General features: G+C 44.0%; 5 protein-coding genes and 1 pseudogene across 14 annotated transcripts; 3 read left to right on the top strand and 3 right to left on the bottom strand.

The window, feature by feature from the left end:
- The first annotated feature begins 3,523 nt into the window (after positions 1-3,523).
- On the top strand, positions 3,524-34,698 carry EDEM2 (ER degradation enhancing alpha-mannosidase like protein 2). 2 transcript variants are annotated; one of them, XM_078444128.2, is made up of 12 exons: positions 3,524-3,727; positions 3,941-4,051; positions 5,862-5,901; positions 9,287-9,392; positions 13,449-13,493; positions 14,121-14,246; positions 17,006-17,217; positions 19,001-19,142; positions 20,671-20,795; positions 28,014-28,158; positions 31,859-31,980; positions 34,147-34,698. In XM_078444128.2, exons 1-12 carry the CDS (start codon positions 3,621-3,623, stop codon positions 34,642-34,644), a joined length of 1,779 nt encoding a protein of 592 aa, XP_078300254.1. In that variant the 5' UTR covers positions 3,524-3,620; the 3' UTR covers positions 34,645-34,698. The 2 variants fall into 2 exon arrangements, with proteins under 2 accessions (XP_078300254.1, XP_060472368.1); XM_060616385.3 differs by lacking the exon at positions 13,449-13,493 and having other exon boundaries at positions 3,525-3,727.
- An 18,812-nt stretch (positions 34,699-53,510) lies between these two features.
- On the top strand, positions 53,511-122,474 carry TRPC4AP (transient receptor potential cation channel subfamily C member 4 associated protein). 2 transcript variants are annotated; one of them, XM_060616296.3, is made up of 19 exons: positions 53,511-53,729; positions 67,090-67,218; positions 70,015-70,131; positions 76,285-76,342; positions 78,725-78,780; positions 81,288-81,416; positions 87,588-87,795; positions 96,098-96,283; positions 106,379-106,521; positions 111,169-111,300; positions 112,971-113,029; positions 115,297-115,398; positions 116,526-116,609; positions 117,666-117,756; positions 118,796-118,936; positions 119,515-119,623; positions 120,234-120,346; positions 121,176-121,382; positions 121,564-122,474. In XM_060616296.3, the coding sequence occupies exons 1-19, from the start codon at positions 53,562-53,564 to the stop codon at positions 121,699-121,701; spliced, it is 2,370 nt and encodes a 789-aa protein (XP_060472279.3). In that variant the 5' UTR covers positions 53,511-53,561; the 3' UTR covers positions 121,702-122,474. The 2 variants fall into 2 exon arrangements, with proteins under 2 accessions (XP_060472279.3, XP_060472270.3); XM_060616287.3 differs by having other exon boundaries at positions 53,512-53,729; positions 106,355-106,521.
- LOC132667475 (small ribosomal subunit protein uS14 pseudogene) lies at positions 77,149-77,319 on the bottom strand (annotated as a pseudogene).
- MYH7B (myosin heavy chain 7B) lies at positions 122,441-164,614 on the bottom strand. 5 transcript variants are annotated; one of them, XM_060616246.3, is made up of 43 exons: positions 163,850-164,614; positions 147,260-147,354; positions 146,273-146,373; positions 144,677-144,783; positions 144,347-144,490; positions 143,753-143,909; positions 143,414-143,441; positions 142,258-142,354; positions 140,018-140,041; positions 139,750-139,842; positions 139,601-139,664; positions 138,310-138,408; positions 137,702-137,805; positions 137,411-137,549; positions 136,986-137,104; positions 136,745-136,894; positions 136,400-136,570; positions 135,010-135,189; positions 134,786-134,918; positions 134,623-134,699; positions 134,094-134,181; positions 133,776-133,893; positions 131,849-131,972; positions 131,605-131,741; positions 130,600-130,855; positions 129,430-129,672; positions 128,601-128,777; positions 128,353-128,498; positions 127,920-128,010; positions 127,445-127,834; positions 126,486-126,612; positions 126,280-126,398; positions 125,992-126,188; positions 125,498-125,847; positions 125,287-125,411; positions 125,069-125,184; positions 124,190-124,586; positions 123,990-124,115; positions 123,714-123,884; positions 123,518-123,622; positions 123,329-123,424; positions 122,739-122,876; positions 122,441-122,647 (listed from the first exon to the last, which is right to left on the bottom strand). In XM_060616246.3, exons 2-43 carry the CDS (start codon positions 147,331-147,333, stop codon positions 122,636-122,638), a joined length of 5,910 nt encoding a protein of 1,969 aa, XP_060472229.1. In that variant the 5' UTR covers positions 147,334-147,354; positions 163,850-164,614; the 3' UTR covers positions 122,441-122,635. The 5 variants fall into 5 exon arrangements, with proteins under 5 accessions (XP_060472229.1, XP_060472223.1, XP_060472254.1 ...); XM_060616240.3 differs by lacking the exon at positions 163,850-164,614 and adding an exon at positions 157,447-158,076; XM_060616271.3 differs by lacking the exons at positions 147,260-147,354; positions 163,850-164,614 and adding an exon at positions 146,688-146,708.
- A 1,226-nt stretch (positions 164,615-165,840) lies between these two features.
- Positions 165,841-193,817, top strand: GSS (glutathione synthetase). Of its 3 annotated transcripts, none has more exons than XM_060616328.1 (13): positions 165,841-165,934; positions 168,651-168,785; positions 174,848-174,993; positions 177,837-177,912; positions 178,206-178,345; positions 179,026-179,142; positions 184,125-184,205; positions 184,308-184,385; positions 186,714-186,780; positions 189,983-190,177; positions 190,582-190,663; positions 192,101-192,290; positions 193,269-193,817. In XM_060616328.1, the coding sequence occupies exons 2-13, from the start codon at positions 168,657-168,659 to the stop codon at positions 193,390-193,392; spliced, it is 1,425 nt and encodes a 474-aa protein (XP_060472311.1). In that variant the 5' UTR covers positions 165,841-165,934; positions 168,651-168,656; the 3' UTR covers positions 193,393-193,817. The 3 variants fall into 3 exon arrangements, with proteins under 3 accessions (XP_060472311.1, XP_060472320.1, XP_078300259.1); XM_060616337.2 differs by lacking the exon at positions 193,269-193,817 and adding an exon at positions 192,860-193,246; XM_078444133.2 differs by lacking the exon at positions 165,841-165,934 and having other exon boundaries at positions 168,672-168,785; positions 174,895-174,993.
- Positions 193,818-194,220: 403 nt separating this feature from the next.
- ACSS2 (acyl-CoA synthetase short chain family member 2) lies at positions 194,221-245,332 on the bottom strand. 2 transcript variants are annotated; one of them, XM_060616308.3, is made up of 19 exons: positions 245,055-245,332; positions 239,259-239,454; positions 209,794-209,885; positions 209,487-209,590; positions 209,170-209,242; positions 208,809-208,884; positions 208,540-208,654; positions 207,714-207,752; positions 202,548-202,685; positions 200,944-201,114; positions 200,502-200,635; positions 200,174-200,306; positions 200,036-200,092; positions 199,760-199,840; positions 198,273-198,381; positions 196,629-196,697; positions 196,115-196,291; positions 195,293-195,367; positions 194,221-195,149 (listed from the first exon to the last, which is right to left on the bottom strand). In XM_060616308.3, the coding sequence occupies exons 1-19, from the start codon at positions 245,236-245,238 to the stop codon at positions 195,022-195,024; spliced, it is 2,151 nt and encodes a 716-aa protein (XP_060472291.1). In that variant the 5' UTR covers positions 245,239-245,332; the 3' UTR covers positions 194,221-195,021. The 2 variants fall into 2 exon arrangements, with proteins under 2 accessions (XP_060472291.1, XP_060472300.1); XM_060616317.3 differs by lacking the exon at positions 207,714-207,752 and having other exon boundaries at positions 245,055-245,329.
- Between the last annotated feature and the right edge of the window lie 885 nt (positions 245,333-246,217).

Here is a 246,217-nt window from a genome sequence, read left to right as displayed (position 1 = left end):
AGAGAGAAAAATTAAGGAATCAAATCCATTTACAATTGCATCCAAAATAGTAAGATACTTAGGAATAAACCTAACCAAAGAGGCAAAAGGCCTGTACTTTGAAAACTATAAGACACGGATGAAAGAAATTGAAGATGACACAAAGAAATGGAAAGACATTCCATGCTCATGGATCAGAAGAACAAATATTGTTAAGATATCTATGTTACCCAAAGCAATCTACACATTTAATGCAATCCTTATCAAAATACCAACAGCATTTTTTACAGAGCTAGAACAAACAGTCCTAAAATGTACATGGAACCACAAAAGACCCCGAGTAGCAAAAGCAACCTTGAAAAAGAAAAGCAAAGCTGGAGGCATCACAGTTCTAGACTTCAAGTTATATTACAAAGCTGTAGTAATCAAAATAGTATGGTACTGACACAAAAACAGACACATAGGTCAGTGGAACAGAATGAAAAATGCAGAAATGAACCCACAACTGTGTAGTCAATTAATCTGCAACAAAGCAGTATAGAATATCCAATGGAAAAAAGACTTTCTCCTCCACAAATGGCATTGGAAAAACTGGACAGCAACATGCAAACGAATGAAACTGGACCACTTTCTTACACCGTACACAAAAATAAACTCAAAATGGATTAAAGACCTAAATGTGAGACCTGAAACTATAAAAATCCTTGAAGAGAATGCAGGCAGTAACTTTCTTTTTTTTAAAAGTAGACTCTATGCCCAATGTGAGGCTTAAACTCCTGGCTCCAAGAACAAGAGTCACATGCTCTACCGACTGAGCCAGTCAGGTGCTCCAGGCAGTGATACTTGCCATAGCAGCTTCTTTCTAGGTATGTCTCCTGAGGCAAGGGAAACAAAACCAAAAATAAACTATTGGGAAAAATAAACTACATCAAAATCAAAAGCTTCTGGGGTCCCTGGCTGGCTCAGTGTCGGGAGTTTGAGCCCCACCACTGGGTGTAGAGATCATTTAAATAAATAAAACTAAATAAAATAAAACAAAAAGCTTCTGCACAGTGAAGGAAATAATCAACAAAACTAAAAGGCAACCTATAGAATAAGAGAAGATATTTGCAAATGGCATATGTGGTAAAGGCTTAGCATCCAAAATATATAAGGAACTTATAAAACTCAACACCCCAAAAATGAATAATCGAACTTAAAAATGGGCAAAAGACACGAATAGACATTTTTCCAAAGAAGACATACAGATGGCTGACACATGAAAAGATGTTCAACATCACTCATCATCAGGGAAATGCAAATCAAAACTACAATGAGCTGTCACCTCACACCTGTCAGAATGGCTAGAATCAACAACACAAGAAACAAAAGATATTGGCAAGGATGTGGAGGAAGAGGAATCTTCTTGCACTGTTGCGGGGAATGCAAACTGGTGCAGCCACTTTGAAAAAGAGTATGGAGTTTACTCAAAAAGTTACCTTGTATTACTCAAGTCGAACCTAAATGCAATCACAAGTGTCCTTATAGGAGGCAAGTGGAGGGGGTAGTGAGACACACCCACAGAGAAGGAGACGGTGATGTGAAGACAGAGGCAGAAATTGGGGTGATATGGTCACAGGCCAAAGAATGCCAGCAACTTTCTCTTCTCCAGGAGAAGCTGGAGAGGTAGGGCTCCCCTTGAGCCTCCAGAGGGAATGTGGCCCTGCCAACATTTTGATTTTGGCTCAGTAAAACTGATTTCAGACTTCTGGCCTCCAGAACTGAGAGAGAATCAATTTCTGTTGCTTTAAGTCACCAAGTTTGTGGTAATTTGTTACAGTAGTCACAGGAAACTAATAGAGTGCCCTTGTGCTGTTATCCAAGTCTCAGTTTACTGTTGCCTCCTTTCCCTACCATCTGGCCCTTCCAAGAAGAATTTCCAAAAACATCCTAATTTTTTTTTTTTTTTTTTTTTTAGTGTTTCCTCTTCCCGGCACTATGACAAGCACTTTAGCTCACTGAATCCTTATAATCCTGTTGGGAGTGGAGGTACTGATATTATTCCTATTTTACAGATGAGTAAAATGAGGCTCAAAAGACAAAATGATGGGACCACACTCCTAATAGGTGATGGAGCTAGTAGTAACTCCAAGTGAGGTTTGTTCAATCTAAAGCCCACAGTTTAAACCTCTATACTGTACTACCTCAAGCTGTCTCCGTGAAGTCAGAGTTTTAATTTTATTTTTTTAAATGTTTATTTATCTTTGAAAGAGAAACAGAGCACGAGTGGGGAGGAGCAGAGAGAGAGGGAGACATAGAATCTGAAGTAGGGTCCAGGCTCTGAGCTGTCAGCATAGAGCCTGGTGTGTGGCTCGAGTTCACAAACCACGAGATCGTGACCTGAGCTGAAGTTGGACCCTTACGTTACTGAGCCACCCAGGTGCCCCCAGAGTTTTACTTTTCATATCGACTGATGGCATTTGGGGACATCTATCTGAGGGATATTTTTAAGGATGATGGACCAAAGGAGAACAAACTCACCTTCATTCCAACTCAAAGGAACTTAGCTGCCACTTCTATTTGGCTTTTCAGCAAACAGCATGGCCATCCTAGCATCACAGATAGCTCAAGTTAAAATGATCTCATATATCCATTTGCCCAAACTCCTCATTTTTTAGATGAGAAAGCTGGGTCCAGATAAGGGGACAGGCTTGCCCGGGATTACATAGAGGCTGTAAGTGGTAAAGTTGAAATTGAAGTCCAGATCTCACTTCAAATCCAGGACTGATTCTACTGCACATCACACTGCCGAAACTCATGGGTGTTGCTATAAACTAACCATAGTCTGGGAACTGACCAAAATCTGGGAAATTGCCAAAAGGCAAATGGAAAAATTGGTCTCAAACCTCTCAAAGCTGTAGCGCCCCAGGGTCTTCATTCTCATCTGGGATGCTCTAAATGCCTGCAACCACTGAGATGATCCAGGGGTTTGGGAGAGGGAAGCTTCTGAGTTGGGATGGAGACTGAAGAGACCATACTTACGTGACCTCATCCGAAATGGGAGGAAAGAAATGACAAGAATTCGTCAATTCGTAGAACTTAAAGGGATTTCTGGAAATATTGAGTAGCAGCTTTGGACAAATAAATGGAAGTAAGTTGTACCTCACACAATCATCAGGGAACTGCCTTGGGAAACTCAATATGCCTAATAATGGTAATGTCTGAACATTATTCATCCATTCTTTATATACGTCCACTCAACGTTGAGTCCCTGTTGTCCTGTCTTTATGTCTATAAGGAGGTTGGAAAAAAAAATAATGTATTTAAAGTATTCAATACAGTCTTAGTACACAATAAGCGCTTAACAAATGCTGTTACTAAAACATTAATTAATCATAGTATCTGTGGTAGCCACTGTTTTTCAGCCACGTTGATTTCCACTTCAGAGACTGTCCCAAGATACTCTTTGCCGACGTTCCGCCTCCCATTGTATTCTGGGACTTGTAGTCCGGAAGTGGGTGACTGATTTTTTTTTTTTTTTTTTCCCCCCCAGCGCGCAGGCGCAGTGGCGCGGATTCCCGGAACAACCCGCAGAGGCTCCCAGGATGAGCGGGTGGCGGTGGCTGCTACCGCGGCGGCGGCGCTGACAGGACACGGGCTCTATGCCTTTCCCGCTGCTTGTCCCGCTCGGCCTCCTGTGCGCGCTGCTGCCCCTGCACCATGGTGCGCCAGGTCCAGGTGGCACCGCGCCCGACCCCGCCCACTACAGGTGAAAGGGGTCAGGCTCCTATCCCTTCCAGAGTTGGGGAAGGGGAAGCGCAGACCCGGTCCCTTTCCTTTCCCAACGTTCTAGGACTCCCCCCGCCCCTCCCCTCCGACACCCCGACCTGCTCAGACCCCGCCACTGGGCTCAGGTGGTGATTCCCATTTTCCGCTCTATTCTTGTCCTTTCCCCTGCCTCATTTTTCATACCCCAAACCAGGGAGCGAGTCAAGGCCATGTTCTACCACGCCTACGACAGCTACCTCGAGAATGCCTTTCCCTACGACGAGCTGCGACCTCTCACCTGTGACGGGCACGACACCTGGGGCAGGTAGTGCGAGTGGAGGAGCAAGGGGGCGGCTGGGGTCTGGCAGTATGGTTCCTAGGCGGGCGGGTCACTTGGGGCCGGTGGCTTCACGGTCTCCTCGCCAATTCCAGAAAAGCTAGCGAGGGTGAGGCTACGTTCCCTCCAATCCACCAGGATCCACCCAGCCTCCTGGAAAGTTGGATCCCACTGTGGAAAAAGCCTGGGTTAGCCTGGTGGACTGGACCTTTGAGCTCCAACCATGACAGTACCAGGCACCAGCCTGGGGACTTGGACAAACCTCTGGAGTCCTAGGCTGTCGAGGAAGGTTTCCAAGAAATCAGAAGACCCAACCCCTTCATTTTGTAATTGGTTAAACTGGCCCAGGAGGGGATGTAACTCTTCAGAGCATTTGTTGGTGTAACTGAAACACACTCCCCCATTGCCCTCACATTACTGACTGCTTCTTGAGATTTCAGCTCAAAATGTCACCTAAGTATTAGCTCCCTTAACTACCCACCCCCTACAGGTCACTCTCACAAATCACCCCTTTTATTTTATTTTTTTATTTATTAGCACTTCTCACTCTCTGATGCTATCATTTTCACTTGTTTGTTTTTCTTACTTCCACTAGAATAAAAACTTATGAGGTGGAATTCTTTGTCTTGTTCCTTGCTGAGTGAAAGATCATTGCGTTTAGCTGAGGATGACATTGATTAAACACTGTGCTAAGCATTTTACTTGTGTTTTCTCATTTAATTCTCTCAACACCCCTAGGGGTTAAGTGTTGTTTTGTCCATTTTACAAATGAGTATGCTAAGGATTGGAGAAGTTAAGTAATCAACAAAATGTGTGCTGGTTTTCTTTCCTTTTTCTTTTTTTTTCTATTTAGTTGGAAAATATATATAAGCAAAAGGCAAATTCAAACAGTAAAAAATCATATACAATAAAGTAAGTCTCTTACATACCCTAGAACTCCAACCACTATTAACTTTCTTGTGTATCCTCCCCAAAATATTTTTGGTTTCTACCATCATATGTGTATGTGTATCTTTTTAAATTAACTCTTTAAAGTCATAACTTACATGTAATAAAATGTGCCCATTTGAAGCATCTAGTAACCACTATCACAGTGAAGATAGAGAACATTTCTGTCATCCTAAAAAGTTCTCTGTGCTGCTTTATAGTTCATTCCTCCACCACCACTGGCCCAAACAACTGCTGATCTGCTTTTTGTCTATGTATCTCTTTTTGAAAATGCAGATATAAACATACCTCACTGCCTATTCTATCCTTTGTCTTTTTTCATTTAACGATATAATTTGAATATTTTAATATTAGCCCATAGAACAATAGATAACAATTTTTTGTTACAACTTCATAGTTTTGCTCTGTTTAAATGTACTACAATTTAATCACTCTTCAACTGGTATATTTTGTGTTATTTCTAGCTTTTTGCTTTTCTAAACAGTACAGCCATGAGCATTCTCAAGCATACAGCTCTGTGCACATTGAGATAAATTCCTAGATGTGGAAAAGCCTGTGCTCTTAGCCACAATCTTATACTGCCTCCCCATGGCAGAGAAGAACGCCAGTGAATATAGGTGATATGTTTAACCACAGTTGAGCTACATCAGCCCATCCTCCCAAGTGCATTAAATGGGTCAGAGCTTCTTGGTAATTTTCACTAGGGTTTTTCTGTTGTGACTGGAAACTGGGACGGGAAGAGTCATCACTGTGCCTCACTTACTAGTTTTGGGGGTATCTGATCTGGGGCAACCTTCATAGCTTGTGTTGATTTTCTTACTAAGCAGCTGGAATTTCTGTCCTTTTACAGTTTTTCTCTGACGCTAATTGATGCCCTGGACACCTTGCTGGTAAGTGTCTTGATTGTTCCTTTACCTCACCATGGTTGTGCAACCAATATCCTTCCTCTTTTGGCAGCTTGACTGTGGGCGAAAAACAAGTTCTTCACTTGGGCCTTTTATTTTCATCTCCGTATTCCGAAGCTTCAGATTCTGGTTGCCCAGCTAGATAGAGGGAAACGATGAATTCCAAATGTATTCAGGGTCATTTATTTAGCAGATGTTTACAGAACACCTGTCGTGAACACAGAACTGTGATAGGCCTGTATAACTCTCTGGGGGATACAGAGACTTTGAGACCCTCCTTGTTTTCAGAGACTTACATTCTAAACATAAATGTGGTGTTTTGTTTTTTTTTTTTTAAGTTTATTTATTTTAGAGAGAGTGAGTGAGTGTGTGCATGCATGCTCAGGGGAGGGGCTGAGGGAGAGAGAGAATCCTAAGCAGGCACCACACTGTCAGCGCGGAGCCCACTGCAGGGCTTGATTTCACGAACTCTGAGATCATGACCTGAGCTGAGATCAAGACCCAGGTGCTTAACTGACTGAGCCACCCAGGTGCCCCTTCAGAGGCTTACATTCTAATTGGACATGTTCAGTGATAAAAATAGCAGTGACTAGTTAGTGTGTTATGTGTAGGGCTTGTGCTAAGCACTTTGTGTGTATTATCTTGTTTAACCCTTCTAACAACCCCATAAGGTACATCCTTTACTCCTTCTTCAAGTCAGGAAAGCTATTGCTTAGAAAGGTAAACTGGCAGGGGCGCCTGGGTAGCTTTGTCGGTTAAGAGTCTGACTCTTGGTTTTGGCTCAGGTCATGATCTCGGTTTCGTGGGTTTTAGCCCCACATTGGACTCAGCACTGACATTGCGGAGGCTGCTTGCAATTCTCTGTCTTCCTCTTTCTCTGCTCTTTCCCCACTCATGCTGTCTCTGCCTCTCTCAAAATAAATTTTGAGAAGAAGTAAAATGGCTTGGCCAGGGTCCACAGCTATGAAGTAGCAGAGCTAGGACTTGAGTTTAATTCTGTAGGACTCCAAGTCTTAATCATCTTCCTTAAAAAGGCCACAAGAGAGGATTTAACAACTTTATCCATATTTCACTATTTCTGGTCTGTCACCCCTTCTCATTTTTATATAAATTAATAGTATTTACATGGTTATGATCACCTTGAAGATATAATTTTTCTTTTTTTATTTTTTCTTAAGTTAATTTATTTTGAGAGAGAGAGAGAGAGAATGAGAGTAGGGGAAGGGCAGAGAGAGAAGAAGGGAGAGAGAATGACACTTAAGTTGGGATCTGAAAGAGAAGCAAGTGTCAACTAGGGAAGTGAGGGAGGACAGAGTGTTCCAGGCAGAGGGAACAGCCTGTACAGCCTGTACAAGGGCCTTATGGCAGGAGAGAGTGTGGCAAAGGCAGTGAATTGAAGCGGGGCCATTATGTCTGGGAGGTGGAGAAGGAAATTCAGGAAGAAAAGTGGAGCCGGGGGTCTGGTTGGGGACCAGATGATGGAAGCCCTTGTTCACTGTGTTAAGGATTTTGATTTCTAATTTAACAGCAATGGAAAGCCACTGAAATATTTGAAGTAGAGGGCAGGAAATGCTGAGATTTCTGTTTTGAGAAGATTACTAACTGCAGTGTGGAAAAAGATTCATGTAATCATTCAGTAAACATTGAGTAATTGCTTCATGGGCTGCGCTTGGCACCCTGGGGGAATGCAGGAAAGAATGAGGCTCCTTCCCAGGCAAGATTCTCTTCATGTGGAAAGAAATAGGTGCCCTAAGAGTTGTGTGGGTAAAGTTATTGGAGTCTTTTAACGGACGAAGAGGGTTCCTTTTAGCTGGAGGGATCAAAGGCTTCCTGGAGACATGACATTTAGACAGTCAAAGATAGATTGGATTTGGAAGTGGGCAGACACAGGATGGAGGGATTTCTGGTAAAGGAAAGAGCATGTCTGAAGGCAAGAAAGTGGAAAATAGTGGTTATAGTTTTCCTGAAGTAGATGAAGATAGGTTAGATGAAGATGAACAGCGAGAGACATGGTCAGAAAGGTAGTTTGAGTCCAAATCATCGAGAGCCTTGAATGCTGAGACAGGATTGTTTTGGTTCCTTGTTCAAACCAATATAGACAAAGAAGGGAATTTACTGAGTCAGATAACTAAAAAGTCCAGGTAAAGGCTGGCCTCAGAATCAGCTGGATCCAGGCATATGAACAAGTCTTCACGAATCTTTCCATCTCCTATCTCTGCCTTCTTTGTTAGCTGTGTTCTCAGGCGCTCCTTATGCTGGCAGAGTAGCCATCAGTAGTTCCAAACTTACTTCCCACTCAGTCAGGAACCTGTGTGGGGGGGAGGAATCAGCCCTTTTGAATTAATTCCCGAAGTTGAGTCTCATTGATCTGGCTTGGGTCACACACTCATTCGTGAACCAGTCACTGGCCAAGGGATACAGTCCAGTGGTCCAGATCAAGTACCCATTCTTGCTACTGAAGGACTGGGGTCAGCCTCTCCCAAACTGCAAGAGTGACTGTGGAAAAAGAGTGATATCTCAAATTGAGGCACTACTATCAGAATAAAAGATATCAGAATTGCATTTGGCTGATGGTTTAAATGAAAAGGGTTTAATTTTCTCAAGTAAAAGAAAGTCTGGAGGTAATTTCTAGCATTGGGTTGGCTGTTCAGTGATGCCGTCAGAGACCCAAGCTCTTTGTATCTTTCCATTCTACTATCATTAGAGTATTGGCTTTCATTCTGATGCTTAGTACCTCATGGTCTAAAATGGCTGCCACAGCTCTAGATGTAAAGTCTGCTTTCAAGGCAGAAAGAAGAAGAGTAAACACCATGCCAGCGGTATCTGTCCCTTTTTATTAGGAAAACACAATCTTTCCCCAGAAGTACCCCCAGTAGACTTCTCAAGGCTTAGCATTGGCTGGGTAACACATTCACCTCTAGCAGCAAAGGAGGCTGAGAAAGCAAGTATCTGGATTTTCAGCCACCACCTTGGGAACCTACCAGGGTAAAGGAGATTGGGAATCTGTGTTGGGCCAACCAACCTGCAGTGTTTTCCACAAGGATGAATGTGACCAGAGAAGTTTAAAAACAACAGATATCTGCTGCAAATGTCAAAACTATGCAGTCTACAGTCTCTATTGTTTCCACTAAATGGGTACATAAGGACTCTTGAATTGGTAACTAAGAATTGACTTAACCAGTCTCTTGGTATTGGGTCTCCATGGTTTCTAGATCTCACTGTTTCCTTCTCCTGTCACCAGTACTAGAACAGAAACTATAGATCTTAGTTGAATAAGTGATGGCCACACCAGCATAGGATCCCAGACTCTCGATCTTCAGTGCCTTCAAGCCTCAGAGAGCCTCACTGTCAAGACCTTCTTCTCTTCCAGATTTTGGGGAATGTCTCAGAATTCCAAAGAGTGGTTGAAGTGCTCCAGGACAATGTAGACTTTGATATTGATGTGAATGCCTCCGTGTTTGAAACCAACATCCGAGGTGAGGGCTGCCTGCTGGGGTTTTGGAAGAAAAGAGTGTGGAGTTTTTGCCTCTGTGTAAACCAAGAGGTGGTAAATAGAATCTTAAGGGTCAACTCTGCCAGGGCACTTGGCCAAAACCAGTGACTGAAGAGAGATCTTTTTTCCTCCTAGAGGGTGGGGTGTGGAGGTCTCAGTATCCCCCACCAGCTTCAGACATGAGCAGGGGGCAGAGAAGAGACTGGAAAGAGATGTGCCAGAATTACTCACATATTTAACATGTATTTGGTGCTAGGCATACAGCCATGAACAAGAAAGATGTAATCCTCGCCTTCTCGGAACTTATTGCCTAAGAAGCGCTACCCAATAGAACTTTCTGTGATGACGGAAATATTTTATATCTGTGTTGTCCAGTGTTGTAGCCAGTAGCTGCACCTGGCTAGTGAACATTTGAAATGTGTCTACTGCAACTGAGGAACTGAATATTTAATTTCATTTAATTTTAACAAATTTAAATTTAAATAGCTACGTGGTTCACGGTTCATGATTATATTATGTAGTGCAAGTCTAGGGCATTAGTTTCCAAAACTTGCTGCCCATCAGAACTATTTGGGACCTTTTAAAAAGTTGAATTGTGGGGCACCTGGGTGGCTCAGTTGGTTGAGCATTGACTTTGGCTCAGGTCATGATCTCATAGCTTGTGAGTTCGAGCCCCACGTCGGGCTCTGTGCTAACAGCTCAGAGCCTGGAGCCTGCTTCTGCTTCTGTGTCTCCCTCTCTCTCTGCCCTTAACCCACTTGCATTCTATCTCTGTCTCTCTCAAAAATAAATAAAAATTTAAAATAAATAAATAAATAAATAAAAGTTGAATTGTCTAGGTTTCAGTCTAAACCTAATGAATTTGGATTTCTGGGTTGGGTCCTAGAATCAATATTTTTAGCAGGTTTCCAGTGATTCTCATAAAGCTACTACAACCCTTATTTGCAGTGAACTCCTAGACCACCAGTGGCTTAACAAACTGTCACTTCTGGAGGCTGTTATTTTTTGCTCCCTCATTTTGCTCATCTTTATTTTGTACGTATTTTGCAATGAAACTTGTATTACAGACATGTGATAACAGTTTTTTAAAAAATTAAGGAACAAAGACAGCATGATATAAAATCCTGGTTTAGGGATCAGATGGGAGTTTGAGGCCATGCTCACTGCTGGCCTCAAATTTTCTTCAGAGCCCAATTTATCTTCTGTAAGCTAAGATTGCCTTATACCTTTGTTATACCTTATACCTTTGTTGCTGATATGAATATTTCTTTATTGCTGATATGAATATACCAGCATATGTACATGTATACATATATGCTGGTATATTCATATCATATGTATATAATTATATATATTTATATAATTATACCAGCTTTCTTTTGGTTGGCATTTGACTGGTATCTTTTTCTACTCTTTTACTTTCAATCTTTCTGTATTTTTATGATCAGATATATCTTTTATAAATTATATATTATATTTTGTTTGTTTACCCATCCTGACGATCTTTTAACTCAAGCATTTAATCCATTTACATTTACTATAATAACTTAGGTATTTGCATTCATTTCTGTGGTTTTATTTTGTGCTATTTGTCCCATCTTCTCTGTGTTCTTTTCATCCTCTTTTGTGTGTGTGTGTGTGTGTGTGTGTGTGCACGTGCCTTCTTTAGGTTGACTTTTCTCCCCCTTATCCATTTTCCTCTTATTAATGACTATGCTCAGTATCTGACTTTTTAAATAGTTTCCTGGAAAATTTAACAAACATTACAAATTTAACAAACATTACGGAATTAATGAAAATCTTTATTTTCCTGAATAGTACAAAACCTGGCTCTGAGAATATCCTGACCCACATGCTATATAGATTATGTATTTTAGTTTTTTATCTTAAGCCCTCCATACATTATTGCTGTTCTATACATTTGACATTTTAGATTTACTTCTATATTTACTTGTATATTTCTATATTTATTTCTTTGGCCATCTTTCCTACCTGTGTCTCAGACTTTACATCTGTGATCCCTTCTATCTGAAGTACTTCCTTTAGAATGTCCTCTAGTGCACGTGTGTTCTTGGAAGATTTTCTCAGCTTTTGTTTGTATAAAATGTCTTTTTTTTTTAAGCTTATTTACTTATTTTGAGAGGGGGCCGTGGGGGAGAGAGGTACAGAGAGGGAGGGAGAGAGAATCTCAAGCAGGCTCTGAGCTGATGTGGGGTTCCATCTCACAAACCATGAGATCATGACCTGAGCCTACATCAAGAATTGGACACTTAACCGACTGAGCCACCCAGGAGCCCCTATATAAAATGTCTTTATCTCACTGCCTTTGTTTGGTCTTTGAGGGATAACGTTGCAGGACATATGGTTCTAACTTGATAGTATTTTCTCTTAGCACACTGAAGAAATCTTTCCATTGTCTTCTCATTTCATTGTCGTTATTAAGAAGTAATCTGTCAATCTAATTGTTACTTTGCAAATGATTGGTTTTATTTATGCTGGCTGTTCCTTCATTTTAAAAACTTTTATTATGGAAGTTTTAAAATATATATAAAAGTAGAGAAAATATATATAATAAACTGGGTTACCCACCACTTAGCCTTAACAATCATTATTACACAGACTCTGCTTTTGAAATCTTTTTTTTCTTTCGTGTTCTGCAGTTTTACTGTGACGTGCATAAATGTGGATTTCTTTTTATTATCTTGCTTGGGATTCCTGCATCTAAGAATTTGTGTCATTCATTAGTTTTCAAAAGTTCGTAACTATTTTCTCTTCAGGTATTGCCTCTCCCCATTTCCTCCCTCTTCTCTTTTTAGAACTCTAGCCAGATATTTGTTATACCTTCTTACTATATCCTCCAAATCTCTTTGGTATGTTTTAAAAATAATTTTGTTTCTCTGTGTTGCATTCTGGGTAATTTTTTGAAATCTGTTTTCAAGTCTACTAATTCTCTCTTCAGATCTATTTTATTTGCTAATAAACCTATCTATGTAGAAATGCCCTGCTGGCTCAGAAGAGTGTGTGACTCTTGATCTCGGGGTCATGAGTTCGAGCTCCATGTTGGTGTAGACATTACTTAAAAAAAAAACAGTAAACTTGGGGTGCCTGAATGGCTTAGTCGGTTAAATGTCCAACTTCGGCTCAGGTCATGGTCTTACTGTCTGTGAGTTTGAGCCCTGCATCAGGCTTTGTGCTGACAGCTCAGAGCCTGGAGCCTGCTTCAGATTCTGTGTCTCCCTCTATCTCTGCCCCTCCTGCTCACACTCTGTCTCTCTCTCTCAAAAATAAAAAAAAACATTTAAAAAATTTTTTTAAAAATGAGTAAACTTAAAAAGAAAAACATGCCTATGTAATTAAAAAAAATTTTTTTTAACATTTATTCATTTTTTGAGAGAGTGAGACACAGAGTATGACCTGCGCCAAAGTCAGGCACTTAACTGACTGAGCCACCCAGGCGGCCCTAGGCTTGGTCATTTTTATAATTTCTTGCTACTTACTCATCTATTCCAAGCCTTTCTTTTATTTCTTTAAACATTTCTACATAATTACTTTGTATTCTGTGTCTGATAGTTCCAGTATTTGATGTGTTGGTAAGTCTTGTTCTACTGTCATTTTTGCTGGCTTGTACTCCTAATGCTTTGTTTCTTCGTATGTCTTGTGATTTATTTAGATTTTAATATGCACTCATTCCCTAGACTTTATCCCTGGGCTTCTTTGAGGCCTAGATTGAAGGTGAATTCTTTCAGCTAGAGTTTTTGTTTACTTCTTCCATGTGGCTGGAGGCATTGTCTACCAAAAACTGACTTATGCTAAAGGTTTGAGTTTTCCTGGACTACTTAGTTGGTATGAATTCAGGTTGTAAACCTTAGTACCATCCTGTAGTTATTAATTCTTAGTGGAGATTTGTTTGTTTGTTTGTTTTTCTTCCCTTTACTTGGCATCAAGATTTGAGGCCTGCAGTTTTCCTTAACTGTATGCTAGGGGAGGTGGGTAGGGTTTATTCTGATCCATCCTTACACAGAGTATATAATTCTTTCAGATCCCAACTTTATGGAGGTTATCTTTTATCAGACTCTCCACTTTGGTAGGTCTTGCCTTTGTCTCTTGTTCCCCCTCTGCCAAGAGGAGGGGAAAGCTGAAGCTCAAGGTCACAAGATTTTTTTGCAATGAGAGGGCCATTCAGGATATCTATTTAGCCATGTTTCCAGATACAGAACATTTATGGCTTTTTACAAGTCCTAAGTATTGTGTAACAAATTCAAATAGGTTAATTAATACAATGAAGGTAATAACTACTCTGCCCCTCACCCCAGGTCTTAGGGGGATTGGGAGACAGAGTGACTGAGTGGAATGAGCACAGGCTTTGTAGTCAGACAGACCTGGCCCTACCAGTTACTAGATGGATGACCCAGGGCAAGTCACTTTACCTCTCTGAACCTCAGTATCTTCATTTGAAGAGACAGTAGTACCTAGTGCTTGGTATACAGTAGGGACTTTAAAAAAAAGTGATAGCCATTGTTTTTGTGACCCACCAAGAAGAAGAGAATTTGTGAACTTAACACTGCACCAATATGTGGGATTAAGGGATTCTTTCACTAGGTGGCTCTAGCCCCTTCCCAGCAAGCCGCTCAACAGAGTATGTAGGTTTAATTGACACAAGGGAAAAACTGGTCCTTGGGACTCTGACACTTGTGTTTTGTGCCATCTGTAGTGGTAGGAGGGCTTCTGTCTGCTCACCTGCTATCAAAGAAGGCTGGAGTGGAAGTAGAGGCCGGATGGCCCTGCTCTGGACCTCTCCTGAGGATGGCTGAGGAGGCAGCCCGAAAACTCCTCCCAGGTAAGACCCACACTGACATGCGGGAGAAATGCAGTCCACTGGATCCTGCTTCTCTTGCTGGAGACAAGAGTGGCAATGCCGAGCTATTTTCTTCTGTTCCTCATCCAAACAGTTAGTATTTCTACCTCTGGCCACCCACCATGGAAGTCAGGAGAGTCCTGGGCATTTTGAGGGCTTGTCAGACCATGGCCCAGGATGGATGAGCTGATCTCATTACTGTTTGCAGGAGAGGGCTGAAGGCCGGCCTGGTGGGTGGAAGATTCTTGTTCCTATTTGAGTGAGCCCTTTTGCCCCCTCTCAGGCCCACACACTGCTGGAATAAAAGGGTTCCAGAGAAAAGCCTTGAGCTGCACATTAGGAGCCCCCAGTTCTGAACTAGCCAATGTCTTGACCAAGCCATTCTTCTCTCCTTGGCTCAGTTTTCCCATCTCTGAAAAGGGATTCATAATTCCTGCTTGCATGCCACATTGGCTTTTTGGGAGGCAGAAAATGAGGTCAGAAAGGAGAAAGTGCCTGGAGAACCTCAAACGCCACTGAAATGGGAGGGACACGTTTTGGAGCTAAGCTGTGTCCAGGGCAGCAGGTCAAGCCTCAGTGTGTTTGTCTGGTGGGGCAGCAGCTGGGCTCGATAGCATCAGCTGGACACTGTGTTCTCTTCAGGGCGTGGTGGAGACTCTGGGGCTGTTCACACCCAAACACATCACTCTGTGCTTTCACCAGCCTCTGGGCCATCACTGTTCTCCCTTTCTGGAGATGACTGGAGGACAGTGAGTGAGCTGGGTTCAGATCCACTCACGGCTCACGGCTCATGGCCTGAGTGTCTCCTTCCAAACATCATATCCTGTGTGAGTCATCCATAGAGCACACTGCTTAGTTGCTCCTTTTTTTTTTTTTTTTTTTTAATCATTAAAAAACATTTTGTATTGAGAAATGTACACACTGGAAAGTACATATTGGAGCAAGCCCCAGGGTATCTGCCATTCAGGTAAAGAAATAGGATTTTGTCACTCCCCCTCCTTTTTTTTTTTTTTTAACTTTTTTTTTTTCGTGTTTATTTATTTTTGAGAGAGACAGAGACAGAGCATGAGCTGTCAGCACAGAGCCTGACGTGGGGCTCAAACCCACAAACCGTGAGATTATGACCTGAGCTGAAGTCGGATGTTTAACCGACTGGGCCACCCAGGCGCCCCTGTCACTCCCCCTCTTTTTAACACTGCCTGACTTTTCTGAAATATTCTTTGAGCCCTTCTTGGTTGTGACTTGCATTCTCCTTCCTTGCCACTGGTGCCTGCCACTCAGCAAATTTATCACTTACAAGAGTAGCCAGACCTTACAGTTCTTGGAAGTTTTGATAACTTTGTTCACAGTTTGGTGACGCACAGGCTGCTCTGGGGTTATTTGACCTTTTGGCCTAGAGAGGAAATCTCTGCCTTTGGCTGTTTGTCCAGTTCCTTGCCTTGAATCAGAAGGCACCAGGGTGGGATGGGCAGAGCATAAAGGAGTGGGCGCATGGCAGGCATTCCCATTCCAGCTCTGTTTGACTCTTTCTGTATGACCTTTGAGTCACTTCTTACAGGCATGACTTTTCCTACCTGTAAACTGAGGATTGGACCACATCAGTAGTTTAGTAATTTATATCCTTAAAAAAAAAAAAATAATAGTTTACCCCCTAAACTATTTGTTTATTTTTTAATGTTTATTTTTGAGAGAGAGAGACAGCATGAGCAGGGGTGGGGCAGAGAGAGAGAGGGAGACACAGAATCAGAAGCAGGCTCCAGACTCCGAGCTGTCAGCATAGAGCCTGATGCAGGGCTTGAACTCACGAACCATGAGATCATGACCTGAGCTGATGTCAGACGCTCAATCAACTGAGCCACCCAGGTGCCTCTCCTCCTAAACTATTTAGAGCAGGGACCCCAAACTGGCTCTTCTGGGGCTGTTTAGGGTCTGCAGATAGGTTTCATTTGGTTATAATTGCCCTTGGAAAAGTATATGAGGGGAAATTGGATGAAAGTGGTCAAAAGATACACTTCCAGTAATAAGTAAGTACCGGGGCTATAACATGCAACATGATGACTATAGCTAACACTGCCATGTGATATATTTGAAAGTTGCGAGGAGAGTAAATCCTAAAAGTTCTCATTGCAAGGAAAAACCAAAGTTTTTCTTTTTGTATCTATACGAGGTAATGGATATTAACTCGCTATGTTCATCATCTCGCAATATAGGTTAAGTCAGGTCTTTATGCCATACCCCTTAAACTCACACTGTGCTATATGACAATTATATCTCAATAAAACTCAAAAAAAAAAAACCAAAACAGAGAAGTGTACGAATGGATTCTAATGGAACATGCTCTTCAGTGTGCCACAAGCCCCGCCACTTCCTGTGGCTTCAACCCCACCTGCTTCACACTGAGTTACCTGGCTGGCCTCTGAGAGCATGGTGTGAATTAAATAAAAGTAGAGCTACTCTAGCTAAAGTGAGCGTGCGTGGGTGTGGCAGCCGGGAGCATAGCCCACTGCTTTTCTCCTCATCATAGGCTAGAGGGTCACGTCGAGCAGTGCTTGATAACACCTGGGTTAGGTGGCCACTAAGGACCCTCCAGTCATGACCTGTATCCTTCTCTGGCTCAGTCTCTAGCAGATCATCCAGGAGATAAAGAGGGAAGTGCTGGCTCAGGCCTTAGGCTTGGGTCTGTGTTGAACCATCCCTATGTCCCTGCTCCTGTCTGGGATCATAATTTTGTGATTGTTCAGCATTTCAGACCCCCACTGGCATGCCGTATGGAACGGTGAACCTGCTTCATGGCGTGAACCCGGGAGAAACCCCTGTCACCTGTACAGCAGGGATCGGGACCTTCATTGTAGAATTTGCCACCCTGAGCAGCCTCACTGGTGACCCCGTGTTCGAAGATGTGGCCAGAGTGGCCCTCATGCGCCTCTGGGAGAGCCGGTCAGATATTGGGCTGGTAGGTCGGCTGCCACCCTTTCCATCTGAGTCAAGTCGGCCACCTTAGCCCCTGCTTGTAAGATTTGGGGCCCTGAGCAGCAAGTTGCAGCCCAGCCAAGAGACACTTAGGGTGACCTCAGCAGTGGTCTAGGACTTAGCATCAGGACACTGAAAGTTAACCAAACCTCTAATTCAAGTTTCAGACAGGGGAAGAGAGCATGAGACAAAGCACATCCTCTGGCAGGGAAAGGGAGCTGTGTTGTAGAGGTTAGGTTCCATGAACTTCTCTGACTTCTAGGAAGCAGGTTGTAGGCTTCATGCCCCTGACTCACATGGCAACCTTAGATTGCCAGCCCATCTGACCCTCATTTTCATGGTCTATTTGTGTTTGTTAAACTGTGTTTCTTAGAACACCAGTGCTGAGACATGTTGAATGGTGGGCCATTGTATGAAAAGGTAATTCCTGGTCAATTAAGTCTGAGGAATACTAAATATACAGTTGACCCTTGAGAAACACGTTTGTGAACTGCATGGGCCCATTCACACACAGATTTTTTACAGTACAGTTCTATAAACATATTCTCTCTTCTATATGATTTTTTTCAAAACATTTTCTTTTTTCTGGCTTACTTTATTGTAAGAATACGGTATGTAATATATATAACATACAAAACATGTGTTAGTTGACATTTATATTATCAGTAAAGTTTCCACTCGAGCAGGCTATTAGTAGTTAAATTTTTAGACTGTCAGAAGTTATACGCAGATTTTCAACTGTGGGGTTCAGCACTCCCGACACTTGCATTGTTAAAGGGTCAACTGTTGCATCCTTTTTTTGGAGAATCATAGCGAACACAAACAGGTGAAAGGTTATTGTGAAATCCTACAGTAAGTAAAATCTATTTAACTTTGCTTAACTCAACGTTTTCTAAGCTTATTTGAACCCAGAGCTTCCCTTTCTTCTCCAATACCTATTAACCCATGGAAATTGAACATGCTTTGGGCCAGATGATCTCTAAAGTTGGTTTCAGCTCTTAAATCAGATAATCCAGTGAAACTAACAGTAATGGAGCCAAAGCTGTCCAGGAAATAGCACTAGATTTAGTCAGAATTGGTTTTGACCCCAGGCCTTGCTACATCGAAACTATGTGACCCTGGACAAGTCACTCAACCTCTCTGATCGTCAGTTTATTTTAGCAGTAATGTTGATGTATTAATACTTCCTCCGGTGAGTCATTATGACTTGCAAAGACTGAGTTGTCTGAAAGTATTCAGGTAGAGACACGGTTTGTGCAAGTCTGGTTCTAAGCTTGAAAGTGAAACTTATATGGGGAATTCTTGAAAATCCCTTAAAAAGATGCCACTCTGGAGACCTACGGTAACTCCCTTAGTAAGTCCAACACAAGCAGGTTTTTCTTCAGCACTGGAACCATAGTGGACCCCATATCCTCTCAACCCCTACCATTTCTCTGTGCACACTAGCCTGTCTTCTGACAGTGTCTCTTTCCCTATGGGCCTTCTCTGGCCTGGAGCCTGCTCTGCATGCCTTTAGCTGGAAGTTCCAGGATGTAATGCTACCTGGAGCAGTTCTCAATCAGTGACTGATACTGATAAGAGTTTGTGGTCTTCCAACCCCACACCCCAATAGCCTGCATGTCTCCCGAGAGCACTGGGGTGCCTGCCTTGCATCTGACTGGCCAGTCAGGGGTATGGGGAGATCCTTGTTTGGTCTTGAGCCCTCTTTTGGGACTAAGTTTCTCTGTCTCTCTCTCTCTCTCTCTCTCTCTCTCTCTCTCTCTCAGGTTGGCAACCATATTGATGTGCTCACTGGAAAGTGGGTGGCCCAGGACTCGGGCATTGGGGCTGGCGTGGATTCCTACTTTGAGTACCTGGTGAAAGGAGCCATCCTACTTCAGGATAAGAAGCTCATGGCCATGTTCCTAGGTAAAAAGGGCGGGGTAAGGAGGCCTTTGCCATGATTTTTCCCATTGTCATGTGTATAAACTTTCAGTTGCTCCCAAGTGCCTACAGAACCAGTTCTCAGTATATGAGTCTGTGTTCAGAGCCACCATGGACTTCTTTTTTTTTTTTTTTTAATTTTTTTTTTTTAACGTTTATTCATTTTTTGAGAGACAGAGACAGAGCGTGAGGCGGGGAGGGGTGGAGAGAGAGGGAGACACAGAATCCGAAGCAGGCTCCAGGCTCCAAACCAACAGCACAGAGCCCGACGCGGGGCTTGAACCCACAAACTGTGAGATCATGACCTGAGCCGAAGTCGGATGCTTAACCGACTGAGCCACCCGGGTGCCCCTACCGCCATGGACTTGTACTGCCTACTTGAGGCCCACTATACCTCTTCAGGCCTTCCTGCAAGAGCCAAGTGAACTATGCTGCATTCTCCATGTGTGACCCTGGATTTCTTATTTCCAGGCCATTGCACATGTGTTTCCTTTGTCAAGAATACCTTTTTCCTGTCTTGATGTGTCCAAATGTTATTCACCCTTCAAGGCCCAGCTGAAATGTCACCTTGCCCACAAAGTAGCTTGATCCTCCTTCAGAATTTAGGGCCTTCAGCACCTTTTGCGCAGTCAGCTGTCATCCACAGTTACAGCTCTTCCTACCGAGCACAGTGTCTATGCCTTATTCATCTTTCTGCTTCCCACAGTGCTTTGGACGAGGTAGGTAGTTGATTCATGCCCGTCAAATAAAAGCATTTTACCCTCTAGGCCCTTGGACACTAATAATAATGATATTGAGGAATTGTTGGGCACCTACCTAGTAATAATTATTACAGCAACCACTCATTTATTCAGCAGATATTTATTGAATACCATTATGTGAAGTGCTGTGCCAAGCACCAAACATGGACTATTTAATTTAATTCTTACAACACTATTTGAGATTGTCTCATTTATTTGCATGTGTATTTGGTACTTTGTTAAGATAATAACTTATTGTGCATATTTATTATGCAGTATCCTAGTGCTGGGGATTCTACAATAAACAAAACGAAGTCCTGGCCTTCATGGATTTACATTCTAAGGGAAGGTAAAAGTTCAAGTTCCCACTAGAATGTAAATGCCCTGAGGGCTGGATTTTGTCTTGTTTGCCACCCGTAGGTGCCTGTACCTAGTAGATGTGCAGTGAGTATTGTCGAGTGAATGGGATTGAGCAATCCTGTGAGGTGTGTATCATTACTCTCCCCACCTTAGAGAAAATGAGACTGAGACGTTAGAAGGAAAACTTTGCCCAAGGTCACAGCTAGCAAGTGGTAAAGCTGGAGCTGGAATTTGAGTCTGGACGTTTGGCTCCAGAACCCATGCTCCTTCCTCTGTGCCTTCTTGCATCCTAGGGTGCTTTGAAGCTACACCAAAATATGGTCTTTCAAAAAGTGTAAGGCCGTGCTTCTGTTGTCAAGACGTGCCTTTCATCTCCCTCATCACCGACGTGTCTTCTTGCATCTCCTTTGCAGAATACAACAAAGCCATTCGGAATTACACCCGCTTCGATGACTGGTACCTGTGGGTGCAGATGTACAAGGGGACTGTGTCCATGCCGGTCTTCCAGTCCCTAGAGGCCTACTGGCCTGGTCTTCAGGTAGGAATGATCAGAGAGGTGGCCATTTTTCTCTGGAACTGGCAAAGCAAGCTCATTCTGAGGTATAAGTCAAATAAGGTACTTCAGTTGCTGGAGTATTTGTTTTCTAAGGGTGGGGTGGAGAGACAAGAGAGACTTAGAGTGAATGAGACAAACTTCAGATTCTGCCAAGCTGAATTTTCCAAGGGGAGTGTTAAGGTATCGGGTACTGAGCTTCCAATTTGCTGTGAAATGTTATACTACTTAAAGTGGAGAGTGTCTTTCCAGGCTGTGTGGTAATAGCCATTGGCAACAACTGTTTCTCCACTGGACATTTCTGTCACATCTCCTCATTCTTGACAGCAGGCCTGAGAAAGGGTGTGAAAGCAGCTGGGGCTGCTGTGCGTGCCATCGTTATTGTTTTCCATTACATGATCTGATGGAGTTGCAGTGGGAAAGGTGGGATCTTGGAGTCCATTTAACCAGCATAACATATGCATGTTTACATCCACCTTTTTTCTTTACACAGATAGAAATATGCCATGTACCTTTTCACTGAATATGCCTTAGAGATCATTCCTTGTTGATACATCTAGATTACTTTTACTTTTTTAACAAATGCATATATTATATTAAATTGATACAATTCAGTTAACTAGTGCAATTCATTTAACTAGTCCCCCATTATGCACTTTTAGCCAACCTTCTTATTTTACAGGTTTACTTTTATTTTTTTAATGTTTATTTTTATTTTTGAGAGAGAGAGAGAGAGAGAGAGAGAGAGAGAGAGAGAGAATGGGGTAGGGGCAGAGAGAGAGAGGGAGACACAGAATCTGAAGTAGGCTCCAGGCTCTGAGCTGATAGCGTAGAGCGGGATGCGGGCCTCGAACTCACAAACCGTGGGATCATGACCCGAGCCAAAGTTGGATGCTTAACCAACTGAGCCACCCAGGTGCCCCTAATCTTACGAGTTTGAATAGTCACATACCATTCCTTTTTCTCTTTGAACTCCTATTTTCATTCTTCTCCCACAACAGAATTTTATCCTAATTGTTACATTTTTATGCTGGATAAATTTTATTTATACCCTATTATATGTCTCTGTAATAAAATTTCTGTATACATAGAGATTTAAAAGACTTTTAAATTTCCTGTGTGACCATAGGCTCTGAGTATTATTAAATTTGTTTTCTTCTTGACTTAGTTATCATTAGTACATAAATGATTAAAGCCACATTAAGAGCTTACAGTTTTTGATAAATAATTATAAAACATAAAGGCAATTTAATCAGAAATACATTTCTTAATGAGAGTTTGGGGCCTTTTTATTTTTTATTTTTATTATTATTATTATTATTTTTAATTTTTTTTAATGTTTATTTATTTTTGAGACAGAGAGAGACAGAGCATGAACGGGGGAGGGTCAGAGAGAGAGGGAGACACAGAATCTGAAACAGGCTCCAGGCTCTGAGCTGTCAGCACAGAGCCCGACGCGGGGCTTGAACTCACGGACCACGAGATCATGACCTGAGCCGAAGTCGGACGCTCAACCGACTGAGCCACCCAGGCGCCCCTTATTTTTATTATTTAAAAAATTTTTATTTTAGAAAGAGAGTATGAGTGGGAGAGAGAAGAGTCCGAGAGAGAGAGAGAGAGAGAGAGAGAGAGAGAGAGAGAGAGAGAATCTTAAGCAGGCTTCATGCTCAGCGTGGAGCCCAACATGGGGCTCTATCCCTTGACCCTGGGATGATGACCTGAGTCAGTCACCCAACTGACTGAGCCACCCAGGCGCCCCATGGGGGCTTTTTTATTTTAAGTAGTTTGTGTATTTGTGTGTGAATAATACATATTGCTGAAGTGGGACATGGTTGTGTATCAAAAGTTTCATTCATTCCTATTTTCATTTTTGTAGATGTAAGTGCTGAGGAGCTTATACACATAAATAATTAGATGGAAATGGAAGGAGTTTGATTACTGCATTATCATTCAGTTCTTTGTAGTCATTGAGTAAATAGATTGAACCATACAAAACTACCAGTATCCAACCATTCAAAACTGGCAATATTATATGGTTCTTTCTTTATATGATAAAAATAATCATTTAATCTGTCATCAAAAATCATTTTTAATGATCTCTCTGCTGACAATTTGACCAGTTCCTCTTTCAGTTTTTTGCAGGCAGAGAATTGGAAACCCTCTGATATGCAAAAGACTTGTTACACAGTGTTCAGAGGCCTTCCTTTTTTTCAACACCTACACCGATCTTTTATTTTATTTATTTTTTAATATAATTTATTGTCAAATTGGCTTACATACAACACCCAGTGCTCATCCCAACAAGTGCCCTCCTCAATGCCCATCACCCATTTTCCCCTCTCCCCCAGACCCCCACCCACCCTCAGTTTGTTCTCTGTATTTAAAGAGTCTCTTGTGGTTTGCCTCCCTCCCTCTCTGTAACTATTTTTTTCTCCTTCCCCTCCCCCATAGTCTTCTGTTAAGTTTCCCAAGATCCACATATGAGTGAAAACATGATATCTGTCCTTCTCTGACTGACTTATTTCATTCAGCATACCTTCCAGCTCTATCCACATTGCTGCAAATGGCATGATTTCATTCTTTCTCATTGCCAAGTAGTATTCCATTGTATATGTAAACCATATCTTCTTTGTCCATTCATCAGTTGATGGACATTTAGGCTCTTTCCGTAATTTGGCTATGGTTGAAAGCGCTGCTATAAACATTGGGACGCATGTGCCCCTATTCATTAGCACTCCCGTATCCCTTGGGTAAATTCCTCGCAGTGCTATTGCTGGGTCATAGGGTAGGTCTATTTTTAATTTTCTGAGGAACCTCCAAACTGTTTTCCAGAGCGGCTGTACCAGTTTGCATTCCCACCAACAGTGCAAGAGGGTTCCTGTTTCTCCACATCCTTTCCAGCATCTGTTGTTTCCTGAGTTGTTAATTTTAGCCCCTTTGATTGGTGTGAGGTGTTATCTCAGTGTGGCTTTGATTTGTATTTCCCTGATGAGGAATGACGTTGAGCATTGTTTCATGTGTCTGTTGGCCATCTGGATGTCTTCTTTGGAAAAGTGTCTATTCATGTTTTCTGCCCATTTCTTCACTGGATTATTTGTTTTTCAGGTGTGGAGTTTGGTGAATTCTTTATAGATTTTGGATACTAGCCCTTTATCCGATATGTCGTGTGCAAATATCTTTTCCCATTCCATCGGTTGCCTTTTAGTATTGTTGGTTTTTTGCTTTGCAGTGCAGAAGCTTTTTATCTTGATGAGGTCCCAATAGTTCATCTTTGCTTTTAATTCCCTTGCCTTTGGAGATATGTTGAGTAAGAAATTGCTACGGCTAAGGTAAAGAGGTTGTTGCCTGCTTTCTCCTCTAGGGTTTTGATGGTTTCCTGTCTCACATTTAGGTCTTTCATCCATTTTGAGTTTATTTCTGTGTATGGTGTGAGAAAGTGGTCTAGTTTTATTCTGCTGCATGTTGCTGTCCACTTCTCCCAACACCATTTGCTAAAGAGACTGTCTTTTTTCCATTGGATACTCTTTCCTGCTTTGTCAAAGATTAGTTGGCCATACATTTGTGGGTCCAGTTCTGGGGTCTCTATTCGATTCCATTCGTCTGTGTCTGTTTTTGTGCCAGTACCATACTGTCTTGATGATTACAGCTTTGTAGTAGAGGCTAAAGTCTGGGATTGTGATGCCTCCCACTTTGGTTTTCTTCTTCAATATTACTTTGGCTATTCGGGGTCTTTTGTGGTTCCATACACATTTTAGGATTGTTTATGCTAGCTTTGAGAAGAATGCCATACACCGATATTTTAAATTTAACCTAGTTTGGTGCTCAGGAAATCTTTATTCCCCAGGACAGTGTGCAACAGGAAGGTTAGACATTGCTGGTAGGTCCATCTTTCTTTTGTCAAATGGCAGAAGGATAACTGCGAAGGAAACAGTGATAATAGATAGCCTGCCTTTGTGTTAAAAGTATCTTTTCAGGCAGATCCATTTTAGGAAAGCAGAGGATCTGGAAATCTATTGCCTTAAAACTATTTGTGACTACATTCCTCTTGGGAATCCTTCTTATGCAACCCAGGCATATCACAGATCACACCCTTTGACTTCCATTTCTGTGGATGTTCCCCAAGAAAATAATTCAAAAGGGAAAAGATGCATACAGATATTCCTAACAGCAAAGTTCATGACAAAGAAAACTTAGAAATGATCCAGTACCCTATAATGGAGGAACAAATAAATGATTGTATCTTAATGAAATGGGTCATTATACAACTTTAATTTAAAAATGTATATATAAATTCCTATGTTACGTGAAGAGGTAGTGAACAAGAATTAAGAAAACATGAAGGAATGAAATGTACTGTTAGGAATGAAATGAACAAGAATTAAGAAAACATGAAGGAATGAAAGGTACTGTTAGAAATTAGGAGTGATAATTAAATTTTTAAAAAATTTGATTCTTTAGATTTAACAATAACAAAAAAAAAATACATGAAGACATTATATTAAGTATACTCTGATTACAACTCTATAGAATTCTGTTTTTGTGTGTTAAGAAATAGAAGACAAAGATGCAAACAGCAGGTACTGTAAGATTAAGAGGATAATTATCTTTTTATTCCTCTCTTTTTTTTTTTTTTTAATATTTATATAACTCTGAATAGAATACATATTGCAGGGGGGCACCTGGGTGGCTCAGTCAGTTAAGTGTCCAACTCTTGATTTCTGCTCAGGTCATGATCTCACATGATCGAGCCCCGTGTCATCTGTGCTATCAGCACAGAGCCTACTTGGGATTCTCTCTCCCCTTCTCTCTGTGCCTTTCCCCTGCTCACACATGCTCTGTCTCTCAAATAAACTTTAAAAAAATGAATACAAAGTGGAAAGGTAGATATCAAAACTATTCTATCTGTGTGGTGAGGTTAAAGGTGGTCTCTTTATACCTTTCTTTTTCTTTTATTTTGAGAGAGAGGGGGAAAGTGAGTAAGGGACAGAGAGAGGGAGGGAGAGAGAGAGAGAATCCCATGAGGGGCAGGAAGGGCGAGAGAGAAGTGGGGCTCATCCGAAGTGGGGCTCGTGCTCACCCGATGTGGGGCTTGAGCTTACTCAATGCAGGACTCGGACTCATGAACCACGAGATCATGACCTGAACCAAAGTCTGATGCTTAACTGACTGAGCCACCCAGACACCCCAATATACCTTTATTTTTCAAATTTCCTAAAATAAAAATTAATAAAAGAGAGGGTTTGATAAGGAAAGAGTTTCATGTCTGTTTGTATGGTGGTTTTCCTGGCCTGAGCAGGGATCATGGGTTCTTTCTCTGTGAGATTATAATCACACTAATAACCAACATTTACCGAACATCTAATCAGTGCCTGGTAATCTGTCTGACACATGAGGGTGATAAATTAAATATTTACGAGAGAACGATTTATGTGCCAGGCATTTTACCAGAATTATAACATACTGAGGCAAATGTTTCTTTGTAGATGAAGAAAGGAGGCTTAGATATGTTCAATTTGTTAATTCATTTATTCACCAGTATTTGAATGCTTGCTGTGTTCCAGGCCCTGTCCTCATGTAGTTTGTAGAGGGTAAGACACAACAGAAAAAAATAAAACAGACAAACGCATAAGTTACAATGAAGGAAACAGATGAGCAGCTGAGAGAGAATGTTGGATGGGGACCTCACTTGAGAGAAGAAGGCCTCTCAGAGGTGTGATACTAAAGCTGATACTTCAAGAATCAGATGTGGGCGACGATGTTTTAGACAGAGGAAATATCATGTGTGAAGGTCCCAAGACAGGAAGGAGTTGGGTGTTTATCAGAAACAAAGAAAAGCGGTATGGCTACAGTCCAGGGGGGGCGGGGGGGCGGGGAGAGGACGGGGCAGAGATCAATCAATGGAGGTCAGCACTACCGAGATCATGCAAGGCTTTCAGAGCTACAAGGAGGTGTCTTGACTTTATGCCGAGCCCATGGGAAGCCCTGAGGTCTGGTATATGCAGTAAGGCAGTTACTTTGGCTGCATGGGGAAAATGGCATGAGGGCAAGTGGTTGGAGCAGTGAGAAGACTGTGAAAGTCATCCCAGTATAAGATGCTGGTGACCAGACCAAGTGGTGTCACTAGAGATAAAGTGAGATAAATCTTGATGTTTTGGAAAATGGAACTGACAGGAGTTGCTGACAGAATGGATGTGGGGGTAGGGGGGAGGGAAAGGGAGGAGTCAAGGATGACTGCCATTTGCTAAGTGCCATGCACTAAGAAGGGAGAGATGATGGTAGGGAGGCAACTTTGTGGGAAAGTGAGGGAACCAAGAATCCTGTTGGGGAAATGTTAAATTTGTTCTATCTGTGAGGCATCCTTAGGAAATGTCAAAAAGGCCAGCTGTTTCCCTGCAAGCTTGTGTTAATAGCTACTTCACAACAGCTAGTAAAATTACAAATACATGTATTTTTGGAGCCAGCAATCCTAATTCTGGACATTTGTCTTACAGGTGACAGGTAAACTTTGCAGGTTTGAGGTGACATATGTACAATGCTATTTACTACACTATTACTTGTTACAGCAAATAACAAAACATTGGAACCAATCCAACCAGCAGTTAATAGGGAACTAGTTAACTTATGGTCCAAGCAGTGGAATACTATGCAACTATGTAATAGGAGGAAGGAGCTTTTTATGTGCTTACATGGAAAAATCAAGATCTATTGTTAAATGAATGAAAGAAAGTGCAGAACAGTATATTTAATAAGCTATTTTTTACGTGGGAAAAATAATATATACTCACACATATTTATGTTTATAAACTAATACAAATTGATTTGGGGTATAGGGTAAGAGTGAGACTTAGTAAAGTCAGTTTCCTATTCTTAAAATTCTGAACCAGATGGCTGTTTAAAAACCATAGTGGCCAGCATTGACTGAGCAGGGACTTGGAATACAACCTCTCTCCCTCACAATAATTTAACAAGAAAGACACTTTGTATTTTGCATCAGATGGATGCGGCTCAGAGAAGGTAAGTGCCTGGCCCAAGGCCACACAATGAATAAATGGCCAACTCAGGTTTGATTGCAGGCTTTTTTGGCTCCAGAGCTTTTGCTCTCTCTTCCCTGAGGTTGTATGTGAGGTTTGGTACGGAGTTTCTTTTGTATGTGGGTTTTTATGCCTGGTGGCTGTCTGCCTGACAACTGCTTGTCTCCTGTAGAGCCTCATTGGGGACATTGACAATGCCATGAGGACCTTCCTCAACTATTACACTGTATGGAAGCAGTTTGGGGGGCTCCCGGAATTCTACAACATTCCTCAGGGATACACAGTGGAGAAGCGAGAGGGCTACCCTCTTCGGCCAGGTAAGCAGTATCTCTGACCTATCACGACCTGCAGGCTCTTGTTCTCTGAACCACAAACCCTCATTTGTATGAGCCTCCATGCCTCACAAGAGCTCACAAGTTCATTTTTCCTCTTATGCTTCCAGTGGCTCTCGGTGGTTTTCCTGGTAGGAATTATTTATCCACATATTTATCCCCAGATAAGGAACTGAAACCTAGTGGGCTGAACTGACTTGCCCAGGGCTAAGCGTAGGAGATAGGACTGGAACCCAGGCCTCTTTACTAAATCTTAGGCTCCTTCAAACTTGGGCAAGTGAGTGCAAAAGGGAGAGCCAATTTGATTCCCTTTGAGTTCCTGCCATCAGGATTTCAGAAGTGTAGACAAACTTCTTAAGTCACTGGGTCAGGTGGACCTTAGGAATGAATCATCTGATCTCGTCCACCACCTCATCTGCAGCTCAGAAATCAAGGCGCAGAGAAGGAAGGTATTACACACTAGATAACTGTCTTAAAGTTCCTTTCCAGTCCTGATCCTCTGATTCACTAGAGGAAAGTTAAACACTGTGAGGAGGAGAAGGGAAAGGGGGCCAGAGGAAGGAAGTTTAGTCAGCACACACAGTCATCCCCCACCCCAAAGTGGGTTACATTTCCATTGTTAGACTCTTCCCATCTTCCCACCTGAATGCCTTTGAGCTGTGGGAGGCCTTCTGGTGGCTACTGCCCATTCTGCCCACCCCCCCAACCCCATTTCCTTCCTTCTCTAGCTCAAGAGATTGTTGTGGGAGTTGAGGAAGGGGGAACAGAAGAAGATGTAAAACAGTGACTGAAAAGAATAAATTAGTCACTTCGATTCCTAGAGGCTGCTGTTATTGGTATTTCTCATGTGTTTATTATCCTAGCTTTTTTGTTTTTGTTTTTTTAATTTTTTAATGTTTATTTTTGAGAGAGAGACAGAGACAGAGCATGGAGAGAACAAAGGAGGGGGGAGGAGCAGAGAGAGAGGGAGACACAGAATCCGAAAAAGGCTCCAGGCTCTGAACTGTCAGCACAGAGCCTGACCATAGGGCCCAAACTCAAGAACAGCGAGATCATGACCTGAGCTGAAATAGGCTGCCCAACCCACTGAGCCACCCAGGTGCCCCTGTTTTTGTTTTTGTTTTGTTCTATTTTGTTTTGTTTTTAATTTTTTTTTTTTCAACGTTTTTTATTTATTTTTGGGACAGAGAGAGACAGAGCATGAACGGGGGAGGGGCAGAGAGAGAGGGAGACACAGAATTGGAAACAGGCTCCAGGCTCCGAGCCATCAGCCCAGAGCCCGACGCGGGGCTCGAACTCACGGACCGCGAGATCGTGACCTGGCTGAAGTCGGACGCTTAACCGACTGCGCCACCCAGGCGCCCCAATTTTGTTTTGTTTTTAAGAGAACACTCTCAGAAGGTATTATACCCAGTGTTACCAACAGATAAAATGAAGACAGTTTGGGACTAAATGTAGGACGTAGGCTTGTGCATTGTCAGAGTTAGAGGGGAACTGAGAGGACTTCTAACTGGAATCGCCCTGTCATTGCCCTGGCAAGTGGTTTTCTAGTCTTTGTTGAGTTCGCACCATGACAGGGAGCTCACTACTTACAGAGGCACCCTGTTCCATTTGCAGGATAGGGTGGCAGGAAGGCATCAATGGAAAGTAAGGCACCACAGCCAGGAATCCAATAATGCCTTAGTCCAGTCACCCTTCCTACCCTAAAACAATAGCGAATGGGAGATAAGGTGCTTCTCTTTCATTAGATTGGCCAGTGTGTTACGCTCTGGTACATGTATCTGATCAGCAGTATTGAAGCACAGAACCTAGTCTAAAGGTCTCAGAGGGCTTTTACCTCCCCCTAAATCCAAATCTAAGCCTGAGTTGTCACCTTGTTCTAGAGAGCTGGCCAATATACAAGAAATTAAAGCAGTGATAGCATACATAGGCCTATGTGTGAGGAAGAGAAAACAAGATGGCTGGGTCTGGGTGCACTGAGCCAGCCAGCTGCGAGCAACAGAAGAGGCTTCTGGGAGCACTGTCTTTTCTTTCTTTGAATTTAATTTTTTTTTTAAGGTTTATTTCTTTTTGAGAGAGAGAGAGAGAGCGTGAGCAGGGGAGAGGCAAAGAGAGAGGGAGACACAGAATCTGAAGCAGGCTTCAGGCTCTGAGCTATCAGCACAGAGCCCGACACAGGGCTTGAACTCCCAGACCACGAGATCATGACCTGAGCCGAAGTCAGACGCTTAAACGACTGAGCCACCCAGGCACCCCTCTTTTCTTTCTTTGAACACACACAGTGTGTTCACTTAACAAGTAAATGTACCCCAATCTGTGTCTTAGAATATGAGCAGTTAGATCAGTAATTGTCTATAGACCTGTGGGGTAAAGGGAGGGAGAGGTGGGAGAGAACTGGGAGACAGGCAGAGATCTTTTTTCCTAAAGGAAGAAATAGAACTTGCAATAATAAATCAAAAGGGAGACAAGTGCTGGTCAAGGCCCAGGAGGAAACAGGGAAGGAGATTGGGAGGAGAGATTGGTCTAGGGAGGGGAGAGTTCTCTCCTCTCTGAGAAAAGACAGGTGAAAAAATAGAAATGTCTGTTGAGCTGTAGCTTCCACCCACTGGGACCACCCTAGAAGTCGAATCTTTTCCATACTAGCTCTTCAGATATTTGAAAGCAGTAAACATAGGTTCCTGGGTTTTCTTTTCTCCAGAATAAACTTTCTCTTCATGACAAACTCCTTTTGGCTAATATTCACCTGAAAATGGGGCCTATGCCTGTCAAATTCCAGTTGTGGTTATAGAATAGGGCAAGACTATTGCCTTGTTCTGGGCCCAGTGAACTGGTAGCTGTTCCTTTGTTAAATTGAAGATTGGCTCCTGAATATCTTAACCTTCACTTTTTGTCCATCCCATCTCAGAAAGGGCCTCATAATGATAGGCTTATACTCTTAAACTTTAGGATTAAGTTAGGTTGTTAGTGACAGAAAATGAGTAGTGCTCAATTAAGATAGACATTTCAGAGTGCCTGGGTGGCTCAGTCCGTTAAGTGTCCGGCTTCCGCTCAGGTCATGATCTCGTGGTCTGTGGGTTTGAGCCCTGCGTCAGGCTCTGTGCTGACAGCTCAGAGCCTGGAGCCTGCTTCAGATTCTGTCTCCCTCTCTTTCTGACCCTCCCCTGTTCATGCTCTGTCTCTCTCTGTCTCAAAAATAAATAAACATTAAAAAAACATTTTTTTTGAATAAATAAATAAAATAAGATAGACATTTCTTTCTCACTTTTGGCCTCATATGGCTCTTTGTGTTGTCAGGGACCTTAATCCCACACCTGGCTGCTGGGAATAGTTGTCAGTCTAAGCAGTTGCGTGCTTGGCTATAGTTAAGGATTCTGTTACTAAGGAAGAAGGAAGGGACAAATATGGGGAGACATGGAGCAGCCTTTGCCACCTCTCCATCCCACAGCCTAGCTCGCTGTCTCTCCCTTGGGGTGGGAGTCCATAGTCAGTTTTAATGCTGATCTCCACTAAGCTTCAGGCTTTGGGTGTGTTGGCTCTGAAAACTCAGCATTGAGTTGTCCTGTGTTCTTCCTGGTTGGGGCCCTGTGGACAAGGTAGGGAGGGAAGGAGTCTCACCCCCTGAGGTGGGCCCCGAGCCTTCTCTGCTCAGCCCCTGGATGAGAAGGGTCTGCCTTGGACTTTACAGAACTCATTGAGAGCGCAATGTACCTCTACCGTGCCACGGGGGATCCCACCCTCTTAGAACTTGGAAGAGATGCCGTGGAATCCATCGAAAAAATCAGCAAGGTGGAGTGTGGATTTGCAACAGTAAGTGTTTCCATTGGCCCAAGAGTTGAGAAATGTCTCCCCCTGCTGATAAAGAGACTCTGGAATATTAACACTGAAGGTACCTTAGAAATGTACATATGCCTTTATTTTATAGATGGCATGACTGAAGAACAGAGAAGCCAAGAGTCTTGCTAAAGGTCACAAAGCTAGTAGAGGTAGAACTAAGGGTTCATTCTCAGGGATTTGACTCTATGCTCTTGTCATTGTCTCTGCATCAGGGGTCCTCAAACTGTCTCATAAGCTACTGTACAAGGGTGAATTTTGTGAGAAGTTTTGTGGAAAGTCTTGTTAGGTGGATTTTAGAAGGGAGATATAAAGTCCCATGGCCTTATATTCACACCACAGAGTCCTTAATGAAACTGTCCTAGTAGTTTCACAGATGTTTATTGAATGTCTTTTATGCACCAGGCACCATGCTAGGCTAATGGTTCTAGCAATGAACAAAGACCAAGCCCCTGAGCTGGCATTTTAGTAAGAAAAACAACGAATGTGTATCTGGGAGACAGAAAGAAGACCAGTATGGCTGGAGTAACATGAACACAGAGGAAAGGGGAAGAGATAATGTCCCAGAAGGAGGCAGAGGTTATATTATGTAGAGCTTTGTATAAGCTGTGGGAAAGAATTTGCATTTTGTTCTACTTAGAACAAGAAGCCTTGGTAAGATTGACAGCAGAGCAGTGACCTGATCTGATTTGTATTTTAGAAAGATCAGTCTGGCTGCTCTGTGGAAAGGGGATTGAAAGGGTCAAGGGGAAGAGCCATGTCACATCCTTAGAGGACCCAAGCAGGCAAGATGTAAATAAATGATCATTACAGATATGTAAAAAACAGATGTGTAAGAAAATTTTCTGGAAGAAAATTCACCAAAAAGTCTACAGAGGAATTTTAGGGTACGGGATTAAAAACAGAACAAAAAAAAAAAAAAAATCCCTCTCTTTAAAAATTTTGTGTTGTGGTTATATTCTGTAAGGAGAATATATATACATCTATTTAAAGAAAAGACCTATATATGTAGAGGGAAAATAAAGCAGTGATCTGTTTTAGTTTCTAAATATGTTGTATTTTGTGAAAAGCCAAAGTGGTTAAGTCCATTGGGGCCTTCTTATGAACACTTGACTGATTTCCATGAAAATGAAAGCCTTCTGGAGGTCTTCCAAGGCAAATGATGGGAATAGGCGTCAGACTCCTTGGCCTTTGACAAAGAAGGCAAGAAAATAATAATTCTTGGCACATCAAGTCCATATTTTAGTCATTTTTTTGTGTGAAAAATAGATGCCACTGAGAATTAGTTTTAAGAAAGTATATCTCAAATTCTGAGAGGATAAAATAAATGTAGGAAGTAAACTTACTCATCCATGACTGTAAACTTAGTATGAATTTTTCTTCATAAAGACTTCTAGTTAGTTATTATAGTAGCAAAAACTTGGATTAGCTAAGTAAATGATGCTACATTTTTACAATGTCATTAAAGGGGATGATTAGATGTGTATGTGTATGGTCACAATAAAGGCAGGTTAATGGAGATAGGAATTGTCTTGTCCCTAGGGAGGTTAGGGAAGACCCTGTGATCAGGCAGTATTTGAGCAGAGACCCGAAGGCTGTGAGGGAGCAAGCTGTAGGAAGGGTGAGTGATCCAGGTAGAAGCAATGCAGAACCAGTGGAATGCAATGCAGAAAGAACAAGCATTGCAGAGAACCAGTGGAGTGCACACATGTGCTCACAGAAGAGGAAGGCCATTCGCCGGACCCACAAGAACAGGGGAGAGCATGTAAGAGAGGTCAGGAAGAGAGCAGGGGCCAGGCTGTGAGGACCTGTTAAGCCATGATAAGGACTTTGGTTTTTAGTCTGCCATGAAGTGGGATGTCAACAGAGGGTTTTCAGTGGAGGAGTGACAGCTAAGACTTACCCTATAAATAAGCTTTAGGGTTAAGGATGGAAGCGGGAAGCCCTGTTGGAAGTTGTGCCAATCCGGGTGAGAGTCAGTGGTCCAGGCTTGGGAAAAGGTGAAGCTCTGAAACGTAAAGTGATTTTCCCAAAGGCCCTTAGCTGCTCGGTGGCAGGGCAGGAATTCCTAACGTGGTCCCCTGGCCCTCTCTGCTGCCCTGTGATACCACTTCTGACTTGCTGCCTTCTTCCTCGTGGCAGATCAAAGATCTGCGAGACCACAAGCTTGACAACCGTATGGAGTCTTTCTTTCTGGCCGAGACTGTGAAATACCTCTACCTTCTATTTGACCCAACCAACTTCATTCACAACAATGGCTCCACCTTTGACGCGGTGATAACCCCTTATGGGGAGTGCATCCTGGGGGCTGGGGGTTACATCTTCAACACAGAAGCGCACCCCATCGACCCCGCTGCCCTGCACTGTTGCCAGAGGCTGAAGGAAGAGCAGTGGGAAGTGGAAGACTTGATGAGGGAATTCTACTCTCTCAAACGGAACAGGTCGAGATTTCAGAAAAAAACGATGAGCTCGGGGCCATGGCAACCTCCAGCAGGGCCGGGAACGTCCTCCTCTGAAAACCAAGACGAGGCAAGGGAAAAGAGGCCTACCAAGCAGAAAATCCCACTCCTCAGCTGCCCAAGTCAGCCCTTTACCTCCAAGCTGGCATTACTGGGACAGGTTTTCCTGGACTCCTCGTAACCACTGGATTACTTTTTTGTTTTGTGTTTGATATAAAATATGACAGTAACTCTGCTTTTGACTGTCATGGTTTTCTATTTTACATATTGGGTTGTCTCAGGAGATTTCATTCAAAGAAAGTATTCATGGCTTAAAAAAAAAAAATGTGAGTCTAATTTATTTTTCTCATACAGTTGAAGGAACAGCTGAACCCGTAATCAGCCGGCTCCATAGACCCCAGGGGTTGATGGTTGAATCTTCCTTCCTTTGAAGGCTCCCTTCTTCCAGTATCTCCAGGGAGAGTGTTGTTAGGAATGTGTTCATCACGTCTTGCCCCTGCCTGTGCTTCTGCCCTTGAAGGTACCCACCTGTCTGTCCACGCAACACAGACTGATGAAGCACCTTTGTGTGCCAGTCTCAGCCTTAGTGTTCAGCGTGGACAAGGCAGTTTTTATTCTCGGGAAAACAAAATTCTAGCGGAGAGAAATAAACTACTAGATACATAAGATAACATTGTGGGAAGTGCCATAAAGATAATGGGATGTATGCTAGAAAATAAAGGGGACAAGAAATCTACCTTAGACAGGGTGGTCAGGAAAGGCCTATAAGGAAGTGAGTTTTTAAACATTTAATTATGGAAAATTGACAATAAACAGAAGTGAGGAGAACAGGATAATAATCCCCCTATGTGCTCATCACCCAACTCTAGCAAACCCAGCTTCAAAGATGGTCATCTCATAGTCCTCTTTATTTCATTTATATCCACACTAGATCATTTAGAATGAAATCCCAAATATCATTTCATAAGTATTTCAGAATATACCTCCAAACACACCTATGAAAATCAATAATTCTTCCTTGGAGATTATAATCTCCAAATCTTTAATTATGTTCAACATTTTTATTGCTTTATAAATATAGTTTGTTTGAATCAGGATCCAAATAGGGTACATGTGTTTGGCAATTAGTTGATCTGTCTCTGAAGTCTTCTAGTCTATAGATGTTCTCTCTCTATTTTTTTAATTTTCTATAATTTATTTATTTTGAGAGACAGAGCACATGCTCGTGTGAGTGGGGGAGGGGCAGAGAGGGAGAGAGAGAGAGAGAGAGAGAGAGAGAGAGAGAGAGAGAGAGAGAGAATCCTGAGCAGATTCCAGACACTGTCAGCACCGAACCTGATGTGGGGCTTGAACCCACCGCCAAACCATCAGATCGTGACCTGAGCCAAAACCAAGAGTTGGACATTTAACCAACTGAGCCACCCAGGCTCTTTATTTATTTTTTTTAATCAATTTTGTTGAGATATGATTTACATACAATAAACTGTACCCACTTCATACATTTTCATAAGTTTTGGCAAACTTAGTCACCTGTGTAACCACCACAATCAAGATACAGAACAGTGCTCTCCGATAGAACTTTCTGGGATGATGGAATGTTCTAATAGAACTATTTAAATGATTGCAGTGTCCCACTGAGTAGCAACTACATGTGGCTGCTGTTAACCCCCCGAAACGTGGCTCTGTGACTAAGGAACTGAATTTATTAATTTTTAGTAGACTTTATATTTTAGAAGAGATTTAGGTTCACACCAGTCTTGAGCAGAATGTACAGAGATTTCCCATATACCCCCTGCTCCCACACCCCTATAGCCTTCCCCCATTACCAACACCCCCTACCAAAGTGGAACATTGTTACAATTGAGATACTACATTGACACATTGTTATCATCGAGTCCACAGTTTACATTGAGGTTCACTCTTGGTGGTGTACATTCTCTGGGTTTTGACAAATGTGTAATGACATGTATTAACCATTATAGTTTCATACAGAGTAGTTTCCCTGCCCTAAATTCCTTTGTGTTCTCCTGTTCATCCCTTTCTCTCCGCAACTCTGGCAACCAGAGATTTTTTACTGTTTCCATAGTTTTGCCTTTTCCAGAATATCGTTTCCAGATTAGCTTCTATCACCTAGTAATATGCATTTAGGTTTCCTCCATGTCTTTTCATTGTTGACAGCTCTTTTCTTTTTAGTAGATTCTCTGGATGTACCAGTTTATTGAACCATTCACCTACTGAAGCATCTTGGTTATTTCTTTTTTTTTTTTTAATTTTTTAAAATCTTTATTTATTTGAGAGCGGGGGAGGGGGTGGAGAAAGAGAGGCAGAGTGCGAGCGCGGGAGGAACAGAGACAGAGGGAGACACAGAATCCAAAGCAGGCTCCGAGCTGTGAGCACAGAAGCCGACACAGGACTCAAACTCACGAACTGTGAGTTCATGGCCTGGGCCGAAGTTGGACGCTTAACCGACTGAGCCACCCTGGTGCCCCTTGGTTATTTCTAAGTTTTGGTGAATTATGAATAAACCTGCCATAAACATCTGTGTGTGAGTGTTTGTGTGGGTATAAGTTTTCAACTCCTGTGGGTGATTATCAAGGAGCATAATTGCTGCATCATATGGTAAGAGTATGTTTAGTTTGTTTTTTTTTTTTATTAACTTGTTTTATTTTTTATATTTTTAAATTTACATCCAAATTAGTTAGCATATAGTGCAACAATGATTTCAGGAGTAGATTCCTTAGTGCTCCTTACCCATTTAGCTCATCCCCCCTCCCACAATCCCTCACGCAACCCTCAGTTCTCCATATTTATGAGTCTCTTCTGTTTTGTCCCCCTCCCTGTGTTTATATTATTTTTGTTTCCCTTCCCTTATGTTCATCTGTTTTGTCTCTTAAAGTCCTCATATGAGTGAAGTCACATGATTTTTGTCTTTCTCTGACTAATTTCACTTAGCATAATACCCTCCAGTTCCATCCACACAGTTGCAAATGGCAAGATTTCATTCTTTTTGATTGCTGAGTAACACTCCATTGTATAGATATACCACATCTTCTTTATCCATTCATCCATCGATGGACATTTGGGCTCTTTCCATACTTTGGCTACTGACGATAGTGCTGCTATAAACATGGGGGTGCCTGTGTCCCTTTGAAACAGCACACTGTATCCCGTGGATAAATGCCTAGGAGTGCAATTGCTGGGTCGTAGGGTAGTTCTATTTTTAGTTTTTTGAGGAACCTCCATACTGTTTTCCAGAGTGGCTACACCAGCTTGCATTCCCATAACAATTTTTAATGTTTATTTATTTTTGTGGAAGAGAGAGAGAGACAGCCTGAGCAGGGGAAGGTCAGAGAGAGAGGGGGAAACACAGAATCCAAAGCAGGAATCCAAACACAGAATCCACATAGTTGCAAATGGCAAGGTTTCATTCTTTTTGATTGCTGAGTAACACTCCATTGTATAGATATACCACATCTTCTTTATCCATTCATCCATCGATGGACATTTGGGCTCTTTCCATACTTTGGCTATTGTTGATAGTGCTGCTATAAACATGGGGGTGCCTGTGTCCCTTTGAAACAGCACACTGTATCCCGTGGATAAATGCCTAGTAGTGCAATTGCTGGGTCGTAGGGTAGTTCTATTTTTAGTTTTTTGAGGAACCTCCATACTGTTTTCCAGAGTGGCTGCACCAGCTTGCATTCCCATAACAATTTTTAATGTTTATTTATTTTTGTGGAAGAGAGAGAGAGACAGCCTGAGCAGGGGAAGGTCAGAGAGAGAGGGGGAAACACAGAATCCAAAGCAGGCTCCAGGCTCTGAGCTGTCAGCACAGAGCCCAACAGGGGGCTCGAACCCACAAACCGGGAGATCATGACCTGAGCCAAAGTTGGATGCTCAACCAACTGAGCCACCCAGGCGCCCCTTGTAATAATATTCTTGAAAATGAAAGCTTAATGCCATCAAAACTAAAAAAGATACTTGGGTGGGGAGAGGGTTGGTGGTGCCTAGGGGGCTCAGTTAGTCTTGATCTCAAGGTCATGAGTTTAATCCCCTTAATGGGCTCCACACTGGGTGTGAAGCCTACTTAAAAAAAGAAAAAAAAAAAGGACTCACTTGGGTACTTCAGATTCTGGGTCTCCCTCTCTCTCTGTTCCTCCCCCTCTCCCACTCTTGCTCTATCTCTCTCTCAAAAAATAAACATTAAAAATATTTTTTTAAAAAGATACCGGGAAACATGACATACTGAATCAGTGCCTTCAATATCTTCAAAAAAAGAAAAAATACATACAATGTGATGGGCACATTTTCTGAGCCATGATGTAACTGTCAATGAGAAAGCCTCATTATCACTGTATTGGGTTATAGAATTCATGCCAAAGGAGAAAATTGCTCAAAGGGCTCCTGAAAAAAAAAAAAAAAAAAACAAAAAACATTATCCTTCTGGCATGCATTTTGGTGTGTACAGTTTTTATGGTAAATCAATCGATAAAAATATGTCTTAGAAATAATTTCTCCTTTGATGTGGAGAAACGGGAACCCTCTTGCACTGTTGGTGGGAATGCAAATTGGTGCAGCCGCTCTGGAAAGCGGTGTGGAGGTTCCTCAGAAAATTAAAAATAGACCTACCCTATGACCCAGCAATAGCACTGCTAGGAATTTACTCAAGGGATACAGAAGTACTGATGCATAGGGGCACTTGTACCCCAATGTTTATAGCAGCACTCTCAACAATAGCCAAATTATGGAAAGAGCCTAAATGTCCATCAACTGATGAATGGATAAAGAAATTGTGGTTTATATACACAATGGAATACTACGTGGCAATGAGAAAGAATGAAGTATGGCCTTTTGTAGCAACGTGGATGGAACTGGAGAGTGTGACGCTAAGTGAAATAAGCCATACAGAGAAAGACAGATACCATATGGTTTCACTCTTATGTGGATCCTGAGAAACTTGACAAAAATCCATGGGGGAGGGGAAGGAAAAAAAAAAAAAAAAGAGGTTAGAGTGGGAGAGAGCCAAAGCATAAGAGACTGTTAAAAACTGAGAACAAACTGAGGGTTGATGGGGGGTGGGAGGGAGGGGAGGGTGGGTGATGGGTATTGAGGAGGGCACCTTTTGGGACGAGCACTGGGTGTTGTATGGAAACCAATTTGACAATAAATTTCATATATTAAAATAAATAAATAAATAAATAAATAAAATTTAAAAAAAGAAGAAAAAAAAAGAAAGAATCTCTCCTTGAATCTGTGCTGTTGCAGAATTTTAGAAATAATGCTTATTATGTTGTTATGATGTGGTATGGATTTTGTGAGCCAAAAAAACTTGAGAAAGACAAGTTGAAACTTGCACAACACTTAATTGTGCCTGAGATGACTTTAAGTAAGGCTATGTTAAGGAGGGTCTTGTTATGTTTAATTAACCTCCTCACACAAACTCGATGAAAAATATTTGCAGAATTGAAAAGTGCAATTTTGGTCACTATAAATCAACTTGCAAAAATGAAACTGTAACGAAATTATTTAAAATTTGTTTACAAGTTGAGGCGCCTGGGCGGCTCAGTCAGTTAAACTTCTTTTTTTTTTTTTATTTTTTTTAATTTTTTTTTTTTAACGTTTATTTATTTTTGAGATAGAGAGAGACAGAGCATGAACGGGGGAGGGTCAGAGAGAGGGAGACACAGAATCTGAAACAGGCTCCAGGCTCTGAGCTGTCAGCACAGAGCCCGACGCGGGGCTCGAACTCACGGACCGCGAGGTCATGACCTGAGCCGAAGTCGGCCGCTCAACCGACTGAGCCACCCAGGCACCCCCAGTCGGTTAAACTTCTGACTTTGGCTCAGGTCTTGATCTCATGGGTGGTGGGTTCAAGCCCGACGTGGGGCTCTGTGCTGACAGCTCAGAGCCTGGTGCCTGCTTTGGATTCTGTGTCTCCCTCTCTCTGCCCCTTCCCCACTCATGCTCTGTCTGTCTCTCTCTCAAAAATAAATAAACATTAAAAAAAATAATAATAAATAAATAAATAAAATATTGTTTAGAAGCATCTAAAATCAGTGTTACTTGGCACACTCTTATATGTTGTAAATCTTTGGACAACAAAGAGATTCTGCTGAAATTCACGTACATATTAAAAAAAAACAGTGGAGGTTGTTAATTTTACTAAAAGAAGCTGAAAAAAAAATAGACAATTCCTTGAAAAACAAAAGCAACTTGTTCAGGAGTTAGAGCTGACCACACCATTAAGTTTATCATGTAAAAGTTAGTTAGTTGGTTGTCTTAAAGGAAAGTCAAAAGCACGTTAAAAGAATACAATAATGAAATCCCTATTTTTCTAGCTAAAAAGTGATCTCATTTGGAAAATCTTTCCAAAGTTGTTTTTTGAGTAACAATGTGAGCCTATTTAACTGAGTTTTTTAAAACGTTCTTAGAAAATTCAGTAGAGTGCTCGTGGGAAAGTTGTTCCAGTATTTGAAGGCTTTGCAAGCTTTCCAAATGACATTGCTGCTGTGGCCAGCAAGGTTTCAATACATATGCCACTGGCCCCATGGTTCTCAAATGCGGTCCCTGGAGCAGTGGCAGCTGCAGCATTTGCCAGAGAACTTGCTACAAATGCAAACTCTTGGGCCCCGCCCCAGACCTTCTGAATCAGAAACTCTGAGGGTGGGAGGCGTAATGTGTGTTTTTAAAAGACTTCCAGGTCAAAAAAAAAAAAAAAAAAAAGAGCCTTCTAGGTAACTCAGATATAAACTCAAATATAGGAATTAGGGTACTAGATGTTCCCAACATCACTGCAACAAATTGACGAGATTTTATTAATGAAAGCAGTTTGAATTAAATGAAATAAAATTAGAGATTTTTGTTGCATCTCACCTCCTATGTCTGTATTTGTGTGTTGTTTGTCTCTCAATGTCAGTCGGAGAATGTTACCTCTTTTTCCAGTCTTTGGAAGAAATTGTGTATTGTTGGTATCATGTCTTCCTTAAAAATTTGGTAGATTTGGGGGCACCTGAGTGGCTCAGTCCGTTAAGTGTCTGACTTTTGATTTCGGCTCAGATCATGATCTCATGATTCATGGGATCGAGCACTGCATTGGGCCTGTGCTGATGGCATGGACCCTGCTTGAGATTCTCTCTCTCCCTTTCTCTCTGCCATTCCCCCACTGGTGTGTGTGTGTGCACTCTCTCTCTCTCTCAAAATAAATAAGTAGTGAAAACATTTTGAAAATTAAAAAAAAAGAAATCTTTAAATTTTTTTTAAAAGTTTGGTGGATTTCACAGCCATTTGCAACTGGAATTTTCTTTTGTGAGATGGTTTCAACATTATAGATTCAATTTCTTTAATAGTTATATACGATTGTTCCAATTTTCGATTATTGCTTTAGGTGTGTCTTTTTTTTCTAGAAATTTATCAATTCCATCTAAATTTTCAAATGTATAGACATAAAATTATTTGTATCTTCTTCTGCACCTTCTTAGTGGTAAAGAATCTGAAATGATGTTCCCTTTTACTACTTTTGATGTTAATTCCTGGTTGGAATCTATTCTTTTTTTTATTTTAAGTGTTTTTTTTTTGATATTTATTTTTGAGAGAGAGAGGGACAGAGTGCGAGCAGGGGAGGGGCAGAGAGAGAGGGAGACACAGCATCTGAAGCAGGCTCCAGGCTCTGAGCTGTCAGCACAAAGCCCAACGCGAGGCCTGAACCCACGAACTGTGAGATCATGACCTGAGCTGAAGTCCAACTGAGCCACCCAGGTGCCCCTGGAATCTATTCTTTTTTTTTTTTTTTTTCTTCATAAGGTCTGTTCTAGTTGGATTGATTGTTTTCTAGGACTGCGGCGCAACAGTCAATCTGAAATTTCTTTTCATGTACTGCAACTTAAAGAACAAAACAAAAATGATGGTTATATAAGATGTTAATATTAGGGGAAGCCAGGTGAAGTGTGTAAGAGAACTGTCTGTACTCTCTTTGCAACTCTTCTTTAAACCTAAAAGTATTCCAAATAAAAAGCTAAAAAAAAGCAGAAAACAGTATTAATCATCCACATATTCATCAAGCTCCACTCAGAAGGATTTTGGGTTGTTTATAAGGCTCAAATCCACCCAAAAGTTAGAACTTGTCACCTGTGAGGAGGTTCTGAAGAACTGTTGTAAAGGCTGAGACAGTAGATTTTACTTAGGTGTTTCTTTCTTTCTTTTTTAATATGTACATCATTTTTAAATGTTTATTTATTTAAATGTTTATTCATTTTTTGAGAGAAAGAGAGAGAAAGAGACAGTGCGTGAGCAGGGGAGGGGCAGAGAGAGAGGGAGACGGAATCCAAAGCAGGGTCCAGACTCTGAGCTGTCAGCACAGAGCCCGATGCAGGGCTCGAACTCACAAACCATGAAATCATGACCTGAGCTGAAGTTGGAGGCCTAGCTGACGGAGCCACTCAGGCGCCCTAGTGTTTCTCTCTTTTGGACATTCTTTTGGGCTATTTTCCAAAGAAATATTTCAAAAAGGGATCGAGTCTTTGCAATTTTATTGGAATAATTGTACAATTCAAGGAAACTAGGCTTTGAATGTGTTTTGAATGATATTTATGTTGGGGAGGGGGTGGTAACCTGATTGCTTTATCCTTCCATCAGATGCAATCTACCTAGGAAGGAAAGAAACAACCAGGACTAATAACAGAACAATACTACAAAGGTTCATGAGCAAGGGTTAAGCTGTAAGAGTCTGACAAGAAATGCTTCCAGAGTTCTGAAAACGGCAGGAACTTAGTCTTAAAGAAAATGTGGGATTTGCAGAATCCTATCTTTAGCATGACAGGGGGCCTCTGAGGATCCCAGTCTGCCTGGAACATGGAGGGCTTGTGGAGGAGCTGTGAGGGATTAGGGTTGAATATTTAGGAGGAGAGCTGGATTGGGTAGAGCCAGTTCAAAGCTGTTGAAATTTACATATTCTTCGACAGGAAACTTATGTGATAAAAATAATGTAATAATAATAATTTTTAGTGCTTATTTTGTGCCAGGCCCTGTGTTAAGTGCTTTATATTTCTTTTTTTTCTTTTTTTAAAAATTTATTTATTTTTGAGAGAGAGTCCACAAGCAGGGAAGGGCAGAGAGAGAGGGGGACAGAGAATCTGAAGCGGGCTCTGTGCTGACAGCAGTGAGCAGGATGGGGGGCTCACACTCACAAACCGTGAGATCATGACCTGAGCTGAAGTCAGGTGCTTAACCAACTGAGCCACCTAAGTGCCAAGTGCTTTATATTCTTATCTCATACACAACTTAGAACAACCCATTGAGGTCTTTTCTCCATTTGCACACAAGCAAATTGAAGCTACAGAAAGTTAAGTATGGTAGTTCCTTTTATCCTGGTTTCATTCTTCACTGGTTCAGTTATTGGTGGTCAACTGTGATCATGAAGTAAATGATCAATCTCCTGAGTATCATCGGAAGGTTGATAGTGGCCTGATGCTATGTGACTGTGCTTCATTTCATCTCATCACATAGGCATTTTATCATCTCACATTCTCACAGGAAGGGTGAGTATAGCATAATACAATATTTTTTATTACAGTATGTTGTTGCAATTGTTCTATTTTATTACTACTTATTGTTGTTGATCTCTTACCGTGCCTAATTTATAAACTAAACTTTATCATAGGTGTGTATGTATAGGAAAAACAACATAATATGTATAGGTATCTATCCTGGCTTTAGGCATCCACTGGGGGGTCTTGGAAAATATCCCCCATAGCTAAGGTGTCCTACTGTAATTTGTTCAAGGTTATGATGCTTGTGTGAATTGGAGCCAGGATTGTAGTTGCTTATTTATCTGTTTTTCTCCATGAAACTCTGGGCCCTACAAGGTACAAATCATGTTTATCTTATTTACAGATGGATCCCTAGTTCCTAGGACAGTGCCTGCATGTAGTAAGTTTGCAATAAAGATTTGGTAAATAAATAAAATTTAGTGACCACATGTATTTATTTATAATTGCATATATTTCATTTGCTATGAAAATTTGTTCATTTATGAATCCCGTATTTTATGCCTTTTTGTTGACAAACTTTTGACACAGTATCTGGAGCACACACACTAGGTCTTTCTTAATGTTATTTTTTTTCTTTCTTCCCTTTGCATTTCTAGCATAATTTCTGATCCATAGTAAGTGTTCAGTAAACAGACTTGAGACAGCTAGTTTGGAGGCCAATTCAAGAATCCTGTGACAAAATGTGTGTGTGTGTGTGTGTGTGTGTGTGTGTGTGTGTGTGTATGGGTTGGTGTGTGTGGGTGTGGTACATATATACATCTTTTGGGGAGAAAGGGTTCAAGCTTCTACCATGGAAAGGTCCTAAGCCCCCAAAAGGCTAGAGCCACTGTTGCAGTTTAAGGAGTGACTGGCTATGGAAATGAGGGAAAAATCTATACCTGTGGGGATTGAAAGAGAGGTCTAGAGTGACTGTATTTAATGAGCTCAGATCAGATTACATAGCTGGACAAGTTCAAGTCTCACAGGGACTATTTAAAATTAGGATGGTCCCAGAAGATATCAAAAGGACACAAGAACTGGCTTGAAAGGACTACCATTGGGCAAATTTGAGACCAGTTGAACATTAAAAAGAATAATGAAAGAGAAATGAAAACATATATCCCCAGAACTTGTATAAGAATGTTCAAACTTGTATAAACCCGTATAAGATTAGCTTTATTTATAATAGCTCCAAACTAGAAATAACCCAAACATCTATCAACAGGAGAATGGATAAACAAATTGTGTGTATTCATACAATGGAATACTTTGCAGCAGCAATAAGGATTGGGCCACTGATGCATAGAACAATATGTATGAATCTCAAAAACATTATGCTGAGTGAAAGAAGCTAAACACAAAGACTACATACTGTATGTTTCTATGGGCATAAAGTTCTAGAACAGCCACAACTAACCTATGATGATGAAAATCAGAACAGTGGTTGCCTGGAGGGCAGGAGTTGACCAATAAGGAGCATGAGGAAACTTAATGGAGTGATAGAAATGTTCTATATCCATTGGGGCATTGGGGCATATGTTTTACATAAAATAAAAAACACATTACATAAAAAAAGAATCTGTGAGTCCTTAGTGATAACCCAGATAAAAAATGGAAGAGCTCCTTTTTTCAGAATACACTCTAATAAAAAGGGAAGAAATGATAAAATTAGAAAATCACTATTTTGCAACCACCAGCATTGTAATCCATGCAAGGATTACCAAAGGATGCTAAAAACTGAGTGAAAGGTAGTTGGGGAACAACATATTCTCAGTCTTGAAGGCCACAGATTACTTATTAAGTACAAAGGGGAAAATGTACCTTTCCAATAAGACATCTGGTAGACACCACATTAGCCAAGAGATCAAACTTGGCATCATTGATAATGGGATAAATTTATGCTATTTTCTCCTGAGGTGAAGAAATAGGAAAGACCTGTCATCATCCATGAAGTATTCTTGCTAAAAAGTTGAGTCCTAATCCATTCGTGAGAAAATAGTCAAGAAGATCCAGGTGATAGAACATTGAGCAAAGTTGGACTCCTAAAAATTGTCAGTGCCAGAATGGGAAAAGATATTTGCAAATGACATATAGGATAAAGGGCTAGTATCCAAAATCTATAAAGAACTCACCAAACTCTACACCCAAAAAACAAATAATCCAGTGAAGAAATGGGCAGAAGACATGAATAGACACTTTTCCAAAGAAGACATCCAGATGGCCAACTGACACATGAAACAATGCTCAATGTCATCATCAGGGAAATACAAATCAAAGCCACACTGAGATACCACCTCACACTGGTCAGAGTGGCTAAAATGAACAAATCAGGAAACTATAGATTCTGGCAAGGATGTGGAGAAACAGGAACCCTCTTGCGCTGTTGGTGGGAATGCAAACTGGTACAGCTGCTCTGGAGAACAGTGTGGAGGTTCCTCAAAAAATTAAAAATAGATCTACCATATGACCCAAGGGATATACACTGCTAGGAATTTACCCAAGGGATACAGGAGTGCTGATGCATAGGGGCACATGGACCCCAGTGTTTATAGCAGCACTTTCAACAACAGCCAAATTATGGAAAGAGCCTAAATGTCCATCAACTGATGAATCGGTAAAGATGTGGTTTATATATACAATGGAATACTACTTGGCAATGAGAAAGAATAAAATCTGGCCATTTGCGGCAACATGGATGGAACTGGAGGGTATTATGCTGAGTGAAATAAGTCAGTCAGAGAAGGACAGATATCATATGTTTTCACTCATATGTGGAACTTGAGAAACTTACCAGAAGACCATGGGGGAAGGGAAGAGGGAAAAAGAGTCACAAACAGAGAGGGAGGGAGGCAAACCATAAGAGACTCTTAAATACAGAGAACAAATTGAGGGTTGATGGGGGGTGGGGGAGATGGGTGATGGGCATTGAGGAGGGCGCTTGTTGGGATGAGCACTGGGTGTTGTATAGAAACCAATTTGACAATAAATTATATTAAAAATAATAAAATAAAATTGTCAATGCCATGAAAGACAGAAAAGATGAGGGACTCTTCTAGATTAAAAGACACTAAAGAGTCATGACATTCAAAACGCATGATCCTTGGTGCACCTGGCTGGTTCAGTTGGTTGAACATGCAACTCTTGATCTCAGGATTGTGGGTTTGAGCCCCACAGTGGGTGTAGAGATTACTTAAAAATAAACTCTTAAAATTAAAAAAAGCAAAAATGAAAACAAAATGCATGATCCTTGATTGAATCCTGGATGGCGGGGGGAAGACTATAAGGGACATTCTGGGGGCAATATGGAATATAGGGTTTGAATATGGAATATAGGGTATGGAATATAGGGTAACATTATATCCATTAAATTTCTTGGCTGTGTGGTACCATAGTTATTAGGAGCATGTCCTTGTTCTTGGGATATGTATGCTAATATATATATATATATATATATATATATATATTAGCATATATATATATATCTCTCTCTTGAGAGATGTATGCTAATATGTATATATATATATATATATATATATATATATATTAGCATATTATATGCAGATCAGTAGGGAGGAAAAGAGAGAAAGAATAGATACAATAAAACACAATGTTAACAATTGGTGAGTCTAAGCAAAGGGTATGTGAATGTTCATAGTATTACTCTTTTAATTTTCTGTAGATTTGAGAGTTTTCCCCTAAAAAGCTGCAGAAAAATAAGGCAGTGCAAATAAAATACTTGGCCAATGTTAAGTGCTCAAAAAAAGGGTGGGTCTTACACAGTAGTATAAGCTCCATGAGAGTAGAGAGACTTTTGTTTCTTTTATTTAGCACTATATCCCTAGTACCTACAGCAGTGCCTGGCACTTAAGATGGTACTCAACAAACATAAAAACAATTTTTTTTTAATGTTTATTTTTGAGAGAGAGAGAGAAGGAGACACAGAATCTGAAGCAAGCTCTAGGCTGAGCTGTCACCACAAAGCCCAATGCGGGGCTCAAACTCACGGACCACGAAATCATAATCTGAGCTGAAGTCAGATGCTTAACTAACCAAGCCACCCAGGTGCCCCTTTATGAACATTTTTGAAACAAATCACTGAGAGGTGGTACTTTAGAAATGTAATAGGGGAGGGGCGCCTGGGTGGCTCAGTCGGTTAAGCGTCCGACTTCAGCTTGGGTCACGATCTCACCGTCTGTGAGTTCGAGCCCCGCGCCTGGGGCTCTGGGCTGATGGCTCAGAGCCTGGAGCCTGCTTCCGGTTCTGTGTCTCCCCTTCTCTCTGCCCCTCCCCTGTTCATGCTCTGTCTCTCTCTGTCTCAAAAATAAGTAAACGTTAAAAAAAAATTTTTTTTTAAAAGAAATGTAATAGGGGAAAAAAAGAAATGGAATACAAAAAAACATATATTTGAAATACCACCACAGGACAGTGCATGACTACACGGGACAGCTGTTTCTATGGTCTGACTCTAGCTGTGCCAGTTGCTTTGATTAAAATTACTTCTCTATGATTAAAAATATGATTTTAAAAAGTTTCCCCCAGAAAATCTATCTGGCCAACTGAGATGAGTTTTGTAACTCACTTACAAGAAGTAATATTCTCTGAGTAACATCAGCATGTTTGGTTAAACCATTTGGGATTATTGTGGGGAGGGGGGGGATTAGTCAGTTTAGGAGCTTCATTTTTTCTAACGCTAACCCCAATTGACGTCAACTGGCTTCTTAGGAAAGGGGTACTACGCTCTCTGGTGGTGAGAGACACACATCTGGTTTCAATGGAAAAGGCCTGCAGAGCAGAGATGAAGTAGAAAGAATGCCTTTACCCAGAGATTTCTGAAAACGTATCTCCTTATTTCCTAGACACATGGTGACCTTAAAGGCTGAATTTGATGTGATCATCTTGGACTCAATGAATAGCCAGCTTTGGGGAGTGCCTGAGCGAGGCTGGGCTTAGCAAGGTACAAATTTAGGAATGGAAAATGACTTTTGAATCAAAGCTTACATGGAAAGACTTGTCCCCAGCATGATGAGTGCCAAGGGAAGGGTCATTTGAACTGTGAAATTTGTCAGGATCATGTATCCTCGCTCATCCTGACAGGATGAGAATATACTCCACCATTTACCTCAGGAAGAACACTGGGTGGAATCCTGGGGCTGTGATTGCTCAAGGAAGACTGGCTGCTGCCTGGGGAGCTCATCAATGCCAGCTTGCATCCCTGGAAACGCCTTTTCTTTTTTTTAAAAAATTTCTAACATGAAAATATCTTTTGTTTTTCCTGAGTGTAAAAATCATACATGGCTGGTAAAGAAGATGTGGTATCTACACACAGTGGAATATTACTCAGCCATCAAAAGGAACAGAATCTTGCCATTTGCAATGACGTGGATGGAGCTAGAGAGTATCACGTGAAGTGAAATTAGAGTAAGACAAAGACAAACACCATATGATTTTACTCATATGTGGAATTTAAGAAACAAAACAAGCAAAGGGAAGAAATAAGAGACATTGTTCAAGTTTTCTTTATTTATTTTGAAAGAGAGAGAGAGAGAAAATGAGCAGGGAGGGGCAGAGAGAGACCCTCTCTCTCTCTGGTTTGGACAGAGGATCCAAAGCGGGCTCCTTGCTGACAGCAGAAAGCTCGATGTGGGTGGGGCTCAAACTCACGAACCGTGAGATCATGACCTGAGCCAAAATCAAGAGTTGGATACTTAACTGACTGAGCCACCCAGGCGCCCCCAAAAACAAACTCTTAGTTATATTAAATTGTTGGTTACCAAAGGGGAGGAGTGGGGGATGGGTGAAACAAGTGATGGGGATTAAGGAGTGCACTTGTTGTGATGAGCACAGAGTGATGTGTGGAACTGTTGATTCACTGTATTGTACACCTAAAACTAGTATTACACTGAATATTAACCAGCTGGAATTTCAAAAACTTTAAAAAATGATATATGGCTTACGTAAAAAATTATGAAAAATATTAATGAAGTAAAAATCACCTGAAATCTGTCTACATTGTGATAACCACCACTGGCATTTTTGATGATGTTTCTTTTGGGTAATTCTGTGCATACAACCACATAGAATAGGAATGTCTAATTATATGTTAATGGGCTTATGATATGCCTATTCCTATATAACTTGCTTTATTTTTCTTTCAACAATGTGTGGTGAGCATTTTCCTATCCAGTTATAGATACATAATTTTACAAGTTTTTAATGTTAAAATTTTAAAGTTATATGTGCCCATAATAAAATGCAAGTAACAGTGTAAAAGTTAGGAAAATGAACATTCTTTCCCCACTTCCTCATTCCATTCTGTAGTGGTGGCTGCTTTTAACCATTTTATGCATAATCTTCCGGATTTTGTAATATATTCATAAAATATGTAAATAGATAATTTTTGATACAAATGGGATCACATGATACATATTGGTCTTCCATGAGCTTTTTTTCTTTTTCTTTTCCCATGAGCTTTTTTCACTTAAAACTGTGTCTTGAACATCTTTGCATGTCAGTGTGTGTGTGTGTGTGTGTGTGTGTGTGTGTGTGTAGTCCATTCCTTTTAATGACTGCGGAGTATTCTACTGTATAGATGAAGCACAGTTTATCTAGTCCCCTATTAAGGGATATTTAGATTGTTTCCAATGTTTTGACATATATCTGCCGCAGTAAATATTATAATGATGCATCTTTGTACACTTGTTTAGTTGTTATTAAAACATAAATTCCTAGAAACAGATCAAAAGATAAACATGGTTAACTTTATTTGAAATCTTAGTATTTTATTTTTATTTTGTAAACAATGGTATCCAATGACTCGAATATTCCATTATATTGAAATACTAGAATCTATTTAAACGTGCTTCTATTTTATGGTGACATTGTTTTTGTTTTTGCAATCACAAATAATACAATAATAAACATTTTTGTATGTAAATCAACATCATAGCAACTAAAATCATTAGGAGAGATTCCCACGGAAGTAATTATTGAGCCAAAAAGTTTGGATTTCTTATGACTTAATTCATATTGCTAAAAATTGCTTTCCAGAAAGGTATATCAATTTATGTACTCACTATCAGCATCCTACTACTAGTGAAATTGAGGTTGGGCATCTTTTTACACATTTACTGGCCATTGATTTTTCTTCTGTGAATTACCTGTTCATTTCTCTTTTTTTTAATGTTTATTTATTTTTGAGAGAGAGAGAGAGAGAGAGAGAATAAGAGAACACATCCACGCGAGGGAGGGGCAGTGAGAGGGAGACAGAAAATCCAAGCAGGCTCTGCACTGTCAGGGCAGAGCCTGATGTGGGAGGTCGAACTTGCAAACCATGAGATCATGAGCTGAGCTGAAATCAAGAATTGGAGGCTTAACCAAATGAGCCACCCAGGTGCCCCACCCTGTTCATTTCTATTTTTCTATTGGGTTGTTTGGCTTTTCCTTATATTTTTGTAGGAGTTCATGCATCTACTGGATAATTCATTGATCCGATAAACAAATATTTGATCACCTGCTATGTGCTAAGTACTATTCTAGGTGCTAGAGATGAATATAACAATGAGCAAAATAGACCAAAAGTATACTCTAGGAGGGGTGCGGAAAGTAAACAATTATATGTCAGGTGGAGGTAGTGCTATAAAAGCAAGCAAACAAACAAAGCAGGTAATAAGATGGAGAGTGTAAGAAATGCTATTTTATATGGATGGTCAGGGAAGGTCTCCTCTTGAACAGAAACCTGGAGAACATGAGGAAGCAAGCCATTCAGAGAGATTCCAGGGAATGAGAACTTAAGGCAGAGGGCACAGTATGTTCATAAACTCTGGATATTGACTCTTTCCCAGAATATGTCTTGCCTTTTATGGTTGTTTGTAGTGTCTTGTGCAGAAGTTTTTATATTGTTGAGGTCAAACTTGTCCATCTTTTCCTATTTATGACTTCTGGGTTTTATGATTAAGAAGAGCTTTTCTACCCCCAAATCATAAAAGTATTTTCATATATTCACTTCTATTATTCAATGATTTTTAGTAAACTTAGAGTTGAATAATCATCATCATTATCCAGTTTTAGAAGTATACTTTGATTTTGTTACATATAGCTTTTAATAGGTCTGAGATTCATTTTAGCTTTTGGTGTGAAGCTAAAGACCTAAACTTTTTTTTTTCTTTCCCCAATGATTTGAAATATCTCCCTCACCACATGCTCAACTTCCATGTACCTATGGCCTGTTCCTGGTCTCCCTGTTCCAGTGTTCAGAAAGGGACAGGATTTTATTTGGTCCATGGAGTTTTCAAAGTTTGGGAACTTCACATAAAACCCCAGATTTTTGGCTTTTCTGGAAAGACTAGAAGATCCAGCAACAATCTGCTGGAAGCCAGTAGAAACTACTCATTTTAAAATGGACATCATCGCCTCTCCTTTTTCTTTCCTGGGAGGAGTCTTGTAACAGGTGTCTATGGGGACTATCCCAAGCAATCATCGCCTCTCCTTTTTCTTTCCTGGGAGGAGTCTTGTAACAGGTGTCTATGGGGACTATCCCAAGCAAACTGGGATATTGGTCACCATGCCTGCTGTCCCAGCATAATTATTAATAGCGTTTTTTTTTATTCTTAAAAGTGTTCTGGTTTGGGTGATGAATTATGAGTCACAATCTCCACCATTCCTTATTGCATCACACCCAGGACCCCTATTTCATTTATGCTACAAGACCCCTTCCAGGAAAGGAAAAGGGGAGGCGACCATGCAATCCCGACACAGAAGCTTGCCGAAAGATTGATTAACATGGGCTCAGAGCAGAGAGAAAATACTATCTGGTGGGGAGAAATTAGGACAAGGTTCCTCTGACAAAGGATATAATGTCATAATTTACTCATCCCTTTCTCTTCCATTATTTCATTTAACTTCACAACAACCTAACCACTTACACAGCTGATTGTTGTGCATTTATTTGTGTATGGATTTGCTCTCTTTTTCTGTAACCTGCATTCCAAAACAGGATCCTAGTAGGTCTGTTCTCACCACAGTATTCCCAGTGACCAGTTCGGAGCGGGCACAGAGCAGGCCCCTAGGAACTATTTATTGGTTGATAGACTCCCAGGAACCACTGACTGAAAGAACTAACAAGGAAATTAAGGGGCAGAGAGCCGAGGTCCGTCCGCACCGAGTCAGGAGTTGAGAGAAGGAATTCAGGCAGGAATCAGTCTGGGCGGTTTGATTCCTGGACTGGAACCCAGGATTTTTCCTAGCCAGTTGGCTGTAACCTCCCCAAACAGGCAACAAATGGGAAAGTGCGCACGCAGGCACTGCGTCTTCGACCTCGGAGGTTCTCGCCGAAATGCAAGACCGAGGGGCCCCAAAAACAAGTAGCGCAGGAAACGCCACATCTCTCTTTCGCACCTGCCCCGCCTGAGAGCAAGACTACATTTCCCAGTAGGGACCGCGGCGCGCACGGCCGCTGCCACGCGGCTTGCGCCTCCGCCGTCGTCCCGCTGGGGGCGCTGCGGCGACCCCTCCGCCGCCCCGTAGAAATCTCCGCGGCCCCGGGGCCGCTTGCTTCCTGTTTGTCGGACGAGGAGACATGGCGGAGGCGCCGGCGGCTGCTGGGTCTGGGGCCGGCCGAGGGCGACGGGCAGCGGCAACGGTGGCGGCTTGGGGCGGATGGGGCGGCCGGCCGCGGCCCGGTAACATTCTGCTGCAGCTGCGGCAGGGCCAGCTGACCGGCCGGGGCCTGGTCCGGGCCGTGCAGGTACGAAGCCGGCCCGGAGGGGCGGGGCGGGGCGGACCGGGCGGGAGCTGGCGGGGGACCGGAGAAGAGGCCTTTCCAGGCCGCCGCAGTACGGGCCCGACCCCTCTTGGCCGGCCGCGGGGCCTCCCTGCAGGCTGTGCGGATGCTGTCAGCCGCCGCGGGGCGGTGGGCAGCAGCGGGCTAGAGGCCCTGGTTAGGGGCCGAGCCGGACTGGGCTTCATCGGGCATCGGTGGCGTGTACGAGCCCTGGGCCCAGCTCCTGGATCCTCCCAACCCTGCGCCACGTCTACACGTCTGGGGGACCCTGGGCGAGTTTGCTTTAGCTTCTAGGGGCCTCGAGTTTTCCACCGTGAATTGGGTGGTGGGTCATTAATGCAGCCCTCAAACGGTTCCCAAGCCTATCATAAATGTCATTCTCTCAGGCCTTTCCTTGACACTTCCCCCCCCCCCCCCACTTCTAAAGTAGGTCCCCATTGTTATTCAGTCACAGCCCTGAATTCGTTTCGCTCACATTACTTTCTTGGTCTGTAATTACATATTTCTTTATTGTCTGCCCCTTTTCTTGCCTGTATCCAACATTAGGCTGAGCTCCAAAGGGTGCAGGGACTCTGTTTTGCCATTGTGGAGCGTCATGGTTAAGAGCGAGGACTTTGGAGTCAGGCCTGGATTCAAACCCTTGCTTGAGCAAGTTACCTTTCGGTGCCTCAGTTTCCACATATGTAAAATGAAGGTGACGATTCGTAATCTGCTTCTTAAGGTGTCGTGAGGATCAATGGAGATAATTGTGTAAAGCGTTAAGTGCATTTTTGTTGCTTAGTAAAGGTTGAAGGATAATCAGTTAATGCTGTACTTGGTATCTAGCTTATAATTGGCGCCCAATATACGATTAGTATTTTTTGAATGAATGGAGGACACTGCTTTGAGGTGAGGCAGGATGAGAAAAGACCTAGACTTATGTCGCTGACCACCCCACCCCCTCATTCCCAAAACTTAGGTTGCAAAGGCAATTGTAAAACATTACTTGATTTAAAGACAGCTTTTGCATATAGAAATGTTTTGAAGGATACACAAGCTAATAAAGTGGTTGGTGGGATTGGGTGGCAATTGGGTAGATGGGGGAGAGAAAAGGAGTTAGATTTTCATGGTGTACTGCATATAGTATATTTAGAGCCATTTCAGTAATACTCAGATGATTAAAAGGACAGAATAAAGATAAAAAAAAACCAGGTGGTCTCTGTTCTAGCAGGTTACAGATGAAGAAACAGTTCTGGGTGAGCAGTATTTTCCTGAACATCAGATAAGCATAGTTGAGCAACTTTTTCCCCTTTGCATTCTTCTTTATCTGCCTTAACATCCTGGAAATACTTGCTCTCTTGTTCTTTAAACCAAAACGCCTCACTTAGCTGGGTTGTGGGGGCAGGCAGAAAAGGAACAACTCACTGAGTGCATACTTTGGAGCAGACGTTGAGCGAGGTATGCATACAATGTCTTCATTTAATTTTCAGTCTTTTGAATTAGATGTCGGGACTCCTCTCTTATCACAGATGAGGAAACTGAGGCTCAGAAAATTTAGGTAATCTCCTAAACACTCATTTTGCTAATCCTTTACATTCTGAGGGCAGTCAGGAGCCACAGAAGTCATTCAGCATAATAAATGAGGCAATTTAGGACACTTAATTTGTTTCCAGTGCTAGAGGACCTGGAATGGGAGGAGATTGGAGAAACTCACCAGATAGTAGGGTGTTAGAATATTCTTGAGCCTGGTTTTAGGCTAGTTATTGTAATGAGTAGTTAGTTGTATGCAGGTGTGGGAGCTATTTCGGGGGTTGAGATGGAGCTACCTTCCTAAAACTATAATGAGGGGAATTTCATCTTTCAAATGTATCCTTTCTTGGTAACTTTCCTTGATCTCTTCCTTGCCCCCACACACCACCTTTCCCCACATTACAGGTAATTATTTCCTCACAGGCATTTCCATAGCACAGTAAGCATGTCCAATGTGGCATGTGGTAAACTGGGAAAAAGACCAGATTTAAAAAAATTTTTTTAGTTGTGGTAAACACATAAAGTTTCCCATCTTAACCATTTTTAAGTGTACAGTTAAGTAGTGTTAAATATATTCACATTGCTGTGAATCAGATCAAGAGGATTTTTCCATCTTGCCAGTCTGAAACTCTGTACCTATTAAACAACAACATACCTCCTACTCCCTTGCCCCCAGCCCCTGGAAACCATCATTCTACTTTGTTTCTATGAATTTGACTACCTTTCATACTTCACAGAAGTGGAGTCAAACACTATTTGTCTTTTTGTGACTGGCTTATTCCAGTTAGCTTAATGTCCTCACAGTTCATCCATGTTGCAGCATATAACAGGATTTCCTTGGAAAAGACCAGATTTTAAAGGAAGGTGGACCTCGATTGACCCATGTTCCATCACTTACTAGCTGAGTGACCCAGGTGACATTACTTAACCTTCCTGAACCTTAGTTTCCTTATTTCTAAAATGTCACTAATATCTGTCTCATAGGACTTAGGATTAAGTGAAATAATATGTCTAAAAAGTTTGGCCAGTGTGAGGCAGATAGATGTTCAGTTACTAGTTGCTGTCAGCTTGTAGCTATTAGACTGGGCTTCTCAAGGGAATTTGTCTTATTTTTCTTTGAAACAGAGCCTAAAACAGTGTCAGGCCCTTGAAAATTGTTTGAATTAAAATACTGTTTGGGGATGCCTGGGTGGCTCAGTCGGTTAAGTGTCTGTCTGACTTCGGATTAGTGAGTTGAAGCCCTGCGTCAGGCTCTGTGCTGACAGCTCAGAGCCTGGAGCCGGCTTCAGATTCTGTGTCCCCCTCTCTCTTTGCTCCTCCCCCACTCATATTCCCTCCCTCTCTCTCTCTCTGTCTCTGTCTCTCTCAAAAATAAATAAGCTTAAAAAAAAAAAAAAAAGAAATACTGTTTGTAAGGGCTCTGTCTTCCTCTTCCTGAGTCCTGTCTCTACTTCTAAACAGTCTCATGGCTTTAAAGAGTTCTGGAGTCAGGTATCCTAGGTTTGTACCACAGCTCTGGTACATACTTACTGTGTGTGTTTGGGCAAGTTACTTAATCTCTTTATGCCTCAGTTTCTTCATTTGTAAAAGGGGGATAATCATGAGACCTAGCCTGTAAGGTTTTGGTAAGGACCAAATGAATTTATACATTTAAAGCACTTAAAATGGTATTTTAAAACATAGTAAGCATGCTATAAAGGTTAGCAAGTATTGTTTAGCAAATAGTCTATACTCTGATGGATCCTAAATATATATTTCCATCAAGATCTCTCCATTTAGCTCCAGATGAGTATATCCAAATATCATCTCAATACCTCCACTTAGATGTCTCATGGGCATCTCAAACTCAGTATGTTAAATGAAATTCCTGATTCCTCTTTCACCAAACCTGATCGTCCCCAGGTCTTCCCTATTTCCCTAAATGGGACTTAAGAGAAGTCTGGGAGAAGACTCTGAACCACATGTTTTATTTAGAATGGGCCTGTCCTATGTGGATTTTCGTGTGCCTTATTTTCTCTTCTCCTATTGAATTTGCCCTCTATCAAGGTAATAAAGTAGTGCTGGTATGATGCTGTAGCGTTTACAGAGCCAGTATACACTTATCAGCACATGTGATCCTTATAGCAAATCAGATCTTACAATTCCCTTGCTTAAAACCCTCCGGTGGCATCTCACTGCAGTTAGAATCAAATCCAGATTCCTTACCTTGGGCGCACAAGACCTGCATGATCAGTAGGAGTTGAGGGAAAGGGATAGACTAGGCAAATCTTAGACTCAGGGCAGAGTAACTCTTACAGGTCATGACCCACCCACCCTAGAACTAGTCCTTCAGTTTGGCAGTCTGGTGATCAGTTAGGTTATGGCATCCTCATTCTGTTTCCCAAATGCCAGTCATTGCTTCCTTCATGATTGCTTGCATATCTAAGTTCTACCTGAGTATTACTTCATATTTTTTTCTTGAGATTGACCCCCCCCCCCTTTTTAAAAATTTCAATAAATTTGTTTTATCCCCATTCTAAGCATTAGTATTTGTGAAACCTAGGGGTTTAAATCAACTACAGGCAACTACCCTTGCCTGTCAAGGGTAATTTGATATCCTGGATAGGATACATTCTCATAAACTAAAAATATAAATACTGTTCATTTTAACAGGAAGTTTTTGTATTCACAAACCATAAAATTCACTCCTAATTATATTGAAACAAAACAGATCCCACTACAGTGGACACAAGTATTCATTGGTTAACATTTGTTATCAGAATAACCTAAGAAGGTATTTAATCTTCATGAATTCGTTTTTAAGACTATTTACTTGCACTTAATATGATATTGTAAGGCATTAGATAACTTACACTTAGGACTAAACAGATAAGATGCACATTTATGTTTATGGAATTTAGCCTTTAATTATTTAAAAAGAAAAGCAGTAAAGACAAAATCAATGAAAGCTAAGTGCCTGGAAATGTCATATCCACTGAACAGGTTGACAGCTTAGGCAACATGATGTAAGAGATTATCGCTGCTATAAACTGTCAAACCACAAGTACTCCAAGGGGAGAAACCCATACAACACCTGCCAGTAATTCAGCTTTGAAGATGCCTGGGTTGGTGGCACTTTTATCACAGTACTCAGCTGTTCACAAGGAAAACAAAATCCAAATGATTATTTTTAAATGGAAGTAAATGCTTTGTAAGACAACATAAAGGTGGTAAAATAAATCCCTTGTGAAGTTGGATATTTGGAGGACTGTTGGGAAGCTCTCTGGGTATTGTGAGCCTTGTAACTAAAAACAGCAATGCTCTGCCCCATTTTTTACCCCCAAATTGCACCCTTCCCAGGCAACCACTGCCCACACTATATGTTTTGCAGGGGAAGGGTCCTCCAGGAAAGAGGACAGCCAGTATTTCTAAGTAACATGCTATTTCTTAACTTTTCAATTTTAGACATTGTCTGTTTTCTTCCCCTGTAAACTAGGATTTAATTCACAACACCACATAATGTCTTTTTCAGTCTCCTAATGTAGTTCTATCACGTTTTGAGCCATTGATGTTAAGAATTTACCTGATGATGGGGCGCCTGTGTGGCTCAGTCGGTTAAGTGTCCAACTTTGCCTCAGGTAGTGGGCTCTGTGCTGACAGCTTGGAGCCTGCTTTGGATTCTGTCTCCCCTTCTTGCTGCCTCTCCCCCTTTCTCAAAAATAAGTAAACATAAAAAAAAAAAAAAAAAAGAGGGGCGCCTGGGTGGCTCAGTCAGTTAAGCATCCGACTTCGGCTCAGGTCATGATTTCACCGTTTGTGAGTTCGAGCCCCGCGTCGGGCTCTGTGCTGACAGCTCAGAGTCTGGAGCCTGCTTCAGATTCTGTGTCTCCCTCTCTCTCTGACCCTCCCCCGTTCATGCTCTGTCTCAAAAATAAATAAACATTAAAAAATAAATTAAAAAAAAGAATTTATGTGATGATGATCACGTTGTGATTATTTACAATAGAGCCATATAGTTTACAACAGTATTCTGTATATTTTTTGTTTCCCTTAGAGTTAAAAGCCACCATTTTCCTCCACTAAAAAATTACTATTATTTATTTTACAGTGAGTGGGGGAGAGGGGCAGAGAGAGAGTGAGAGAGAATCTTAAGCAGGCTCAACCCTTAGTGTGGAGCTGGAAATGGCACTTGATCTCATGACCTGAGCTGAAATCAAAAGCCAGCTGCTCAGCCAACTGAACCAACCCAGGCACCCCTCTCCCCATTTTTTGAATTGAGTTATAAATGTAGTCGAATTCACCCTTATTATTTTTTTATTTTTTTTTAATGTTTGTTTATTTTTGAGAGAGAGAGAGACAGTGTGAGCAGGGGAGGGGCAGAGAGAGAAGGAGACACAGAATCTGAAGCAGGCTCCAGGCTCTGAGCTGTCAGCACAGAGCCCGACGCAGGGCTCAAACTCACAAGCTGTGAGATCATGACCTGAGCTGAAGTCAGATGCCCAGCCGACTGAGCCACCCAGGTGGCCCAGAATTCACCCTTTTTAGTATTTATAGGAATTCCTTGTTTTGTTGTGCTTTATTTTGTTGTGCTTTACAGCCTCTGCGTTTTTTACAAAATTGAAGGTTTGTGGCCACCTTGCATTGAACAGGTCTGTTGGTGCCCTTCTCCAACAGCATTTGCTCACTTGGTGTCTCTGTCACGTTTTGGTAATGCTCACAATATTTCCAACTTTTTAGTTACTATTATAGTGATCTGTGATCAGTGATTAAGATTTCCTGGAAGATGAGATGATGGTTAGCATTTTTACGCAATATTTAACAAAGGCACGTACCTGTTTTTGGACATAATGCTATCTCATACTTAACTATACAGTATAACGTAAATGTAACTTTTATATGCACTGGAAAACTGAAGAATTCATTTGACTCACTTTATTGCAGTGGTCTGGAACCAAACCCACAGTGTCTCCGAGGTATGCCTGTAGTTCTACGAATCTTGACAAACACAGTTGTGTGACCACCACTACAGTTAGGATATAGAAAATTCTCTTGTAGTCGTCAGCCCTTTCCCCACCCCTGTCCTCTAGCAACTGCTCATCTGTTTACTACCCTATTCCTGTGCCCTTTTACAGACTGTCATTGCAATGCAGCTGTACCATATGTAGCCTTTGAGTCTGGCTTCTTTCACTAGAATAATCTCATTCTTTTAAAATTTGCTTTTCGTGTGCTTACAATTTAGTCCTGAATTCTAAAACTTTGTTGTTAAAGACGAAATCCTTCTTGGAACTCCATCTTCCTCCAGTTTGGACTAGTTCCTTGCTAGGACAGCTATACATCTGAATTTTTGGTTTTTAACTTCACCAAATTCAAAGCATTTTATTTTTCTCATGATTTAGATCCTCTGTTTCATGAATCCTGTCTTGGGCGAGTGCATTCTCTAGTACTCTCCTGAGAAAGAGTACGTGGGAGATAGCTTTTTTTTAAGCTTACATGTTTGAAAATGTCTTTTATTCTTATACTTGTATATTAAGTTAAGCTGGGTATAAAATTCTAAGTTGGAAGTTATTTTCCCTTAAGTTTTTAATGGTGTGATTCCATTGTCTTTAAGCATTTGGTGTAACCATTGAGAGGTTCTGTTCTGATTCCCATGTCTTTGTATATGACCTATTTTCCCACCCCTCACACCTTGAAAGCTTTTAGGATCCTCTCTCTCTCTCTCTCTCTCTCTCTCTCTCTCTGGCATTCTGAAATTTAATCATGGCAAAAGTCTTTCTTTTTATTCATTGTGTAGATATTTTGTGTATATATACATTAAATATGTAACAACTAAAAAATAAATATTAACAACTATAAAAAAGTCATGTCTATCACCTGACATTAATTTCTTCTGCAAAATGATTGCACTAAATGTTCTCTTAGGGTCCTCCTGTTTTAATTATTTTATTTGAAACAATTTTTTTAGGGTACTCCTATTTTTAAAAGCCATCTTCTCTCCTATGATTATGTTGGGCTTTGAATGCTTTAGAGAGCTTCATGGAATAGCAGAGAGTTGAGTTGGTTCTGAAGAATGAATAGAATTTGAACAGAGTAGCAGAGATCTTTCTGGCACTAAGAACACCCCTGAGAAAATCCTCCTAATTGGCCATTAGAAGCCAGGAAAGAGACAATGAAATGTTTGTATGGGACATAATAGGAGGTAAGTTTAGATATGTTGGGAATGGGGTGGGGATGGTAATATTTATTGAGCATCTACAGATTCCATTGTGGAGAGACTTACTTGTTTGTTTATTAAATATCTGACCTACAAAAACCTATAGTAAGTAATACCAAAGTATTACCACAATACCCATGTACCTACTACCAAACTTAAGAAAGTAGGGGCACCTGGGTGGCTCAGTTGGTTGAGTGTCCAACTCTGTTTTGGCTCAGGTCATGATCCCAGGGTCATGGGATCGAGCCCCACATTGGTCTCCATGCTGAGTGTGGATATTGCTTAAGATTCTCTCTCTCTCCCCTCTGCTCCTCTCTCCCACTTGTGCTTGCTCTCCTTCTCTAAAAAAAAAAAAAAAAAAAAAAGTACCAGTATAGTTAATACCTCTTTCATCTCATCCCTTCCCCTCCAGAGGTAATGTGTGTTTTGAATAGATAACATATGCACATACAGTTGCAGAGAAAAGTAAATCTCCCTTGTAAGTAGCCCACTACCACCTCTGCTAGCACCCTTCAGTTCTACTCCCAGAGGCAACTATGGTTATTGATTCTTGTGTATCTATCTAGAGATACATTAAACTTAGAAAAGCAAATCTGTCTATATATCTTTTTTTTTCCTGCACAGGTGGTATCATACTGTACATATTGTGCATTTAACTTTTTTCACTTGAAAATGTGTCTTAGAAATCCTTCCGTAATCAATGCATACAGATTTATTTTAAGCATTTCAAAAACTTCTTGTGTTGAAATATAATGTGCAAATAAAAATGAACAAGAAATGCATGCACAGCCCAATGAATAGTAATAAAGCTGTCATCTACATAGCAACCAACCAGATCACTTCTGTACCTGTAGTCTACAGCTCTAGTTTTCCTCTTTTCCAAATGAAATTACTAGCCTGACTTCTGTTTTTCTTTTTAATGTTTATTTTTATTTTGAGAGAGAGAGGACAAGGGAGTGAGGGACAGAGAGAGAGGGAGACACAGAATCCTAAGCAGGCTCCAGGCTCTAAGCTGTTAGCACAGAGCCCGACGTGGGGCTCAAACCCACAAACGGTGAAATCATGACCTCAGCCGAAGTTGGATGCTTAACCAACTGAGCCATCCAGGCGCCCCACAGCCTGACTTCTAACATTGTATTTGGGGGTACTAGTTTTTATGCTTTATATAAGTAGAATGAAGCAGTACATACTGAGTCTGCTTTCTTTCAATCAATATTTGTTAGACTGATTCATGATAATGGTGAAGCTGTAGTCCATTAATTTTTATTGCTGCATAGTATTCTATTGTAGTAACAAACCACGATTCATTCTACTTCTGTTGAGTATATGAGATCTTTCCAGTTTGGGACTATTAGGAGTACTGCTTATATTGGTATTCTTGTACATGTCTCCTGATGTGTGTGTGTAATTTCTTTTGGATATATACTTAGAAGTAGAATCGCTGGGTTATGGGATATGCATAGGTTGAGCATCAGTAGCTATTACCACTTTCCCAAGTTACGGTAGTAGTTTACTTTCTCACCAGCAATGTATGAAAGTTCCTGTTTCATGTTCTCACTAACCCATTAAAAAAAAACCAAGATTGACTTTTAAAAATATAATTTATTGTCAAATTGGCTAACATACAGTGTGTAAAGAATGCTCTTGGTTTTTGGGGTAGATTCCCGTGGTTCGTTGCTTACATACAATACCCAGTGCTCATCCCAACAAGTGCCCTCCTCAATGTCCATCACCCATTTTCTCCTGCCCCCTACCCCCCTATCAACCTTCAGTTTGTTCTCTGTATTTAAGAGTCTCTTATACTTTGCCTCCCTCTTTCTCTGTAACTGTTTTCCCCCTCCCTTTCCCTCCATGGTCTTCTGTTAAGTTTCTCAAGATCCACATGAGTGAAAACATATGATACCTGTCTTTCTCTGACTGATTTATTTCATTCAGCATAATACCTTCCAGTTCCATCCACATTGCTGCAAATGGCATGATTTCATTCAAGATTGATTTTTATATTGTTTTTGTACTTATATGGACTTTATATTTTAATATTTTAGATCCTTTCGGATTGTATATGTGTACAGTTGTTTGCAAATATCATGTCTGCGAATGAAGGTTTTATACTTTCCAGTTTTCTATCTTTTCTTTTTCTTGCCTGACTGTGCTGCCTGAGTTGAAGGGGCACATTCCTGTCCTAAGAGGGAAAGCCTTAAACATTTCACCATTAAATATGACGTTTGCTGAAGGTTTCTTTTTTCAATAAAATTTTTTAAGTTTATTTTGTGAAAGAGAGAGTGCACATGAGGGGAAGGGGCAGAGAGAGGGGGAGGGAGAGAGAATCCCAACCAGGCTCAGTGCTGTCATCTCAGAACCTGACATGGGGGCTTGAACTCATGAACCATGAGATCATGACCTGAGCCAAAGTCAAGCATTGGACACAACTGACTGAGCCACCCAGGTGTCCCTGCTGAAGGTTTTCTGTAGATACTATTGTTTGTTTGCTTCTTTTCTCAGTTTATAATGTTGAATTTTACAAAATGCTTTTTCTGCACCAATTGAGGTGTTCATATAATTGTTCTTTATGTTATCAGTGTCATGAGTTATCTGTTTTTCCTTTGTTGTGCTTTAGATGTCATATCTAAGAAACCATTGCCTAAGCTAAGGTTATGAAACTTATGCCTGTTTTCCTCTAAATGTTTTACATTTTAGCCCTTACATTTAGATCTTTGATCCATTTTGAGTTAATTTCTGTATATGGTATGTGGAAAGAAGTCCATCTTCATTCTTTTGCTTATGGATACCAGTTGTCCCAGCAACATTTATTGAAAAGACTTAATCTTTTTCCTCATTGAATTATGTGGACACTGTTGTAAAAAAATCAGTTGACTATAAATGTAAGGATTTAATTTGGAATCTCAGTACTATTCCATTGATCTAGGTGTCTATCTTTATGCCAAAATCTTGATTGTACTATAGGCTTGTAATAAACTTGGAAGTCAGAAAGTGTGATTCTTCCAACTTTACTGTCTTGTTTCAAGATTATTTTGGCCATTGTAGGTCCCTTGCATTTCCATATGAATTTTAGTATCAGATTATCAATTTCTTCAATGAAGCCACCTGGGATTGTGATAGAAACTGCATTGAATCAATATAGGGAGTATTGCTGTTTTAGCAATCATAAGTCTTCCAATCTATGAACATGGATGGCTTTCCATTTATTTAGGCTTCCTTTAATTTCTTTCAGTGATGTTTTGTAGTTTCATTGCACAAATCTTGTATTCCTTTTATTTAATTTATTTCTAAGTTTTATTATTTTTGGTTTTATTATGAATGGGACTGTTTTCTTAATTTCATTTTTGGATTGTTCATTGTAAGTGTATAGAAATTTAGCTAATTTCTGTATATTGATTTTTATCCTGCAATCCTGTTGAACTCATTTATTACCTTTAATAGTTTTTTATGTGGGTTCCTTAATGTATTCTATGTATAAGATCATAGGATTGCAAATATAATAGCTTTAATTTTTCATCTGGATGCCTTTATTTCTTTTTCTTGCCTACTTACTGTGGCTTGAGTCACTAGTACAGTGTTAAATGGAAGTGGTGAGGATCAACATCCTTGTCTTTTTCCTGATCTTAGTGGAAAAGCATTCAGGCTTTCACTGTTAATTTTGATGATAGCTGTGGGTTTTTGGTAAATACCCTTTATCAGATTGATTATATTGATTAATTTTCATATGTTGAACCAACCTTGCATTCCTGGAATACACCTCACTTGGTCATGGTGTATAATCCTTTTTACATGTTGCTGGATTTGGTTTGCTAGTATTTTGCTGGGGATTTTTGTCTATATCTGTCAGAGATCTTGATCTGTAGTTTTCTTGTGACACCTTTGTCTGGTTTTGGTATTAGGGTAGTAGAATGAGTTTGGAAGTCTTCTATCTTCTATTTTATGGAAGAGTCTTAAGTATTTTTAGTTTGTCTTTAAATGTTTGGTAGAATTTACCAGTGAAGCATCTGGACTTCGGCTTTTCTTTGTGGGTAGTTTTCTTTCCTTTTTTCTTATTAAATCACTTTTGACTCTTGAGTCAGTTTCAGTTGTTTGTATTTTGCCAGGAATTTGTCCATTTCACCTAGGTTATGTATTTGTTGACATATAATTGTTCCTAGTACTTCTTTATAAATCTTTTTATTTCCATAAGGTTGGTAGTAATGTCCCTTCTTTCATTCCCTAATTTAGTTATTTGAGTCATTGTTAAGTTGGTCATTGTAACTAAAGTTTTAATTTTGTTGTTCTTTTCAAAGAACCAACTTTTGATTTTGGTGATTTTTTAAAAAATTATTTTTCTCTGTATCATTTATTTTTGCAATAGTATCTATTTCCTTGTGCTTGTTTTGGGTTTGGTTTATTCTTTTTTCTAGTTTCTCATAGTGGAAGTTTAAGTTTAGATAATTTATCTGAGATCTCTTTTTTAATATAAATGTTTACACCTATAAATTTGTAAGCAGTGCTTTGCTGAGTCCCATAAAAACATATTTGTTTTCTTTTTTTTCCTTTCAAGGAAAGGAAATAATTCTTTTCCATTGTTTTTGGACTTGCCTTGATTTGAACTAGCTTGAATGATATGAAATTGCTGATATTCAATCTTTTTTTTTTTTTTTTAACCCACAGAAATGGTAATGCCTTTGGTTCACCCTAACGCAAATCACTCTCACAAACATTTCATTACCTCTCTGTTACTTCTGTATTATCTTATTTTTACAATCTAGGAAAACAAGCTCAGGAAGGATACTGGGATTTGTCTAAGATCATAGGACTGATATGTGTCAGGATAGACTAAGGCATTATTGAAAGCCTGCATATCCTGTAATAACGGTTATAAGGAGCTTTTGATCTGATCGAGGGATAAGTATATATGAAAGTAAATTCACATCTGGCCCCTGGTTAATGATATGTCCTTAGAGTGTTAGTGGAACTGTGCCATAATTGGTTAATGAACTTGTCATTAGTCTAGAAGGTTATTGCTCATTCCTTCAAACATTTACTGAGTCTCTGTGCCTGGCATTCTTTGAGAGAGAGAAGGTGGACACGATAAACACAGCCTGGTGCCTACTCTGAAGGAGCTTGTCTACAGGAGGAGGGGACAAATGAATCAGTAATTATGGTACAGAGGATAAATGTTAGATAAGGCCCCAGAGGCCGGGCACTTACTCGCTTACAAAGGAGAGAGAGAGAGGAAGCCCAGCAAAGAAAATTTCTGGTTATTTGGCTTGCTCTTTGGAGAAGAAGGAGCTTCCCAGGTAGAAAAAAACAGGCAAGGACATTTTGGGCAGGGAAAAGCATGTGCAGAGAGACCTAGAGAACATGTACATTTGGAGCTGAGAGTACCCTTTGGGAAAGAGATGAAACTAGAGAGGAGAGTACTTGAGAGAATATAAAGGCTGTTGTGTCACAAGGGAAGGAGTTGCACTTTTAGCTTGTAGACTGTTGGGGAGCTTTTGAAGGTTTCTAGAAAGAGTGCTTTGAATTTGGCCTGGGTGGGTTTTAGGAGGCAGCTGCTTTCATTTGCCATGTATTCTAGTAGTTCTTTCCTCAGCAGTAAAATGTTCCTTTTTCTTTTCTTCTTTTGACTCACAGTTCACTGAGACATTTTTGACGGAGAGGGACAAACAGTCCAAATGGAGTGGAATTCCTCAGCTGCTCCTGAAGCTGTACGCAAGCAGCCACCTCCACAGTGACTTCATTGAGTGCCAAAACATCCTCAAGGTAACTCTTAGGGCCCTTGGAAAGGCTGTATTCACCTCCAGGTGACACAGATGTCTGGTTTTGTTGATGTTGTTTTCCTCCTTCAGTCTACTTTTTAAAATAGCCTGTTTTTATTGTGTAAACTGTAGAAAATTTGGGAAGTTCAGAAAAAGTACAAGGAAGAAAATAAAAATCACCTATAATCCCATCACCCAGAGATAATCACCGTTAAGTTCCCTGTATATATCTTTCTGGGCTTTTCTTCACGCTTAGCTTGTGACAGGGTTTGCTTAATTTGGGAGGCTAACCCTATGCCCTGGGATTGGGATGACATTCTTTTTGAGCAGGATTTTAAAGATCCCATATTGCTAAAAGGTTCAAGAAAGTGGTTTTGTGGTTGTTGGACGTTATGACCAACACAAGAAGCTGAAGGAACTGGGCTTGATGGTTGGGAGGCAGATGCTAAGGCACTTGTTCTCAAACTTGAGTGTGTATCAGAATCACCTGCAAGACTTGAAAAAACAGAGTGCTGGGCCCCACGCCTGGAGTTTCTGAGTCAGTAGGTCTGGGGTTACCATTAACCAACCTTTAAGTTGGGGAGTGGGTCCAAATTTGAATTTAGATGACCAACTCTAGCTGCAGTTAAGGCTCATGCAAGTTATAGTTGATCATAATGACACTTGATACAATGTTATTCAGAGGTAAAGTTATTATATCACATAAGTCATTCTAAAATACAGTAGGCACCAAATAAACTTAGTCTTTACCATTCAGAAGGCATGTTTTGTCTGTGCAGCTTTCTATAAATTGAAAATCATTTCCAAATAAAGTTTAATTAAAGAAAGTGTTTTGTATTTTTGATCTTCTTATAGTCTGAATGGGATAAAAAGAATTACAGTCTTACACTTATTTGAAAACACTTGGGGCGCCTGGGTGGCTCAGTCGGTTGAGCGGCCGACTTCGGCTCAGGTCATGATCTCGCGGTCCGTGAGTTCGAGCCCCGCGTGGGGTTCTGTGCTGACAGCTCAGAGCCTGGAGCCTGTTTCAGATTCTGTGTCTCCCTCTCTCTGACCCTCCCTTGTTCATGCTCTGTCTCTCCCTGTCTCAAAAATAAATAAAAAACGTTAAAAAAAAAATTGTTTTTAATTAAAAAAAGAAGAAGACACTTCACAAGGAATTTTACATTATTGCATTTGATTCCTGCAAAATCTCTGAGAGATGAGGTAGAAGAGAGAAAATATTTGTGAGTGCTTGCTGTGTGATCATTACTTTATTCATCCAGCAGATACTTATTTGAAACTGGTGTACCAGGCATATTTAATTCTTATGGTAATTATAGGAGATGGGTGGTATATTTATTTGTTTTAGTCCAGAATACTTTGCAGGGCACAGTAACCTACTCAGAGTAGCTAAAAAGATCCTCTATTGTCTCATGTAACTGGAAAGCACAAGTGTGAATTCAAGGGCTAAACAAGGTTAAGTCGTCCATTTCTTATCTTGCCATCTGTGTGTGGCTTCATGGTCCTCCATGTAATCACAGCTCTAGGGTGACATTTCTACAGCTTAGGCCAGCCACTTAGGTGAGGAGGATGAGAGACTATTGGCTAGGCCTGATCACCTGCTCCTGGGGCTGGCACAGCCCCAACAGAACCATGTGAAAAGTAGGGAAGGGTGTTTTCCCCAAGGAAATGGGGCTTTTACTTGAAGAAGAGAAAAAGAGTTAGTGGGCAGGCAAACCCAGATGTCTTTATCATTCCCTCTTCAGTAGAGAGAACAGCCTCAGCGGTAGCACACCCAAAGGCTGTGGCCGTTACATGATGAGTCCAAATTTGTCTTCCTCCTAAGCCGACTTCCACTGTACCATGTTGCCAGGAGGAATTACATGCTAGTTTTATAGTTGAGAAAAATGAGACCCAGAGAAAGTGGTTCAGTCTTTAGTAAGTAGTTCAGTCGCTAATTATGTGAGCCTGGGCAACTTTGTAATTTTGCTTTTCACCTATAAAATGGGTAAAACTGTACTCAGTTCATTGACTTATTTTAAGGATTAGGTAGGCTAAAGTGTAAAAGCCCAGTGCCCAGTATGTAACAGGTTGTCTGTTAGAGTTCTGCCTTTTCTTGATGTGTGATACCTGGACCAGCAGTATCAGCAGCACTTGGGAGCTTAATAAGGGCACATTCTCAGGCCCCACCCTGGACCTATTGAATCAGAAACTCTGCAGGTGGGATTCAGCAGTATGGGTTTTAACAAGCCCTTCAAGTGATTCTGATGTTCGCCACTGTGTGAGAACCGCTGCTCTAGCCCATCGTGTTCCATTTTCCCTCAAGGTCCATGAAGAGAGAGCATAATGAGTAAGGTCCTTGATTCTTGCCACACTTTATCTCCTAGTTCATCCCACATGGTTCTTTTCTCCTCTGTAAGCGCAGACTTTGGAGCCAGATGTCCTAGGTTTAAATCCTGGCTCTTCACCTACCAGTTGTGTGATGTTGACAACTTCGTACTTCAGTTTGCATATCTTTAAAATTGGGATGATATATTACTATTATCTCTTAGGTTTGTGAAGATTAAAAGAGGTCTTCCATGAAGTACTTAGAGCCATACCTGGTACATATTAAGCATGAAATAAATTAGCGGTTGCTAATGTTAAAACTTTTATCATTATATTAGCTTTTCTGTAAGATTATTATTTTTTTCTGTTATGGTTGGAGCCATCTTTTGGCTCATGGGAGTTCAAGTTGTGACTCAAGCTGATGTTTTGGTGTCTCGTTCCTGTTGAATACTAAAACTGAAAGTCACTCTGTATGCTTTTTTTAAACTAGGAAATTTCTCCTCTTCTCTCCATGGAGGCTATGGCATTTGTTACTGAAGAGAGGAAACTTACCCAAGAAACCACTTATCCAAATACTTATATTTTTGACTTGTTTGGAGGCGTTGATGTAAGTAGTTGTTTGTGATTACTACTGCTTAATGGCTTGAGCATTTAACTCTTGAAATAGAAGAAAGAAAGGAGTTCAGAATTCATAGCAAACACTTCAGAATTTTAATCTTTAGAAGTTCATGGGCTCTTGGGGTGCCTGGGTGGTTCAGTCAGTTAAGCATCCAACTCTTGGTTTCAGCTCAGGTCGTCATCTCATGGTTCGTGAGTTTGAGCCCTGCATCAGGCTCCACGCTGACAATGCAGAGCCTGCTTGGGATTCTCTCTCCCTCTCTGCCCCTCCCTGCTCATCCTCTCTGTCTCTCTCTCAAATAACTTGAAAAAAAAAAAAGTTCAGGGGCTCTTACCTATGTTGAAACACCATAGCTTTAAGTTAGAATAATTTGAGTTAATTATATATCCACCTTTTTCTTTTTTTAAGGCAGAAAGTGAAAGATGTGTCTCCTACTTCCTCTTGTCCCCTCTTCAGAGGCAACTGTGATTTCTAGTTTCTTGTGTCCCTCCAGAGACGTTCTGTGGTTGTGTGTGTGTGTGTGTGTGTGTGTGAGAGAGAGAGAGAGAATAACTCCCACTGTCCCCATCTTAGGTTTACTTTCTTCCCACGTAGAGGTTGCATACCTCATATATAGGTACACTGTTCTTTACCTTGCTTTTTTCCACGTAATTCTCTAGCTTGGGGATAGATTCGTTTCAGTACGTGTAAATCTGCCTGATTATTTTAAATGGCTATATAGTATATCCTAGTAGAATTATACCATAATTTTATTTACCCAGGCCTCAATTGATGAGTTTTCTCACACCTTTCCTTTTATTTTTTTTTTTTTTTAATTTTTTTTTTTTTTTAAATTTTTTTTTTTCAACGTTAATTTATTTTTGGGACAGAGAGAGACAGAGCATGAATGGGGGAGGGACAGAGAGAGAGGGAGACACAGAATCGGAAACAGGCTCCAGGCTCTGAGCCATCAGCCCAGAGCCTGACGCGGGGCTCGAACTCACGGACCGTGAGATCGTGACCTGGCTGAAGTCGGACGCTTAACCGACTGCGCCACCCAGGCGCCCCTCACCTTTCCTTTTATAACAAGGTTGCAATAAATGCTTTTGTATAGGGGGGTATATACCTATGGGATCCAAATATGTGTGTGTTTCATTGTTTATAAACTTGTTAATTATATACCTAAGAGGTTTTATCAGCTTGCATCTGCAGTAACAAAGTGTAAGAGTATCTGTTTATCTACACCGTCACCAACACAGTGTGTAGATGTGTGTTTTTATGGACTGTGTTATTGAAGTCTTATAGGAAAATGCACCAATAATTATCACAAAATAAGTTCACCCTTGTTACTACCAACCACATCATGAAATGGAACATTATTGGCCCCCCGTACCTCCTTTACCAAATGGTACATTTTTTTAAAGTTTATTTATTAGAGAGTGCATGTGCGCAAGCCAGGGGGTGCAGAGAGAGAAGGAGAAAGAAATCCAAGCAGGCTCTACACTGTCAGCACAGAGCCCAATATGGGGCTCCATCTCATGAACTGTGAGATAATGACTTGAGCCAAGATCAAGAATTAGATGCTCAACTGACTGAGCCACCCAGGTGCCCCTCAAATGGTACATTTCAAGTAAATTTTATATATTTGCTAAACAGATATGGGAAAAATGGTATTTCTTTAGTTTTTTAAAAAGCTTTATTGAGATCGTTCATGCACCAATTCACCCATGTAAAGGGACACTTCAGTGGTTTTTAGTGTATTCACAGGTCTGTGCAACCATCACCACAGTCAATTTTAGGGCATTTTTATCACCCTAGAAAAAGTCCATGATATGTTTTAGCTATCACTCCCCTACACACTTCTGTCATAGGCAACTTTTATTCTACTTTTTATCTCTATAAACAGCCCTATTCTGGACATTTCATCTTAATGGAATCATGTAATATGTGGTTTTCTTTTATGGACTTCTTTAACTCAGCTTAATGTTTTCAAGTTCATCCATGTTGTGGCCTATGTGAGTACTGCATTCTTTTTATGGCTGAAGAACATTCCATTGTGTGCACATACCACATTTTGTATATCTGTCAATCGATGGCTTTTTGGGGTTCTACCTTTTAGCTATTAGGAATAATGCTACTCTTAACATTTGTGTCCATTTTCTGTGTGGACATATGTTTTTATTAATTTAGGGTATATACCCGGAAGTGGGTTTGCTGAGGTGTATGGTAACTCTTAAGTTTAATCTCTTGAGGACCCTTTAGACTATTTTCCAAAGCAGCTGCACCATTTTACATGCCCACCAATGTGTATGAGGGTTCTAACTTTTCCATATCCTTGTCAGCATTTGTTATTATCTGTGCTTTTGATTATAGCCATACTACTGGGTATAGAGTGGTATCTTGCTGTGGTTTTGGTGTGGATTTTCCGGATGGCTAATGACGTTGAACATCTTTTTATGTGCTTATAGGTCATCTGTACATCTTCCTTGGAAAATCTCTACCTCCTTTTCTCATTTTTTAATTGGGTTGAGGGTTCTAATTTTTCCACATCCTTGTCACCATTTGTTATTATCTGTGCTTTTGATTATAGCCATGCTACTGGGTATAGAGTGGTATCTCACTGTGGTTTTGGTGTGGATTTTCCAGATGGCTAATGACGTTGAACGTCTTTTTATGTGCTTATAGGTCATCTGTATGTCTTCCTTGGAAAATCTCTCTTTCCTTTTCTCATTTTTTAATTGGGTTGTCGTCTTATGCCTTCTAAGAGTATTTTATATATTCTCTTCATAGTTTTTAAAATTTGCATTTTTCCATGAGTGGGATTGAAGATCTTTTCATGTATTTATAAGTAATTCCTTTTCTGCCAGTTGTCTCTTAGTGTCTTTGCATCCTTTTCTATTTGGTTATTAGGCCTTTCTTTATTGATTTTCCATTTTAGTTTGGGCTGCTATAACAAACTGTCACAGACTGGGTAACTTATAAACAAAAGAAATCTATTTCTTGTAGTTCTTGGGGCTGAGAAGTCCATGGTCATGGCTTTGGCAAATTTGCTGCCTAGTGAAGGCCCTCTTCCAGGTTGTAGACTGCCAGCCTCTCCTTGTCCTCATGTAGTGGGAGGGGCTAGGGATATCTCAGGAGACTTTTTTAGAAGGACATAATCTCATTCCTGAGAGCTGTGCCCTCCTTACCTAATCAGCTTCCATAGGCCCCACCTCCTAATGCTATTCCATTTGGCATTAGGATTTAACATACAAATTTTGGGAGGACACAAACGTTTAGACTGTAACACTTTGTAAGTACTCGGTTTTTAAAGGTCCTTTGTTGGGAGACCTGCATGGCTCAGTCGGTTAAGCATCCAACTTTGGCTGTTAGTGAGCCTTGGAGCCCCTCTGCTGTCAGCGCAGGGTCCACTTCGGATTCTCTGCCCCTCCCCGCTCGTACACGTGTGCTCACATGCTCCCTCTCCCTCTCCCTCTCCCTCCCCCTCCCCCCTCTCAAAAATAAATAAATAAATAAATACGTTAAGAAAAATAAAGGTCCTTTGTTATATGTGTTGGGTTTTTTTTCCAAGTTTTAAAATTAAATTTTGACTTTGTTTATGGTACTTTTAAATGGAGAGGGGTTTACTTTTTAGATACAGGAAGGATATTCACCTTGTAAAAACGGGAGCTATACATTTATGGTGTATACTCTGCTGGCTCATGTTATACTGCAATTTAAATTTTTTTTTAACATTTATTTTTGAGAGACAGAGCGAGACAGAGTGTGAGTGGGGGAGGGGCAGAGAGAGAGGGGGACACAGAATCCGAAGCAGGCTCTAGGCTCTGAGCTGTCAGCACAGAGCCTGATGTAGGGCTTGAACTCACGGACTGCAAGATCATGACCTGAGCTGAAGTCGGCTGCCCAACCAACTGAGCCACCCAGGCGTCCCTGTTATACTGCAATTTAAAAAATGTTTCCTTAAAGATGCCATTTTCCACAAAAGTAAAGATTGTTACACATTTGCATCCATAGCATCAGTCATAGTCTTTATTCCCTAATTGTTGCTCAACATTGCCTCTCCTCAGCAGCTGTAGGGGTCCTGCAACAGTTACTTAATGACCAGCTCGAGGGATCCTTTACCTCTGAATTGTTCATCAAGGAATGTATTGTAATAAAAACCACTGTATTTATGGGAGGAAAAAAAAATAATGTGGGTATCTGGGGTCTCTAGCCTGATGTCTGTTTGGATCAAAGTTTTGTGATTTTGTGAGGTTTTGGTCTGCTTTGGGGAAGATTGGCTTCTCCAGGAATTTCGTCTGTTGATAAATAGGAGATTTTGCTCTGGTCCTTTTGCTCTCGACTTACCTTTAGTTGGGTGCATTTGTTCTTGTTGAACTCCCTTGTCATCTTGCTCCTGTTTCAGACAGAGCTCTTTATTTCTTCCTCTGCCAGTCACTAGCTATGCCCCAAAGTCACCCTTTCTTCAGTATGAATTGGAATAATTGGGCACGCTGGTGGTTAGACCACTCCTTTGTCAACTTGACCCAACCCCTGACGTGGCAGTGAAAAGTGTATCCTAGAGTTTGTAAAGTCAGATGCGTACAGGGTCAAGTAGGTACCTTACTGGACTGAAGCAGCCCGAGTCATGATCTGTGTAAATTAAATGCCTGCAGGGACTCTGGAGAAGTGGAGAGTGTGTGCCCATTTTATGGGGAAATGACTCTTTTACCCCCATTGACTATTGTTGCCCTGGGGGTGTGTGGGAAATCTAGATTCTTATGTAAAATCTCCCAGCTTTTCAGTAGATGTGGACCAAATGAAATGTCTATAGGCCATAATCCATAGCTTGGCATTAAAGGACTTTTAATTTATTCATTGACATAATCCATCTTCCACTTGAGCATCTTATAACTTTGGATGATTTTGAGAAGTGGGGCATCTCTTTAGAAAACCATTTGTGGAGCATGCCTAAAACCTTAAAGATCATTAATCATTTTGCCTTGTTTACATTTCTTTCTGTAACTTTCTCATGAAGATGTAAGTCAAAATGAAATAAAGTTTTTATATAAAGATGCTTAGCGTAGTACCACATATAATAGTTAAAAGTATCCCTCAGCAGGGGGGCAGTTTTTGTTTTCTCTAAGGTTGGTGGTGATATTATTGATTTTCTCTGTTACTTTCTATTCTCTACTAAATTAATTTTTACTCTAATTCTTGTTATTTCCTTTCTTCTGCATACTTTGGGTTTGTACCTCTTTCTCCAGTGTCTTAATGTGAAAGATAAGGTTATTGGTTTGAGATAATTCTTTTTTTTAAATATAGGCATTTACAACTATAAATTTCCATCTAAACACAGCTTTAGCTATATCTTAAGTTTTACTGTATTCATTTATCTCAAAGTATTTTCTAATTTTTTTGACTCATTTATATGTGTTTTTTAATTTTCCACATTGGTGAATTTCCCAGATTTCTTTCTGGTATTTTTAATTTTATTCCGTTGTGATCAGATAATATGCTTTGTGTAATTTCAGTCCTTTCAATTTATTGAGGCTTGTTTTATGGTCTAATATATGATTTATCCTGGAGAATATTCCATGTATGCTTGAGTAGAATGTATGTGTATTCTGTTGATAGGCAGAATGTTATATAGATATCTGTTAGAGCTTGTTGGTTTATAATGTTCAAGTCTTCAGGGATGCCTGGGTGGCCCAGTTGGTTTAGCCTCTGACTCTTAGTTTCAGCTCAGGTATGATCTCCTGGTTCTGTGAGTTTGAGCCCTGCACTGGGCTAGGCACTGATGGTGCAGAGCCTGCCTGGGATTCTCTCTCTCCCTCTCTCTCCGCCTCTCTATCTCTCAAAAAAATAAAATAGTTAAATAATTTAAAAATAAAAATAAAATGAGAAAGCTGAGGCCATGGAGAGAATTACTTGCCCAAGTTGACATGGGGACTAGGTGGCTGAGCTGAGCTGTGACTAGAACCCAGGCTTCCTGACTCTTGGTACAGTGCTTATTCCTATGAGCCTCACTGCTTTCTGGGTGTGTTGGGAACAGATGTTTGGGCCATCAGTTATCATGGCAAAGATTGTTTTATAAGTTATGCTTGGAAATAATTATGAAGATTTTACCCAATTTTCTTTCTTTTTTTTTTTTTTTTTAACTCTTTAAATTTTTATCTATAGCTCCTTGTAGAAATTCTTATGAGGCCTACAATCTCTATCCGGGGACAGAAACTGAAAAGTAAGTATACTTGCAAACCACTGGCCCTCATTTCCCAGCCTGCTGATGTGACGTGGTTTTCAGGGGCTTCTCTTCTTTTACCTCCTAACTCAAGAGTGAGGGTCTGCCTTCTATTATTTATTCAGTGCCAGCATGTGCTCTCCTCCCCCAACTAGGCAGCTCTCTTTATCAGTTTTATACTCAGTAGAAATATAGATCTGGGGCTTTAAACGAAAAAGTGTGAAAACCACTGGGCTGAAAGAATTGCATCTTAGTAGATTCTGATAGTCTCTGGGCCCAACTTTTAGGTTTTCTCTGAAAACTCTTATTTCTCCTGTCTAGTTAATTGAGGGAATAAAGAATAACCTGGTGGGATCATTTGTTTTATATTGTTGTTGTTGTTGTTGTTATAAAGGTGATACGTGCTCTTGGTAAAAAGTTCAGTCATTACCAGAAATGGTAAGGGTTAAAAAGTCAAAGGGTTTTGGTAGCTTATTTCTTAAGCTGGGTGATGGGTCTTATGGGTATTATTCTTTTATTCCTTTTTATAACTTCTGCATGTTACAAGTATTATTTTTAGGTATTCAGTATTTAATAAGGAGAAAAAAGAGCACTTTTCTTTGGCATTAAAAGCCAACAATCACAAAAATAAATACATACATATGTGCCAGAGATCACTTTTAACATTTGATGAATGCTTTTTTACAAACCTCATATACACATGTTTTTAATTGAATTACTTTTATGTACAATGAACACTAAGGTAGCTATCCTAGATATCTGTGGGTAAGGTAGGTATCTTGGATGACCCACTCAAGGAAGTTCACTTAATCCAACTTAATGAACCCTATATCCTTCGCCTACGGACAGAAACACTGGCGGCACATACTGAGGCCGTGTTTCCTGATCAGACCGTGGTGGTTTGAGCAGATGCGTCAAGAACGAGAACCCTGCTCAGACTTCCTCAGATGGCTCCAGTAGAGCTGCTGCTGACCCATCTTGCTCTCTCTGATGTGACAAGGCGAAAGGAAAAGTATCTTTTCTTAAATACAAAAAAAAAAAATTCCCTCCTTAACTGGAACAAACCAGACTACATAAGGCCTTGTTAGTGCGTGCAGCAGTGGTTAAGAAGACTCATATTCATCTTTGATGTCTCAGCTTTGTACTCTATCTAAATTGGTTCTTTGGGTTCTCTATGCACTGATAATAAGTGGCATCTTGTAATTACTTTTTGGGGTACTCATTCTCTCTTTCTTGTACTAGATTTATAAGTTCTATTAGGGCTAGGATTTTTTTCCCCCCACTAAACACTGTGTATTCTTTATCTGCTCTAGAGTAGGTGCCAAATAAATATTTGATGAATGAGTGAACTCCAGTTCCTTTTGAAAATGAAAGGTCTAGAATTATTGAGATACACTGATCTGGTATTCCAACCTGCTCTGAAGTCATGAGATAAACCAAAAAGCCCCAACAGGTTAAAAGGTAGTGATGAGGTATATGAGACATCTGCACTGTCTCAAGATTGTATCAGATAACTCTTCTGGTCAAGCTAGCTTGTCAGGACCACCCATTGACATCTCAGAGGGAGACCTAGCATTTTAGAGTTTGTGGCAGCATAGGAATGAATGGAAACAGTTTTAAAAAATTTAATGCCAAAGAAAACACTTCGTTGATGGTTCATACTTAGTTTTATTCTCTCTAGGCTTTGGGGTCATGACAGTTGTTTCCTTTTTATGGTATTCCCCTGTTCCTACTCACAGAGAAGTAGCTAGTTCTTTGTTGGAGTTAGTAGGTCAGGCAATAAAAGCCGTTTCCCCAACAGAAATAACAAAAAAACAAAAACACACTTATAGTCTTTAGTAAAAATGATAACCTTTGTTTGCTGCTAGTAGCACTTTCAATGGAGACTTGTAACGCTCAGTCAGGAAGCTCATACTCGGGATTCTGGTAGTTCTGCTTTTGGAAATGTATCTTGAGGAACCGATGCAACACAAGCATAAAAAGGTTACACAAATATATTAAATTGCTTATTTTTAGTCTATTTAAATAACAAAAATCCCCCCCCCCCCCCCCATCCAAAACCCTGGATATACTCTAAGCAAACTACAGAGAGAACATGGCTATTAAGTGATGACACCACAGTAGATTGAAAACATGAAGGCTATGGAGCATAGGAAAAAAAGGGCTACTACCAACCAAAAATCCATATACTAATTGGCTTGTAGTTTCTGAGGAGTATCATGAAAATCTTTGGTAAGCAAGGACCGGAAAGAGGTGTGCTAAAAGGAAAGTAATCATCTTGGAGGAGATTGTGAGGACCAGTTCTTGTGTTCAAAAAGTTTAATTCTGTTACAATATCTTTTCAATGAGGAAAATAACCAGTTATTCCCCTTTCACTTTCAGTAAGTGATGAAATGTCCAAGGACTGTTTGAGCATCCTGTATAATACCTGTGTCTGTGTAAGTATGCCTGCCCTTGGGGCCCCATTTATCTCCCCACCACATCTGCAGTGCTTGATAGGGGAAAGTTCGAGTGGGGGGGGTGGACATGAGAGCTATCCTCAGACACGGGGCAATTGGACTGACTTACATGGGTCTGAGAACCAGGACCAACAGGTGGGAATTACGGGGAGGCAGAATTTTGCAGAAAGTGTTAAGAGCCAGGGCTACTGCAGCAGGTGGTGATCTCCTTTAGCCCTGGAGAGACTAAACAATCTCTCCAGAGACAGACTCTGTCCAAGCAGAGACTGAACAATCACTTACCAAGTGGATACATGCACTGGGAGAATGTATTCCTTTTAAGATTCCTTTTAATCCCTTTATTTCTGTTTCTTCATTTTTCTTGTTAGAAAACAAAACAGGAACCAGAAGCCTCACCAATATATTGAGCAGGACACTCTGTTTGGTCGACCCTGAGCAAGAAAGAAAGGTGGATAAAAGAAGCATTTTGGTAGAAAGGAAAAAGCCTAGCACTTAGTGCTAGAACATGATTTGGAGTTCTGGCTCATGGCTCAGTGCTTATTAATTTACCTCCCTGAGCTTTTAGTTTCTTATCAGGAGAGTGCAGTCAGTAATCTTACCAACATTGTAGGCTTGTTATGAGGACTAAGTGGGATGATAGATGTGAAAGCACCTTGTAAAGTAACATACATGTGGTAGTTTTTGTAAAACACAGTATCCATCTTTTAGGATACTGTGGTAAACTGTAAGCAGCATAATACATGGCAGAAATGAAACCAATGCCCCTGTAGAAGTGAAATCTGTGTGCTATGAAAATACAGCAGAGCATTTAATTACATTTCATTTCTTGCCTCATTCCAAAAGAGGTTTCAGGCATCTTGTATAAAATCTACCAAGATCATAAATCATAAATTTAGAAGTAGGTAAGGAAAAGGGTGGAACACGGTGAGGGTGTAACATGTATCCAGGAATTGGGCTGACTATAAAATCAGTGGTGTTGTGGATGGGACATAAATTTGGGTTTAAGCTTCTTATCAACCAACACAAATAGAGAAATAAGTTTCAACACTTACGCAGTTCAGCATCTGTAACTGTGCCCTGCAACAGAAATATAGCGTGAACCACTTAGATTATTTTAAATTTCCTTATAGCCACATTTTTTTAGAAAGTAAGAAAAGAAGTAGGAAGAAATCGTGAAGTTAATTTTAATAATATATTTTATTTAGCATAGTATATCAAGATTATTCCAATATGTCAGGCCACCTGGGTGTCTCAGTCAGTTGAGCATCTGATTCTTGATTTCAGCTCAGGTCATAATCCTGGGGTCAAGGGATCGAGCCCCATTTCGGGCTCAATGATGAGTGTAGAGTTGCTTGAGATTCTCATTCTCTCTCTCTCTCTCTCTCTCTCTCTCTCTCTCTCTCTCTCTCTCCCCCCCCCTCCCTCCCTCCCCCTCTCTCTCCCCCCCTCCCCCTCCCTCTCCCTCCCTCCCTCCCTCTCTCTCTCTCTCTCTCTCTCTCTCTGTCTCTCTCTCTCTGTCTCTCCTTCTTTCTCCCTGTCTGCTCCCATCTCCCTCTGCCCCTTTTCCCTGCTTGCGTGCTCTCTCTAAAAAAAAAAAAAAAAAAAGACTAAGATTATTCCAACATGTAAACAATTGTAAGTAATTATTAATAAGATATTTACTTTCTTTTTTCTTACTAAGCTTTCAAAACTCAGTGTGTATTTTACACTTGGAGCACCATGTTTCAAGTGCTCAGTAGCCACATGTAGCTAGTGGACAGAGAGGCACAGACAGACCTAGAAGATAAAAGTAAACTAATTGTTCAGCTAACGTACAACTATTCTTGCAACTGAGGTCAGTAAGAACTTGTCCTTATTTTAAAAGATGATGTATGTATGATGACCCCCTCTTGGGCAACTTCCATGTGGTCATTAGTTTTATGAGGCTTTTGTTAATGACACCTAATGTTAATCAGTGATACTCCAGCAAAACACAGTTCAGTTTAAAAAAAAAAAAAAGGAAAGGAGGAAACAAAAATGTGAAGAACATAGTATGATATGGTCCAACTCTATGCTGATCTGGCTTAATTCCAGGGATTAGGCAGAAATGAAGAAATGTCTGGAGGTGCCTGTTTTGGGGTGGGGACGGTGCAGATTTTGGTTAATCTGGAGTAAGGACGTCATGCCTGAAGACATTGGCATTCACTACTTAAAATGTACTGCTGGCCAAATAAAACTTGGGCTATTGGGTGCTAGTGTGTAGCTCCTCATTGAGTTACTAGGCAGGTATTAGGTCAGAACATATCGTGAACCTACCATAGAGAAACCCATCCTCTCAAAAAGCATTTGCACACGTTTTGTATATGGTTATAGGGATTTAAGTCCTCTGTGAAGAATTCCTCAGGGAGCTTGAAGTTGCTTTTCCAGTTTCCAGAAGGGGTACCTTGCTTTTCAGGTTTTAAGATTATAACCTATCCTGCCTTTTCTCTCCTTCTCCCTTGTGATAGACGGAAGGAGTTACAAAGCGTTTGGCAGAAAAGAATGACTTTGTGATCTTCCTGTTTACGTTGATGACGAGTAAGAAAACATTCTTACAAACAGCAACCCTCATTGAAGATATTTTGGGTGTTAAAAAGGTGAGCTATGTTCTCCAGCAGGTGGATGACCAGATGGTGGAGGGTGTCTTCGATAATTGGATTCTCAAGACTGATGTACAGAGCTCTTTTAAAAGAAAAATTCATCCATATTCCTCGTGTTAACTTTTTTTTTTTTTTAACTTAAATATATTTAGGTACAAAAGTAGGTTATATTTCTTCTTCTAATGGGTTTTAAGTGACAGTAAAACCTAAGCCAGTATATAAATTGAAATCAAACTAATGATAAAACTCAAAAGTTCAGATTGCCTTTAATGTGATGGCTAATGTTACTTTGCTGAAATCAAATTGCCCTTTGCTAATTATTATGATGCAGGATCTTTTTAGCATACTTACACTGCTGTATGCTATGGGATAACTCCATTTTCCTACCACTTTTCTATATTTGAATGCTGTGAAACCTTCATTCATCAGGATATGTTTCCCTGGATGGTGATGTTTGGCTTAGACTTATTAAGTTCACTTCTGTTTAATCTCATTAGTCTTAAACAGTTAAAATTTGATACCAACATAGGAGACACAAATGTGAGCACTGAAAGCCTGCCACTTGGTCATAAGATGGACATTCAAAAGATCCTGAATATACTTAAAAAAAAAAAAAGAAATCCCACACACAGGGGTGCCTGGGTTGGCTGGTTAAGCGTCCGATTTCAACTCAGGTCATGATCTCACAGTTAGTGAGCTGTCGTGCTGACAAGCTCAGAGCCTAGAGCCTGCTTCAGATTCTGTCTCTCTCGCTCTCTGCCCCTCCCCCACTCGTGTTCATTCTCTCTCTCTGTCTCTCAAATAAACATTAAAAATTTTTTTTTTAATTTTTTTTTTTTTAAAACACACAAAGGGGAACCTGACTGGCTCAGTTGGTGGAACATACCACTCTTGATCTCTGGGTCGTGAGTATAAGCCCCATGTTGGATGTAGAGCCTACTTAAAAAATTTTTTTTAAAAGAGGAGCTGTGATGAAAATGAAACACTAAATTAAAAAATATCATAAAAAACTTAGAACCCAAAAAACACACCATCTGTTAGATATCTGTTAGATAGTGTATTAGATATTTGTGTAATGCTTGTGAAGACATGGAGCTTACTTCCCTAGTCCTTATTCCATGCCTCCATGTTGGTTGCAGTGGGAAGATTTCTTCCTCTTACTACTGAGGTGGCAGGAATTGCCTCTTAGAGTTGCTCTTGCAGAGAAAAGGCTACCCGCGTGCATTGCGGTTACCCTAGCTTTCGTTTCTGTCTTTCTGCTGCGTTTTCCCCAGGCCTTGATTGTCATCGTGCAGGCAGAAGATGCACAAGTGGCCCATTGTCTGTAGGAACACACTGGAGATGTGTGCAGGTCCCAGACCCTTTGTGTTCTTTGATAAAAAGTCTTTGTCATTTTTCCAGTAATTGTATGCTCCAGCCAGTGTGTGAAAGGGGGCTTCAAGGGTGGAAACACTAGACTCCTTCGCAGTCTCAGCATGGGAGTCTAGGATTGCTCCTTCATAACTTTTCCTGCTTGCCTGTCATGCCCTGTCGCACTCATATTTTTGTGTGTTGCTAAAAATAGTGATGAGTTCTGCTAGACATCGTTACCTTGGTGCAGTTTGAAAGGGGGGTAGGCACCGTAAAGAAAGTGGGAACCCAAGCCACAGATTAGGAAAAGATATATGTAACCCATGTAACTAACAAATTGGTATTCAGAATTTATCAAGAATTCTTACAAATCAGCAAGAAAAAGACAACCTAGTTTAAAAAAGGGGCGGGGGGAGGCAGTGATGTAAGCAAGCATTTCACAGAATCTATAAATAAAAGAAGATGCTTCATTAATAATGAGGGAAATGCAAATTAAGGCCACCATGAGAGCACAAATGTTGGTGAGAATGTATATCATTGGAAATACTTATATACTGCTGATATCTTTTTGTTCCTGCAGAATATATTTATCTTCTTTTCTAGTTGAACATGTGCATACCTCGTGATCTAGCACCTAGGGAAGCACTACCCTGAGGTCCGAGGCATCATTCTTGTGCCTGGGTCACCTGTAACCTATTCCCAGGCATGCTTGTGGATGAACTCCGTCCCAGACAGACCAGTAATTCTTAGAAATGAAAACACTACATCAAAGCCAAGAGATTGTGAAATCAATCCACTGGGTCTGTCAGCTAAATAGAAAAGATTAAAGTGTATCATGTAAGGATTATTATTTAAGTTTTTGTCACATATTTATACATTCACCTACGTATGTTTTATTGGGTTGTGATGGAAACTTTTTCTTATTCTTGGACATTATCGGAATGGTTTGGAAGCCAGAAATACTTCTGTACATGTGCATCAAGAAACACATAAGAATGTTTATAGCATTGTTTCAGGGTCAAAAAACTGAAACCAAGTCTGTGATCCATCAGCAGTAGAATGGATAAATTTTCTCTATCCACACAATGGAATATTATAAAGTAGTGGAAGTGAATAAATTGTTGATATAGGCAACAACATAGCTAACTCATAGAAAGTACTGGTAGAAGTCAGTTACAGAAGACTGTGTATAGTGTATCATTTTTATAAAGCTCTGAAATAAGCAAACTCAACTCATACACAAAGCTTTTTTTATCTTAACAGCAAAGCAAAAATAAAATTCAGGTTTGTGGTTACCTCTGGCAGAGAAGCAGGAAAATGTGATAGGAAAGGCACACACAGCTATTCACTTGATTATGCTTCGTAACATATGTTGTATGTATTAAATTTTAAAATTAAAATATAACACAAGGAAGTGGGCTTGGAGGGTGGTAGGACCTAGTTTATGACCCATCACAGAGCTAGAGGAACAGGGCTGAAAGTTACAGTTACCAATAATAACAATGGCTCCCATTTGTTGTGTACTGGGGAAGGAGAAGGCAAAGGTGGAAGGGGCTGCCCCCAGGTAGCTCCTCCACAGCGAACTTCAGGCCTTCATTCCCAGAAGTAAGAGTGGAACTCATGAGGGCTTCTAGGAATCATTCACCTGTTCAGTACACATTTACTGAGACCCTCACCACCAACTCTTATGTGTTGAGGCTCTGGGCAGCCTCAAGGCAGCATAAGTTTATGTGGAAAATAAACAGATAATTACAAGATCATAGGGTATGTGCAGTGATTGAGAAATATCCAGTTCAGTGGAAGTGAATCAGTGAGATGAAGGGCAGTAGTAGGTATTTTCTGAGGAATATAAGGATGTTTCAGAAGAAGAGAAGCTCATACAACATGCAACATTTGCAGATTGTAGAGAAGAATAAAAAAAAAGAAAGAAACTAAAATAACAAAGCATTTCATAAAATTCAGTATTCATTTATGATAGCAGTTAGGAATAGAAGGAAAATTCCTTAACTTGATACAGGATATCGGTTAACTTACAGCAAACAGAAAACTTAATGTTGAAACTTTGGAAATATTCCTGTTAAAGTCAAAAAGACAAGAATGCCTGCTATTGCTTACTCTAGATAATTGGTTACTTGTGCAAGCACACAAGGAGACACCTATAGGAATGTTCATGGCAGCATTGTTTAATAGTGAAAAATTATAGCCTACCTAAACACAACACACACACACACACACACACACATATATGTGTATATATAAGATTTGGTATGTACTAATACAGGATAACATCTCCAAGATGTATTACTGTTAAAGAGGAAAATGCAGAGCTATGTGTATAGTATGAGTGTGTGTGTGTGTGTGTGTGTCCGTACACACACACACTGGTTAAATACACTGGAGTAAAAGAGTGAAAAAATGAATGAATTAGAGCTACTTGTATCTGTGTAATTTAATCCTAGTGTTGAGAGGCACCTGGCTGGCCCAATCAGTAGAGCATGCGACTCTTGATCTTGGGATTGTGAGTTCAAGCCCCATATTGGGCCAGAGCCTACTTAAAAATAAATAAAAGTTGAAAAAGCACTAACTTGCTGTTGTCAGAAGTGGCATAAATTTAAAAAAAAATCCCAGTGTTAACTAACAGTAAGGTGTCATATATAATTCACACTGTACATGCAAAACAGTACATTGTTGGTTTTAAAAACAAAACAATGTTTTTAAATTTTTTGATTTATTTTTTATTGAAGTATAGTTGACATGCAATGTAATACTAGTTTCAGGTATACAGCCTAGTGATTCGGTGATTTTATACATTAAGCTATACTCGCCACTGAGTGTAGTCACCATCTGTCACCGTACAATGTTACTGTAATATTATTGACTATATTCCCCATGCTGTACTTTTCATCCCTACAACTTATTTCTTTTATAACTGGAAGTTTGTACCTCTTAATCCCCTTGACCTATTTTGCCCATCCCCCCCAATCGCCTCTCTTCTGGCAACCACCAGTTTGTTCTCTGTATTTATGAGTCTTTTTCTGTTTTGTTTATTCATTTGTTTTGTTTTGTAGACTCCTATACAAATGAAATCAAATGGTATTTGTCTTTCTCTGACTTATTTCACTTAGCATTATATCCTTTTGGTCTCTCCATGTTGTTGTAAATGGCAAGATCTCATCCTTCTTTATGGCTGAATAATATTCCATTGTCCATGTATATACCATGTCTTCTTTATCCATTCATCTGTTGATGAACACTTGGGTTGCTTCTCTATCTTGGCTATTGTAAATAATGCTTCAATAACTATAGGGGTGCATATATTTTTTTCAAATTACTGTTTTTGTTTTCTTTGGGTAAATACCCAGTGGTGAAATTACTGGATCATTGATATTTCTGTTTTTGATTTTTTTTTTTTTTTTTTTTTTTTTTTTTTTTTGAGGAAACTCCATACTGTTTTCCGTAGTGGCTGTACCAGTTTACATTCCTACCAACAGTGTACCATCCTCCTTTTTTTCCACATCCTAACACTTGTTATTTCCTGCCTTTTTAATATTAGCCATTCTGACAGATAATGAGGTGATGTCTCATTGTGGTTTTGATTTGCATTTCTCTCCTGAAATCTTTTCATGTGTCTGTTGGCCTTCTGTATGTCTTCTTTGGAAAAATGTCTATTTAAAATTTTTTTTTTTTTTAACGTTTATTTTTGAGACAGAGAGAGACAGAGCATGAACGGGGGAGGGTCAGAGAGAGGGAGACACAGAATCTGAAACAGGCTCCAGGCTCTGAGCCGTCAGCACAGAGCCTGACGCAGGGCTCGAACTCACGGACCGTGAGATCATGACCTGAGCCGAAGTTAGCCGCTTAACTGACTGAGCCACCCAGGCGCCCCGAAAAATGTCTATTTAGATTCTCTGCCCATTTTTTTTATCAGATCATTTTTTTTTTTTTATTTTTTTTTTTTCAACGTTTTTTTATTTTTATTTTTGGGACAGAGAGAGACAGAGCATGAACGGGGGAGGGGCAGAGAGAGAGGGAGACACAGAATCGGAAGCAGGCTCCAGGCTCTGAGCCATCAGCCCAGAGCCTGACGCGGGGCTCGAACTCACGGACCGCGAGATCGTGACCTGGCTGAAGTCGGACGCTTAACCGACTGCGCCACCCAGGCGCCCCTATCAGATCATTTTTGATGTTGCATTGTGTAAGTTCTTTATTTTTTGGATATTAACCCCTCATCAGATACATCATTTACAAATATCTTCAACAGTAGGTTGCTGTTTCTTTTGTTGGTGGTTTCCTTCACTTTAATACCATATATTTTTATGGAAATATAAGTATAAGAACGTGTGGGAATAATAAACAGTTCAAAATAAAGGTTCCCTCTGGCAGGAGAGATGGGAACACAACTGGTTAGGAATATTTTATTTCTTATTTCTTAAAAAGAAAACATCTGTAGCAAGAATGGCAATTTATGAATGATAAAACTTGAGTGGTAGGCATTTGCTTTGCTTTGCTTTGCTTTGCTTTGCTTTTCTGAATAGACAAAATGAGCCACATGAACAAAGAATAAGAACAATGGTTTTCAAAGGTTTAATCCTCAGACCAATCCTATAAGGTATGTTAGTCCCATTTGACAGTTGAGCACACAGAGACTTAGAGAGGTTCCATAATTTACCTGTGTTTGCACAGCTGCAGTTTGCAGAGCTGGGATTTAACCTAAGTGGTCTAGCTGCCAAGCCCCATTCTTTGGGGAATGCAAACAAGGGGCACATCCAGTGTCAAATGAACTGAGCATGGGGATTGTTTTATTTGTGTTTCCTGTAGGAAATGATCCGACTAGATGAAGTCCCCAATCTGAGTTCTTTAGTATCCAATTTTGATCAGCAGCAGCTTGCTAATTTCTGCCGGATTCTGGCTGTCACCATTTCAGAGATGGATACAGGGAATGATGACAAGCACACACTACTTGCCAAAAATGCTCAGCAGAAGAAGAGCTTGAGCTTAGGACCCTCCGCAGCTGAAATCAACCAAGGTAAAATCTCTCAAAGTTTTTGGAGTTTTGAAATTATGGCTCTGAGACCCCTTTGTAAATTATCTGCTCTTTCAATATCTCCAGAGATTGATCCATGTGAGGGCTCATAGGGTCCACTTAGAGTATGTAAATTTTGTATGTGTTCATTATTATAGGGGCCAAGTTTGTAACCTTTATCAGATTTTTTAATGGATTCAGAACATCGAAAAAGTAAGATCCATTGTTTATCAGAATTACAAATACACGTACCTTTTGATCCACTAAGCCTCATCTGGGCCTTTATCCTGTAGGTATATAGGCAATGATGTATATTCAAGGTCATTCATTGCAACATTGTAATAACAAAAGATCAGAACAACTTAAATGTTTTATTGATAAGAAACTATTTAATTTCCAGAACATTTATATAATGGAAAATTGTATAGCTTTTAAGAAAAAAGAATGAAGAAGATTTAGTATGTACTAATACAGGATAACATCTCCAAGATGTATTACTGTTAAAGAGGAAAATGCAGAGCTATGTGTATAGTATGATACTTTTTGTAGTAAAGCAGAGATGGGGAGAATAAGATCAGATGTATTTGTTTGCTCATATACAGTATGCATAAACTGAAAGCACACACAAGAAACTAAAAATGGTTACCTGTTGGGGGTGGCTAGAAACAAGTTAGATGACAGCAGTGGAAGTAGGACTTCTGAATGTATTATTTTATGTATTATTTGATTTTAGAACCACATGAATATGCTAATGATTTCCCCACCTGTTGCTTTTTGTTAGCAAGAGAACTTTTTTCTGTTTCTATCCTGGTCTAAGCAGATTTGGAGAAATTGGGCATATATCTGTTTTGGTTATAAGAGTATAGATGATCCATATTTGAACTAAAATATTTATGTGTCTTAAAAGCTAGTTCTTGAACGCTAACAGTCTGAAAAATCAGTCTGCCTTAGTGTTAACCGAATAACCAATTAAAAAGCAGTAGTAGAGAGGGCGCCTGGGTGGCTCAGTCGGTTAAGTGTCCGACTTCGGCTCAGGTCATGATCTCATGGTTTGTGGGTTCGAGTCCCACATCGGGCTCTGTGCTGACAGCTCAGAGCCTGGAGCCTGCTTTGGATTCTGTGTCTCCCTCTCTCTCTGCCCTTCCCGCACTCACACTCTGTCTCTCTCTCTCTCTCTAAAAAATAAATAAACATTAAAAAAAAAAAACAACAAACAGTAGTAGAAAGCCATGATCATCCCACAGTAGCCCTGAGGATGCTTTGAAAACAGTACTTTGTTTCTGAAGTCCAGTTGACTAGATGTGTGGGTTCCCAGGCCTAGCTCTGCAGAATTGCTAAGTGCTACATAGCAATTTCCCTTCTAAGTACTAAATGTGAGTCCTTCATTAACTCTGTTAGCATTCTAGTTTTAGTTATGAACACCACATAGTCATGACTATATTTCTAGGTTGTTAGGGAATATAATTATACGTGTTTTAGTCATAATAAAAACAGAAGTATATGAACCCTATGGACCCCAGGTTGGTGGTTCCCCCTCTAGGCTTGTTTTTCTTCCTGAGTCCATAGATCCAAGGCCTACCCTGGTCTGTGTAGGCTTTTATTCCCCTCCCTTCTCCTTTCTTAGGACTTTTAAGGAGTACTCATTTTAGCAAATCATAAAATACTCATTCTTAAAAACATGAGTTCTGTTATAACTAAATTATACCTTAAAGCTGATTTAAATACACATACATATATACTGACAAAAGTTCACATTTGTTAAACTCCTGCTGTGTAGCAAACATTGAGCTAACTGCATAACCTAACAGTGATTTTATTTACTTCTCCAAGCAGCCCCATTCATTGCACAGCTTAGGAAACTGAGGGTCATAAAGGTTCTGTATTAGATACTTGTGTGTGCTGAGGCACTAAGTAACTTTCATCTTTTAGTTTTACATTTAAGGAATCTGTTCTACAGATCATTTTTATCCTGTTATTATCAGTTACCTTCACCCACCTGTCTATAAGCTACCTTAAGTGAAACCAGCACTGCCCATCATTCTTGGAGGACAAGGTATTTTAGTCAGTTGATTTTTTAAATTAACTGAGAGTTAACACCAAACCTAGTTTCCTTTATATGAGGCATTAAAAAAAGGAAGTCTTGGGGTGCCTGGGCGGCTCAGTTGGTTAAGCGTCCAACTTCGGCTCAGGTCATGATCTCACAGTTCATGGGTTCAAGCCCCACGTTGGGCTCTGTGCTGACAGCTCAGAGCCTGGAGCCTGTTTCAGGATCTGTGTCTCCCTCTATCTCTCTCTCTCTCTGCCCCTCCCCTGTTCATGCTCTCTGTCTCAAGAATAAACATTAAAAAAAAAATTTTTTTTTAAAGGAAGTCTTTATAAAATGTCTAGGTTCACTTGTATACCTGTGTGGCTAACCCATGAGATACTCTACATTTGATGTCTGCTTGTAGCTTTTGGGTTGAAGCTTTATTAAAAGTTGTATTTTAGCACATGATGTTGTACAGGGTCCTTTCCCAGCTCTCTGACCATACAGTTCCTCTTTCCCTGCCTCCTGCCCCCACACACATTTTTCTCCAGTCACATGCCCTGGGAAGGCCAAGGTGAACATAATTAAATCACAAGTGCAATGAGAAAGATCTTAGTTCTCAATATTGTCATGCTTTAATTGAACTCCGGTACTGGATATTTTTAAATAAAGGTGTGTGTAACAGTCATCTCGGGCTGCCATAATAACATACCGTAGACTGGGTGGCTTAAACAACAGAAGTTCATTTTCTCACAGTTCTGGAGGCTAGAGGTTCAAGATCAAGGTGCCCTCAGCATTGGTTTCTGGTTTGCAGACAGCTGCCTTCTCACTGTGTCCTAACGTTGTCTTTCCTCTGTGTATGTACAAAGAGAGAAAGAGATCTCTGATGTCTCTTCCTCTTATATAAGGACATCTGTCCTATTGGATTAGGGCCCCCTCTCATGACCCCATTTAATTACCTCCCTAAAGGCCCGGTCTCCAAATACAGCTATATTATGGATTTGGGCTTAAACATAGGAATTTGGAAGGGGACCCAATTCAGTCCATAACCGCATATAAAGCTGATGTGTTTTTGTTTTGTTTTTAATAAATTGTGGCTGTTTTCTTACCCAGCAAAATAGTGATTTATCCTGTCTTTCTGGAGCTCAGATAATAAAAATGTTAGAGTCCTCTTTGGATTTCTCAGAACTACCAGTTGTCCTTCTATCCGTTCATGTGGGAACAGATGGTTTCATCTGGGGGAAAAAAAAAATCAAGATTTTAGTCAGAGATGTAGATGAAGCCACAGGCCAGATAATTATCAATTTATAGGTCACACTGAGCTAACAAGGGCTGATTTCTGCAACACAGGAGCTAGGAGAGAATTCAGAATCCCCTCAGCTGGAAAGCAGGGCCTAAGCTGAGGAGAAAGTTTTGCGGGAATATTTCAAAATACTGATGTTTTAACAAATATGAGAGAAAAGGTCTGCTTTTGCAGAATTCAGAAGTTGTGTTTCCGTTGTCAACCAGTTTGACATTTTAACATTAACCAGTAGTGTGTGATAGCTGCTGGTAAAGCTGTGAGAATTACTAGCACACTGTGGTGCTGGGTGCCAGTTCCCGGAGATTGTATATCATTTGATGAGCATAATTGGGCCAATGATTTTTTTTCAGGGTGAGAGCCCATAGCTTTTCATCACTTTTTCAAGAGATGAGTGACTCACAGAGGCTCTAGAATCTCCCAAGGTGGGGGCTGGAGTCTCGGAACTCTGAATGCTGGGCAGGTCACGTTCTAAGTGCTGCGTCTAAGTGCTGTGTGAAGAGTGTAGGGCAGGAAGGGTAGGCCTTAGGAACTGTCCTGTGAGGAACAGAGAAACTGCAGCCATTCACCCTCCAGAAAAGAGATTAAGAGAAAAATCCAGCTCTGGGAAGGTTTTCCTGTAGAATCCAAACTCTTTTATTTTTGGAAAAAGTAATATATGTCTAAGGTTTCTTAAATAATAAGAATAGCAGGTATATACAGTAGAAAGTTTGTTCCCCCTCCCCATAGCAACCTGTTTCATTTTCTCATATGACTCTGCAGAGAAATTCTGTACCTGCCCAGTCAGGGGGATGGAGGGGGAAAGAGATTGGCTGCTCCCTGTCTGTACAGGTGGTAGTATAAAATAGCCTCCATTCTCCTTGTTTTTTTCGCTTAACTATCTTGCAAAGCATTCGATTCCAGTACATGCAGAATTATGTGATTCCTTTTTATAGCTACATGGTATTCTAATGTATGGGCATACCACAATTTATTTAACTAGTCCCCTATTGGTGGAAATTTGGTTTATTTTTAAACCTTTGTTCCTACAATTAACAGCCTTGTGTATGGAGTATGATGTGCTGGATATTTGCCTTTTAAACTTTGATAGATATTGACAAGTTAACCCTCTAAAGAAATTACGGTACATCTTTTTTGCCCATCCCCCCTGTACATGCTTCCCATTGCAGGGCCTTTTTAAACTTCTTGATGTCTGCCAAGCCAATAAGTAAAAAATGGTATCTCAAAGCAAAAAAGCTACCTCCATGTATTTTTTTTTTTAAGGTGAGCATCACATAACCAAATAAACCATTTAAAGTGAACAATTCAGTAGCATTTAGTACATTTACAGTTTGTGCAACCACACTTCCATCTATTTTCAAAACATTTTCATCACCCCAAAGTGAAACTGTGTACATGATAAGCAGCTGTTCCCATTCTTCCCAACCCTGGCAACTACCTGCTTTCTTATACCTATGCTAGATATTTTTTAAATGGAATCATATAATACATAACTTTTTGTATCCTGCTTTTTTCACTTAGCATGATGACTTTGAGGTTCATCCATTCTGTAGCATATCAGTGTTTCATCTTTTTTTATGGCTGAATAATATTTCTATATACCATAGTTCATTCATCTCTTGATGGACATTTGGATTGTTTTCCCCTTTTTGGCTGCTGTGAAATGTCATGAGGATGTGTTTGTACATATTTATGTGGGCGCCTCTTTTCAGTTGTTTTGGGTCTATACTTAGGTGTGGAGTGGCTGGGTCGTATGGTAATTCTGTGTTCAACTTTTTAAAGAAAAGTTAATTTTAATATAATTACAGCTTTAAAAAAAAATTTTTTTTTTAATGTTTATTTTTGAGAGAGAGAGAGAGAGACACCAAGCATGAGTAGGGGAGGGCAGAGAGAAAGGGAGACAAAGAATCTGAAATAGGCTCCAGGCTCCGAGTTGTCAGCACAGAGCCTGACGCAGGGCCCAAACTCACAAGCCATGAAATCATGACCTGAGCCGAAGTTGGATGCTTAACCGACTGAGCCACCCAGGTGTCCTTACTTTTTTTTTTTTTAAATGAGGTCAGACATTGTAGTCACTAATTTATAGAGGGTGGAAAGGGGGCTAAGAGTATTTGCTGAGCTCTGTGCTAGAACTTAATATAATACGCGTTTGTACAATCCTAGCTGTACTTTGTTGTAACTTATTTTAGTTTTGAAGAATTTTCTTTAATATTGTGTTCTTTTGAATTTTATGTTAAAATTTTTCATTTAGGGGCACCTGGGTTCCTCAGTTGGTTAAACATCTGACTCTTGGTTTTGACTCAGATCGTGATCTCATGGTTTTTGGTATCGAGTCCCTTGTCGGGTTCTGCACTCTTAGTTCGGAGCCCAGTTGGGATTTGCTATCCCTCTCTTTCTGCGCCTCCCCGCTGAAAATAAATAAATACACATTTTAAAATTATTTAAAAATTTTTTTCATTTAGATTCTTCACACAGAGACATGTATATGACACATATAACATTATAATGATACCTATTTACCCATCAGCTCGATTCAGCAGTTGTCAACTGATGGCCTCTCTTTATCCCCATTTGTTCCTCTCTTATTTTGAACTGTTTTCTAAAGTTTATTTATTTTTGAGAGAGACAGAGGTAAGTGGGAGAGGGGCAGAGCAGGTTTCAGGCTCTGAGCTGTCAGCACAGAACCCAACGTGGTGTCAGACCCCTGAACCATGAGATCACGACCTGAGCCAAAGTTGGACGCTTAACTGACAGAACCCCCAGAAGTCTCCCTACCTTATTTTGAATTATTTTGAAGCAAATCCCAGATACAATAAAATTCATATTTTGCATAAATTCATACTTGCATATATTGCAGTATTTCCACAATTTTAAAAATAACTCCAATATCATATTATACCACCCAAATTAATAGTATTATCTTGGTATTATGAAATACCTACTTTTTTTCAATTAGGTGATACCTCCACACGGTTCTAAAGAATCTACAGGTTCAAAAAGGTGTTCATCGAAAAACTACCCCCTCACACTCGTGTTTCTGGTCACCTAATTCTCTTTGCCTTTGGCAACCATTGGTGTTTTCTGTCCTTCCAGGAAGATTTAATTAATACATGTATAAGCAAATACGTAGAGATGTTAGTCCTTATTTTTAAAGAAGGTTAATGTTAAATTGAAGATCTACAACCTGGATTTCCCTGCCTCCAAAGTGTATTATGTTCTCTGATGCTGATCACAATTTCCATCTTATTATTGTGAGCAAAATGGGATTAGTGGAAATAGGAGTTGGGTGATTATTCAGTTTCTTTCTTTACCTAAAAAACAAAACAAAACAAAAAAAACTTCTTTCTTACTGCTAGTACATGGTTGTTACAGGAAAATGAAACTAGAGAGAAGTAGGGTTGTTTTGTTTTTTTGGTTTTTTTTTTTGGTTTTTTTTTTTTTTTTTAAGTTTATTTTGAGTGAGAGAGAGCAGGGAAGGGGCAGAGAAAGAGGGAGGGAGAGAATCCCAAGCAGGGCTTGGATGCAGGGCTTGATCCCTTGAAATCAGGACCTGAGCCAAAATCAGAGGAGTCTGGACACTTAACTGACTGAGCCATCCAGGCACCCCTAGAGAGAAGTGGTTTTAAAAGAAGCATTTAAATGGGAACACCTGGGTGGCTTAGTTGGTTGAGCATAAAAATAAAACTCTTGATTTCAGCTCAGGTCGTGATCCCAGGGTCATGGGATTGAGCCCTGTATCGGGCTCCACGCTGAGTGTGAAACCTGCTTAAGATCCTCTCCCTCTCTCCCGTTCTCTCTCCCGCCCCCTCCCCTTACCTCTGCCTCTCTCCTCTTCTCTGTCTCAAAAAAAAAAAACAAAAACAAAACATTTATATCCTTTCCTACTCAGGAATGGCCACAGTAAATACCCTGTTGTATAGGGGCACCTGGGTGGCTCAGTCGGTTGAGCATCCGACCTCAGCTCAGGTCATGATCTTGCAGTTCATGAGTTCGAGCCCCGCGTCAGGCTCTGTGCTAACAGCTCAGAGCCTGGAGCCTGCTTCGGATTTTGTGTCTCCCTTTCTCTCTGCCCCTTCCCCGCTCATGCTCTGTCTCTCAAAAATGAATAAACGTTAAAAAACAAAAACAAAAAAACCTTGCTGTATAGCCTTCATTCTTTATATGTATATTATGTGCATATTTTAAAGAAGCAAATTTTTTTTTTTAATGTTTATTTATTTTTGAGACAGAGAGAGACAGAGCATGAATGGGGGAGGGCCAGAGAGAGAGGGAGACACAGAATCTGAAGCAGGCTCCAGGCTCTGAGCTGCCAGCACAGAGCCTGACGCGGGGCTTGAACTCACGGACCGTGAGATCATGACCTGAGCTGAAGTCGGACGCTTAACTGACTGAGCCACCCAGGCGCCCCTAAAGAAGCAAATTTTTAAAGACAATGGGCTTAAGCCAATACTGTGTAATAATTTTTTTCTGTAACAAGTTTAATTATCTTTACTGAGTCACCGTATAAAGATATATGTGTCATTGTTCTTAGTGTCTATTGTATTCTGTTGTATTGGATATAGTTTTAATCAATATGCTGTTGATGACCATGTAGTTGTCTTTATTATTTTGCTATTGTAGAAACCACATCAGTGAATATCTTTGTACATATAATTGGTTATTTCCTTATGGGAAGTTCCCAGAAATGAAGCTCCTGGCTCAAAGACACACAGATTTAAGACACTAAAGTTATTCCAGTTTACATTCCCACTAGTAGATATAAGAGCCTGTTTCTCTATACCTGCTACAATTGAACTTGTTTCTGTAATTTACTATTTTATTTTGGCTTGGCATTTCATTTTAAAGGGAAGCTCTCTGACTAGCTACTGTCAGATTAAAAATCATTCCCGCCACAGATAGGGGACAGGCTCCTTGTTGAGGGCTTTAGAGCTGGTTGGTCTCTGTTTTGAAAATTCCCTCTTTTGTTCTCTCCTTGGCAGCGGCCCTTCTCAGCATCCCTGGCTTTGTTGAGCGGCTTTGCAAGCTTGCGACTCGAAAGGTGTCAGAGTCAACGGGCACAGCTAGCTTCCTTCAGGAGTTGGAGGAGTGGTACACATGGCTAGACAATGCTTTGGTGCTGGATGCCCTGATGCGAGTGGCTAATGAGGAGTCTGAGCACAATCAAGGTACTTCTGGGCTGGGGGCTGGTGGCGGGGGGGGGGGGGGGGGGGGCGTGGTTGGCGGTGGCAGGGAGGGTCTTCTGTGATGTGGGGAGCTTTCCCTTAGGCTTCTGGAACCATTCTTGACCTCTTTTCTGAGGAGCATTAATTGAAATTTGCTCAGTAGAATTTTCCTCAGGGAAGCCCTAGATAAGAACTGTTAAGACACTTTTGAAAGCTAGTGACAGAAACCTCTTTAAACTCCCTCAGTGTAGACCTGATTGCAGGGAGAAGGGACTGTTTGGATCCAATAACCAAAGCATTCTTAGGAACTCAAAGAGTCCTTTCCATGTCTCTTCTTCATTCTCCATGGTTCTTTAGTGTTCTCTCTGTTCCGATGAGTAGACTCCTAGTTTCAAGCAGTAGCTTCCTGGTGAAGAACTCTGGCCTATCTTGGGTCATATGCTTAACGGTGAAGCGTTTGACTCTGGCCAGCAAGATGGGGTCAGATTGTACAAACCCAGGAATTCTCACTGTAATCATGCAGGTAAAAGTGAAAGGAGGAGTTCTAGTTCCAGGATGGCAGTGTACGGAGCTCTGTGGACCTGCTCCCCATTGCAACTGTAAACAAAACCTATAAAAAACAACAAAAGCCATCCATGTATATGTGGAAGTTGTTCTGAGAGCATACAGCAAATGAGGAAACATTTCTTCAAGGAAATCTGCTAAAACTCAGAACAGTGAGTGTCTTTGACATTTGAACTTTTGCTTGTTGGGAATTCCACTCTGGGCTGGCGTGGCCAAAAAGACACAACCCTCAACAGAGGACACAATTCCCAAACAAGGAATATGGTATCTCACCGTTGAAGGGGAGGAGGGCAGACCACCAGCTTTTCTCATTCCCTCCAACTCCAAGTTGCAGAGGCTAAATTCTTGATGAGTATACCCTTACAGGTCGGAGGCTCCCTGCCCCAACTTTACTGAGATATAATTGATTTATAATACTACGTATATAGCATGTTGATTTGATGCATTTATGTATTGCAAACTGATACCATCATAGCATTAACTAACACCTCATCACATATTTATTTCTTTTTTGTGGTGAGAACTTTTAAGATCTCCTTTATTAACGTCATTCAAATATTAGCTATAATCCCCATGCGGTACGTTGGATCCCCAGAACTTATTAATCTTATAACTGGAAGTTTGTACCTTTTGACCACTATCTTCCTAATTCTCCCAACCTCAGGTAACCAGCATTCTGTTTCTCTGAGTTTGACTTTTTTTAGATTCCACATAGAAGTGATATTATATAGTATTTTTCTCTTTCTGACTTCATTTAATTCACTTATTGCACATAATGCCAGGGGCTCCTTTCTTCTGACTACCTTTGTACTACACTCAGTACAGAAGCTGTGCCCTAGGCCTGGCAAGCAAGAATTCTGTGACCCTACTGTCCTTGCCCCAACTCAGGTGTAGGACAGAGCTTCCGTGTAGGGAGAGGCAAGCCAAAAAGACTTAAAAGCCGGCTGACCCTGCTCAGAGTAGCGGCACCAAGATTTTGCCAGGACGAGAGGTAATGCATAAGAGCAGAAGGTAGGGAAGTTCAGACCTAAGGGTGTTCTGGAAGACAATGTTGATTTTGGTGGTAAGCAAATAAAAGGAGGATGTTAGCTCTTAAGTGAGAACAAGAAGCTGAACCATAGAGGCTCCTGGGTAGCTCAGTCTGTTAAGTGTCCGACTCATTGATTTTGTCTCAGGACTTGATCTCAGGGTTCGTTTGTGCTTGGGATTCTCTCTCTCTCTCTCTCTCTCTCTCTCTCTCTCTCTGCCCCTCTCTCACTTGAGGGCGCACCCCCCCCGCCCTTCTCTCTCTCAAAAATAAACATTAAAAAAAAAAAGTTAAACCATAGGCTGGGTAGTTTACCAGTAAGAACCAGGAAAACAGCTAAGCAGAGCTCTTCTGAGGTCAAAACCAACCTCAGTCTCAGAAACTACCTTGGCCCAGTTTTAATTGGATTAGATTTTGGAGCACTTTATTACGCCCCAAGGCATTGTCAAAAACAGTAGAGCATTCAGCCAGCAATTAGTGGAGTCTGACAGCTGGGTTTCATACCAGATGAGGCAGAAATCGTCATCCAGGGGGACTGTAAACACCCCCACAACTTCACTCCTCTGAAGCAAAACACCAAGGACCTCGCTAGTCTGTGGAGAAATAGACTTTGCTGAAATAGTCTAGGGAGGTCACTGAACAAATGAACAAGAAAATAACAAGCCCCAAAAGGGAAGAAGGGGAATCAGTATCCACAGTTGCTGTATTATTTACCTAAAATGTCAGTTTAATAAAATGTATGAGATATGCAGAGCAAGTATGGCCCATATACAGGAGAGAGCAGGCAACAGAAATTGCCTGTGAGAGAGCCCAGATATTGGATTTAATGGAGACCTGTCATAAGGAGGTCAAAGAGCTAAAGGATGCTGTGCCTAAAGAAGTAGAAGGAACTAAAGAAGCTATGACGACAGTATGTCATCAAATAGAGAGTATCCGTAAAGAGGAGATAGAAAAAGGAGCCAAACGGAAGTTCTGCGGTTTAAAATTATAAATAACTGGAAGGAAGAATTCACTGAAAGGAGCAAGAAGAATATTCAAAGAAATAGTGGCTGAAAACTTCACAAATTTGAAAAGCATTAATATATACATCTGAAAGGCTCAAAGAACTGCAAGTAGCATAAATTCAAAGAGATTCACACACACACGCATCATAATAGAAATGCTAAAAGACAAAGAAAATCTTGAAAGTTGAAAGACAAAAACAAACCCTCATGTTCAAGAATATTTCTTTAAGATTGATAGCTGACTTCTCAGAAATAATAGAGGTCATAAGGCAGTGGGATGATCTAAGGGCTGAAAGGAAAAAAGCAGCAAAACTTTCTTTCAGAAACAGAGGTGAAATAAAGACCTTGCTAGATGAACAAATACTTAGAGAATTCATTACTAAAAGATCTGCCTTATGAGAAATACCAAAGGAAGTTCTTCAGCCGGAAAGCAGGTGACCTCAGGCAGTAATGTGAATCTATGCAAAACAACAAAGAGCAGTAGTAAAGGTAATTAGAGAATCATAAGACAGTATAAATGCATATTTCTTCTCCTTTTCTTAATTAATTTAAAAACAGTTGTGTAAATAAAACCATATGTTTATATTGTTGAATCTGTAACATACAGAAGTGTGATATATTTGACAGTAACAGCACAAAGAAACTTTGTGGGAACTTGGATGGGACCAAAGTTGTATTGCAGTGAGGAAATTATACCAGATAGTAACTTGAATCAACAGGAATCAATGAAGACAACCAAAATGGTAAATAAGAGGGTCAGTATAACAAACTCTATTAATATTTACTTGCTCTCCTTTCTTTCCTCAGCTTCTTTAATGGACATGAAATTATATAAACTAATAACTACAACAGTGTATTGTGTAACAGTATGTGCAGTGTGTTGTACAATATATTGTTGGTTAGCGTACATAGATGTAGTATGCAGAAAACTAATAGCACAAAAAGAGGAGGGGGAATAGAGCTATATAGGAGCTCTGGAATTAGTATAAATCTGAAAAGATTCTGTCAGGTTAAGATGTATATGGCAAACCCGATAGCAACTGCAAAGAAAGTAACTTTAAAAATAGAGAAAATCATTAAAGGAATTATGATGTTATACCAGAAAGTGTTCACTTACTACAAAAGAAAGTATTATACGAGAAATAAAGGAATTCAAAAACACATAAGCTGTGTAGAAAACAAAAAGTAAAAAGGCAGAAGTATTCCCAACTGTGTCATTAATAACCTTAAATATGAATAGATTAAAACAATTTATCCAAAAAATTGTCATAGTGGAGTTTTTAGAAAAGATCCAATTGTATGCAGCCTACAGGAGGCATACTTTCTATTCAAAGGTAGAAATAGGTTAAAAGTAAAGGATAGAAAAAGATGCATACTTCAAAGAGCAACCATAAGAAAGCTGGAGGGGCTATAGTAGAAGAGACTTGAAAACAAAAAATGTTATCGGAGATAAAAGAAAAAAAAGGACATTTTATAATAATAAGAGGGTGAATCTATTAAGAAGATAGAACAGTTATAAACATATCTAACAACAGAGCCAAAAAAAATAATAAATGAAACAAAAACTAACAGATTTGAAGAGAGAAATAAGCAGCAGTAATAGTTGGAGACTTGAATACCCCACTTTCAATAATGGAGAAAACAACTAGAAGATCAAGAAGGAAATAGAAGACTTGAACAACACTCTAAACCAACTAGACTTGGGGCGGCTGGGTGGCTCAGCTGGTTGAATGACTCTTTATCTCAAGGTTATGAGTTCAAGCCCCATGTTGGGCTCCACACTGAGCATGGTGCCTACTTAAAAAACAAACAGGGTACGTGGGTGGCTCAGTTGGTTAAACATCCAACTTCAGCTCAGGTCATGATCTCGTGGTTTGTGAGTTTGAGCCCTGCATCAGGCTCTGTGCTGACAGCTCAGACAGAGCCTGCAGCTTGCTTTGGATTCTATGTCTCCCTCTCTCTCTGCCCCTCCCCTGCTCGTGCACTTCCTTGCTCTCTCAAAAATAATAAACGTTAAAAAAAATTTTTTTTAAACAAACTAAACTTACTAGATATATATAGAACACCACCAAACTACTGCAGGATATACGTTCTTCTCACATGCACATGGAACATTCTCCAGGATAGACCATATGCTAGGTTACCTAAAAAGCCTCAGTAAAGTTGAAAGGATTAAGATTGTACAAACCATGTATTTCAGTCACAGAGAAGTAGTATTAGAAATCAGATATTAGAAACATGGAAATTATGTGATAATAATTCTAAATAACCAATGGTTCAGAGACAGAATCACAAAGAAAATTAAAAGATATTTTGAGGGACACCCGAGTGGCTCAGTCAGTTAAGCATCCGACTTCAGCTCAGGTAACAATCTCACAGTTCGTGGGTTTGAGCCCCGTGTTGGGCTCTGTGCTGACAGCTCAGAACCTGGAGCCTGCTTCAAATTCTGTGTTTCTCTCTCTCTCTCTCTCTCTCTCTCTCTCTCTGCCACTTCCCTGCTCGCTCTCTCTCTCTCTCAAAAATAAATAAACATTAAAAAAAAATTCAAAGATATTTTGAGACGAATGAAAATGACACAACATACTGGCCTTAAGGAATGCAGCTAAAGCATGCTAAGGGAGAAATGTGTAGCTATAAATCCCTACATTAAAAAAAAACAAAAAAACACAAAAACTCAAAAAATTCCCCAATCGGTAACCTAATTTTTTTCCTTAAGTCATTGAAAAAGGAAGAGGCAAGCTATATTCTCAAAGCAAGCAGATGGAAAGAAAGAAAAGGATTGGAATAGAAATTAATGAAATAGAGAATTGAAAAATAATAGAGAAAATCTACAAAACCAGAAGTTGGTTTTTTGAAAAGGTTAACAAAATTAACAAACCTTTAGCTTCACTGATCAAGGGGGAAAAAAAAAGACAATATTCAAACTTCTAAAACCAGGAATGAAAGAGGGTACGTGACAACATGTACAAAGATAAAAATGACTCTAAGGAAATACTGTACACAACTGTATGCCAACAGATTAGACAGCCTAGATGACATGGACAGATGATAAGAAAGACAAAAACTCCTGTAGCTGACTCGAGCAATAGAAAATCTGAACAGACCTATGAAAGTAAAGAGATCGAATTAATAACAAAAACTACCCCCTCTCCCCCCGCAAAGAAGCCCTGGCCTCTTAAATAAGAAGCCATTTAAATAAGAATTAACACCAGTATGTCACAGACTTCCACAAAATAGAGGAGGAAGAAACACTTCCCAACATATGAGTCCTAATTAACCTGATACCCAAACCAGAGACACTACAAGGAAATTACAGACCAATATCTCTCATGAATATAAATGTAAAAGTCCTCAAGAAAATACTAGCAAACCAAATTTAGCAACATACAAGAATTATACACCTGGCCAAGTAAGTATATATGTGACTAGGTAGGATTAATGCATAGTTGATTCAGTATATGAAAATCAATTGATGTATACACCGTATCAGTAGAAGAAAGAACAAAAACTTACACGATCATTTCAGTAGATGCAGAAAAGCATCAGACAAAATCCAACACCCCTTCATGATAAAAACACTCAAACTGGGAAGAGGAAGGAGCAGTCCCAACCAATTAAAGGGCATCTTAAACCCCCAGCCAGCATACTTCATGCCCACAGACTGAAAGCTGCTCCCCCACTAAGATCAGGCACAGGCACAAGACAAGGACCCCTGCCTTTGCTGCTTCGACTCAACATTGCTTTGGGGGTTCTAGGTGAGAAAGAGAAATAGAAGGCATTCAGATTAGGAGGAAGTTAAGCTGTCTCTCTTCACAGATTTTATATATAGAAAAACCAAGGAATCCAGTAAAAACAAAAACCCACTAAACTAATAAGTGGGTTCAACAGTGTTTCAGATTATAAGGTTTGTATAGAAATACAGTAGCAATGACCAAACCAAAATTAAGAAATTTCATTTACAAGAGCATCAAGAAGAGTGCAATACTTAGGGATAAACTTAACAAAGAAATGCAAAACTCCTACTCTGAAAATTATAAAACATTTTTATTATTATGAAAGAGGACCTAAATATAAAGCTATCTCGTGTTCATGGACCGGAAGACTCAGTATGATTAAGGTAGCAGTACTCCACGTGTCGAGCTCTGTGTCTGTCAAAATCTCAACTGGCTTCATTGCAGAAATGGATTAGCTACAAACCATGTATCTAATGAGGGACTTGAATCTAGAATTTGTAAAGAACTCATACAGGTCAGTGATAAAAAGACAACACATTTTGAAATGTGGGCTGAGGATTTGAATACCCATTTCTCCAAAGCAGAGATACAGATAGCCAATAAATACATGAAAAGATGCTCAACATCATTACCATCAGGGAAATGCAAATCCAGACCACAATTAGATACTACTTCATACCTGTTAGGATGTTTATCATCAAAAAGACATGATAGCAAGTGTTGGCAAGGATGTGGAGAAATCAGAAATCAGAACCCTCATTCTCTGTTGGGGACTATGTAAAATGGTGCAGTCGCTTTGGAAAACAGTCTGGCACTTTTCACAGTTCCTCAAAAGGCTAAACAGGGTTACCATATGACCCAGAAATTCTAGTCCTACTTATATATCCAGGGGAAATGAAAACATGTTTACGTAAAAACTTATACATGAATATTTACAGCTGCAGATTTATAATAGCCAAAATATGGAAATAACCCAAATGTCCATCAGCTGATAAGTGGATAACAGAATGTGATATATTCATATAGCAGAATATTATTCGGCAGTGTAAAAGATGAAATACTGATACATGCTACAACCTGAATGAATCTTGAAAACATTGTGCAGAGTAGAAGAAGCCAGGCACAAAAGGTCACATATTTTATGATTCCATTTATATGAAGGCAATTCCTTTGAAACAAAGTACTTTAGTGGATACCTAGAGATGAGGGGTTTGGTGGCAAATGAGAATAAGACTTCTTTTTGGGATGATGAAAATGTTCTAAAATCAGTTATGATGGCTGCACAACTGTGAATATGTTAAAAACCACTGGATTATACACTTCAAGTGGGTGAATTGTATGCTGAATTATAGCTCAAAGCTGTTTTAGGAAAAAAAAAGAGTATGCCCCAGAGTGCAGTGTAGACCTATGGAGGGTGGTGACCCCTTGAATCAGTTTTATGCAGCTGAAGAGATTGGAGGGAAGCAGAAACCTCTCAAACTAGTTTGCCCATCCTTATCCTTGGGAATTAATCTTGTTGCTGAGCTCTGGCCATTGGTTTAAGAACTGCCTTTCTTGAAAATACCCCAGAGACTTTCTTGTCAAGCCCGTGAAAACCAGGCACCAAAGATCGGCAGTGCCCGGGGAAGCATCTGAGCTGCCTGTGTTTCTCTTTCTCCACAGACGTTTATTACTGAGGAGGGCTTGTTTGCCATTCGCTGTGCCTGTCCTTCCCTTAAGCATCCTGTCCCGCAGTGGCTCTCAAGCCCCCTCAGCACAGAGCCAGACATGGGGCTCGAACTCACAAACCACGAGATCATGACCTAAACTGAAGTTGGGACACTTAACCAGTTGAGCCACCCAGGCACCCCAATAAATAAACGTTTTTAAAAATTTAATTGAAAAAAAAACCTTGCAGATTAAAAAGAAAAAAAACTAGTAGCAAGCAAGCATTAGCAGAAAAACTCATTTTCTTTTTATTTAACATATACTTACATGTTACTTATTCATGTGCCAGGCATTGTTTTCAGCACTTTGAATATATTAAATCCTTTGATTTTTGCAATGTTGGTAAGAGATAGGTACTGTTGCTGTTACCCCAGTTTTATAGGTGAGGATGGCTACTGAAGCATAGTGACATCTACCAGCTTACCCAAGGCCACCCAACTGGTGAACAGTAGTAGAGCTGGGTCAGATGTGACAGGCTAGCTCGGGGGCTGTGCTCTTAACATCTGTGCCATGCTGCCTTTCAGTCTTGCTTCACTCAACAACCCGTCATCTCCCAGGGCTGTGATTTTATATTAGTGACATGACATGGCTGTAAAAACATAGTTCCATGCCAGTAGGGCAGAATAACTTGGGTTCTTATACATTGGTATCCCCTTGTAGAAGTCACCAGACTTTTGCATGCACCTTACCCAAATATTACTTGATAACCACTGTTCTATCCCATATAGTTTTTCTGGCCCTTTGCAAAAGGTCTCTAGGGCAGCAGTTCCAGTGGGAGCTTGGAAGGACCTTAGCAGTTACTCATTCATCTTTTCACGTTAAACATGAGAAAAGTTGAGGGGAAGTAATCCCTAAGGCCTCTTGACCCTGACCAGTACTCTTTTAAAATAACAGGGACCTAAGAGGAAGGCTCCCCAAGAACCAGGTGCTGGGCCTTTCTTGTGTTCTCATTGACTCCAAATAGCCACCCAGCCGTCCACAGTAGCATTGCTGTTACTTCCCTTCTATGAGGCAGTCTGAGGCCTAGTGTGGAGGTAACTTGACCAGTGTTACACGGCCAGCAAGTTATAATCCCAGAGCCCTCAGCCTTCAGCACTTTGTTCTAGCACCTTCCCATGAGTATTCTTCATTGTAACCTGCATGATTCATTGAGACGTTCTTGTTAACTGGGTAGTAGAATACATGTGATGGTTTACCTGCAGCCCAAAATATGATAGCTGGCATATACCATGTCCCAGAAATATTACTTAGCTGCTGCCATTGTTACTAACAATGAAACTGGGTAAAATGGAAGTCTGCTAGTAGACACTGTGTTCATCTGTATCATTAACAGCAGTTGTGGTGCCCAGTCTGCCTTGGAAAGCTGAACCTTAGAAAACTTTAGATGGTTCTTTGCAAAACAGGAGAAAAGAAATCTCGGAAAAGAATCCCTCTCAGTCTTTCGGCAGTGCTTCCTTGTAGAATCTAGGTAGAGGTACCAAATACTTAGAGTCATTTGTGACCTGAAGAGAGTTTGGCACAATTCGTTGCTAGCTCACTGGGCACTTGGGTGGGGGATATTTTCTGATGATGACGGGAGAAAAGAATATCAGGAAGAGATGGATCTTGTTGTTGCATTGGCTGTGTCAGAGCATTTTCACTGTGTTAAAGTCAGTGAGATAGAATGCAACTGCAGAGTCGATTTGGTTTTTTATTGAGTATAATTGATATACAACATATTATTTTCAGGTGTACACCATGATGATTTGATACTCGTACATAGTGCAGAATAATCGCTACAGTAAGTCTAGCTCACATCTGTCACCATACATACAGAATTTCTTTTCTTATGATATGCAGAGTCAGTTTTTCTGTTTTTAAGCTTGCCTGGCCCCTGTGGGCACAGAGGGGGTTTTGTGGCTTTCAAAGTCTCTGTCATGGGCTCAGGGGCCAGTCTAATGGCTCTATTACCTCAAGTCTGTCCAGAGCTGGTTTGAGGAGCAGAAACATGTTTCCTTACAAGCAGTGTTTCAACCCTCTCTCCTGGTGGCTGTCTCAGCCTCCATTGTGTTCCCTCCTCCAGGGGCTTCTGAGGAGAATGGCCTGCCTCACACTTCCACCAGGACCCAGCTGCCTCAGTCAATGAAGATCATGCATGAGATCATGTACAAACTGGAAGTACTCTATGTTCTCTGCGTGCTTCTGATGGGGCGTCAGCGAAACCAGGTGGGCCCCCCCCCCCCCCCCCCCCACGTCTCAGAACACGTCCCGGGCACTTGTGGGGCATCGAGTACTCCATTAGGCTGTCACTCCAGCCCAGCAAAGTGTAGGGGTTGTTCTCCTCTCTGTTTACATATCAGGAAGCCAGTCTCATTCCAGAGTCCATAGTCTTTCTACCATACCTTGCTGTGGTAGCATTTCTGGGCAGAGCATTGGTGCCCAGGGCATAGCTGGTTGCTTGGCCATGTTACCTGACCTTGTTAATATGAAGAAGAAAGGGTTTTTGTGACAGGACGACTGCCCTGTAGATGCACTAGAAGAGTTGCCAGTCCGATGGGGGCTCAGGGTGGGGGGCCAGAGCTGGGAGCTGTATCAGTTACAGAAACTAGGCAGCTATTGGGGCTCCGCATGTGCTGGGGTTGAAGGAGCAAGGGCCTATAACCTACAGGGGGAGAAAGAGAACTCTGGAAGTAGCATTCCTCTTCGGGATAGATGAGAACTAGTCCTCTCCTGCTGACTAATCATTGCCCTGTGGATGAAAAAAAAGTGGGCAGTTGGCGGGGGGCACTCAACAGTCCTTAAGCTCCTTTTTGAGTCAAGACCCTGGACCGTCATAGCAGCTCCGTGCGAGATAGGTGAAGTTATCCCCATCTTACGAGTGAGGAGCAGTTTTGGATAACGTAGCCAGGGAGAAGACTCACTGCAAAGATGACATCCAGCATAGCAATGTCATGAAGAAAGTGAGAGGGCCATGCACGCTGATCCATGAGGCAGCCTACCAGGTAGAGGGAGCGAGTCCTGAGGTGGGAACATGCCCAGTGGGTTGGTAGAATAGTAGGGAAGCAGGGGCATGGACTGGAATGAGCAGTGAGGGGAGGGATGAGGATCCCATGTGGGTTTCACAGGCCATTTTAAGGACGTGGGTGTTTACTCTGAGTGACTGGGAAGCCACCCCTCTGGCAGCCTTGTGAAAGAGATGATAGAAGCCAGGACTAAGCATATTGGTGGAGGGGAGTGGCAAGAAGTGCTTACAGTCTGGATATATTCTGAAGGTAGAACAGGTAGAATTTGCTGATAGTTTGGATGTGGGCATGAGAGAGGGATTAAGGGTGACTTCTTTGACAACTTCTAAGGTTTTTGGCCCAAGCAGGTGGGAGGATGGATTGGCCATTTATTGAGATGGTTAAGACTGTGGGTTAGGAGTTAGGGGAGAGGAGCGGAGGCGTAGAGAGAAGGGCAGGGAATTCAGTTTGAACAAGTTAGGTTTGAGGTGTCTCTCAGAATCGGCACCCGGATTACCTGCACCTGGAGTTAGGGCAGAGGTCAGGCCCGGGGCTAGAACCATGGAGGTTGTCAGCATGCAGTTGGTATTTAAAACCAGGACCCTGGATGAAGCCCCACCCTGACCTCCACGGCATTGAAGCTCCTTACTCCAATATGGAATACATTTGTTACGAAATTATTATGTCTCTGTGCCCTACATATGTTCAGTGCTTTTATCTTTTTTCACGGTTATTCACATTTGAATTTTGGGGTATTTGGTAAGTTATAAAAAAAAGTGGTGACCACCTCTCCCCTCGCTTGATACTTGAGGAAATCAGGGTACAAAAAGGGCTGTGCTCTCAGGTTCCAGGCATCAGTAGAGCCATCTACTTTCTGTCCCTCATGACCGTTCCCTGCTCCCTGAGCAGCCTTCCTGTTCCCAAGTCTTTATGAATCAGTCATTGGTTTCTCTGGTTAACCTGTATGATTACTGCTGCTGCTGCCTTGGAGGGACCACAGGCTGGCCTCAGGATGCTGCCCACCTGAGAACCAATGTTCTGCTGGCATGTCCTCAGGAGCACGGTCAGCATTGACTGCGTTCTGCCATATGCCGGCGCTGTGGGGACATGGATCCACAGGCCTCATCGAGGCTGGGACAGCAAGGAAAAGGGATTCCCCGGCCAGGCCTCCCAGAAGGTTCCTCCTTAGAGTGGCCTTTTTGTTGTACATTCTGACCAAGTTCTCTGACCAGTCTTGGTTAAATTGAAGTCACTCTCCCCAGATGTCCTAAGTTCCATTTCTCCAGTGCTCATGTAAACAATCAATACAGCACTTCCTGTAAAGTCAGGCCCTGCATTTGGGCCACATTACCTCATTGAATCCTTTCAGCATCTTCACTAGCTCTCATTTTCCATCAGGGGACTCAGGTTCAAAGAACATTGTCCAGAGTCACAGCTTTGTCCAGTTTTGGCCTCCTGAGATAAATGCACACCCGGGCACCTGTGTGGCTCAGTCGGTTAAGCATCTGACTTTGCCTCATGTCATGATCTCACTCTTTGTGGGGTTGAGCCCCGTGTTGGGCTCTATGCTGACGACTCGGAGCCCGGAGCCTACTTTGGATTCTGTCTCCCTCTCTGCCCCTCCCGCGCTCTGTCTCTCTCTCAAAAATAAACATTTTTTAAAAAATTTAAGTAAATGCACACCTGTGGTAGGCCTGAACGACAGGCTTTAGGATCAGAACCCTTGAGTTAGGCCGACATTTCCACCACTGCCTTGGCCATCTGTCCTGCTAAACTTCCCCTTCCCCTTGTAGAATGGGAATCAGTAAGCACTGATCCTGCGCTTAGGACTTCACATGCATTTTCTAGCTTTGTCCTTATAAGAGCCCTGAGAAGAAGTAGTAATAACTTTGTTTTAGGTAAATATATATATATATACATATTTTTTGATAGGTAAATAATTCACATAGTTCTTTATTAAAATGTGTAAATAAGCGGGGCACCTGGGTGGCTCATTAAGCGTCCGACTTCGGCTCAGGTCATGAACTCGTGGTTTGTGAGTTCAACCCCTGCATCAGGCTCTGTGCTGACAGCTTGGAGCCTGCTTCAGATTCTATGTCTCCTTCTCTCTCTGCCCCTTCCCTGCTCATGCTCTCTCTGTCTCTCAAAAGTAAATAAATGTTAAAAAAAAAAAAAAAAAGTGTAAACAAGCATGAATGAAGCCTTTCTCTCCTCTGATCCTGGATATTCTGGTTCTTCCATGAAGCATCTAATTTTACCAGTTATTCATGTATCCTTCTAGAGACATTTTATGCTTATAAAAGCAAATATATTCCTCTCATTTTTTTTTTAACACAGTGATTAATATAGCATGTACATATTTGCTTTTTTGATATTGTATCTTGGTAAATGTTTAATTCACTATGTGTGAAAGACCTCAATCTTTTTTCTGGTACCTTATACCCCACTGAATGGATATGCCAAGGTTTACACAACTAATACCCACTGACGGGAAGTATAGATTCTATCTATTTTTTTGGTATTGCAAATAGTGCTGCTGTTCTTTAGTGAGTAACTTTATACATATGTCATTTAGTATATGGATCTGAGAATAAATTCCTGAAAGTAGAATTGCTGGTCAAAGGGAATATGCATTTGTAGATTTTAGAGATCTCCCCGAAATGACCTTCTTCTGCAGGCAGTTCGGCAAATGCCCTCTCACCACTAGTGAGTGAGCGTGCCTGAGGCCCAGCTCTCCAGCACAGTATTATTAAGCTTTGTTCTCTGCTAACCTGAGAAAGCGAAAAATTCATTGTGATTTGAATTTCTTTTAGCATTATAAGTGAGGCTGAATACTTTCATATCTTGAAGAATGTCTTGTATTTTCCTGTCTGTAACCTTTGCCCGCTTTTTCTGTAAGGTTGGTCTTTTTGTTTAAGAGATTTGTAGGATTCCTTACAGAGGAAACTAGCTTTTTGCCTATGATGTGAGATTGCCACTATGTTCTCCATTTTCCTATTTGACTTCACGACTTTGCTTATTGTGAATTTTGCCACAGAGAATTTTTAAAGGTTTATATGATTGAATTGAACGGTCTTCTCTTTTGGCTTCTAGGTATACTTAATATTTTAGAAAATCTTTCTCGTATGGTCGTTTACAAAAATCTTTGCAGGGGCACCTGGGTGGCTCAGTCAGTTGAGCGTCCGACTTCGGCTCAGGTCATGATCTCGCAGTTTGTGCGTTCGAGCCCCGCGTCGGGCTCTGTGCTGACCGCTCAGAGCCTGGAGCCTGCTTCGGATTCTGTGTCTCCTCCTCTCTCTGCCCCTCCCATGCTCATGCTCTGTCTCACTCTGTCTCTCAATAATAAATAAACGTTTAAAAAAAATTTAAAAAAAAATCTTTGCATAGGTTTTTCTAGGATACTTAGGGTTTACATCTTTTAAATATGTTTATCTTGTCTCTAGTTGAAATCTATTCCTACTCTGAAGCATGAGGGGTATTTATACTTTAATGATATGAGTAGGAAACAAACTAAGAACAAACAAATTAAGAAATTTGATTAAGGTTATTAAGTTCGTATGTGTTGGAGCTGCTTGTCAAACCCAGGACTCCCTGAATCCAAAACTTGTGTTCTTAAAAGAGGACCCACCATACAGTGTGACTCCAGGAGTATTGTGGGGATCTGTGAGTAGAGTGCAAAAGTGTGTCTGTGCATAGTGGGAGTGTGGAGAGGGGTGGCTAAGTGAGGTATTTCCTTTAAACCTCCACAGTCCCTACTGACTGTTGCTTTCTTCATCCTCAAAGATTGTTTAGAACGTGCCGAGCAGGAGATTTTGATGGATCTTCACAGCACGTTTGTTGTAATGCTTTTTTGCCTTCCTACCCCATCCAGGTTCACAGAATGATCGCAGAGTTCAAGCTGATCCCCGGGCTCAATAATTTGTTCGACAAGCTGATTTGGAGGAAGCACTCAGCATCTGCCCTTGTCCTCCATGGTCACAACCAGAACTGTGACTGTAGCCCGGTGAGCTGGGGAACGTGGCAACATATGGGCTTTATTTGCCAGGAGTACTTGTTTCCAGGACTGCTGTTGACCCTTTGAAATCTCATTTTTTGAAAGAGTAGAAATAAAGTCCTAGTCTATATGATCCCTTAAGTGGAAGCTGCCTTGAGAAAGGGTCTGACCCCACCCCTCCACCTGTGCAGAAGTCCCTTCTGAGGCCCTCTGTCAGCTTCCTCGTGCACACCTCTAGGACAGGGCGCTCCCTTTCCTCCAGAAAGCCTCTCTATTACCTAGTGGCAGGCTTCCCCTTGTTCTGTATGCAGCCCCACACTGTTGCACATCTACTGGTGGTAGGTTTTGCCCTCTGAGAGCATGCACCACAATGGTCTGTGGCCAGAAAGGGCTTTAGGGTGCTTTCTTTTTTAAAGGAGTCAGAGGCTCACCTCTACCTGGTCTCTCTTATGGTGCACTGGAGAGAGCACTGAACTGGGAGTCAGGAGGCCTCTATGCCGCTCAGTTTGCTGGGAGAGCTTGAACGAGTCGCTGAATCTCTGAGCCTGTTTTTTGCAGGAGGAGGGTCACACTCCCTTTGCCCACTGTCCTTGTGGGCCACGTGGAGGCTTGATCACCAGCATCAGGAGGACAGTGCTCTGGGACTTTGAAGTGCCACACACGGCCATCAGTGCCATAGGCTCTCCCTGGTCTCTGTGCCATGTTCTGGGGACTTCCCACAGTGCCTGACCTTCCAGCTTACTGTTCTTCTCTGGCCTTGTCCAATTTGCCTCTCAGCCCATCATCCGAATTTTTAATTTCAAGTTGAATGTATTCTGCATTTTGAGACATCTGGTTCTTTGTCAAAAACGACTTGGTCTTTATTTTGTTAATGTTCATTACTTGTAACATACTTTTTTTACGGTCTTGGATTGCTCATGGGATGCTAATACTTGCATTTGAATCTTCATATTCCCCTCAGGGTGGAATGTGACCTCGTGTTCTGGAATGTAGCCTTGCCTCTGGAAGTATTTCTTCAGAACACTTGCTTTTGTCTGCCAGGTTCTTTATGAGTAAGTGCCACAGGGCAAGTTTTCATGTTGAGTGCCAGATTTCTCTTCGGGGGGCTCCCCTTCACCACCAGTAGCACCCGGGCAGAAACAGGCATCTTTGCCAGCTCCCTGGGCTGATAAGTGGGGTTTTTCTCACCCTTGTTTCACCAAGTGTACATGCTTACCAGGCTTTACATGGGCACGGGGTTCTGTCTAGTCCCTGAAGGGCATTAAACCCAAGCCCTGGCATGAGTAAATGTCATTCCCACTTCTCCATCCCACCCAGAGCTGCTGACCATCTGCTCTTGTGCTCACTGCTCTGAACGCAGTCCTTTCTTCATTTCTGATTCCTATGGATTTTCCTTTCTTATGAAGTTAGCCTCACGTTTAAAAGAATTTTAGTTATTTTTTATTCAACATGTAGGTGGAAGCGGGGGATAGCAGGAAGGGTCCGCAGCAGCTTAATCTCTTATTGGCCAGTTGTGGAAGTCAGCGAAGAGTTTCTGACTATAGAAAAGTCCTCATTGTGCGTGAGGACAGAGGCTCAGAGAAGCAAAGCGACACATCCAGGCTCTCACCAGAATGTTTTATTTTCATTGGGAACGTTGTGGTGATGGTTTTAACATCAAGGATGCATATGTGTTTTAGGACATCACCTTGAAGATACAGTTCTTGAGGCTTCTCCAGAGTTTCAGCGACCACCACGAGTAAGTATGAGCTGTCCTTGGAAGGCCAGTTGTTGCAAGGGCTTCTCCCCTGTCTCAGACCTCAGCTCCGGAGGACCTGGCAGCTGTGAGGGCAGCTGTCACATGGTTACCACGTGTGGCTGCACTTTGACAATACTGTAATAAGAGCTGCCATTCATGCGGCCCTTCCTTTGTGCCAGGCCCTGTGCCAATCTTCCCCTGAGCCCTCACTGCCACCTCAGGAAGGGAGTACAGAGTTGCTGGCTCCTTGTTACCCTTGGAGTCAATACATCCCTCAACTGTCTGTCCCTCCGAACCAGGAATGGACAGCTTGGCCCTTCACAGGGACCTCAGGTGGGCAAAGTGGGCTGAGTATTTGCTTATTGAACAGGTGGAATATTCTTCACCTGCACAAGGAGATGTACCCTCTCCCATTTTTTTGAAGCCGTATTCTGCCCTCTCATTTTTCATTTTTCTACCTTCAGTGGAGAATTCACAAGAGAGTGATTCTCTGCTCTAAGGAAAACAGTGCCGGGGGAGGGATGAATAGCAGCTGACCCCTTGACCTTGGCACTGGGGAGACATTATGGCGAGGGTAAGGGGTGGGATGGAAGGACTTTCGTGAGCTGGAACACACAGGCAGTTACTGCTTAGCTCTTGCCTACTGCTGGTATACAGGAAACTGGGCCCGCTGTTACATAGCTTCTGAGTTTTTTTCCCCCAAGGGAAGCTAGAAATTAAGATTTATGTGGAAGGTCCTGGTTTTAAACATTGACTTAAATTCTTTTGAAACATTGTGTAAGCTACCAGAAAGTGCCTGAGGACAAATGTGGCCAAGGGCCTCCACTTGGCTACTTTTGTCTGGATCATGTTGATCATCCTCTTTCAGAGGCTCTTTGTCTGAAGGACTTAAGCTCCAGAAAGTATGTGAACACTCTAAAAAATGGCACCAGTATGTTCTGAATGTGTACTTTTTTTCTGAGGAAGTGGGTCCCTAACTTTCATCAGACTCTTATTAAATCTGAGCACTTGTATGTGTTAGGCACTGTTAGGCTCTGGGGAGACAGCGATGAGTGAAATTAGCCGTGACCCCTGGTCTCGTGAAGGGTACGATCCTGGAAGGGAGGAGGGACATTAATCAGAGTCACACCACCCGGTGCACAGTGACGGATGGAGGTGGTATTCAGAGGGAGGGAGCATGCTTCTGTAAGAGAACATTTGATAGGGGCCCTGAACTGGCCAGAGGGTAGTCGGGAGCTCTTCCCTGCAGAAGCAACTTGTCAGCTGAAACCTGAAGGGTCGGTAGTGGTAAATTGGGTGAAAAGGAAGAGTGAGGGTCTGTTCCGGAAGTAATGGTGTGTGCAGAATCTCCTGCAGGGTGGAGCACCGTGTGTTCAAGAAGGCCAGTGTGGTGAACGATGTAAAGAAGAGGGGCTTGGCCCATAGGCTGTGAAAGTGGTTGGTGGCTCAGCCACAGGACCTTGTCAGTCAAATTCTTGGGCTTAGATTTTATATAGTCTAAAGCTTGTGAAATTGTGGGGGTGTTTTTGACAGTAGAGTAACCTGGTCAGAGTCCCATTTTCTAAAGATCTCCCTGGGTGCTGTGTGTTGAATCAGTTCCTGGGGGAGACCATTTAGGAAGCTGCTTCTGTCCACGTGGCTTGGGTGATGCCAGGCCTAAAGATGAAGGGCGCAGGAGGGAGTGTCTCAGCTGCCTCAGGCCCCTGTGGGAATGCCAGAATAGAGCCAGGTTTGAGAAGCAAAATGCTGAGTTTGATTTGGACATCACCAAGTTGGATGTGCCTTTGAGAAAGCAAAAGGAAATGTTCAGTGGTGGGGCGCCTGGGTAGCTCAGTCCGACTTCAGCTCAGGTCATGATCTTGAGGTTTGTGAGTTCGAGCCCCATATCAGGCTCTCCGCTGATATGCAGAGCCTGCCTGGGATCCTCTTTCTCCCTCTCTCTCTACCCATCCCCCACTTGTGTGCAGGCATGCTTGTTCGCACTCTCTCTCTTTCTCAAAGAGACATTAAAAAAAAAAAAATGTTCAGTGGCAAACAAAAGGCCTGGAAATGCTGAGGGAATGGGCCTTGTTAGTGACTGTGGCAGGCAAAGGGGCAGGGGCGGGAGCCAGGGAGACTCCCTTCGCCTGTGCCCTTCTGCCACCTCAGGAGCAAGTGATGGCAGGGGAGGGCACCTGGAAGATTCTCTGGCTCTCACCACAGGAACTGGGCAAGAAGGGAACTAGCCTGGTGCCTGTCCTTTACCCCTTCCAATCCATTTGTTGCAGGAACAAGTACCTGCTGCTCAATAACCAGGAGCTGAACGAACTCAGTGCCATCTCTCTCAAGGCCAACATCCCTGAGGTGGAAGCCGTCCTCAACACTGACAGGTGGGTGGCATGCAGCTCTGGCCCACAGCCTGCCCTGGCTGCCTGCGTGCCCCCGGGTTCACAGATGAGTGCCCACAGGTCTGGTACTTATCCTTTCTCTTTCACATGTAGCTCCGATGTCCTGAGGGCTCCTGGGTGTCATGCACTGTCCTCATGTCCCCTGCATTACCTCACTGGGGCCACACAGCAGCCATGGGAGGGAGGTGCCATCATCATCTCCACTTTACAGAGTGGGGAGCAGGGGTTTGGAGAGGTCATCTGCCAAAAGTCACATGTGTTCTGCCCACTCCTTTGTCACTCACCTTTGCTGACATGCTTCTTGCCCTGTGATAAGTCCCATTAGCTGGATTATGCTCGTGCCACCTTCTGACCAGCAGGGAGGTCACAGGTTCCTGAGGGTCAGGGCAGGGAGGACTATAGCCAGCAACAGAAGTCATAATTCCCAGGCTCTATTTTTTTTTTTTTTTAAAGCAAGAGAAATCTGTTCAAATAAAATCGTGCATAGTCCATAATGTCTGGAGGGGATAAAAGTAGAGCTGTTCTATTTGAAGAGGGAGTTTAAGGGCTCAGAATCCCTGCCTGCTTGGCCATCTGTTCCCCATGATGCAGCCCAAGTCATTTCCTCATCGAACATCTTGCTTCCTAGACCAGCAAGCTGAGGCCCAGAGGCACAGGGACTTGTCCAAAGCCAGCGGAGCTGAACGTGGGGGCCAGGGTACTCCCTCTCTCACCCTGTTGGCACAGACTTTGCCCCATCTGGTAGACTCTGTCCTGGCATTTCAAACTCGCTTTGGTGTAAACAGCCCTCCAGCGGTTCTGAGCACTGACTCTGGGTTTTTCTGGCCTCTGATCACTTGCCAGTGAGTCTGGGAAGGGAAAGCTGGCCTGAGATGTGGTGTGGGTACACTTGGCTCTTCAGTTCTAAGACTGCAGGAGTCCTTGGAGTCCTCTGGACACAGATGGAACTGGGGGGCATTCTGCAGGTTTGGAAATGTCCCAGGTTTTTTCACCCACCTAAACCAGCAGGGAGATCCAACCCCAGGGCCCCAAGATAGCAGCCCCTTGGCCAAGTGGAACTTGGCCCTGTCAGCCTCACGTCTGCCACTGATGTACCTGTTTTGTTTCAGGAGTTTGGTGTGTGATGGGAAGAGGGGCTTATTAACTCGTCTGCTGCAGGTCATGAAGAAGGAGCCAGCCGAATCATCATTCAGGTAGGTCTGGGGACAGGCACCTGCCACTCCTGAAGGGTCCAGGAGCCAAGCATTTCTCTCGAGTGGTTAGAAATACCTCATGTGACTACCAGCTTCTGCTGTGGATATCCGACTAGTCTGGGGGGGAGGGGGTCTGACTCCACAGGTGTGCATGAGCTTCTGCTGCATCCCAGCAGTATATTTTAGGGACTAACCAAGCATTCACCAAGCACCTACTCTGTGCTGGCGCTGGACAGATGGTAGGAAATAGCTGCAGCCCCTGCCCGTGGAGTTCCCTGGGTTGTGGGAAACAGGCGTGTAAAGAAACCTGTTGGAGTGCAGTGTGGAAAGAAATAGAGCCAGGACCTGCCCCAGGGGCTTGGGAACAAAGGAAAGCTCCTTATCCAGCTGGGGGCTGAGGGGGGGTGGGTGTGGACAGGGAGGGCTCCCCAGAGCTCCTCTGGCTCACCTAAGATGAGTTGTGAAGGCTGTGGACAGAAGTAGAGGGTAAGGGAGGCATTGGTCAGGGCTGGGTGTGATCTACCAATAGGTTCGTGCCCACATGTGCCCCCTGTCAACTCAGCCTGCCTTGTCCAGTCTTCCCCTCATTGATCCCAGCTCTACCCCCCACCCTCAGGGCCACTTCTTCTCTACGACAGCCCATCAGAAGTGAGCTCAGTGGCCCATCTGTACAGATCTGTCAGGTTCCCTCATGCACTCTCAGCACCACTTTCCATTGTCCTTCTATTCTTCTGAAGGGGCAAAGCTAGAGTGTATTTTCGTATGTGACTTACTGTAGCCAGCCCTCTAATCCTGGATCCATCTTCTTTGAGACACAGCTTCTTCCAGACAGAACCAAATAGACGACAGTTCCCCACTGAGCTGTCAGCTCCATGAGGATAAGGACTATTGCTATGTCCCCAGTGCCTAGTATGAGGCCTGACGCCTAGTAGATGTTCAGTGAATGTCGAATAAAGCAAGACAGCAAACATCTCCCAGCCCCCTTGGTGAATGGAATATGGGCCAGAAGAGGGCAGCCTTAGCCACCTGGGCCAGGGGTCAACATTTGGGTCGCAGGTTTTGGCAAGCCCGGGCTGTGGAGAGTTTCCTCCGAGGGACCACCTCCTATGCAGACCAGATGTTCCTGCTGAAGCGAGGCCTTCTGGAGGTAATAGCCTGGAGGAGCCAGGGTGTTGGGTGTCCCGTTCTCCCCCTAGCCCCATGCATTGCTCTCCTTCGTGAGACTTAGACAGCTGGTCAGGAGCAGACCAAATCTCTATTTTGAAATGCCAGTGCAGTTGTCCTGGGACTTCCCCTGAGTTTCCAAGTGTGGGTTCCTTAGGTGCTTAACAGATGATTGAGGGATCTGGGGGGTGGCCATGGAAGAGTGTAAGAGTCTGTAGTTACCCAGCAAGGCCTTTTGACCCTGAGGATATTTTGCTGTTGACCAAAAGTCAATTCTCCTTTATTGTAAAGTGGTCTGCAGAAAAAGCAAAATTTACAAGAGGCAGGGAACAAAGTGGCCAGAGATATCATTGGTTTAAAAAAAAAAAGGATACAAACAAGAAACTGACCCATGAATTGTTGTAAAATCCATAAGGAATTGATCTAAATCAGCATAACTTCAGGAAAATGCAAATGAAAAATGGAAACAGTTTAACTGTTGTAGAAAACTCTATTGTAAGAGTTAAACTGGCTTTTGTTCCTGATGAAAATTCATCGATTTTGGTATAAACTTTCTTATTCATAAATATAAAGACAAACCATGGGGTCAAAATGTGTCCTGTGCCCTTAAATCCTGTGCTTCATTTACTTGAATGGCCTCAGTGCTCAGGCAGTGGCCATTGTTACTTCTGGAGACGGCTCCCCTCGCCTGCCGGCTGGAGAGCCCTGGGCAAGCAAGAGGTCATGACTGCACACCTCAACCCACCCCCAGCCTCCTGGTGGTGTGTGTAATGCCTGGCCCTGCCCTTGGAGTGCCCAGCATCCTCAGATGAGAATCTAGACAGGGAAATGAGTTCCATCAACTGACGTGGATGCTTAACTCAAAGCAAATGTCATGTGGTCTGAGCTATGTGCCAGGCCCTGGTGGGAGGCAGACAGTGGGCAGCTTGGTTGAGCACAGCCTGGGGGCGGCAGCCACATCTGCTTCTCGGCCCCAGGGCTCAGCCACCTTCCTGCCTTCATCCTGTCCTCTCCCACCCCAGCACATCCTGTACTGCATCGTGGACAGCGAGTGCAAGTCGAGGGATGTGCTCCAGAGTTACTTTGACCTTCTGGGGGAATTGATGAAGTTCAATGTTGATGCATTCAAGAGATTTAATAAATATATCAACACTGATGCAAAGGTAAGACTAACCCGGGCTCCATGGGGTTTGCTGCATCATTCAGAAGTTATCTTGGAGCCCCGGTCCTTCCCAGTCTTTGGGTGCTGGTTTGAAATTGGAGAATACTGGGGAGTCAGTGGGCCGGCTTCAGCGAATGGCCATTCACCTCTGCACTGTGCTGGTTCTTTGCTGGACCCTGGGTATACAGGGGTGACCGTCTCAGCTACTTGTGGGCAGGGGTGAGGGTGGGAGCAGGTGGGCTGTGAAAATGGCTCTGATGCAAGTGGGTGACACAATGAGCCCCAGAAGGGCAGGATCGGGCCCAGTGTGTGAGCCTCACGGGGTGTGTTTGATAGAAACCCAGTGCAAACTAGTTGAAGTGAACATGAGGGGAGTCCAGCGCCCATCATCAGTGTAGAAAACACTGGGCTTGCCGTCAGCCCTGGCTCGAGCTCCTGTTGGGGGGCTGGCCACCTGGCTCGTCTGGGCCTCAGTCTTATGAGACACAGCTGGGCCTGGATGGATGGGGGCCCTGTGCGGCCAGTGGCCACCTTCAGTGGGAGCTACCACCACCCGCCTGAGCTGGGCCTCTGCTGCAGTTCCAGGTGTTCCTGAAGCAGATCAACAGCTCTCTGGTGGACTCCAACATGCTGGTGCGCTGCGTCACGCTGTCACTGGACCGGTTCGAAAATCAGGTGGACATGAAAGGTAAGGAAAAGCCACGGTGCCAGGGTGAATCGGCCCAGTGTGGCCACAGTGGTGTCAGACACCCAGCATCTAGCAAGGAGACAAAACGGCCAGAAGTAGCTGCGCCAAATGCCCACGTGGCTGGGGTCCAGGTTATGGCTCTCTGGGAGATTTTCTTGGCGCTTTGACTTTTCTCTATCGTCCGTGCTTCCTTTAATGAACATGTAGATTTTAATAAAAGTAAAGAAACTGTCGTGCAAATGGAATGCAGAAAACTGAACACCCTTCCTCTCTTGCCTGGAATCGCCTGGGAATAGAGGGATCGAGACGGTGAAGCCTGAGGGAGGGAGGCCTCAGAGAGGAGGACCCCGCAAGGGACTGAGGGAAAGGTGGTGGTAAACTCCTGGGGGGGGTGTAATGAGAATGCAGACTCAGCCTGGGTGGCAGCACAGCTGGACATTTGTTCCTGCTGCATCCAGCCTTTCCTGTGTTGCTTTCATGGCAGGGGCTCCCATCTCCAAAGTCAGGACCCCAGTGGGGCCTGGCTACAAGCCTGAGGGGCAGGTCCCTGGGCCTGAGCCACAGACCAACTTCCGAGCCTGCTGTCATACCTCTGCCCCTCTGTCCCCAGTTGCTGAGGTCCTGTCCGAGTGCCGCCTGCTTGCCTACATATCCCAGGTGCCCACACAGATGTCCTTCCTCTTCCGCCTCATCAACATCATCCACGTGCAGACACTGACCCAGGTGAGAGGTCCTGCAGATATGCAGGAGGGGAAGGGAGATTGGAAATAGTTTCCCTCATCCCAGAGCCCAGGGGTTGATCTGTCCCATCTTTGCCCTAGACATGTGTCTTGATCCATCTGTTGGTTCCTAGGAAACCCCGCCAGCTATTCTGAGGACTTTTTCCAATGAGGGACCGGTGTGCCATTTTACAGATGGGGCCTGAGGAGGGAAGAGGTCTCTGAAGTCACAGATGGGTCAGGATTGGCATGGAGTTCTTGACTCCCTGTTCAGTGCTCTCCGAGCTCCTGCTGTGCAGGCTTTGGGATTGGACTTGATGTGACTTCCCACTCCCTCACTAAGTAACTGCAGCTTCCCCTTCCCTAAGCTTCACACTATTTTCTAAAATGGGGTTAATGCTCAACCCCTCAGAGGTGGTTCTTTGTTCCTTCAGTTAGCACACATTTACCGAGGCAGGGCACTGGGCTGGGGCTGCACAGTGAACCAGCCCGAGACCCTTCCAGCTCGGTGCTGAGCAGAAGTTAGAAAGTGAGGTAGCTGCACCTAATGCGGGCACCCTGCCCCACCCTTGGGATGGAAGCTCCGGGAACCAGAGCTCCCAAGAAGAAGTGATGCCTGAACTGATTCTGGAGGAGGAGTGGACTCTAGACCACTGACGATGACCCCCCCCCCCCACCCCCACCCGCCATGCCCTATCCTCTCAGGGTTGTGCAGGGGCAGCTCAGTGCGTGGCATGAGACACCCTCCTCCCTGCCCAGTGGCACCCCAGATCCACCAGGGGCCACTGGGGCTACCTGCATGCACCTAACATGGCACGCCTGGCGCCTCGCAGGAGAACGTCAGCTGCCTCAATACCAGCCTGGTGATCCTGATGCTGGCCCGGCGGAAAGAGCGGCTGCCCCTGTACCTGCGGCTGCTGCAGCGAATGGAACACAGCAAGAAGTACCCCGGCTTCCTACTCAACAACTTCCACAACCTGCTGCGCTTCTGGCAGCAGCATTACCTGCACAAGGACAAGGACAGCACCTGCCTGGAGAATGTGAGTGCCCCCCCGCCCCACCCCAACCTCCCAGTGGATAGGCCATGGGCCGTCTTGAGGGTGTGGTCTCTGCCTGGGCTGTGTGGTAGCTCTCTGTCGCCTTGCCAGCCCTCCCCACGGGGTGCCTGGTTCGGCCTGGGTCCTCCAGGCGTCCTAGCCTAGCCCCTCTCTCTTTGCCCAGAGCTCCTGCATCAGCTTCTCATACTGGAAAGAGACCGTGTCCATCCTGTTGAACCCAGACCGCCAGTCACCCTCTGCCCTCGTCAGCTACATTGAGGAGCCCTACATGGACATAGACAGGGACTTCACCGAGGAGTGACCTTGGGCCAGGCCTCGGGAGGCTGCCGGGCCAGGGCCAGTGTGGGTGAGCGTGGGTACGTGTGCCACACACCCTGCCTGGTCACTCCCCTTCCCTGCCTCCCCGATAACTCTGTCTGCCCCAGGTCTTCAGGTACAAGCTTATGGGGAGGGAGCATCTAGAAGCCCTTGGGTCTGAGGGCCCCAGGTCACTGGGGAACCTCAGTTCCCTCAAGACCCCCATGATAAGGACAGGGATACTATGCCCACCCTTCCTTCAGAACCCTGGGGCCCCAGCCCACCCAGAGAGAGGTAAAGGAACTTTAAAAAATAGCTCTGTCTGAGCTCTTGCCCTGTCTCTTGGCTGTCAGTCCCGGGGTGGGGAGGGAGATACGGGCACCCTCCTCCAATCTGTGAGCCAAGCTTGCTCTGGCCTTTGGACCCAGGCAAAGGCTTCTGAGCCCCCGCGGGCAGGGGTGGGGGCTACCAGAGGACGCTGCCTTCCCCCACCCTTGCCTATCTATCCCTCCCTTGTTTTCCTTTAGCGACTCTGGTTCTGTTTGCTCACTGGCCGCTGTGTTCATCCCAGGGGGTTTCCCTAGAAGTAGGGACCCTTTTCTTCCATCCCTTGGGGCACCGGGTGGCTGTGCCCTGCCCCAAGGCAGCGTCTCCTGCCTGAGCCCACACACACAGGAGCCTGGCTAGGAGCACACCCTTGGCCCCTCCTTGTGTTGCCAATTTATTAACAACAAATAAACCAATTAAATGGAGACTATTAAAGAACTTTATTTTAAATGACTGTTGTGGACCTGACTTTTGTCCAGGGACTGTGTGTTCCTTTGCTCTCCTGAACCTCAAAAAAGGAGAAGGCAAGTAGCTGGAGCCGCAGACATGGCATTTATTCAGGGTGCAGCAGGAGACGACACACAGCAGGCATCGTCTTCAGAGCTCAGGGGTCACTCCTTGTGCTATGGGGACAGGAGTAGCTGAGTGAGCTTCACCCTCCCATCCTCCCTCCCCCATGCAGAGGGCAAGGGGTGCCCCATGGCAGTCTCTCACCTTGGGTCCCAGGGCATCTCGGGTCCGTGCCCGCAGCTTGTTAGCCTGGGTTTCTGCCATGTCTGCCCGTTCCTCCGCATCATCCAACTCATGCTGGGCCTTGCGGTACTTGGCCAGGTTAGTACTGGCCTGCTGTTCCTGGGGACACAAAGGGCCTTCCTGGTCACCCTTTGTAACTGAGATAGGTAGTCAGTCTGGTCCCGTCCCATTCCCCAGAGGGGCCTGGCTTCCGGTCAACTGCTCCTCTACCTTCTCTATCACCAGTGCCCCTGGCAGGAAGAAGGGGAGGTAAGGCAGTCCTTCCAGAGGCACGCAGAAGGGAAAGCACATGGGGTCCCTTCAGGGACAGCTGGGTCCTGTCTCTAGCTAAAGCTGGTAGGAAATGATCGCTCTTCCCACTGGGACAGTGGGGTCACTGAGCTAGATCACTGCCCTTTCAGGGCAGCTTGCCTGCACACAAAGCCAACATGGGCAATACAGGGCCGAGAGAGGGAGTGGACTGCTCACTGTCATCATCTCTGGCTGAGGAGCCTGGAACTGGCGCTGAAGTTGTTCCCAAGTTCCAGCTGCCCAGACCCCAGTGCACTCACCGCCTCCTCACACTGGCGTTTGTAGCTCTTGACCTTGCTCTGCAGCTTGTCCACCAGGTCCTGCATGCGAGCCAGGTTCTTCCTGTCCTCCTCAGCCTGGGCAGGCAAAGGCGATTTAGATCTTGCCCAGACTGGGCCAGTTCCGGCCACCCCACCCCCACCCGCCTCGTGGCGGACCTAGTCACACACCTGGTACACGAGCTCCTTGACCCGGCGCTCGTGCTTCCGCACCCCTTTGAGGGCCTCAGCGTGCTTCTTCTGCTCCGCGTCGAGCTCAGCCTCCAGCTCCCGCACCTGCGAGTAGCCAGGGATGGGCCTGCTGCCCAGAGCCCATCCTCAGGCTGCCCCCTCGTCCCCTGCCCCGGCCTGGGAGGGCCGCACGCACCTTGGCCTCCAGCTTCTGCACCTGCTTCTTCCCGCCGCGGAGGGCAGCTTGCTCAGCCTCCTCAAGCCGGGCCTGCAGCTCCCGCACTGTCTGCTCCAGCGTCTTCTTCATCCGTTCCAGGTGTGCGCTCGTGTCCTGCTCCTTCTTCAGCTCCTCGGCCATCATGGCCGCCTGTTAGTGGATGGGGTGGGGTGGGGTGGGGGGGAGCCTGGTCAGGAGGGGAAAGTCCCTTTGGTCTCAGCTCCAGGCGCCCCCATGGCCACAGCCCAGCCTCACATCGGTGATGGCCTTTTTGGCCTTCTCCTCGGCTTCCCGCCTCTCCTGGGCAGCCTCCTCCACCTCGCCACTCAGCTGGGTCAGGTCCACCTCTAGCTTCTTCTTCTGGTTCAGGAGGCCCGTGTTCTGTGGGGATGCGGAGTCTCAGAGCCGGCCGGCAGGCCCACGCCGCCAGCATCCCCGCGCCCTCCCGGCCCCACCTGCGAGTGCAGGAGGTTAAGGCGCTCAGTAGCCTCCAGCAGCTCCTGTTCCGCCAGGCGTCGGCTGCGTTCGCCCTGCTCCAGCGCGGCCCGCAGCTCTTCCAGCTCTGTGGCCAGCAGCACGGCCCGCCGCTCCAGGGCCTGGGCCTGCTCCCGGAGCTCGGCCACCAGCCGCTGTTCCTCGTCCCGCCCGGCCTGCTCCTCCTTGAGCTGGGCCTGCAGGAGCCGTGTGGCTGCCTGCGCCTCCATGGCCTGGCGGGTGGCGTGGCCCAGCTGCAGCTCCAGGTCGTTGAGGTCACCTTCCATCTTCTTCTTGAGCCGCAGTGCCTCGTTGCGGGCCCGAGTCTCCGCATCTAGGGAGGCCTGCAGGGACTCCACTGCCCGCTGGTGGTTGCGCCTGTGGGGAGGAGGGAGGAGAGTGGGGGTTGTGGCCTAGGAGAAAGGGGTGGGCACAGGCACTAGACCTGCTCTTACGCCAAGGAATGCTGTAGACGTGAACCCATTGTGGGAATAAGCGACTTGTCCTTCCCTGATCTCTAGCCCCTTGGGACTGCCTGTCACCCTCAGAACAAGTTCACGGACAAGAGTGAGGCTCCACAGCAGACAGACATGTCTGAACCCTGGCTCTTGCCTGCACTGTATAACCCTGAACACGTCCTTTAGCCTCCAAAGTTGGCCTCTAGACTGGGGCCAACAGTCCTGACCTTGAGAGAGGCCCAGGGGAGGGGCAAACAAGGTGCCTGTGCACACAGAGGGGCCCAGCCCACACTGCCTGCCTGCTTTTCTCCTGCCCTCGGTGGGGACAGGAGGGGTGTTAGCCTCAAGAGGAGGAGTGGATCCTGGGGTGGCAGAGGACAGGATTGGCTCTGGCCGCCCTACCTCAAGTTAGTGCACTCCTCATCCTTCTCGGCCACTTTCCGGTCCACCTCAGCCTTGACCTGGGAGAGCTCCAGCTGGATCCTCAGAGTCTTGGTCTCCTCCAGCTCCAGGGCTCCCTGGAGCATGGGCATGGGGGCTGTGAGCGTGCATTGCAGGAGAGGGGAGGCCAGGGAAGCAGCAGGTCAGTGCCCGCCCTGCCCCTGTGGCCAGTCCCTGACCTCAGCCTCCTCCAGTGCGGCCTGAAGCTCACTCTTCTCCCCTTCCAGAGCCTTTTTGGCTTTCTCCAGCTCCTGGATGCTCTTCCCGCTGAGGCTGACCTGGTCTGTGAGGTCACTGATTTCCTCTGCAGAATGAACAGGGCACCTCATTCACCCCTGATCCCAGGTGGCCCGAGCAGGGCACCCTCAGTAACCCCACAGCAGATCATACCCTGCAGGTTCTTATTCTCCCGCTTGAGCGTCTCCAGAGCCTCGAGCGCCTCCTCGTGGCTGTGGCGCAGCCGGAAGAGCTCAGTGCCCAGGCCACGGGCCTCCCTCTGGGCAGCCTCCAGCTCACGCTGTGTCTCCTCCTCCTGCCGCCGCCGTTCCTCCAGCGCCCGCTCCAAGTGCCGCTGCTTCTTGTCCAGTGCTGCAGCCGCCGAGGTGGCCCGCTCCAGCTCCAGGGTCACGTCCTCTGACTCCGTCTGCAGTCGTAGCTTGGCCTTCTCCAGCGATGAGCACTTGGCATGAGCAGCCTCCACTCCCTCCTCTGCCTCCTGCAGCCGCAGTGCCAGCTTCTTTCTAGGCCAAGGGAGCGGATAGTATGGACCGCATAGTCAGGGGAATCTGGCAGTAAGGTCCCCGTATTCCCCCCTCACCCCCTGAAAGCTCAGAGGCTCAGGCATCACCCCTTCATGGTGATGGCCAGGCTGCTAAGGCGCTCACTTGGCCTCCTCCAGCTCCTCCGTCCTCTGGATGGCGTCTGCCTCATACTTGCTCCGCCACTGGGCCACCTCAGCATTGGCTTTGGACAGCAGCCGCTGTAGCTCAGCCTGGGCCTCCGCCTCCTCCTCGTGCTGCTCCCGCAAGAGGTCACAATCATGCCGCAAAGCCTGCACAGCATGGGCCAGCGCGCTCTTGGCCTGCAAGGACCTCAGTGACCTCAGTATTGGGCCGGGCTGGTGGCCCCAGGGCCCACCCTGCCAGCTCTGTAGCAGCAGGTGGCCGGCCCACCTTGCTCTCCTCTTCCAGCTGCCTCCGCAGTTCTTCCAGGCTCTGGGTGGCCGAGGCCTTCCCCCGGCTCAGCTGGCTAATCAGAGACTCCTTCTCCTCTAGCAGGCGGCTCAGCTCCCCTGCGGGGCCGAGGGTGAGTGGCAGGTCAGGCGGGTGAGGGGCAGCGCCAAGGCCCCAGGGTGGCCCAGCCAAGCCCCCGGCCTCACCACTCTCAGTCTGCAGCCGCCCACGCTGATTGCTCGCATCTGCTAGCTGCCGCTGCAGCTCTTCCACCTTGATCTTGGCCTCACTCAGCTGATCCTCATAGGTCCGGCACAGCTTCTCGGCACTGGCCTGGGATCCAGGGTCAGGAGTCAGAACAAGTTTGTGAATCACAAGGCAGTGTCTGGAGCTGCCAATCAGGGCCAGGACCCCTGGACTGGGAACTAGAAGGCTAGACATGGGCCCGGGAATCAAAGGGAAAGCAGAGCCCCAAGTTCAGGGTCAGAGATTCTACTGCTGGACCTTGGCTTTAAAATAAAGATGGGTGTCTGGGGGAACCTGGGTGGCTCAGTCGGTTAAGCGTCCGACTTCGGCTCAGGTCATGATCTTGCGGTCTGTGAATTCGAGCCCTGCATCGGGCTCTGTGCTGACAGCTCAGAGCCTGGAGCCTGTTTCAGATTCTGTGTCTCCCTCTCTCTCTGGCCCTCCCCCGTTCATGCTCTGTCTCTGTCTCAAAAATAAATGTTAAAAAAAAAATTTTTTTTTAAAGATGGGTGTCAGAAGTGAGAGGGCCAGGATGAGGTTAGGATACTAGAGTCTGAAGTCAGTTGCAGACAGTGCTCATAAGTCAGCTGTCAGGATTAGGTGGTACAAAGGTCAGGGGTCAAGGCTGGGTGCCGGGATTCGGGACAGGACCAGTCAGGACAGAGGTCAAGGACTGAGAGGTTAGAATTAGATGCTGGGTCAAAAATGACCTGGAGTCAGGGCCCAGAGTTAGGAATCAGGGTTTGAGGTCAGGACCAGTGTGGGGTTGGGGATGGATGACTGATAAATAGGTCAGGGGTCAGGATCAGGTACAGGGTCAGGGGTAGGGTCAGTGCTGGAGTCAGGATCAGTTTAGAGTCTAGATGGGCATGGGATCAGAGCTCAGTCAGAATGCTAGACTCAGGAAGGAGGCAGACACCTTGCCACGGGCCAGAGTCTCAACATTGGCGCCCAGATCATCCACCTCCATGCGGAGCTCGCTTTTTTCCTTTTCTAGCTTCTGCCGCACCCGCTGCAGACTGTCCACTTGCTCGCCCAGTTCGGCCGCGCTCTCAGCCTGCTTGCGTCGCAGGGCAGCCACCGTGGCCTCGTGCCGCAGTGCCGCCTCCTCCAGCTCCCGCCGCAACCGGCCCAGCTCGGCCTCGCGCTTGCGGCAGCCCTCACGCTGCCCTGCGGACGCCCCGCCGGCCTCCTCCAGCCGCTCGCTCAGCTCCTCCAGCTCCCGGGCTGCCTCGGCTCGCTGCTTCTCCACGCGGGCCCGGGCTGCACGCTCCGCTTCCAGCTCCTCTTCCAGCTCCTCCGCCCGAGCCTGGGGACAGGCAGACGGCAGCAGTCACCTCTGCGTGCCTCTGGCCCTGGCCCTTCCCGCACCCCCCACCCCGTGCCCCACACACCTGCAGTTCCTTGATCTTCTTCTGTAGCTGTGCCCCAAGGAGCTGCTCATCCTCCACCCGCAGGGTCAGCTGACTCAACTCAGAGTCCTTCCTGGAGGTGGAGGGGGCCGTGAGCCAGCGCAAGTCCTCACTTCCATCAACCTGCCTGGAGTCCCTTGGTCCTCCAGTCTCCCTCCTCCCCACCTGAGGCACCAAGCCCTCAGCGACCTCATCCCTGTGTTCCCTCTCAAACCACCCCCCACCAGAGCCTGGCTGGGACCGTTGGGGGCAAGGAAGGCAGGACACGACCACCTGCACCTGAGTGACTCCCATCTCAACCCTACACATTCAACGCCTGCAGTGAAGCAGAACTGACTGGAGGGTCCAGAGGGAGAACCGGGGTATAGGCTCAGGAGGCCGCCTGCCGGTCTGCCACCGCCCAGCCCATGCCTACTTCTTGAGCTTCTCCTCCAGCTCCTGCTTGTCCTGGGCAGCATCCGTCACCGACTCCTGCGTCAGCTTCAGGTCACCCTCAAGCTTGCGCTTTGCGCGCTCCGTGTCCATGCGCAGCTTCTTCTCTTGCTCCAGGGAGCACTCCAGCTATGGCGCAGGAGGGGTAGGCATGATCAGCCCCCAGGCGTGAGCCACTGGCCCCGCTGTCCCAGCGCCACCACACAGGCCCCTGCTGTGACCAGGACTCACATCTTCCACTTGCTGCTCCAGCCGGAGCTTGGCCTTGGCCAGTGCGCTCACGCGGTCCTCCTCGGCCTGTAGGTCACCCAGGGCCTGCTGGTGGGCCTCCTGCAATGCCTTCTTTTCCTTGGTCAGCCGGGCCACCGACTCGTCCAGTGCCGCCATCTCCTCTGTCAGGTTCTTCACCTGTGCCAGGGCCAGGGTCACCGTGAGGATGCCCCTCCCACACTCTGGTGCAAGGAGCCACCATGCCAGGTCACAGCAACCGCCCCTTCCAACTAGGGGGGGTCTTGGGCAAGTCGTTTCACTCTGAGCCTCAATTAGTAGTAGATGCCAGCTACTTTCGGTATAACGGGTGTTCCAGACAGTCCTGGTTTCCCCTGTGAGCACCTGAGTGAGCCCCTCTTTCCCTCCTGTATAATGAGTCAGTATTCCCGGCCCTGTGAACCACGTGGGGCTGTGCTAGGGGGTCAGGGGCAGAAGGGATCCAGAGGCACCCAGGGGATGCAGAGCCGGGAAAGGGGCTTCCTGCCCTCACGGGCCTTACCAGCCAGGATGGATGACAAAATACTGGCATTTGCTGAGCACCTGCTGTGCGCTAAGCCCTGTGCTGAGTGCAAGCAAAAGGTGGTCACACACTGAATCCTCAACCTAATGAGGGAAGTGCTGCTATTAACCCCACCTGACAGGAGGAAATGGGAGCCCACAGAGAGGAAGTGACCTGCCCTGGGCCACCCAGCAGGGGCGTCACAGAGCCCGCAGGGAGAGCAGCAGCTGCCTGGCCCCACGGCCAGCCCCCTGGCTCGGAGCCTTTCCCCCCACCTGGCCCAGACCATACCTTGTTCTCCGTGGCTTGCTTCTCCTTCTCGGCCTTGGCCAGTGTCAGCTCCAGGTCGTCGATGTCCTTCTTGAGCTCTGTGCACTCATCCTCCAGCTTGCGCCGGCGGGCGGCCAGGTCGGCATTCACCTCCTCCTCATCTTCCAGCCGCTCACTCAGCTCCTTCACCTTTGCCTCGAGCTGCACCTTGGACTTGATCAGCAAGTGGCAGCGCTCCTCAGCATCTGCCAAGTTTTCCTGCTCCTGGAGAGGGACATGGGGAATGGGACAGAGCCATGGCCAGGCAAACCAGCCGAGGGACACGAGGCCAGGCCCCGGAAAAAAAGTTCCATGCAAACGTGTGACACCCACGCTCAGCTGGGGACCAAGGAATGCCTATGACCTGCTCTTGGCCCCAAAGGGGCTCAGGGAAAGGGATGGGCAGGGGTAGAAGCAGCACCATCAAGAGGGGAACGTCAGACAGGCTGGGGCAACCCAGAGTGAGAAGCCCAAACAAGGGCTCTCAGAGAGCTCTGGGCTATGGCCTTCCAAGGGGACAGGCAGCTGTGCCGTGATTGGCTTGGGTATTCTCTCCCGTCTCACCAGCTCCTCACCCCTGCTTGCCCACTAGCAGGTGAGTTCTGTGACCACAGGCCTGACTTCCCACCAACGTGTCCTCAGAGCGACCGTGGGGCCTGGCACACAGGTGATACTCATAGTGTTTGCTGAAGGAAGGAATGACTCAGTGGACTTGGGAAGTTTCCAGACCCTTGATCCCTGCCCTCTGGCCATTACTGTTACGTGCCTGGGTACGTAATGTACCCTGGGTTTCCATGGCCCTTAACCAGAGAAGGGAGCATGGGTCTGTGTCAGGGACAGGAATGAAGGAGGGCCAAGGAGATGGGGCTCCACTGCAGCTTTAGCAGGAGGCCAAGGTAGCATGGGGCAGGAGCATCAGGACATGGGAACAGACTGACTCTGATAGGGGACGTGAGCCCACAGTCTCTCATCTCATGGCATGTTTGAGACTCGGAAGAAAGATCCAGATCCTGAGCACCCGTATGGCGCACCATGTCCACCCTGACCAGGGGTCTGGCTGTGTTTCCTCAAAGCAGCCTGGGGTTTTCTGGAGTGCCAGGGGCATAGGTCACCAATGGAAACCCTCCATCTCCCTTCTCCTCCCCTACTCACTGCCTGGAGCTGCAGGGCCAGGTCATTCTTCTCCTGGGTGACACTGACGTGTGTCTCCTCCAGCTCCTGGCGCTTGGCCTCCGCAGTAGCCAGTGCCCCTCGCAGCCCCCGAAGCTCCGCCCGAAGGGCCGCCAGCTCTTCCTCGGCCTGCGCTGAGCGCAGCAATGGCTTCATCTTGAAAAAGAGCTTCATCCATGACCAATTCTTGACGGCATTGAAGGCGCGGATATTCCACTGGATGGTGAACAGGGCATCCCTGGGGAGGGGAAGCCACGGGTGGCCAGGAGGCCCAGTGCTGCCCCTCCACGGTAACAGCCCCGATGCTCCTGGGCACCTGCCCTGGGCTGGGCTCCGCACACGGTGAACGCTTCAGCATGTGATCTCAAGTGGATCTAATGCCTCTGCTTTATTGTGAGGTGGAGAGAGAGGCCCAAGATCAAATGGGTCTACCTCCAGGGTAAGGGCTCAGAAGCCCTAAATGTCCTGGTGGTCCTTGCAAGTGTCCTGAAGAAACCAGGAATGTACCCTGATATACTTGGAGCTCTGGGGTCACATGCCTGGGCTCACACCCCAGCTTCCCCACCACTAGCCAGCTGTGACTGGTTCTCGGACTCAGAGAGCAGCTCTGCTGATGAAGTATAATCACAGTGCCCGCCTCCTGAGGACTGTTTGGCACTTTAAGCAAGATCATGCAAATAAAGCCTCTTGCCTGGGGCCTGGCAGTTAAGAGTCTCGGGAAACACTGGTTGTCATTATTACCACTCTGAGTGGCCTGGAGTGAAGAGAAAGGTGATCTTATCCTGATTTTGAGGTGAGGAAATGGAAACTGGCAGTTGAGGGGGACAAGACAGGACCCTGCACCTTCAGAGACACCTAACCAGCCGCAGGGATAGTCTGACCCACATGAGAGACAATATCACAGGGTTGGAGAGCCTGGTGGTCCCGGCAGCCAGGATACTGTGGTCACACCCCTACCCCTGTCTGCTGCTCCCTCCCCACACACACCTGCCTCCAAGCAGGCGCTGATACTCAAGGCGCATGAGGCGGCCCCGGCTCCGTGCCTGTAGCAGCGTCAGAACCTTGGCCAGACGCTGGTCACGAAGCTCTTCCAGGATGCCTAGAAGCCCAGCCTTGAAGAACACCTGGGGTGGGGGAGGATGCACCAGGTGTAACCCCCAGCCACCTGCATGTGTCCTGTCCAGTGTGACTGCCCACCCCCGGGTCAGCCCTAAGTCCTATGTGCCCCGACCTTGGTGTGGCCAAACTGGTACTGGGTGTGGTCAATGTCCAATGAGCCCAGGAGCTTCTCCGTGGCCTTCCTGCTGTCCATGAAGGTGTCGTCTGGGATAGCACTGGGGTTCAGGATGCGGTACCTGGGAGAGCACGGGAGGGCTGCTGAGGAGGGGGCTGGGCAGGGGAGCAAGGGAATATTCGAAGGCCTCCCAGAGGCCACAGCAGAGGCTCCAGTGGGGGAGCATGGTGACACTGGGGATTGAGCACAGTCTGCTTACAAACCTTGGGTTGCATTTAAATGCATTCATTAATTAAGTTCTTTAAGAGATTGTAGTATTGGGTGCCTGGGTGGCTCAGTCGGTTGAGCATCTGACTCTTGATTTTGGCTCAGGTCATGAACTCATGGTTCCCGGGTTTGAGCACCAGGTCAGGCCCTCCACTGATAGTGCGGAGCCTGCTTGGGATCCTCTCTCTCTTTCTCTCTCTGCCCTTCCCCTGCTTGCACTCTCTCTCAATAAACTTAAAAGAGAGAGAGATTGTAGTATTTACAACAGGCATGCAACACTTTTATAATTTTTTAACTTACAATTTTTTGTAATTCATCTTATTTTTTTAGAAGGCAAAAAATATAAAGAAGGTGATATGGTATGGTGTATCAAAGCCTAAAGAACATTTGAGAGAGAGAATTCTAAACAAGAGCAAGGGTACCCAGCACATCCACTTCTGTGGGTCCAGGTGGCTGTGGCCATAGCATTAAGGTTAGAGAAACGTGAAAGACCCCTCACCAGGGGCTGATAAACAAAGCACGGTTCACTAGACTCTGGGATACTATAGCCAGAACAAAAGGAATGATGCTGCATGCCGTTAATACATCTGTCCAAACTCACAGGACGTACACTGCCATGAGCAAACCCTAACGTAAACTATGGACTTTGGGTGACTCTCCTGTCCCCAGCCACTGTAACAAATGTCCCACTCTGGTGAGGGATGCTGATCATGGAGGAGGCTGGGGGGCGGGGGAAGCAAAGGCATATGGGAAATCTCTTTGTACCTTCCCCTCCATTTTGCTGTGAACCTAAAACTGCTCTTTAAAAAAGTCTTAATTAAAAGAAAAAAAAGGGGGATGGTGCAGACTTATGTCTGCTGATAAGGAGAATCTCTCTTACATGAAAAAACAAACTCACAAAACAAGGGTGGGCGGGGAGGAAGGAGGGAGAGCGAGCGAGCATGCACATGCGTGGAAGCACGCCAACTATATTTGTGCCAACATGCGTACGTCAGTGTGCATGACTACAGGTACTTCAGGGGAGGGGGGCTATGGACATGTGTAGCTGATAAAATCAAACATATAAAGGGAAGGGGGAAGGAGCTAACAGCACTGACTGGCGTTACACAAAGTCTAGTCTATGGGCCCCTCACTCAACTCCCAAATCCATATCCAGCTCCTGCCTGCCCCACTTCGACTTCTCCTCTCGAACCTCTGCTGAAGACATTTCAAACCTAACTTGGTCAAAGTGGAACTCAATCCACTATCCCTCCCCACTCCATAATATGGAAAAGCCCCATCTTGGTATCTCAGCACATCTACTCCCCAGTTGCTCAGGCCCCAAACCTGGGATCACCCTTGTCTTTTTCTTATTCCCTATCCAATCCATTAACATGGCCTACTGGCTACACCTCAAATACCCGAAGCCTGATGGCTACTCCCCTAGCCCACCCCTGTCTCAGTTACCACCATCTCCCATCGGGGTGCCAGCCCAGTCTCCATGTTCAGTGTTTGGAATCTCAGTCCTTGGAACCTTGATCCCTTTGGCTCTAAGTGTGTGCCTTTCCCATTCCCTCAGGCTGCTGCCTACACCCGAGGGAGGGCAAGGGGGAAGGTGGCTGTATAGGAGCAGGAAGGGGGGTGGTGGGAAACCAGGGCTGGGCAGGCAGACACCCACCGCTGCCGGAAGTCAGCATAGAGCAGCCTGTTGGGGAATCCTTGGCGACAGATCCGGATCCCCTCCAGAACCCCATTGCAGCGAAGCTGGTGTAACACTAAGAAGGCATCCATGACCCCTGGTTGTGGTGGAGGTTAAAGGGAAAGCTTAGAAGTCAATGGACACAACTTCATGCCCCAGAGAAAGACCAACAGCCCACATAGGGGCTTTCTTTGAGACCACGCAGGCCCTGAGGAGAGGGAAGACCCAGCTTCTAAGTCTGCCTTGTCCCCTCCCTCCAATGTCCTCACCCCACCAACCCAGCCCTGGGGTGACTACCTGGGGTCTTGTTCTCGTTGGGGACAATGCAACGGACAAAGTGGGGCTGTGTGGCCCGTAGGTTGGTCATCAGCTTGTTGAGGTTCTCCTGGGGGTGAGGAGAGGGGAGAAAGCACAAGAGGGGCAAGAAGCAGAATTGGAAACCATAGTGGATCAGCCTGCTGAGGACTGGTGAGCCAGGCGTCTAAGCATGCCTCTGCACATCTGTCCTTCCACTGTTCCTTGGGACCCTCTTCCCTCTTCTGTTTGACTGGGGCCCTGTCAGTCGCCTAAGTCTTCACTCCCCCATCCAATCGCCATGCCTCCCACAGGCCCCGTGGCTCCCACCCCATTCCCCCCCAAACCCTGCCCAGGCAGCGTGCGGACGGGAAGCAGCACAGACTTGCTGTGATGTTCACAAGAGAGGAGTTAAACATCACTGCAAGTCTTAACAGCCGCCCGCCCAGGGTGCAGGGGACAGAGCAGGGACCAGGGATGGGGCTGGAGACTGGCAGGTGAGGGCCTGCATGGGGCCCCGACTGGGCCTCACCTTGTGCAGCTGGGACACCGTCTGGAAAGATGCTGCCTTCTTACGCTTCTCTTTCACCCCAGACTTGGGGGGCTCGGCTAGGAGAGACATGGGACCAGTCACTCCGGGGGACGTCACTCCGTGAGTGCCCTATAGAATGGTGACCTTGTCCCTCTGTACTCACTGGAGCAGGACCCTGCATAGTTCTCATAGAGGGTGGCTAAGAGCTTGTTCTGCGACTTTTGGAAGATAGGGACCACAGTCTCATTTAGCGGATCTTTGTTTTTCTCCAGCCAGCCCACAATGCTGTAAGGCACCTGGCAGAGACCAGACAGGTGCTGAGCAAGGTTGGGGAACCAGGAGAAGGGAAGAAGCGGGTCAAGGGTTGGGATTCCAACAGGCACCTACCACGCCCGCATAGTGGACCACCTCAAAGTGGGCCTGGTATTTGCGCTTCTTGTCAGGCCGTGGCTGCTGGAAATTGGGTGACTTTCCTGCATGGTTATCATAGAGCTTGGCCCGGAAGCTGGCGTCTGAGGCCTTGGGGAACATGCACTCCTCCTCCAGGATGGACAGGATGCCCAGTGGCTGGGGATAGGGAACAAGTTTGAAGGGCCATCATCAAGCCATCCCATCCTGACTGGGCCAGATCCCATATCTTGGAACCCCTCCTTCTGGAAGCCTTCCCAGTCCCCCAACTTCAGCCATTGCTGGGAGGGACAGAAACCAGATGGGTACCCAGGAGTCCTGTCTTCCAAAAGAGAAGTTTGTTTCTTGGCTTTGAACTCCCTTCGCATGATTTGCAGCTCTGGGTCATCCTCTTTGCTCACAGGTGCACAAACTCAAACTGGAATCTCTGTACCCACCCACCTCCTGATGTCTGTAGTCTGTCTGTCTGTCTGTCTGTCTGTCTCTCTCTCTCTCTCTCTCACACACACACACACACACAATAAAAGGGGGAAAAAAGGCGGCTGAGTTCAAATTTTGGCTTCCTCACTTACTAGCAGGGAGGCCCTTAGACCTCAATTTCCTAACCTACTAAGTGTTGAAATGAATACTTTCAGTGCTGATCTCACAGCAAAAACTGTTGACCACCCAACTATGCAAAAGCAGGACACAGAAATGCATAAAAATCACCTGCTGCATGAACTCTTGTGGCTTCTTCAGCAATGTTCAATGTTAAAAATACATTTTCAGAGAACAAGATGGGATATGAGTCTGAGTCTATAAAAGAAAATGCACGTCCAGGATAAAGGGTTTGGAGGCAACTTAACCAAAGTGCCAAGATACAGGCTGTAGTAGGGTTAGGGGGCAAATATATAATTTTTTTCCCTTTACTCCTGAGTTTTCAGATTTTCTTTGATTTTTCTTTCTTGCAGTCTTTGTACAACAGGGAAATAGATACAATCAATCAAATAAATTAGCAGACATACTCTCCCCTGCCTACCCCAGGCAGGTCCGGTGAGATTGTGGCTGCAGTAGGCCCTCATGAACTGCAAAATCGTGTGTGCCCATGACAGGCTGTTGGCCACAGTGCTGGGTGCACACTCACGTACCCACCAACACACATTCACACAACCTCCAACAAATCTATTCACACCCATGCATGCGCTGCCATTCACACACACGAACAGAGACACAGAGCCACACTCACATACGCAAGCTCACATCGATGCACCACTGCACACATACACGGGTGCTTGCACACGCTCGCTCACAAGCCGGCACACGCTCATTCTTGCTCACTTGCCACACCCCCATCCCCCTCCCCTTGCAGTGGTCTTGCTCTAGGCCCCACCTTCTCAATGAGGTCAATGCAGGGTTGCAGGTCCAGGCCGAAGTCGATGAAGACCCAGTCGATGCCCTCCCGTTTGTACTCCTCCTGCTCCAGCACGAACATGTGCTGGTTGAAGAACTGCTGGAGCTTCTCATTGGTGAAGTTGATGCACAGCTGCTCAAAGCTGTTGAACTATAGAGGGAGGTGCCAGGCTCATCAGATACGCACGGGGAGACCCATGGAGGAACGGGGATGTGCGCGACTTCACCGCCACCTCCAGGCAGAGTCCCGGGGCTCTGGCCCCCACCCACCCATGGTCCTCTGCCTTGGAGAGAACAGAGCCCAGGGGTGTGGGCCCGCTCTCACCTCAAAGATCTCAAAACCAGCGATGTCCAGGACCCCAATGAAGAACTGACGGGGCAGCTTGGTGTCCAGGGTCTGGTTGATCCGTGACACCAGCCACCGGAACAGCCGGTCATAGGTGGCCTTGGCCAGAGCCCCCACGGCAAACACCACCTGGAGGTGTGGAGAGGCTGGGCTGGGACCTGGCAAGGAGGGTACCCTGCTCCACTGTCTCCAGGTGAGCCCTGGCCTGCAAACAGCTCACCTGCTCCACACTCTGGCCCTTGGTCACGTACTCGTTCCCCACACGCACTCGGGGGTGCAGAAGGCCTTTAAGGAGGTCCCCACTGCTGACCCCCATCAGGTAGGCAGCCTTGTCAGCACCTGGCAGGGCACACAGCAGGGGGGTGGTGAAGGAGGAGGAGGGCAAGAATATGGGCACCTGGGGGTGCTACTGGCCTCTGCCTGGAGTTAGAAGAGGGAGGCAGGGAGAGGTTGAGTTCAGAGCAGGCAAACTGTATGGCTCAGAAGGGTGAGGGTCTGGGATTGAGAAATCAGGGGTTACAATCAAGGCCAGGTAAGACTTAAATCAAAGGCTGTGGACAAGGGTTAAGGTTAACGGTCATGGACAGGACACTAGAATCAGGGTCAAGATGATGACCAGGTCAGGCCAGGGTCAGGCCCCCTCACTTTCAGTGCCGTCAGCCTCAGCCTGTTCCTCCCGCTGCTTCTGCTTGAACTTCATGTTGCCGAAGTGCAGGAGGGCCCCCACGATCTTATAGCAGGCACACTTCTCATCCACGCTGAAGCCCAGGATGTCCATGGCATGCTGTGGCAGGGGACAGAAGGATCAGAGAAGTCTGGGCTTCTCTAGGGGCCAGCTGAGCTAAGGGCACTGGAATTGCTCCCTGACCTCCCCCAGCCTCACACATCCGCACACTGCAGGCGCCCCGACCCGCCTCTCTCCCACCAGAGACCTACATCAGTGGCCATGAGCTCCTCGCCGTCATTCATGTTGTCCACAGTGATGACACCCTGGCTGCAGAAGTGGTAGTCGTAGGGGTTCATCGACAGAAGCAGCATATCTGGGAGACATGCGGAGAAGCACGGTGGGTTTGGCTGCATTCACCCAGTGATTCTCCTTCCCTCCCATCCCAGCATGGAAGGTTCTAGGGGCCACCCAGGCAGGGGACTCTAGGGCCCTCCCAGGACTTCTGTGTAGCTGAGTTTCTCACCCCCTCCCCCAGGCCTGTGGCTTTTCTTTCTTTATGGTTCTCTGAGGAATGTGCCCAGTCACTATGCAGGGTGCTAGGGCACAGGGAAAACCACACTCTGTCCTTGAGGGGCTTGTAAGAGTGCATAGCTGGGCCTAGACAGAGCCACTGCTTCCCCCTTGGTGCTGGATGGGGCCTCTCCAGTCTCAGGACAGAATGAGGGACAACCTTGCCAGGGCCATGACACTAGGGGCCTATTCTCCAGTACAAGGAGAGAGCTCAGCAGTAACTAGGAGTCCCAGCTAAGGAGTGGAGGGGCAGTCCCACCCAGCCCCGTGGGCTCTGACTCCCCTTTCATCCACCCCTGGCCCTCACCCTGCAGCTCTGGCTTCTTCCCCGAGAGGATCTGGTAGTAGACATGGTAACCACGCTCACCAGGCAGCTGGAAGATCACTCGCGACTTCTCCAGGAGATCTGGGGAAAAGAGGGGCACTAGCCTACCTTCTGCCTGTACCTCCCCAGAGTGGGTCACCCCAATAGAGCTGAAGGGGTGGGGGAAGTTGTCTCAGGGGTGTGTAGAGAGGCACTGTATCCACACACATGCCAACATGTACTGAAAAGTGTCTATCACGCAGGTGTCACAGGGTGGGGGTGTGTGTGTCTGCAGGTCTGCATGTCTATGGGCAGGGGTCTTCATATGTCCTTCTTTCATCTATGCTTTCATCCCTTCATCCACAGACCACACTGCTTCCCTCCAGAGCAGAGCTAGCATGTCAGTGTGTGGGTGAAGCGGAGTTTCCATGTGTTTGCAAAGGAATGAGTCAAGGAGTGAATTACAACATTCTCTGGTCATCACATGTCTGTGCTTATCCATCGGGATCTGGTGATGCATCCCAAGGTGGGGAGTGGTCAGTGTAGGGGCCTCTCTGTGCATGCAGCCTGGGCCCTGGTGTCTGTGCAGTGGGGCTGGGCCAGGTGGGATGGGCAAAAAGTGGGAGGGCAGGCTTCCAGGGAGGATGGGGTGGTGTGGGGGGTGGTCACAGGCCTGCCCTATTGGAGGCCAGAGAAAGAACTGAGGTGGGGTAAGGATCCAATCACAAGGAGCCTGGCTGGCCCAACAAGGATTCGGGTCTCCATCCTAAGGTAACAGGGGGCACCTGGGTAGCGGTTAAGTGTCCGACTCTTGATTTTGGCTCAGGTCATGATCTCACGGTTCATGAGTTTGAGCCCCACATTGGGCTCTATGCTGGCAGCAGAGCCTGCTTGGGATTCTCTTTCTCTCCCTCTCTCTCTCTGCTCCTCCCCTGCTCCCATTCCCTCTCTTTCTCTCTCCCTCCCTCTCTCAAGATAAATAAATAGTTTAAAAATAAAAAATAAAGATCAGGTAATGGGATCTACAAAAGGTTTTTAAACAGAAACATAATGTGGTCAAATTCATATCTGAGAAAATATCACTCTGGCTGGGAAGATCAAGCAGAGGAATGGAGGCTCAGAGACCATAGTGGATGGAATGTTGCAGGGGACAGTAAGGTGGTAGGGGCTGGGCGGTGGCCAGGGGATGGAGAGAAGTGCCTGGAACAGGTGGTAGCCCCAAAGATTTGAGGATGGATGCTCAGTCAGAGCAGAAAGGCGCAAGCCTCTGTTCCCCACCCTCCCCTTGACTCACAGCTGTCAATATCTGCAGATGCCAGCTTCCCAGAGGGACCAAAGTGAATGCGGATGAATTTGCCCTGTGGGCAGAGGAGCAGCGTCAGTCAGGGCCCTTTACCTCCCTGCTGCCCATCCCCACCCACCTCTCCCACCATGGCCACTCACAAAGCGGGATGAGTTGTCATTCCGCAGGGTCTTGGCGTTGCCAAAAGCCTCCATGGCAGGATTGGCCTCGATGATTTGATCCTCGAGGGTGCCCTGGTGACAACAGGATGACGGGTCTGTCAGTCCTGGTGCTACCAACTAGGAGACCAGGGTACCTGATGGTCCTGCGTATCAGCGAATCCTGGACCACCTCTGGTGGGGAAAGGGAAGGGACCTCCCAGGGCTCATTATTATTGTCTGCCCCCACTAGCACTGGCCCCACACTTACCCCAGTCTTTGTGGCCAGAAATTGCTGGAGAGAGAAGGAAGATGCCATTAGAAACTATGAGGTCTCGCCAGGCTAGGGGAGGGTGGCAGTGGTTAGCAGGACAGACTGTTAGACACCCAAACATGTAGCCCCCAACCCCACTCCCCATGCCCAACCCTGTCAGCACTGTTAGAAGGAGAAATGCTAGAAAGTGGGAGCAAGCCTGGCCCTAATCAGGCACCTGAGGCAAGGGGCTATGTCTCAGGGTCTCCTACTGGCAGCCCTTCCCCTCCTCCAGCTGTCTCTGGCCTCTTCCATGTGCCTCCCCCTCCCATATCTCCCATATCCGGTGGCCCCTCCCCCTAAACCCTGGAGCTTCCTGACTGAAGTCTACTCCTCTTCAGACCCCAGCTCAAATGTCCCTTCCGTGTCCCTGATGCTCTGAGGCTAGAAGAGCCCTCTTTCTGATCGACCCTTTTTACCCCTCACCTCCCACTGTGAGAGCCCTTCTTTACACTTCTCCATTGTACTGTGATGGGCTGCACCTTGACTATACAGCTGATAGACAAAATAGCCCTGTCAGGCGCATATTATTAGCCTTAATTTGCAAATGAGGAAACTAAGAGCAGGGAAGTGATCTCCAGGCCACATGGTGAGGGGCAGAGCAGGAACTGAGCCCAGGCATCCTGCCTCCCATGACACCACAGACACCATATGTCTCATCTAGAGGGACTTGCTGAATTGAGGAGGTTTCCCTCTCTTACTCTTCTAGCCTCATCCTTGTCTCTCCTCTGTGTCCTTTTCCTTCCCTTCCCCACCCTGGCTCCCTACAGCCTGGGAAGAAAGGGAGAGAAAGGAAGGAATGGATTCTAGAGTGACAGGTGCCAGGCCACCAGGGGACTTTGGTTATTCGCTCACCTCCAGGGAGCCCAAGACTTAAAAATCCCCCCAGAGACACTGTTAGAGGGATGGAGGCAGGAGGGAAATGGCAAGAGCCCCTCCCACTGAGCTCCACCCCACACACTCAGGTCCAGGCCTTTTGAACAGGGCTCTCTACGGCAGATGTGGTCAAATTTGGGGCTGAGGGGAGGGCGGCTAAGGCTCTGAAGTTCCAGCATCCATAGACCCTGTGAGCCAGCCTTTCTTTCTACCTGTCTTGCCTGACACCCCACATACACTCCACCATGCAGGGCTCCTTCCTGCCCCGCCCTTCTTAGCTGCACCCCTGCCAGCTCTGGCCCTCTCCCTGCCCTCCGTTCCTGTTACTGGACCAAGCCCCAACTTTCTGCAGCATCCTCAGAGACACTGTGGGGGTTCAAAAATGGGGTAGGGAAGAGAGGGAGCAAAAAGCACCAAAAAGTCAACAGCAAAAACAAAACAACTACCACAACAACAAAAAACAAAACTGAAAGGGAAAAAAAAGAAAGAAAAAAGCCACACAAGAAAATCAAATGGGGGAAAAAGAAAAAATAAAAACAACTTTAAATGGAAAAAAAGAAAAGAAAAAGAAGAAAGAAAAATGCCCCAGAATAAAGCAAGGCTTAAGAGGACCAGGAGTGGGGGCTGTGTAGAAGGTGGCTTAGGGCTTCTGGAAAGAAAAGACAGTCCATTTTGGGGTGGAGGGACACACATAGAGCTCTGAACAGCTGGTCTTGGGGGCTAGGAATGGATGTAATACTTGGAGAACAAAAACAAAACAAAACATTGGTCCCCCACTGTTTCAGAAATTTCAAAAATCTGTACAGAAATCACAGGGTGAGAAATTGCCCCCTAACTCTGGGTGTTAGGAATGCCAAATGCTGTTGGCTCTGGTTAAACTCCATATAAGCCTGCTTTTTGATTGACAGCAGGTAACGATGTCTTTGCTGCACAAAAACCAAGAAAAAAAATCACTTCATAGTAAAAGCTTGTTTGGTAAACTTTTTCAAGATATGAAGGTCATGATGGAAAGGGAAATTATATAAAGCGTTTAGGAATAGCTGTGGTCCCACCCCTGTGTGTTACAGATAGAAACACTGAGGCAGGCCCAGAATTGGGTCACACGATGTGGAAGGGCAGTCACAGCCTTTCTCTTGGTCAAGCCTTGCTCAGGCCAGAGTCCGCCACCAGGGTGGGAGGCTCAGGCAGGGCTAGAGGCTCTGGGGAATCAACTTTTTTAAAAGGAATTAAAAAAAAAAAAAAAAAGAAGAAGAAGAAGAAGAGAAAGAAAAGAAAAACAGTGAGAAGCAGTGGGGAGCAGAGCCCGCATGGGCGAGTCTTACGGCCTTCTTGCCCGGCCCATCTCCCAGGGCAGCGACGATGGCAAAGTACTGAATGACCCTCTTGGTGTTAACCGTCTTACCGGCCCCCGACTCTCCGCTTAGACGATACAAACATGAGTCACCAAAGCCCATCTGGTCACCCTAATTCCTCCCATCCCCCAACACCCCACCCCTCAAGCAAGGCTACTCTGTCTCCCCGCCACACCCAGCTCCCAACTCAAGACCCCCAACCCAACACTCTCCAGAAGAGATCAACCCTCAGAGGTGCTGGGTTGTGTAAAAGCAAGCCAGCATAGAACATCCCTGTGAGATGAGAACACATATGATGATGTCACTGTCTACTGAGCACTAATTTCATGCCAGATACCAGGCCAAGTGCTTTACCTATATTGGCTCATTTAAGCCTTAGAAACCCTGTAAAGCAAGCACTACTATCACCCCCATTTTAGGGGTAAGGAAATGGGACTCAGGGAAGTCACATAAATGTCCCTGGTGTGTGCCAGGCACATATGTTAACTCACTAACTCCTTAAAGCTCTGTATGATAAGTAAGTAGGATTGTTCTGCCTTTGTTGATGAGACTCAGGGGCCCAAGGGTACCAGCAGAAAGTGGATATGTAAGAACTTGAACCCAGGTCCTTCTGGTTTTAAAGGCCTTGCTTTTAACCACCAGGCTGCACTCACACACACACACACACTCATACACAATATCCATATTGGCTTGGCTGGACATGAACTTGGACATGAACTCTACCACTTTCCCAGGGGGGCAAATGAAACATCAAAATAAGATTCAGAAATAAGGAGACTGTAAGAAAGAAAGGGAAAGTAATCTCCTCCCTCCCCTTGAGCCAGAATCATAATTCCCCAAAGATTAAGGTGGGAGAAGATTCCAGGCCCTGGGAAGAGGGACTATCAGGGCTGGTGATCACTCTGGTGTTTGGGTATCCCTTCCCTGTCCACCACCCCATAATGCATCTGCCCAGAATAGGGGCAGAGAAAATGCTCTAATTTAGCTTCAGAAGGATACCAGATCCAGGTGGTAAAAGCCCTACCCTAAGCACTTTGGACTCAACTCTGGGAAATGATTTTAGTTCCACTCCCCTCCTTCCAGGTGGTCAGCATTTCCCACCACACCCCCAGAGCCCCACACTCACGTGATCAGCATGGACTGGTTCTCTCGGTCTGGAGGAAAGGGGAAGAGATAGACAAGTTAGCCAAGGTGAGAAACCAGTCAGTCAGGAGTAGAACACTTTGGGTATCTGTGGCACTGGGGCAACCCCTCCACCACCCAGGGCCAGAAATGGGAAGGACGAGGTGGGATCATCCAGACAGTGGTCGGCTCCCACTTCGAGAGACAGAATGCTACGCTAGAGTGTCCAGCAGCATCAAAAGGAAAGCAGTGCAAGTGGAGGGAAAGGGGTCCTTTTACAGAGGCCTCCCTGGAGCAGGGGTGGAGGTCTTAGGTGAGGGAGAGGAGTCAAGGCGGCTCTTACTGCGCAGCATGTCATTGTAGGCATTATCTGCCACTGCATATATGTGGGGTGGGGCCTCCGAGCGGCGCTTTCCCTTGTAAGCAGCCACCACGGAGGCCGTGTAGACCGGGAGCCATTTGTAGGGGTTGATGGTGACACAGAAGAGGCCCGAGTATGTCTGAGGAGAGATTATAAAATGGGTTATTGAAGGCCAAGTTCCCATCCTCAATCCCCAGCCCTCACGAAACCATGACCCTTCCAATATTCCCCAAGGAATCACTTAAAGTGCCCTGCCATACGCTCTGTGGCTGTCCTACCCGCCCCAGCCCTTACTCCGGCCCCGCAGCCCGTAGCCCCACCTCCACATTGCCAAGCCCAAGCGTCTAGCTGCAGCTCCGCCCCTACACTCTGGTAGCCGAACCTCCTCTAGCCCCGCCCCAGCCCGGGGCCCCGCCTTCACAGCGACAAGACCTCACGCTGTCCCACCTCTAGCCCTGCTCCTTGCTCCTCCCCCCCCTCCCCGCCAACTCCCCACCATGCAGTAGCGCTTCCCCTAGCCCCGCCCCTGCCTCTTTGGCCCCACCCCCACCGAACCCAGCCTGGCCCGTGGCTCACGTAGATCATCCAGCGAGCATAACGCTGGCGCAGGTTGTGTAGCACCGCTGCCTCGTTGAGGTGCGTCATCATGGCCATGTCCTCCAGCAAGTCGAAGCGAGGCGGGTTCATGGGCTGCAGCTCTGCTTCGCGCACTAGCAGCATCTGTCCGGGAGACCGTATCATAGGAGACCTTAACGTGGGGTGAGGTGGTAGGCGGGCAGCAGTTGACTGACCTCTGACCTCAGTCTCTTATGCCGGTGCCCTCCCAGACCCCTTTTTTCATCCAGTGCGCCAGCGAGCTGCACCCGAGGGGGCAGAGGAGATAATCCCGGAAGAGGGGAGCCAAACCTTCTGGTCTTTGGTCTCCACATTGACTCTGCCCCCAGTTGCCTCCGACTTGATCTCGGCCTCCACGTAGGCATCCTGTTCATCAGGTACCCAGACCCTCTTCCTCCCTGGTTGGGGGAGAGGAGTGGGGCTTTGAGAAAGGCTGAGGCACATCGAACTGGGGTTCCCAAGCCTTGTCCATAAACCTCTGCCCCTCCCATGAGCCCCTGTCAGGATGCAGGAGTACACAAAGATCCTTCCAGACCCCGGATCCTGGAAGGGCAAAGCTGGGAGGGTCCATAGGGACCTTGTCAGAGGATTCCCTGACTGAGGTAATAGGCCCTCACCACCCTGGATTACATACTTGGGTTCAGATTCCTGCTTTTGCCATATCTACCCTGCAAGTTCGGGGAAAACTCTCATTCTCTCTGGGCCTGTTCCCTCAAAGGCAAAATGTTACGGGCATCTCCTGATGGAGAAGGCCTCAAAATCAGGCACATAATTCTCAGGGGAGCTCTGCCTCCCCCATTTCGCTGAAGACCCAAACCCACTTCTCCTAATTCTGTGGCTTGTGTTCCTTCTTGCCTGGTCAGCTGGTCCCACAACTTCAGGGAGCCCATATCTCATGGTGGTTAAAGGCATGGACTCAGATAGCAGACCACCAGGTTCTGTTTCCTGTCCTGCCACTACTAGCCAAGTGCCTTACTCAGGACCAGCTACATAACTCTCAGTCCCCAGTATTACAATGCAGCACCCCTGTTAAAAAATCATTAAACACTGGGGCCCCTGGGTGGCTCAGTCGGTTAAGCATCCAACTTTGGCTCAGGTCATGATCTCACCGTTCCATGGGCTCAAAACCCTGCACCAGGCCCTGTGCTGACAGCTCAGAGCCTGGAGCCTGCTTCTGATTCTGTGTCTCCCTCGCTCTCTGCCCCTCCCCCACCCACACACGCTTTCTCAAAAGCAAACATTAAAAACAAGTTTTTAAATCATTAAACATTTCAATATGGTGAGAGCTGAGTGTTAAACACAAAGGCCCTTCTGAGGTGATGCCCTGTGCAACTGCAGAGGTTGCACACCCATGAAACTGGCCTTGGCCCTGGTCCCCAGCTCCCAGGTTATTGAGATGATGCATGGAAAGTCATTCACTCTGGGCCTGGCACAAAATAAGCACTTGATACACATTGCCTATTGTTATTATTGTCCTATGAGCAAACTAGGTCATAAATAGTAGTCTTTATTCCTGTCTTTGGCTTTAGCTCTATGGAAAACACTAAAAATAACTCCAGCACAGGTTTTACGGACACCAGCCTGCATACTAATCACTCCCATCTCAGAGGCCTCGGGCTCCAGCCACAGACTGCCGCTCTGGGAGACAGGGAATATTGTCCCATTTTACAGAGGAGCAAACCAAGGCTTGCTCACAAACATGCAGTGATGTACACAGAGTCTCAGGGAATGTACCCTTAAGGACCCCAGACTCTGAGGGAAAGGGCCAGGGCTAAAGCTTTGAAGCCACAGTTCCCCTTCAGCCGCGGGCTCAGTTTCACCCCTCCCCACTCCTGGTCTGAGTCTATAAGGGCAACACCATGGCCGTGCCCTTCTGCCTTCACTTACCATCCCACGGGACAGTGTGCACCTTCATCAGATCCTGGTAGCCCTGGCGGAGGTAGCGGGCAGACTCCCCAAGTTCACTCACATCCATCATGGCGGTGGCACTGAGAGGTGGAAGATGAGGGACTAAAAATCTTGGAGGTTCAAGGCAATCCAAGGCATCAGGCACTGGAAGATGGCTGTGACGGAGGAACTAAGGGACCCAGGGACCCCAAACAGGGGTGTGATGCAAAACCCACAAGGCCTAATACTCAGTGATTCCTCGGGGGTCCCCATCTCAGCCTCCCTGGTGAGCCCCCAACACACATACACACACACACTCAAACACCAGAGCATCCTTTCCCAGAGATAGAGAGAGACTTGTGCCCACCCATGGGTTCCTCACCCTGTGGTTCCAACCTCAGCCCTGATCACCCACCTCAGCACACGGTGAGGGCTGGGAGTTGGGCTACCCCTTTTATTGCCACCGTCAAGGTCAGCAGAGGAGAGCTATGTCAGCAATCTCCACGTGTCACAGCCCCCCCAGCCTGGCCACAGGACACAAAAGGCAAATTCCCTTTTATCTCCACCAGCACGGCCCCTGGGCTATTTTTACCTCCCATTGTCATGGGATCACAAAGGCGGAGAGAGACACTCTTACTAAGAGAGAGGGAGGTTGGGATTCAGAGACTGATGGGGCAGGGACAAAGCCGTGAGAGATCCGGGAAGACTGAGGAGCCCAGAGAGAGAGAAACTGAGTCACAAGGAGTCTGGTCCACCCAGAAAAAGGCTCACACCCCCAGAAACAAAGAGCAAGGAGACTGAGTGAGAGGAAACAACAGAGTGCCTTCTGGGACTATTTGGCACAATCCTCTTTATACACCCAGGGAAACTGAGGCCCAGAGAAAAGAAAGCACTGGCAAATCTCACAGATAAGTAGTGGCAGAGACCAGATCAAAAAGAGAAGCAGAGAGAGTAAGATATCCCTCTCCAGTACCTGCATGCTCTTACCTCCTACCTCTATCCCCATCTCCTTGGGGTCCCCTGGGGAAATTGTACATGAAGAAAACTAGACCTGTGACCATACACGTAAAGAAATGATTTGGCTGAAAAGAAAGCAAAAGGAGGAAATTTAGAACAATTAGAAGGCATTCAAGATTCCCAGGAAACCAACTTCCCACTCTTAGCCCCCTCCTGCCCCCCACTCTCAACAGGGGTTCAGTGTGCTGGCACTCAGTCCGCCTGATACGGGCTTTGGAATACATCAGGGCACTTCCAGGCTGTCCTGTCCATCACCCCATTCAGGCCCTGGTGACACCACAGAAATTTATGGTCAGAGAATCAAAGGATCCTGGAACTCGAGACAGTGGACACATAGAACTACACAGGTTCAGAGCCAGGATTCCAGCCAGATGTCAGGCTGTGCCCACACAGAGAAATTCTCTGTACCATCTGGCTACCAATTCCAAATATGCATATACCTATATTCTATAAAATATATAGAAATAACTTCAAAGACCCATTTTCAACCATACATAGTTCAAAACCAGGTAAGCTGATAAAAGTAGAAGAGTGGTCCTCTGAGGGAGAGTAATGAATGGACGAGGCACAAGAGCAGCCTCTGGAATGCAGGAAACACTATGTACTGAGCAAAGAGCAGTGTGTTCACTCTGTAAAACTAATTGAGCTGTACGTTCAAGATGTACCCACTTCACTGCATGTATGTTACACAAAAACTTTGTTAAAAATGCATGGCCAAATTTGGCAATATCTATTAAAATTACAAATGCTGAGACCTTTTTAGGAATTAATCCTATAGATACTCTCCAAGTTATGAAATGATACAGCTCTCCTTTGGGTGACATTTAGATTGTCCCCAGTCTTTTTGTCATTATAATCAGGGATATAGTGAATATTGCCATACAGTCTGAGTTTCTGCAAACTAAACACACCCTATTCAAGAAACAAATTACCAGCAACCCCCCTCTTTCATTCACCACTCCCTCACCTACCATCCTGACTTCTAATGTCAGATTAGTTTCCAAAATTTCTATGAATGGAATCCTACCTTATGTATTCCTTTCTTCTTTTTCTCCACATTATATTTGTGATGACATCATTCTGTTTTGATTCTCTTCATAGAACGTAGGTTGTTTCTGGCCTGCCTCCCCACCAACTAATGGGCAAGAGCATGGTCTATATCCCCAGCACCTTACAGAATGCCCGCACACAGCAGAAAGTCAGTAAGTGTGTGCTGAGTAAGAGCATGAACCCAACTTGATAGATAGTTTAAGATTATAGGGTTTTGTTAGGCACCTGGGTGGCTCAGTCCTTAAGTATCTGACTTCAGCTCAGGTCGCAATCTCACGGTTCATGAGTTCAAGTCCCACATTGGGTGAGCACAAGCCCCGCTTCAGGTAAAACACAAGCACCACTTCGGGTGAACCCTATTTCTCTCTCTCTCTCCCCCTCTGCCCCTCCTGACATTCTCTCTCTCTCTCTCTGCCCCTTGCTCATTTGCACCCCCTTTCTCTCTCCAAAAAAAATTTCTTTTTTAAAGATTACAGGGTTTTGGGGCAACTGGATAGCTCAATCGGCTAAGCATCTGACTTGTTTTTGGCTCAGGTCATGATCTCACAGTTGATGGGTTTGAGCCCCACATCAGGCTCTGTGCTGACAGCTCTTCCCCATCTCTGCCCCTCCCCTGCTCACTCTGTCTCTCTCTCAAAAACAAACAAACAAACATCAAAGAAAAAGATTATAGGGTTTTCATCTCCTTATTTAGAGAAACCCCAAAGAGTGGGAAAAACTCTGCTTGCTGTTTGAAGATGCTCAGAAAGCAGGGCCTTCTTTCTTAGGGCCTGAGCAATAGAATTAGCCTGGAGAATTAGAACCTTTAATGAGCCTAGCCTATACCAAATATAATGTGGGTCTGAATTCTAGAATTATCTGTTCAGTGTATAAATCTGGGGCTGAGAAACCAACCAAAAGAAATGGGTCTAGAACTGTAAGTTCACTTCTACTACACAGGGCACACCTTCCTGCTGAGATGAACACACAGATAAAAATGACGAAGCGATGGGGAAACCCAAGAGGCACCTAAGAGAGGCACGAAATGCCACAATCTGCAAGGACTTAAGGCACCAACCTTAAATATATGAAGAGCTGTCCTGTAGCATACGAAACCTGTGTGACTTATGTGTCCTCAAGAGCAGGCCAGTGGGGTGGTTACAAGGAAGCAGAGTTTGGATACATACACAGAAAAGGGTCTTTTCATACTCAGAGCCTGTCAGCCATGGAAGAGGCTTCGTAGAAGAAAATGAGCCTGCTAACAGCAAGGAAGAATCAAGCAGAGGTTGCACAGGGCTTGAAGCTTTGGACTGGGCAACCTCTGAGATCTGCTCCAACTCTAGGATTCTAGGATTCTAGGATTTTAGAACCTCCGGAAGCTTCGTTTCTTCACCACCGCCCTCTCATCCCAACCAACCCACCGAGTAGCCAGTGTAGACACTCCAAAGTCTTTCTTCCTCCCTTCTCTTCCCAACATTATGAGCACAGAGCCAGGACTATATGTACCTCAGTTTCGAATCCTGGCATGTTAGAATCGGTATCACTAGAACCCTGAAGTGCTACAATCCAGGGGCAAAAGACTTGAGGCAAATATAACAAAATGTGTACAATGGTTTCTTAATTGTTCTCTGTACTTTCCTGTACCTTTTCTATTTCTCCCTGCCTGCCACCCTTTTCTCCAATTCCAGTTAAAGACAGCAGGGCATTAGGAATCAGGAGCATCAGGGCTGGAAGGGAAATCATCTCGTCCAGACCCTCTGCTTAGCTGAGGACACAGAGGCCCTGATGGGGACAGAGGGAGCCTGGGCCAGACTCCAGGATCCCACTCCTGAGGTTAGCTCTCTACCCAAGCACACGGAAACCAGCAAAGGAGAAGGCAGCTATGGTGAGGACTGGCATGAAGGCAGCTGGGTCACCTGCAGCCTGGCCTGTGGTGTGGGGTGTCCACCCTCCTCGGCTTCAGAGACTCTCTCCAGAAATCGCTCTAAGAACCACGATCTTCAAGGGACTTAATTAAGATGCTGATAGTGCTAGGAAGGACTGTCAGGAAGGGCTCAGCCTCAGGCATTCCGGCCTCAGTGCTCCCAGGCCCCAGACCGGCCTGTTGCCACCCTCAAAGACAGCAATGCTGTAAATCCCCTATTTGCATCCCCCACAGAAAAGCCAAGGAACCTTGGGCCTGACTAGGAACAGAGTTGGGAAGGAAGAGCAGGATCTAGGGTAGAGAGTAAAGCGGTGAAAGATAGAGATAGGCAGTCTTAGGATATGGGGAGCTGGAACCAAGCCAGACACCATGGCCTCCGCGTCCCCTATTTCTCTCCATCAAAGGCCTCAGATAAGCAGTTTTGTGGGGTCCTGGAGCTCACAGCTTAGTAGCAGCCAGAACTGGAGGCAGCTGCTGAGCTGGGGCTATTGGGGGAGATTCCCATGAGCAATGAGCTGATGGGGCAAAGCCCAAAAGGGACATACTACCTCTGGCTTCTCTTCTTCTAGCCCAAAATGCCACTGGAGGAGCTGAGTATTGGAGAAAGCAAGGGCAGGTAGGGAGACAGAGAAGATAGGATTTGGGAGCCAGCCCCAACCGGAAATGTATCTGTCACCAATGCTCCTCAGTCCCTGGAAATCCTTGATAAAGACATTGAAGGACTCTGTTAAAATGCTACCTCAGCTGGGAGGATCACATAGATTCAGGTGAACATGCATCTGGTGCCTTCTATTCTGTGTCCAGGATGGGAACCCAATACTCTCTGTCCAGGAAAAGAAAGACACCCACAGGAGATGTCAGAATGGAGGGATGTGAAGGATAAGAGCAAGTCTGACACCCAGACGGACAAGGAGAGGGGCATGACAACAAGGTCCCTTCCCTCATAGAGCGGCAGTCAATGAACAAGCAGATACAGTTTCTAAGGTAATTCAAGATCGTGGCACAGGATATAAAGGCACTACGGTAACGCAGTGGAGGGTCATGGGGGTGGGGTATACAGTACTCAAGTTGGTCAAGGATGTGGGGCTCTCTGAAGAGGTGACATTCAAGGTGAGACCTGAGGGACGAGAAGGAGCCACACAAAGAGCCAGAGGAAGAACATTCTGAGCAAAAGTAGTAGTAAATACAAAAGCTGTGAGGCAGAAAATAGCATGGTGCGTTTGATGCCATCACAATGCTAGTGCCGCTGGAGCGGGAACAGGGGGAGAGTTTTATTTTTAATGTTTATTTATTTTTGAGACAGACAGAGAGAGAGTGTGTGAGCGGGGAAGGGGCAGACAGAGAGGGAGACAGAGAATCCCTAGCAGGCTCCATGCTGTCAGCACAGAGCCGGATCCAGTGCTTGAACTTACGAGTACTGAGATCATGACCTTAGTCAAAACCAAGAGGTGGATGCTTAACTGACTGAACCACCCAGGCACCCCTAGGGGGAGAGTTTTTTAAGGTTGGGTTACATAGGTAGGCATGAGCTGGATCACTGAGTCTTGTAGGATTTGAAAGGGACTCTGGACTCTATTATATAAAGAACAGCGGGAAGCTGTCAGGGCAAGAGAGTAAGTGGTCTGAGGTTTAATGATGACCACCCTGACTGCCATACAGAGAATGGACTGGAATGCTGCAGGCAGAGCAGCAAGGAGGCAGTGGTCGTCCAGGTGAGAGGAGGGCACCAAAGGCAGAGGAGAGGGGACACAGAGCATGAGCCCTAACTCCAAGGCCAGAGCAGTCACACAGGTGGAGGCTTGGCCACGGGAGGCACACAGGGAAGGGAGGCCAGGTGGAGCAGCTGGGATTAGACTGTGAACGGCCTCAGAAGCCAGATTAGGGTTTAGCGTTCTCCTGCAGGAGTTGGGGAGCCATCAAAGGCATTTGTATTTTATGTTTCTCATCAAAGAGCTCTGAGCAAGGACATTTGACAGCATGGTCAGATTTATGTGTTCACAAGATCCCGGTGGCAGCTGGTGTGGAGGATGGACTGAAGGGGCGAGACCGGTGGCAGGAAGACTTACTTAGGAGGTGGCTGCCATAACAGTCCAAAAGCAAAGCAGTGAGGCCCTAGAGGGGGGCCCTCCCCTTGGCACCCTGTGGGTGGGGGGGCCCCTGCTCATCCAAGGCTTGTCCCCCTCCTGGGGCCCTGGGCAGCTGCAGAGAGCCCGAGTGGGCCCCGGCTCTGATGCCTGAGCAGAAAATAGGATGAGGGCTGCCAAAAGGCATCAGGGGTGTTTATCCGGAGGAGAGATGCCTCAACGTGGTAAAAGGTTACTTGGTGGGAGGGGAGGCGGGGGGAGACCAGCTGTCCCCCATCCTCACAAAGGACAAACAAAGGAGGGGACTGTGGCTTCAGCTGCATCAAGAGGGAGGGAAGTTAGATACAGACTCAGCAGCACAAACTCTCCCTTTCAGAGACCCCAGGGGCCTCCTGGATCACTCCTGACTGCCCTACCTCAGACTGCCCTAGAAGAATCTGGGGTGTGGCTGCCCCAGAGAGAAATGTGCATGTGTCACCCTCCTGGAGATAAACAGATGGACAGAAAGGCCTCGATGCTGGACTGAAGTGGTCTGGACCCTAGCACAGGCTCTGGTCTGGGGCTGTGATCTGTTGTATCCTGGAGTTCAATCTTTGCCTTAGGCCCTCACTGTCTAGATAGCTCTCTCTCTGCCTCTGCCCACACTCCCAACCAGTCTCTGTGTTTTTAGCATGAGGTGGGAGTCTCTTGTATCGCTCATGGGTCTTGGTCCTTCTTTGTCACCCTGTCATTCTCTGCCCTCTGAGACTCTGTATTTCTTTGTCTTGACCTCTGACTCAGTCTCTCTAGAGCTGGGCTGGACTGGGCCAACCTCCCACCCCCAGTGGGCCCTCACTGGTAGAGTGCCCCCATGTAGACAATGCTCGGGCCCAATGCCCAGGCTGGAACAGGTGACAGCAGCTGTGGATCTATCTATAGCTCCCTTGCCCTTCAATTGTTCCCAACTTCAAACAATGGCTGGGCCCTGGATTATAGACACCCCCCACCAGACTTGCTGAAATGGATCCTAGGGGGCAGGGGATGAGAATCACGAGGCCCACATCGTGATCTCTTGTAAGTATCTATCTCTGTGTGGACCTCCATGTTCCACTTATAGCTCTGGGCTAGAAGGCCTTTCAGCTCAGAGGCTGTGTGAGTAAATGATCAGTGGATAAGGGAGAAAAGTGTGTGCAAACAGCAGGCCTGTACTTGGACATGTGGGTGTGTGTGACGTGTGTTTCCCTCTTCCTGCTTTGGTTGACAGACACGTGTGGACACTGGGGTGCCAGTTCCGTGAGGGCAAAGACCTAATCTTTTTTATTCTCTGCTGTATCCCAGCCTGAACCTGGCCATGGTGAGTGTTCAATGTACATTTCTTATTTTTTTTAATTTTTTTTTTTTTTTTGAGAGAAAGAGAGAGCACGTGCGCACACGTGAGAGCAGGGGAGGGAGAGAGGGAGAAAGAGAATCCTAAATAGGCTGCACGCCCAAGGCAGAGCCAGATCTCAAAACTGCGAGATCATGACCTGAACCGAAATCAAAAGTTGGACACTTAACTGACTGAGCCACCCAGGCGTCTCTCAATATACATTTCTTACCTTGGCCCTTAGGGAGAGTAAGGGGGTGCTATGTAGTGACAGGGCTCAAGCATGAGAGGCAGTATAGGGTAGTGATGAAGAACACCTTAAAGTCAGATTGCCCGGGATTGAATCCTGGCTCTGCCAATTACCAGCTCTGAAATCTTGGGAAATTATTTAACCTCTGAAAAATGGAAAATCGTAAAAAAGACCTACCACAACACAGGATTCTGATGAACATTATATGAGTTATAACATCTGAAGTGCTTAGTTACAATAGTGCATGCCAGAGTAAAGACTCAGTAAATTACTGTTCTTTACAACATATATCATTAAGTGAAAAAAGCAAGGGGCAGAAGAATGGATGGGATGTGCTATCGCTCATGCAAAAATGGGGGGATAGAAGAGTCACGTATTTACGTGCCTACCTATGGAGGGACCACCTTTGCTGGTAAGAGCGGTGGCCTCTGGAGAGGGGAATAGGCGGCTGAGGGCTAGGGAAGGGAGGGAGGCTGATTTTCTTCTTGCTTACCCTTTTATACTTTTGAATTTTGAATCATGGGTATATATTATCTAGTTCTTAAGGATTCGCTAAATGAATAAGATTCACTTCCAACATGATCCTTGAAAAAGCAAGCTCCTATTCTATGCCAATGGGGAAGGCCTGGTGAGGGCCATTCCTCAGGGTGTGGGCTCATTGACCTCAGCCCTGGGTCTGAGTCTATGGGTCACCCTCTTTCCTCCAGCCCAATAGCAGGCAAGACACATCCATGCAAAACCATCCCAGAGCAAATGGTAAGCCAGAAGGGAGGCTTTCCAGTTTCTAGGCCAAGCAGCAGCAGAGGTGGCAGGGGCGGTGGAAACAGGCTCCTGCCCTCTTCCCTGGCCCCAGACCCCAACTCTTCAGCCCAAGCTATTCTTAGAGGCTAGATAATGCCAGCAGTTGCTGCTGCTCATATTAGCCTCCAGAACCACTAGCACTGACAGGCCCAGTGCTACCTGCACCCCCTGGTGTGCTGGCCTTTCTGCCAGGTGTGGGCATCCTGCTGCTCTATCCTCTGCACTGCAGAGGCCACACATATTCCGGCCACCACAGGTAGGTGAGGGGACTGGGTAGTAGTCTCCCGCAAGACTCCCCTTGCCAGGCAGCTGGGTGGAACAGAAAGGGTCAGAGTGAGGGGTATCATCGTGCTGATAGATATTCTGGCCCAACCACAGATTCCAAACTATGCTTAGAATATGAATGGGTCTATGGACACAGGCTAGACAGAAGAGCTGGGGTGAAGGGAGGGCAGAAATAATAGCATGGAGGGGGCCTGTGTACAGAAGAGGGAAAAAGCCAAAAATAGGTCTAGGGAGGAGATGGCAGAAGAGGGTCTGATAGCACTGGCTCTAGAGCAGACTGTCCAGGTCTGTATTCTACTTGCTATGTGACCTTGAGCAGGTCTCTTTTCCTCCTGGAGCTTCAATTTCCATTGTAAAATGGGCATAACCTTATTTCATTTGGTTGTAAAGCAGTCAATTATATAATGTATATAAAGAGCTTAGCCTCTGACTGCCATACATAAGCACATATAAATGTTTGGTGATTTTATCATTAGCTCCATAAGGGCAGTGATGTTTCTTTTTTTCAGCTTTGCACCTGCAGGCACTAGACTGGCACACATTAGGAATGCCTCTTCAAGTCCTTGCTCTGCTACTTACAAGCTAAGTGACCTTGAGCAAGTTACTTAACCTCTCTGAGCCTTGGGTTCCTTCTCTGCAAAATGGATATATAAAGAATACCTCCCTTATAAATGTTGCTGAGAGAAATAAAGAAACCAAAGTGCTTATCCCAAAGTAAGAGGTCAGCAATGTGAACACATGATCCCTGTGAGTACATGTACGTTGGGGTAGTCTAGTGGAGGAGCCTTGGGTCTCCCATTCTGGGGACAGAATTTGAAGCAGTGTTCAGGGCAGCCAACATTCTGGAAGAGATATCCTAGTGGGCCTACCAGGTGGAAACAAAGTCCCAGAATCTTGTAAGACCACAGCCATACTACCCCCCAAATCCTATGCCACAGTCCAGGCCCTCCCTAGGATCTCAGGATCAGAACAGGTTTATCTCAGCCAGGGTCAACTTCCCATTTAGTTGAGTATAACAAACACTCTCTGATGCCCCCCAGATTGGGACTGGTTCTGGTCTTGTTCCCAAGGTCCAGGAGTCTGTCTAGTAGAGGAGACAGTCATGGAGGAGGCACAGAGAGTTTGTAACAATTGATACAGGACATCCCAGGGGAGGGGCAACCTGGTGGAGTAGAGAATGAAGAAGGAACATCTGTCCTTCTCAGAAGACCAAACAGAGGTGGAGTGGGAGGAGTGGGAGTGGCTTGTGGCTCTGCCCTTGCCCTTATGATAGTGGTGTCAGTTCAGGAGGTGAAGGACAGAGAGACTCAAAGAATTAAGCTCAGAAACCAACCCAATGGGTCTACCCTGGGTCTCTTGAAGTGTTTAGGGTGACCCTGCACTCCTCCACATCTCAGGGAATACTGCCCACCTCTCTGTGGAGCTGGACTTTGCTAACTTAAGGGCAAAAAGCCTCCTTGCACATAGCCCTCGGGATTTTTTTTAAGTTTATTTATTTCTTTGGAGGGGGGGGCATATGCACATGCAAGTGGGGGAGAGGCAGAGAGAAAGAATCCCAAGCAAGCTCCGCACTGACCTGAGCCGAGATCAAGAATCAGATGCTTAACCAACTGAGCCGCCCAGGCGCCCTAACCCTCAGGATTTTTTATGTGGGTTGAGAATGCTGTCTTACAAATATCTCTATTGTCCTGCCAATACTTTGGGCCTTAAATTTCATTTTTTAATTGAAATTTCTTTTAGGTAATTACATATTCACAATTATAAGAAACAATACAGAGAGATCACCTGTATTGACATTGATACTATCCCCCAAGTTCATTCAAGTTTTCCCAGTTTTACATATACATGTGTGTATGTGTGTGTGTGTATTAAGTTCTATACAATTTTATCACCTGTATATGTTCACAGATCCACCACTATAGTTAATATTCTGAAGAGTTCCAACAACAAGACACCCTCCTCCTTCCCATCCTTAACCCATCCAAAATTAACCTCCAATCTGTTCTCCATTTCTAAAATTGTCAATTCAGGGGTGCCTGGGTGGCTCAGTTGGTTAAGAGTCCGACTTTGGCGTAGGTCATGATCTCACGGTTACCGAGTTCAAGCCCTGAGTCAGGCTCTGTGCTGACAGCTCAGAGCCTGGAGTCTGTTTCAGATTCTGTGTCTCCCTCTCTCTCTCTCTGCCCTTCCTTCATTCATGCTCTCTCTCTCTCTCTCTCAAAAATAAATGAACATTAAAAAATTTTTTTTTACTTGTCAATTAAAAAATGTTACATAAATGAAATCATACAGTATGTAACTTTTTAAGATTCACTTTGTTCACTCAGCATAATTCCCTGGAGATTAATCCAAGTTGTTGCCTACATCAATGATGTGTTCCTTTCTGTTACTGAGTAGTATTCCATATTATGGATGTGCCACAGTTTGTTAAAATCTTACCTGTTGAAGGATACCTGGACAGCCCTCAGTCTGAGGTGCTATCTTATCACCTGCATCCTAGGAGGCCAGGGTCACCCACATCCTCCAAATTCTTGTTCCATCTGTCCAGGGACTTCTTGAGACCTGGAAATGGGCAGATCCCACTCTGCACCCCAGCAGCCAGCTCAGGAGTTGGCACAAAAGAGGTGCCCATGAGTGCCTGCTAAATGGGCCATGTCCACCGTGCTGGGGGCACCTGCCTCTCAAGAACCATCTTTTCCAGGGGGCCTCTCACTCTGCTCCCTGTTGCCCTTTCCACACCAGGCCCAGTGGATTTCATAACTCATGTTTCTCACCCATCCAGGCCTGGAAAAGCCTCTTCTTTCTTTGATCTCTTGGGTTTAGCTGAGCCAGGCGAATGATATAGCACAGTGCTTACAAGTTCTGGAGTCAGACTGAGTGAAAACCCTCAGTTACTCTGTCTCTTTGAGTTACCCTGTTTGTCATCTGTAAAGCAGGAATACTAATAGCACCTACTCCGTTGGAATTAAGTGAGATAATACTCATAAAAAAGGCACAATGCCTCACACATAAGTGTTTAATAAATGATCATTGCTATTCTTTTTCTTATTATCCTTTTCATCATTCCCAAACTCAGTAGAATAAACAAGAGAAATACATACCACCAATATCAAGACTATGAGAAGGTTAAAAAAAAAAAAAAAAAGGTCATTCCTAGACTATGGGACCCCATTCTGATCCTTCTCTCTTTCCAGCTCCTTTTCTTCTTGGTGAAATGGAAGGGCAGGACTACAGCCTCCCCCTGGAGAGAGGCTCCCATTACTGGTGTCAAGGTGACAATTGCCTTCTCCCATTTATAGGGTTGTCAGTCTCACCCAACACTTCCTAGCTCCAGAGTCTCCCTATAACAGCCAGCACAGTGTAGGCCCAGAGCCCTGCCATCATCTAGCCACAAGCAGGGTCACAGGGTCATCTCCTCAAAGAGCTGCCTCTATTCTGCTTTTGTGTGCACCTGCCTATCCAACCATTCAAATATTTACTGAAAAAGAAACTTTGCTATTAATCTGGGAAACTCCAACAAAGTGTCACTTCACACCCACTAGACTGGCAAAAACAAAAAAGCCTGACAATACTGAGTCTTACTGAGGATACAATTCTAATACAACAAGGACAATTCTAATACATTGCTGGCAAGAGTGCAAATTTATAAAACCACTTAAAAGAGATATTTGGCATTATCTAGGAAATCTGAATATGCTCATGACCTTCAACACACTGCACAAGGAGGCACATTTTAGATGGTTTATCATTTGTAACAGCAAAATACTAGAGACAACCCAAGAGACCATTCACAGGAGGAAAGGTAAATAAAGTGTGGTTTTTATGCAGCAAACCTATACAGCAGTGAAAACAAATGAACTAGTTACCCTGATCAAACGGATGACTCTCCCAACATAAGGCTGAAGTGACAGCAAGCTGCATGAGAATGTAAACAATGTTACCATTTAAAGTCCAAAAAACAAAAAATTGTATCAAATAATGTTTAGAAACACACACCTAGTAAAAGGATTAAAAATGCATAGGACCTACCTCACACCATATACAAAAACGAACTAACAATGAATCAATGACCTACATGTAAGAGTGAAAACTATAAAACTCTAAGAAGACATAGGTACAAATCTTCACGATTTTGGATTAGGCAATGGTTTCTTAGATATGATACTCAAAGCACAAGCACCAAAGGAAAAACAGATAAACTGGACTTCCTCAAAATGAAAAACATTTGTACTTCAAAGGACACTGTCAAGGGGCATCTGGGTGGCTCAGTCTGACTCTTAATTTCAGCTCAGGTCATGATCTGAGGGTTGTGGAATTAAGCCCGGTGTTGGGCTCCATGCTGAGTGTGGAGCCTTCTTGGGATTCTCTCTCTCCCGCACCTGTCCCTCTCCCCCGCTTGTGCACTCTCTCAAATTAAAAAAGAAAAAAAAAAAAAAAAAAGGGACACTATCAACAAATCAAAAAGACAATCCAGAGAATGGGAGAAACTACTTGCAAATCATGTATCTGATCAGGGTCTAAGATCCAGAATATATGAAGAATTCTTATAACTCAACAATAAAAAGACAAATAACTGAAATTAAAAATGCACCCTCTCTTTTATTAAGTGAAAGAGAAACTGAGTCAAAAAGCAGTCTAGGAGGGGTACTTGTGTGGCTCAGGTGGTTAAGCATCTTGATTTCAGCTCAGGTCATGATCTTGCAGTTTGTGGGTTCGAGCCCCACATCGGGCTCCATGCTCTCAGCAAAGAGCCTGCTTGGGATTCTCTCTCTCCCTCTCTCTCTCTCTCTGCCCCTCCTCTGCTCATGGTCCCTCTCTCTCTTTCTCTCTCTCTCTCTCTCTCAAAATAAATAAATAAACTTAAAAAAAAGTAATTTAGGAGTAGAATGGTAGTTGCCTAGGACTGGTTGGGAGAGGGGAACGGGGAATTATTGTTCAATGGGTACAGAGCTTCAGTTGGGGAAGCTGAAAAAGTTGCTGAAGCAGATGGTGGCGATATCTGCACAACAATGCGAATGTCACCGAACTGTACACTTAAGTGGCTAAAATGGCAAATTTTACATATATTTAGCAATAATAAATTTTTTAGGTAAAACAAAATTAGGCAAAAGATGTGAATAGACAAAGGAGATAAACAAATAGCCGATAAGCACATGAAAACATGCTCAGTATCATCAGTCATTAGGGAAATGCAAATTGAAACAAGTGACACTACCTCACACCCACTGGGATGGTCAGAATCAAACAGCCAGGCAGGAACACGTGGTAAGAATGTAAAAATTGGAACTCTCAGACATTGCTGGTGGGAATGTAAAATAGTGCAGCCACTCTGGAAAACAGTCTGGCAGTTCCTCAAAAAGTTCAATAGAGAGGGGCGCCTCGCTGGCTCAGTCAGAAAAGCATGTGGCTCTTGATCTCAGGGTCGTGAGTTGGGAGTCCCACATGGGGTATAAAGATTACCTAAATTAAAAAAACAAACAAACAAAAAACAACTTGGGGGAGAAAAAAAGGTCAACATAGAATTACCCTGCGAGCCAGCAAGTCCACTCCTCGGTCTATTCCCAAGATAATTAAATAAAGCCCCACAAAAACCTGTACATGAATGTTCACAGCACCTTCATTCATAATAGCCAAAAAGTAGAGACAACCCAAATGTCCACCAACTGGCGGAGGTGCACAATGTGGTGTATCCACACAACGGAATACTGGTACACGCTACAACATGGATGAGCCTTAAAGACATAATGGTAAGTGACGCAAGCCAAACGCAAAAGGCCACCTACAGGAGTCCGTTTATATGAAATGTCCAGAATAGGCAAGTCCATAGACACATGAAGCAAATTAGTGACTGCCAGGGGTTGGAGTGGAGGAATGGGGAGGTGACTGCTAATGGGTATGGGGTTTCTTTTGGTGTGATGGAAAAGTTCTGGACTTAGAGAGTGGTATTGGTTGTGCAATCTTGTGAACATACTAAAAACCACTGAATTGTATACTTAAAAAGGTTGGATTTTATGGCATATGAATTATAGCTCAATAAAAAATTACATAGAATAAACAACAAATTTAGGGGAGCCTTTATTCCTGAGGGATTACAGTTGTGGAGGAGCACGAGGCCTTCAGCTATATTAGCAATGTTTTACTTCATAGACTGGGGGGTGGGAATACGGGTGTTTGTTATACTAATCTGTATATCCTTCTTAATGTTTCATCATAAATAAAATTTAGAAGTATTTACTGAGTGTCGACCTGGACCAGGGCTACCTGGGTGGTTTAATGGTGGGTAAAATCAGATCCCATCCTGTCCAAAAGTAAGTGGGTAAGGATAAGCAGTAAGTGGAAAAGAAGGGCTGTAAGTAAGTCATCTCTCCTTTCTGGGCTTCTGTTTTCTCATGGATTATTTTATTTTAAATGTTTATTTGAGAGAGAGAGAGAGAGAGAGAGAGAGAGAGAGAGAATGAATGAGCTGAGGAGGGGCAGAGAGAGGTGGGGACAAAGTATCTGAAGCAGGCTCTGAGTTGACAGCAGAGAGCCTGATTCAGGACTCGAAATTACAAACCACGAGATCATGGTATCAGCTGAAGTTGGACTGAACCACCCAGGAGCCCCTATTTTATTTTATTTTTAAAGTAATCTCTGGGGGCCTGGGTGGCTCAGTTGGTTGAGCGACTGCTTCAGCTCAGGTCATGATCTCACAGTTCATGGGTTTGAGCCCCATGTCAGGCTCTGTGCTGACAGCTCAGAGCCTGGAGCCTGCTTCAGAGTCTGTGTCTCCCCCATCTCTCTGTTCCTCCCCTGCTCGTTCTGTCTCCCCAAAATAAATAAACGTTAAAAAAAATTTTTTTAAGTAATCTCTACACCCAACTTGGGGCTTGAACTTACAACCCTGAGATCCCGAGTCACGTGCTCTACTGACTGAGCCAGCGGGGCACCCCTCCTCATGGATGAAATGACAGCTGGACTAGAATCTTGTTAGTAGAAAGTCTCTGAGGGTCCTGGGGGCTGAGGAGTGTCTCTCCCCTTTATCAGACCACAGTTTCAAGAACTGCTTATGCACGATGAGAGCACAGGCCTGGAGTCAGCCCTGGTGTCATCAATCACTGCAAGTGGGCCTAATGCAAAGCCCAGCTGAGTCTCTATTTCTTCTTGGTAAAAGAGGGACAGTAACTTCTCCCTCTCGGGATTACCATGGGGTGTAAATGAGATAACACATATAACGTGTCCAGGACAGGCCTGGCACACAGTAAATCCTCAACACATGGGAGAGTCCTCACTTTGATTCCACAGGCATTTCCTGAGCAGCACTGCTGGGCCAGGTCTGTACTAGGGCTAGAAGACAGAGGAATTCCACCGAATGGCCAAGCAATGGCCCCCAGCCAGGTGGGGAGACAGCCCCATAAACAACAATACCAGGCAGGGTGATGTCACTGCTAAAAAGAGACAGCAGCCACGCACGCACAGAGCAGACCATGTGCAACGCAGACCCCGGGACGGGCAGAGATGTCCCAATTGAGAGACCTAGTACGGGCTTGGAGAGAGGCCCTCACCGTGGGAAAGACACATACCAACTGAAGGCACTGGCCTCCATTCACACTGCAGTGCAGCCTTCCTAGTCTCTTTTCAGTGAATTCAGACTCAAATGTTCCCACAAATCCCAAGAGCAGAGACTGCAATAGATTCAAAAGCCAGCTTTAGGAAGCCTGTGCACATGTGGGAGCACAGTGGCTAACCGTGGGAGGCTGCATGATCTCTGGCAAGTCAGGGCACATAAAAAGTGATATAACTGTAAAGCCATTAACCAAATACCTGGCACTTGGTGAACAGATTAATAAAGATTAGTTATAGTTAGGGAAAAAAAATAGATTCCATTTTCAAAGTGAGGGCAGTGGGATTCAGAGAAGTGAGAAGTGTTGCCCACAGTTACACTGCTAGCTTTGGAGGCAGGATTTGAACTCAGGTCTGACACATCAAAGGCTCAGTGCCTCATAATCTCCCTCTGTTACAGAATCTTCAGGAGGCTCTCTGTAGTCCACTAAATGGAATATAACCTTGCTGTGGAGAGGGGAACTAACAAAGGTTTGGGGCCAGAGAGACCTCAGGCAAGTTCCTCAATCCTGGGTTCCTTGATCTGGGACCCCCGAGTGGGCTCAGGGAGGTTTGTGAATTCCTCCACATGGTGTGCCAAAAGATTGTGTCTAATGGAGATTCTCAAAGGAGTCTATCACCTCAAAAGTAACAAGCCACTGACTTGGCCTCACTTGGCATGTTTTCTTACCTACCCAAAGGAGATACAGTACCTACGTTGAAAAGCTGTGAGGGCATTAAATGAAGTAGTTTATGAAAAGTACCCAAAACATCCTAAGCTTCCACCTATGTTGGTTTCCCTGACTTTCTCCCTCCCCAGCTTATTTCTATCATTTAGCAAACGATATTGACGATCTACTATGGAGCAGATATCACTCCAGGTGCTGGTGGTAAAGTGGTGAACAGGACAGATATTGTCCCTGTTCTTATGGAACTCACATGGTGGAGAGAAACAGACAAAATTAGTAATTTCAGATACTAGTAAGAGCTGTGAAAAAAATATATATACTGATGGGGTGGGAATGGCATCTGAGGAGGAAACATGTGAATGACAAGAAGTCAGTTATGCCGAGATTTAGGGGCAAAGCCTCAGGACAAAGGGAGCACAAAGACAAAGCCTCACTTGTAAGATGCTTGGCCAAGAGCCCCTCACACTCCCACACCTTACTCCCTGCACCACAAACCAGGTCCCTTTGAACAAGTCACATAACTTCTAAGACTCAGCTGCCACATCTACAAAATGGGAAGAAAGACACCTTACCTGCCACAAAGTGAGGGGACTCAATCAGAGGGCTGTTAAGGTCTGGGATCTTTCCCAAGTCTCACCAATAGACACCTGATACACGTCATTTGGCACCCATCTTGGAGGAGGGGAACCTGCAGAGAACCCTGGGTGATGATTTTTTCTTTTAATTTCATGTTGCACTAGATATAGTTTCCTTTGTTCCTGGTGAACATGATGGACTTTTCCTGCCACCTGGGGCCTTTTATAGTAACTGCTGCTTTGGGCTCTTCCTCAGGTATAAAAGCAGACAAAGGAAGGACATCATGGAAACACTGTCCTGCCCATAACCAGACCACCTATCCCTTCCCTCCCCCCAAGAAGATTGGAGGACTCAGCCTGTCCTGCAGACAGAGGGTGTACAAGCTTTATTTAAGGAGGTGGAAACATCCTGGCCCCTGGGTTGGGCCACTGATTTATAATTAGTTGTAGTTCTCCCTCCTAAATGTCTCTTTAACCTGTCCCCTTCTCTCCATCTCCTCATTGCCACGCACCTTAACTCCCTCTGAGCATGCTTTCTGGCCTTAGTCTCCCCACTTCCAAACCATTTGCCACACTGTAGCCAGCACCTAACAAAAAATCGACCAGGTCTTTCCCCTGCTTAAAATCCTTAGGCAGCTTGGGGTGCCTGGGTGGCACAGTCGGTTAAGCGTCTGACTTGGGCTCAGGTCATGATCTCACGGTCTGTAAGTTCAAGCCCCACATCGCGCTCTGTGCTGACAGCTCAGAGCCTGGAGCCTGCTTCAGATTCTGTGTTTCCCTCTCTCTCTGCCCCGTCCTCTGCTCACGCTCTGTCTCTCTCAAAAATAACATTAAAAAAACTTTTTTTTAAAAAAAATCCTTAGCTCCCCATCATTCACTGGAAAAATGCCAAACTTCTTAACCTGGCATCCAAGGCTCCCTCGCCAAGAATGAGCTCCTAACAGCCTGATCAACTCCCAGGCCCTCCTCAGTATCTATATCAAACTCCTCAATGTCTCTAAAATGAGCCTAGCCACACTTCGAATTATTTGCCTTTGCGGTTTCTGTTCCTGCTACTTGGAACACTGTCCCCATTCCTGCCTCTTAACTCCACCCTTACTTCTTTCACTGCTTACACATTCCTACCTAGCCCTCCAGACTCCAAAGCCCTCCCTGATTCCCCAGAAAAGCACTGTTTACCAGTCTACCTTCTTAATCAGATGTGAAAGCTGGGGTTCTCTCTTAGTTACGGTTAACTTCCCAGAGCTTGGACTGATCAGTTCAGGTTACTTGAACTTAAAAATTCATATCAGGTGCTTCACATTGAGAAGATCCTATCACAATCCGGAAGGAAAGAAGGAACAGTTAAAGAACTGGAGGGCTGCCAAAAGGTAAGATAAGAATAGGGATCAAGAATCTGCATTCTCAAAAAGTGCCCCAGATCCTGATGCAAATGATATTGGGCATTGTGATATACAATGCGTCACCCTCCAACGTTCCCAACTTAAAAATTGCTGGAAAAATGAAAATACTTTCCTTTACCTCTACAGCTTTTCGGCAGCTGTCCCGAGGTTAGAGAAGTCAGGTGGGCTTTTATGGGACTCAGCTGGGTGTAAAACAGAACCCTGGGTTCCAACACTGGCTCGACCCCTACCGTGCTAAGGTACCCTGCGCTGGGGTCTCTGTCCCTTTTCTGGGCCTCCCTTATCACACCTACCCCCACCATGTGTCCCTGAGGTAGTGACTGCCCCATTCTGGGTATCAGTTTCCTCATCTTACACTGGACGTCACCAGATCTGACATCCTGCTAGCTCTGCAAACCCGTAACTCCTCGCTGACCCAGCCTAACTCCTCCCCTCCTTCCCAAGTCCTGTCTCTCTGGATCCAACCGAGGAACCCTTAACGCCAAGGCTGCTCACGCACGGACTGACCCTTCCCGGTCGCCGTCCAGCTCCACAGGCACGTCTCCGCCCCCGCCCTGCCCTTTATACCCCACTGGCGCGGTCTGCGCAAACGCGTTGGGTCGCATCGAGGCCCCGCCCTCTAGACCTTGGGTTACAGCGCGAGGGGCTTGAGTACCGTGCGCGGCAGGACGACGAACCAGTAGGTTGGGGAAAGGCAACGGCGGCCGGCAAGGGCCAAGCTTCTTCGGGAGGATGTGAGGGAGGGTTCTGGCCAGCTATTGGAATCCTGAAGGCTAGGAGATGTTGCAGCTCATGCCCTTTGCAGGGAAGGGGAAATTGGTGACCATTGAGGGGGTTGGGCTGGTGATTGTGGATCCCAGATTTCCCAGATCTCCTGATTCCAGATCGGGCCGGTGTCGGGGACACCGTGCCAGTGAGCCAGAGCCGGAATTAAAAAAAGAAAGAAACTGGGAGCGATTAGAACCAAACTTTATCTAGAATGGGAGTGAACGGGCCCATGAAGTGGGGCAAGCCTGGGCAGGAGACGGGTGTTTATGCCCCGAGCCTCATGCAGACACTGGCCTCGCCCTCAGGATAAAGTCCGACTGGGTTTTCTTCTGCGCATTTTAAGATCTGGCCCCAGTCTTTCATTCGTCATCCATTCATTTAACATTCATTGAATACAGTAGTAGGTGCTGGAGGTAGAGAAGTGACCAAGATACACAACAATTCCTATGGTACAGGGGCAACTAATGGGCTGTAGAAGCCCTGGGCGGAGAACAGGGACAGCTTCTGAAACACACACGTGAACGCTGGTCAGGAGTGGTGGGGAGTGTTCCAAAAAGAGACTACAGCACGTGCCAAGCCTGGGAGCTGGAGAGAGGCTTGTGTATCTTGGTTACTGGGGATAACCTCACTCTTGAGTCTGTTTAGTGCCCAGGGAGATGATGGTAGCTGGAACAGGCATCTGACAGTGGAGGTGGAGACAAATAGAGGAATTCAAAGCAATCTATATTTAATAAAAACTACAGGATTTGGGGAGACTGGGGTGTTGGAGAGAAGTGTGTACAAGTCTTGAGTGCCTGAGTGGGGTTCATCAGAGGAGGAGCAGATTTGTGGGGAGACGACAAATTCTATTCTGGTTCTGTGGAGACTCCCAGTAAGCAGTTGGTTATTACAGTTTGGAAGTCAGGAAGGCACCACTGTGAAAGTATAGATTTGAATGTCCTCAGCAAAACAAACAAAGCCACAGGGTTGAGACTATAGAATGAGAAAAACAAAGGGCCCAATCAGCACTTTACATAGTGATTATCTTTATGTTTTATCTCTTTGTATCCTCAGTACCTAGTCAAGGGTGTGGCAGTAGATGCCATTCAGTGTTTACCAAGTAGACAAAAGTCCAACCGCAGGCAGAGATGCTGGAATCCCAGAGATGTTAAGAGATGGGGGCTAATGGAGGGTTCCATTGCTCTAATGTCAGTCATAGGTTCTTGTCCTGGCTCTGCCACCAGCCTGCTGTGTGACCTCCTGACAAGTCTTCCACCTGTAAAGTTGGTATAGCCAAAAAGAAGCTCCCATGTATAGAGCTACAAACCCTGCTGAGGAACTACACACAGATTTTTCTCATTTAATTCACATGGGGACCTTATATATGAAGGAAGTAATATTATGGGCTCAAACCCATATCTGACTGACCCCAGGGCTCTACTATGACTCTGTAGTCGTAGAGCCCTTATCTGTGTCTCATTGGACAGAAATGTTGTTAGGATCCTCTTGAAATTACATGGTCATTCTTTGAAAACGTTGTGCTGAGGCCAACAGATTTTCATAATTGGTTTCGCACCAATTTTGTTATAAGGGGAAGGAGATGGAACTGAATGTTGTTCTCCAGTTTGTTACTTGTTCTCTAGCTCCCTTTCTGGGGACAACTGAGCTGGGTAGCCATGTTCTTTTCCTAAAATCAAATGACAGTAGGGCAAACCAAAATTAATAACTGGTGTTTCCGGATTTTTATTCAGATCTTCTTAAATCCCTGAGGCCTGCTGTAAAATTAGTATCAAGGTGTTAGTTGGTTCATATCTGTGTGTCTCTGGGCAGCCAGTTGGACTCCTCATCCTATTACATTGGGCACTTGGGTTTCAGTTATTTCTATTCTGCTAATGTGATTTCTCAAAAATATTTTGTCTTGCTGCTGTGATGATAGATGTCCATATAGGGAATGTAATCATGTCCTGCTAATGAGCTTGCTTCTGCTTAGTGTGAGGGAGGAGTTCACCTTATCTGCATTTCATAGTATTCTACAAAGGGATCCTCCTACCCCCACCCCCCACATAATTTGAGATTTGCTGACCTGGGTTGTTGGAGCTAGAAGGGGAATTAATACTCTCTTGCAGTGATTTTAAATTTGTTAAAAATACAGAGCTTCAGCCCTTCCCTCCACTCATCAGACCTCTTGCATGAGAATCTCTGAGTGGAGCCCAGGAATCTGTATTCTTTACCAGGCTCCCCAGAATATTTAGCCAGATTTGGAAACCACTGGTCTACCTCATACCCCTTGTTTCACAGGTAGAGAATCTGCAACTCTGTGAGGGGAAGGAACTTGCCCCAATCACATATGACATTAGTGCCTCTTTCTCCAATGTAAAAGGCCTGGGCTGGGAGTCCTGAGACCTGGGTTCAAATCCAGGTTTTACCAGTCTGAGATTCCACTTCCTTACTGTAAGAATAATGCCATCATTGTATTAGGAACCAAGAGAGTGGCAGTGGAAATGCTTTGTCAGGCTTTCCATTTTGCACTCATGGAAGTTGAGAGCTGCCATCCAGTGTTCACTCCCCTGTACCACACTGCCAGTTTCATTGGTTGCTGGGTGGGCCCCAGGCAACCCATCACCAATCATTCCCCTCTCCTGTTGCAGGTTGGGATGGCCACCGGCTGGGGGAGCCTCTTGCAGGATGAGCAGCAGCTGGAGGAGCTGGCACGGCAGGCTGTGGACCGGGCCCTGGCTGAGGGAGTGCTGCTGAGGACCTTGCAGGAGCCCAGTTCCTCCGATGTAAGCCCCTGACCCCTCCTCACAAGCACTGACGACACTGCTCTGGATCCTAATGCTCACTTTCTGGTCCCTGCCAGGCTAAAAGCAGCTCCTTTAGGTCGAGACATCTTTTTTGCTTTATTTTATCTTTTTCAATAACTAAAATTGATCTCTAGATATATGTAAAAAGCCTGCTGAGAGTAATCATAAAATTTAAGTCTGGAGTTTCTAGTATGACTTAGGTAAGTTACATAACCTCTCTCAGCTGCAGTTTCTTCATAGAATAAAAAAGGGATAATAATGGGACCTGCCTCTTCAAGTTGGTAAGAGAATGAGAAGATAATTCATGTGAAACACTTTGTCCAGTGAGCTATTATTTTTTAAGACTACCTAATCACACTGCAGAGGGGGAGTATATCTGTACAACTGGTCTGTGTACATCCTTCTCTGTGCATTTATATACATATATGTGTATATAAAGAAATATATGATTTTCTTTTCTTTTTAAGTTTTTTTTTAAATGTTTTTATTTTTGAGAGCGTGTGAGTGGGGGAGGAGCAGAAAGAGAGGGCGACCCAGAATCTGAAGCAGGCTCCAGCTCCAAGCCGTCAGCCCAGAGCCCGACAGGGGATTCGAACTCACGAACTGTGAGATCATGACCTGAGCCAAAGTTGGACGCTTACCGACTGAGCCACCCAGGTGCCCCTTTAAGTTTTTTTTTAAAGTAACCTCCACATCTAATGTGGGGCTCAAACCCATGACCCTCAGATCAAGAGTCACATGCTCTTCCAACTGAGCCAGCTAGGTGCCCCAAAATATATAGTTTTCTAAAACACAAATTGGATCACACAGATCATGCAGATTATTTTGTGATTGTGTTTTTGTTTTTCTTTTTTTTTTTTTTTAATTTTTTTTTTTTTAACGTTTATTTATTTTTGAGACAGAGACAAAGCATGAATGGGGGAGGGTCAGAGAGAGAGGGAGACACAGGATCGGAAGCAGGCTCCAGGCTCTGAGCCATCAGCCCAGAGCCCGACGCGGGGCTCGAACTCATGGACCGCAAGATCGTGACCTGAGCCGAAGTCGGACGCTCAACCGACTGAGCCACCCAGGCGCCCCTGTGTTTTTGTTTTTCATTTAACAATCTGCGGTTGAACTCTTTACAACTCCCTCCATTAGGATTAGCTTCATTCTGATACAGTGTTCCATATATAGATGAATCACATTTTAACTTTCCTCTATTTAGGTGATTTTTAACGTGTTTTTTTAATGCCCTTTTTTTTTTTTAAGTTTATTTATTTGAGAGAGAGAGAGAGCTTGAGCAGGGGTGGGGCAGAGAGAGGGGGAGAGAGAGAATCCCAGGCAGGCTCTGCATTGTCAGCGCAGAACCTGATGAGGGGCTTCAACCCATGAACGGTCAGATCATGACCTCAGTCGAAATCAAGACTTGGACACTTAACTGACTGAGCCACCCAGGTACCCCTGATTTCTAATGTTTTATGATTATAAACAGCATTATAGGGAACAGCTACATACATGCCTGTTTGGGTACTTCTGTAGGGTTGATGCTTTTAAAAGTAGAACTGCTAAGTCCAAACCACATTTTTTTTTTTTTTTTTTTTTAATTTATTTTTGGGACAGAGAGAGACAGAGCATGAATGGGGGAGGGGCAGAGAGAGAGGGAGACACAGAATCGGAAACAGGCTCCAGGCTCCGAGCCATCAGCCCAGAGCCTGACGCGGGGCTCGAACTCACGGACCGCAAGATCGTGACCTGGCTGAAGTCGGACGCTTAACCGACTGCGCCACCCAGGCGCCCCAAACCACATTTTTTAAAAGTCTCATCCTTAAAAAAAAAAAAAAGTTTTTATTTTGTGACTGGTAAGACATTGTCATAGTTCAAAATTCAAAGGACATAGAGTTTACAGTTTAACCCTCTCTTCTATATTCCCTAGCCATCCGGTTCTCCTGACCTGAAGACAAGCTGTGTTTTAGCGTTTTTGTTTATTCTTTCATATAGTTTACTCATAACAAAAAAAGTATATATTCCTTTTTCCCACTGTTTACACAAAGAAGCATCCTAGACAAACTCTTTTGTGCCTTGCTTTTTTCTTTTTACTTACTAGTATACCTTGTGACAATCCATATGAGTAACTAAAGAGCTGCGACCATCTTTTTTTTTTTACTAAGTTAAGGGCCTGGTGGAGAGTCCAGACTCATAAATATTTGCTGAGGCCTGAGTGAATGAGAATGGCTGTTACCTAAGGTAGGCTGACATTGTGGAAGGTCTGCCTCTGGCTTTGGGAATATAATTGCTTGCTTTGTGAACTTTACATTATGTGAACTGTTTGTCTGAACCCAGGATTAAGCATTTTCCCCTCCAAGATTTTTTTGTTCTATTAATCAATAGGTATTGTGTGAAGGTCCAACACTTGGTCTTTCTGGAAGTTAATGGAGCCTAGAAAAGGCATAGTCCTCAGTGAGATTCCCAATTCAGAGAAAAAAGACAGGAAATGGGGCACCTGGGTGGCTCAGTTAGGCGTCCGACTCTTGATTTTGGCTCAGCTTATGATCTCACTGTTGGGTTTGTGGATTGAAGGTCCATGTCAGGCTCTGCGCTGACAGTGTGGAGCCTGCTTGGAATTCTCTCTGTCTCTATCTCTCTCTGCCCTTCCACCACTCATGCTTGCTCTCTCTCTCTTTCTCTCTGTCTCAATAAATAAATAAACATCAAAAAGAAAAAAGACAGGAAATATGTGTATGTGTACGGATGTGAGAAAGAGAAAGAGATTTCAGTCCAAATCTTTGTCAGGTGCCTGTTTTATGCCAGGCCATTCTAGACACTGAGGACACAGGTGAGTCAGCCAGAGACTCTGGCCACTAAAGCGCATGGTCTAGTTGGAGAATGTGCCACAAGACAAAATTAAATGTCAGTTCTATGAGGAAACATAGATAGCCTGCTGCACAATATTAGCTACTGTTTATTATTGACTATGTGCCAGGCACTATTCTAACAGCTTGAAATCACTAACTCGTTTAAATTTCACAACAGAGATGAGGAAACCAAGGCCCAGAAAGGTAAAGTAACTTGCCTGAGGTCATTCAAATGGTTGTGGAATTGGCAAAGCCAGAATTCAAATCCAAAGAGTTTGCCACCTGACTTCATGCTCTGAACTTCCATTCTTTACTGCCTCTCTCAGGAAACTGTATGGGACACCTAGACGAAGGAGCAACTCATCAGTTGTATTTGAACTAGATCTTAAAAAATAAATAGAAAAGAACAGCATAACAGAGGGTCTAAAATAGGAAAAGGCACAAAATGTTCAAGAGAATGCAGCTGAATATGGGACAGAAGACAGGTCGAAGTCAGATAATCAAGAGGCTTTGGATACTGGGAGGAAGAGGAACATGAACTTTATCCTGTAGGTAGGGGTGACAAACCAAGTGCAGAATTAATAGCTGGTCCCTGCAGATTTAGGGAGTTAATTAAAAAAAAAAAACAAAAAACAAACATGAACAGGTTACAAAATTTAAAGGGAATTCAGCATAGAATAAGTCTCCTCCCTCTAGCCACTGTTTCCTTCCCCAGAGACAAGCATTGTTAACAGTTTTTTCATCAGTGTCTTTAAAATGTGAGGGCCAATGTTTGTTTGGATTTTTTTTTCATGAAATAAAAAAAATCTGGCCCCTCAGGTGAAATAGGAGCTCTTCTTCCCATCACTCTTTGTTTCTTTGACTATGGAGATCTTTTATTGTCATGCACATGCTACCGTTTTTCTCAGAGTAGAAGACTATTACTCTGTGCCTGTGTCTCCATAAAAAGTTAAAAGACTGTGTGTTTCAGCCTTTGGCCTATACACAGTGGAGAACAGCTGTATACTGTGGATCCCAAATTCAAGTGGGCATAATGAGTCATGGGGACAGAGGCAGAGGGAAGTCTTACTAGAAAAAGCCTTTGTGAGTTTTTCAGGCCAAATGAGACTTGTTGGAGGAAGCAGAGTTCTAAGTTTTAAAGCCAAGGAAATGCCCTTATTGTCATCACACATGCACTCAGGGTATTAGGTGACCCCCTATGTAATCTGCAGTAATTCCCAGCCTAACACAGAAAAGCTTCAAGCTGAAAAAACCTTATTCTCACAAATATCCTTCCTCACTTTTGTCTTCTGAGATTTTGAGGAAGGTAATTTGGGAACTATCTATGAAAATTTTAAGTGGATTTACTCTAATTATCTGACATTTCCATTTTTATAAATTTATAATTTATGGACTTTTTCACACACAAAATACCTAGAATATATACTCTAGGATATTGATTGAAGCATTGATTGTAATGGGGTGGGGGGAGGAAACCACCTATATGTTCATAACAGAAAGCTAGATTCAGGGGTGCCTGGGTGGCTCAATCAGTTAAGTGTTCAACTCTTGGTTTTGGCTCAGGTCACAATTTCATGGTTCATAAGCTCAAGTCTCACATTGGGCTCTGTGCTGTTAGTGTGGAGCCTACTTGGGATTCCCTCTCTCTGGCCTTCCCCCACTTGTACTCTCTCTCTCTCTCTCTCTCTCTCTCTCTCTCAAAATAAACAAATAAACTTAAAAAAAAAAAGACAAAACTTGAATTAATAAATTATTTTATATCCAAAGAATGGAATACTCTACAGGCATTAAAAAGAATGAGATCTATTTGAACATATATGGAAATGTCTCTGAAATATTTATAAAGCAAAGGACAGAACAATATATGTACCATGTGCTTCTGTGTGTGTAAAAAAAGAAAAATGTGTATATACATATAGTCTAAAGGACATGTGAGACACTAGTATACAATTTGCTTCTGGGGAGGAGAATTGGGTCATCAGGGAATGAGACATACTTTTCACTATGTATCCTTCTGTCTCTTGAATTTTGTATCATTTGTTCAAAAAATATTTTTAAATATATAAATGCCAAGTTCTAATGTCATAAACTCATACTATGATAATGGCAAATTGATATTAACTCAGAGGTTAAACTCAGGAATACATCATAATATAAATCACAAGGTCATTTTATCATCTCCTACCCAAATTCTAGTTCATTTGTTGTTGTGAATCTCCAAATGCATTATCCCCTTCTAGAAATAGTGTTCCAGATGGGTATTTGGGTTTCCTGGTTCTGCCAAAGTCCAAAGAACTCAGAATGCAGCCTAACTCCAGGTCTGGCAACCTGAGTCACTGTCTCCAACACTGGGGAGAAACCACTCCTAACTTCTACTCTGGGGGCCAGAGATCACTTCTGATGCAGCCCTACCAGCAGGACTCTCCCTCTGCCCCAACCAGAAGGCAAGGGGGCTGGGGTGGGAGCTCCTGGCACGAGGGTCCTGGGTTTAGGACCCTGGCTGGGAGCTGTGTGTGTGTGTGTGTTGTTTATTAACCACCTTGGTTCAAATCCCAGTGCCATGTAACAGCTTTATATAATTTTGGACATGTTACTTAATCTGAGACTCAATTCCCTTTATCTATTTATTAAGAATAGATAATAATAGGGGCGCCTGGGTGGCTCACTTGGTTAAGTGTCCAACTATGGCTCAGGTCATGATCTCACTCTTTGTGGGTTCAAGCCCTGCATCAGGTTCTGTGCTGATAGCTCAGCTGGAGCCCGCTTCTGATTGTCTCCCTTTCTCTCTGCCCTTCCCCTGCTCGTGCTCTGTCTCTCAAAAATAAATAAAACATTAAAAAAAAGAACAGATAATAATAGTATCTGCCTCACAGAGTTAAATGATGCATCCATGTAAGGTATTTAAAACAGTGCCTTGTACACAGTAAGTGCTCAATTTTTTGTGGTTTTGTTTATTTGTTTTGGCTGTTTTGCTTCTGTTTTTTTTTTTTTTTTTTTTTTTTAATGTAAAGAGATAGAACATTACAGAGTCTGAAAGTTCCCATTATATCCCTTCATCATCCTGTTTTCTCCCTCCCTTCACAGAGGTAACCACTATTCGGCAGTTTGTGTGTCAATAAATGTAGGTTACACTTTTCATGGGATTATGTTTACAAGAAAACAGCCCATTTACAGGTGTTCTACCCCTGCCCGCTCTTTCTCCTTGATCAGGTGGTAAGCTATGCCCCATTCACGCTCTTCCCTTCACTGGTCCCCAGTGCCCTGCTGGAGCAGGCCTATGCTGTGCAGATGGACTTTAACATGCTGGTGGATGCTGTCAGCCAGAATGCAGCCTTTCTGGAGCAGACTCTCTCCAGGTACTGGGTGATGGGGCAATAGGGGCCGGGAGTTGCTGGAACCCAAGGGACTGGAAGACTGAGGAGCCATGAGATGTTGCTCTGGCAGCTGACTTGGTGGGGTTGGGGACAGGTACCCCCCAGAGAAAACAAAAGTAGTAGAACAGAAGTCAAGAGGGCTGGCTTTTAATCCTGGCTCTAATCCTCATTTATATGGCTGCAAGCAAATTCCTTTCTTTCTCTGTGCCTCAATTTCTTCATCTGTAATGTAGGGATGTTGGCGTAAATCTAAGATCTCTTCCAATCACATTCTGTGATTCTCTGATCCATGGCCCCTTGCTTTGATGACTGAGATTTCTATTTGGAATTAGGGAATGTCAGCATTGTTTTAGGGAAAACAAAGGGCAAAGGAGATTACTGGGTTTAAAGTCAGATTTCTAACTTCTTTTCCTCAGCCCTCTTATCTCTGGGTGAGATGGGGGGGTAGACTGGGCCCCACCCAGGGCATGAGGATACAGAACTCCTGAAATGGTTCACCCCATCCACCGCTCTGTCTCTTCTCCCTTAATCCTTTTTTTATCTTCAGGCCCTGGGACAAGGGAAATTCCTTTACTTTCAATTTTTTTTTCTAATGTTTATTCATTTTTGAGAGAGAGAGAGACAGAGAGACAGAGTCTGAGTGGGGGAGGAGCAGAGAGAGACACACACAGAACTCGAAGCAGGTTCCAGGCTCTAAGCTGTCAGCTCGAACTCATGACATGAGCCATGACATGAACTCATGACGCTCGAACTCATGACATGAGCCAAAGTTGGACACTCAACTGACTGAGCCACTCAGGCCCCTCTCTTTACTTTAGAATTAAATTCTTTATTTTTAAAAAAATGTTTAATGTTTATTTATTTTTGACAGAGAGAGACAGAGCATGAGTGAGGGAGGGTCAGAGAGAGAGGGAGACACAGATTCCGAAGCAGGCTCCAGGCTCTGAGCTGCCAGCACAGAGCCCGACGCGGGGCTCAGACTCACAGACCGCGAGATCATGACCTGAGCTGAAGTCGGACGCTCAACCGACTGAGCCACACAGGCGCCCCAAATTCTTTATTTTAGAATTAAATAAATAAGTGTGTGTGTATACATAAACAGACTAAACATACATACTTGCATGTCTGATTAATTTTTCAAAAGAAAACAATTATTTTGTTAGAGACAAAAAATTTTTTTAAGATTTTATCTTTAAGTAATCTCTACACCCAACATGGGGCTTGAACTCAAAACCCCAAGACCAAGAGTCGCATGCTCCACTGACTGAGCCAGCCAGCCACCCCAGAGATACAATCTTTTAAAAATGTGCACATTGGTGTGAAGGTGAATATGGGAAGGGATCATAATGGTAAGAAATTTGGAAACCATTGACTTGAAACTAAAAATGCAATGAGTTATGAATGTACAAACCCTACCACCACCTTCCCCCCAGGTCTTTTTCGGGGTGGGCCTGGCTTTTGTACCTCTGATTCTGGATTGCAGAATATATGAGCAACCTGATTTATGATCTTTGCCCTAAAGATGCAATTATGTGGAGACCTTTCCTGCAGTCCATGTCTACAACCTTGCCTTCCCTGTTTCTCTGTCCTCTGAAATACACACAAACCCTAGCTTGTACGGGAATAGAGCCCTAGTATCACATGTGCTAGAATAGCAGCCTGGGACCTAGGTTGAAGGGACACACCTCTTCAGTAAAGCAAAAATGTGTCTCAACTTTCTTGGAGGCTGAAGCCCAGCTGGGGACTCTCCTCACCAAGGGCTGGGAAAGGCCTCATGAAAGAGCTGGCTGGGGAACAGAGGAACTGCAGGGCAGGCCTGAGCTACATGGGCTCAGTGGGGTCCCTGTAACAAGTGAGGAGAGTGAGTTAGGCTTGAGCAGGGATGTAGAGACTGCCCTGAATCTTGACAGACAAGTGTGGTGTTAGTTACCTGTGGGTGCCTCTTCCACACTGGATGGACTCCTACTTCATATAACATGTCACAGCAGCACACTGGGCCATGATGATGAGCTACCACAGACAAAGTCTCTACCCTCATGTGGTTTATAGGCAAATAGGAGAGGTGACATTAGTTATCACAGAAATAAAACAGAAACTTAAAACTAATCTGTACTACAAAGGAGAGGTCCACAGTGTTCTAAGAGCACATGGCAGGAGGATCTGATCCAGATAGGGAAGGTTGCCCTGAGGAAATCATATCATATGAGGACTGGCTGAAGAAAAAAAAAAAAGGATATTTAGCTTGAGTCAGAAGAATGCTTTGGTGCACAGAGCATAACTGCTGTCTTTTCATCTCTGAGAGTTGCTGTATAAGAGGTGGAAAAGACTTGTCCTTGGAAGCCCCAGAGTGTAGGAGAAGCTATGGAGAGTTAATGTTATGTCGACCAGAAGGTTTACCAACCATCAGAGATATTCAAAGATGGAATGGTTTTATCACATGACATTTCTTAGTTTCTCTCAGGACCAGACACTATGCTCAGTTCTGTACATATAATATCTCATTTACCCTTCACCACAACTCTATGATAGAAGTAAAATTATTTTCCTCTTCATCTTTCATTTTTATCTTTTACAGATGAGCAAACTGAGACACACAGTGAAATAATTCTCTAAGGTTGCCTAGTGGTGAGTGGTAGAGCCGGGATTTGAACCCAGGTTATCTGGCTCTAGACCTGAGTTCTAAACCACTATTGTCTATCAGGTTGATGTGGCTGTTCAAGTTTGGGTCAGCAGACTGAAAGATTCAGGAGGCAATGGATGAGGGTAGAACTATTTGATCTTTAAGATCCCATTTAGCCTAGAAAATGCTCTATTTCCTCCTCCAGCACCATCAAAAGGGACAACTTCACTGCTCGCCTCTTTAACATCTACAAGCAAGTCCTGAAAGAAGGCATTGCTCAGGTAACCAGTCCCCACTCCACCCCAATCTAGGACCTGTCCCTCCCTTTTTTTTTTTTTACCAGAAGAAATTGGCCCAGGCCCTGAGCTCATGGAAATCTGCCTCTTGTTGGTCTCCACTAGGTTTGTACATCAGTGACCAATCCTGGGATGACCAAAAGAATGATTCCACTAGGTTTTGGAGCATTAGCCTGCAACTCTGATCTCTATGTAGAATTCATGTTACCTGTCTGTTCTGTGGCTAGGTCCTCAATCAGCCCTGGGCAAATGTACTCAGCCTTCAGTTTTCCCCACAGACTGTGTTCCTGGGCCTGAACCGCTCAGACTACATGTTCCAGCGCAATGCAGATGGCTCCCCAGTCCTGAAACAGATTGAAATCAACACCATCTCTGCCAGCTTTGGGGGCCTGGCCTCCCGTACCCCAGCTGTGCACCGGTGGGTACCCTGGGCAACACTGGGCACACCGGTGGGGTGAAAGCCTAATAGGCCTACGGTCACAGGCAGGAACAGGGATCTCCAATTCCAACTATTTCTTCCCAGGCCCTGGGTCATGTGTTTCTCCTGTAGCAGTTTCCACTTGTAATTAGGTCTTAGTATGTCAAGGAGAGAAGGGACATCACTGTTCATCTAGTCTTGCTCCCTCATTGTATAAAGTAGTATTCCAGCTTGAAGAAACAGTACCTGAGTGAGAAAGAGCTTGGAAGGCCTGAAGAGAGGTCAGAATCCATGGCAGAGAGGGATCAGTGGCTTCCCATTGGAAGGCTTGACCCTAGTAGCAACCATTTCCAGCCAGCAGTGATGCTCCAGGTTGCTGTGATTACAGATGGTTGGCAGCAGGATTCCAGATAGCAAGCACTGGTGCTCAGGGAAAGGCGTTCCAGATCATAGGGAGGCTGGTATAGAGTAGAAACACAGGGTCTTGGGGCTCTGGGCATATACACGGAGCCAGGGTTTGGGTGGCCCCGTATATTCAGGCCTGAGAAGCATGATGATAAGATGCTTTTTAGTGTTCAGCTAATTCTCCAAGTGATGTTCCTGTAAGGATCTGTGAGTCACAGGCAGAGAGGGGTCTTCTAGATCCATCCAATTACTGAATAAGACATCTCTTCCAACAGACATGTTCTCAATGTCCTGAGTAAGACCAAAGAAGCTGCCAAGATCCTCTCCAATAATCCCAGCAAGGGACTGGCCCAGGGGATCACCAAGGCCTGGGAGCTCTACGGCTCAGCCAAGTAAGGGGGAGAAAGAATGGTAGAATCCTGCTTTAGATTCAGCATTCGTGGGTGCAGTGCAAAGCAACTTCTTCGCCTGACATCTTTAGGAAATGAGGGATTTTTTTTCCTGGAAATAGAAGCTTACACTTTTAAGTACCAGACTTTAAGGGGTTTCTGAGCTTCCTTCTTAAATAAGAGACACAGACTATAATTTAATCTTGTTGTTGGCTAGAGGTCACAATTATCTGTTAATGATTGCATTACTGTTAGTGATTGTATCTTGATGTAATATAGAGGTACTATCTAGACTTAGAGAGGCATGTGAGGCTGTCTGCCTGCACTAATGGCCCCAACTGTTAGGCTTTAAGTTCTTATTCCTTTTCTTCCCAGTTTTCCTGTCTCCCTACTATCAGTTCTTACTTTCTACTGCTGTCAGTGTGCTTTAATTTGGAATCCTCCATTCCCATCCCTGTACCTCCTTTCTGATTTGCTATGGTTTGGGAAAGCAAGTGGTCTGGGTTGTCATGTACCATCTAATGAGTGTGAGGGCCTCTTTGATAAGTAAATGCATAAGCTTTGACTTAGTGATTTTGTGGTGTCTGTTGTAACTGCCTAGAGGCATTTTTTGCTTCCTTCCTATTTTCAACCATGTTCCAGATGTGTAAAGATGCCAGGTAAGTGACTTCTGTATATATAGGGGGCGGCACTGTACCAATAGTTACTGCAATGTTTACATAGCTTTAATAGTTAACCGTTAATGAGCACGGACTGGTGCCACACTTTGTGCTAAGCACTCTACACGTAGGATCTTATTAGATCCTCATATGAAATATTTCAAGGTAGATACCACCCAACTCCCCCCATTTTACAGATGAGGAAACTGGTTCAGAGAAGTGAATGGCTCAAGGTCAGATGGTTGGTGGTAGAGCCCATAGTCCACTCCCTCTGGAATCTGCAACCTTAATCACTTTATTGCCTCTAAGAGAGCCTCTCTGGGCTTGCTAAGCCTCACTAAGACTCAAGAAACTTCGGACTCTGAATATTTAGAAGGCATAAGATGAATAATTAACTCTTGGTTAAGTGTTTTTTAAGAGACTGAAGCCAGGAAAGGGTCAGCTGGGGAACTACTGATGAAAAAAATGCTGCAGAGGGTTTCTCCAACCAGGCTGTGAATAACATGGGAAGACTTATGTGCCTAGAACTAGGCACTGGTGGGTAGGAACTATGGGGTGCCTGAGCTGGGACTGGCTTCTCATTTTGAAAGTCAAATAGGCATTTCTGCTGACCTAGCATATGACCTTCGCTAAGACAGTTCTTTTCTCTGAGCAGCAGTTTGTAAAAGGGGGATGATAATAATAAAACCTAAAAGGGTGGTAGTGAGAATTAAATGAAATCTCATGGCTTTGAAAAATGCTTTAAAAAATCTGGTGAGGAATGGAAAAAAGACAGTCTCTTTAACAAATGGCATTGGGAAAACTAGACAGCAACATGCAAAAGAATGAAACTGGACCACTTTCTTATACCACACACAAAAATAAATTCAAAATGGATGAAAGACCTAAATGTGGGACAGGAAACCATCAAAATATAGAGGATAACATAGGCAGTAACCTCATTGACAATGGCCATAGCAAGTCTTACTAGCTATGTCTCCAGAGGCAAGGGAAACAAAAGCAAAAATAAACTATTGGGACCTCATCAAAATAAAAATCTTCTGCACAGTGAAGGAAAAAATCAGCAAAACTAAAAGGCAACCTTTGGTATGGGAGAAGATATTTGCAAATGACATATCTGATAAAGGGTTAGTATCCAAAATATATAAAGAACTTAATAAAACTCAACACCCAAAAAATAAATAATCCAGTTTAAAAATGAGAAGACATGAATACACATTTTTCCAAAGAAGACATCCAGATGGCTAACAGACACATGAAGAGATGCTTAATATCACTCATCATCAGGGAAATCAAAACTACAATGATATATCACCTCACACCTGTCAGAATGGCTAAAATTTACAACACAGGAAACAACAGATGTTGGCGAGGATGTGAAGAAAAGGGAACCCTCTTACGTTGTTGGTAGGAATGCACACTGGTGCAGCAACACTGGAAAACAGTATGGAGGTTCCTCAAAAAGTTGCACTACTAGGTATTTACCCAAAGGATATAAAAATAATGATTTGAAGGGATAAATGCCCCTGATGCTTATAGCAGCATTATCAATAATAGCCAAATTATTGAAAGAGCCCTAATGTTCATTGACTGATGAATGGATAAAGATGTGGTGTGCGTGTATGTATGTATGTGTATATATATATATATATATGTGTGTGTGTGTGTGTGTGTGTGTGTGTGTGTGTGTGTGGGTGTATATAATGTAATATTACTCAGTCATCAAAAGGAATGAAATCTTGCCATTTCCAACAATGTGGATGGAGCTAGAGAGTATTATGCTAAGGAAATAAGTCAGAGAAATACAAATACCATCTGATTTCACTCATATTTAAGAAATAAAACAGATGAACATGGTGGGGGTGGGGTGGGTTGGGAAGAGAGGCAAACCAGACTCTTAACTACAGAGAACAAACTGAGGATTACTGGAGGAGAAGTGGGGGTGGGGGGGTGGGAGGATGGGCTGAATGGGGGAAGGGCATTAAGCAGAGAACTTAATGTGATGAGCATTGGGTGTTGTGTGTAAGTGATGAATCACTAGATTCTACACCTGAAACTAATGTTAATTAACCGGAATTTAAAAACTTGAAAGACTAAAAACAACAACAACACCCCTCAGGATCATTATGTAGTACTTCCAATAGTAGTAGTAGTGGTAATAATAATAGTAGTAATAATAGCAGCTACCATTTAAGGAGTACTAGTTTCATTTTACTGAAGGGAAGACTGAGGGGTCAGAGAGGAGGAATAACTTGCCAAAAGTCACACAGCTAGTAAGTTTAGAATTCACGTCTATCTGCCTTTAAAGCCTGCATTCTTTCTACCATACTGTTCTGCCTCCAAGAGGAATGGTCCCATAGTATAGATCAAAAAACTCAGGCTCAAGCACTGATAGAACAGATGAATTTTTCATCGGTTATCTCATAATTTTTTAGATTTTTAAAAAAGCATGGAAAATGAAGTATGATTCCAATTTAGACATTTATTCAAACTTTTTCAAAATATAGTGACTGTGGTTAGAATGAGTAGGGATAAGAAAGAAGGATTCTTGGTATAAAATGTTGGGAGCTATTATCCGGAGTCCTCACTCCCAGCCAGCACATTACTGCCACTTCACCTTCCTTAGCTGACACTTTCCTAGTCCTGTTCCCAAAATACTGTTCAGAACTGAAGGCAGGAGGAGGTAGAATATGTTTTCTGAGTCTGGCTGTGATTATTTGGCAGAGGGCAGGCTGACTTAACCAGGGAATGCGGTTCCACTTTAACCTACAGCTTTCAGCCTCCCTCCTCCGCCTCTTTTTGGAGGTAGGCCAGCCTGGGCCAGGTGCCACCTTCCCACCCATGAGGAGAGCAAATCAGGCTGCGATATGAAAAGCAAGGCCATTGGCCCTTGGGTGTCTCAGGGCAAGATGGCTTACGAAAGCACCATTTCTAGCTTGTCTCTCAGAAACCCAACTCAAAGCTAAGACTCAGCTTAATGTCACGTCTGACCCTCAAGAGATTTCAGGCAAGCCAGGAGAGGAGGCATACTAGGACCTGTATTTCAGTTAAGTAGAAAGGAGTCAGGCAGAATGTAGTCCAAGAGGTTCAGCTGAGGCAGAGAAAAGCAGAGACAAACAGACCAGAGGACAGTTACAGGAGGAAGGAATCCACACTTAGATTCCTAAGCCCAAATCTGGCCACCCAAGAGTCTTAGCAAGAAGCTATGGGCGAAGAGCAATACGGCTACAGCAAAAATGGAGTTTGGTACTCCAAACTGAGGGCTCAGAGAAGTGGAATAACTTGCCAAAAGTCACATAGCTAGTAAGTTTAGAATTCACGTCTGAATCGGGGCGCCTGGGTGGCGCAGTCGGTTAAGCCTCCGACTTCATCCAGGTCACGATCTCGCGGTCTGTGAGTTCGAGCCCCGCGTCAGGCTCTGAGCTGATGGCTCGGAGCCTGGAGCCTGTTTCCGATTCTGTGTCTCCCTCTCTCTCTGCCCCTCCCCCGTTCATGCTCTGTCTCTCTCTGTCCCAAAAATAAATAAAAAACGTTGGAAAAAAAAAAAAAAATTAAGAATTCACGTCTGAATCTAAAGCCTTGTCCCTCAGGTAGCCAAACAGACAGTTCCTGGCATTAACTTTTTCCTTTGTCCTTGAGCTCCTCCTTCTTTAAGAATTATGTTGATAGCAGAAAGAAAGAGGTCAGGTAAGCCTCAATGATACCATTAATACTGTGGGACCAAACGTGTCCCTGTGTAGATCAGAGTAATGTTGGGAGGCCCCAAGAGATAATTCCTTATTTATGGATGGCTCTATAGGGTTCTGTAGGATTTCCATTATAATATATATATATTATATTATATTATATTATATTATATTATATTATATTATAATGTATCATGCAAGAACCACACACTCCTTTATTATATGCTTTTACAGTCTAGTAAAAGGGTCATTAGCCTCCAACCCCACACATTATTCTATAAAATATTCCTCAGTATTTTCATCTGTTTATTCTTCCAGAAAGATTTTAAAATCATTAAGTTTTAAGAAAAGGTCGTCTTGGGTTTTTGAGATTTTAAATCTAAGTTTTAATTTGCGTAGAAAATTAACATCATTACAATATTTCATCTACCTACTGGAGAAGGAACAGAGACATCTCCATTTTTTCAAGTTTCCTAATTTCAGGAAATAATGTATTAGAGCCTCAGGTATCGCCTGAGACCTTTCTGATTTGAGAGAATATCTGCTCTTTCAGGGAAGGTGTGTTCTCCTGAAGGTTGTTGGATGGAGGGAGGACAAGCTTTGTAGTCACTTCAGCCAACTGTGCTCACTCTCTCCCCAGCGCTCTGGTGCTACTGATTGCTCAAGAGAAGGAAAGGAACATATTTGACCAGCGTGCTATAGAGAATGAGCTACTAGCCAAGTAAGTAAAGGAGGGGAGACCTCCAGATAATGGCCCTAGGCTTGTGAAGAACTACTCAGAACAGAGCATCCATTACCTCTAACCTTTGCCCATCTTTCCCAGGAATATCCACGTAATCCGTCGAAGGTTTGAAGATGTCTTTGAAAAGGGGTCTCTAGACCAAGACCGAAGGCTGTTTATGTAAGTGTTCAGGGAGCATTACTACTTTAGGAAACTTATTCTGCTACCCATTTCCCCCAGTAATCCTTTCTTCTAGGAGATGTGATGGCTTGCTTCCTTCTCTCTGAATTTTAGGGGCAAAATACCCCATCATCTCAGGAAAGTCTGGAGAAGGCTTGGTCATATTCTGCTTCTAAAAGGTTGTATCAGAGCTATTGACCTTTTTCTTTCTTTTTTTTAGAGAGAAAGTGCAAATGGGGGAAAGGGACAGAAGGAGAGAGAGAATCCTAAGCAGATTCCACACTCAGCACAGAGCCCAACACAGGGCTCAATCCCATGACCCCTGGGATCATGACCTGAGCTGAAACCAAGAGTCGGACCCTTAGCTGATTAAGCCACCCAGGCACCCCAGAGCTACCAACATTCTTGATAAGGGCCTTCTTAAAATAACCCTGGTGTTCATATGTCCCTGGACTCCTAAAAGCTTTCTTGCCCCTCTTGGTAGCTATCAGGCCTGGACAGTTGGGCTGAGCAGGCAGGGAGGAAGAGGAATAGCTTGCTCATTCTGTGATTGATCTGGGAGCTTCTCTCTGAGCTTAGGCAAGACATTATGGGGCCTGGATTTGTGTTCCACACCAGGCCTTATGCTCCCCTGCAGGGGGCTTCCACCAAGTGACTTTAGTACCACTTAGTTGGGTAGCATTGTTTGCAACACACATATTTAGACCTGGAATTTTATAGGTTTTTGTTTTTTTGTTTTTTTTTTAAATTTGTGATTCTTCTTCTTCTTCTTCTTTTTTTTTTAAAATGTTTTATTTATTTTTGAGAGAGAGTGTGAGCAGGGGAGGGGCAGAAGGAAAGGGAGACAGAGAAGCCCAAGCAGGCTCTGTGCTATCAGCACAGAGCCTGATGCAGGGCTCAAGTTCACAAACTGAGATCATGACATGAGCCGAAATCAAGAGTCAGATGCTTAACTGATTGAGCCACCCACATGCCCCTAATCTGTGATTCTTAAAATTAAGGACCTCCATTGAAAGGCCCCTAGGTGGCTCAGTCACTTAAGCATCCAACTTCAGCTCAGGTCATGATCTCACAGTTCGTGGATTCGAGCCCCACATCAGGCTCTGTGCTGACAGCTCAGAGCCTGGAGTCTGCTTTGGATTCTGTGTCTCCCTCTCTCTGTGCCCCTTACCCACTCACATTCCGTCTCTCTCTCTCTCAAAGATGTTAAATGAATAAACATTAAAAAAAAAAAAAAGAACCTCCATGAAATTTCATAGTACCACTTTTCTCAAAATGTGCTTTTATCATAACAAAGTCATTAATTTACTTTCCAGACAGTATCAAATAAGCCAAAGAAAGGGGAAGGTCTTTAAAAAGATAGTCTCGGGCACCTGTTGGGATGAGCACTGGGTGTTGTATGGAAACCAATTTGACAATAAATTTCATATTAAAAAAAATAAATTAAAAATAAATAAAAAGTCTGTGTCTTAGCTAGACTCATAATTTTGCATCTCTGCACCCTTATGCCTACCATTTCAAAAAATCTCAGCCTGGTTTCAGCTACTTTTTTTTTTTAATGTTTATTTTTGAGAGAGAAGAGAGAGAGACAGAGCACGAGTGGGGGAGGGGCAGAGAGAGAGGGAGACACAGAATCTGAAGCAGGCTCCAGGGTCTGAGCTGTCAGCACAGAGCCTGACAAGGGGCTCGACCTCATGAACCATGAGATCATGACCTGAGCCGAAGTTGGACGCTTAACTGAGCCACCCAGGCTGCCCTCAAGTAGTATAATGCAACGTGTTTTGGTAGGCATGGCAATATGATTCTGAGGCTCAGTAATTTTTAGCCCACTTAAAAAAAAAAATTTATCTTGGGGTGTCCAGGTGGCTCAGCTTATGGGTTCAAGCCCCGCATTGGGCTCTGTGCTGACAGCTCAGAGCCTGGAGCCTGCTTTGGATTCTGTGTCTCCCTCTCTGTCTGCCCCTCCCCCACTTGTGCTCTGTCTCCCTGCCTCTCTCAAAAATAAATAAACATTAAAAAAAAATGTTTTTTTTATTTATTTATCTGATTTGATTCTGGTTGCTTTCTTGCTTCCCTGTGGGCTTCCTACAATGACTCTAGATCTAGAATATTCTAAAGCATTCTTCACTGCATACCTTCATGTTTTTAGTGGAAGAAGTAGTGGTATGGGTGTATCTAGTTTCATTGCTTCCAGTGAACCCCTGACTAGGCAGCCTGTGTGGTCTGGCTTTCAAAGAGGACAAACTCATTTGGATGCACTGTGAAATATACTGAATCACTATATTAGTTATAATTTAACATAGCAGCATTCTCCATTCTGTGTTCTAGGGATGGCCAGGAAGTTGCTGTGGTTTATTTCCGGGATGGCTACATGCCGAGTCAGTACAGTGTACAGGTTGGTATTCTGTTAGACTATTCTCTGCCTCCTAGGACCCAAAGTCATTCCTTGGAGACCCAGCTCAGGCATCACAATAACCTGGGTTTTTCCCTGGGCCCTGCCCTCAGTTCTTCCTCAGGGAACTTACTGCTGGAACCTCTTATTCTCCCACAAGCTTTTTACTATCTATCACTCTCTACACAGTGTCTTCTAGACTCTGAATCCTCAGGTATCTATGTTGCTTCAGCCATTCACATTGTTTCTAGGGATATACTGGCAAATGTTTTTTTAACGTTTGTTTATTTTTGAGAGAGACAGTGAGTGGCGGAGGGGCAGAAAGAGAGGGAGACTCAGAATCCAAAGCAGGCTCTAGCCTCTGAGCTGTTAGCACAGGGCCTACGTGAGACTTGAACCCAGGAACTGTGAGATCATGACCTGAGCCAATGTTGGATGCTCAACTGACTGACCCACCCAGGAGCTCCCTGGAAAATGTTAAATAGTCATCTTTTTAAGGGGGAAAGCCCCAGTTTGTAGCATTTGCTGATTTCTATGGTATACTCCCATCATGGCCAATTTCAAGTTACCCAACTTTTCTTTTTTTCACTGCTTCAGCAAGAACATTTGTTTTTTCCTTAAAGTTTTTATTTTTAAGTAATCTCTATACCCAACATGAGGCTCAAACCTACAACCCTGAGATCAATAGTCTTAGGTTCTATGGACTGAGCCAGCCAGGTGCCCCCGACCTACTTAACATTTCTGAACCCAGAGATGGGTACAATCAGCTCTGGGTAGCTAATGCAAACCAGTTCCACCATACCACTGACCAGCTCCTTCCTGCCAACTCTTACTTCTCTTTTATCTGTGTTAGAAAGTTTTTCTGTCCATTCATGTTAATGACAGTAATGATGATACCACCTTATCTTGCTATCCTACCATGTAGTTTCAAAATTACTTTCCACATCCATTATTTCATTTTATCCTTACAACCACTGTGTGAGGTATATAATTATTGCCATTATACAGACGGAGAAACTAAGATTTGGAGAGATTCAGGGGCTTGTCTAAGATCTCACAGGGAGTTCCCAGGCTTTCTGATTCTTGGTCCACTAGCATATCCAACATATTGTTCTCCGCCTGCCCCTAATCCATAGTATGGAGAAGCTAAGAAGCCCTGCTTTCACTCGGGAGAAATAAGTTAGAAAATACCATGATCAGTATGCCTGGGGTCATGAGCCTTTGGCTCTGCCTGTGTGTGACCATGGACAGGTTTCTGACCTTTTATGGGCTCAATTTCTGTAAGCTGAGGAAACTACACTCAAAAAATGAGGGAGCTCCTTCCAGATCTTTAATTTTTTGAATATAGGATTTTCCCTAAGACCCAGCTGAATAAGGAACCCAACAGTTCCATAGAGGTGGAAGCTCTGTAGAAGGTCCTTTCCTCTAGAAAGTGGTTAGGAGTGGTGGAAACTTGCTGACTAGAAAAAGACAAAACTGTCCATGGGGAAAATGGATCCAGGCTCCAGGACAGGGGATTTGGGGGATCCAGGCTCCAGGAAGGGGCCAAAAAAAAAAAAAAAAAAAAAACCTTTAAAAAGAGATTGAGCTAACAGGGAAATAAGTCTGTGCATAAGGAGGAGGACATATTTAGGGAATTGAGAAACTCACACAAGGTTTAGAATTTGAAGATAAATCTGCAAAGCTTAGTGACTTGTTGGTTGATGTTGGGAATGCCCCTGCTCATCTCTGAATTTTGCTTCCCTGCTTTTAACAAAATGGAGTACTTCTCTGGGTTTATCTCTGATGTTCTGGGCACCAGTAACTGCCTGGAACATCAAAGGTGGTTGAGATTCTTGGTAAAGACCAGGCAAAGATGCTGCAGGTGAAATGTGTATCAAAGGGAGGACAGCATGGGTGGTTGTGGATGTTGCTCCTTAGGCCTTAGCCTTTATCCTGCTGTGGTCAGTTTGATGTAGTCTGGAGTTCAAGGACAGGTTATCCCCCAGTGTCTGAGAATGGGGACCTCTGCTGTTTATCTGCCTCTCACACACTAAACTCTTAGCACATCAGACCATTCATCCTATGATTACCCACTTGCAGGCTTTGGCTAATTATTCTGCTAATCCGAGTGTCTTCCCTATTGACCTGTCAGACCCTACCTGACTACTCAAATTTCACTTCACTAAACAACAATAACAAATAATTACCGAGCACTGTGTCAGACAGTGGGGATACAAAAGAAACAAGTGCTGGAGCTCACATTTTGGTCAGGGAGATGGTCATCAGAAAGTAAGAAAAAACAGAAACAAATTTTTTTTTCTAGTTGAGGGAAACTCTTTGAATAAAATAATAGAGTGAAGGGGCATCTGGGTGGTTCAGTCAGTTAGGCGTCCGACTTCAGCCCAAGTCATGATCCCGCACTCGTGGGTTCAAGCCCCTTGTCAGGCTCTGTGCTGACAGCTCAGAGCCTGGAGCCTGCTTTGGATTCTGTGTCTCCCTCTCTCTCTGCCCCTCCCCTGCTTGCACTCTGTCTCTTTCTCTCCCAAGAAATAAATAAATACTAAAAAAAATAATAATAATTAAAAAAATAATAGGGTGAAAAGATAAGCGAATTATGAAAAACCCACATTAAATAGGGTGGTTTGAGCAGAGACCTAAGAATGAGAAGGATCTAATCATCCATTGGAAAAGCCAAAAGGAAAAGACTTTCAGGCAGAGGGGAAAGCAGCAAATGCTAAGGCCCTGAGGTGGAGTGACATCTGTGTGTTTGAGGACTGACCGGCCTATATGGCTGGACTGTGAGAGTGGGATGCAGGGAGGTCATGAAATTGACATGGTTGAAAGCGGGACAGGAGGCAGATCCTGCAGGGTCTTGTGAGCTTTGGTAAGGAGTTTAGATTTTATTTGAAGTACAGTAGGAAGCTGAGCTCATACACAAGTGTCTCACCTCTTTCAAACCTCTTCATCTACTTTTCTATGCCCTTATCTTGTTATTTCCCTTTTAATTATAGTCATGTACCATTGTGCTAAACTGTGAGCTCCCTGAGGGCAAGAATCCTACATATTGGAAGAATCCACATCTGCCTTACAAAGAGATGCAGTGACCCTGGGAGATGATGAATGTGAAGAAAGAAAGCATGATACCTGGCATCTGATGGATGCTCAGTAAAAGTCAGCCAAAGTGAAATGAAGTAGAATTACTTTTGTTTTCTTCCCTCTGCAGAACTGGGAAGCACGCCTGCTGCTGGAGAGGTCATGTGCTATTAAGTGCCCAGATATTGCCACCCAGCTGGCTGGGACAAAGAAGGTGCAGCAGGAGCTGAGCAGAATGGGTGTGCTGGAGATGTTGCTCCCTGGCCAGCCTGAGACTGTGGCCCGCCTCCGTGCCACATTTGCTGGCCTCTACTCACTGGACATGGTGTGTGGGCTGCCTCTTTCTTCCACCACAGCAGGAACCCAGAATTCAATGTATTGGGGAGGCTGGAGCTGGTAGTGGGCTGGAGTCCATTGTAAGCTCCCTCAACAAAGGTAGAGATCCAGATAAGAGGTGGAAAGAGGAAGGAGCTGAGGAGGACAGCAAGAATTGGGGAATATCTATATGTGTTCTCCATGCCTCCTACTGTGGAGCCCTGAACTGTTGCCAGAGAAAGCTTGTTTTCATTGTACTTGCTGCCTTCAGGGGTTTGTTGGGGGTGACATCCAGATAGTAGCATCTAGCCTCATTCCTGTTATTCCTCTGATGCTGCTCTGCACAACCAGCAGGACCGTAGCTCCTGCCCCTGGTTTAAGACTGCTGGTAACTGCTTTCTTGCCTCCTGCCAGGGTGAAGAAGGGGACCAGGCCATTACTGAGGCCCTTGCTGCCCCTAGCCAGTTCGTGCTAAAGCCCCAGAGAGAGGGTGGAGGTAGGTGGTTCCCCCTTGGTAGGGCTGCTCAGTGGAAGGGAAGTGAGCAAGAAGGCTGTTACCAATGCTGAGTCACACTTGCTATGGGCACAGTCCCAGGCTCTAGGGGACATAGGATGAACTGACACAGGCCTTCACCTTGGACAATGTCCCAGAAGACCCTGTGATCAAGTGATATTGAGCACAGAGGGACCTGATTAACCGTAACTGGAGGGTTCGTACAAGTTTAGTCTGAGGTGCCTGTGACCAGATTGTGGGGAAGTGGGATAGGGCATATCAGGAGGTTGGATAGGGCATATCAGGAGGTTGGATATCTTGCTGCCTGGTTTGAACTCCTTGAGGGCAGGGATCATGTCTGTCCACAGACCCAGAAGAAATGAGTTTTGATCTTGGTCTTAAGGGATAGGTAGGAGTTTACTAGGTGGAAAAGGAGGGAGAGTATTCCATACAGAAGGAGTAGCCTCAAGGAGAAGCACTGGTCCATGGACGTGTGGTACATTTGGAGATTAATGAATACTGGTAAGACTGGAGTACAGCATGAGAAATGGGAGGAGGCAGGGATTTGGGCTGGAAAAGATGGTTTGGGACATGATTATAGAGACCATTAAAAATATGTAGGAAGTTGGATTTTATCCTAAGGGTAGTGGGAATCCATTAGAGAGATTTAAGGAGGAAAGGGATACACATCTGATCCAGGATCCATGTTTCAGCCATGGTAAAGTATGTCCTGGATGAGGGGAGACAATGGCAACAGACATCATAGAGGAGGCTGGTATAATTGTCCAGAAGAGCAATGTAGAGGCCTGGGCTAGGGCTATGACATTGTAAGAATACAGACTGAAGAGACACGTCTGAGTTATTGACAGGTAATGGAGAGGGAGGAGTTAAATATGAGTCAGGATGCCTTTCACCTATTGGGAGCAGGAAGATCCAGGAAGAGCAGGTTCAAGACAGAAGCAATGAGTTCTCTTTGGACATGCTGAGTTTGTTTTGGGAGCCTATGGGGTATCCCTGCAATGTCAAGAACAGGGAGCTTAAGTTGAAGATTTGGGAGTTAACAAGTCATAGAATATAGATGGAGCCTTAGAAATCTCCCTGGGGGGGGGGGGAGTGTGTTCATGGAGGAGAGAACAGGGTGGCAGGTGGATTCCTTGGTAATTCCAACATTGAAGAGGAGCAGGAACCAGTTAGGGAGGCTGAGAAGGAAAACCATAGACAAGTAGGAGAACCAAGGCAGGATGCTGTGGTGAGGTGTGTTTGCTTATGTGAGAAAGGGCTCTCCTATTAAAGTGACATTCCCTTCTTGGGAGCCAGGCCTGCCCTGGCTTCACTGAGCTGGTGTTAGAAACTGAGGCTGCTGCCTTGACCACAGAAATGGGGGCACAGAGTGGAGAAGGTAGGCAGAGGGTCGAGGGTGACTGGCCAGTGTTATTGCAGGTAATAACCTATATGGGGAGGAGATGGTGCAGGCCCTGGAGCACCTGAAAGACAGCGAGGAGAGGGCGTCCTACATCCTCATGGAGAAGATAGAACCTGAGCCTTTTGGAAATTGTCTGCTACGGCCTGGCAGCCCTGTCCGAGTGGTCCAGTGCATCTCAGAGCTGGGCATCTTTGGAGTCTATGTCAGGTGAGCCAGTCAAGAGGGTCTCCTCCTTGCCAGTCAGCCAAGTGAGCCTGGGGAGGAGAACTGGACAGGGAGCAAGAATCCTGGGCGTCAGTCCCAGCTCTGCGAGTCCCTAGCCATGTTACCTGTTTCCTTATCTAGTAAATGAGGCCAAGGACCCAAAACCTGCCCACCCACAGGGCTATCAAATGAAGCCCAGATGACAAGTGCTTTGCAGCTATAAAGGAAGTTCCAAGTAGTATCAAGAAGTATGAGAAAGTAACCCTAGACTATAAGGAGACCCCAGGGAAGAAGAGAATTTGGGTCCAGTTTCCAGGCCACCAGGGGTTCTGGAGAAAGGTGGGATGGGCCAGCTAGAGGATAATCAGTTGGCTCTGAAAGACTGAGTGACCCCTGGTTTGGATGTGAGCACTAAAGAAACAGGAAGAGAAGACCACTTGGGAATTTTTAAGGAATAGTTCCTGGTCCCTTAAACCGCTTCCTGCAAAATATGCAATCTAAGATCAAGCAAAGTAGGAATATCAGATCCTACCATGCTCCTGACCTGAGCCTTCCCTCTAACCACTTAACAGCATCTCTGCCTGCCATGTTCCCCCAAACCCAACTACCACCATAGCCATCTTGACAGAGAGGGAGAGAAGGAAACTTACAGCTACAGAACATGAAATGTGAGCCTGGCATCATGCTAAGTGCTTTTCCTGCTTTATTTAATCCTCGTGACCATCTTGCAAAGTGAGAGCTATTATCTCTATTTTAAATTGAGGAAATTGATATTGAGAAAGGCTGAGTAACTTGCTCAAAGACACAGAGCTAATAATTTCCCTAAAACGATGCAAACCCAGATCTGATTATAAAATCCTAGCACTTTCTTGGGTGTAGTCAGTCACTCATATACTGCTCACGTGGGACCAGGGAAGGATTTGGCTGTGGGGGCTGAGTCTTGGTAATGGAGTGGTGTGTCTTCTGTCCCCCTTTCTATAGGCAGGGAAAGACACTTGTGATGAACAAGCATGTGGGACATCTGCTTCGAACCAAAGCCATTGAGCATGCAGATGGTGGAGTGGCAGCAGGAGTGGCAGTCCTGGACAACCCGTACCCTGTGTGAGGGCACAGCCAAGCCTGCCCAGATTTTGCTCAAGAGACCTTCTATCCCTCATACTTGTCATTCCTCACCTAGCCCCTCTGAGGGTCTTCCCTCCCTGCACCTTGGGAAGGCTGGTCTCTTCTGTTCAGGGAAGGGTGAATGCTGGGTCCTTTCTCCAGCTCTCCCATCTGAGGACCAGAAAAGCTGTTTCCCTTAGGTGAGATCTACAGGCCCCTAAATCCTCAGGGTGTGGGTATAGCTGAAAGGAAGCTGATTTGAGGTAAGGGTCCATAACCCTGTCAACTGCCTGTCAGCTCCTCATCAGCCTTTTCAGCAGGTTCCAGTGTCTGACCTAGGATAGGACTGAGAGGTAGGAGAGGGGCAGTGAAGGGGCATAGCATTTCCCTGCCTCTGCCTTAAATAAAACTACGTTGTTGATTCTGTGATTCCTTGGTTTATACATTGAGAGGGGGAGGAGCTATAATCTGGGTCAGCACACTTAAAGTGGATTAGAACAGGGAAATGACTTGGCTATAATCAGTCTCCCCAGCCCCAGACCCTAGGATAGAACCTTGAAGTTCCAATGCTTACTCAGTAATGCTCCCGTAGGATCATACGGAGAAGAGGGTCCCTTGGCAGGAGCTCAGGAAATAATGCAGCCATGATGGGACATCACAGGTGTGAACTGGCTTTAGTTGCTTTCCTGCTTAATTCAGGAGCTTGCCAAAGGGCCTATAAATGAAGCCCTGCCTAGATCTGCCCAAACCAAAAGTTCTGGAAATAGGATATTGGGGTATGCCTGGGGAAAACCACTCCCTTTCCCATCCCCCACACAAATCAGAACAGCTAGCAAGTACACAGTCTGTAAGACACCTAAGAAAACAAGTCACTGCCTTCTTAAGGTCACAGACTTTATTCCTATAACCATAGGGCCGGAGCATGACTGGAGCAAGAAGAATTTCATCTGAGAGTGTCTCTTATGGGAAGGACTGTTCATGGAAGGATGGGAACAGAGGACAAGGAAGATAAGCTCTTCTGGCCCTAAGAACAAAACACATTTACTCCAGCAAAGCAGCAGATAATCTGAAAACCCTCTGGAAACTGAGCCTGCCTGCATAGCCCCTGAAGCAAATGGGCAGAAAAGCACTGCCATCTGGCACAAAAGGGAATTCAGATCCAGAACAGAACCAGAAAAGTATTTAAAAAAATAATAATCAATTGTTCTGGGACTCACAAACAGGCATTTCTAAGGGAAAATGCATACCCAAGATAAGTAGTGGTGCTTCCTGAGAGAGCTGACAGGATTACAGAGCTGCTTACCTGCTTCAATCTAGGCCCTCACTTGCCCTCTACATCCTTAACTTGAGTAAGGGACATGACTTTCAGGTCCTGTTCTGGGCTCCAAGGGCTCTTAAAGTCTAGGGGCTCAGCAGCAAGCTGATGCTAACCTGGGCCATGTCCTATCTATCTGGCAACCACAGGAAGTTGCCTCCACACAGGGGCAAAGCTGGTCCTCAGTCCCAGACAGCTGGTCAAAAGAGGTGGTATGGGTCTGCACTGGCCCTCAGTACTCCCGGATGGGGGCAGGGAGGATGGGAAAACTTTGCAAAGCCAAGCAGGGGCAAGCCTGGGTGAAGGGCAGGGTCTTGTTTACTGGATGGTCAGGCAGCGGTGGTTGAAGAGCTGGCAGATGACAGTTGGGTCAGCCACAGTAGACGTGTCCCCCAGGTCGTGGTCATTCTGAGCAATCTTCCGAAGCACCCGCCTCATAATTTTCCCTAGGGGACCACAGCCTTCTGGTTATGTGGTGATAGCACTGACCCACTCCAGCCCTGCCAAAATGGCTTCCATCCACACACATTCTGCCACCACTAGGCCTTGGCCAATCCCAAACCCAATCACTTGAGGCCTTTGAACATACCTGAGCGGGTTTTAGGCAAGCCAGGTGCATTCTGGATATAATCCGGTGTGGCAATGGGGCCGATTTTTTCTCTAACTGTAACCAACAAATCATTAAGCATTTCTTCAGTATCATTAGCCAGGCTCCCAAAACCATGGCTTTGTTCCCCACCTATTTTCTCTTCAAGGCTCTGCCCACAGAATCATTCTTAGAGTCACTGCCTTTCTCTCTCTTTTTTTTTAAGTAGGCTCCATGCCCAGTGTGGAGCCCAGTGCAGGGCCCAACCAACATGGGGCCTGAACTCACAACCTTGAGATCAAGACCTAAGCTGAGATCAAGAGTCACACACTTAACCGGCTAAGCCACCCAGGCACCTGGTCTTTCTCTCTTTTCAACACACTTCTACTATCTCATTTCGTATCAATCTTCCTTCATGGAACTCCAACTCTAAGAATCCACCTTCTAGAGTTTAAATCCCACTTTATTAGCAGTGTGGCCTTGGGCAAGTGATTTAACTTCTCTGAGCTCCAATTTCTTCATCTTTAGGATGAGGTAACAATAGGATCTATTTCACAGTGGTGATTATAGGTATAAAATGGATTAATGCATTTAAAGCACTTAGCCCCGTGGTGGCAAAGAGAATTCTATAAATGTCAGCCATTATTATCCTAGTGGAGAGACTAGAGGAGACTGAACGGGAAGGTGGCAATCAGCCCCGAAGGCCCCCTAGGATCTGGTTTATAGTTTGGGGGGCAGCTTGCTCTAGCCTCTTCCCAACAACTTGCTGTGGTAACTTGGCCATCAGGACAGTCCCTACAGTCCCTGCTTAGGGAGGCTTCTCACTCTGCTTCTTGAGTTCCTCGATGAGGGTGGGGCTGAAGGTGTAGCCATCACACAGGGTGACAAAGCAGTAGAGGCATTCGCCCTTCACAGGATGAGGATGGCCGACCACAGCTGCCTCTGCAATAGCCTCATGTTCCACAAGTGCTGACTCCACCTCTGCTGTGCTCAGCAGGTGTCCTTGTCAAGGGAAAGAAAGTGCCATCAGAGAGATCCCATGCTCTACCCCAGCCCCTGTTCCATCTGTGCCTAGAGGGCTGTCCTGGTCTGGTCAAATGGGGAAGCCCCTTCATTCATTCCTCACATGATCTGCTTTGGTTGTCCCACCATCCTGGTTCCCCTCCTCTAAGCACATTCCAGTGTTTATAACTCTTCCTCCAAAACCTCTACCCAAAACTGAATGCTGCACTGTAAGTATGGTTTGGCCAAGGACATCCTGGTTCTCTTGGAAGGCTTTGGCTGGGACTTGCTGGGGAAGTAGTGCTAATGAGAAGGGAAAACAGTCCCTGGCCCTCACCAGATACATTCAGCATGTCATCAATCCTTCCAGTGATCCAATAATAGCCATCCTGGTCCCGTCGGCAGCCTGGAAAGAGAAGAAATACAAAACATGATAAATACCTCACAGTAGGGTACACGATCCATATTATCAAACTGCTACACCCACTGCAGTAGTCTCCTAACAATCTTCCTGCTTCTATACCATGGTAGCCAGCCTCCAAGATAGCCACACTGATTTCCACTTTCTGATGATATTCAGACTTCTGTGTAGTCCTCTTCCTCATTGTACTTGGGTTAGTCTGCATGATCAACAGAATTTGGCAGAAGTAATGGGATGTCGTTTCTGACATTAGATTATAGAAGACGCCGTGGCTTCTATGTTGGTGGCATTTTCTCAGATTATATGCTCTGGGGGAAGTCAGCTGCCATGTCATGAGTATCCCTGTGGAGAGGTGAGGAACTGAGGGCTGCTGCCAACAGCCACATGAGTGAGCTTGGCAACAGGTCCTCCAGGCTCAATTAAACCTTCAAATGACTGCAGCCCCAACCAACAGCTTCACTGCAACCCATGAGAGACTCTCAATGAGAATTTCTGACAAAGCCACTAACAAATTCCTGATCCTCAGAAATTGTGAGATATCTGTCATTTTAAGCCACCAAGTTTGGAGGTAATTTGTTCCATGGCAACAGATAACTAATATACTCACCTAAAGTCTGTTCTCCATAAATCAGTTATTTTCTAAACAATAAACCAGTTCTTGTCACTTGTCTGCTTAACAACCCATAAAGGTCTCCCCCATTGTACACATTTGGATTTTGGATAAAATCCAAAGTCTTCACCATGACCCACAAGGTCCTACATTATCTACCTCTCCAACTTCATGTAATATTCTTCCCTTCTCTTTGCTCACTATACTTCAGCCACACAGGTTTTGGTCTGCTCCTCAGACATTTCAAGCTTATGTCTCTGCACAGAACACTCACTCTTACTCCAAAATTTTCCCATTCCTGGCTGCCTTCTCACTCTACAGGTCTCTGGTCAAATATCACTTCCACGAAGCCTTCTCTCACCAGCCCATGTATGGTGGCCATTCCTGCAGACATCCTTTATCCTGTAACACTGTTTATTTTTCTTCATAGCACTTGTCACTAAGATAAGCTTATTTACTTGTTTGCTGTATTTATTGTCTATCTCCCTTTGCTAGAATATAAGCCCCGTGTGAACAGAAGCCTTGTCTACCTTATTCATGGTAATATCCCCTATGCTTAGATCAGTGCCTAGACATAGTAGGTAATAAATCGTTATGGATGAATGGATTGGTGGATAGAGTCATGGCCAAACACAGGCTCTAGACATGAGGATGCACATGACATAGTAATACATACTGCTGCATGCCCCATCTCTTTTAGCACAGGAACAATGGAAACAAGAACCTCTTTCCTCATATATCAAATCAGATGGTTCCATGCTGAGACTTTCCATACAACACTCATACCTGCTCTTAGTCTTCTGTATAGTTCTGCCTGGATATTAGGCACTGACACATAGAATACATTCCTCTCTCTGTTACTCTACAGCCCTAACCAACTCTTCCTGAAAAAGGAAGGGGAAGATACATGTCTTGGTGGGAGGTGTGGGAAAGGGATAGCTAAGGCTCACCATCTCCTGTCACATAGTACCCAGGGAACTTCTTAAAGTAGGTGGCCTCAAAGCGTTCATGGTTCCCATAGACTGTGCGCATGATTCCTGGCCAGGGCTGCTTGAACACCTAGGGAGTGAGAAAGGCACAGTGGTCACATCTGCTACACTGCCTCACTGGAAGACAATCACAGTCTTGCCAAACCTGAGAAGAAATGGCTTGAATGCCCTTTCTGAGAAGTAGAACAAAGTACAGGCTTCAGAGATAGACAATCCAGGTTTAGAATCCCAGATCTACCATTTACTAACTGTGTGACCTCAGGTTAGTAACTTTACCTCTCTGAGCTTCAGGATCCTCTTCTGTAAAACAGAGAAAATAATCTCAACCTCCCAAAGTTGTTGGGAGGATTGAATTAATGATATTTGGAAGCTGTCTAGTACAATGTTTTTTTTATTAAAAAAATTTTTTTTTAACATTTTTATTTTTTGAGAGACATAGTGTGAGCAGGAGAGGGGCAGACAAAGAGGGAGTCAAATTCCAAAGCAGGCTCCAGGCTCCGAGCTGCCAGCACAGAGCCCAATGCGGGGCTTGAACTCACCAACTGTGAGATCATGACCTGAGCTGAAGTTGGACTTAACCGACTGAGCCATCCAGGCACCCCTGTCTAGTACAATGTTCTATTAGTGATAAGCATTTAGTAAATTTGAGTCTCCTCAGGAAATCAGGTCCAGTTTGATATAAGTGAAGATAGTCACATAAAAATGAATAAATAATTATTGCCCCGATAATAATATCCTGTGGCAGTAGACTGATGAGATACATGAAATTTCCAGGCTAAGAGTCAAAAGGTCTGGATTTATGTCCTGCCCTTGTAACTAACTTGCTCTTAGTAAAGTAGGATGGAAGGGGGGCGGGGTAGATTATCTTCCTACAAGTACTAATACAAAAATCACAACATCTAACATTTGTTAAACACTAACTTAGATTCTGTGCTAAATCCTTCACATGGGTTATCTAACCAATCCAGCAACTTTAGGAGACAAAGGTACTATATAACCCTGTATTACAGATGAGGAAATTTAGGTTCAGAGGTACTAGGCCACCTATCTGAGGTCCCAGAAGGGGCAGAGCCAGGATTTGAACCCAAGCAGGTTGACTCTGGAGCCTATATGATTTTCCACTATGTTTTAAAGACTCCTTTCACACTAGAATATTTGTCAAAGGAAGAGTTGGGCCTAAGTTTTATGGACCCAAAAAGGCATCATCAGGAATCTTTGAGGAGAGGCCTCAAGAGCCAAAGTGGGCCAAAAGGCAGAGAGGCAGGCAAAGTATCCAGAAGGATTTCCTCCAGGGTCTCTCTGCAGAGGATAAACTCTCAATCATGGAGCTTTACCCACAAGCACCCACCAACAGAGATTAGGTTCTAAACTCTGAAGCAAAGTACAACATTCGTTGCAGTACTCTTTCCCCTCAACTCCTAAAAGACATCCAAGGGTTAGGGCCTTACCAGGTAACCTTCAGCTTCACCTTCCAACTCTTCCCCAGACTCATTCAAGATTGCAGGAGCAACACCAAAGAACGGGAAGGTCTAGAAGCAAGCAGGAGACAGGACTCAAGAACAGGAATGTGGCAACTCTGACTCAATTCTCTACCTCTCCCAAGGATCCCCAGAGCCCCAGATACCTCACACATATCAATCTAGTTCCCCACCCTCTGCCTAGGCCAAATGTCCCGAGATTCTACTCCTGCTTAGCCTAGGACTAGGCAAGGGAGCCACACTCACAGCAGAACCAGGCTTCATTGGTGTGGCACCAGGGAGGGGGGTCAGCATATGGCCACCCTGTGGAAGTCAGACATCAGGAGTTTGAGTCAGTTTTCCCACACTGTCCCTGAGCCCCAGCCTTCTAAGTCCTTTACTCACTGTCTCTGTCTGCCAGAAGGTGTCCACGATGGAACAGCGCTGGGCACCGACCACCCGGTGGTACCACAGCCAGGCCTCAGGGTTAATGGGTTCACCCACTGTGCCTAGCACCTGTAAGGATGCCCGGCTATGCCTTGGGCAGGGGAGTGGAGAAAGAGGAAGGCTCTGAGTACCATTGGGAACCAGGAAAACATGCCTAGGCTCTTCTGCCCCCTCCCCTATTCTAGGCCAAGGAGTTGGAACAATGGAATGGAAAAGACTACACAAAGGTCAGCACCTAGCTCTGAGGAACACTCATGGGGCAGCAGCCAGGAAGGGGGGGTCTCACCTGGTGACAGGCTCATCTCCAAACTTCATGAGCAGGCGGATGGCTGTGGGTGCTGTATAGAACTTGGTCACCTTGTACTTATCCACGATGCTCCACAGGCGGCTCACATCCGGGTATGTGGGAATCCCCTCAAACTAACCCCAGTGAAGGCTGGTCATTCCTAGTCCTTCCCAACAGTCCCTCAGTTCCCCTACCATACCCTCAGGCTCAGTATTTTGCCCTTTCTAACAAACCCATGTCTTCACTCCCTTACCAGATAAACCAAGAGAACTTCCCAGTCAGTATATATAACCCCCTCAGAACTCCCCTTTCTCCAGGAAACAGGTCATTGTGTAAGTACCCCTGTCCATAAACCAAGTGGCCTTGGGAGATTGTCATCTATGATCATCTTGTCCATCCCCTAAGTAAGCCAAGTATCCTTGAGTCCCAGCTCCCTTCTCACCAAAACACTGGTGGCGCCATTGGCCAATGGCCCATAGGTGACGTAGGAGTGGCCAGTGATCCAGCCGATGTCTGCTGTGCACCAGAACACATCCTCTGCGTGGAAGTCAAACACATACTTGAAGGTTGTGGCCACATAGAGCATGTAGCCCCCAACAGTGTGTACTACACCCTGGAGGAAGAATAGGGCCTCAGGTTGGGGCCTTGGGCTCACCCCCACAGACCACCAAACATACATAGGCTGGACAGAGCTAGAGGAAGATCCTCCTCAGGGATTCTAGCCCTGCCAGCACCCCTTTCATAGCACCCATCTCTCTTCTATCCCTTTTTCTCCATGTTCCCATCTCACACCCATACACATGCATAGTCAGTCTGTCATTCATATCCACACCCTAAAATGGTATTTCTGAGCCACCACTTTCACACACATGGGCACTTCTAGAACACTCACATCTAACAGTGTCTCTGTTTTATATTTATGCACACACAGTCAATTACACATTGACAGAGTAAGAGTGGGCAAAGAAGATAATCTTCTTTGCTTACTCTACCAGTACCCCATCCCTAGGAAAAAGAGGCCAAAATTGTGCTTCTAAAGCCCCACTAAGAGATATTCAAGCATATAGAGAGAAGAATATAGGGATGAGGTGAGTGGAAGGTAGGATGATAAATCTTTTAAGTTGATGGAAAAATCAGTTTTGTTTCTGGCTCACACACTGTGCCCTGGGAAGGACTAGATGTTAACAGTGTGACTTGTGGAAGGAACTGAACTCTAAGAGACATAGTCTAGGAGTCCAGTAAGAATCCCTGTGGCCAATCTCCATTGGCTTTGAGTTCACAGCACAGCTCTCCTTCAATCAAACCACAGGGCATAGACAAGGAACAGTCAGATACATGAACTGATCCTTTTCTCCTTTTCTGGGCACTCATGAAAGCCCCCACCTAAACTATCTCACCCTGGGCGTCAACATTTAATGATTGAGGATTTATGTCTTTTTCAAATTCTTTTTTTTTTTTCAAATAGAGAGAATGCAAGTAGGGGAGAGGGGCAGAGGGAGAGAAAGAGAGAGAGAATCTTAAATAGTCTCATGTTCAGCACAGAGTCTGATATAGGGCTCAATCCCACGACCCCAGGATCATGACCTGAGGCAAAATCAAGAGTTGGATGCTTCAGGCACCTGGGTGGCTCAGTTGGTTAAGCGCCAGACTTGGCTCAGGTCATGTTCTCGCGGTTCATGATTCAATCCCTACATCGGACTTTGTGTGGGCAGCTCAGAACCTGGAGCCATCTTCAGAGTCTGTGTCTCCCTCTCTCATGGCCCCTTCCCTGCTCACACTCTGTCTCTCTCTCAAAAGTAAATAAAGCATTAAATTTTTTTTTTTTTAATTTAGATGCTCAACTGACTGCAGCACCCAGTCTCCCCGAGGATTTATGTCTTAATTTGATTTAGAAAAGGTAATGTGACAGTTCCCAAACTCAGGATTAGAGAGTAAAATCTGTATCATCATTCTTCCTCAGAAACTCATTTCTCACCACTACACAGTACACACACACACACACACACACACACACACATGCACCCATGCACACACGCACATACTTGCCTTGGGTTTGCCTGTGGAGCCACTGGTGTACAGGATGAAGAGTGGGTCCTCAGCATCACACCACTCAGGCTCACACTCATCCTCTGCCTCTTGCATGAGTTCATGCCACCACAAGTCAATCCCTTGGTTCCAGGAGATCTGCAGGGGTAGGAAGACAGGAATGGGCAGAGAAGAACTGTAACAGCTCAAGACAGGAGTAGAGACCCACCTACCTGGCACCTGGGATTGGGATAGTAACCCCAGGTGGGGGTGCTGGGAGGGAGGGAACTGTGAGGGTGGAATGCAACAGAGAACAGGAGCAGAACAGCAGGCTTCTTGGGTACTCCTAACACCCTACTCCAGAGCTCCTCTTATGTGGCATCAGGTTGAGGAGGGCACCTTGGTTGGTCCCTTCTCATCCTTCAGTTCGTAGCTTAAATGTCACCTTCATGGAAGGGTTTTCCCTAAACAGTATCTGGTAGATTCCCAACCCCATCCTCACCCTTGTTATTTTTCTTGATCACAACACCATGTTTCCTTCCTATACAGTACATATTTCCAGTTATTTTATTTAGTTATTTGCTTGATTACTGTCTTCCCAACCAAATAGTGAACTCTATGAGTGCAATGGCATGTTCGACTTCTTTCTTTCTTTCTTTCTTTATCTCTTTCTTTCTTTCTTTTTTTCTTTCTTTCTTTCTTTCTTTCTTTCTTTCTTTCTTTCTTTCTTTCTTTCTTTCTAACAATGAGCAAAATCCCTGGCACTCAATACATACTCTACATTTTTTTTTGGATGAATGAATATACACACACAGGCCTACATACAAACATATGTACTTATGGGACTAGTGGCTTATCAGCAGGGATGCAGACACCACCCAATTCAGAAATGCAAAATTAGTCAGAGCCTGCAGGTGAAGCGGGCACCTGGCCCTGTTAGTATTGAAAAAAGTCAACAGCTTTTGGTCCAAGCGCCTTTTCCTGAATGTCTAGACCTTATCCATATCTGCAGGTTTGTACCCTAGCTCCACCCCTGCCTTTACACCACTGGTACCAATGGGTTTCCCACAGACATATTTGTTTGAGGTTCCATTCAGCACAAAGCCTGCTTTACGTTGGTGGAAAAGGACCAACATGGACTTCTCCCACGAGAGGGGTGTCCCCCTCTACTGGAGTGTCTTTGATAACTACTTCTGAATCTGTTATCCTGAAATTTTTCTAGCCTCTCCTTGAAACTATTTTACTTTCCTAGTTATATCAGCTCTCTAAACAGCCACCTTTCTGAGTCTACCCTGTGCTAAGGGAAGTTGAGATTCCCTGAACTTGTCCAAATATTACACTGGATCTCATCCTAGTTCTGCCACTTCCTAACTACATATGACCTTGGGCAAGTCACTTTACCTAAAGTCGGTTCATTTTAAAATGAGGACAGTTCTGGGCACCCGGGTGGCTTAGTCGGTTAAGCATCTGACTTCAGCTCAGGTCATGATCTCATGGTTTGTGGTTTCAAGCACTGCATTGGGCTCTGTGCTGACATGACAGCTCAGAGCCTGGAGCCTGTTTCGGATTCTGTGTCCTCTTCTCTCTCTGCCCCTTGCCGGCTCTCTCTCAAAAATAAATAAACATTTAAAAAAAATTTTTTTAAATAAATAAAATGAGGATAATTCTTCTTTCCCTAACGGTCTCACAGGATTTGGGGAACATCAAAAGAAAAAGGCATTATCTGGTAAACATCAAACCTTGAATTGTCCTTTGGAGTGGGAAAGACTGATGAATGTCAGGAAGGATAGAAGTTAGTTCAGTTCCACTGAACTCCTCTAGGACATAAATTTAAGGGTGTGATAATGGGAACTGTTTTGGGTTTGCTTTGGCTATCACAAAGTCCTTTCATATTAATTAGCTTCTTGTATGTTCAATGGCCCTGGCTCGCAGGTAGACATGATCATGTAAGAGAAACACCCTACTCCCTATTCCCAATGTATGGCTATATGTTAATTTACTGTGTACATATTTGGTTTAAAAACCCCCAAGTGTTAAACGCATACCTTGATAAGTTATAAAATGATTCTCTAGCCACTCATCTCTTTCTGTACAATCTGCCCCTTACTTTAGAGAATTTGAAGTTTCTGGCACATAAACATCATAAGAATGACAAGCCCAGGCTGAATAAGGCACCATTAAAAAGAAGAAGAGGGGCGCCTGGGTGGCATAGTCAGTTAAGCGTCCGACTTCAGCCAGGTCACGATCTCGCGGTCCGTGAGTTCGAGCCCCGCGTCGGGCTCTGGGCTGATGGCTCGGAGCCTGGAGCCTGTTTCCGATTCTGTGTCTCCCTCTCTCTCTGCCCCTCCCCCCGTTCATGCTCTGTCTCTCTCTGTCCCAAAAATAAATAAAAAACGTTGAAAAAAAAATTAAAAAAAAAAAGAAGGAGAAGGAGAAGAAAAAGAAGAAAAAAGAAGAAGAAAAAGAAAGAAGAGAAAGACACTGCCCACAAGCTAGAAAACACTAAAACACACCTTATTTTTTAATGGAACAGCCACAGGGGCCTACACATATATTATCACATGGGCACTTTGTTTCTGCCAAATGATCTACTTGAGATGAGGGCATTAATGTATTTAAGTAGAAGAGTGTCAGTATTGCTTTGGGCAAATGGTACTTGTCTACAGTACTGGTTTGAATTGTCATAGAAAAGGCACTAGGTACATGTAAGTGCAAAGCAGAGTTACACTGTGGCAATGAGGAGATTCTTGTAATCTTGCAAAACGGTTTCCTTTGTGGGTATGTGGGTGAAAAGGGCCGGTATTCCAGGTGTGGAACCGATAAACAGCACCAGGAAGCAGGATGAGCTCAATTAGTGGTGCAAACTCGTTGGTTGTGAATTGGGTGTGTGCCTATGAGAGCCCAGAGCTTTGAACCAGGAAAAGATCTCAATTTTCTGAAGTAAGAATGGAGTTGGCCTTTGTCCTTGGACCAGGATAGCCTGGGAAGGCAACTGCCAGGTATGAGAGAGGAACGTGAGGACACTCATAGGTGACGTGATTGAGAAGAGTACCTCCAAATTGTGCCAGGTGCTCCCTTGAAAAATGCTTAAGGATGATGGGGTATAGAGCTCTCCCGAGATTTCTGCAGCTTTGACTGCCATTATCAGACCAATAAACCTGGACTTCGTAAGCCTACTCTTATGGTCTTTGGTTTTGGGTAACTGACTATTTTCACTTCCAAGAACCAAAAGTTCAGAGCCTGTGGCCTAAAGGTCTCTGGTATTAAGAATTATAGGAGCTTATTTCTTTTCTGGTTTCCCTTTTAGAAATGCCAGGCTGTCTGCTATGTTAAAAGCAATAAAAGCTACGGGGTGCCTGGGTGGCCCAGCCGGTTAAGTGGCCGATTTTGGCTCAGGTTTATGATCTCAGTCTGTGGGTTCAAGCCCCACGTCAGGCTCTGTGTGGACAGCTCAGAACCTGGAGCCTGCTTCAGATTCTGTGTCTCCCTCTCTCTCTGCCCCTCCTCTGTTGATACGCTCTCTCTCTCAAAAATAAATAAACATTTTTTAAAAAGCAATAAAAACTAACATTTATAGTTACTATGTGTCAAAATCATTATATATACTGACAAAACCCTATCAGGTAGGAACAATTATTATCATTATTCAACAGATGGAGAAACCGAGGCAAGAGAGCTTAAGTACTTTGTCCAAGTTTCCACAGTAGCAAGTGACACCACTAGGATTTGAACCCAAGTAGTGTGGCTCCAGAGTCTATACTCTAACCACTGAGTTTGTTACCCTCTTTCAAGAGAAATGTCTTAGGTCTCTGCCTGACTTTTAAAAGGAAAGTAATATACCCTGGGAATCAGATCTGTCTCCACCATGCTATGAGAACAGAGAAAAAAAGATTATATTTACCCTTAGCCAAAGGGGTTAATAATAGAAGACTTAGAGTAAGAGACCCTATAAGGAAGGTAAAATTCAGAGGAATAATGAATTTTATGTTTTGTTTTAATAGAGGAAGTGGTTTCCTTTCAAGCATGTATTATCATCTCTCCATTATTGATAAGGGAACTGAAACCCAGAGAGGAGAAACAACTTATTCAAGGTCATACAGCTAAAAATCAGTCTCTGGGGCCGCCTGTGTGGCTCAGTCGGTTAAGCATTGGAATTCGGCTCAGGTCATGACCTGATGGTTCATGGGTTTAAGCCGCACATCAGGCTCTACACTGTCAGTGTGGAGTACGCTTGGAATTCTCTCCTTCCCTCTTCCTCTCTCTCTATGCCTCCCCCACTTGCACTTTCTTACTCTCTCTCAAAATAAATAAATAAACTTTATTTTTTAAAAATTGGTCTCTAGGGGCGCCTGGGTGGCTCAGTTGGTTGGGCGTCCGGCTTCAGCTCAGGTCATGATCTCACAGTTTGTGGGTTCGAGCCCCGCACTGGGCTCTGCTGACAGCTTAGAGACTGGAGCCTGCTTCAAATTCTGTGTTTCCTTCTCTCTCTGCTCCTTCCCCGCTCATGCTCTGTCTCTCTCTCTCCTTCAAAAATAAACAAAAACATTAAAAAAAAAATTTTTTTTAAATCGGTCTCTGGACTCTAAGTCTAGTCTTCCCTCTATTCTAATCTGCTTTGAGCTCCCATTTAGGAATCTCCCTTCTCAGAATCACCTACAATGTAATTTTTATTCAATCTAGCACTTAATTATATCAGAGAGTTTATGTGCAGTTTATAAATCCTAAAGTACTATATAAAGGTATTTAGGAATTTTCTTCCTTGTTGTCCTATATAAAACTGAGGTTTTCATCCCCAACTTGATGGTGAATTCCTAAGGTCAAGTTCTGTGCCTCCTCTCTTGCTCTCCTCCTATCTCCCAGGGCTCTGCCCCAGCTAAGTATATAGTAAAAACTTTCTGACAAGTTACTTGGTTATCTCTCCCACAAAGGTCCTAAGCAACAGGAGTGAAATGGGATGCCTGTTGCTACCTTTCTGAGATTCATGCTCTATGCCAGTTCAGAGAGGTAGCAATAGGCATTTTGTTTCATGACTCTTCAGAGTGACTTAGATGGCAAAGGACCCCGGGGGGCAGACAGAAAGGGGTTAGGACTGGCAGCCACCTCCATGGGGAAAACAGGCAAAGAGCAGATGGAAACACAGACAAACACGCAGAGAAGCAGTACCCAAGGCAGTGCAGAGGTGGATACCTGGGGCCAGATGCGCTTGGGTTTCTCTTTCAGCTTACCCTGTTAAGAGCCCATGGAAAGGGTGGTGAGCAGGGTCTGTGTATAGGGAAGTGGGAGGGAAGGGTCAATGTGTTCCGAACCTTTACTGCCTCCTTTCCTTTAGGCTCCCCAACCTATATTTTCCTGATCTTATTCCCAGCATCTATACACTCATAATCCCTAATGCTGAATGGGGTCTCCAATCTCCCCAGAGTGGACTATAGCCCTATGACCATGCAAGGCCCCTCAAGTCACAGAATCTCAGGAATGCTTTGTCCTTCTGGACCCTGGAGCTTTCATCCTTCATGCCCTTAGACCTTTGGGCTTTTCCATCATTTCCACTAAAAGTGCTGGATCCAAAGCTAACAAGGGCCATATCTTGAGGGCCAAATTCTGGTCCTTCCATCGTGGCACCACATAGGTAGCCCATTCCAAGACATAGTCCAGTATACAGTTACCCAAATAGCCCATTTCTTTCTTTCTTTTTTTTTTTAAATTATGGTTGACTAAGCCCATTTTTAACCTAAACCCAAGCCCTGAAGGTCCCTTATACCCACCAGGATACCCCAACCAGCATAGAGTCTCCCTTATAATCTCTCCTGCTGAGTTCCCACAGTACGAGAGACTCCCTACTGACATTCAAGGTCAAAATCCCCCAGAGGAGGAGGCCTCTGGAGGCATTCCTAGGACTGTTCCCAGATCCTCTCAGCATTATGATGAGGAAGCAAAGAAGGACATTAAGAACTTCCTGGACAGGAAGAGGGAGCCAATTTGAGCCTAGATGAGAGCAGAGAAGTACCAGACTCACCTGCACATCCGGGCATGGCCTCTTAATGGGGGGAGACTGGCTGGGAGAGTCACTTGTGCCCAGCTCTGCCCGCCCCAGGTGCTTGACCACAATGCAGCATCTCACAGGGAAGCCCCTAGAAGGAAAAACCTGAAGTAGTAGGCTGCCTTGCTCAAAAGAGAATTTGGCAGGACCCACCCATGTCCATCTAGGATAGAAGGGACAAAGGGAGTCTGGTACTGGCGAAAGGCCCAGTTGACCAAGAGCAGTAGCCAACCAAACACACTTACTTCTCCCGACACTTCTCCAGGGCCTCGTCAGCCAGTTCCTTCAGGTTCACAAGCTTTTCCCCCCTGTAGAAGGCATCTTTGGGGAGCAATAGACATTCCAGGACTTAGAAAGGCACCACACTCCTAGCCCCTTATCCCTAGTGAGCACAATGTTCATGGAGCCCTTCCTGAGGTAGGCCTCTTGATTCTGGCTCTTCCAATTGATTTGAGCTGAGAGGGTCATGTGAGGTGGAATCCGGAGGTAGGTAAGGGTAGGCAGTGCCTACCCTCTATGCTGAGCAGTCACAAACACCAACTGGCTAATTAGAGACCAAAACTTCAGGTGTGGAGGTTCTTGAAAAGGGGTGAGAGAATTAGTCACCTGTAGTGATAAGAAGGCTGCAACTGGAATCCAGGATCCGTTCACATAGAGACTCTGCAGAGAAGCCTGCAAACTAGGGAAAAGAAGGAAGACTAAGGGAGAGGAGGACCTAGAAGCTGAGTAAACAAGGAAAAGAGACACTTTTAAAACCTTCACGGTTTCTAAGCCACGGTCCTAGAAGAAACTAGATAACTGATATGGAACAAACATTCTAAACTCCTTAGTTTGGTTCTTAAGCTCCTTCATCATCCAGGCCCACCCTACTTCCCCAGAGCCCCATCCCCCACTAGGTCCTTTTTTCCAGCCCAAATTCCTACCACAATGGAGTGCAGAGCCCCAAGGCGGGCACACGCCAGCATGGCCACCACGAGCTCTGGTATCATGGGCATGTAGATGGCCACCCGGTCGCCCTTCCGAATACCTGCAAATAAAAGACACAGATCATGCACCATGTACCCTTCCTGTTGCTACTTGCTCCTTCTCATTCAGCTACTGCTCACTGCACAGCTGACCTTTTCTGTTCTCCTAGTACCACATTCCTTCCATTCCTTGTCTACTTCCCCTAAATCCTCAGATATCCCTAGGCAGTCCCCTCCAGTCCCTGTCTCATACCCCTGCACTCACCCTGTTTTTGGAGAACATTGCTGAATCGACACACTTGGATCAGAAGCTCACGATATGTGATCTGGGTGGTCTCCTCTGGTTCATTGCCCTCCCTGAGATACATCAGAAAGAATTAGTCATTAGGGAAATTATATATATTCAAACAAAAAACAGGAGCAGTCATATATCCATTTGGTAACACCAAGGCTCCTTGTGAATGTTCTGTGAGGGTGAGCTATCTGCCATCACACCTTATTCTGACTGGTCAGATACTTTAGCATTTTAGGGGCACCTGGGTGGCTCAGTCAGTTAAACGTCTGACTCTTGGTCTCGGCTTAGGTCAGGATCTCTCAGTTCATGAGTTCAAGCCCTGCATCAGGCTCCGTGCTGACAGCACAGAGCCTGCTTGGGATTCTCTTCCTCTCCTTCTCTCTCTCTGCCCTTCCCCTGCTTGTGCACTTGCTGGCTCTCGCTTGCTCTCTCTCTCCCAAAATAAATAAACCTAAAAAAAAATTAAAATATACTTTATACACAAGATGTGTATCATTGGATAATGTACTTCCATTTGCAAGCCTCACTTAGGTTGGTAAAATGGGATGATGATCACTTCTCTTCCATCCTAGGGGTGTATTAAGCAGAAATGGTATCATAGATGTGATTCCTCCTGAGCACTGTGTCAAGACTGCATTGGTGTTATTCACAGTGGGATCTCCAGATCACCTGCACCCAAGGGAACTTATTAAAATACAGATTCCTGAGCTCTACCACAGATATACTAAATCAGAATCTCAGGGTCCAAGAATCTGCCACTTTATTACAAGCTGGTATAAAGGTTCACTTGGTGATTCTGATACATATTTAAAGTTTCAGAATCACCACCTTCTATCAGCTGATTTCTGTCTACCTCCTCAGCCTTGCCTCCTACTCCTCTCAGCCTGGTTTCCTTCAGTTATTCCTTCATTTGTTCATTTGCTTATTCAACAAATACTATATGCTATATACATGTATAGAAATAAGGCACTGATGAACAAGATTAACGAGATCCCTGACAACATGGAGCTTATATTCCAATGACAGTGCAAAAGTATACAAGTAACAAATACAGCCAAGATCATTTCAGATAATAAGCATTATGAGGGATATAAAGAATGATATAATGGGGTGCCTGGGTAGCTCAGTGGGTTAAGAGTCTGACTTCGGTTCAGGTCATGATCTTGACATTCATGGGTTCAAGTCCCACATCAGGCTCTGTGCTGACAGCTCAGAGCCTGGAGTCTGCTTCTAAATCTGTCTCCCTCTCTCTCTGCCCCTCCCCTGCTCACACACACGTGCACATGCACACTCTCTCAAAAATAAATATTAAAAAAAAGAATGATATAATAAGTGACTGGTGAGAAATACATTTTTAAAAAGATATCTTAATGAACTTTCATAATTATACGTGAAGATTTAACAATAAGAATATTCCTCTGGTGTTTTTGTTTTCAATTTTATGATTTTTTGAATAATACATACATACTAATGGTACCACATAAAAAGATACGAAATGAAAAGTGTCCATCCACCCCTACTCCTCAATCACTGCCAACTGGCAACCACTGTTAGTACTATGTTGTGTAACTTTCCAGAAATAGTCAATATGTAGATAGGACCATTCCTAATAGGTTGGAGGGCATAGGGCAACTGAACTAATGTGGAATGACCAAGATAATCACTTTAGAAGATTACACTGTTAGCATCTTTCATAAGGTCCTTGGGATATCACTGAAGATGGAAATTTAAAAACTGAATTAAAAAATTGAATTTTAATGCTGTTCAGAAAAGAGGTAAGCACCTCACAGTCCCCAACAAAGCACCTTAGGTGGGAAGAGGTGGGAAAGAGCTGTTTTAACCATGGGACAGGCTGTTATGGAAACACATATACATGCATTTATGTTTACATATTCTTGTTTTTTCTACATAAATGATGGCATACAATACATACTGTTCTGTATCGTGATTTTTAAATTTTTTTTAATGTTTATTTATCTTTAAGAGAGAGAGAGAGACAGGGCATGAGTAGGGGAGGGACAGAGAGGGAGACACAGAATCCAAAGCAGGCTCCAAGCTCTCAGCTATCAGCACAGAGCTCGACATGGGGCCTGAACTCAGGACCTGAGCTAAAGTTGGACGCTTAACTGACTGAGCCAGCCAGGTGCCCCTGTATCGTGGGTTTTTTTTTTCTTAATGTTTATGTATTTATTTTAAGGGGGGGTAGGGGAAGAGAGAGAGGAAGAGAGAGAGGATCTCAAGCAGGCTCACTGCTGTCAGCAAAGAGCCTGACATGGGGCTCAAACCCACAAACCGTCAGATCATGACCTGAGCTGAAATCAAGAGTTGGATGCTCAACCAACTGAGCCACCTGGGCACCCCTCTATATAATGTTTTTTATTGACTATAATATACATCCAATAAATGACACAAATCTTAAGTATAGAGATCAATTATCTTTCTTTGTTAAAAATTTAACAATATACCTTGATATTCTCCATCAAGACTTACAATGCTATATTATTTTCTTTGTCATCTGCATAAAGTTCCAGTTTGTATGTGCCATAGTTTAACAAATAAATGCTTCAATAAATATCTTTTTTTTTTTAATTTATTTTTTTTTTCAACGTTTTTTTTTTTTTTTTTTTTTTTTTTTTTTTATTTTTGGGACAGAGAGAGACAGAGCATGAACGGGGGAGGGGCAGAGAGAGAGGGAGACACAGAATCTGAAACAGGCTCCAGGCTCCGAGCCATCAGCCCAGAGCCTGACGCGGGGCTCGAACTCACGGACCGCGAGATCGTGACCTGGCTGAAGTCGGACGCTTAACCGACTGCGCCACCCAGGCGCCCCAATAAATATCTTTATTCATGGGGAGCCTGGGTGGCTCAGTCAGTTAAGCATCCGACTTCAGCTCAGGTCATGATCTCACAATTCGTGAGTTCAAGCCCTGTGTCAGGCTCTGTGCTGACAGCTCAGAGCCTGGAGCCTGCTTCGGATTCTGTGTCTCCCTCTCTCTCTGCTCCTCCCCTGCTCACGCTCTGTCTCTCTCTCTCTCCTTCAAAAATAAATAAAAACATTAAAAAAAACTTTTTTTAATAAAAAATAAAATAAATAAATATCTTTATTCAAATCTCATTTTACTCACTTGCAAATAAATATAACAGTAGGATGAATTACTAGAAGTGAAACTGTGGATTCAAAGGATATGTGCATTTTAAATATTGATAAACATTAGAGGACAACTACTTTAAGATGGTCAGAGAAGGCCTCCCCCTGGGATCTGAGTAATAAGAAGTAGTCAATTATATGAATTCTTAAGAAAAGTATCCTGGGCAGAGAGAACATTGAAATTTGGAAAGGCACTGAGGCAGTAAAAAGCTCGACCTAGTCAAAGAATAGTAATGAAGCCAGTATGGCTGGAGCATAGCGAACAAGAAGAAAGGTAAGAATGAGAGTTAGGCAGCAGTCAGATCACATAGGGCCTTGTAGGCAATGGTTAAGAAGACTGAAATAGCCCTCCCTAGGGGCGCCTGGGTGGCGCAGTCGGTTAAGCGTCCGACTTCAGCCAGGTCACGATCTCGCGGTCTGTGAGTTCGAGCCCCGCGTCAGGCTCTGGGCTGATGGCTCGGAGCCTGGAGCCTGTTTCCGATTCTGTGTCTCCCTCTCTCTCTGCCCCTCCCCCGTTCATGCTCTGTCTCTCTCTGTCCCAAAAATAAATAAAAAACGTTGAAAAAAAATTAAAAAAAAAAAAAAAAAGAAGACTGAAATAGCCCTCCCTAAATACTGCAGGCCATTGTGCTACTTCCCTTTCCTTACAACACGGAGTACCTAAGAGGGAGGTAACTAAAACCCAGAGATGTAATAGCTAGGCCAAGGTCAAACAATAATAACTGGCAGAGTCAAGAATAGATCCTCAGGTTTTCTCATTTCAAGGCATGACCTTTTTGCCTCATCGTGTGAAGGACAGGGACTAGCAGGGAAACCAAGCCTTGGAGGTTACACAGATTATCAGCCTCTTTCCCGCTCCTGGCTTGATGAGTCAGTTACTATCCTTTCCTTGGCTTAGCCCTCCTAGGGCTGAGAGGAGCCAAGCACAGAGAGCACTCTATAATGGGAAGGAACACAGAGAGAGAAGCTGGCAAACAGCCCTGAATGCCAGAGGCAAAAAGCCATTTTCTTAACTGGCCTACTGATGAGTACCACAGAAACTTCAGAACATCTCCAGTTATGGCTAAATGCCAACACATTCCACACACTCATGCACACATGTCCCCACATATGTACCATATACCAGCTTGTTTGTGTACACTCACATGCATAAAATCATATATACTTATAATACAAAATGTTGTAGCCACAAGAGATGCACATTTGTACACAGAGGCACAAACAAGGAGAAATACAGAGACCCAGGACTCAAACATGGGCCCATCTGCAAGTACATGAACCACACTTATGTACAAAGCTTGTCCTTCCCAAAATTCTATCACATCATTGTTTTATTTTCTTCATATAACTTTCCATTATTTGAAATTATCTCATGTATTTTATTTACTTGTATATTATCTGTGTCTTTTATTAGAATATAAACTCAATGGTAACAGAATTTGTCATCTTGTTTATTACTATATCCCTAGAACCTAGAATAGAGCCTGGTACATAGAAAGTGCACAGGAACAGAGGCACCTGGGTGGCTCAGTCAGTTGAGCATCGATTCTTGATTTGGGCTCAAGTCATGACCTCACAGTTTGTGGGTTTGAGCCCCATGTCAGGCTTTGTGCTGTCAGTATGGGGACTGCTTGGGATTCTCTCTCTTCCTCTTTCTCTGACCCTCCCCTGCCTGTGCATTCACCCATGCACACACACACACTCTCTCTCTCTCTCTCTCTCAAAATAAATAAATAAACTTTAAAAAAAAAAAGTTAAGAAAGTGCACAGGAACAGATAAGCACAAACCTATACAAGAACTGCTTACCTGAGCCCACTTCTAGTTACTTACACACACACACACACACACACACACACACACACACACACAGTGTACATTCCTCTCTCAGACTCTAGGCTCAAGTTATGCATTATTGATTAGGCACCTTACTCCTTTCAGTGTCTTCTTTCTCTGACATATACACCAGATTGGGGCCCCTGGCTCTTTAGGAGGAGGAGGTGAACAGAATACTGGCTTACGGGGGTATAGCTCAGGAGTAGAGCATTTGACTGCAGAATACTGGCTTACTACTAGCTCCCAAGCTCTCTAGGGTGTTAAGAGTTTAGTTGTTTTTTTCTTTTAGTGTTTATTTACTTATTTTGAGAGACAGAAAGAGCTAGTGCATGAGCGGAGGAGGAGCAAAGAGAGAGGGAGAGAGAGAGAGTCCCAAGTAGGCTCTGTGCTGTCAGTGCAGAGCCCAACTCTGGGCTCAATCTCACAAACCGTGAGATCCTGACCTGAATTGAAATCAAGAGCCAGACACTTAACCAACTGAGCCACTCAGGTGACCCAGATGTTGAGTTTTTAAAAGAACATTCAGTTTAGTCTCCTAACTCCAAAGAGATCCAAAGAAGCCATTTAATGTGTTCGAGGTCACATGGTGGGTTGTGGCAGAGTAGATCTCACTTTCCTTGTGTCTATTGGTACTACCTTGCATTACCAAAGCCCCATTTATTGGGGCTTCATAGTTCCCATTACACCTTGGGCTCTTAGAGGGCAGGGATCATGTCTTTTTCCTCTAAGTCTCCTCCAAATTCAGTTGGTACAATAGGTACTTAAGGTTCATGGATTAATCATAGAAAACCTGATAACTGATTAATGACAGGGAAGACTGGGGCTCCCCTCTATATGACAGTCATTGGATTGGAGATTTTAGTTCCCTAGACTAGCAGAAAAGTAAGGCACAGGATAGGAGGAAAGAGCTGGAGGAAAAAATAGGTGGCAAAAACTAGGCTCCTCACAGAAACAGAGTGCAGGATCTAACCTGATGGGTTAGGCCTTCCAGAGGAGAAATAACCAGATGAGAAAAGGAATCACACCTACTATGAGAGGACAATCTGGACTGAGCTATTTATCCTGGAGAAGAGAAGATACTGAGACACAAGAGTAAGTCTCAATATCTGTATCTCTGCTGCCTCCACTCTGGTTCAGGCAACCTTCATCTCTTGCCTAGATGACCACAATGCCCCCAAACTGGTCTCCCACTTCACTCTTACCCTCTTCTAATCCATACATCATCCAGAATAATCTATTAAGGACATAGACTGATTACATCACCTCCTGTTTAAAATCCTTAAGTGGCGGGGCACCTGGGTGGCTCAGCCTGTCAGGCATCTGACTTTAGATTTCGGCTCAGGTCATGATCTCACAGTTCTGTGAGTTTGAGTTCCGCACTGAGCATGGAGCCTGTTTGGGATTCTCCCTCTCTCCCTCTCTCTACCCCTCCCCGCACACTTGCTCTTGCTTTCAAAATAAATAAACTTTAAAAATAATAAAAAATGAAAACCTAGGCTGCCTTCCATTGACTGTAGAAGAAAATCCAAACTTCTACTATGCCTTGTATCTTCTCCAACTCATCTTGTCCCATCAGAATGGGACATTCTACTCAAAAGACTCCAAACACATTATGAGCCTTCTGACTGATAGAATATGCCATGTTCTTCCCCCAGCTCTTCAAATGGTTTGCTCTATGTCGTGTTTCAGATCACCCTAAGTAGCATCAGCCTTTCCTGTTATTCTTCATCACAACACTATTTATTTTCATAGCATTTTTCTCAAGCTATAATTGTATTATTATTATTATTATTTTTAATTGTCTGTCTCCCCTACTAGACTGTAAGTTTCCTGAAGGCACAGACCAAGTTGGTCTTACTCACTGCTGAATCCCCAGTGCCTTGCAGAGAAATTTATATATAGCCAACGCTCAATAAATATTTGCTGAATAAATAAACAAACTTGAAGGATTATTATGGGAAAGAAGCAGACTAGTGTTATGTAACTATAAATGGAAGAGGTGGGGCAATTGGGAGAGTTCAACATAAGGAGAGCCTTTCAAACTGTCAGAGCTATCCAATGATAGAAGGTACTCCTTCAGGAGCTTCCTAACTCTGGAGATATGTAACATCTGGGATCTGCAGGGATATTAAAGAGCAGACTCCAAAACATGGTTGGGACCAAGCAAGGCCAGTGCATCTCAAAGCATGGTCACACAGTGTTAATAATGCAAATTCCAAGGCCCTGCCCCCACAGAGCTGCAGTGTAGGATGGTACAGATTGGGCCAGGGAAACCCCGACACCTACTAGATCATTCTCCAGGGAGTGGGGGCCTTAGAATTCTCATTTTATATGCAACTCATGTGATTCATATTTTCTGAAGTTTGAGATGACCTTTAAGGCTCTTCCAACTTTGAGATTCTTTGATTATATAAAATTAAGAAATCATGTAAAATGTTTTCTATGGTCCATAAAGCACTGCACAAATGGGAGGCACTCAGATGTAGGTATACCCTCAAGTCACTTTCCCTTTCACCAAGGAGCAGGAAGTGGGAGTAATATAACTTGACCAATTAGCAGCCTAATGTTCCCCCTGGGCACTCCTGTCCCAGCCACGGTGAAGAGGGAGAAAGGATGGAGGAGGAGGGGGGAGGAGGCACACTCCAAAGACTGAATCATAAATCACTTAGAATGCCAGAGGAGGGAAAGGCTTTCAATGTCCACTACCCTTATTTACAGATGAGAAATCTAATGCACAGATGGGAAGTGATGGCTTCAAGGTTACTTATCACATTAGTAGTCCCATTATTCTAAAACAGTGCTATCCACTATTGGTGGGAATGCAAACTGAGGCAGCCATTCTGGAAAACAGTATGGAGATTCCTCAAAAAATTAAAAAATAGAATTAGCCTACAACCCAGCAATTGTACTACTAGGTATTTATCCAAAGGATGCAGGTGTGCTGTTTCAAAGGGGCACATGCACCCCAATGTTAATAGTAGCACTATCAACAATAGCCAAGGTATGGAAAGAGCCTAAATGTCCATTGACTGATAAATGGATTAAGATGTGGTATATATATACAATGGAGTATTATTCAGCAATCAAAAAGAATGAAATCGTGCCATTGCAACAACGTGGATGGAACTAGAATGTATTATGCTAAGTGAAATTAGTCAGAGAAAGACAAATATCATATGACTTCACTCATATGTGAAATTTAAGATACAAAACAGATGAACATAAGGGAAGGGAAGTAAAAATAATATAAAAACAGGGAGGGGACAAAACATAAGAGACTCTTAAATAGAGAGAACAAACTGAGGGTTGCTGGAGGGGTTGTGGGTGAGGGGATGGGCTAAATGGGCAAGGGGCATTAAGGAAGACATTTGTTGGGATGAGCATTGGGGGTTATATGTAGGGGATGAATCATTGGATGCTACTCCTGAAATTATTATTGCACCATATGCTAACTAACTTGGATGTAAATTTTTTAAATAAATAATTAATTAGAAAAAATAAAGCAGTGCTATCCAACATAGTAGCCACAAGCCACATATAGCTATTGAACACTTGCAATGTGGCAGAAGAACTGAATTTTTAATTTTATTTAATTTTATTTAATTTTAATTATTTTAAATATTAATAGTCACCTATGGCTGGTTCTAGTATCTAAATATCTAGTTCAGGGCATTCTCCTAAATGACATGGTCTCCAAAAGGGGGGTATTTTTTCCAAAGCCAGAAATAGCACAATGAAGAAAATCAAAGTACAGGAGTCCTCAGAACTGTAGAATTGAAGTCCACCAAGGATGGATTTTAGCGTAGCTGTAATCACCCAAGAGAACTTAAAACACACGCTCATGCAAAGGCTTGTACACAAATGTTCATAGCAGCATGATTTATGATACCAAAAAGTGAAAACAACCCAAACAGCCATCAACCATCAACTGAAGAATGGATAAATAAAACATGGTATATCTATCCAGTGGAATATCATCCAGCATAAAAAGGAATGAAATACTGTTACATGCTACAACATTGGTGAACATTTAAAAGATTACACTAAGTGAAAGAAGCTAGAAAAAAGGCCACATGTTGTATGATTTCATTTATATGAAATGTCCAGAACTGTCAGAGCTATAGAGACAGAAAATAGATTAATGGTTGCCTAGGGCTACAGTAGGGAAAGTTGGAGGAAAATGAGGAGTGACTGCTGACGAATATGGGGTTCCTTTTTGGGGTGATGAAAATGTCCTAAAATTGGTTGTGATGATGACTGCACAACTCTGTCAATAGAACAAAAATCATTGGGGCACCTGGGTGGCTCAGTCAGTTGAACGTCCAACTTCGGCTCAGGTCATGATCTCGCGGTCTGAGAGTTCGAGCCCCGCGTTGGGCTCTGTGCTGACAGCTCAGAGCCTGGAGCCTGCTTCGGATTCTGTGTCTCCCTCTCTCTCTGCCCCTCCCCTGCTCATGCTCTGTCTCTCTTTCTTTCAAAAGTAAATAAACATTAAAAAAATTTAAAAAAAAATAGAACAAAAATCATTGACTTGTACACTTTAAATGGGTAAACTGCATGATATGGATTATATCTCAAATTTAAAAATTCTGTGACTTTGATTGGAATTGCAATAATATACAGATTAACTTGGAAAAGCAGACATCTTTGCAAATCTTCCTTTCCAAAAGTTTGCCTCTTAGCACACTATTCATTCATTCACAGTGTTCATTCATTCATACTGTCTCCTTCAAAGACTTGGCAGTTATTTATTTTAATGTTTTTTTTTTAATTTATTTTTGAGACAGAGACAGAGCATGAGCAGGGAAGGAGCAGAGAGAGAGGGAGACACAAAATCTGAAGCAGGCTCCAGGCTCTGAGCTGTCAGCACAAAGCCCAACATGGGGCTTGAACCCATGAACTGTGAGATCATGACCTGAGCCAAAGTCGGACGCTCAACTGACTGAGCAATCCAGGCGCCCAGCAGTTATTTATTTTAACATTATAGTCATAGGTATACATCTGTTTCCTTCACTGGACTGTAAGTTCCTTAAAAGCAGACAAGACATTTTAATCTTTCTCCTCCTCAGTGCTTAGCACAAAATCTGACACGGTGGGTACTCAATACATAATTGTGAAATGAATGGGTAAAAAAATGAAAGAATGAACAAAGTTCTCTGTCTATATGGCCAGCCATATCAGAGTGAGGAAACATGGAAAGAAAGAGGGAATTCTAGAGGATATAAACAAAGAAGATAGATGCTAGACAGGCAGGAAGAAATGGTAGACATGGAGAAGAGTGTGAAACTTGTGGAATGGGATTTGGAGACATATCAAGAAGAGTTCTTAAGCACCTACAATGGGCTCAATTCTGGACTCTGCCATGGGAGAGACTGCAATAAGCCCCTGGAGCTGAGGTTCAGGTTATGGGACTTGTGCTTTGCAATCGAGGCTATTATTGCATCCTGTCCTCATGCCAGCTATTTTCAGGCCTTGATCCAGGAACCTTGTGCCTGTTCCCCTTGGCCAAAGTGGCTTTGGTGCCAGTTGGATTCTGTTGACAAGGCAGACCTGGGCCAGTACAGAAGTAACCCTTTTCCCATTGCTTAATTCCTCCTTACAGGAGGGAAATCATATACATTCACTCCTATGATACTGTGCCCCATGCTAGCCTTACCCAAAACAAGTGAATGAGGGCAGACCTCTCAGATCCTTTGCTATCACAGCATTAGGCATGTTGCCTAAAACAGACATATGCCTATAGCAGAAAAACAAAGTGGAAAGAACAGCCAAGGGCACCATTTTATATGTACATCAGGTCTCTCAAGTTTGATGCATGCAAAAATATTTATTACAATGGTTCTTTGTTATTTAGGTACATAGGATGGTTGAAATCATTAGTTTGAAGGGTTTTCTCTATTCCTGTGGTACCTGAGCAGGGAAAGTTTTAAGAAAGTGTCCAGATTCTCAACTTCCATATGTAATCTTTCCTAACATTGCTCTGCCTGAGTCGGTTCTCCTTTCCCACTTTCTCCTTCACAAATACACTTCTCCTACTTTATTTAAAAAAAAAAAAAAATTACCATCTCTCTCTCTTATCCAGAGTGCCAAAGGGACAATTTGAGAATCTGTAACCTCAGAGGGAAAGGCCCAAGGCAGCAAATCAGAGAGCTTTCTTAAGAAATCAGTATAGGGGTATCTGGGTGGCTCAGTCAGTTAAGCATCTGACTTCAGTTCAGGTCATGATCTGACAGTTCATGAGTTCGAGTCTCTCACCAGGTTCTGTGCTGACAGTGCAGAGCCTGGAACCTGCTTCTGATTCTGTGTCTCCCTCTCTCTCTGTCCCTCTCCTACTCACACTCTGTCTCTCTCTCAAAAATAGCATTTTTAAAAGTTAAAAAAGAAATAAGAACAGAAAGGAGTAACATCTTACAAGACCAGTGCTCTAACACCTGAACTATGGAGCCCAGAAAGGAGTAACATCTTAATTCAAGCAGGTGACAAACTCATGGCAAAACTACTTGCCTTATTTCTCTTAGAATTATGATTCATAAGTTGAATATTTAACATATTTATTTTAATTAGAAAAAAAAAAGTTAGGCATTTTCCAATAGAAAGTAATCTCATTTGGCTGATTTGTTGACAGTGAGAACCGGCTGTGTAAGCTAGATTGTATGGTGGACATTTTCTATAAATTATATGATCTAAATTTGGAGTTCCAAGATTTCAAAAAAGATACATAAAATATATACATGTATATAACGTAAAACGCATTGAAAATTAGATTTTTTGCAATTATTTAATCTTATGATAAAATGTTTAAATGTGAACTTTAAAATGTGTAAACAGTTGGGGTGCCTGAGTGACTCAGTCAGTTGGGCATCCGACTGTGGCTCAGGTCACAATCTTGAGGTTTGTGAGTTCGAGCCCTACATTAGGCTCACTGCAGTCAGCATGGAGCCTGCTTCCCCGCTCTCTCTACCCCTCCCCTGCTTGTGCTCACTCAAAAATAAATAAACATTAAAAAAATGTATAAACAGTTATGTAATTTTTCAAAATTCTTTTAGTTATATAATTTTAAAAGTTTAAGACCATTCATTTATTATTATTTTTTAAGTAAGCTCTATGCCCAATGAGGGGCTCAAACTCACAACCCTGAGATCAAAAATCATATGCTCTACCGACTGAGCCAGCCAGGCACTCCTTAAGACCACCAATCTAAATAATTATTTTTCAAAGGTATCCTGCCACTGCCCACTACATCAGAATCATCTGAGGTAGTTATAAAAATACAAGTCAGAAGTCTTATCCTTTGGAGATTCTGAATTGATAGGCTGGCAGGGTCCAGGAATCTGGATTATTAATAAAATTCTCAAGTAATTATTTAGAGTCGCTAGATTTATTGTTTACCCCTAATTCAATGTATGAATTTGCACAAATTTTCTCGTCTCTCTGAGCCTCAGTTTCCTTCTCTGTAAAGTATTAGAGGAAATGAGGGAGTCAAGAGGATGGAGAAGATTGGTATTAGACTGGATAATTTCTAATGCATCTTAGACTCCTTGATTCTCATTTCTTCCTTTCAGAGGCAGGAGAATGGGCCCTAAAAGTCACTTTCAGAGAAAAGAGGTTTTACATACACAGGGGATGGGGCACAGGGGAGAAAACAAATTTGGCTGAGATAGAGTCCAAATAGAAGTAAATAAAATGAAAGTAATAAAAGTAATAAAACCTGTCATGCCTGACTCACATGGTGTTTGCATAGATCAAATAGGAATCAAGCTAATTCCTTACACAAGTATAGAATAAAACCATTTTAGAGGATATTCTTTCACCTGATCTTCACAGCTACTTTAGCAATAGGTTGAGCAGGTATAATTATCCCCATTTTATTTATTTATTTTTTTAATGTTTATTCATTTTTTAAGAGAGAGAGAGAGAGACACAGCATGAGTGGTGGAGGGGCAGAAAGAGAGGGAGACACAGAATCCCAAGCAGGCTCCAGGCTCTGAGCTGTCAGCACACAGCCCGACGTGGGGCTTGAACTCACGGGCCGTGAGATCATGACCTGAGCCAAAGCCAGACGCTTAGCCAACTGAGCCACCCAGGGGCCCCTAATTATCCCCATTTTAAAAATCCAAGAAATCCAAAGGAAGTGGCTTGCCAAGACTACACAGCAGGTTAAGGAAAATCTGTAACTAGGTCCCAGGTTTCTGACTTTCGGGCTACTGTCTATTCAACAACACCAATTTGGACTGCACCTAAATGAATATCAGAGAAGCCTCTCTCCTAAGAATCTCTAGCAACACTGTGAGAAGGAGGAGACTCTTGTCCATTTTAAGCTTTAGCCCATGGTCAAGATCATGCGCATCACAATCTCTTTAATATCCTGAGAACTTAATTGAAAGACCCAAAACCTCTGGCAGGGAAGCCTGCATATGTCTACCTTCATAGTCCTTGACAATGCTCAAGTGTCACAGAAGCATTCATATATCCATTTGCTTCTAGAGACATGGCCCCATTTCCTGAAACAAGGCAAAATACATTGTCTCCACATTTCCTTCCTAAATAAAATTTCAGTTCATAGGCAAAAATCTTGCTCCACCCACCCAGCATGTAAGCTCCATGAGGACAAGAACCAGATTTATTTTGTCTATTGCTATGTCTCAGCACCTAGTACTGCCTGGCACATGTCATTTAGGATCTAAATGTAAGACCTAAAATAATAAAATTCTTTTTTTTTTTTAATGATGACTTATTTTTGAGAGAGAGAGTGCACAAACGGAGTAGGGGCAGAGAGAGAGAAGGACAGAGGATTGGAAGTGGGCTCTATGCTGACAGCAGAGAGCCTGATGTAGGGCTCAAAGCCTCCAACTGAACTATGAGATCATGACCTGAGCTGAAGTCAGATGTTCAACTGACTGAGCCACCCAGGCACCCCTAAAATAATAAAATTCTTAGAAGAAAACATATGATAAAAATTTCATGACAATGGATTTGGCAATAATTTCTCAGATATTATACCCAGAAACATAGGAAACAAACAAAAAATAGACATTGAACTTATAAAAAATTAAAAATTTTATGCATCAAAAGACTATCCCCATAGTGAAAAGGCAACCCACAGCATGGGAGAAAATATTGGCAAATTATGTATCTCATAAGGGATTAATATACAAAAGATACAGATAACTCCTAAAGATCAACACAAAACCAATCAACACAATTCAAAAATGGGCAAAGGACTTGAACAGACATTTCCTGAAACAACATATACAAATGGCCAATAGCACGTGAAACATTACTAGTCATTAGAAAAATGCCAGTCAAAACTACAATGAGATAGCAGTATTAAAAAGTGAATGAGGACAGTGCTCTCTGATCCTTTATTATCAAAAGCTCCCTAATGCCTAATAAAGTTCACACTGTTCAGCCTTGTCCTGGGTTCTTCCAGGGTCTGGCTCAACCTTAACTGATCAACTTCAGCCATGCTGTTCTTCTAGGACCATCTTTTGCTCCATCTGAAGCTCTCTCAGCCCCTGGGCAGGAATGCTGCAATGACAGGGAAATGAACAGACAGGGCAACTGCTCTGGACTGGAAGTCAGGATAACTGGTTTCAAGTCAAGCTTTGCTACTTCTGGCAACATGAATCCTTTTACAAATGATTTCACTTCTCTGGGCCTTAGGTGCTTCAACTGTAAATGAGGGAAATATTTCATTAAATGTGCTTTCTAGATATAGATTTTTTTTTAAAAAACTATTTTTTTTATGTTTATTTAAAAGAGAGAGAGAGAGAGCACAAGCAGGGGAGGGACATAGAGAGAGGGAGACACAGAATGCAAAATAGCTCCAGGCTCTAAGCTGTCAGTGCAGAGCCCAATGTGGGGTTCAAACCCACAAACAGTGAGATCATGACCTGAGCTGAAGTGGGACACTTTACCAACTGAGACACCCAGGTACCCCTCTAGATATAGGTTTTATTATTCATTCTGGCTGAGAGCAAGAAAGAGGGTTGGAAAGTGAGAAGTGGGAAAAGCTTCACAAAGAAGATGGCATTACGGATGGTTATGAAAGAATGAGCAGGATTTAGATGGCTCAGATAAGGAACAGACCAATTCAGGAAGAGAAGAACAACGTTAATTAGCTTAGATATAGAAGTGGAAAAGCACAGGCCAGTTTACAAATACCAATCCTAAATAACATTTTCATTTACCAGTGGTGTTTTTTCATAAAGCTAAATTTATTTGATATAAAGGATATTTTGTGTTGTATGTTCTGCCTATTCTCATGCAGTTAAATTATCTTTATTCTCAATTGAGTGATAATAATATAAGCTGGTATTTGCAGTTTCAAAAATATTCCTAATTCATAAAATCTTTAATTGCAAACTCTTTGGGAGGTCCCTGCTGAAATATTTGTGGAATTTTTAAAAATCTCAATCATTTGATATAAAATTAAATAGCAACCAATTTAGTTTAGACCTTTAGGTATATTTTGCTGGCTATAAGACAGAAAAGATTAGAATGTCAAGGTCCTGAAAGTCAAGTAAAGACTATTCTGGATTGAAGCTTTATTTTGCTCTCCAGGTGCACCTGGATACAGATGAGTCACTGCAGCAAGGTATTACCTTCAAACAGACATGTGCATGAGCAGCTCCCGGGCAGCCTTATGGATTTTGGCCAGAGTCAAGTTAACCCTCTAGACCTCACATTTGTTCCAGAGCCCATATTGCTAATCAGCTTCAGCTCTTAGTTGACGGGATTTCCTGAAGGGTCTCTGTGGAGTCACATAGGTTTTGTGACAAAACCACCTCCTGGCCACTGTTGTGTTGGCTCTACTTGCCCATCTGTACCTAAGCACAGGCCCCAGTGACTGAGAAAGATCTGTACTTGTAACTTTTCTATAAATTTAGGTATGTTTCAAATTTTTAAATTAAAGACTGATAATGTAGATGAGGGAGATATCATACAAAGAATCCCAAATGCTTAGTTTAAGTTTTATTCTGTAGATAAAGAAAAGCAAGAAAGGTCCCTAGATTAAAAGCCCCTCCACCACCTCAAAACTTTTTACCTACTAAATCCCAAGCCATGGAGGAATGAAAGTGATCTTTGACAGAGTGGTCACCTGACAATCAGTGCCTACTGCTTGCCACATCATAAAAGGAAGAGAATGAGAGGCCAGTCCTTATTTTCATAAGCTTAAAATCTTTAATTGGAGAGATCCAAACCACCCATTACTTAAGGCCAATCTTAGGAGGACAGAGATCAAGAAAAGCATGAAAAAGTCAAGAGTAGGAAAACACCAAAGGAATGCAAAACAAAACAAAAGTGTGGTCAATCATCAAATATTTCCTAGAAATAGTACATTTTGAGCCAAGTTTGAGAAAAGAGGCTAAGTGTTCATGAGAGGAAAGAATGGCATTTTGAAAAGGATAGAAAAGTCATATGTGGCTGCCAGTCTTGAATCTCTCTGCCTAACAATGCCCTTGGACATGTGTGATATGTATGAATATTAGCATCACTGCAAAGTAATAAATATTTTCAGTATGTTTTCTCATCTTTCATTTCAACTAATCCTCATAGCAATTTTTTGAGATAGGTAGGACAAGATTTGCTATCCCATTTGTAAGGTCAGGAAACTGAGGCTCAGAAGGATGTCATAACTTGCCAAAGGTCACAAAGTAATGGTTAGGACCTCTGCCTGCAGATCCTCAGGCTAGGCTTTTTTTTTTTTTTTTTTTTTTTTTTTTAGTATATATAACCAAAAGATTGATCTTTTCAAAATGTAACTGATATGTCATACGTCTAATTAAAATTCTTCATTGGTTCCTTAGAAATTGTCAAAGCTGCAATTTTACATCTCTGTGTATGAAACATAAATTCCTGATTCTCCTCAAAGCTTCTCCTCCCAGTTTTCTTTCTTCTCCAACTCAACTAATGAAAATTCCATTTTTCCAGTTGCTCAGACAAAAAACCTTTGAGATATTGACTCCATTCTCTTCTACCCCACATCAAGTTCATCAGCAAATCCTATTGGCTCTGCCTTCAAAACATTCCAAAATCTGACCACTTTTCACGACCTCTACCTTTATTTACATTTTCATATTTTGCCTGAACTACTGTCAGTGCTATTACTATCCCTTTGCTATTGTACCATGCCCCTCATCCACTATTCTCGAGGTAGTATGCAGACTACATATAGTAGATATTTAGTAAAAAACTGTTTAATGAGTGGATAAATGAGCACATCTCAGCTAAGGAAAGGATGTTATTTCTTTGAGGTTTGCCCTTTAATGTATTTTTAAAAATGTTTTTAATGTTTATTTATGAGAGAGAGAGAGAGAGAGCGTGAGCGGGCAAGGGGAGGAAAGAGAGGGAGATACAGAATCTGAAGCAGCCTCCAGGCTCAGAGCCTGATGCAGGGCTTGAACTTACAAATGGTGAGACCATGGTCTAAGCTGAAGTTGGATGCTTAATCGACTGAGCCACCCAGGCGCCCCTGCCCTCTAATGTATTTAGCTTTATATGTTATAAATTGTAGTCAATGATACTTTTTTAAAAATGTTTTTTTTATTTTTGAGAGAGAGCAAGAGAGACAGAGAGAGAGAGAGAGAGAGAGAGAGAGAAAACGCAAGTTGGGGCGGGGGGAGGCAGGCAGAGAGAGAGAGGGAGACACAGAATCCGAAGCAGACTCCAGGTTCTGAGCTGTCAGTACAGAGCCTGACGTGGGGCTCGAACTCACAAATGATGAGATCATGACCCGAGCCAAAGTCGGAGCCTCAACCTTAAGTAGGCTCCACACACAACATGGAGCTTGAACTCATGACCCCAAGATCAAGAGTTGCCTGCTCCACTGACTGAGTGAGCCAGGCACCCCTATAGTTAACATTTCTAAAGCTAGCTCTAAACCCCTGAAATAAACTACTGGTTAGACAAGTGGCAAATTGTCAAAGACGCAAAGGCTGTACAAACAAGCATAGTGTCTACAATAAGAGAATGTAAGTGTTCTGTCCAGAACAAGTTACAACTGCTACGTGACTGGCCAAGTCACTTCCACTCTCTGAGCCTCAAGTTCCTCATCTATTAAGCATTGTTGTAAACCATATCCAGGTTCAAAAAAACAAGGGAACAAACATACAAGTACAGTACAGAGGAGACACAGTTTATTATTAAAATAAATAGAGAAGTCTTAGGTATTATAGGAGATTATAAGTTGGGTGGCAGGCACTGACAGTAATTCAGGTAGAGTTAGCTGTCGATGGGGTTAATGTAATCTTAAATATGTAAAGTTAGAACAAAGAATGGTAATAGTTCCCTGCCTGATGGAGACCATAGCTAGAATACTTCATTAGAGATACTGACAAACTAGAGTAGACTAGAGGAGACTGACACGGATGATAAAGAAGTTGTTCAGGAAACTACATCATGTAAGGAAACTGGGAATATGGACTCAGTATTACCTCATCCATAAAATAAGAACACCGGGCTAGGGGCGCCTGGGTGGCTCAGTCAGTTAAGCGTCTGATTCTTGATTTCAGCTCAGGTCAAGATCTCATGGTTCATGGGTTCAAGCCCTTTGTCAGGCTCTGCGCTCAAGCCTACTTATGATTCTCTCTCTCCTTCACTTTCTGCCCCTCCCCTGCTCATGTTGTCTTTCTCAAAAATAAATAAACATTTTTTTAAAAAAGGACACTGGACTAGATCAGGGATTTTCAAACTGAGCTTTGCAAATCCCTAGATGTTCTACACACATACCTCACAAGGACCTCAGTGACAAAGTGAAGCCAAAAGAATGCAGCTCTGGTCCTCCTGTCTATGTTTCAACCAGATCAGCTCTGCTCTTGCCTGTTTTGGGTATGGGGCTTTGGGTAATAATGATAAAAACAGCTAACACACTGTTTGCCAAGCACTTAAACCTTTACACAGATTATTCCAATTATTCTTCACAACAATCTATGTCATAGGAATTGTTATTATTCACATTTTACAGACAGGAAAACTAAGGTTTAAAGAAGTGAGGCAACTACCCTAGCTAATAAGTATTAGAGTAGGGACTAAAATCTAAGCAGAGTCTATAGCCTACTTTTTTTTTAAATTTTTTTAAATGTTTATTTATTTTTGAGAGACAGAGAGAGACAGAGTGCAAGTAGCAGAGGGGCAGAGAGGGGCAGAGAGGGAGACACAGAATCGAAGCAGGTTCCAGGATCTGAGCTGTCAGCACACAGCCCAACACAGGGCTCAATCCCACAGACCATGAGATCATGACCTGAGCCAAAGTCGGACGCTTAACTGACTGAGCCACCCAGGCGTCCCTCAGCCTACTCTTTACAAAAAAAAAAAAAAAAAAAAAAAAAAAAACCAAAAAGTTTATTTATTTATTTATTTTTGAGAGTTGGGGGAGAGAGACCGTGCAAGGGAGGGGCAGGGAGAGAATCCCAAGCAAGCTCCATGCTGTTAGCATAGAGCCCAGCACAGGGCTCAATCCCACGAACCATGAGATCATGACCCATGCCAAAATCAAGAGTCAGATGCTTAACTGAGTCACCCAGGGGCTGCTATAGCCTACTTTTGTTAATCACTATACATATAATATTTTATTTGAGCAAAAAGATTCTAATGACTTTAAAAAATTGAAAATTACTGAACTAGATGATCTTTAAGGCATCTTTTATATTTAAATTTCTATAATTCCACATTCAGCCTGCAAAGGGATATAATAACTGTCCTCCAGACACCTGGGTGGCTCAGTCGGTTGAGCGTCTGACTCTTGGTTCAGCTCAGGTCATGATCTCAAGGTTTAGAGGATTCAAGCCCCACATTGGGCTCTGCACAGGCAGTACGGAGCCTGCTTGGGACTCTCTGTCTCCCTCTCTACCCCTGCCCCACTTGCTCTGTCTCCCTCAAAATGAATAAATAAACTTAAAAAAAAAATAACTGCCCTCCTATATCAGAAGAGATGTTCTATGGAAAAAAAGAATAGGATTATTCTATGTAGCCTCAGAAAATAGAACTAAAGCAAAGGAAAAAGATAGAGTGAAAGAAACTTACAGGGAGGGACTATATCTAAGAACTTTGTAGCAGAGCTGTCCAACAATGGGACAGATAGTAAGTGAACTGTGTGCTCTTGGTAGTGTTCCATAATCAGACTGATAACATGGGGATTGTTGGGGATGGAGATATTGGAGCTACAATTCCTGCTTTGTATAGGAAGTAGACTAAATGACCTCAAAGGATTATAACTGAGAGTCTCAAATTCTCAGATAGAGGTTCAAGGTACCAGACACTGGGAATCATTACTATTGCCCAATTTCTCTCATACCAAATCCAGGAAAAGGAGAAAGGCCCATCCTCAGCTCCATGCCTTCTGTACTTACTGTTGTAAATGTAAAACTGCCCTAAAGCAAGAACCCATGCTCCCACCTGACCACCTGATACCTTCAAGGGACAGGAACCCACTATCAGGTTCCTCCCCTGCTTCCAACCTCTCCCAGCTGTCCTGTCACTGCAGTCCCCTACATTTATTTCAGCAATTCTAAAGGTCAGTGCCAGAAGTTAACTTTAACAAGTACCCTGTTCATTCTCTACGTTTACAGGTGGGGAAAAAGAAAGCTCAGAAAAGGGCATTATCTAAAACCATTCTCCTCATTATTCACTAAATACACTGGTATAAGAAGTCAGCCCAGACACAAATTCATGAAGTTGACATGGAGCTCAGGATACTGAATCTGGCTTCCAGACAGTCTCCATTTATTATATACTTATTATTACATATGTTAACATATATAATAATATATTAATCTATAACACATATTATTACACATTTACTATTAACATCCCACCTACTTCTAAAAAGTGACTAGTGAATTGGACAACACAGCCTACCTGTCTCATTTTCAGTACTTTAGGGAAGAACTCTTTAAGGTGTCAAGGGTCATAAAACTCAGGAAGAAGTGAAACAGATTAGAGATCCACCTTAAACATGAAATCCTCCAGCCTTCTTCTGCAATTTGCCCACCAGATTCAAATGGAGAAAGACTGTTTCCAGCAACAGTTATTTCCCCACATACCTCCATTAGCATAAAGTATATACTACCAGGACCAGGACTGCCCCAGGCAAAGGGAGCAGACTCTCAACCTCAGCCCCTTAACTCCAAACCTTCTAAAATCCTCCTTTATTTCACCATGGCAACAGAAGCCCAGCCCACCTACTGAGTCACTATAGGTTGCATCAAAACTTCTAAAAACCCACTTCCTCTTGAGACACAATCTAGAATCCTGAACTAGAAGAGCAAGAAGGACTTTGCAGAGTATCTATGACCACTAAGCCTCCACCACTCCCACAAAGGGAAGAGATGGTCTGAGACCATCTTCTTTCTCAAATGAGTGTTTTTCCTTACCACATGTATTTTAATCAGTAAATACACTATTGTGAAACCAGTGAAGACATAGACGGAAGACAAAAAAGTCCCTCCCTTCCCATATCACTGAAAGGAACTCCAGGACATGGACCTAGATAATTAACAGAGTCCTTGGATATGAATGCTAGGACAGAACACTCTAGGGCTCTGGCTTTCCATATCACCTTCACAATCTTCTCCCTGTCAGAACATGGGCTTGTCTCACCTTCCTACCTTCTCAAATACACATACAAATGCCCCACAGGTATCTGGAGAATTCTGGTTTTTTTTTTTTTAACGTTTATTCATTTTTGAGAGACAGAGAGAGAGTGTGTGAGCAGGGGAGAGGCAGAGAGAGAGGAAGACACAGAATCCGAAGTAGGCTCCAGGCACCAAGCTGCCAGCACAGAGCCTGACACAGGGGTCAAACCCACGAACTGCAAGACCATGACCTGAGCCAAAGTCAGATGTTCAACTGACCGAGCCACTCAGGCGCCCTGGAGAATTCTAAATATCACACTCTGGAATTCATACTTGGGAGCACAGAGGGATTCTGAGAGCAGAGTTTCTGTCCAAAGGTCACTCCTAAAGTCACCTGCCTCTCAAAAGTTCTGGTTTCTAAGGAAGGATTAATAATAGCCAGAGCCTATGGAGAGACAGCAATGATTCTGCGGAAGATAAGCACCAAGATGGCACAGAGATAATGAAAGCCAGAGGCAACCCAAAGCAAATAGTGGAAGGAATGGACTATACCAAATCACTTGGGTTTGGAGACTGGGGTCCTCTCCTGGAATAGCCTACAGATTGAGCAGTTAGTATAAATTGCCAGAATAACAGCCATCAACTACTGTTTCCTCCCTTTCCCCATAAACCCTTTAATTAATCCTTCAAATCTTCTGTCCCCAGTGTCTCTTCAACTTGCCAGCCTCTCTACCTTTGCACTACCCCTAATATCCTTTGCTCTCTCTCCCTAAATGTCTATTCCAATAATTTTGTCACTGATCACCTTCTCACATATGTACACATAAATCCCCACTAACATCTCCTCCTACCACACTAGGAGGAAGAAATTGCAAGAGAGGTTGAAACCAGTTTTGTGTGGAAGGTAAGATTAGCCCTTGGATCAGATGAGTGTGCACCTTTGAGAAAAGTAAAATGTTATATAGACTAAAGAAACCATTGACTCTTCCTCTCAACTTTCTGTTTCTCCACCATCTACACATGCAGTTGCCTATGTTGCTTTTTTTTTCCCTCCAAATTACTTTAAAATTTCATCTTTCCATTCCATTCCCACCAGCAGGATCCCAGTCCAGGCACCTCTACTCTGAATAACAAACTCCCAGCAATCTGGCTTCACGCTCCCATTTCCATATGTATCCAGATTAATTTTTTTAAACCCAGGTGTGACCACATCATTCCCTTGCATATAATCCTTTCATAGGTCTCCAAAAAATAGTCAAGGTCTCCCATTCCCGGACCCCATCCACTGTTGACAACAACCTTGACTCCTCTTTGTCTCACTCCCCACATCCAATCTAAGTCAGCAAATTCCATGGGCCTCTTCACTCAAAATAGATCCAGATTTGGACTACTTCTAGCCACTTTCAAGATACTATTATGTTCTAAATCACCAACACTGCTCATCTGATTTCTATAATAGCCTCCTAATTGGTCTCCCTGATTCTACTCTTGCCTTCTGTCTATTCTCAACACAAAAGAGAGAAAGATTCTAAATATACATCAAATTGCTGTCACTTTTGTGCTCAGGATTGTCCAGTGGTTCCCTACTTCACTATAAATAAAACCCAAAAGCTTATATTGACTTTCAAGGTTCTACATGATCTAGTGTCCTGCTGACCTCATTCTGAAAACTCTCTAGTTCACACTGCTTCAGCTACACCAACTTCTCAGCTAGTCTTAAACCAAGCAGCAGCACACTCCTACATCAGGGCTTTTGTACTTGCTCTTCCATGTACTTGGAATATTTCTCCTTCCCAATACAATTATCTGCGTGGCACACTCCATTTCCTTCTTAAATGTCTGCTCAAATGTCACTTTTATCAGACAGTTCTTCCCTTATCAACGCCCATTCTTTGTTGTCATTCCCTTTTTGCTTATGCCACTCTGTATTTTTCTGTAGCATTTATCACTACCTGCCATATATTCATTGGCCTGTTTGTTTACTGTCTGTCTCCTCAAGCTGAAATATAACTTCCATGAAGGCATGGATATTGTTCAGAATAGTTCCTGGTACATAGCAAGTGCACAATAAGTATTTATTGAATGAATAAATTGTTCCCTGTATAAACCCTTTACTCCAGACAAATTTGGCCTTCTCACTGTCCCAATAGTAATTATAGCTAATGTCTTTTGAGTGCTTTCAATGTGCCAGGAATTGGATACATCACTTTGTTACACTATTCAGTCAGTAACTACATGAGATGGAAACTACTTTTATCCATTTTACAGTTGAGGCTCAAAGATATTAAATAATTTGTATAAAATCATATAGCTATTTTTGCAGCAGAAACAGGACTCAGGTTAGTCTGATACCAAAGCCCATTCTCCTAATTTTTTCATACTGCCTCCCTACATGCCTTCTCCCTTCTGTGAACTATTTGTGTAAGTGGCTCTTTGCAGTTGGCCCATAATTGCTTTCCAGCTGTTTTATATAGGTCTATTTGGTTTTCCAAATAGAATGTCAATTCCATAAGACCAAGATCTGGGTATTTGAAATGTGATACCACATTTTACCTTACATTTATAAGCAAATTAACCTTAAAGTTAATTTGACAAATTAACTTTAACTAATATGACAAATTTCTCTTTTCAACTGTCACAATCTGGTGTTAGACAACTAGAATAATGAAGCAGGATCATATGGTGAAAAGAGTAACTGACTAGGAGTAAGGATACCTAGAGATTAGTCTCAGCTCTGTCTCCAAGCTCTGTGTCAGCTGTAGCCTCACTGATCTTTAATCTACTAATCTGTAAAGAAAGTTGGCCTAGATGAATCTAAATGATCATTTCAGGAGCACCTGGGTGGTTCAGTTGGTTAAGCACCTGACTCTTGCTTTAGGCTCAGGTCATGATCTCACAGTCATGAGTTCAAGTCCCATGTTGGCTCTGCACTGACAGTGCAAAGCCTGCCTGGGATTCTCTCTCTCCCTCTCTCTCTCTGCCCCTCCTCTGTGTGCCCATGCCCCCTCTCTCTCTCTCTCAAAATAAAAAAATAAACTTAAAAAATAAATGGCCACTTCAAATTCTAAAAATACTATTATTCCATGAAAATTTACAATGTGTCAATCCAAAAGTAAAAGGCCAAATTCTTCCTTAATATGGTTCTACTTTGGTTCTATGAGCACTATTTCCTCTGTGCATTATTTCAGAACATGCCCTAAAACAAGGAATGAGCTATAAATGTGGTTTGCTAATGCCACTAGAGCTATATAAATGACATTGTTTAGGTTGAAAAGAAAGTCATACTGTGACTCCATAAGAAGTATATCAATTAGAGAAAACCATGGAAAAGATGTCATTTTAAAAAGCATTATTGGGGGGCCTGGGTGGTTCACTCAGTTAAGCATCGGACTCTTGATTTCAGCTTAGGTCATAATCTCAACAGTTGTGAAATCAAACCCCATGTCAGGCTCTGCACTGGGCACAGAGTCTGCTTAAGATGCTCTCTATTCCTCTCCCTCTGCCCCTGCCCTGCTCATGTGCATGCATGCATGCACACACTCTCTCTAAAAAAAAAAAAAAAAAAGACTCTCTCTCCCTTTCCCTCTGCCCCTCCCCTCCCCCCAAGCACGTTTTCTTTCTTTCTTTTTTTCTCTTTCTCTCTCTCTCTTTCTCTCTCTCTCTCTCTCTCTCTCTCTCACACACACACACACACACACACACACACACACACAGCATGAATAAAAATTAGATCAGGAAGAAGGTGGACTCCAAAACAAAACACTTTGGGGGAAAAAAGAGGACTTCATAGAATAAATGATATGATAGAGAGTTTGAAAAATACTGAGTACAAGATAAAGACAAATAATGCAAGAAAAATGGCAGGCAATTTTTAACTTCAGAGAAAACAAAAATCTGTATATAAAAGGAAATGCAGGGGCACCTGTATGGCTCAGTTGGTTAAACATTAGACTCTTGGTTTCAGCTCAAGTCATGACCTCATGGTTCCTGAGATCGAGCTCTGCATCCAGCTCTGGGCTGGTAGCACAGAGCCTGCTTGGGATTCTCTCTCTCTCTCTCTCTCTCTCTCTCTCTCTCTGTCTCTCTCTCTCTCTCTCCCCCAACCTCTTTCTGCCCCTCCTCCACTTCTGCTTTCTCTCTCTCTCTCAAAATAAACAAATAAACTTCAAAAGAAAAAAAAGGAAATGCAATCATAATATATTACTCTTATGTAAACATTGTGTTTAAATTAACTAAAAAACAGAGCTAGATAGATGAGAGAATGAAGTTGGAGGAATATACAAGAACAAAATTCTCATCTATCATAATAGGAAGTCACAATTCCTAAAGTATGTTGTATAAGCATACTACTTAAAACTATGGAGGTAGAGCACCTGGGTGGCTCAGTTGATTGAGCACCTGACTTTTTTTTTTTTTTTTTTTTTTTTGTTTTGAGAGAGTGCGAGTGCACAGGCAAGGGAGGGGCACAGAGAGAGGGGGGAGAGAGAGAATCCCAAGCAGGCTCCATGCTGCCAGTGCACAGCCCAAACCGGGGCTCAATCCCACCAACTGTGAGCTCATGACCTGAGCCAAAATTGAGAGTTGGATGCTTAAATGATTGAGCCACCCAAGGCTCCCCTGAGCATCTGACTCTTGACTTTGGCTGAGGTCAAGATCCCAGGATCGTGAGATTGAGCTCCACTTATGGAACCTGCTTGAAATTCTCTCTCTCCCTCTATCCTTCTCCCCTACTTGTACTCTCAAATAAATAAATAAATAAATAAATAAATAAATAAGGAGGTTTTAAGAGAAATAACCACATCTGGCATATTTGCACTTTACTTTTTTATAACAAATGTGACTTATTTGTAGCTTGGTTTTACTTTATTGTTAACATAAAATAATTGAATAATAATGGCCCACATGGTACTTGTCTCCCACTCCTCTATCCCTATATCTGTAATACCTAACATACGACTATCCAACATCTTTAAAAATTCTTGTTGATTGAGCGACCAATGTAAAAATGGGATGAAGAGGGGCACCTGGGTGGCTCAGTCGGTTAAGCGGCCGACTTCGGCTCAGGTCATGATCTTGCAGTCCGTGAGTTCGAGCCCCGCGTCGGGCTCTGTGCTGACAGCTCAGAGCCTGGAGCCTGTTTCAGATTCTGTGTTTCCCTCTCTCTGACCCTCCCCCGTTCATGCTTTGTCTCTCTCTGTCTCAAAAATAAACGTTAAAAAAAAAATTTTTTTTAAAAATGGGATGAAGATACCTTGTTATGGAATTATAGAATTTTGCACTAGAAGCAAATTTAGAAATTATATAATCCAATGCTTCTCAATTTGGTGTTCCATGAAATACTGCTTCTTGTAATGTTAATAGCATGCTGCAGAAAGTGGGGCTCAAATAAATTTGGGTAATCCTGTGCAAAAAATATTAATCAGGTGTCTTTACTATAGTTCTTGGAGGCTTTACTATGTTAATACACATTGGGAATCCCAGAAAGGTAATTTATTATGTAGTGTTTCTCAGATTCATTTGTTTCATGAATTAAGCCCCTGCTACTATCTCTAGTAATGAGTGGTTTCTGCAGCATTCTTTGGAAAACACTGATCTAGTCAACTCCTCTCATTTTACAAGTAGGAAAAGAGACACTCTAGAGCCTGTTCAGGTCTGGATGGCAGGGGAACTAGAAAGAAGGGCTTCAGGATTCTGGAGCAGTCTCCAGTGATTGAACAACTCTGGCCTAAGTTTTCTCAGTCTTTCATCATGCACTTGAATTATTTCAAACAGTGAACAACATCAGACACAAGCCTCTCCTTTACAGATCTTTAAAGATTTTCTGATCCCTAAGGAACCCAGGAAGTGAACCCAAGTGTCAAATGGAGCTCAAGCCATAAAGTCCAAGGGAAGAAGCTAAAGGAAGTCTCAATAAAAGACTGTTTCAGTGGCAAAGTAACCCTAAATTGAGCAATAGCAATGTGAACAGACCACTCACATTTGTACAGTTTTTTTCCAATAAGTAAATAAATGCTTTCACAACATCATCTCACTTGAGATGAGAAAGACGGGGTAGAATTACGATCCTCATTTTATGGAAGAGGAAAGGGATTCTCACAGAGTTAAATGCCTTGTCTGTGGTCATATAGCAAGTGAATGGCAGAGTTGGGCTCATTTTAGGGCATTAGGGCTCTTATTAATACATCACAAACTGGGCAAATTTTGACTGAATACCAATTAACTCTTCCATGAAACATCCAAACTACTCCTATTGGCTCACTTAAAAAGAATAGATCAATTCTCAAAATGCTCATGGTGGTGGCAGAATCAACACCCCAATTATTGGAACTTCAAGGTCTATTTGGGTTCAGTGTAGTAATACCACCTATAAGCTATGTTGCTAGAAGGAAGGGGTCTTAAAAAGTTCCCACTAGGGGCGCCTGGGTGGCTCAGTCGGTTAAGCGGCCGACTTCGGCTCAGGTCATGATCTTGCGGTCCGTGAGTTCGAGCCCCGCGTCGGGCTCTGTGCTGACAGCTCAGAGCCTGGAGCCTGTTTCGGATTCTGTGTCTCCCTCTCTCTGACCCTCCCCTGTTCATGCTGTCTCTCCCTGTCTCAAAAATAAAAAATAAAACGTTTAAAAAAAAAAAAAAAAGTTCCCACTAGGAAGGCAACATCACCTAGTGTTACCAGCAAGGAGTCAAACAGACTTGAGTTTGAGTCCTGGCTCTACCACTTACTTATAAGCCCTATGATTTTATTCACTATATAACCCTCTGTGCTTCACTTCTTCACCTATATCGCACAGCTGCTAAAAAGCTAATGTTAAGAGTTAGAAGGATAGCATGGTGTCATGGTTATGAGTATAAACTCTATAACTATCCTAACTGGCTTTGAATCTCAGTCCTACTTCTTACTAGCTGTATGACTTCAGATAAGTCACTTAACATCTCAGAATTTCAGTTTTCACATATGTAAAATGAGGAAAACAGTGCATTCTTGGTTGTCAGCATCAAATGAGATAATATTTGTTAAGCACTTGAGCATAGTGTCTGATACTTTTGGGGAATGTCATCAAAAAGATGTGACCTCCAATCTACCTGATTGACCCTTCCAGCAGTGGGAGGCTTCTTACCCCTTCCCATGTCCTTGGAATGTGGGTTCCACTTGCCTTTCCTGCTCAAAGACATAGCCTTGAGATGTGATGATGTAGTACTGAAAACACCTGCATGTTACTAAGCCTACTTAGGACCTCTACACACTTTTAAGATTTGGAGGGTGAGTACAGTGTTCCGTTTGTCTTGCTGCTGTCCAAGACAAGCTTTGTATGTAAGTTCTCTTTGTTTATTAAAACTGCCACCTACGAACCTGGAATGGCTGCCTCTTTCTTCAGTCTCTCCTTACCCTCTGCTTACGGGGGGGTAGGAGGGGGCCGGTTTCAGATTATACCTGGGAAACTCCAGGAAGGACTGCAAACTAACAGGTATTATAGTTCACCCAAAGATGATAACAACAATGGTAGTGAAAATCCCAATATCCACACTTTCCTCCCAAAGCAAAATGAGAAAGATTGCTACTCAGTCCTATTCACTTCCATTTACCCTCCCCTCTCTTTCCTCTCCAACTACAAGCCAAGAATGCCAGACTAGAAGTCAGGACACCTGGCTCTGAATGTCAATTCTGTCACATACTAGTTATGTGATTTCAGTGAAGTCACTTAACTTACTTGAGGTATTTTTCCTCATCTGAGATTAAATTAGCAATACTTTACTTACTCTCCTAGGTTGTTGCAAGGATCAAATGAATTAATAGATTTTAAAGTACTTTGTGAACTATGAAACACTATATAAATTTGAGTGGTGACTTTTTATCTGTCACAGGCTTCAAGATAGATGTTTTTACCAGTAAAAAGCAACTTTATCGCCAAGTTTTTTCTCATGGACAATTCGATCCAGTACGTTGTAGCAGATGTTGGTAGTTGCTCCTTTCATCCACTCGATGAAGATTTTTCCTTTAGTCACATCAAAATTGTACTGGAGGAATGGGCCAGGACATGAGGTCTTCCAGTAAAATTCCTTGGCAATGTCTCCCCAAAACTCTGCAGCAGAAAGGGAAACCAAGACATCACCAAATTTCTCAGACATACTTATCCTCAGATGGCTTACCAGTCTATGACATGAACAAGTCACAACTTCTCTGCCCTATATTCTAGGACCCATGATGGAGGTCCTTCCTTTACCTGTCTAATTTTTATCACCTACTACTTTCCTAACCTACCTTCTATTCCCATGAGCTGAATCTTGACTCAAATTTCTTCCTTCTCTCAAAACTGCCATTCCGTTTTTCACCATCTATTCAAATCATAGCCACACAATGCCTAGCACAACAGTAATTTAACAAATTAAGTAGTGAAAGGAAGAAATCCTTTACCCACAGAGCCTTCCATAATATCTTTCTAATTTGTTCATTCATTCACTTTCAGCAATTATTTAATGAGCATCTCCTCCAATTACATCTTGACCAAGTGTTACTTGCTATGAGTCAGATGTTGCTTTAAGCTCTTTATATGTATGATCTTATTTAGTCTCTACCACAACCATAAGAGGTAGGCCTTGTTTTCATTCTCATTTTATTGATTTGAAAAATCAAGGCTTACCAAATGTCCATTGACTGATGATGGATAAAAAAGACGTGGTATATATACATAATATATAATGGGTGCTGGGTATGAAGGAGGGCACTTGTTATGATAAGCATTGGATTTTGTATGTAACTAATGAATCACTGAATTCTACTCCTGAAACCAATATTGCACTGTATGTTAACTAACTAGAATTTAAATAAAAATTTGAAAAGAAAAAAAAATGAAAATCAAGGCTCAGAGAAGTTAAATAACTTACCCTAGGTTATATAGTTACTAAGTCAAGATGTGAACTGCCCAGAGGAAGACATTTTTGCTAAAATCTAAAAGAGAACGGGAGTTTTTCTCCACTTCCCTACCAGGAAACAGGGCCATGAGATAGAAAGGAACCAAGGGTATATGTTAAGAGGAACTCCCTGGGGCTGAAGCACTGAGAGTAAGAGAAAGAGTAGCAGAAATTAATTCATAAACTGGGCAGATCATGCAATCCTTCTGGGCATGATAAGGAATTTGATATTATCCTAAAGAAGAATGGAAAGCCATTGTAAGATTTTAAGGAGAGGGACATGAACAGATTAATAATCTTAAAATATTTGCCTGCTACTCCATAGAAAATGTATTCAACAGGTAAAACATGTAATGTCAGAGCACTTAGGATATTGTCAGTACAGGGTCAGGAGCTAGAAGGAAGAGACACACTTAGAAACATAACAGTGAAAGGAAATTTAGAGATTATTATCCCCATTTCACCAATAACAAACCAAATTCATAGAGGTAAAGTGATTTGCTCAAGGTTATGTGATTCAGTTTATACAATCTAGGTGGAAAGATAAGACTAACACATGAAATACTGTTGAACATGCAAAACAATATAGTTGAAAGCTAAATCATATGGTGTACAACTTGCAAACAATTTAAGAAATCCAAATAATTTTTAAAAAAGATAAATCCAATGTCAGATGGCTCTGTGAAAGAGATACTCTTATATGATAATGGCATTATAAGAAATTGTCACAATCTTACTGGAAAACAGGAAAATGACTGACGAGAGCCATAAAATTTTTTATACCTTTAAACATCCGCTAACTTAATTTTGGGAAGCACACTACAAGAAAAAATTCCAAAGGAAAAAAAAAAGTAATTGCTAAAGAGATGTTTGTAGTAACACTATTTATAACAGTGAAACTGGAAACAACCCAAGAGCCTAATAATTAAAAAAAAAAAAAAGCTGATGAAAACTAGTAATACTAGTAGTAATACAACAGAATACTAAATGGCCACTAAACAGAGGGCAAATGGGAACTGGCATTTTAGCAAATGGCCATTCCTGTACCAGGCACTGAACCAATCTTATTGAATCTATTTGCGTGTGTGTGTGTGTGTGTGTGTGTTTAAGATTTTATTTTTAAGAAATCTCTGTATCCAATGTGGAGCTTGAACTCACAACCCACAGATCAAGACTCACTTGGTGCCCCTCACTGAATTTTTTTTTTCATATTAAAACACTCATAATTGAAGTATTTTTATTTTGTGTACAATGAGTGAGCATTAAGGTAGGTGTCCTGGATATCTGCAGTTAAGGTAGGTATCTTGGATGACCCACTCAAGGTAGTTTACTCAATCCAATTTAATACAGCCTGTATTCTCTGCATACTGATGGAAACACTGGCAGCACATACTGAGGCTGTGTTTTCCTGATCAGACTGTGGCGATTTGAGCAGACATGGCAAGAATAAAAACCCTGGCCAAACTTCCTCAGATGGCCCAGGAGAGCTACTGGTGATCTATCTTCTCTCTCCAATGCAGCAAAATGAGACAAAAGGCTTCACTGAATGTTTATACAGCCCTATTAAGTATATATTAATTACCCTAATTTTATAGATGAGAAAAACAAAGCTCAGAAAACATAGGAACTCTCCCAAGGAAACACACAGCTAGAAACCAGTATGCACAATCACATATGTTGTTACAACTACATTGAATACATGTATATACTCAAAAATATTTTTAAGTGATAATAGTAGGCATAGGTTATATAAAACTATTTATGAACCCCATTTATGTATATCAATAAGGATGAGGAAAACTGAGTTTTGGGACACTTGGGTGGCTCAGTCAGTTAAGCGTTCGACTTTTGATTTTGGCTCAAGTCATGATCTCACGGTTTGTGGGTTCAAGCCCTGTGCTGATAGTGTGGAGCCTGCTTGAGATTCTCTCTCTGTGCCCCTCCCCCCTTGCACTCGCTCACCCACACACACTCTCTCTCTTCCCCCGCCTTAAAATTAATAAATAAACTTTAAAAAAATAAAAAGAAAACTTGAGTTTTATGATCACTTAGTTTTGTTTTGGGAGGGGTTTGTTTTTATTTGGTGGAAGTATTGAAATCTGGATGCTTCATTGGCATGCATTCTTTTTTTTTTAAGTTTATTTATTTATTTGGGGTGACAGAGAGAGAGGGGGAGACAGAGAATCCCAAGTAGGCTCTGTGCTGACAATACATCGTGGAGTTCGAACTCATGAACTGTGAGATCACGACCTGAACTGAAATCAAGAGTCAGATGCTTAACTGACTGAGCCACCCAGGCACCCCACCATTAGCATGCATTCTAAATATGAAAGTTCAGAAGAGGAAAAGATGAGCATGGACTAGATGATCAGGGAATGTTGTGTAGAACTGGTGGGTTTGACTAGATAGAGAAGAGCAGAAGGAAATGGGCAAAGGCAAGGAGATGGGAAATAAACCTTTGTGTAATCAGTATATCAATGAGAATGACTGGTCTAGAATAAGGGGTGTGGTAAGGAATAGCGGGAAATAAGAACAGAGAGGTAAGGTGTAGCTAGTTATCCAGACCTTGAGTAAACGGCAATTTCAAATTTTTATTTGAAATTGGAGGAAACAGGGAACTACTGAAAGTTTTTGAAGTGACATATGAAAGCAATGTTTCCAGAATCTCAATCTAATAGTGTTTATTTTAGATAATTCTACCAGAGAGATTGGTGGGTGAGACCAGGGGACGAGAGAACCAACTAGGAGGCTGCTTCCTTGAATTAAAAGGTACTGCGGGAATGGAAGAAAAGGTAAGCAGAGATATTTTGAAGAGTATTTAACAGAATTTGGTGAAAGGCAGACTGTGGGGTCAGGGAAGAGGAAGACTATAGCTATCAGGAGTATAGGTTCTGTAGTCAAGACTACCTTAGATCAAATCCCAGATCCACTGCTATGCAGCTTTATGGCCTCATGCAAGTTAGTTAATCTCTCTACACTTCAGTTTTCTTTTCTGCATAATGGGGATAACAGTCTACATCAAATCAAACAGGATTTGTGCTCAGTAAGCAGTAAGCAATCTTTAATGAGATAAAGAGATAGAAATCTTTTTTTTTTTTAATTTTTTTTTTAACATTTATTTATTTTTGAGACAGAGAGAGAGCATGAATGGGGGAGGGTCACAGAGAGAGGGAGACACAGAATCTGAAACAGGCTCCAGGCTCTGAGCTGTCAGCTCAGAGCCCGACGCGGGGCTCGAACCCACTGACCGTGAGATCATGACCTGAGCTGAAGTTGGACGCTTAACCAACCGAGCCACCCAGGCGCCCCTGATAAGATAAAGAGATAGAAAAGATCCATCTATAGTTGATAGATAGATCTTATTATAGAAGAAGATGATGAAAGAGATTTAGTTTGGGATAGTGGCACTGACAGGGATTAGAAAATTAAGGGGAGAGCAGTTTTGGGAGGGAAAATTGGTAAATCCCAGACACAGTCATGTTAAATATGGTGTAACATCAAGGTATGAGAATAAAATGGTCTACAGACCTATGAAATCTGGGACCAGAGCGTAAGTGGGATCCTGGGCACAGGGCTAAATATATAGAAGTTATTATTGTGGAAATAGATAGAAAACAGATGAACTCATGATGGGGAAAAAAATAGAAGAAAGAGAAGTGAAAAGAGGTCTGAGGATTCAAACTTGAACACTGCCTGTGTAGCAGTCAACCACTCTACACTTGATTCAATCTTGTCTGGCATTACTCAGTAATCCCTTGGCCCACGTTGTTCTTATTATCAGACTAACCACCATTTTCTGAATGCCAGCGGTGTTTCAGGCACTCTATCATGCACACTTATCACCTGCTTTAGACCTCAAACAAACGTAGGAGGCAAGTATTATTATCAGCATCCTACGGACGAAGAAAAGGAATCTTAGGTTTAAAACTCTGCTTAAGACCTCACAGTGAATGAATGGTAGATTTGGGGGTGGTCTGATTCATTGCCCAGGCTTATCCCACTGCCAAACATAATGCTGCCCCCCAACGTTGGTACAGTTTTGACCCCTTACCCAGACTGAGGGCAAGGGCAAAGAATTTTCCATACCCATTCTTAAAGGCATGGGACGTTCTATCAGAATTTCTGAGTTATTACAATCCCAGCCCGATTTTTTTTTAAACTGCATCTCAGTGACTTGTTCGGTCTCACATTGCGTAATTGCCTCTGGAATTTATGAAATACGAAAAACAGATTTGGGACTCCGTTACTAATGTGGGGGACCCCCAGGACGGGAACCAGACCCTTTACTAACCAACTGTGGAGACTAAGTCACAGGGTGAAGGTGTCAGGAGGCAAAAGCTGAGTTGGCGTGAAAGGGAGCAAAGAAAGTTCTGTAGCTCTCCTCCCCTCGAGGCGCCCCTTCGCCTCTGCGAACCTTAGGAACTCAGACCTTCACTCGCCTCAAGGAAGCCCCAACTCCTCACGAAATCCCCAAGTCGCCAAGGAACTCCCTGGTTCCTAGGGAACCCTCATCACAGAACCCTCCTCATCACAGAACCCTTCTCCCTACAGAACTCCCATATCCTCCCGGAACTTCTTTTCCATCTCCTCAAAGAACCTGTCTCTTCATGAACCCTTCAACCTCCCAAGAGAAAACCCAACTCCGCCAGGGACCCCGATCTCCTCACGTAATCCCCGTTCCCCACGCCTCGTGCCCAATTTCTCACTCTTCTGCAACCCCCTACTTCTCTCCTCACTGACCCCACCCAGGGCCGCCCGGGCCCGGCCTCACCTCGCGGCTCCTCCACAGAGCGCCGGTGCAGCTCGCGGTAGCGCTGCAGCGAAGAGACGTGCGCTGAACGGCTGACCTCGGGCGGCGGAGACCAACTCCGCACCCGGCTCCGGGGTCCAGACTCCTCCCGCTCCCCGCTCCCGCTCCCGTTCCCGCTCCGGCCCCGCTCCTCCGGAAGCCCCATAACGTCAAGTTCCGAGTGCCGTAGCAGCCTTTGCGGGTAGCTTCTCGCGCCCAGGAGAGGAAAACAGGCTGGCCCGGGGGCGGTGCCTTACGGGAGGAGAGGCCCGGCCGCCGGAGGCGTGGCTTAAGCAGCCTCGGCGGATGGCGGCCCGGAGGGGCGGAGCCATGCTCGATGGGGTCAAAATGAATGTTAGCAGTGACACGGATTGGGAAAAGTCGAGTATTGCTTGGGGGTAGGGGCGGAGCCGACTGCGGAAGGGGTGGGGCCACAGGGGAGGAGCTGAAGGGGCGGGGCGCGTGACAAGAGAGGTTGGCATCTTGGAGTGACAGAGGAGGGGAGGGGCCAGACGTGACAGTAGAGGAGGTGGGCCCTCTCCTGTCATGGAGTGACAGGGAGTGGCGAGCCTGGAGGTGACAAGAGAGGAGACTGAATCATGGAGTGACCACAGTGGGGTGGGGTCTTGGAGTGACAGATGAGAAGTTGGGTTAGGGCGGGGCTCGAGCGGGAAAGAGCTGGGCAACCGAAAGGAGTTGGATCTGGCCCATAATGGAGACGCCCCGTGATCTGATTGCACAAGCCTGTCACTCCACCGATTTGGAAAGCCAGGTGGAATAGGGTCCTTTCCGGGTGGCACTGTTCTCCTCTGAGAACTATCCCCCAATTCTGAGTAAACCACTCCCCTCTGTCCCCAGGAAAAACTCCTCCCACGACGTTGAGGGCTCGGCCTGGGGACAGGATGCCCTCTCTGCTAACCTTGGGGCCAGCTCAGAATTTTCTCCCACCTCTGAAGATATGTCTTCACTCTCCCTGCCTCCACAAATTCCCATATAGATCTCAAGTACAAGACTCAAGTGAAGACTAGGAGGTACTTTTAGGTCTTTGCTAATAAACACATCTCCTCATTATGCAAATAATGAACTAAGGAAAGGAAATAATTTGTGCAAGGTCACAGAGAAAAAACAACCAGGTTAGGGCCAAA

The sequence above is a fragment of the Panthera onca genome, chromosome A3 (genome assembly GCF_046562875.1).
Source record: "Panthera onca isolate mPanOnc1 chromosome A3, mPanOnc1 haplotype 2, whole genome shotgun sequence".
Taxonomy (NCBI): domain Eukaryota; kingdom Metazoa; phylum Chordata; class Mammalia; order Carnivora; family Felidae; genus Panthera; species Panthera onca.
The sequence above is the reverse complement of the archived record's forward strand: the minus strand, read 5'-3'. Positions and strand labels throughout refer to the sequence as shown.

Excerpts from the sequence above, each read along its gene's own strand:
- EDEM2 (XM_078444128.2), top strand. The coding sequence starts at position 3,621 with ATGCCTTTCCCGCTGCTTGTCCCGCTCGGCCTCCTGTGCGCGCTGCTG. Across the intron at positions 4,052-5,861 it reads GGGCACGACACCTGGGGCAG|TTTTTCTCTGACGCTAATTG; the intron begins GTAGTGCGAGTG and ends GTCCTTTTACAG. Across the intron at positions 19,143-20,670 it reads GCTCATGGCCATGTTCCTAG|AATACAACAAAGCCATTCGG; the intron begins GTAAAAAGGGCG and ends TCTCCTTTGCAG.
- GSS (XM_060616328.1), top strand. The coding sequence starts at position 168,657 with ATGGCCACCGGCTGGGGGAGCCTCTTGCAGGATGAGCAGCAGCTGGAG. Across the intron at positions 179,143-184,124 it reads GAGCTCTACGGCTCAGCCAA|CGCTCTGGTGCTACTGATTG; the intron begins GTAAGGGGGAGA and ends CTCTCTCCCCAG. Across the intron at positions 186,781-189,982 it reads CGAGTCAGTACAGTGTACAG|AACTGGGAAGCACGCCTGCT; the intron begins GTTGGTATTCTG and ends TTCCCTCTGCAG.
- TRPC4AP (XM_060616287.3), top strand. The coding sequence starts at position 53,562 with ATGGCGGAGGCGCCGGCGGCTGCTGGGTCTGGGGCCGGCCGAGGGCGA. Across the intron at positions 96,284-106,354 it reads GGAGTCTGAGCACAATCAAG|CCTCCATTGTGTTCCCTCCT; the intron begins GTACTTCTGGGC and ends TGGCTGTCTCAG. Across the intron at positions 111,301-112,970 it reads AGAACTGTGACTGTAGCCCG|GACATCACCTTGAAGATACA; the intron begins GTGAGCTGGGGA and ends TATGTGTTTTAG.
- MYH7B (XM_060616246.3), bottom strand. The coding sequence starts at position 147,333 with ATGGTCACAGGTCTAGTTTTCTTCATGTACAATTTCCCCAGGGGACCC. Across the intron at positions 134,700-134,785 it reads CTATGCAGGGTCCTGCTCCA|CCGAGCCCCCCAAGTCTGGG; the intron begins GTGAGTACAGAG and ends TGTCTCTCCTAG. Across the intron at positions 123,425-123,517 it reads TCAAGGAGCTCGTGTACCAG|GCTGAGGAGGACAGGAAGAA; the intron begins GTGTGTGACTAG and ends TTGCCTGCCCAG.
- ACSS2 (XM_060616308.3), bottom strand. The coding sequence starts at position 245,238 with ATGGGGCTTCCGGAGGAGCGGGGCCGGAGCGGGAACGGGAGCGGGAGC. Across the intron at positions 209,886-239,258 it reads GATAAAGTTGCTTTTTACTG|GGAGGGCAATGAACCAGAGG; the intron begins GTAAAAACATCT and ends GATGTATCTCAG. Across the intron at positions 199,841-200,035 it reads CAATGAAGCCTGGTTCTGCT|ACCTTCCCGTTCTTTGGTGT; the intron begins GTGAGTGTGGCT and ends GCTTGCTTCTAG.